Genomic DNA, 218,023 nt, shown 5'->3' with positions numbered 1-218,023 from the left:
TAGCGGGCACAAGAACCCGGCGTCCAAAGGAAGCATCCTGGGAGGCAGAAATATCAAAGGCATAAAACCTTATAAACGTGTTCACTGAGGACCACGTAGCCGCCTTGCACAATTGTTCAAGGGTCGCACCACGGCGGGCCGCCCAAGAAGTTCCAACCGACCGAGTAGAATGGGCCTTTATGGTAGCAGGAGCTGGAAGGCCAGCCTGTACATAAGCATGTGCAATCACCATTCTAATCCATCTGGCTAGGGTCTGCTTGTGAGCAGGCCAGCCACCTCCTCTATAACCCCACCTCAGTGCACAGGAGGTCAGTTTTGTAGTTGGTGCCATGCAGTAAGCAGGCTGCTCCAGCAGCCCTGAGGAGAAGCTTTTAATGAAAAATGAAGACTTCAAGGGCTGCAGCAGAGACACTGACTATGTTAGATGTCAGTCAGACATCTCCTGCTGCAGCTCCATCACCTGCCCAGTGGCGCTGTATACCCCCGTGCCCTGGTTGCCGGGTACATACAGCGGAGGCTCTGGTTTCTTCCAGTTAGTCACACACACACTACCGCTGTTCTGGATCGTGGGGCCGCACTCAGGGAGGAGGTAAGTGGGTCCCCTCTGCGGGACCCGCTGTAAATCGCGATCCCGCGCAGCCGGTGTGGATACTGTGGCAGTACAGGGACCCCACTAGACCACCAGGGCAAGGGCACAGGTCGGTTTCCTCTCATAAACCGTTTTTATAAGCCCACAGTACCCGGTGGTGAAGTGCCCCAGCCCCAGGGCGCCATTTAGAGTAAATGTTCCGCCCTGGAGCTGCATCTCTCTCTCTCCCTCACTCCCTGTCAGCGTTTGGGTGCCATTAGGACAAGCTGAGCTGATCCTGGGACTGTTTGGGCAATTCCTCCTCTGTAAAGCCGCCTGCATGTCAGCGCTGTGCATTTTACAGGACACTTAAGTATTCTACATGTCTGCTGACAGTGTTAGTCAAGAAAGAGTGCATTTAGACAGGGTTATATAGTACAAGTACCCTGTGATAGACATCCAGTCTTTACTGTGCATTGTTATAACTATTGAGTGTATAGCTATACTTAGTACTACTTTGTATTGCTATTCCAGTGCAGTTTTATTGCATGTCATAATTTCTGCATTGTGTAATGTGACTATGTGTGTGTGCATATAGCTGCTGTGTGACCTCCATTTCGTGTATTTCACTCCGATTGCCATCCCTATATTCTATAACCTGAGGGGGCTAAGTGCATCAGGTTTGTTATTTAATATAGGTGTTTCACAAGATATACTCAGTGTGTATTTTTCTCTGTGATTTTTAGTCACCATATACCTCTTGAATTCCCTGTTTGTGCTGTTACACTGCACAGGGGGTTCTTGTCAGGGGTGGTCTTCAGTTTGCCGGCTGTCGGAATCCCGACAACCGGCATACCGACACTTTTTCTCCCTCTTGGGGGTCCACGACCCCCCTGGAGGGAGAATAGATAGCGCCACCGTGCCCGCTGCGTGGCGAGCGCAGCGAGCACGCAAGGGGCTCATTTGCGCTCGCCACACTGTCGGTATGCGGTCGGGATTCCGGCGCCGGTATGCTGGTCGCCGGCATACCATACTACACCCCTTGTCAGGTATTGTGCTGCTGATATTGTACTGGGTTGCCCTGCATTGAGCTTTCGGATATGTCAGCTACAAGGGGCAACGGAGCTGGGGCTGATCCCACATTGTGTGGTGGTGACGCTGCAGACGCATTTGAGGATCAACTGTCTGCTCAGTTACTGCAATTGAACCAATCACTGACTACTCAGAAGTCTAACCCTCGCCCGCCTAAGACCAAGGGGTCCTCACAATCCACCAACGTCCCAGACACCTCGTCTAATGAGGATGGCGTTTATACTGACCCCACAGATTCTGATCCTGACGCTTCTGATGGGGAATCTGTTTCACAGGTGGATGTTCCTGACTTGTTGGAGGCTATCAGGCTCATTCTTCAGATTACTGATGACCTGAAGCCTGATGCTGCCCCTAAGAAACTGGACAGATTTAAACTTCAGAAAGTGGTTAAACAAGTTTTTCCTCATTCTGATCATTTAGTTGACATACGTCAGGAGTCCTGGGACAATCCAGGTAAGATATTCACGCCTCACAAGAAGGTGCTGTGGCTCGCTATCCCCTGGCTGCGGAGCTAAGTAAAAATTGGGATACACCCCCACCAGTGGTTTCGCAGGTGGCGCAGCTAGTGGTATCCTCAGCTCTGCCAGTAACTACCGTCACGTCTTTGAAAGAACCGGCGGATAAACGTGTGGAGGGTTGTTTAAAGGTGATTTACACCTTAGCAGGTGCTGCGCACCGGCCCACCATTGCAGCGACATGGCTGCAGAGGCTATTGAAGCGTGGGCTCAGGAGTTGGAAGCTGAGATGTCTTCCAACGCTTCTGATCTTGCTAGACAATGCTTATCGTATATTGTCACAGCTTCTCATTACATTAAAGAGGCGGCTTCTGATGCTGGTATCCTGGCAGCCAAGGCTTCTACTACGTCCATACTGGCTCGCCGGATTCTATGGTTGCGGTCCTGGTCCGTGGATCTGGACTCTAAGAAAACCCTGGAGGTACTCCCTTTTAAGGGAGACATCCTTTTCGGAGAAGACCTCAAGATTGTGGATGACTTAGCTTCTGCTAAAACAGCTTGTCTACCTAGTACTGCTCCTTCGGTACTGAAGGCTAAGAGTACTTCCTTTCGCTCCTTTCGTCCTTCAGGGAAAGCAAAGGGTCAGGTGTACCCGAAACAGGCTCGCACTTCCAAACCCAATAAACCCAAACGGGCCTGGGCTGCCCGTCAGCCTGCTTCCAAGACTGATAAGCCTGCCACTTGATGGGGTGGGCCTCCCTCTGGGGGATCCCAGGGTGTGGGGCCGACTTCTAGGGTATACCCAGGATTGGTTGAAGACCACTTCCGATGCCTGGGTATTGGAAGTCGTCACTCGGGGTTACGCTGTATCCTTCAAAAATTGTCCCCCTCATTGATTTTGCCTGACAGACGTCCCTTCGGATCAGGTGAAGGCAAAAACTCTTCATTCGGTGGTACAGTCCCTCCTGGGCACAGGAGTGATAGTACAGGTGCCTCTGGATCAGAGAGGCAAGGGATACTATTCACCACTGTTCCTAGTCCCGAAACCGAATGGGTCATCCCGGCCTATTCTCAACCTCAATTCCTTGAACAAATTTGTGAAGGTCTCCAAGTTTCGTATGGAAACTCTTCACTCTATTGTTCTGGCATTGGAACCTGGGGATTATATGGTCTCCCTGGACATACAGGATGCTTACCTGCATATTCCCTGTGACAAAGCTGATTCCTATACTCTACAACACAAGCTATTAAATCTATACCGTGAAGCCGTAATGGCCGCTGAACCTCGTGCACGTGCTACGCACTCCGTACGCTATTTGCGTAAGAATACCTTGCACGTGGTACGCAAGTCACGTACACACGCTGCGCTGGGTGTACTGAACACACAGCTAGCGTACACACGGATAATAACCTTCTATACCTTACACAGAGTATGCTTATACTGTATATCTTAGTGTTAGATACTGTAATGATATAATGCTGTTTAACCTTGGTTTGTAAGCTAGTTGTTTGAGCGATTGAGATGCTCCGATCACCCTCAGTAATGTAATAAACACTCAATACCTTGCTAAGGTTCCAACACCTTTACTGACAATATTTAGTAAATGGGAAAAGAAAATAGAGAACAGTTCATACACTACAGGCTAACATTAAAATCTAACAGAATAACTAAACAGAAATATACACAATAGCGAACGATCGCAAACACTAATACAACAAATAAGAATGAATGACTAACATTTAAATGGGTAACAAAGTGGCCACAGAGAAACATACCATACGGGGAACACTCGCAAGCGCAACCGGAATCCAGTCCTCCAATTATCTGAGATAAATGTTGAAGAGTGAGAGTACTGGCCGGTCTGGGGACAGTGACCCTTATATACACAACATACAGTGTACTACAAAGGGCCCTACAATCTTATTGTTCATTGGACACAGGAATGTCTCTCTGCACTGTAACAAAAGGTCATAGGTGGATTTGAACAGATGGGCTGTGGCTATTACAAACTGCTCAGGTGGGAGGGAATCGCCGGATTCCCGCCGCATGGATAATGAACTGCAAATATATGAAATGTCCAGAAACTACTAATGGCCATAACTACACGCAGGAGCGATTAATCTTTACCTAACCAACACCGGATTATTGCTATTAAAATACTCTTCGGTTAGGTACCAGACACCAGTGTTCAACCTTAATCAGACCCTTTGTACCACGTAAAGAGGGATTCCCACGTCCGTGAACAAGTCACATTAAACAAGCTTACAGTTATCACTAAGGGGAACATTATCTATAAAACATACTATTTGGTTTTATTATTTAATGATTGAGTCGCCCGCTAGACGCACACAATCTCTACCGTAAATGCACATACCACGCGCCAATGCGCACGGCCGTAGAAGCTCCATTACGCAGCTGCGAGTATCCGCACGCACGGGAGAGAATGTGCACGTGCAGCAGGCACGCGCATGAGGTGAATATATGGCAACGTGTAGCATGATATTTTTCTGACTTTGACAGTCCACCCTTTGGCAGTCATCAATAACTGCCACTTCCTAAAACAGTTCAAAAAGAGAAAAATATATGTCATGTGTAAATACATTTCTATGGTTGGGTAAGGGAGAAGAGGATCAGGTGGGAAAAAAGTATGACCTAGTGAGATAGTAGAAGCATGTGTGTATGAATCCATGTTTGAGGGGTCATGTATCATCGTGCCGTACGTGTTTTAAATCAAGCTTCGAGGTATTGCGAAGTATACATTTGAATCCTTCTTATCCCGTATGACGGGTCTGTGGATGGGCTGTCAAACTTTACCGAGCTCTTTTCGGCTTTTGGTTGCAACAAATGGGGGAGCACATTTAGTTGATGATACATGAATGGGGGGGTATGTGAGTGCTGATATCTGTGTCTATATTCCCTATCGACTATGTGTGTCATTACCTGAAGGTTGTAGAAATGAAGATAAGAAGCAATTATGGTAAATGCAGTCATAAACTATGTGAGTTTAATATACATTTGCTGATTGAGGTCTTGTCTTGTGTCTTGTCTCGATGTATATGTTGACTGTAGTCTCCCGATGCTTTTGCTATAAATGCTGAGCAAAAAGCTTTCTCAATGTCCATAGACTTACAATCTTTAAAGTATTGGGCTATCGTAAAAGTTAAAGTCACTAGGGATATTGGGGGTCTATGGCATTGTCCATCAGTGGTCTGTGTAAAAGGTTGTCAAATTCTTCTTCCAAGCGGATGTCTTTGTACCTTGGAGGAAAACAAAGGAGAAACGGGTGAAAGAAACGGACCGTGGAATCACATTTTCATCACAACATTGTCTCTATCGTTGGGTCATAAATCAAATTAGTTGTTGTTAGTACAGTGTCCTCGCTCCTTAAACCCATCACCCTGGTATTACTTTTACGCTTCGCTAAAACCCGAACGCATCTAAATATCAGGCCAACCAATATGACGACCCCCAGAATACACAAAAGAAATTTCCCTACATCCATAATAATATCTTGGGCCCATTCTCCTAAACCCGAGAACCAATTTCGTGGGTTCAACCATGACACCCAACTGGTCAGCTCATTACCCACAGTAGCGAGTGTGAGATTGTGTTTCCTTCGAAACTCCCATTTTAATTGTAAAATGTCATCCATCTTTTGGTCTATGACCTCGGCTGGGTCCTCCGTGCTGTTTGTAATGTACGTACAGCACTTGATTCCATATTGAGTTGCCAGGGTAACACAATACCCGCCTGTCACAGCTGTGAGGTAATTGAGAATCATCCTATGCTGAACCAGTTCCGTTTTGTAGGCTTTTAACTCTTTCCCAGTGTACCTGAATGTGTCGTCATACATTTCGGTGATATTGTCTAATAAATTTACAAGCACAGATATATATTTGTAGTTTATCACTCCTCTGGCGGTACGAGTGATATCTAACGCGAGTAGGAATTGAATCCCGGTGGATTCATGGATCAGGTCAGAGGCCGAATGCTCTGTTCTTTCTATCAGGTGCCGTTTAACGATGTGCTCGTAATGAGTGTGAGTATAAGGAGCTTGGGCACTGCGGTGAATATCTTTCATTTTGTTATGGGTTACAGTCATTACTTCAGGCAGTACTTTTCCAATATAGCACAATCCCTCTGAGTTTGGGGCAAGCCACTTATACGCCTTCCTCCCGCATATGAAATATGCATCATCGGGGAGAACATATGGGACGGAGTATGACATCATGTTACAAATTTTCCATGTGAAATCTCCTAACCATAACTCTCCCATCTGTTTAGTACACGTATCAGGTTGTACGATATGTGCACAGTATCCTGATGATACTTCTCCAACTCGCATGGTCCTACTTCCTAGAGTGTACCTATACCGGAAATATTTTCCATGGTCGGCTATCTGGCGTATAAGTCCTGTGTCTATGGGCATTCTGTCGGGTCTGTATGAAAAGGTCATGGTTTGATTACTCCATGACACTTCCCAATTTCCTGGCTTTCGGGGATTGGAAATGTTAAAGCATACTAAAGACCTATCCACATGATATTGGTGGAGCTTCAAACTAGGAGGACTAGAGATATTAAACCTCTTGTCCACCGGCCTCCCACCACTTAGCTCAAGTACCTCTTCTACAGTTAATGGGAATGGTACTAGTCCTGATTTGCTATGGCCTTGAGGTACTTGAGAGCATACCCAACAGTCTGTCTGATTTAACACTTTACCCACTAAGGAGTGATAGTCACTCAATGGATGCCGGTCCATGTGGACATTAAAACTGGACTGACATTTCTTTATGCACCCATCCTCAACTATATTGTCACAATGCCTACAGATGCAGTTCTCTTCAGCTAACAATCCTTCACAATTCCTTCTATTGTCAATGCTACCAGATCGTTTTCTGATACTCGCCTTTACTCGGAGATTGTGTTGTTCTTGGAAATCTACGCCTGCATCCTGGTCATCAGAACCCATTCCCGATCCTTTCTCGACCTCCATGGTACTCTCACCGAAACAGACTGCTCTGGTCAACATCATGGTCAACAGGAAAATCCGGATCACAGTCTCTTGGGGCAAGTCCATCTTAGAGGAGTAAGAGGAGAAAAATAAGAAGGGGGAAAGGAAATAGGAGGGAGATGGGAACTGGAGAAAATAACAAATGGGAAAAAGAAATCTGGCTCGACAAGCTTCCGGTCTTGTTATTCTCAGCGCTCAGGTGTCGTCTCAATCCTCCCTGAACAGACACTCTAGTGATACAACCTCTACCGTCTGTTCTTTATCACGGGACCTCTCTGGGTCAGTGACCTTTTTACAATGAGACGAATGGACCCAAGTCTCTCTCTCGGCAACCTTCAATGCTGTTGTGCTGGTTAATAAGACTTGATATGGTCCTTCCCATCTATCAATAAGGCAACCTGAGCGTAGAAAATTCCATATCATTACATAATCCCCAGGTTCAATGTCATGACAATTACTGTCTGGCAGATCAGGAATCACCAACTTTAGATTATCATTCTGATTCCTCAATTGTTTACTCATCTTAACCAGGTACTTTACGGTCACTTCATTGTTACATTTCAAATCATCCTGGGGGTTAATCATAACATGGGGTTGTCGACCAAACAGAATTTCAAAAGGAGACAGATTTAGAGGGGACCTGGGTGTGGTTCTGATGCTGTATAGTACGATTGGCAAAGCTTCAGGCCATAACAGTCCTGTTTCAGTCATTACCTTGCTCAATTTATTTTTAATAGTGCTGTTTACTCTTTCCACCTTCGCGCTCGCCTGGGGGCGGTACGGAGTATGCAGCTTACTATTAATTCCCATCAACTTACACGTTGTTTGAAAGACTTCACCTGTGAAATGGGTACCCCTATCACTTTCAATTATTCTAGGGATACCGTACCTACACACAAATTCCTGCACAATTTTCTTTGCAGTAAATACAGCGGTATTTGTGGCCGCGGGAAATGCTTCAACCCAATTTGAGAACACATCAATACAGACCAATACATATTTTAAATTTCTACAAGGTGGCAATTGTATGAAGTCAATCTGTATTACCTGGAAAGGACCATCTGTTGGAGGGATATGGGATGGCTCTGTCGGTATTGCCTTTCCGATATTCTTCCTCAAGCAGGTGAGACATGTCATTGCTCTTTTACCCGCATGGGAGGAAAATCCTGGGGCGCACCAATAAGCTCTTACTAGCTTACACATCCCTTCTTTGCCTAGATGAGTCAGCCCATGTGCTGCTTCCGCTAGACCTGGAAGGTATGCTCTGGGTGCCACTGGTTTACCCTGTCCATCTGTCCAGAGTCCTGAGGACTCCTGGCCATATCCTTTTGACCTCCAGACTGCCTTTTCCTGTGGGGAACACAAATTTTGCATTTCACACAATTTCTGTGTGTTTACAGTATTAAATACCATCAGTCGTGTACTATCTGTTTGTATGGGGTTACCGGCTGCTGATTTAGCAGCTTCATCTGCTCGGCTGTTACCAAGTGATACCGGGTCTTGGCTATATGTGTGAGCTTTACACTTGATAACAGCCACTCTGTCGGGTTCCTGTATCGCTGTTAGAAGTCTTTTGATGTGGGCTGCATGCGCTACGGGTGTGCCAGCTGCCGTCATGAAATTTCTGAGGCGCCATAGGGCTCCGAAATCATGGACTACTCCGAAGGCGTACCTAGAATCTGTGTAAATGTTGGCTGATTTGCCCTTAGCCAATTCACATGCTCTGGTTAGGGCAACCAGTTCAGCAATTTGTGCTGAGTGAGGTGGGCCTAGCGGTTCTGCTTCTATGGTACCTTGGTCATCTACGACTGCGTATCCAGTACACAAGTCTCCCGAGTCCGTCTGTCTGTGACAACTACCGTCAGTGTAGAAGGTAAAATCTACATCTTCCAGTGGGTTGTCACTGATGTCAGGCCTTGCCGTGAAATTTTGGGTCAAATATTCCATACAGTCATGCGTGTCATCCCCTGTATTAAATCCTCCTTCACCATCACTCTCATCCTCCACCCTTTGTGCCTGTCCAGGCACACCTGGGAGATACGTTGCAGGATTTAATGCGCTGCATCTCCTTATGGTGATGTTTATGGGGGCCATCAATGCCAATTCCCATCTTGTAAACCGCGCTGATGAGACGTGTCTGGTTTGGGCAGAATTCAGTAAGGCTGACACTGCATGTGGTGTATGAATTGTGAGGTTGTGTCCTAGCACTACATCTTCGCTTTTTGTGACTAGCAATGCTATTGCTGCAACACTTCGCAAGCATGTGGGGAGGGATCGCGCTACCGTATCTAGCTGAGCGCTATAGTAGGCTACCGGCCTGCTGGCATCACCATGCTTCTGGGTTAAGACACCTGCTGCGCACCCAGCACTCTCTGTTCCGTACAGCTCAAAGGGTTTCCCATAGTCTGGCATACCCAATGCCGGTGCCTGCGTTAGGCACTGTTTAAGTTTCTCAAATGCCATCTCAGATTCGTCTGTATGCGAAATCCGATCAGGTTTGCTTGATGAAACCATTTCCTGCAAAGGTAAGGCCAGTATGGAAAAACCTGGGATCCAGTTACGGCAATACCCACACATTCCTAAAAACGTTCTAATCTGTTGCTGGGTTTGTGGCAGGGTCATGTCACGAATTGCTTGAATTCTATCAGCGGTAAGGTGTCTCAGTCCTTGTGTCAGACAGTGTCCCAAATACTTTACACGGGTCTGGCATAATTGTAACTTGTCCTTGGAAACCTTGTGTCCTGTGTCTGAAAGATGAAACAGGAGTTGTTTCGTATCTCTCAGGGACGCTTCCAGTGAATCTGAACACAGTAGTAAATCATCCACATACTGTATCAATATTGATCCACTCTCTGGTTGGAAAGACTGTAAACAATCATGCAGAGCTTGTGAGAAAATACTTGGACTGTCTATGAAACCTTGTGGTAATCGAGTCCAAGTGTACTGAACTCCTCTGTATGTGAATGCGAATAAGTATTGACTGTCAGGGTGCAGAGGTACCGAGAAGAAAGCGGAGCAGAGGTCAATCACAGTGAAAAATTTGGCAGTGGGAGGGATTTGCATAAGGATGACAGCTGGATTTGGTACTACGGGGAATTGACTCTCAACTATTTTGTTGATCCCTCTTAGATCCTGCACTAATCTGTAACCCCTCCCCCCACTCTTTTTAACAGGGAAGATGGGACTATTGGCAGTGCTGGACGTTCTTACCAGAATGCCCTGTTGTAGCAAGCGCTCTATTACAGGGAAAACTCCTAACTCCACCTCTGGCTTCAGAGGATATTGTGGGATTTTTGGAGCTATCCTACCCTCTTTTACTTGCACAACTACTGGGGCTACGTTTGCCATCAATCCAGTGTCTTGTCCATCCTTGGTCCAAAGTGATTCCGGTATCTGGGAAATCATTTCCTCTACCTTGGACGGACACCTATTTACAACAACAGTGTGTGACATTAATCTTGTTGGGGAGTCTAGCATATCCTGCGCTTCCTGAGCGTGGTTTTCAGGTATGTCCAAGAACACACCTTCAGGAGTACAGTATATGACGCATCCCATTTTGCACAGTAAATCTCTCCCTAGGAGATTAGTCGGAGCCGATGCAGCCAACAGAAAAGAATGCTTGGTCTGCAAAGGCCCTATCGTAACCTCTGTTGGTTTGCTTAAAGGGTATTGTCGCACTACTCCTGTTACTCCCATGGCTGGAATGGTTTTACCAGTGGTTCTCATGCCCACGGTCGAATTTATCACTGACTTGGCTGCCCCCGTATCTACAAGGAAATTTAGAGATTTACCAGCTACATCAATTGTGACCTCGGGTTCACTTCCAAGGCTCGCAATTAATTTCACTGGCTGCAGACTACAGGTGTGGCCCCGCCCCTATGGTGCGTGGTGACCTCCCTGCATCGCACTGACAGCTACTACCTGTGAAGGAGGTAAATGGGAATTATCAGAGACTTGCCAGTCTCTTCTTGAGGGATACCTTCTTGTTTCCCCTGCGTGTGGCTCATAACTCCGTCTCTGCGGTCCTTGATCCCAATCTCGTATGTCATGTCGTTGTCTAGGGTTTTTATATGCATTGTGTGGATTACTGGTGCAGTTACGTGCAAAATGACCTTCCCTATTACAATTGTAACATTTTACCGTATGTGGCTTACCACCAGGGGTCTGAGGTTTAGACTGAGGCTGCCTTGTTGTAAGGGCTTGGATACTTATAGCCATCAGTTTATCACTCTGTGACTCCCTGCGTCTTGTGATGTTCCTGTCGTGCCCAACAGCAGTCTCTCTTAAGGCGGCCACCGACATACCTCTCCAGTTAGGTTGAGTGGTTTGTACCCTATTCCTTAATACCTCCTTTAAACCGTCCATCAAGACGGACACCGCTACCTCTCTATGGTGTACATTTGCCGCAATTTCCACGATCCCAGTGTATTTAGCCATTTCCTCCAGTGCCCGGTGGAAATAGTCAGCGGCAGTTTCTCCTTCCATTTGTTTGATGGAGAAGATTTTGTTCCATTTTACCACAGCTGGGAAGTATACTCCCAGCTGCAGATTGATCCTGGTTACATTATCTTGATTATACTCATCCGTAAGGAGTACTTCTTCATCTAATTTACAGTCAGCTAAAAATTTCACAGGGTCAGTACTAGAGGGCAGGCATGCCCTCAGTAGTGTCCGCCAATCTTTGTTATTTGGTTCAGTGGAGTTACCCAGGTCCTTAATGAACCTCTGACATGCGGCTAAATCTTTTCTGGGATCAGGAAATTCAGACAAAATTGTTCTTAATTCTGCTCGGGACCAGGGACAGTGCATTGCAATATTCCTGATGGGTGTGACCCCATTTGTGTCGGTCTTCCCATTGGGGACCGCTATCACTCTAACAGGATTAATATTAATTACTTCACTCTGGGTTGATTCTACAGTGGGTGGTGCAACAGTTTCAGCATATTGTACAGTGCCGTACTTACCTTTAGATACAACCTCACCTGTCCCTGAACTATGTGCCTTTGATACCAATCTTACTGGTTGGGTGATGCCCACTGAAGTATCGTTTATTGTGGCCGCTAGAGAGAGAGCTGAAATCGTAGTGGGCTCATCTTCCTGGTCGTATTCCTGGGGGAAGTTTAAAATGGGATACAACTTGCATGGGTTAGCGTTAGTCTCAACATTTGCATTAACTTTCATTTTACTCTTATCATTACTACATTGGTTAAGTGCACCCTTATCGTACACCCGCATGTCATTCTCTGCAGCCACTTTGTCCCCTACTATATACGGTGGTGGTGCCGTTGCTATCAGACTCCTACCAGGATTTGAATTTGCTTTCTGAGCTAATTCCTGTTGTATTTCACTTTCCTGTTGCCATACCTGTAAACAATCATAATGTCTAATCCTCTGCTTTGCAGATTTTATTAGACCTATCCTTTTTCTTAGATTCTGCAATACCTCAGGGTTCAAACTGCCTACCCGGGGAAACTGTTCCCCATCATCCTCTGTCATTCGTTCCCATTCTTTGCAAAATACCTGTGTGTGTGATCCGTATTTTTCACACATTATATACCGTGCTGACCCTTTGGGCCAACAATTACCAACGTGAACCCTTGTTGGACGTCCCTTCTTTGAACAACTGGCCCCCATTGTTTGCAGATATTGCTGTCTCAGCAAATTCTTACAAAACAAACCAAGTGAACCCTTGTTGGACGTCCCTTCTTTGAACAACTGGCCCCCATTGTTTGCAGATATTGCTGTCTCAGCAAATTCTTACAAAACAAACCAAGTTGCCCGCGGTAAGGCGACGGTGAAAGTTCCACTAGTGCCTTCACTCACTCTGCGCCCCAATTGGCCAATCCAATCCGTGGGATCTTTTGTAACCTCTATTTACTGGGGCGCGTGGGAGTATGCTACCCTCCCCAGTAAGTATTGGTTGTTGGAGATTTCCTGAGTGAACAGCGAAACTCCCTTAAAATAACAAAAACCTACACAAATCATGTTAGAATGTACAAATAGCGTTTATGATCCCACAGTAAATTTTAATGGGTATCAAGGTAACAAACTAATGTACACAATTACGTGCGGTCCAGTCGCACTGCGCATAAGTAACTTAATATTTATACGCTGTACGACCAACGGAATCAGTTGTTTAGGCTGCAAAACCTTCAGCCGGAGCTCAATCTATATGGGTAATACGCAAACCCCCCCGGGCTGTGCTTAAACCTTCGCAGTCGTTTTGTCTGCGGATACTACTTGCTCCTTTTACCTTGTATAATGTTAACGCGGGCAAGCCAGTCCCACGCCACCAAGTGTCCACTCACCTGATGTGGTCTCCGACGGGATCCCGATTTGTGGGTTCACAGAAAATAATACCTTTATTTCCACACTCACTCCTACTCACTCATATACACACTGATCTTTCTGTACAGAAATTCCTTTCATACAGGCAGTAGTTCAATCCCTGAGTATTGCAATGGAAAAAAGGTTCTCTTTTAACTAAGCTTTTTTGGAAAACTGAACAAACCTGTGCTATTATTCAGGTGGCTCTACTATACCGCCCCCACTAAAACAATGTTATCGTGTGATTTGAGTCTCGGTGGGCGTATCCGTACGCTCCGCTGCGTAAACACGCCACGTGCGTATGCCTTTGTGTTGCGCACGTAATCTCGCACGTTGCCCGAGACACGTATATGCTCACAGCAACGCAACCAACACGCTTCTATCAATGTAAACGATGTTCAACTGTAATCGCTTACCGTACACCACACAGTATTTGCTATGCTGTGTGCGTGTCCTTTACAATTATTTCCTTAAAAAAAAAATTATCCTTTATAATCTCAACTAAATAGCACCAGATTTCCACAGCACGTTTCTAATGGCAACAAGAGAGTGAGCCGCAACAATGCAGGTGTGTGCGTGCGTGCGTGTGTGCGTACGCAAAAACAGAAATGAACAGTTTTAAAAGATAATAGCGTATTGTTCTTACCTCCGGTTCCGGATTCCACCAGCACTCCTACAACGTAGCGAAACAGACGCTTATCTAGCCAGCACTACTGCCTTCCCGCCCTTGCTGGCAGATAACGTTTGTTTTCGTTCATCGTTTTCACACGCTGCGCTGGGTGTACTGAACACACAGCTAGCGTACACACGGATAATAACCTTCTATACCTTACACAGAGTATGCTTATACTGTATATCTTAGTGTTAGATACTGTAATGATATAATGCTGTTTAACCTTGGTTTGTAAGCTAGTTGTTTGAGCGATTGAGATGCTCCGATCACCCTCAGTAATGTAATAAACACTCAATACCTTGCTAAGGTTCCAACACCTTTACTGACAATATTTAACTAAGTAAATGGGAAAAGAAAACAGAGAACAGTTCATACACTACAGGCTAACATTAAAATCTAACAGAATAACTAAACAGAAATATACACAATAGCGAACGATCGCAAACACTAATACTAATACAACAAATAAGAATGAATGACTAACATTTAAACGGGTAACAAAGTGGCCACAGAGAAACATACCATACGGGGAACACTCGCAAGCGCAACCGGAATCCAGTCCTCCAATTATCTGAGATAAATGTTGAAGAGTGAGAGTACTGGCCGGTCTGGGGACAGTGACCCTTATATACACAACGGCCCTCATTCCGAGTTGATCGGTCGCAAGGCGAATTTAGCAGAGTTACACACGCTTAGTCTACGCCTACTGGGAGTGTATCTTAGCATCTTAAAAGTGCGAACGAAGTTTACGCAATATTGCGAACAAAAAAAACTTAGCAGTTTTAGAGTAGCTCCAGACTTACTCTGCCTGTGCGATCAGTTCAGTGCTTGTCGTTCCTGGTTTGACGTCACAAACACTCCCAGCGTTCGCCCAGACACTCCCCCGTTTCTCCGGCCACTCCTGCGTTTTTTCCGGAAACGGTAGCGTTTTCAGCCACACGCCCATAAAACGCCGTGTTTCCGCCCAGTAACACCCATTTCCTGTCAATCACACTACGTTCGCCGGTGCGAACAAAAAGCCGTGAGTAAAAATCCTTTCTTCATAGCAGAATTACTTAGCGCAGTCGCAGTGCGAACATTGCGCATGCGCTCTAAGCTGATTTTCACTGCGATGCGAAAAAAAAGAACGAGCGAACGACTCGGAATGAGGGCCAACATACAGTGTACTACAAAGGGCCCTACAATCTTATTGTTCATTGGACACAGGAATGTCTCTCTGCACTGTAACAAAAGGTCATAGGTGGATTTGAACAGGTGGGCTGTGGCTATTACAAACTGCTCAGGTGGGAGGGAATCGCCGGATTCCCGCCGCATGGATAAAGAACTGCAAATATATGAAATGTCCAGAAACTACTAATAGCCATAACTACACGCAGGAGCGATTAATCTTTACCTAACCAACACCGGATTATTGCTATTAAAATACTTTTCGATTAGGTACCAGACACCACTGTTCAACCTTAATCAGACCCTTTGTACCACGTAAAGAGGGATTCCCACGTCCGTGAACAAGTCACATTAAACAAGCTTACAGTTATCACTAAGGGGAACATTATCTATAAAACATACTATTTGGTTTTATTATTTAATGATTGAGTCGCCCGCTAGACGCACACAAACTCTACCGTAAATGCACATACCACGCGCCAATGCGCACGGCCGTAGAAGCTCCATTACGCAGCTGCGAGTATCCGCACGCACGGGAGAGAATGTGCACGTGCAGCAGGCACGCGCATGAGGTGAATATATGGCAACGTGTAGCATGATATTTTTCTGACTTTGACACCTGCAATGTCTCATCAGCAACACCTGAGGTTTGCGGTTGGCAACCTCCATTACCAATTTCGGGCGTTACCTTTTTGGTTTGACCACGGCTCCGCGAGTCTTCACCAAGGTCATGGCGGTAATGACGGCTGTGCTCCGCAGTCAAGGGATCAGGATCCTACCGTACCTGGACGACTTGTTGATCCTGGCAAATTCACCAGAAATTCTCTTACGCCATCTGGATCTGACTATCCAGTTTCTGCAAGCCCACAGGTGGCTCATCAACTTGAAGAAATCTTCCCTGGTCCCTGGTCAGAGCATGGTGCACCTGGGGGCGTTGTTGGACACTCACAACCAGCGGTTGTTCTTGTCTCAGGAGAATGTCCTGAAGCTTCAGGACAGGATTCAATGCTTCCTATCTCGTCCGCAAGTGTCGATACATTTGGCAATGCAAGTGCTAGGTCTCATGGTGTCGGCTTTCGACATGGTGGAGTACGCTCAATTCCATTCCCGCCCTCTGCAGAAGCTGATTCTTGCCAAGTGGGACGGCCTGCCACACCGGATCAGGTCTCAAATGATCTCTTTGTCTCTGGAGGTCCGTCTGTCACTGAGCTGGTGGCTTCAGGACCACTGATTGAGCAGGGGTCGTCCCTTCTGGATCTCCAACTAGGTCCTTCTGACGACGGATGCCAGTCTGAGAGGTTGGGGCACGGTGTTGGAGCAACACTCCCTTCAGGGTCGGTGGACCAAGGAGGAGTCTCTCCTCCCGATAAACATTCTGGAATTGCGGGCGGTGTTCAACTCATTGAACTTGGCCCAGCATTTAATACAGAACAGACCTGTTCAAGTACAGTCAGACAACGTGGTGGCGTACATCAATCATCTAGGCGGCACTCGAAGCCACATGGCAATGAGGGAATTATCAAGGATTCTTCAGTGGGCGGAATGCCATCTGCCAGCCATATCGACAGTATTCATTCCGGGGGTCCTAAACTGGGAAGTGGACTTTCTCAGTCATCAGCTGCCATACGTGTTTCCTCCGGTGTCACTCCTGCCCAGAGTAATAAGGAAGTTCAAGCAAGAAGGAGGAATCCTACTTCTGATCGCTCCCGCGTGGCCCAGACGGCATTGGTTCTCAGACTTTCAGGGTCTCTCGATAGAGTGTACCCTTCTACTTCCACAGCACCCAGATCTCCTTGTTCAGGGACCCTGTGTATATCAGGATTTAGCCCGGTTGGCTTTGACGTCGTGGCTCTTGAAACTTCCGTCTTGAGGCGGCCATTCAAACTATGTTGAAGGCCCGGAAACTGGCTACTGCTCAGATTTTACCATAGGGTCTGGAATTCTTACATTGCTTGGTGTGCATCTAACAATCATGACGCTTACAAGTTTAGTACGGCCAAACTTTTGGCCTTTCTACAACAGGGCCTGGACTTGGGCCTTCGTCTGCCCTCCATCGAGGTTCTTATTTCTACCTTGTCGGTTTGGTTCCAGAAGAAAATTGCGACGTTACCTGATGTACATACGTTCACTCAGGGTGTGTTGTGGATTCAACCTCCATATGTCCCACCTGTAGAACCTTGGGACTTGTCGGTGGTTTTTGAGGCCTTGCAAGGGTCTCCGTTTGAGCCCCTTGAATCTGCAGACCTTAAGTGTCTTTCACTTAAGGTGTTGTTTCTGCTGGCTATTGCCTCTGCAAGACGGGTGTTGGATTTGGGTGCCTTATCTTGTAGGTCACCATATCTGATTTTTCACCGTGATCGGGCGGTTCTTAGAACACGTCCCGGGTATTTATTTACCTAAGGTGGTGTCTTCTTTCCACCTTAATCAGGAGATTGTGGTTCCGGCCTTTGCCTCTCCTGAATTGTCTTCCAAAGAGCGGTCTTTGGATGTGGTACGGGCTCTCCGTATCTACGTGAAGAGAACTGCCTCCATCAGGAAGTCGGATTCTCTCTTCGTTCTGTTTGGTTTTCACAAACGTGGCTGGCCTGCTCACAAGCAGACCCTAGCCAGATGGATTAGAATGGTGATTGCACATGTTTATGTACAGGCTGGCCTTCCAGCTCCTGCTACCATAAAGGCCCATTCTACTCGGTCGGTTGGACCTTCTTGGGCGGCCCGCCGTGGTGCGACCCTTGAACAATTGTGCAAGGCGGCTACGTGGTCCTCAGTGAACACGTTTATAAGGTTTTATGCCTTTGATATTTCTGCCTCCCAGGATGCTTCCTTTGGACGCCGGGTTCTTGTGCCCGCTACAGTGCGTCCCCTCCCATAAGGAACTGCTTTAGGACAGCCCCATTGTCATTCCCTGTGGAGTCCAGTGTACCCGCAGCAGAAAACGAGATTTATGGTAAGAACTTACCGTTGTTAAATCTCTTTCTGCGAGGTATACTGGGCTCCACAGGGCGCCCACCCTGACGCACTAAGCTTCTTTGGGTTGGTATGGCATTAGCCGCTGACACTTTCTCCTGTCGTGAGAATGTGGTGTATGTGGCTACAGTTGTCATCTCTTTTGCCTGTTACTGCATTGGACTGGTTAACAAAAACTGAGCTCCTGTGCACGTAGGCGGGGTTATAGAGGAGGCGGCGCTATGCATTCTGGGAAGAAGGTCAAAGGTTTGAGCCTGTTGGTGCCTCGGATCAAGATCCTACTCTACAACCCCAATGTCATTCCCTGTGGAGCCCAGTGTACCTCGCTGAAAGAGATTTAACAACGGTAAGTTCTTACCATAAATCTCGTTATTTAGCCTTTTTGTCCTTGTGGTAAAACATCTAGTAACAGGCGGTAGGTAACACACTGATTCTGAGTAAAATACAGAATGGGATTTTTAGCATGTTCATTACCAGACGTGCATTTTTACACTGACTTTTCCTTGCGCAGTTCCTGAGACCCTCTGGTAATTAATGCGTGGGGTATGCTTCGCTATTTGAACTGGTCTGCCCCAACAATTACATTGGATATGCCCCTAATGCTGAGTACACACTGGCCCAAATATCAGACGTTCAATCCAACGGATGATATATCTGTTACGGGTTGACAGGTGTGTACACCCGATATGTCTGTGAACTATATTGTTCACAGACATATCATGTCAGCCCTGCAACACAGCCGATGCCGATATCTCTTGCAGACATATCAGCATGTCTGACTCCGTATATGGGCGACTCGTGGTCCACCCATACACTAGCTGTAGGTACCGCCGACACGTCACAGCTTGGCGGGTAAATTCAAATCCCACCCAGTGACGTTTCGCCCAATATACAGTATGAAGCGGCCAATCAGTAAATGTATATGCTTACCAGAATTGGCCGCTCGGTCAGCATGACAGCTATTCAGGGATACATCGTCTAGGTGTGTGCAACCACAAACATCCTTATTCATCCACAAACAGGGATGCATTTATTTTACCTTTTCAAGTTGAGGTAAAAAAAAATAGGTGCATATACTATTAAACACAGCTTAGATTGCGGCCGACTTGCCCGATTTATGTGGGACAGTCATGATTTGAAAGCTTTATCCTGGCATTCCACCCGCGGACATGTTTGTCCTACAAACCAGACAGTTGGGAGGCAGAGCTGTCTCACAAGCCAGAAAGTTGGGAGGAAGACTTGTCCCACAAGCCAGAAAGTGGGGAAGCAGAGTTGCAGAAAGCAGGTGCTACATCTGCCACTGGTGTGCACAGCAATGACTGGGTATTTGGAAAGGATTGGGTTAAGTGCTTCAAAATAGCTAGACATGACCCGTTTGTGGCACTACACCTATTGTGACAATGCCACACGCATCTTGATTCAAGAAGCCGTAAAGTTGCATATATTCACCCATATGCAAAGTTGTGTGCTACCAGACTGCCATCATCTGTATGCACAACTCTGCATAGTCTGCAATTCCATCAACACATCCTCACTAAAGGTGGGTACACACTGATCAATAGATCTGTAGATATATCTATAGGCGGATCGGGTAATGTGTTGTGCATACACACTGGCCAATCCGTTGTGACTGACATCACGAACTGGGCAGGCATTTCCATGCGCCCGCCCATTGGAGTCGTCAATTACCGCCGGCTGGTGCTGGAAGTGTACAGGGGGGTGGCTGATCACCCGTACACACAGAATGATGTCATTGTGTGTGCTGCAGGGCCGACGCGATATATGTCTGTGAACGCCGTCATTTACAGAAATATTGTTGGTACACAGGCCAAAGTACCAGCGCTATATCGGCCAGTGTGTACGCACCTTAAGTTTAGCCTCTGTGTAAGGGCACCATTACCACTCAATATGTCTCTTCAGCTGCAAGTGATAATGTGAGTTGTACTTGCTAAGCTCCGCCCTGTGGCATGTGCAGTGCAAAAATACACAACATACGTCTGCTAAACTGACTTACGTTCTGCTCTGCAATGGCCACTATGCATGTGTAGACTTGCCATAATATCCTTTTAAACTGAAACATCAATAATTGACACAGGTCCTCTGACTGATTAAACTAGGTGAAATGTAGGTGCGTATGTTCGGCCGGGCGAATGGGTTCACCCTCAATTGAATTCCCCCCATGTGTGCAACAGCTTATTTATTGCATTAATATGGCAAACTTTATTTTCATAAATATATAAAGGACTTTTATACAGCAAACAGATTTTCTAATCATGCTGACATGGCACTACAATATCAGCATGTGCAACACAGGAGCGGTTCTTGGCGCGGGCAAGCAGTGCCTGCGCCCCGGGGCACTGCGGCCTGTGGGCGCGGCCGCAGTTACCCCGCATGCGCCCGCCGCCTACCCGCACCCTGCATCCCACTCCCCGGCTGCAGCAGGTTCCATCGTCAGACACTAGAGGTCATAATCGACCTCTAGTGTCTGTGCGGCGCTGCTATGGGAGAGACGTCATGACGTCTCTCCCATAGGGGGACATTTACTAAGCAGTGATAAGAGCGGAGAAGTGAGCCAGTGGAGAAGTTGCCCATGGCAACCAATCAGCACTGAAGCAACATCTATAATTTGCATACTATAAAATGATACAGAGCTGCTGATTGGTTGATGGGGAAATTTCTCCACTGGCTCACTTCTCCGCTCTTATCACTGCTTAGTAAATGTCCCCCATAGAGAGGAGCTGGCGGCCAGATGGAGTGGCAGCAGCGGTCGGGAGCAGGAGCGGGGCTGGTAAGTATTGTTGCTTGTTTATTTTTTGTGTTTGTAAGCGGCTACTAGGGGGCACAGCGACGGGGCACAGCGACAGGGGACACAGCGACAGAGGGCACAGCTACTGAGGGCACAACTACTGGGGCATAACTACTGGGGGCATAACTGTGACCATGCCCCTCCCCTATGAATCCGCGCCTCTATTTTTTGACTGTTTTACTGCGGGTGGGGGTGCCAGTGAAAACTTTCACCACAAAGTGTAGAACCAGCCCTGGTGCCACAGTAACTTCTCTTTATTTATTAAGGGGTCTATTTACTTAGCCTTGGATGGAGATAAAGGGGGTAATTCTGAGTTGACCGCAGCAGGAACTTTGTTAGCAGTTGGGCAAAACCATGTGCACTGCAGGGGGGGCAGATATAACATTTGCAGAGAGAGTTAGATTTGGGTGGGTTATATTGTTTCTGTGCAGGGTAAATACTGGCTGCTTTATTTTTACACTGCAATTTAGATTGCAGATTGAACACACCACACCCAAATCTATCTCTCTCTGCACATGTTATATCTGCCTCCCCTGTAGTGCACATGGTTTTGCCCAACTGCTAACAAAGTTCCTGCTGCGATCAACTCAGAATTACCCCCAAAGTCACTGGAGATAAAGCACCAGCCAATCGGCTCCTAACTGTCATGTTACAGGCTGTGTTTGAAAAATGTCAGCTAGGAGTCGATTGGCTGATGCTTTATCTCCAGGTACTTTATTTCCATCCAAGGCTTAGTAAATAGACCCCTAAGTCATTTATATAGCACATTCATGTAATATCTGTTTATCAGGATTCTTCATTCACTGGGTATGTAATAAGGTTAAATGTTACAAACTATAGGCTTTTGTTGATGAATCCTTTGCCTCCACCTAAGTTATCTTCAGTCTTTCAAGGAAAAGCGAGTTCACCAGGTGTCAGTTTATAGGTCGCAGATAAAGGTCTAGATCAGTGTGTCTCAAACTCAGTCCTCAAAATACACTAATGGTGCGTACAATATATATTGAGCAGCCGATGTATCGCGGGTCCGTCGGCCAGTGTGTACGAACGATATGTCCGTGAGCGCCATCGTTCACAGACATATCGTGTCGGCCCTGCAGCACAGCCGATGACCAATATATCTACCGATATATTGGTGCATCGCTGTACGTATACGGGCGGTCAGCCGACCGCCCGTACACATGTTTTAGCAGCTGGCGGTGATTGACAGCTGAACTGGGCGGGTGCATGTAAATGCCCGCCCAGTTGATTACGTCAGTCACAATGGATCGGTGTATGCCCAACACATTGCCCAGTCAGTCCATAGATATAGCTGCAGATCAGTTGATCTGCAGATATATCTACTAGTGTGTACCCAGCGTAACAGTCCTGGTTCCAAGGATATCCATGCTTGGGAGTTAATTAGTACCTCAGTAATTTCATTTAACCATCAATCATGAATAGCCTTAAAACCTGGATTGTTAGTGTGTTTTGAGGACTGAGGGGGTTAATCAGACCTGATCGTAGATGTGTGAAAAAAATCTTATGCATGCGAAGGGGGAGGCCCAGCACAGGGCTAGTCCGCCCCACATGCCAGGCCCTGCTCCCTCCTTCCTCCCCCCCCCCCCCCCCCGCAGACAGCGGCAATGCTTTCACACCTGCCAATTAGCTCCCTGCCTATTAGATCCCTGTGAAGGAAGGCAGCTATCCGCCATGTTTTTGGTTGCAGCAGCTGCGTGTGACATCACGTAGCCGCAGCCCGCCCCACAAACCGTCCGGACAGCGGCGTTGTATGGACCGTGCAGCCCCCAACGCCACTGACATGCCCCTGATCGCCTCTGCATGTCAATCAGGCAGAGGCGACCGCACATGTTAGATGCCTTCACTTGTCACTGTGTGCACACGCGCAGTGCGGCTGCTGCGCGTGCACACACCTCACTGGACTTCAGCCTGCGACCACTGCCGCTGCAGCGTCCAGGTCTGAATTAGGCCCTGAGTTTGAGAAGCACTGGCCTAGAGTGTAGAAGCACCTAACCACACTTGCCTACCCCACCCGGTACCTGCGGGAGTCTCCTGAATTTTGGGGTAGTCCCCTGCAGAGGTTCAGTATGGATGGCCAGTGGACGGGATGCCGGCTGTCAATATACCAACAGAGACATCCTGTCCACCAGAATGCCGGCAGCGGGGCGAGCACAAAGAGTCCCCTTGCGGGCTTGCTGCGCTCACCACACTGCAGGCACGGTGGCTCGCTATGCTTGCCACAGGATCTATTCTAAGGGTGCCAGCTGGCGGCATTGTCGGCTGTTGGAATTCCGGCGATGATATCCTGACCGCCAGGATCCCGACAGCCGGTAAATTAAACGCATCCCCCCCCAGCAGCCCCAGAAGTGTAGGTGACTCTCCGTCATCCCGTTTGCTTCCTGATGAAGCAGGCAGGAAAGGGATAAAAATCCCTAAAATATGACAGCTGTGTAAAGGGGGGAAGGGGCTAAAGACGTGAATAGCGCCATTTAGCCCCACCCCCTACCTGGGGAGCCATGAATCGCGGGCATTTCTTCGACTTGGGGGCGGGCGCTAATGATATCACAGTCCAGCCCCTCCCCCCAAAGTATCCTGCTGCGTCTCATCTCTGGGCCCCCTCCTCTCCAGCAGCAAGCATAGTGCCAGAGTCTACTGCGCATGCTCAGGTTCCCAGGAACAGTGCACACATGCAAATAATTCGTAAATGGCCATGGCAGTCATTTTCCAAGTGATTTGTGTCCGCACTGCTGGGCCGCCACCGTGGGACTCCGGAAGGGTAAGTATAATATATGGGTGCAGGGGGTGAAGTGTGGGCACTGCACCCATTATGGAAACGCCTATGGTGACACCTTCGCTTTGCCCAATGTACACAAACTTTGTTTCAAGCACAAAAAATTATAAAAAATATTGTATAAAATTACCTTCAGGCTATGTGTACAAGATGTATATGAAACATAAAAGGCATTTTTCGTTTATAGACTTGGGTCCCATCCTCAAGATACAGTATCTCATTATAATATCACAAGCATTTTGGATATTGGAGACTCAACTTGTAACCCAAATGGATGAGAGCAGAGCCGACCCTAGCAAATTTGATGCCCTAGGCTAGATTTTGGATAATGCCCCCTAGGACCGCTGTTAGCTCCGCCTCTGGCCCAGCACCCAACTACCAGTAGCACAGATCACAACAGCAACACTCATTACTCCTACTCCATAGCAATCCTAATTTTGGTGCCCTGTACCAGCAGCAGCATTGGCGCCCCCACACCCCATATTTTAAATAAGGACAATGCGCGCTGAAAGTGTGTCCCCCAAAAAAGGGGAGTGTTCTTGTTTGGAAGGGACGTAGTCATACAATTGCACCCCAAATTCAAACTACTCCACACAGTAGTGCAACCTTATTCACATTACATCACACGAACGATAGTGTCCCTTGTTCACATTACAACACACGATAGTGCCCTTTACTCATGTTACGTCACATAGTAGTGTCCCTTATTAACGTTACGCAACTCAGTAGTAGTGCTTTACCTTATACATGTTACGCCTCACAGTAGTGTCCTTTATTTACATTGTGCCACCCTGTATTGCTCTTTTTCACATTACGCCACCCCGTAGTGCTCCTTATTCACATTACACCACCCTGTAGTGCTCCTTAATCATACTGCACCACACAGTATTGCTCCTTATTCACATTACACCATACCATATAGCTGCTTTTTCACATTAAACCACACAGTAGTGCCCTTTATACACGTTACGCCACACAGTAGTGCACTTTATACACATAATTCCACAGAGTAATAGCACCCCTCATACACATAATGCCACACAGTAATGCCCCTTACACATTATGCCACACATTAGTAATGCCCCTTACACATATGCCACATATTATTATACCCAAACCTTCCCCCACCCCTCACACTCTGATGCATGCACAGTAAAAAAATAAATCGCACAAGTGCACAATCATCAGCATTGTGTCTACCTCTGAATCAGACCCATTGAAACTTAAGCAGCAATTGTGCAGAATAATGGGTAAACTGGAGACTAGTATTGATGCTCCTTGTTTTGTACTTTTTAGCCTTCCTTCCCCCCCATCCCAAGGCTACAGGTGAGTATCAGCACGTTCAAATAAAGGTTAAGCCCACTGGAACCCGCTCTCCCACTGATATCCCCATTCATGTCTTATCATATGTTTTTATTATATATATAATATATGGATATACTGTGGCTCATACTGGTACTAATACGAGGTCTGCAAAAGAGCTGTAGTCACTCTGGGACAGAACAACCCTGCAGTGGTGGAGCAGAGCACAGCCTGTTCCACAGATGCGCTTAGCCCAGATTAAAGCCAGGTAAGCTTTCAAAGGACCAGCTAAACTGTGGGATGCGCTGACCATGCAGGAAGTAATACTCTCTATAGTGCAGCAGTGTAGGTTTTAACCCAGGAACAATGCCGCGCCAATGAGAGTGAGTAGTATCTTGGGAGAATCACAGAATGAACCTGGTATCTCTAGACTAGGGATGAGCGAGTTCGGACCGAGTCCAGCTCGGGACTTCCCACCAGACTTGGATCCCAGAACGAGGCAAAACAGGCAAAACATCATCCCACTGTCGGATTCTCGTGGGTTTTGGATTCTATATAAGGAGCCATGTGTCGCTGCTATTTTCACTCCGGACTTGGAGAGTGAGGGAGAAAGACCTCTGTCTGCCTGTGTCAGAGGTGGTGTACCGGGGTGCTGCTGTCCTATGACCTTCTGGGGTAGTGTCCTGTGCTGTTAGGGGTGCTGCTGTCCTGTGCTGTTCTGCGGTGGTGTCCTGTGCTGTTAGGGATGCTACTGTCCTGTGCTGCACAGGGTTGCTGTACTGGAGTGTCCTTTGCTGTTTGGGGTGCTGTACAGGTGTGCTGCAGTCCACTGCTGTACAGGGGCACTTTTCTGTGTGCTGTAAAAATTCAGGGGTGCTGTGGCCCTGTCCTGTATGCTGTAAAAATACAGGGGTGCTGTAAAAATACAGGGGTACTGTGGCCCTGTCCTGTATGCTGTAAAAATACAGGGGTGTTGTAAAAATAAAGGAACACTGGCCCTGTCCTGTATGCTGTAAAAATACAGGGGTGTTGTAAAAATACAGGGGTGCTGTAAAAATACAGGGGTGCTGGCCCTGTCCTGTATGCTGTAAAAAATAGAGGGGTGCTGTAAATATTAAAGGGCACTGTTCTGTTTGCTGTAAAAATAAAGGGGCACTGTTCTGTGTGCTGTAATAATAAAGGGGCGCTATCCTGTGAAATGGAGAACAAAAATGTGGAGGAAAAAATTGTGAAAGATCAGGAACCACTTCCACTTCCTAATACTAGTGCTGAAGCTGCTGCTGCCACCAGTCATGACATTGGCGATGCAATTCCATCAATGTCGTCTGCGAAGGCTGATGCTCAATGTCATAGAGGGCATGTTAAATCCAAGAAGCAAAAATTAATAACAAAAAAAAAAGAAATAATCTGATGAAAATTGGCAATATGCCATTCACGACACGAAGTGGCAAGGAAAGGCTAAGGCCTTGGCCTATGTTCATGACTGGTGGTTCAGCTTCTCATGAAGATGAAAGCCCTCCTCTCTGTCTAAATTTTTTAAAACAAAATCTTGTTAAAGCACAGGAAAAAATTATTCAGACTCAGAGATATCACAAATCCCCAAGGAGAGTCCAAGTGTGTCCGCGGTTGCGATGTCTAGGCCTGACCTTCCCTAGATTGTATGGGAAGAGGAGACTCCTACCACCATTTGCACGCCCTCTGCAAGTGCTGGGAGGAGCACCGTCAGTCCAGTTGCTGATATTGAGATTGAGGATGTCACTGTAGAAGTGAAGATGAGGATTCTAATGGTGATGTGGTTTGTTTGAATAAGGCACCAGTGGAGACAGTTGTTGGCCATGGGATGAAAAAGCCCATTGTCATGCCTGGGCAAAATAACAAAAAATCCACCTCTTTGGTGTGGAATTATTTCTCTGTGAGGATGTAAACACTGAAGGGCGTGAGGAATCGGAGGATGAGGACGACATCTTGCCTCTGTAGAGCCAGTTTGTGCAAGGAGAGATTAATTGCTTCTTTTTTGGTGGGGGCCCAAACAAACTAATCATTTCAGCCACAGTCGTGTGGCAGACCCTGTCGATGAAATGATTGGTTTGTTAAAGTATGCATGTCTTGTTTATACAACATAAGGGTTGCTGGGAGGGCCCAAGGACAGTTCCATCTTGCACATCTTTTCTTTGTCTGCCACATCATTCCAGGGGTGCTACCCTATATGGGGTGCTGCCCCTCTGCCCTATCATTTCGGGGGGTGCAGCCCCACTGCCATTTAAGTTCAGGGGTGCTATTGCCTGTCTGCTGTGCTGTGTAATTCTCCAGGGGTGCTGCCTATGCTGTATAAGTCCAGGGGTGCTGCCTATCTGCTGTATAAGTCCAGAGGCACCGCCGTATAATTCCAGAGGTTCTGCTGTACTTAATCCTAGGCTTAAATTAAAGCCTAGAACAGAATCTGAAACAAGCTTCAACATCACAACCAGATTTGTGAAAACATATACATTTGGGCAAAAAAGTATTTGGACAGCCACCGATTGTGCAAGTTGACCCACTTAAAAAGATGAGAGAGGTCTGTATCACTGACCTGGGTTGAGAGTGTTGTGAACTCGGGGGTTCTTCCGGTGACCGGGAAGGGGAACCACAGCTGGGCCGAAGTAGAGATGGCCGAATATAGGTTTTCTCCATGCAGGACTTTAGCGGCAGGCAGAGCTCGTGACGGATACTGGAATCCACCTGAAAGACAGGACTTGAGAACGGTGCTGGTGGTTACTGTGAGATATGCTAAAGAATCCCTGTAGCGATGCTGAAGCACACTGAGTGGTGAGAAATTTGTGAGCGATGCTGAAGCACACGGAGTGGTGAGAAACTTGTCAGCGATGCAGAAGCACACTGAGTGGTGAGAAACTTGTGAGCGATGCTGAGGCACACTAAGTGGTGAGAAACTCGTTAGCGATGCTGAAGCACACTGAGTGGTGAGAAACTTGTGAGCGATGCTGAAAGCACTGGCGACTGTGTGACAGAGGAACACGCTGAATGCTGGAAACACTGGAGACTGTGAGACGGAGAACACGCTGAATGCTGGGAACACTGGAGACTGTGAGACGGGGGACACGCTGAATGCTGGGAACACTGGAGACTGTGAGACGGAGAACACGCTGAATGCTGGGAACACGAGACTGTGAGATGGAGGACGCGCTGAATGCTGGGAACACTGGAGACTGTGAGACGGAGGACACGCTGAAGGCTGGTAACACTGGAGACTGTGAAACAGGGAACACGCTTGCACAAAGGGAGCACTGGAGTCTTTCACTAAGGAGAGACGATACTCAGGCGCCGGGCTCTGTCCGGCGTCCACCTTTGAATTCCCCGCCTTACTCCGATTGGTGGAGGGGAGCCAGCGACGTCACCTGCCCACCACCCACGTGACAGCCGGGCGCAATGGCGGCGCCCACACTCCGGGGAACCGCCGGAGCAGCGCCGCCAGACGCCGGGACCCAGCGACCACCGGAGGCGGGGACCGCCAGGAGGACCAACGGACACGCAGGGGTAAGCGCGGCGGCCGCTGCCCCTGGCGTGTGACAGTACCCCCTCCTCCAGGAGTGGCCCCTGGACACTTTCCGGGTTTCGTTGGATGTTTGGAATAGAAGATCCGAACTAGTCGAGGAGCAGTGACTTCGGAAACTTTTACCCAACTTCTTTCCTCAGGACCATAACTTTTCCACTCCACTAGGTACTGGAGATTCTTGTAGTAGTAGCGGGAGTCAAGAATCGTTTTGATCTCAAATTCTGTTCCAACTTCGGTCTCCACCGAGACCGGACTAGGAGACACTGACTGGAAACGATTTAAAATGAGAGGCCGGAGGAGAGAAACATGGAAAGAATTTGGTACACGAAAGTGAGAGGGCAAACCCAATTTGCAGACTACAGGGTTTAGGACTTGTAAAACTGGATAAGGCCCGATGAATCTTGGAGCAAACTTCATAGCGGGCACTTTTAGACGGAGGTTGCAGGTGGAGAGCCATACCCTGTCGCCAACCTTGTATTGAGGAGCTGCTCGTCGTTTTTTGTCTGCAAAGAACTTGTATCGAATGGAGATTTTCTTGAGATTAGCATGAACCATACTCCAAATTTGACTGAAGTGCCGAAGAGTGGAAGTAACAGCAGGAACATCCTCTGAAGGAAGGAGTGGTAATTCTGGAATTCGTGGATGGAATCCATAATTGATGAAGAAGGGGGACTCACCAGTGGAAGCGTGATACAGATGGTTATGGGCGAACTCAGCCCAGGGTAACAGCTCCACCCAGTCGTCCTGTGAAGGAGAGAGATAAATGCGGAGAAATGTCTCTAAATCCTGGTTGACTCGTTCGGTTTGACCATTGGTTTGTGGATGATAAGCAGATGAAAACTTCAGTTTTATTTGCAACGCCGAACAGAGAGCCCTCCAAAACCTTGCAGTGAACTGTACCCCTCGATCAGAGACTATTTCCTGAGGTAACCCATGCAAGCGAAAGTGTTCTCGGAAACATTGTAGAGCCAACTTGGGAGCCGTTGGTAGACCTGTCAACGGAACAAAGTGTGCCATTTTTGAGAAGCGGTCAATAATCACCCAGATGGTATTGCAACCCTTGGAGAGAGGTAACTCGGTAATGAAGTTCATAGAAATATGGGTCCATGGTTTCCTAGGAATGGACAGTGGACGAAGCAAACCGGCAGGGGGCAAACGAGGAGTTTTGTGCTGGGCACACTGTGGACAAGAGTTAACATAGTCTTGTATATCCCTCCTCATGGTGTTCCTCCAATATGTCCTTCGTAGAAACTCGAACATTTTCTGGGCTCCCGGGTGACCGGAGAACTTGGATATATTGGCCCACTGCAGTAACTTTGGTCGAAATTCCACCGGTACAGATATTCTCCCAGGAGGAGGCCCTAGAGAAGTGGGAGCTGCGGAAATGGAAACTGGACTGAGAATTAGACTCTTCTCAAGGGAATTCTCTTCATCTGAGGCCATTAGGGAACGGGACAGAGTGTCAGCTTTGGCGTTGAGAGTCCCAGCTCGGTACTTAATAACAAACGAGAACCGAGTGAAGAAGAGCGCCCATCTAGCTTGACGGGGGTTTAGACATTGGGCAGTTTTGATATACAGCAAGTTCTTATGATCGGTGTAAATAGTAATTAGATGTTTAGCACCTTCCAATAAATATCTCCATTCCTCCAAGGCAGATTTTATTGCCAAAAGTTCCTGATCTCCAATAGTGTAGTTTCGTTCCGCAGAGGAGAACTTCCGAGAATGGAAACCACATGGATGCAACTTTCCATCAGAAGAGTACTGTGAAGGAACGGCTCCAATGCCGACTGAGGAAGCGTCGACTTCCAAGAAGAATGGTTCTGTGAAAGTTGGCTGTTGGAGTACCGGAGCTGACATAAAAGCTGATTTCAACCGGGCAAACGCTACTATGGCTTCAGAAGACCACAGACTTGGATCGGATCCCTTTTTTGTCAATGCAGTAATGGGTGCAACAATGGTGGAGAATCCCTTAATGAATTTTCTGTAGTAATTCGCAAAGCCCAGGAATCTTTGTACTGCTTTGACAGAGAGAGGCTGAGTCCAATCCCGAATGGCCGAGAGTTTTTCCGGATCCATGCGAAGCTCCGTGCCTGAGAGGACATAACTGAGAAACGGAATTGAAGGGACCTCAAAGGTACATTTGGAAATTTTGCCGTAAAGACGATTTCTTCGTAGGTGGGAAAGTACCTCTTTGACCTGTACTCGGTGCTCCGCAAGACTCTTGGAAAAAAATCAGAATGTCATCCAAATACACCACTACACTTTGATATAACATATCTCGGAAGACTTCGTTTACGAATCCCTGGAAAACGGCAGGAGCATTACTGAGACCGAACGGCATTACCAGATATTCGTAATGCCCGTCCCTGGTATTGAAGGCAGTCTTCCATTCATCCCCTGGTCGAATGCGTATAAGATTATAGGCTCCTCTCAAGTCGAGCTTCGTAAAAACATGGGCTCCACGAACCCTGTCAAATAGCTCCGTGATTAGTGGCAAGGGATATTTATTCTTAATGGTGATATCGTTTAAACCACGATAATCGATACATGGTCTTAATCCCCCGTCCTTCTTCTTCACGAAGAAGAAACCCGCTCCAGCCGGGGGGGTAGAGGGACGGATGAATCCTTTAAGAAGATTAGATTTAATATATTCCGACATAGCCTGGGTCTCAGGTAGTGACAAGGGATACGTGCGCCCCCGGGGTGGCATCTTCCCTGGGATAAGCTCAATGGGACAGTCCCAGGGTCTATGGGGTGGTAACTGATCAGCCGCCTGTTCAGAGAAGACATCTGCGAACTCCCGATAGATCTTCGGAATGAGTGACAAAACGAGCTCCAGGACAATATTTGCGACGACTTCCAGTCGACGTGAGGGTTATGAATTTTGAGCCAAGGCAACCCCAGGACAAGATCGTGGGGCATCTCCGGAATCACTAGGAACTCTAAACGCTCTTGATGTAGAGCTCCGACCTGTAGCTTGATGGGCTTTGTACAACTTATAATAAGAGCATTGGTTATTTTGGTACCGTTGATAGCAGTCAGCGTAATAGGTCTTTTGATAGACTGCAGCTCTAAACCCAGCCTCTGAACACAAGAAAGAGAAACAAAATTCCCTGCAGCCCCAGAGTCCAGTAGGGCATTAAGAGGTTTGGCAACTAACTCAGAAAACAGAGACACGGAGAGTAGACAATCCACAGTCGGAGAAGATTTGGTCGTGTCCCCCAACTTGACTCCTCCAGAACAAGCTAGGCCTGCCCGTTTCCCGGACGGGATTTACAGAACTTGATAAAGTGATCTGCGTCTCCACAGTACAGGCACAGTTTGCCCTCACGACGGCGCTGTCGTTCCTCCGGAGATAGTCGAGTTCGGTTAATTTGCATGGGCTCGTCCGGACATGGTACAACCGCTTGCCTAGGAGGAGGAAGCCGAAACCTGGACCGATCCGACCGACTACGTTCACCACCACGCTCCTGCATGCGGAGGTCCACCTTGACGCAGAGTGAGATCAACTCTTCTAGTGGATCCGGCAGATCCCTAGTGACCAGCTCGTCTTTCAGACGATCAGAGGGCCCGTTCCAAAAGGCGGCCCTGAGAGCGTCATTATTCCAGCGTAGTTCTGAGGCAATGGTCTGGAAATGAACAACGTACTGCCCCACAGAACGGGAGCCTTGACAACACGAAGCAAATCAGAGGAAGCGGTGGTTGCCCTGCCGGGCTCGTCGAAGATTCTTCGGAAGGACGTGATGAAATTGGTGTACTTGGAAACCAATGGATCAGATCGTTCCGATAACGGAGACACCCAATCCAACGCTGAACCTTCTAGCAAGGAAATAATATAAGCCACTTTAGACCGATCCGTGGCGAAATTGTGTGAAAGAAGTTCAAAGTGCACCTCGCACTGGTTTAGAAAACCGCGGCAATTCTTTGGATTCCCATTATAGCGGGAAGGAGTAGGAAGCTGAAGGCGTGACCTGGTACCGGCCGAAGGTTGGACATTACTGGAAACGGCAGCTGGAGCGGTTACGGGAACTGGAACCGGAATTACCGAAGCTAAAGATGCTTGAATTTGATCCAATCGACCGGACAATTCCTGGAGATACTGCATCACCTGGCCCTGTGTCGCCTCCTGACTCTGAACTTGGGAAACCAAATTTTGGATGGCGCTCGACTCTGTGTTCCGATCCCCCGGGTCCATGTGGCCTGAGTATACTATCACTGACCTGGGTTGAGTGTGTTGTGAACTCGGGGGTTCTTCCGGTGACCGGGAAGGGGAACCACAGCTGGGGCCGAAGTAGAGATGGCCGAATATAGGTTTTCTCCATGCAGGACTTTAGCGGCAGGCAGAGCTCGTGACGGATACTGGAATCCACCTGAAAGACAGGACTTGAGAACGGTGCTGGTGGTTACTGTGAGATATGCTAAAGAATCCCTGTAGCGATGCTGGAGCACACTGAGTGGTGAGAAATTTGTGAGCGATGCTGAAGCACACGGAGTGGTGAGAAACTTGTGAGCGATGCTGAAGCACACTGAGTGGTGAGAAACTTGTGAGCGATGCTGAAGCACACTGAGTGGTGAGAAACTCGTGAGCGATGCTGAAGCACATTGAGTGGTGAGAAACTTGTGAGCGATGCAGAAGCACACTGAGTGGTGAGAAACTTGTGAGCGATGCTGAAGCACACTGAGTGGTGAGTGCTGGGAACACTGGAGACTGTGAGATGGAGAACATGCTGAATGCTGGGAACACTGGAGACTGTGAGACGGAGGACACGCTGAATGCTGGGAACACTGGAGACTGTGAGACGGAGGACACGCTGAAGGCTGGTAACACTGGAGACTGTGAAACAGGGAACACGCTTGCACAAAGGGAGCACTGGAGTCTTTCACTAAGGAGAGACGATACTCAGGCGCCGGGCTCTGTCCGGCGTCCTCCTTTGAATTCCCCGCCTTCCTCCGATTGGTGGAGGGGAGCCAGCGATGTCACCAGCCCACCACCCACGTGACAGCCGGGCGCAATGGCGGCGCCCACGCTCCGGGGAACCGCCGGGAGCAGCGCCGCCAGACGCCGGGACCCAGCGACCACCGGAGGCGGGGACCGCCAGGAGGACCAGCGGACACGCAGGGGTAAGCGCGGCGGCCGCTGCCCCTGGCGTGTGACAGGTCTGTAATTTCCATCATAGGTACACTTTAACTGTGAGAGACACAATCTGAAAAAAACAACAACCAGGAAATCACATTGTATGATTTTTAAACGATTTATTTGTATATTCTTGCGGAAAATAAATATTTGGATCAAAAAAAGTTTAATTCAATACCTTGTAATATAACCTCGGTTGCCAATTACAGAGGTCAAATGTTTCCTGTAGTTCTTGACCAGGTTTGTACACACTGTAGCAGGTATTTTGACCCACTCTTCCATGCAGATCTTCTCTAGGTCTGTAATGTTTTGGGGCTGTCGCCGGGCAACACGGACATTCAACTCCCTCCACAGATTTTCTATTGGGTTGAGGTCTGGAGACTGGCTAGGCCACTCCAGGACCTTGAAATGCTTCTTACGGAGCCACACCTTAGTTGCTCGGGCGGTGTGTTTGGGGTCATTGTCATGCTGGAAGACCCAGCCACGTTCCATCTTCAATGCTCTTACTGAGGGAAGGAGGTTTTTGGCCAAAATCTCACGATACATGGCCCCATTCATCCTCTCCTTAATACGGATCAGTCGTCCTGTCCCCTTTGCAGAAAAGCAGCCCCAAAGCATGATGTTTCCACCCACATGCTTCACAGTGGGTATGGTGTTCTTGGGATGCTATTCATCATTCTTCTCCCTCCAAACACGGCGAGTGGAGTTTATACCAAAAAGTTTGATTTTGCTCTCATCTGACCATATTACATTCTCCCAATCCTCCTCTGGATCATCCAGATGGTCACTGGCAAACTTTAGACGGGCCTGGACATGTGCTGGCTTAAGCAGGGGGACCTTTCGGGTGCTGCAGGATTTCAATCCATGACGACGTAGTGTGTTACTAATGGTAACCTTTGTGACTGTGGTCCCAGCTCTCTTGAGGTCATTGGCCAGGTCCCCCCGTGTAGTTCTGGGGTGATTCCTCACCGTTCTCAAGATCATTGATACCCCAAGAGGTGAGATCTTGCATGGAGCCCCAGGTCGAGGGAGAGTGTCAATGATCTTGTATTTCTTCCATTTTTTTTATAATTGCGCCAACAGTTGATCTCTTCTCACCAAGCTGCTTGCCTATTGTCGAGTAGCTCATCCCAGCCTTGTGCAGCTCTACAATGTTTGTCCCTGGTGTCCTTAGACAGCTCTCTGGTCTTGGCCATGGTGGAGAGGTAGCAGTCTGACTGTTTGAGAGTGTGGACAGTTGTCTTTTATACAGATAACCAGTTCAAACAGGTGCCATTAATACAGGTAACGAGTGGAGGATAGAAGAGCTTCTTAAAGAAGAAGTAACAGGTCTGTGTGAGCCAGAAATCTTGCTGCTTGGCAGGTGTCCAAATATTTATATTCCACAACAATATACAAGTAAATTGTTTAAGAATCATACAATTTGATTTTCTGTTTTTTTTATCTTCAGATTCTGTCTCTCACAGTTGAAGTGTACCTATGATGGAAATTACAGACCTCTCTCATCTTTTTAAGTGGGTCAACTTTCACAATTGGTGGCTGTCCAAATACTTTTTTGCCCCATTGTAGCTGCAAAGGTGGAAATTGAAATTCCAAGTTTGACAAAGTGTTCTCCAATAAAGTGTGGAGAGACCACATTTGTGGCCAAAGTCAGTCAGACTCAGAAGAGACAGAATCATAATCCAGCGGAACGTAACATGGCAACATCTCCTACTTTATTTTCTCTGGCAACTGCCGGAGAAAACTAGATTTTCCAAACACACCTATGTCTATATGTCTGCCATATAATTCCAGGGTTGCCCTGTCTTAACCCGCTCATCTCTACTAGATATATCTTCTAGTGTGCACTGTGTATCCAGTATTAGAGAGAGGTTCTTCTCAGTTATTTCATGTTAGGGACTCAAATGAATGGCTCAAATTAGTGAACCTTAATTTTGATTTATTAATGTTCCACATTTTGTCTATATGTCTGCCATATAATTCCAGGGGTGCCCTATCTTAACCCGCTCATCTCTACTAGATATATCTTCTAGTGTGCACTGTGTACCCAGCATTAGAGAGAGGTTCTTCTCAATTATTTCATGTTAGGGACTCAAATGAATGGCTCCAATTAGTCAACCTTAATTTTGGTTTATTAATGTTTAACATTTTGGGATTATTTACAAGATGCACATTTGTTGTACAGGGTTCTTTTCCTTTATTTTGTAAATGTTTTCTCCTTAAAAATTGTACAATGTAAGGGCTGCATAGGGTTATCGCAAGACCTTGCTGTGTTAGAAGAACACAGTTTCAGTGCTCTTGCATTGCATCAGCTTTACATTGCACTGCAGCACTAGATGGGCCAGGAACAGTTACTGAATAAGGGCCAAGTATGGAGTCTCATGGTGGCTTACAGCCAGGAAGCTGTCCGGCTTGCCAGGCTGAGGCATGCTGGTGGCACAGAGGTAAGCATTGCTTCCTCCCACAGTCCTACTTGTAATATAAAATGAATTTCAACTGTAGAGTGGTAAGCTCCACTAGGGCAGGGGCTGAATAACAAAAAATTCACTGCACAGTCCTGCTTAGTACTGTACCGGACCCACCCAAACTCAACTTGCCCGATCTAGGGCTGCTGTGGGGGCTCAAGAGGGGCTGCTAAAACATCTAATCGGCTGCTTTATTTAAAAATAAAATATGAATAAAATAAACAAGACACACAGGTATGCTCACATGCGTGTAACTGGGACACACAGGTATGTTCACATACGTGTAACTGGGACACAGGTACAGTGGTGGAACTAGTGAGCGGTGTGCCCAGGTGCAACAAAATGCTTTGGGCCCCCCCTCATCCCATCCAGGTCCACCCCCTCACCCCTGGAGAGGATCTGGTGAGGGGGACCTGCTCAGGGCCAGGGAAATGGATATTTAGCAACAGTGCTGTAACTAGACATTTCTCTTACGTCCTAGAGGATGCTGGGGACTCCGTAAGGACCATGGGGTATAGACGGGCTCCGCAGGAGATAGGGCACCTAAAAAGAACTTTGACTATGGGTGTGCACTGGCTCCTCCCTCTATGCCCCTCCTCCAGACCTCAGTTAGATCTTGTGCCCAGAGGAGAATGGGTGCACTGCAGAGAGCTCTCCAGAGTTTTCTGTGGAAAAATAATTTTGTTAGGTTTTTTATTTTCAGGGAGTCCTGTTGGCAACAGGCTCTCTGCATCGTGGGACCGAGGAGAGAGAAGCAGAGCTGGCTTGTAAAATTGGGCCCTGCTTCTAGGCTACTGGACACCATTAGCTCCAGAGGGAGTCGGAACACAGGTCTCACCTGGGGTTCGTCCCGGAGCCGCGCCGCCACCGTCCTCCTCACAGATGCCGAAGATAGAAGCCGGGTGAGTATTGAGGAAAAGACTTCAGGCGGCAGAAGACATCAGATCTTCATGAGGTAAGATTGCTCTCCATTGCTCCCAGTCACACACGCAAAGCAGGCACTGAAGGGTGCAGGGCGCAGGGGGGGGCGCCCTGGGTAGCAATAAACCTCGATTTGGCCATAAATAAGGTGGATTAGGCTGGGGGACAGTAAATCCGCGGACCCCCGCCATTTTATTAATATATGATGAAGGGACCGAAGCCCGCCGTCGGTTGGGCGGGGCTTGATCCTTAGCACTAACCAGCGCCATTTTCTCCACAGAGGCTGCATGAGAAAACGCTGGCTCCCTGTTGTCTCCCCTGCTGAGCTTCACAGGTTGGAAAAAGGAGGAGGGGGGCACTTTGGCGACGCAGTGAGTGGAGATTACGATTATAAACATAAAAGCGCTATCTGGTTGTATATTCCAGTGTTTTTAAGCGCTCTGTGTGTGCTGGCATACTCTATCTCTCTGTCTCTCCTAAGGGCCTGGTTGGGGTTTTGTCCCCTTATAGGCAAATCCCTGTGTGTGTGGGGTGTCGGTACGTGTGTGTCGACATGTCTGAGGCGGAAGCCTTCTCCAAGGAGGAGGTGGAGCAAATGAGTGGTGTGTCCCCGTCGGTTGTGCCGACTCCTGATTGGATGGACATGTGGCATACGTTGCATGCAAGCGTGGCATCTTTACATAAAAGGCTTGATAAGGCTGGTTTAGGGGGGACATAAGGCGGTCAATCCTCAGATTGGACCGACTCACAAGGCCCGTCGGGGTCTCAAAAGCGTTCCTTAACACAAGACACTACTACCGACACGGATTCTGATTCCAGTGTCGACTATGACGAAGTAAAATTGCACCCTAGGGTGACTAAAACTATTCAGTGTATGATTGTGGCAATAAGGGATGTGTTGCATATTGTGGATGAACCCTCAGTCCCCGACACAAGGGTACACATGTTTAAGGAAAAGAAACAGATTATTAATTTTCCCACATCTCATGAATTAAATGAGTTCTTTGGAAAAGCTTGGGAGACTCCGGACAAGAGACCGCAGATCCCCAAAAGAATTTTTATGGCATACCCTTTCCCTAAGCAGGACAGGGAGATTTGGGAATTACCCCCCACTGTGGACAAGGCCCTGACACGCTTATCCAAGAAAGTGGCGCTACCGTCTCCTGACACAGCGGCCCTTAAAGACCCAGCAGATCGCAGGCAAGAAACTACCTTAAAGGATATTTATTCTCATACGGGTGCTGTGCTAAGACCGACGATTGCGTCGGCATGGGTGTGTAGCGCAATTGCAGCTTGGACAGATGAGCTGACAGATCAATTTGATACTATGGATAAGGATACTATATTCCTAACTCTAGCCCATATAAAAGACACAGTCTTATTTATGAGGGATGCTCAAAGGGACATTGGATTGCTAGCTTCTAGGGCCAATGCCATGGCTATCTCAGCGAGAAGATCCTTATGGACTCACCAATGGACGGGTGATGCGGATTCCAAGAAACATATGGAAGTACTACCCTATAAGGGGGATGTATTGTTTGGGGATGGGCTGACGGACCTGGTTTCCACAGCTACAGCAGGTAAATCAAAATTTTTACCATATATTCCCCAACAGCAAAACAAAGTAACACCCTATCAGATGCAGTCCTTTCGGTCGCACAAGTCCAAAAGAGGTCGGGGATCCTCTTTCCTCGCCAGAGGTAAGGGCAGAGGCAAGAGAGCACCTGCTGCGGCAGGTGCCCAGGAACAAAAGTCCTCCCCGGCTGCTCCAAAACCCACAGCATGACGCTGGGGCTCCCCTGAGGGAGTCCGCACCGGTGGGGGCACGTCTTCGACTTTTCAGTCAGGCCTGGGTCAGTTCGGGCCTGAATCCCTGGGTGTTGGAAATAGTTTCCCAGGGTTACAAACTGGAATTCGAGGAGGTGCCCCCGCGCCGATTTTTCAAATTGGCCCTACCAGCTTCCACATCGGAAAGGGATGTAGTGTTAGCTGCAATTCAAACGCTGTGTATACAGCAAGTGATAATCAAGGTTCCCCTGCACCAGCAGGGAAGGGGTTACTACTCAACCCTATTTGTGGTCCCGAAACCGGACGGTTCGGTCAGACCGATTTTGAATCTGAAATCCCTAAACCTGTACATAAAAAGATTCAAATTCAAAATGGAATCACTCAGAGCGATAATAGCCAACATGGAGGAGAGAGAGTTTATGGTGTCTCTGAACATAAAGGATGCGTACCTTCATGTCCCCATATATGCCCCCCATCAGGAATACCTGAGATTCGCTGTACAGGATTGTCATTACCAATTTCAGACGTTGCCGTTTGGACTTTCCATGGCCCAGAGGATTTTCACCAAGATATTGGCGGAAATGATGGTGGTCCTGCGCAAGCATGGTGTCACAATTATCCCATACTTGGACGATCTCCTGATAAAAGCGAGATCAAGAGAGAAATTGCTGAGCAGTGTGGCGCTCTCTCTGAGAGTGCTCCAGCAACACGGTTGGATTCTAAATCTACCGAAGTCACAGTTGATTCCGACAACTCGACTGCCGTTCCTAGGTATGATACTGGATACGGAACAAATGCAGGTCTTCCTCCCAATAGAGAAAGCCCAAGACATCCAGAACATGGTCAGAGAACTGCTAAAACCGAAAAGGGTGTCAGTTCACCAATGCACTCGAGTTCTGGGGAAAATGGTGGCGGCCTACGAGGCCATTCCCTTCGGAAGGTTCCATGCAAGGACTTTTCAATGGGACCTTCTGGACAAGTGGTCCGGGTCCCATCTGCACTTACATCGGAAAATAACTCTGTCCCCAGGAATCAGAGTGTCCCTCCTGTGGTGGTTGCAAAGTGCTCACCTGCTGGAGGGTCGCAGGTTCGGGATTCAGGACTGGATCCTGGTTAGCACGGACGCGAGCCTCCGAGGATGGGGAGCGGTCACACAGGGAAGGACTTTTCAGGGTCTTTGGTCAGACCAGGAGTCCTGTCTACACATCAATGTGTTGGAACTCAGGGCCATTTACAACGGCCTTCAACAAGCGGAGAGTTTTCTTCTAAACCTTCCAGTTCTGATTCAATCAGACAATGTCACAGCAGTGGCTCATGTGAACCGCCAAGGCGGGACAAGAAGCAGAGTCGCGATGGCGGAAGCCACAAGGATCCTTCGCTGGGCGGAAAATCATGTAAGCGCTCTGTCGGCTGTCTTCATTCCGGGAGTGGACAACTGGGAAGCAGACTTCCTCAGCAGACACGATCTCCATCCAGGGGAGTGGGGACTTCATCAAGAAGTCTTTGCAGACGTAACACGTCTTTGGGGAACTCCTCAAATAGACATGATGGCGTCACGCCTCAACAAAAAACTTCGGAGGTATTGTGCCAGGTCTCAGGACCCACAGGCAGTAGCAGTAGACGCACTGGTAACACCGTGGGTGTTCGACTCGGTCTACGTGTTCCCTCCTCTTCCTCTCATCACGAAAGTGTTGAGGATCATAAGACGAAGAAGAGTACAGATGATACTCGTTGTCCCAGACTGGCCTCGAAGGGCTTGGTACTCGGATCTATAAGAGATGTTCACAGGAGACCCCTGGCCTCTTCCTCTGAGGGAAGACCTGTTGCAGCAGGGGCCCTGTGTATTTCAAGACTTACCGCGGTTACGTTTGACGGCATGGCGGTTGAACGCCGAATCCTAGCAAAAAAGGGGATTCCGGAAGAGGTCATCCCTACTTTAATAAAGGCTAGGAAGGAGGTGACGATAAAACATTATCACCGTATCTGGCGAAAGTATGTGTCTTGGTGTGAGACCAAGAATGCACCTACAGAAGATTTTCATTTGGGTCGTCTTCTCCACTTCCTACAGACAGGAGTGGATATGGGTCTGAAATTAGGCTCGGTTAAGGTACAGATTTCGGCTCTCTTGATTTTCTTTCAGAAGGAATTGGCTTCTCTTCCAGAAGTCCAGACGTTTGTAAAGGGAGTGCTGCACATCCAGCCCCCTTTTGTGCCTCCAGTGGCACCATGGGACTTGAACGTGGTGTTGCAGTTCCTAAAATCACACTGGTTTGAACCGCTTAACAAGGTTGAGTTGAAATTTCTTACCTGGAAGGTGGTAATGTTGTTGGCCTTAGCATCAGCGAGGCGAGTGTCAGAATTGGCGGCTCTATCATACAAGAGCCCCTACTTGATTTTTCATGTGGATCGAGCTGAATTGAGGACACGTCCGCAATTTTTGCCTAAAGTGGTTTCGTCGTTCCATATGAATCAACCTATTGTGGTGCCTGTGGCTACTGGTGACCTGGAGGATTCCAGATCCCTGGACGTAGTCAGGGCCTTAAAAATGTATGTAGCCAGGACGGCTAAAATTAGGAAAACAGAGGCTCTGTTTGTCCTGTATGCGGCCAATAAGATTGGCGCTCCTGCTTCAAAACAGACTATTGCTCGCTGGATCTGTAATACGATTTAGCAGGCTCACTCTACGGCTGGATTGCCGGTACCAAATTCGGTTAAGGCCCATTCCACTAGGAAGGTGGGCTCTTCTTGGGCGGCTGCCCGAGGCGTCTCGGCTTTACAACTTTGCCGAGCGGCGACGTGGTCGGGGTCAAACACTTTTGCTAAATTCTACAAGTTTGATGCCCTGGCTGATGAGGACCTAGCGTTTGCTCAGTCGGTGCTGCAGAGTCATCCACACTCTCCCGCCCAATTGGATGCTTTGGTATAAACCCCATGGTCCTTACGGAGTCCCCAGCATCCTCTAGGACGTAAGAGAAAATAAGATTTTAAACCTACCGGTAAATCTATTTCTCCTAGTCCGTAGAGGATGCTGGGCGCCCATCCCAGTGCGGAAACTCTGCAAGACTTGTACATAGTTGTTGCTTACATAAGGGTTACGTTACAGTTGACATCGGTCCTGGACCGTTACTGTTGTTTTTGTTCATACTGTTAACTGGTTATGTATGTTCCAGGTTACATGGTATGATTGGTGTGGGCTGGTATGAATCTTGCCCTTGGATAGCTAAATGCTGCCTTGTATTGTCCATCTCCTCTGGGCACAGTTCTCTAACTGAGGTCTGGAGGAGGGGCATAGAGGGAGGACCAGTGCACACCCATAGTCAAAGTTCTTTTTAGGTGCCCTATCTCCTGCGGAGCCCGTCTATAACCCATGGTCCTTACGGAGTCCCCAGCATCCTCTACGGACTAGGAGAAATAGATTTACCGGTAGGTTTAAAATCTTATTTTTAGCGCTGTGTGCAAGAAATGGCATCGGAGCCCACACCTCTATTTAAAACAGGGGCAGTGCGCGCCGTAGATGCGTGCAAAAAATATACGGGCGTGGCTTCATGGGAAGGGGTGTGGCCACAAAATAATACCAATTCATATAATGGTGCACAGTAGCCTCCATTATTCAAATTACGCCGCACAGTAGCGCCACTACACCAGGTAGAGCCACTTTTACACATTATGGCGGACAGATTCCCCTTTTTACACATTACGGCAGACAGTGTCCCCTTTTTACACATTATGGCAGACAGAGTCCACCTTTTACACGTTGCGGCAGACAGAGACCCCTTTTTTACAGATTACAGCAGACAGTCCACCTTTTTACACATTACGGCAGACAGAGTTCCCTTTTTTACACATAACGGCAGACAGCGTCCCTTTTTACACATTACGACAGACAGAGTCCCCTTTTTTACACATTACAGCAGACAGTCCCCCTTTTTACATATTACGGCAGACAGCGTCCCCTTTTTACACATAACGGCAGACAGCGTCCCCTTTTTTTACACATTACGGCAGACAGCGTCCCCTTTTTACACATTATGGCAGACAGCGTCTCCTTTTTACACATTACGGCAGACAGCGTCCCCTTTTAACACATTTCGGCAAACAGCGTCCCCTTTTTTACACATTATGGCAGACAGCATACCCTTTTTACACATTACGGCAGACAGCGTCCCCTTTTTTTTACACATTACGGCAGACAGCGTCCCCTTTTTTACACATTACGGCAGACAGCGTCCCATTTTTACACATTACGGCAGACAGCGTCTCCTTTTTACACATTACGGCAGACAACGTCCCCTTTTTACACATTAATGCAGACAGACAGGATAGATAGATAGATAGATAGATAGATAGATAGATAGATAGATAGATAGATAGATAGACAAAAAGAATAGATTATACTTACTGTCTCCACTGGCAGTCAGGCTCCTCGGTGCAGCAGCTTCTGGCAGATCCCAGGCAGGGGAGAAGGAGAAGGAGGGAGGTGGAGGAGGAAGCCGCAGCAGCGCAGGGTAATCGGTGGAGGCGATGCTGCAGCTATCCCTCTCCTTTCACATAGGCTGTCCTCCACCGCTGTGATGAGGGAAGCGCATCCCAGCATACACAGCGGTGGCCAGCCTATGTGGAAGGAGAGGGACATCTGTGGCCGCTGCGTCCCTGTGCGGTGACCCGCAGCACACAGCGGCAGGCGGCATGTAATGAGTCAGTTTGACTCATTACATGCCGCGCTGGCTTTGGGCCCTTTGACAGTGGCGGGCACTAGTGCAAGGCACCGCTTGTACTGGTGGTAGTTCCGCCACTGCACAGGTATGCTCACATGCGTGTAACTGGGAACTGTGAAAAATGAAAATAAGGCATCTGCCACAAAATATGTACATAACAATGCAATAAAAAATTGAAAAAAAAGAAACCTGCGAGATTTTCACAAAATAAGTCTCCAGACTCCGTGGATGGGAAAATATCCAATCTTGATCCTGTGGTATACACCAGTTTATTTGCATCTCAGCATTAAATCAGAGATTATCGTAATCCCTGAAAATGGAGAAGGGGGTACAAATTCGGAGGCTTTGGCCCCTAGTTTCTCAGTTTGTCCAGTAATGTTGTAATTATATATTTGCTTGGTTAAAGTCCTTTCTGTTCCACACCAATATAGGAGTGGAGGTGAAAGCCTGTGTGTTGTTCCTGATTGTGTGTGCCTCTCTAATTTTTAATCACCTTATGACACTGTCCTCTTCCTCTTGCCTCTTCTCATAATGTGAAAAGTCATCAAATATGGAGGTGGGATGTTTGTAGCTAGCTATGATTATGAGAACTTGGCAAGCTTTTTCCGGGGGGACCACCTGTCGCTGAAATGATGGGTTTATTAAACTGTGCATGTCCTGTTTAAACCACATAAGGGTGGGTGGGACGGGCCCAAGGACAATTCCATCCTGCACCTCTTTTTTTTTCCTTTGCATTATGTGCTCTTTGGGGCCTAGTTTTTAATGCTGCCATCCTGTCTGACACTGCAGTGCCACTCCTAGATGGGCCACGTGTTTGTGCCGCCCACTTGTGTCGCTTAGCTTAGTCATCCAGCTACCTCGGTGCAACCTTTTGGCCTAAAAACAATATTGTAAGGTGTTCAGAATAGACTGTAAATGAGTGGAAATGAATGTTATTGAGGTTAACAATACTGTAGGAATAAAAAATAAAAAAATAAAATTCTGTGATATTAGCTGTTTTTATGTTGTTTTAAAAAAAAAACCAGATCCAAAACCAAAACCCGAAATGTGGTTTTGGCAAACAAATCCAGATCCAAAACACGAGCGGAGATCCAGTTCCGAACCAAAACACAAAACCCGAAAAGTGTCCGGTGCACATCTCTACTCTAGACAGCGTAGAAATTGTAGTAATAATTATTACTTTTGTACATCTCTTTATTTTAGAGTTGTGCTACACAATTGTTTATTGTGGCTTGGGAAGCCTAGCACTGTTATAGCAGAAGCTGTGAGAGGAGAAGGTTAATGAAATGTCACAATTCACACCAAAGAATATGCAGTTTTAAGAGAACTAGGCAGTAAGGAATGTGGACACTGCTATACACCAGTTAGAACTAGTTAATAAGGTGTTGGTTGCAGAAAGTTATAAGAGGAAAGTGTTATGGACAAGATAGAGGCTTCGCCTGTGGGATGGAATGGGAGTGGCCGGAATATTGTCAGGACCTATTGTTAAGCTATTGGGGCACCCTGATTTTGGAACCTCTCCATGGACCATCCTGCACAAAGCCTCAGATGACCACTGTTGTCCAGTATTACGGTTCTCTGTATCGAAAATTTGTCTTGTATTAATCTGCTAAACTAATTGTTTCATTCCTGTATCCGATGCATAATGTTACTTCCCACTTAATATATTATTGGTGTCACCTGTGTTTTGAACTATTTAATTGATAAGAAAGGTATTTCAACCAGGTTATCTACTATATAAAAGCGAAAAATTTGTCCTTCTGTCTTTCTATACAAATCCACAGTTTACAAGCGAAGATCGTGAAATTTTACATACGAGTGTATTAAAACACGGCGGAGGCAACTAAAACAATTTGAAATCCCAGCACAGAGTATATCAGGAGACAGCGTAACTCTGGAATTGCTGGAGCTATGTACTCCAAAATTGGTACACATATGCCTTACAATCTGGGAACAAACACTGTGGGGGTAACACAACACTAGCACCTCTAGGGGTGGGCCAGCGGCAGACACTATATCAGTACATGCATGATATGTCAGTGATGACAGTGCTGCATGTGACAGGGCCAGTGACATGATGTGAGGAGGGGAATGGAGGTAGCACAAACCCACACACTGAGAGCTATATAGTGGAAGTAGCACGGACCCCCAGCAGCACAGAGTATATCAGGAGATACATAATGTGCTGCACTATATAAGAAACTGTAAAAAAATTGATAATTTCACAGGGGCACTGACATGATGTGAGGGGGGGGGGGGGGGGGGGAATGGAGGCAGCAGGAAGCCACAGACTGAGAGTTGTATAGTGGGAAGAGCAGGGTCCCTTGGGGGACCAAAAGGGGTCCGGCCACTACACATAGTGCGTCAGGGAAGCAAGATATGCCTATATACTAGATCTCCAACCAACGTAAATTAATGACCAACTATCATTCTAATTTACCATCCTCATCCCGTAGCGAAGCACGGGTATTCAGCTATCTACAATGTTATTTATACTGTGTGTTTAATATTTACATTTATTTTTGCAAATAGACATTCTTAAAATCCCGGGCAACGCCGGGTACTCCAGCTAGTTGTAATCATAAATTAAGAGGGAAGTCTAGATAGAAAGAATTTTGTCCCTCCCGGAATGGGTCATGTTGGGAGGTATGGTTTATGTATATTAAATTTGAACCCTTGTCCTCTTTTATTTATTTATTACCAGTTATGTATATAGTGCACACATATTCCGGAGCACTTTACAGAGAATATTTAATCATTCACATCAGTCCCTGCCCCAGTGGAGCTTAAAATCTACTTTATTTTCTATGACCAATGTGTCTTTCCAAATGTGATGAAAATTTATAGGTCTTCTGCCAGTTTTTCTATTTCATTCAAGAAGAAGTCCAGATCGTCTTTGGTCACTTCCGGGTTCACCACAATCTGTCTGAAAAAATTTACTCTGTTCCCATGAGACTGATATCCGACCATCATTGAGCCTTTCTTCATCATTCTTTCCTTTATGATCGGAGCTACCTGGAGGAAAATTATTTTCATTGTAGGAACTGTAATCTTTAGTGCAATATAGGCAGTGAATGTTGTTTTAACTCAGTATTTTGCCACATTATGTTTGTGTCTTATTTGCACATTTTCAATTTTATAACATTTCTATGCTTCACTTTATCCCCCTTCCACCCAAAACAAATATTTTTGGTATTTCATATATCTGGAACATCCTTTTACTCATAACCCTTTAGTGAACATCAAGGTTGGAAATGTGCATTGGCATGCAGGCCCAGGGCCGGATTTAGGGGGGGGTGAAGGGGGCGACCGCCCCCCCCCCCCTAACACAGTCATAGCCACGCCCACTTTTGAGCTGAAGAGTGCTCTCCAGGGAGCCTGAGGCAGAACACTGTGCTGCAGCCTATACCACAGCAGCACAGAGGAGCCAGGAGAGCAAGGGTTATAGAGCATATGCCCCTCACTTGCAGGTGTGTGGGTACTAGGGCTAATAAATACAATTACCCCACAGCACAGTCACATGTACATAGAACAATCACAAAGCACTATCTCAGTCTCACTCAAAAAGTTCAGTTTTTCAGGAATTGAGAGAGGAGTAGTTAGGATTGCAGATGGAAGGAGTTGGGACTAGAGAGGGGAGAAGTCAAGATTAAACAGTAAACCCCCCCCCCCCCCCCTAAAAGAAAATTCTAGATCCGTCCCTGTGCAGGCCCCATAGCTATATTTGGGTATTGGCCTGGTGATTTGACTCCCAGGTTTTTCAGAGTATTTCTGATCTAGCACTGTGGTAATTACACTACTGCGTGTACAGGCTAGCTGCATGAATGCGATTAGTTATTCACCCATATTAGACTTTTTTTGTAGCAAGAGATTATTTAAAAAGACATTCAAGGTGTTTAAATTGTGCATTCCTTAATGAACAGGAACCACAGGGCTTTATTCTCCATGCAAAGGTACTTTTATTTTACATGTCCTTGAAAAGGTGATATCCAGGTGTCCGTCTACACCAGTGATGGCTAAAGGGGGGTACTCACGGAGCGATATTCTAAGCAATCTGACTAGATTGCTTAGAATATCAGCATGATCGCTCCGTGTGTAGCCCCCTCAGCGATAGCGATGCGCGGCCCCGCACATCGCTGCTGCTAGATTGGCCAATCTAGCGGTTCGCTGGGTGAAGTGAGCAGCCCCCCCATCTCCCCCCCGCACGCTCAGCACAGATTGCGCTGTGCTGAGCGGCAGGAGAGATGTCTCCTCACAGAATCGCAAGTGAAATAATTAGCTCCACCTGTGGACCTTTTAAAATGTGTCAGTGAGTAATTAATACACCTATGCACCTGCTGGGTTACCTGCAAAACATGCACTGTGTGTGGCTGCCCCCGAGGACCGAGTTTGAGAACCTCTGATCTAGAAGCTTGCAAAAGCAGTTGCAGATAGTGTTTCTAGGGTCTGATCTGCTTGTGCGTGTCTGCTAATGGGTGGCCTTGCATAAAGAGTAAAACTCCACCATATTGCACATCAGTTACATCACTGGCTTCCCAGACACCCAGTGAGGCCAAAAAGACCCCTGCACGCACTGCCGAAAATGGGCATGGCCTCAAGCGGAGGGGGCAAGGCCTCATGGCCTGACCCGTTTTGTCACTCCAGGGGCAAGCCCAGCATCCCCGAGCTGCTGGGCTGCTCCAGGAGATGTGTGACTGCACTGCCGGCTCCTACACTGTGACAGGAGCCGAGTGCTGCACGTAATGTTACAGTGCAGCACCTGTCACTGAGGAGGGTGACACTGGGTGCAGCCCGCACCCCCCTTGTGATGCCCTTATGATGCCACTGTTGCACATCTTGCAGTTTTGTTAATGCCCTTTATTGTATTTTGTTAATTTATCCTCATACAGGTCCTGATTCAGAGGCGGATGCAGTTGCAGCCAGGACTGCTTCTTTTGCCTCAATCGCTACTGCGTCTTTATGCGAATGCTGCGGCTGATGGGCTTCCTACAAAGTAGCCCATTGGCTGCGGCGCTAATCTTTCGATGTGCATATTAAAATGCACCATTGGTTGTGCCATCAAACACTGCACCAGCCTTATGAAGACGCAGATTCTCCATCTGAATATGACCGCCTGTGTCAGTGCAACTGCACCCGCACCTGGCTACCACCCCGTTACCACCCAGAAACGGCCAACAAACTTGCATGTATCTGCACACAATTTTGATCTACATCTTCATGTGGCACGACCACAACACATCAGGCGTTTGCGTGCAACATCACCACTGCATCCACCTCTGAATTGGACACACAGGGGTATATTTACTAAGGTCCCGATTTTGACCGAGATGCCGTTTTTTCATCAAAGTGTCATCTCGGTAATTTACTAAGCAATAATCACGGCAGTGATGAGGGCATTCGTAATTTTTTGGAAGTCCAACAAAAAAAATACGAATGAATACACCATCGGTCAAAACGCGGCTGTTTAAGTATGAATCTCGGTAATTTACTAAGAAGTGCAAAGCAAAAAAAAATCAAACACTGCCGTGAAAAATTACAACTCGTAAAAAAGTGCTAAAAAAAACAGACCTGCTTTTTTAATCCGTGATTGTATAGGCATGCAGGGATCCATGAGATCCGTGCATGTATATCAGTGGGAAGGGGTGGGAAAGTGGTTATTTTCTTAAAAAAAATTGCGTGGGGTCCCCCCTCCTAAGCATAGCCAGCCTCGGGCTCTTTGAGCCGATCCTGGTTGCAGAAATATGGGGTAAAAATTGACAGGGGTTCCCCCATATTTAAGCAACCAGCATCGGGCTCTGCGCCTGGTCCTGGTTCCAAAAATACGGGGGACAAAAAGCGTAGGGGTCCCCCGTATTTTTAAAACCAGCACCGGGCTCCACTAGCTGGACAGATAATGCCACAGCCGGGGGTCACTTTTATATAGTGCCCTGCGGCCGTGGCATCAAAAATCCAACTAGTCACCCCTGGCCGGGGTACCCTGGGGGAGTGGGGACCCCTTCAATCAAGGGGTCCCCCCCCCAGCCACCCAAGGGCCAGGGGTGAAGCCCGAGGCTGTCCCCCCCATCCAATTGGCAGCGGATGGGGGGCTGATAGCCTTTTGTGAAAATGAAAAGATATTGTTTTTAGTAGCAGTACTACAAGGCCCAGCAAGCCTCCACCGCATGCTGGTACTTGGAGAACCACAAGTACCAGCATGCGGCGGAAAAACGGGCCCGCTGGTACCTGTAGTACTACTACTAAAAAAATACCCAAAAAAAGACAAGACACACACACCTTGAAAGTAAAGTTTTATTACATGCATCCACACAAACATACATACATACTTACCTTATGTTCACACGAGGGTCGGTCCTCTTCTCCAGTAGAATCCATGGGGTACCTGTTGAATAAATTCTACTCACCAGATCCAGGGTACCAGGCTCCTCGGATAATCCTTTTGTAATCCACGTACTTGATTAAAAAAAAAAAAACGGAGACCCGAGTCACGCACTTAAAGGGGACCCATGTTTTCACATGGGTCCCCTTTCCCCGAATGCCAGAAACCCACTCTGACTGATGTCTAAGTGGGTTTCTTCAGCCAATCAGGGAGCGCCACGTTGTAGCACCCTCCTGATCGGCTGTGTGCTCCTGTACTGTCTGACAGGCGGCACACGGCAGTGTTACAATGTAGCGCCTATGCGCTCCATTGTAACCAATGGTGGGAACTTTGTAGTCAGCGGTTGACCGAAAGTGACCTCACCGCTGACCACAAAGTTCCCACCATTGGTTACAATGGAGCGCATAGGCGCTACATTGTAACACTGCCGTCTGCCGCCTGTCAGACAGTACAGGAGCACACAGCCGATCAGGAGGGTGCTACAACGTGGCGCTCCCCGATTGGCTGAAGAAACCCACTTAGACATCAGTCAGAGTGGGTTTCTGGCATTCGGGGAAAGGGGACCCATGTGAAAACATGGGTCCCCTTTCAGTGCGTGGCTCGGGTCTCCGTTTTTTTTTTTTTAATCAAGTACGTGGATTACAAAAGGATTATCCGAGGAGCCTGGTACCCTGGATCTGGTGAGTAGAATTTATTCAACAGGTACCCCATGGATTCTACTGGAGAAGAGGACCGACCCTCGTGTGAACATAAGGTAAGTATGTATGTATGTTTGTGTGGATGCATGTAATAAAACTTTACTTTCAAGTTGTGTGTGTCTTGTCTTTTTTTGGGTATTTTTTTAGTAGTAGTACTACAGGTACCAGCGGGCCCGTTTTTCCGCCGCATGCTGGTACTTGTGGTTCTCCAAGTACCAGCATGCGGGGGAGGCTTGCTGGGCCTTGTAGTACTGCTACTAAAAACAATATCTTTTCATTTTCACAAAAGGCTATCAGCCCCCCATCCGCTGCCAATTGGATGGGGGGGACAGCCTCGGGCTTCACCCCTGGCCCTTGGGTGGCTGGGGGGGGGACCCCTTGATTGAAGGGGTCCCCACTCCCCCAGGGTACCCCGGCCAGGGGTGACTAGTTGGATTTTTGATGCCACGGCCGCAGGGCACTATATAAAAGTGACCCCCGGCTGTGGCATTATCTGTCCAGCTTGTGGAGCCCGGTGCTGGTTTTAGAAATACGGGGGACCCCTACTCTTTTTGTCCCCCGTATTTTTGGAACCAGGACCAGGCGCAGAGCCCGATGCTGGTTGCTTAAATATGGGGGAACCCCTGTCATTTTTCCCCCTATATTTCTGCAACCATGGTCGGCTCAAAGAGCCCGAGGCTGGTTATGCTTAGGAGGGGGGACCCCACGCATTTTTTTTCTCCGTTTTACAGGGTTTATTTAAAAAAAAAAAAAAATGAACCCCAGCACGGATCACACAGATCCGGCCGAGATTCATTGTGATAAAGTCGGCAGTGTTTTGCTAATCACTGCCGTAAAAAACGGGGAAAAAACACGAATGACATCGACATCGGAACAAATGAAAAATCCGAATACGACAGCTTAGTAAATTAGGCGTAATAAATTCAAAAAGTTGCAGTTTTACACTTTCGATGTCATTCGTGATTGAACTTTGACCTTTTTCCGAAAATTACGAATGTTAGTAAATATACCCCACAGTCTTCTGAGGGAAATTCTATTACTTTTTTTTTTATAGATATTTTACATAGTGATCTTTCAAATTATAAGAATGCACCACACTAAAAACATAATACTTACTGGTTTTGGTATAAAGTAGCCGTTTCAGATGTAAAAATGCATTATGCTAGTAATAATATACTGATCAATTGCCATTTTAAATGACTACTGTTTCTCCTTTGTCATCACCCCTCCTTAAAGACAATGGAAACTCAGACAATATTTCTAGTGATTGTCCAAAGGTCGAGGCATCGGCTAAAGAGAATGTCCGAAGATAGGAATGTGATTACATGATGTGTCTCAAATCCAATCCTCATTTACTCTCTGTGGCCATATATGCCCCCCCCGCCCCCCACAACACCGTCAATTTTGAAAATGATTGTAAAGTTTCCAATCCCTTTAACCATTTTACCGAGTATATATTTTGATGTTTTATTCACTCACAATAAATGAAAGATTGATGATGAAGTGTGAAAATACCTTTCCAATTCTGTCCCAGTAATCTGGAGCGTTCTTTTGGCTTCGAAGGCTTGGTGGCACATACCAAAAACACAGGTTCACAAACCGTGGCTGTAAAATAAAGATTGGGCTATATACTAGCAAAAGTAACATGATTTCTCACTGGTGTGAAGATCTCTCTCTGTAAACTGAATAAGGGGAGATTTCTGTCATAATGAACAGACTCCTAGAATCGTCATAATGAACAGAATCGGCATGGGTGAAAACGGACCAAAAAAACTGTGGAAAACGCCTGCGAATTCGTCAAAACATGTGGACTGACAGTGAATTCGCCTTAACGTGGTTTTCGCCTGGCCGGATTTTTGGACAAGTCAAAAAATCGGGCCGGGCTTTGAATAGGTCGAATGTGAATTCGACCTGCAAACTGGTGGAAAGTAATTGAATACCCCCCTATGGGTTTTAATAGGTTAAAATCAGAACCAACTTGCCTCTGTAACAATAATGAAGCCTTCCCTCCTCTTCATCTCCTCTGCCAGGTATCTGAAAGATATAAAGAAGTACTTTAATTAAGGCTTTAAAATATGAGATGATTATATCATAACTACAACAGAACTATTTATAAGGAAGGTCCTTATTGAGTTTAGAGTAGGCAGCATGGGTTGTGATACTGTACAAAATCTGTGCTGTTAGCTCTGCCTTCTATTTTAGGGGGTGATTCAGACCTGATCGCGGGGCTGCTAAAATTGTTGTACTGCGTTCAGATAGTCGCCGCCCAAGGGGAGTGTATATTCGCCGTGCATGTGTGAGATCGCATGTGTATGCCAAACTGCTAAAAATCCCTCAGCGGACAGCTGCAAATCCGTTCGCACCTCACTGTGTGCAGTCTGTAGAGTCTACTGTGTGCAGTCTGTGCACAGCCCAGGACTTACTCCTCCAGTGCGATGAGAACAGGCTGATCGGGTACAGAGCTGGCGTCACACACCCTCCCTAAAAACGCTTGGGAACGCCTGTGTTTTCCCTGACACTCCCAGAAAACGGTCAGTTACCGCCCACAAATGGCCTCCTCCTGTCAATCAGCAAGTGAATGGCTGAGTGATTGCATTTTTCGCATCAGCCTGTCGCTGATTGGCGATGCCTGTTGTTGTTTGCTGAAACGCGTGTGCATTGCGGTGCATACGCATGTGCAGTCTATTGCTGAACGCCCGCTGTGTGAAAACGCACAGCAGTGATCAGGTCTGAATCGGGCCCTTAGTGCGCTCTTGGGAAGGATTCGGTATGAAATACCGGCAGACAGGATGCTGGCAGTCAATATAACGAGAGCGGCATCCCGTCTGCTGGAATCCCGGCAGTGAGTCCCGAGTCCCCTCGAGTGCTTACTGTGCTCGCCACGCTTCGGGCCCGGTGGTGAGCTCGGCTTGTCACAGGTTCTATGCCTACTCAATTCCAGGTTCTATTCCTACTCAGTTCGTGGCGTGGAATCACCAACTGAGTGGGAAATCCAGGTGGTTGTCGGGGATCCAGGTGTCGATATAGCACCAGCTGGCGGGATTTCGGCATCAGACTGTACGCCTAGATCCCGACAGCTGGCAAATTGAATTTATTTTATCTCCTATATATTAGCCCAGATCTGTGACTCGTTTCCTAACGTTGGGCAGAGTCACAGCGCTGGGCGGAGTCAGAGTCATAGAGTCACAGCTCTGCCCAAATATATAGGAGAGGTGGCTGGATGCAGGCCATGATCCTGGTGAGTAGTTGATGCACCCACCCCTCCCGCACCCACCCACAGCATCCTCGCACCCACCCCCCCTCTGCACCCACCCCTCCACCACCTGCCCCTCCCCCACACACAGCATATCCTACCCCCCTCCCCCATCCATGGCCCACCGGCAGCCACCCCTCCCCCACCTGCAGCATCTACAGACCCCCATCCTCGGCACTCCGCAACCACCCCTCCCTCACCCGCAGCACCTCTGGAACCCCTTCCCCAAACCCATCCCACCCTGCCCCTCCCACAAATGCACCCCCCTGCACCCGCCCCTCCCCCATGGACAGCACCTCCAGACCCCCTCCTTCATCTGCTGCCCCCCGCACCCACCCCTCCCCCACCAGCTGCATCTACATTCCCCCCTCCCCCATCAACGCCCCACCCGCAGCACCTCTGGACCCCTCCCCCATCAGCGCCCCCTCTGCACCTGCCCCATGTAGTATTTATGTGTATATTAAACTACTTGAGCTTAAGCTTGTCTAATATCCTATACATAATCACACTAAAATACAGGCTCATACTTTTGGCCGAAATTATGCAAAGGACCTCACTTTTGCTCAATGTCAAATTGCAGAATTTATCACAGTTATTCTGATTAGCAATGTTTGGAGAGTGCACCGGCATTCTTTTTTGTGTGTGTGGCACTACAAGTCTCAGCATGCTAGCACCTCTCATCATGTTTAGTAAGGGTTTGCAGTCCAGCCCCCCCCTACACCCCCATATAGCTTATGCCCAAGTCAACTTGCATATCCAACACTCTGCTCTATTCTTTCACTAACTTGAATACGTGGTTAATAAAAACAATGGAAAGAAAACAGCTAGTACTGCATGCATAAAATGTGTATGGTCACGTTCAGAGTTTACCAAACTCCGCCATTACAGTCCAGGTTTTAAGGATATCCATGCTTGAGTCCAAATGGTTAAATCAAATTGACTGGAGTACTAATAAAGTCACCTGTGCTCAAGCATGGATATCCTTATAATCTGGACTGTAATGTTGGAGTTTGGTAACCTCTGAAGCAGGCGATTTTAAGAATATGGTTAGGGCTATTTTACGGCTCTATAGTATACAGTATGGGGGAAGTAGCAGCGTAAGCATGGCTGAAGTAAATATTGTGTATTTATTGGCATATGCTGGTTTCTATGCAAACAGGCATTTGTCTAACTCAGCAGCAGGCCCTATGTGTATGTGTAATTCATTACTGAGGCAACATACTGTATATTCAATCACTTGTGAGAATGTGCAGGAAATTTTGTGACTTTGCTTTGTTCATTGAAGCAACATTGTGGGATATTTTGCACAGAGATCTTATTGTTGTTCTCCCACTGGTTTTCTAAAAAGGTTGCCAGCCTTAAACATACTACGGTAATCCATGAGGCATGCATGTTGTGAGGTCATCTTTTACCTGGTATTCTCCAGTGTTCGATCAACGCGTTTCTCCAGCCCCTTGGATCCAAGTGCCTTCCACATAAGCCAGAGCTTGAGACAGTCTACCCTGCGACCACATTGTATGGATTTATCTCCAGTGTCGTACTTCTGGTTGTAAAACTTGTCAGTTTGGAAAAGATAGCTGGCATTAGCCGCATGACAGCGCTCCAGTAACTCCTGTAATGAGCGTGCAGTGGTCAGTATGTTTACGTTTTCCCCACACCTCTTAGGTTGTAGGCTCACTTAGGCAGAACCATCTTTACCTTATATTTCATGTCATTTTAAGTAATGTGTTATATCATGATCTCCTCAATGTGTAGTGCTGTATTATATGTTGCCCATTGTCAAATAACAGATAATACAAATAATTGCAGAACTGCCTTACACCAAAGGCCACCAAGAGCTTTTTGTAATCTACATATTATTTTGCATATTCTATGAAACCCTCATTGTGAGCAGCACTGCAGTGGCACCTTGGCGTATGCGCAATGCGATTGCGGCACATGCGTAGTCTGCCAAAAATTACTCACTTGCGCGGAATATTGCCCATTGCACCTATCTCTGAATCAGTCCCATAGATGCCAATATTAGAATATAATTTGTTCCCTTATGGTTGAACGCCAACATCTACACCCATCTGGTGCAGGAAAAACTAGAGACACATACAGTACGAAACGCCCTAGTATGATAAACCAAATGGACATACATGCAACATCATTGTATAAGCGGATGGCTGGACCGCCCATTGGTTTTCAGTCCACTGCAGCAGCCATGTTCCATGCTGGGTATAATAGAATTGTCTAATACAGGCTTCCCTTCTCCATCTACAGGCCCCAAATGAGCACGGAAGTCAGCTTACATTCTGTGACCGCATGTTAGCCAACCAGAAATGCCCATTTCACGGAAAGAGTGGACCGCCAGTGAATGGATCAATCTTACTATTACCATCCATGTATGTCTTCATACTGCAGAACAGACTCAGTCAGCGATTGCTTTCTACTGCATATGCAGAGTTTACAGATATCTGCGGGATCTGTCGGCATTTGGACTTGGGTCCAACTCAGTATTAGCCCCTAAAGCTCTGAAGTCAGTTTAATGGCAGACTTTCCATATGAAAACACTGATACAGAGCCTAGTTCCAGTCTGGCGAAGGAAGTGTAATTAAGGTGAACAGCATTCACAGGTGTGACTGAACACTGACCTTATAGACCTACTGTCCTCTTTCCTCACACTGTCCTCCTCTGTTACACTCCAGGTTTTCCTTTACCATCTCATCCATATCTGTTTACCTGGGGCACGAACTGAAGAACCCCATGGATATGCAGAGTGGAGACTTGCTCCCCGCCATACCATCTATGAATGTTTACCTGGGATACAGCAGGACAGAGCCGCAGATCCCTGTCCAGGTGGAGCGTAAACATAGGGGGCTTAGAGAATCACCCGTTTGGGCACGCTGCTCACTTCCTCTAACAGGAGCTAGTAGGTGCATCAGTGGTGTGGGCGTGGTGTTTGAGGCACATGACTTTTATTTGTTCGATGCACATGCATTATGTGTTTTTGCCCGCAGGGGAAATATAGGAGAGATTTTCAAAGCCAGCACAACAAATTTTTCTCTTAAACAAAAATTGCTGCTTTGAGCTGTCCAGCCATTTGCATCTCCTTCTACTGTATAAGTCCTCCCCCTGATGGCCTCTGCCTTAAGGATAAGCCTCCCTTCCATATTGGATGTTTTCTATGTTATCAATGCATGCATCTCTGTTTTATTACATGATTGCTTATGTCACATTGGGCCTAATTCAGACCTGATCGCTAGGGTGTGTTTTTTTGCATCCCTGCGATCAGGCAGTCGCCACCTACAGGAGGAGGGGGAAATCGCTGTGCAAGGGTGCGATCGCATGTGCAGGAGAGCTGCACACACAGAAGTTTGTGCAGTCTCTGCACAGCCCAGGACTTACTCTTCCAGTGCGATAATCGGGGCTGGAGCTGACGTCAGAAACCCTTCCTCCAAACGCCTGGTCCCTCCGGCGTTTCTGTGGACACTCCTTAAAAACGGTCAGTTGCCACCAACAAACGGCCTCTTCCCGTCAGTCACCTTGCGATCGCCCATGCAATCGCTTTTCTTGCACATCCAGTCGCTGCCCGCCAATCCCCGTCGATGCGGACCGACGCACCTGCGCATTGCGGTGCATACACATGCGCAGTTCAGACCTGATCGCAGCCTGTACGAAAACACAGCCTTGCGATCAGGTCTGAATTAGGCCCATTGTACTTTGCTTACCTTCATGGCAATTCTTCAATAAAATGTTTTGATTTAAAAAAATATTACTGCTTTAAAACCTGTCTCAAAAATAATTGAAAACTCTATATAAATTCTATGGGGCTGAACCCCAAGGCAAAACCAGTAGAACAGTAAATAGACTTACACATGCAATGACAAATATAACATACATGCAAGGGTAATTTCTTCAAAATGCAGTGGAAACATCAGATAGACATTAGCATGTTCCTGTACTTACTGTTGTGTCCCGCAGGAGAAAAGCAGAGCACTGCAAACCAACACCGAGTAACTTGTGGGGATTCCAGGTCACAGAATCTGCCCTGCGACAAGAACAAAAATACAGAGATTTCAGCAACTGGCACATAGGGACAAACAAAACAGCACAGACTGATAGTCAATAAATATTGACAATTCTTCTTACAAAAATAGATAAATCATTTGGAATGTTAATTGTCAAGTATTGTCTGTGTTCATTTATGAAACCCATACTTGCCTACTTTTGAAAAAGCATTTCAGGAAGATTGTGAAAGTAACACCTATCAGCGTGGACGTGCATGGCTACATCTGAGTGGCGTGTCATAAAAATGACTTGCATCCAAATGTAAATGAGCCCCAAAGTTTGTAAGATCTACTTGTTGAAGAAAAGACACTGATATTTTTCAGGAATTGTTTGTGTATTGTGTTTTACAAGATGTTCCATATACTGTAAGTGGCCAAGAGAAACCTTATTTAAAATGCATGTAGCCATAGGGATCATTATGCCTTATAACAATGCAGGGAAATGGCACTGATGAACTCCTTTGAATGTATGTATCTCTGATTTATTATTTTACCCCAAGAATGTAAAGTAAAATCAGTGAGATTGCTGGTCTGTTCAGGGAGTGAGGGAGATTGCTACTATTTCAGGGAGTCTCCTGCAGAATGAGGGAGGGTAGGCAACTCTGATGAAACCACATAGGACCCTGGGCAACATACTGCCCCCAACCACTTTCTTTGTATAAAAAAAAAAAAAAAAACTGGGTCAGTGGACTCTCAGATTAGCTTGCCTGATGGATGACACTGAATACAGACTGGACAAGTACCTGGATACTTACAAGACCCCATACAGGTAAATTGTCAGCAAACACGGTACCCACTAAGGGGTCTATTCATAAAGCAGAGAAACGCTCTGTTTTGAATTAAACAGGGCTTTTCTATGCTTACCGCAATTTACAGAGCAGGTTACAGTGGCGAAGTCCCTAACTCTCTGCTGGGGGCCTCGCATTCACACACACACCCCGACCTGGGGGTCGCCATGGGGGTGGTGTTGGGGTCCTTTTACCTTCTAGTTACTCCTACCAACTCATACCACCAGAACCATCCCTTACATTCTCTACATTTGAGGTCCATACTATACGCCTCTTCCAACCAGTCCATCTTAGAGTAGCTGTCATTTACCGCCCCCCTGGCACTGCTTCCAAATTAATCGATAACTTTGCTTCCTGGCTTCCTCACTTCCTCTCTTCTGACATTCCTTCCATTATCCTAGGCGATTTCAACATCCCTATTGACATCCCCACACAATCCCCTGCCTCTAAACTCCTTAACCTCACCTCTTCACTTGGTCTCTCCCAGTGGACCTCCTCACCCTCCCATGTGAATGGGAGCTCACTGGATCTGGTCTTCACTCACCGCTGTGATATTTCTGATTTTTCAAATTCCCCATTTCCCCTCTCTGACCACCACCTGCTCTCCTTTAACCTATCTCTCTCGACTTCCCCATCTCTACCTCCCAAGGCTACCATCACTAAGCGTAACATTGAGGCTATTGACACCACATTCCTTTCCTCCCTGTTTGACTCACTTCTCTCTCCTATTCTCTCTCTCTCATGCCCTGAACAAGCCACTTCCATATACAATGCATCCCTTACTTCTGCTCTTGACTCTGTAGCTCCACCAACCACTATTCACCCTCGCAAATTAACACCTCAACCCTGGCACACAAAATGCACCAGATATCTGCAAAAATGCTCACGTACTGCTGAGCGACACTGGAGGAAATCACGCTCTAAGGCAGACTTCCTCCATTTCAAACTTATGCTCTCATCCTTCAGCACTGCCCTTTCTCTTGCTAAACAGTCATACTTCAAGAACCTCATCTCCTCCCAGTCTTCCAACCCCCGGCGCCTCTTTGCCACTCTCAACTCACTCCTCTGCCCACCTCCACCTCGTCTCCCTTCCTCACTCTCTGCTCTTGACTTTGCCACTTACTTCACATCCAAAATTGACTCCATACGTAAGGACATCACATCACACCAGACCATCAGTAGCCAGCTTTCCCCCATCCCTTACCAACCCTCCCCATCCCTCCCACCTACTCTGACCTCTTTCTCCCATGCTATTGGAGAGGAAGTCATGGCTCTCATTCGTTCCTGTCCCCTCCCCACCTCCCCACTTGACCCTATCCCCTCCCGCCTCCTCCGCTACCTCTCTCCTTCTGCTTGTTCCCACCTTTCCCACCTTCTCAATCTCTCCCTCTCATCAGGCACTGTCCCCTCAGCCTTCAAGCATGCACTCATCTCTCCTATTCTTAAAAAACCTACCCTTGATCCAAACACTCTCTCCAACTACCGACCCATCTCTCTCCTCAGTTTTGCCTCCAAACTCCTTGAGCGTATTGTCTACAACCGCCTTACTGCCTTTCTTTCCTCACACTCACTACTTGACCCATTCCAGTCTGGCTTCCGTCCTCTCCACTCCACTGAAACTGCCCTTACAAAATTATGCAATGACCTCCATGCTGCTAAATCTAAGGGACACTACTCTCTACTTATTCTACTTGATCTCTCTGCTGCTTTTGACACTGTGGACCATCCTCTCCTACTGCAAATCCTTCACTCCATTGGTCTGCGTGACACTGCCCTCTCTTGGCTGTCTTCCTACCTCTCTGACCGTTCATTCTCTGTCTCTTCTCATGACTCCACCTCCCCCTCACTTCCACTAACTGTAGGTGTACCCCAAGGTTCTGTCCTTGGTCCTCTCCTCTTCTCTCTCTATACGTCCTCACTAGGTAAGCTCATTAGTTCTTTTGGTTTCCAATATCATCTCTATGCTGATGACACCCAAATCTATGTTTCCTCTCCAGACCTCTCCCCTGCTCTCACTCGTATCTCCAACTGTCTCTCTGCTACCTCTTCCTGGATGTCCCAGCGCTTTCTTAAACTTAACATGTCTAAGACCGAACTGATCATCTTTCCTCCCTCCCGCATAACCTCACCTCCTACAATCTCATTATCTATTGATGGCACTACTATCTCCTCTAGCCCCCAAGTGCGCTGTCTTGGAGTAATCCTTGACTCCTCCCTCTCCTTCAAACCACACATTCAGCACCTCTCACAAACCTGCCGTTTTCATCTAAAAAATATTTCCAGGATCAGACCCTTTCTGACCCAGGATGCTACTAAGACTCTTATCCACTCACTGGTCATCTCCAGACTGGATTACTGTAATCTCCTCCTGACTGGCATTCCTGACAAACACCTCTCTCCACTCCAATCTATCCTCAATGCTGCTGCCCGGCTCATTTTCCTCACCAAACGCACTACGTCTACCTCTCCTCTCTTACTAGACCTTCACTGGCTCCCCTTCCCTTTCAGAATCCATTTCAAGCTTCTCACACTCGCTTACAAAGCCCTCACCCACTCCTCTCCCATCTACATCTCTGATCTTATCTCCCTTTACATTCCCACCCGTCTTCTTCGCTCTGCTAATGCACGACGACTTTCCTGCCTACGGATCACCTCCTCCCACTCCTACCTCCAAGATTTTTCACGTGCTGCACCACTTCTCTGGAATTCCCTACCTCTCCCCCTCAGACTCTCCACCTCTCTACAAAACTTCAAACGGGCTCTCAAGACCCACTTCTTCACCAAACCCAGCCAAATCTCATCCTAACCCTCTGTTCTACACTCTCCATGTACCCCATCTGTGTCACCCCTGTCTGTCTACCCCTCCCCTTTAGAATGTAAGCTCTCACGAGCAGGGCCCTCTACCCTCATGTGCTTATCCTTTCTTACTTTAATAATCTTCAACTGCATCAACTCCAGCAGTCTTCTGCCACCTGATACTTATTCCAGTGTCATCTGCTGATGTAACTATGTTTATTTACCCTGTACTTGTCCTATACTGTCATCAACTGTAAGTTGCTGTTTTTTTGTTTGATTATTCATGTACTCTGTAATTGGGCGCTGCGGAACCCTTGTGGCGCCATATAAATAAAGGATAATAATAATAATAATAATAATAATAATAATAATAACTTCTGCAGCTGCAACATTGCTGTGTGCCTGAATCGCATCACCATACTTTGTGGTATGGTGAGTGCAATTCATGTAGGAACGGTAAGCTCTGCTTTCCGGTTCTCCATGGAGTTTAGGTTTGCCGTCTCAGAATGGCGAAACCTGAACTGCGGTGTGGTAACTACAGGGAAGCTTAATGCTTCCCTGCTCTCTGTCTGGAACCAGTGTTGGCTCCGCCCCCTGCCCTCCCAACAGCCACTGCGGCCTGCCGGGAGCTCAGCCGGAGATGCATCACAGAGGGACCCGCCGGCTGACTCCGCACATTGGAGAGGGGACTGCCTTGAGAAGACCTTGCCGCTGAATCCCTGGATCCGCAATGCATCGCCGGATAGGTGAGTATACATGAATTGATACTTACTACAACTATACATCGCATTGATGCGATGTATACTGACAAGTAACAATTCAGTTATTTCATGAATAGACCCCTAAGTGCCATCCAGCCTTCAAAGTAGACGCTATACTTATCTGTTCACTTACATATTTCATTACTGCCATGTTAATTTTTTCCCAAAGAATCCAAATGCTTAGCTCTCATTTGTAGTCTAGTAATACCTAAGTTACAATTATTTTGTATCTTGTATCTTTAAAAAAAAAATTTTGTGCACATACCTCAGGATTGTGATCCCATGTAGATGGATATTACACACTGTTGGGCGCCATCTAGTGGCAGCCGTGGGGAGAAACAATTTAATCCCCCCCGTGATTAGCTTAAAGTTATCATCTTTTGAAAGCACCATTTGTCCTAGTTTTACATAAGCCTTGTAATATGTATCATCAGTGCCGACTTTAGGGTTATGCTTTTATTTATGAATGAATATATTTGAAATCAGGTATTTTAGTACCATGGATCTATGTTTATGTTTTTCATATACACCGGGTTAGTTATATATATTTCCTGACTCTACAGCGCTACCTCCAGTTGTCTGTTCTGACTGGTGGTGTATGGACTCATTTCACAAGCACCATACCTTTAGCATTTGTTGGGAGCATTAAGAAAGAATCAGGACAGCAAGACCGATACATTAAACACTCTCAGGGTCAGGCTTACATCTCGCTCAGGAGCTTACTGGAGTTTAGGGGAAATCACAGAGTTTTTGTCAGATGACCATTATATGCTCAAATATAGAGTAGGGGGTACATTTACTAAAGCTTCTAAAAATGAAAATTGGTGATGTTGCCATTAGCAACCAATCAGATTCTGTCTAGGATGCAATAGAGAAATGATAGACAGAATCTGACTGGCTGCTATGGGCAACATCAGCACTCTTCATTTTTAGAAGCTTTAGTAAATTTACCCCTCATAATACACATTTAGAGAAGATATCGTTTCAGGACCTGAATTTAGCCTCATGCAGCAAACTCTCAGGGGTATATTTACGAAGGTCCCGATTTTGACCGAGATGCCGTTTTTTCATCAAAGTGTCATCTCGGTAATTTACTAAGCAAAAATCACGGCAGTGATGAGGGCATTCGTAATATTTTGGAAGTCCTAGGAAAAAATCACGAATCAATACACCATCGGTCAAATACGCCTGCAATTTGCTAGAAAAAAGTGCAAAACACAAACACTGCCAACAATAGCCAAACACTGCCGTGATAAAATACAAATCGTGAAAAAGTGCTAAAAAAAAACAGACCTGCTTTTTTATCCCGTGTTTGTATAGGCATGCACGGATCCATGAGATCCGTGCATGTTTTTCAGTGGGAACGGGGGGGAATGTTATAAATTTTCAGAAAAAAAATTGCGTGGGGTCCCCCCTCCTAAGGCAAACCAGCCTCGGGCTCTTTGAGCCGATCCTGGTTGCAGAAATATGGGAAAAAATGGACAGGGGTTCCCCCATATTTAAGCAACCAGCATCGGGCTCTGCGCCTGGTCCTGGTTCCAAAAATACGGGGGACAAAAAGAGTAGGGGTCCCCCGTATTTTTGAAACCAGCACCGGGCTCCACTAGCTGGACAGATAATGCCACAGCCGGGGGTCACTTTTATACAGTGCCTTGCGGCCGTGGCATCAAATATCCAACTAGTCACCCCTGGCCGGGGTACCCTGGGGGAGTTGGGACCCCTTCAATCAAGGGGTCCCCCCCCCCAGCCACCCAAGGGCCAGGGGTGAAGCCCGAGGCTGTCCCCCCCATCCAATAGGCTGCGGATGGGGGGCTGATAGCCTTTGTGAAAAGTGATTGACATTGTTTTTAGTAGCAGTACTACAAGGCCCAGCAAGCCTCCCCCGCAAGCTGGTACTTGGAGAACCACAAGTACCAGCATGCGGCGGAAAAACGGGCCCGCTGGTACCTGTAGTACTACTACTAAAAAAATACCCCAATAAAGACAACACACACACACCTTGAAAGTATAACTTTAATACATCCATCCACACCTCCATATACACATACTTACCTTATGTTCCCACGCAGGTCGGTCCTCTTCTCCAGTAGAATCCATGGTGTACCTGTAGAAAAAATTATACTCACATAATCCAGTGTTTTCGGCTCCTCAGTAAATCCTTTTGTAATCCACGTACTTGAAAAAATAAAAAAACGGATACCCGACCACGAACTGAAAGGGGCCCCATGTTTTCACATGGGCCCCCTTTCCCCGAATGCCAGAAACCCCCTCTGACTGATGTCTAAGTGGGTTTCTTCAGCCAATCAGGGAGCGCTACGTTGTGGCACCCTCCTGATCGGCTGTGTGCTCCTGTACTGTATGACAGGCGGCACACGGCAGTGTTACAATGTAGCGCCTATGCGCTCCATTATAACCAATGGTGGGAACTTTCAGGTCAGCGGTGAGGTCACTTTCGGTCAACCGCTGACCTGAAAGTTCCCACCATTGGTTACAATGGAGCGCATAGGCGCTACATTGTAACACTGCCGTGTGCCGCCTGTCAGACACTACAGGAGCACACAGCCAATCAGGAGGGTGCCACAACGTGGCGCTCCCTGATTGGCTGAAGAAACCCACTTAGACATCAGTCAGAGGGGGTTTCTGGCATTCGGGGAAAGGGGTCCCATGTGAAAACATGGGGCCCCTTTCAGTTCGTGGTCGGGTGTCCCGTTTTTTTATTTTTTCAAGTACGTGGATTACAAAAGGATTTACCGAGGAGCCGAAATCACTGGATTATGTGAGTATAATTTTTTCTACAGGTACACCATGGATTCTACTGGAGAAGAGGACCGACCTGCGTGGGAACATAAGGTAAGTATGTGTATATGGAGGTGTGGATGGATGTATTAAAGTTATACTTTCAAGGTGTGTGTGTGTTGTCTTTATTGGGGTATTTTTTTAGTAGTAGTACTACAGGTACCAGCGGGCCCGTTTTTCCGCCGCATGCTGGTACTTGTGGTTCTCCAAGTACCAGCTTGCGGGGGAGGCTTGCTGGGCCTTGTAGTACTGCTACTAAAAACAATATCAATCACTTTTCACAAAGGCTATCAGCCCCCCATCCGCAGCCTATTGGATGGGGGGGGACAGCCTCGGGCTTCACCCCTGGCCCCTGGGTGGCTGGGGGGGGGGGGCCCCTTGATTGAAGGGGTCCCCACTCCCCCAGGGTACCCCGGCCAGGGGTGACTAGTTGGATATTTGATGCCACGGCCGCAAGGCACTGTATAAAAGTGACCCCCGGCTGTGGCATTATCTGTCCAGCTAGTGGAGCCCGGTGCTGGTTTCAAAAATACGGGGGACCCCTACTCTTTTTGTCCCCCGTATTTTTGGAACCAGGACCAGGCGCAGAGCCCGATGCTGGTTGCTTAAATATGGGGGAACCCCTGTCCATTTTTTCCCATATTTCTGCAACCAGGATCGGCTCAAAGAGCCCGAGGCTGGTTTGCCTTAGGAGGGGGGACCCCACGCAATTTTTTTTTTACATTTAAACTTTATTTTTTTGTTAAACAAAGTGCACAATGAAGCCCAGCACGGATCTCTCAGATCCGGCCGAGATTCATTGTATTAAAGTCGGCAGTGTTTTACAAGTCACTCACGTAAAACACTGCCAAAAAAAACGAATGACATCGACATCGGAAAACCCGAAAATGCAGAATACGGCAGCTTAGTAAATTAGTCGTAATCAATTCAAAAAGTTGCATATTTACACTTTCGATGTCATTCGTGATTGAACTTTGACCTCAAACGGGAAAATACGAATCTTAGTAAATATACCCCTCAGTGTTCTATAGATGACAAAATTGCTACCAGGACCCTCCTACCTCCTTGTCAGCAGGGCCGGTGCAAGGTTTCTCTGCACCCTAGGCAAATAGTCAGCAGCAGCCCCCCCCCCCCCCTCTCCCCCCACCCAGGTAACCGCCTCACAATTTATCGGTTTGGGTTAGGATATTGGGGTTACGGTATTAGGGATAGGAAATAAGGGTTGATTTATCAGTGTGGGTTAAGGTTAGGTGTTATTATTAGGGATATATATATATATATATATATATGTTACATACGATATCCTGGCGCTCGGGATGCCGGCTGTCAGAATACGGACAGCGACATCCAGAAGATTAAAATCCCAACACTTGCTAATTATGTAAACTAACCCTGATCCCTAATCTTCCACCACCCCCCCTTCCTAATCCTAACCCTCCCCAGTGGTGCCTAACCTTAACTCCCCCTTCCCCCAGCCTAACCCTAACCCTTCCTCCCCCAAAGCCTAATCCTAACCCTCCCCAGGGCTGCCTAATCCCCCCTACCCACAGCAAAACCCTCCCACCCCTGCAGACTAACCCTAACCCACCCAACCCCGCAGCCTAACCTCTCCCCCAAAATAGTAATTTGGACCCATCCTACAATGCTACACTGGTTCCCCAAGCCCAGCTGTTCATACTGGAAACGCACAGACTATATAGCATTAACGTATATCTATATCTTTATATCTATATTCCCTCCAATGGCGGCACTCAGGTCTCGTAAATAATGACAACAGGACACGGCTCTGATCGGCAACGTTTCAGCGCTTTTATCAAGCCACATAAAAGCACTGTGAGCACACTAAATGAGCTGAAACTCACATTGTAGCACACTGAATGAGCCGAAACTCACATTGTAGCATACTGAATGAGCCGAAATTCACATTGTAGCATACTGAATGAGCCGACATTCACATTGTAGCACACTGAATGAGCCAACAGTCAAATTGTAGCACACTGAACGAGCCGACATTCACATTGTAGCACACTGAATGAGCCGACAGTCACATTGTAGCACACTGAATGAGCCGGCATTCACATTGTAGCACACTGAATGAGCCGACAGTCACATTGTAGCACACTGAATGAGCCGAAATTCACATTGTAGCACACTGAATGAACCGACATTCACATTGTAGCACACTGAATGAGCCGACAGTCATATTGTAGCACACTGAATGAGCCGACATTCACATTGTAGCACACTGAATGAGCCGACATTCACATTGTAGCACACTGAATGAGACGAAATTCACATAATAGCACACTGAATGAGCCGAAATTCACATTATAGCACACTGAATGAGCCGACATTCACATTGTAGCACACTGAATGAGACGAAATTCACATAATAGCACACTGAATGAGCCAAATTTCACATTATAGCACGCGGAATGAGCCGAAATTCACATTGTAGCACACTGAATGAGCTGAAATTGTGACAGCAGGGACAGCCAGAGTGACGAAAGGGACAGCCAGAGAGAAGACAGGGACAGCCAGAGAGAAGACAGGGACAGCCAGAGAGAAGACAGGGACAGCCAGAGAGACGACAGGGAGGCATTCTGGCGGGCGGGATGCTGCTGTCGGGATTGTGACAGCTGGCATCCCACCCAAACGGTAAACCATACGGAACATATATATATATATATATATATATATATAGTACAATTTTGTGTACCCCTTATATGTTTTTGTTTACCATACCCCCACCCCTTATATGCGTTGTGCTTATCCCCCCTCCCTCCCCCCCTCCCTTTCCTTTATATAAATTATACCTAACAACCCTAATTTAGTTTAATGTCATGGTGCCATATACGATTTTCACTTACATAAATTTGATGTCTGTGGCAGGGGGGACTTTTTGTCCTAGAAGTGCGGTTCCAATGCAGCACTCCATCGCTCCTCTCTGCACACAGAGCTTGCAGGGGCAGGAGGTGGAGCTGGCCGGGGTCAGGCAGATACAAGGGAGCCTGGAGCAGGTGAGCAGCGGCCAGCAGCTTGTGGAAAACGATGGGCGACTGAGGGAGCATGCAAGGCTCGGGGCAGTGACCGGACCTCCCTGCCTGCGGCTTTGAGAGGGGGCGCTGCAGGACGAGAAGGGAGAAAACGATGCTTCTGCTGCTTGTCCGGCCAGAAGAGAGACACAGCAGCATCGCGCAGCAGGCCGACTGTCAGCCTCTGACAGTCAATAAGGGTGGCCCGGCCGCAAGTGCTTTGACTGTACGTAGCCTTGCTGACTTCTTTCATTGCGGCGGCGGAGGTGAGCGGGAGCCGCTGCTGTTGACTGGCGGTTGTGTCCAGTCTGGGGTCCGTCACCAGAGGGTGGCAAAAGCAATTCACCCTGGCCGGTGAGGAGGGTGACTGACAGTGGTGGCTGCGGCTGGCCAGACCCGCGCCGCGGCAGCCACTAGAATAATTTTTAAAACTGGTTCAGCAGGAGCTTGCCGCCCTCTAGTGGCCGGCGCCCATAGGCAGCTGCCTAAAGCTGCCTAATGGTAGCGCCGGCCCTGCTTGTCAGTATACTGATGTCCAGTAATTGCAAACTGCTATTGAATGCTCTGGCACTATACAAATAATTGTTAGTAAAAAACAGTTAAAAAAATCCTTTTTTGCAATTGTTGGAGAACATAAAGAATAGAATACCGGAAATCTAAATATGTACGTATGGCATTTTTCCTGTAGACTGCATAGGACTCTCATACGTCTTCAAATCAACTTTTCCACATAGGCTACAGTAAGTTATTGTACGAGAACATTTGCGTATAAACTAAGTATGGTATATGTTTAATAATATATAACAATGGTCTACAGCAGTAGTTCTCAAACTGTGTGCCATGTCACCCTGGGGTGCCACGAGGCTCTTGCAGGGGTGCTCTGGGTTGGTGGTCCAGGACCAATTGAAATTATTTATGTAATAATCCAAACCAGTGCCAGTGGATATCAATCATAACATACGTGGACAAACAGAAGCAAATCTTGTCCCTCACCACATAACTGAACCTCAGAATGATATATAAACACAATTTACTTAATGTAATATTATTTTCAGAATTTCTCAATTAGAAACTTTTGGCCTAGGGGTGCCGTGAGAAAAATTTTGAAACTCTAGGGCAGTGGTTCTCAAACTCGGTCCTCAGGACCCAACACGGTTCACGCTTTCCATGTCACCCGGCAGGTGCACTGTGTTTATCACCAACTGTCACATTTTAAAAATCTACAGGTGACCTGCAAAACATGAACCGTGTGGGGTCCAGAGGGCCGAGTTTGAGAACCTGTGCTCTAGGGCGCCGTGATTCAATAAAGTTTGGGAACCACTGGTCTACAGCTTATTACTGACCTGTCTATGCCGCTCAGTAGATGCCTGTGTCTGCAGGACAGAAGGGCACTGCCTCCCCATGCAGCCTGTAGAATAAAACAAGAAAAAAAAAATCTGTTTTTCATTGACTTTTACTCTAGGCCAAAAAATGTAAAAATCTGTTAAATATTGCAGCATGCCAAAACACATTGACATTATTATCTAAGGATTAAGCCAAATGTTATCATTAGTAGAAAAATGTTGTTTCTCCAGCTCAGTGATTATTTTGTTACTATAATGGTGTGTAAACTTCATTATTTGCTTACTTATACTATACAACACACAAGGAGTAACTTGCAGCTATATTATAAAACATGGCTCTGTTTCCCACAATGCCATATTTCACAACGTACAAGAAGTACTATAATAATAATCAGTGCTTTAATGCACATAGCATAAGCTAAAAGCCATCCCTCCCTAAATGTCAGGGAGACACCATGAAATAGTGGGGATCTCTCTGTGGCCAGGATGGCAGCCGGCAACACAGTGATGACATCATCACTCTTCATCACTGGGGAGAAAGAGAAGAAGGATGTGAGCTACAAGGTAATGGCCACCGCTCTGCAGCATACTGATGGCTACATGGCTGACCGTGCCCCCTGATGATTTGCAGGGGATATGTGATGAACTGCTTGAACCATGTTGAAGGGAGAGAGAGGCATAGTCACACCTACGGTAAAATATCCTTATGAGTAACAAATTACTGTCATGACCAAACTTATATAGTTATTTTCAGGATGCAGTTAATTTCCTGACAATCGGTATCCCGGCGGTCGAAACACCGGCGCCGGAATCCTGACAACAGTCAAAATGCCGGCGGTCGAAATCCAGACTGCCGCCTGGTATTCCCACTAGGGTGGTGGTCCACACCACCACCTGAGGGGGAATATAATAGTGTGCCAAGCAAAGCTCGCCACAGAGCCCAAAGCATGGTAAGCGCAGTGAGCCCGTAAGGGGAAACGCTGCGCTAGATGTCGGGATTTTGACTGTCGGGAAATCCTACTGAATCCTCACTTTCCGCAAGGTGCTTGTTGTAGCTTTGTATATCTGTTTTCTTCTTGAAATGTCTGCAGCTCCCCTTTTTATAAAAGCCATGCTTCATAGGGCTTACAATATGTTAGTCTAAAAACCAATGTAATGTGAGCACAAATAGAGAATTACAATTGAATTGAAAACACTTACAGCAGCAACTTTCATGAAAAGCGTTGAAAGTTATCAGTCAACGGATCTCTGCAGATTAGCCAGTCCAACTCACACACCTTACAGGGAGCCCACCGGGAGCTCCGATCACCGATACCTGGGTGTTGGTGAGTATGATCAGAGATGGGGAGGGGGTGGCGGTGGTAGCGGCAGCGCATGCGCAGCACATAATCGGGGTATTTTTCGTGAAAAATACGCTGATTTGGCTGCGGAGTGGCATTGCAGGGACAGAGCTTTCTTGCAACGTTTCGTCCCTGAATGTGATAAATGATACATCCATGTGATGTAATTAACTATTGCATTGCAGGTTGGGCTGATATTATCACAGCACATTCGCATCCTCAGATGCGGATGGTGATAAATCGCTCCCTTAGAGTCTAGAAGCAAGAAAAGTATCATTTTAAATGAATTCTTTAAAAAAAAAAACACAAAAAGGAAACATTTAAATAGAATGAACTATTCCACTTCAAAGTTGCCCTCTTAAGAGAGTTGCTCTATGTACGTGGATTGCCTAAATGGTGTTTACAATCCTAGCAAAGAGTTGACGCTGATTTTCTCTAACGTCCTAAGTGGATGCTGGGACTCCGTAAGGACCATGGGGAATAGCGGCTCCGCAGGAGACTGGGCACAACTATAAAGAAAGCTCTAGACTACTGGTGTGCACTGGCTCCTCCCACTATGACCCTCCTCCAGACTTCAGTTAGAATCTTGTGCCCGGCTGAGCTGGATGCACACTAGGGGCTCTCCTGAGCTCCTAGAAAGAAAGTATATTTAGGTTTTTTATTTTACAGTGAGATCTGCTGGCAACAGACTCACTGCAGCGAGGGACTAAGGGGAGAAGAAGCGAACCTACCTAACAGGTGGTAGTTTGGGCTTCTTAGGCTGCTGGACACCATTAGCTCCAGAGGGATCGACCGCAGGACCCGACCTTGGTGTTCGTTCCCGGAGCCGCGCCGCCGGCCCCCCTTACAGAGCCAGAAGCAAGAAGTGTTCCTGAAAATCGGCGGCAGAAGACTTCTGTCTTCAACAAGGTAGCGCACAGCACTGCAGCTGTGCGCCATTGCTCCTCATGCACACCTCACACTCCGGTCACTGATGGGTGCAGGGCGCTGGGGGGGGGGGGAGGGGGCGCCCTGAGGGCAATATAAGACACCTTGGCTGGCAAATTTACACCATATATAGTCAGGAAGGCTATATAGGTATAAAAATACCCCTGCCAGAATTCCAGAAAAAGCGGGAGAAGTCTGCCGGAAAAGGGGCGGGGCCATCTCCCTCAGCACACTGGCGCCATTTTTCCCTCACAGCTCCGCTGGAAAGACGCTCCCTGGCTCTCCCCTGCAGTGTACAAGCTACAGAAGGGTAAAAAAGAGAGGGGGGGCACTAAATTTAGGCGCAGTATATATTATATAAGCAGCTATAAGGGAAAAACACTCATTTATAGTGGGATCCCTGTGTTATATAGCGCTCTGGTGTGTGCTGGCATACTCTCTCTCTGTCTCCCCAAAGGGCTTTGTGGGGTCCTGTCCTCTGTCAGAGCATTCCCTGTGTGTATGCGGTGTGTCGGTACGGCTGTGTCGACATGTTTGATGAGGAGGCTTATGTGGAGGCGGAGCAGATGCCTATAAATGTGATGTCACCCCCTGCGGGGTCGACACCTGAGTGGATGGTGCTGTGGAAGGAATTACGCGACAGTGTCGACTCCTTACATAAAAGGTTTGACGACATACCAAATATGGGACAGCCGGCTTCTCAGCCTGTGCCTGCCCAGGCGTCTCAAAAGCCATCAGGGGCTCTAAAACGCCCGCTACCTCAGATGGCAAACACAGATGTCGACACGGATACTGACTCCAGTGTCGACGACGATGAGACTAATGTAACTTCCAGTAGGGCCACACGTTACATGATTGAGGCAATGAAAAATGTGTTGCACATTTCTGATGTTACCCCCGGTACCACAAAAAAGGGTATTATGTTTGGAGAGAAAAAACTACCAGTAGCTTTTCCTCCATCTGAAGAGTTAAATGAAGTGTGTGAAGAAGCGTGGGCTTCCCCTGATAAGAAACTGGTAATTTCTAAGAGGTTACTAATGGCGTACCCTTTCCCGCCAGAGAATCTGCCTTACCAACCACTCCCTCAGGCAGGGAGGCAGTGTTACAGGCAATTCACAAGCTGTATTCACAACAGGTGATAGTGAAGGTGCCCCTACTTCAACAAGGACGGGGTTACTATTCCACAATGTTTGTGGTACCGAAACCGGACAGTTCGGTGAGACCCATTTTAAATTTGAAATCCTTGAACACATATATAAAAAAATTCAAGTTCAAGATGGAATCGCTCAGGGCGGTTATTGCAAGCCTGGACGAGGGGGATTACATGGTATCACTGGACATCAAGGATGCTTACCTGCATGTCCCCATTTACCATCCTCACCAGGAGTACCTCAGATTTGTGGTACAGGATTGTCATTACCAATTCCAGACGTTGCCGTTCGGTCTATCCACGGCTCCGAGGGTCTTTACCAAGGTAATGGCCGAAATGATGATACTCCTTCGAAAGAAGGGAGTTTTAATTATCCCGTACTTGGACGATCTCCTGATAAAGGCGAGGTCCAGGGAGCAGTTGTTGGTCGGGGTAGCACTATCTCGGGAGGTGCTACAACAGCACGGCTGGATTCTAAATATTCCAAAGTCACAGCTGGTCCCTACGACACGTCTACTGTTCCTGGGGATGGTTCTGGACACAGAACAGAAAAAAGTGTTTCTCCCGGAGGAGAAGGCCAAGGAGCTGTCATCTCTAGTCAGAGGCCTCCTAAAACCAAAACAGGTGTCGGTGCATCACTGCACGCGGATCCTGGGAAAGATGGTAGCTTCCTACGAGGCAATTCCATTCGGCAGGTTCCATGCAAGAACCTTTCAGTGGGACCTGTTGGACAAGTGGTCCGGATCGCATCTTCAGATGCATCGGCTGATAACCCTGTCTCCAAGGACAAGGGTGTCTCTGCTGTGGTGGCTGCAGAGTGCTCATCTTCAAGAGGGCCGCAGATTCGGCATTCAGGACTGGGTCCTGGTGACCACGGATGCCAGCCTTCGAGGCTGGGGGGCAGTCACACAGGGAAGAAACTTCCAAGGACTATGGTCAAGTCAGGAGACTTCCCTGCACATAAATATTCTGGAACTGAGGGCCATTTACAATGCCCTAAGTCAGGCAAAACCCCTGCTTCAAAACCAGCCGGTTCTGATCCAGTCAGACAACATCACGGCGGTCGCCCACGTAAACCGACAGGGCGGCACGAGAAGCAGGACGGCGATGGCAGAAGCCACAAGGATTCTCCGATGGGCGGAAAATCACGTGTTAGCACTGTCAGCAGTGTTCATTCCGGGAGTGGACAACTGGGAAGCAGACTTCCTCAGCAGGCACGACCTCCACCCGGGAGAGTGGGGACTTCATCCAGAAGTCTTCCAGATGATTGTAAACCGTTGGGAAAGGCCACAGGTGGACATGATGGCGTCCCGCCTCAACAAAAAGCTAGAAAAGTATTGCGCCAGGTCAAGAGACCCGCAGGCGATAGCTGTGGACGCTCTAGTGACACCGTGGGTGTACCGGTCGGTTTATGTGTTCCCTCCTCTTCCTCTCATACCAAGGGTACTGAGGATAATAAGGAGAAGAGGAGTAAGAACTATACTCATTGTTCCGGATTGGCCAAGAAGAGCTTGGTACCCGGAACTTCAAGAAATGATCTCAGAGGACCCATGGCCTCTGCCGCTCAGACAGGACCTGCTGCAGCAGGGGCCCTGTCTGTTCCAAGACTTACCGCGGCTGCATTTGACGGTATGGCGGTTGAACACCGGATCCTGAAGGAAAAGGGCATTCCGGAGGAAGTCATTCCTACGCTGATTAAAGCTAGGAAAGAAGTAACCGCAAACCATTATCACCGCATATGGCGAAAATATGTTGCGTGGTGTGAGGCCAGGAAGGCCCCAACGGAGGAATTTCAGCTGGGCCGTTTCCTGCACTTCCTACAGTCAGGGGTGACTATGGGCCTAAAATTGGGTTCCATTAAGGTCCAGATTTCGGCTCTATCGATTTTCTTCCAGAGAGAACTGGCTTCTCTACCTGAAGTTCAAACTTTTGTTAAGGGAGAGCTGCATATTCAGCCCCTTTTGTGCCTCCAGTGGCACCTTGGGATCTCAACGTGGTGTTGGATTTCCTAAAATCACATTGGTTTGAGCCACTGAAAACCGTGGAATTTAAATATCTCACGTGGAAAGTGGTCATGTTGTTGGCCTTGGCTTCGGCCAGGCGTGTATCAGAATTGGCGGCTTTGTCATGTAAAAGCCCTTATCTGATTTTCCATATGGATAGGGCAGAATTGAGGACTCGTCCCCAATTTCTCCCTAAGGTGGTATCAGCCTTTCATCTGAACCAACCTATCGTGGTGCCTGCGGCTACTAATGACTTGGAGGCTTCCAAGTTGTTGGACGTAGTCAGGGCCCTGAAAATTTATGTTTCCAGGACGGCGGGAGTCAGAAAGACTGACTCGCTGTTTATCCTGTATGCGCCCAACAAGTTAAGTGCACCTGCTTCAAAGCAGACTATTGCTCGCTGGATCTGTAGTACGATTCAGCTTGCACATTCTGCGGCTGGACTGCCGCATCCTAAATCAGTGAAAGCCCATTCCACGAGGAAGGTGGGCTCTTCTTGGGCGGCTGCCCGAGGGGTCTCGGCTCTTCAACTTTGCCGAGCAGCTACTTGGTCGGGGTCAAACACGTTTGCTAAATTCTACAAGTTTTACACCCTGGCTGAGGAGGACCTAGAGTTTGCCCATTCGGTGCTGCAGAGTCATCCGCACTCTCCCGCCCGTTTGGGAGCTTTGGTATAATCCCCATGGTCCTTACGGAGTCCCAGCATCCACTTAGGACGTTAGAGAAAATAAGAATTTACTCACCGGTAATTCTATTTCTCATAGTCCGTAGTGGATGCTGGGCGCCCATCCCAAGTGCGGATTGTCTGCAATACTTGTATATAGTTATTGCCTAACTAAAGGGTTATTGTTGAGCCATCTGTTGAGAGGCTCAGTTGTTATCATACTGTTAACTGGGTATCGTATCACGAGTTATACGGTGTGATTGGTGTGGCTGGTATGAGTCTTACCCGGGATTCAAAATCCTTCCTTCTTGTGTCAGCTCTTCCGGGCACAGTATCCTAACTGAAGTCTGGAGGAGGGTCATAGTGGGAGGAGCCAGTGCACACCAGTAGTCTAAAGCTTTCTTTATAGTTGTGCCCAGTCTCCTGCGGAGCCGCTATTCCCCATGGTCCTTACGGAGTCCCAGCATCCACTACGGACTATGAGAAATAGAATTACCGGTGAGTAAATTCTTATTTAGAATGTGACCGCAGTTATATAGGCACCAGTACTGGGGGAACGAGTTGGGAAGCAGATATGCTGCATGGATGTGCTGTACATGTACCCGCAATGTATGCACCATCCAGGACCTGTCTGCTTTTTATAGAAATGAATGTGAGATCATTGCATACTGCCCTCTACATAACCAGACCAAAAAATACAGCCCTTTATACCTGTAAGACTGGTCACAAATACAGATATTTGTGTACTGCGCTATACATGTCTAATGTTGTATTGACAATAAACTATTTGTATTTGTATTGTATTGTATTATATATCAATCAAATGAACTTACATCGACATGCAGCCATACACCATGACGTTCACACACATCTGCAATGCCGTGTAGGGGATCAAATGCCCCAAGCACAGTTGTCCCACAAGTTGTACTAACTAAGAAAGGAACGGAACCCTAAAAACAAATAAAATCTGTGATTACATGGAAGTGATTAGTAATACATATAATCATAATACATTATGTATAGGTTGTTCACTATTAACACATCCACTTACCGAGCATTCCTGTAATTGGGAAATAACTGCAAGGTAGCTTCTGAAGTACTGGCACAATGAAACTGCGTATTGGCTATGGGACGGTTTCAGGATCCCAGCGCTTGGGATGCCAGCAGCCAGAATACAGACAGCTAAGTATGCTAACCCTAATCCCTAACCCTTCTTATCAGCAGCTTGACAATTAACCACCCCCATACCCACCCCCACCCCCCGCAGCCTAATCCTAATCCCCATCCCCACATCCTAAACCTAACCCTCCCTTCCTTTAGCCTTAAACAAAGCCTCCCCGGTTGTGCCGAACCCTAACCCCAGCCTAGCCCTAACCCTAACCCTCCCCCCACAGCCTAACCCTACCCACCACAGCCTAAAACTACCCCCCCCCCCCCCAGTCCCCTACAGTTTACCGCTTTGCAGTCCCGGCAATCCATGTCAGGATCCTGGCATTGGTATTCAGAGCATTGTCGGGATCCCGGCATCGGTATTGTGACTGCTGGGATCCCGAATGCCAGGATTCTGACCAGATTATTATTATTATTTATTATTATTATCCTTTATTTATATGGCACCACAAGGGTTCCGCAGCGCCCAATTACAGAGTACATAAACAAATAATCAAACATGAAAACAGCAACCTACAGTTGATGACATCAGCAGATGACACTGGAATAAGTATCAGGTGGCAGAAGACTGCTGGATTTGGTGCAGTTGAAGATTATTAAAGTAAGAAAAGGGTAAGCACATGAGGGAAGAGGGCCCTGCTCGTGAGAGCTTACATTCTAAAGGGGAGGGGGAGACAGACAGGGGTGAGACAGATGGGGTACATAGAGAGCATGGAACAGAGGTTTAGGATGAGATTTGGCTGGGTTTGGTGAAGAAGTGGGTCTTGAGAGCCCGTTTGAAGATTTGTAGAGAGGTGGAGAGTCTGAAGGGGAGAGGTAGGGAATTCCAGAGAAGTGGTGCAGCACGTGAAAAATCTTGGAGGTAGGAGTGGGAGGAAGTAATCTGTAGGCAGGAGAGTCGGCGTGCATTAGCAGAGCGAAGAGGACGGGTGGGAGTGTAAAGCGAGATAAGATCAGAGATGTAGATGGGAGAGGAGTGGGTGAGGGCTTTGTAAGCAAGTGTGAGAAGCTTGAAATGGATTCTGAAACGGAAGGAGAGCCAGTGAAGGTCTAGTAAGAGAGGAGAGGTGGATGTATTGCGTTTCGTGAGGAAAATGAGCCGGGCAGCAGCATTGAGGATAGATTGGAGTGGAGAGAGGTGTTTGTCAGGAATGCCAGTCAGGAGGAGATTACAGTAATCCATTCTGGAGATGACCAGTGAGTGGATAAGAGTCTTAGTAGCATCCTGGGTCAGAAAGGGTCTGATCCTGGAAATATTTTTTAGATGAAAACGGCAGGTTTGTGAGAGGTGCTGAATGTGTGGTTTGAAGGAGAGGGAGAAGTCAAGGATTACTCCAAAACAGCGCACTTGGGGGGTAGAGGAGATAGTAGTGCCATCAATAGATAATGAGATTGTAGGAGGTGAGGTTATGCGGGAGGGAGGGAAGATGATCAGCTCGGTCTTAGACATGTTAAGTTTAAGAAAGCGCTGGGACATCCAGGAAGAGGTAGCAGAGAGACAGTTGGAGATACGAGTGAGGAGAGCAGGGGAGAGGTCTGGAGAGGAAAGATAGATTTGAGTGTCATCAGCATAGAGATTTATATTGGAAACCAAAAGAACTAATGAGCTTACCTAGTGAGGACGTATAGAGAGAGAAGAGAAGAGGACCAAGGACAGAACCTTGGGGTACCCCTACAGTTAGTGGAAGTGAGGGGGAGGTGGAGTCTTGAGAGAAGACAGAGAATGAACGGTCAGAAAGGTAGGACGACAACCAAGAGAGGGCAGTGTCACGCAGACCAATGGAGTGAAGGATTTGCAGTAGGAGAGGATGGTCCACAGTGTCAAAAGCAGCAGAGAGATCAAGTAGAATAAGTAGAGAGTAGTGTCCCTTAGATTTAGCAGCATGGAGGTCATTGCATACTTTTGTAAGGGCAGTTTCAGTGGAGTGGAGAGGATGGAAGCCAGACTGGAATGGGTCAAGCAGTGAGTGTGAGGAAAGAAAGGAAGTAAGGCGGTTGTAGACAATACGCTCAAGGAGTTTAGAGGCAAAAGGGAGGAGAGAGATGGGTCGGTAGTTGGAGAAAGTGTTTGGATCAAGGGTAGGTTTTTTAAGAATAGGAGAGATGAGTGCATGCTTGAAGGCAGAGGGGACAGTGCCTGATGAGAGGGAGAGATTGAGAAGGTGGGAAAGATGGGAACAAGCAGAAGGAGAGAGGTAGCAGAGGAGGCGGGAGGGGATAGGGTCAAGTGGGGAGGTGGTGAGGGGACAGGAATGAATGAGGGCCATGACTTCCTCTCCAGATGCATGGGAGAAAGATGACAGAGTTGGTGCGAGGGATGGGGAGGGTTAGTAAGGGATGGGAGAAGGCTGGTTACTGATGGTCTGGTGTGATGTGATGTGATGTCCTGACGTATGGAGTCAATTTTGGATGTGAAGTAAGTGGCAAAGTCAAGAGCAGAGAGTGAGGAAGGGAGACGAGATGCAGGTGGGCAGAGGAGTGAGTTGAGAGTGGCAAAGAGGCGCCGGGGGTTGGAAGACTGGGAGGAGATGAGGTTCTTGAAGTATGACTGTTTAGCAAGAGAAAGGGCAGCATTGAAGGATGAGAGCATAAGTTTGAAATGGAGGAAGTCTGCCTTAGAGCGTGATTTCCTCCAGTGTCGCTCAGCAGTACGTGAGCATATTTGCAGATATCTGGTGCATTTGGTGTGCCAGGGTTGAGGTGTTAATTTGCGAGGGTGAATAGTGGATGGTGGAGCAACAGAGTCAAGAGCAGAAGTAAGGGAAGCATTGTATGTGGAAGTGGCTTGTTCAGGGCATGAGAGAGAGAGAGAATAGGAGAGAGAAGTGAGTCAAACAGGGAGGAAAGGAATGTGGTATCAATAGCTTCAATTTTACGCTTAGTGATGGTAGCCTTAGGAGGTAGAGATGGGGAAGTCGAGAGAGATAGGTTAAAGGAGAGCAGGTGGTGGTCAGAGAGGGGAAATGGGTAGTTGGAAAAATCAGAAATATCACAGCGGTGAGTAAAGACCAGATCCAGTGAGCTCCCATTCACATGGGAGGGTGAGGAGGTCCACTGGGAGAGACCAAGTGAAGAGGTGAGGTTAAGGAGTTTAGAGGCAGGGGATTGTGTGGGGATGTCAATAGGCAGTGGCGTAACTACTGCCCCCGCAGCCCTCGCGGTGGCTTGGGGGCGAGGGGCTGCGGGGGCGCCACTGATTTACAGCAGACTGACATGCGGACGAGCGTCCGCATGTCAGTCTGCGGTCTCCTTCCCTCCGCCGCTTGTTGGAGGGACACGGAGGGCACAGCGCGCCTCCCTGTGTCCCTCCTGCATCATCTCCGGCGGCCGCGGGTCTAATAGGGGGAAGTGCCGTCCGTGAGCTCTAATTGGCTCACGAACCGGCACTTCCCCCTATTAGACCCGCGGCCGCCGGAGATGATGCAGCAGGAGGGACACAGGAGAGGCGAGCTGTGCCCTCCGTGTCCCTCCAAAAAGCAGCAGCAGCAGCGGCGCGGGGGGGGGGGGGGGGGAAATATCTGGCACTGGGGCATATATGGCACTGGGGGGGGAATATCTGGCACTGGGGGCATATATGGCACTGGGGGGGAATATCTGGCACTGGGGGGGGAATATCTGGCACTGGGGGCATATATGGCACTGGGGGGGAATATCTGGCACTGGGGGAATATCTGGCACTTGGGGGGAATATCTGGCACTGGGGCATATATTCACTGGGGGGGGGGAATATCTGGCACTGGGGGCATATATGGCACTGGGGGGGAATATCTGGCACTTGGGGCATATATGGCACTGGGGGGAATATCTGGCACTGGGGGAATATCTGGCACTGGGTGGGGAATATCTGGCACTGGGGGCATATATGGCACTGGGGGGGAATATCTGGCACTGGGGCATATATGGCACTGGGGGGGAATATCTGGCACTGGGGGCATATATGGCACTTGGGGGGGGAATATCTGGCACTGGGGGCATATATGGCACTGGGGGGAGGAATATCAGGCACTGGGGGCATATATGGCACTGGGGGGGAATATCTGGCACTGGGGGAATATCTGGCACTGGGGGGGGAATATCTGGCACTGGGGGCATATATGGCACTGGGGGGGAATATCTGCCACTGGGGCATATATGGCACTGGGGGGGGGGGAATATCTGGCACTGGGGGGGGAATATCTGGCACTGGGGGCATATATGGCACTGGGGGGGAATATCTGGCACTGGGGGAATATCTGGCAATGGGGGGGGGGAATATCTGGCACTGGGGGCATATATGGCACTGGGGGGGAATATCTGGCACTGGGGGCATATATGGCACTGGGGGGGGGAATATCTGGCACTGGGGGCATATATGGCACTGGGGGGGAATATCTGGCACTGGGGCATATATGGCACTGGGGGGGGGAATATCTGGCACTGGGGGCATATATGGCACTGGGGGGGGGGATATCTGGCACTGGGGGCATATATGGCACTGGGGGGGAATATCTGGCACTGGGGGCATATATGGCACTGGGGGGGAATATCTGGCACTGGGGGAATATCTGGCACTGGGGGGGAATATATGGCACTGGGGGCATATGTGGCACTGGGGGGGTATATGTGTACCTGGCACATGGGGGGGGGCTATATTTGGCACTGGGGCATGTGAGTACCTGGCACTGTGGGGGAATATCTGGCACTGGGGACATATGTGGCACTGGGAGCACAGCCCTAGCAACAAGGACTACCTCCTAGCAACGAGCATGACACCCAGTGCATGAAACACCTGGCAACGAGCATGACACCCAGTGCATGAAACACCTGGCAACGAGCATGACACCCAGTGCATGAAACCCCTGGCAACGAGCATGACACCCTGAGCATGAAAACCCCTGGCACCGTGCATGGAACCAAGAGCATGAAACCCCTGGCAACGAGCATGACACCCAGTGCATGAAACCCCTGACAACGAGCAGGTAATTGAAAAGTAATTAGAAGCCTTACTGTAGGACTTAATGTGTAATGGGCATTACGGTGTGTGGCATAATGTATCACGGACATTGCGGTGTGTGTCATAATGTGTCACAGGCATTACGGTGTATGGTATACTATATCGCAGGCATTGTGATATGTGGTATAATGTCTCAGGGTCATTGCAGTGTGTGGCATAATGTATCACGGACATTGCGGTGTGTGTCATAATGTGTCAGGCATTACGGTGTGTGGTATACTATATCATGGGCATTGTGGTATGTGGTATAATGTCTCAGGGTCATTGCAGTGTGGCATAATACATAACTGGCATTGTGGTGTGTGGCATAGGGTATAACGGGCAGGGCATTGCGGTATGTGTCACAGGCATTACGGTGTATGGTATACTATATCACGGGCATTGTGGTATAATGTCTCAAGGTCATTGCAGTGTGTGGCATAATGTGTCACAGGCATTGTATGTGCTATAATGTATCGGGCATTGCAGTGTGTGGCATAATGTATCACGGACATTGCGGTGTGTGTCATAATGTGTCACAGACATTGTATGTGCTATAATGTATCAGGGGCATTGCAGTGTGTAGCATAATGTATAACGGGCATTGCGATTCCTGTCATAATGTGTCACAGGCATTACGGTGTGTGGCATAATGTGTCACAGGCATTACGGTGTGTGGCATAATGTGTCGGGGGCATTACAGTGTGTGCATATTGTGTCATGTGCATTATTGTGTGCGGCATAATGTCTAAGGGCCATTGCAGTATGTGGCATAATGTATATTGGGCATTACTATAAGGAGGAAAAATGACAAATAATGTAAGGGGCATGAATCAGGATTATTTTTCTTTCCTGTGGTGGCCAACGTATGGGCGTGCAGGTTGCAAAACTGAGGTATAAGGTAGTCTTTTCCTGCACTGCCACGCCCCTTTATGCGAAACCACGCCCATTCCAGCGAAACCACACCCCTTTTTTGCCGCGCGCATATTTATCCCTTTCTTGCTCCCAATTATGGAGCATGAGGGGGAGGGGGGGGGGGGGCCCGAAGAATTTTTTGGCTTGGGGGAGAAAAATTTCTAGTTACGCCACTGTCAATAGGGATGTTGAAATCGCCTAGGATAATGGTGGGAATGTCAGAAGAGAGGAAGTGAGGAAGCCAGGAAGCAAAGTTGTCGATGAATTTGGAAGCAGTGCCAGGGGGGCGGTAAATGACAGCTACTCTAAGATGGACTGGTTGGAAGAGGCGTATTGCATGGACCTCAAATGTAGAGAATGTAAGGGATGGTTCTGGTGGTATGAGTTGGTAGGAGTAACTAGAAGGTAAAAGGACCCCAACACCACCCCCATGGCGACCCCCTGGTAGGGGTGTGTATGTGAATGCGAGGCCCCCAGCAGAGAGAGCAGCAGGAGAAGTAGTGTCAGAGGGCGTAATCCAAGTTTCAGTAATGGCTAGTAGGTGTAGGGAGTTGGAAATGAAAAGGTCATGAGTGGGGACCAGTTTGTTACAAACAGATCTGGCATTCCAGAGGGCACAGGATAGGGGGTATGAGTTTGTGGGAGAGATGTGAATGAGATTTTCAGGGTTGCTGTAGCGATGAGGTGAGATTAACTTTGAGGGCAGGGATGATGAGAGAGTAGTGATGGTACGGGTGCCTGAGCTAGGAGGGGAAACTGCAGGAAGTGGGCAGGGAGGGAGGTCAGTGTGATGTGGATGGGGGCGTGGGGAGGTGACAGGGAAGGAAGAGAGGGAGCAGGGCTGAGTTGTGGGGTAGCAGGACCATGGGGCAGAGGTGAATGAAAGTGGGGTAACAGGAAAGGTGGGGGAAGGAAACAGAGGGATGGAGGGGAGACAGAGGAGGGGAGGGAGGAGGAGGTGTAGGAGACTAGGGGGGGAAGGATAAAGACACATGATTAGGTAGACACTGAGTGATGTGGGGAGTATAAGAAAGCCTCGACATAGTGTTAAGTAGGTAAGTAGGTTGAGGGAAAGTGGAAGTAGGATAGGAGACTGTAAGGGAATCCGAGCAGAAGAATTGCAGAAATGCAGGTGAGAAAAGCAGTGTAGGCTCAAGGTGTGTAGATTTAGTATGAAATGAGTCAAAAGCGTAGATAAAGTGGGTGCAGAAATGTATTTGGAGTGTAAGAAATGAAAGGATTGTGAGAGGTTTAAGAAGCAATGGTAATTATGTTAGATTTTTCAAGTGTTTGCAGGTAAAATTCCAAGATCCCTTGGCAATTCACATGTACCAGCCTGTGTCTCTTAAACCAGATTACCTCAGATTTTTCTTTCTGTATTTTGTGCTCCAAATCTTCCGGCATCATTTCCCCCCTGTATGCAAATAAAAAGAAACACAAATGATAACGTGAACATCTTCAAAACTGCAAGTCTGATTTAGCATTATGCAAGTCAGTAGTAAGTGCCCCCATAAATCTGCTTGTGAAGGTAGCAGTCATCAATATCAGCGTGCATTCCATCAGCCCCTATACCTTGTGCGTCAACAGATCCATCTGAAATCACACGGATCTCCACAAAGCATACTTTGTGACTTTTTAATACTCCTCTCCAAGAGTAGCCCGCAGAGTAGGAGCAGCTGGGCACGTTGAGGGGGCTGTGGAAGCAAGGCCAGAATCTACGTCATCATAGGGAACAAATGTTCAAAAATCTCGGGACTGTACGGAGGCAGCAGACTAATATAACCCAAATCGCTGTCATTTTAGTCTTGTCCCTTCCTCAAAGACCCATGATTCGTGGGATTTACCATGATGAGGGCCACTTCACTAGTTAGTGGACAGGATGTGGGAGGGGTACCCATTCTTCCCAGGGGCAAATGCAAGATTTTAAGAATGGAGTTTCCAAATGCAGTCCACAATCAGTCGCTCTTCGGAACTTTGTAGCCAGTGTGGGAGTCTGGGGGAGCAGCAGAAGAATCTAGTACCGATCCGAGACATCTATGTACACATTGGACTTTTAATACACTGGAGAGTGTATGGATTACATTATTAAGAATTAACACTATAGATTGTCCATAGCATAGGCTGTATCAAACATTTTAACTAATAAAAATAACATAAGTGGTCTGGAAAGGTTTAACATCCCATAAAGAAATAAACAAATAACTACATACAGTAAACATAATAGAACCAGTAGGAGACAGAACTGCACTTTCTAAGCACACTTTCTCCCTCTTCATGATAAGACACCTGTCTTTTCTTCTTGGCAGCTACTCTTTGGTCCAGCACACTGACTGAGTGCTCAAATCCACACATACAGCAAACTTTGTAGAAAAAGCTGCTACAATGGGTATGTGCAGCAGCTCCACTCTGGGGGTGATTTAGTAAAGGTCGCATGAGTCTGATGGACGGGTCCTGTGCACGCGCAGGACCCTTTCTGTGCTTGTGCAGAATGGGTCCTGCAATCTCAGCACAAGAATGCAAACGCCTCTGCCTGATTGACAGGCAGAGGCGTTCAGAGGGAAGGGAAGGAGTGGTTGGTGTTCTGAAAAATTGGGGCATGTTGCCCCAGTATTCCAGGAATGGCGAGGCCAAGGACTGGGTCATGGATGCAGTCCTTGGCTGCACAAGTCCAGCGGTGATGGCATGTCTGAGTAAGCTCAGGCTTACTCAGCCTGCTGTCCCAGATGAACATTGTGACCGATGTTCAGCGGTGCAAGTGGGCGGTTACGCACGGGTACGGCGTACCATTAAGAATTTAGCCACGGGTACGCCATACCCACTGCCGCCGGGCCGCCATTCACTGTGCTCACCAGTTGCCGCTGCCGCTGTGTGCCCTTAACGCTGCCGCTGTGCACCAAAGCCGCCGAGCCTCCGCCTCCCCTTCCCAGCATGCTGGGAGCATGATTGTGATGTAATCACGCACCCGCAGCTGGGGCGGCAGGCGCGCAGAGGACCCTGGGGACTGGCTGGGCACGTCTCTCAGTCTGTCCTGGCTTGAGCAGCGCAGCGGCAACTTGCAGGTGGAGCCTCATTCACATTGGGAGCACTGAGCACGTCATCTCTCGGAGGGGACTCAGGGGAGCAGCAGACCTGACTGCCTGAGGTACAGACAGTGTACTGTGGGGCAATGTATATCTGACACTGTGGGGTCAGTTGTGTATTTGGCACTGTGGGGCAATGTTTATCTGACACTGTGGGGGCATTTGTGTATCTGGCACTGTGGGGGCATTTGTGTATCTGGCACTGTGGGGGGCATTTGTGTATCTGACACTGTGGGGGCATTTGTGTATCTGGCACTGTGGGGCAATGTGTATCTGGCACTGTGGGGCAATGTATATCTGGCACTGTGGGGGCATTTGTGTATCTGGCACTGTGGGGGCATTTGTATATCTGGCACTGTAGGGGGCATTAATGTATCTGGCACTGTGGAGGCATTTGTGTATCTGGCACTGTGGGGCAATGTATATCTGACACTGTGGGGGCAGTTGTGTATCTGGCACTCTGGGGGCATTTGTATATCTGGCACTGTAGGGGCATTTGTGTATCTGGCACTGTGGGGGCATTTGTGTATCTGGCACTGTGGGGGGCATTTGTGTATCTGACACTGTGGGGGCATTTGTGTATCTGGCACTGTATGGCAATGTATATCTGGCACTGTGGGGGTATTTGTATATCTGGCACTGTGGGGGGCATTTGTGTATCTGGCACTGTGGGGGCATTTGTGCATTTGGCACTGTGGGGGCATTTGTGCATTTGGCACTGTGGGGGCATTTGTGCATCTGGCACTGTGGGGGCATTTGTGCATCTGGCACTGTGGGGGCATTTGTGTATCTGGCACCCTGGGGCAATGTGTATCTGGCACTCTGGGGCAATGTATATCTGGCACTGTGGGGCAACGTGTATCTGGAACTACTGGGGTAATATGTGTATCCCCCCCATATGTGTATCACCCCCCATTTTCATTGGCCACGCCCCATGTGGCATTTAGCCACACCCATATTTTGACGCATAAGACATGTTTTCTATTTGCACCACTGCCGATGGTCATGCTGTTCATCTCAGATGCAATCGCATCACAAATGCAGGGAGGTGTCATGCACCTCCTCATGCATTTGTATTGCTAAGGATTGCAATCGCAAAGCTGCTGCAAACAGCTTTGCAATTGCAATCTGTCACGGACCTGCCAGTCACTGCTCCAGATACGGCAATCTGAGAAGCACCGCCTGTGATGTGGGGGTCACTTGGACACACAGGGTTATACAAACAGCTTAGCTGCCACCAGCAAAAGTCTGATTTAGCGCTGTGCGCAAGGTACACTTTTGCTATTACCTGCAAACACACTGCAATACTTAGAAAAAATAGGTAGACGTGGGCCACACGATGCCTTGGTTTCTAAGAATCGCAGAATCAGGACTAGAATTTGTAATTTTAATTCCAAAAATACTTCAGAGCTTTAGTTACAAAAAGTTTTACAAAGATTATTAAGAATACTTTAAGAATACACACAGAGTACAGTACAAAATCAAACAAAAGTAAAAGGAGATAACAATTCAGAAGCCTAGACTTACACGCAGATCTAGGACTGCAGTGGGGATGACACAGAGGAGTTGATCGGTCCACTTCTAGCTATAGCTACATCCCGTGAAGAATGAACACCACATATTAAGGGAAAGAGTTAGTAATATTCTCAGCTGCACTCACTCCCCCACCCTTGGGATTTTTAACCACCAAAATGAAGGATTACTGGACACAGGCCTTAAGGTATCATACACCCTATTGACCTAGTTGTCTTGCAAGAGTTAGGGGAGGGGAAATAGCCCACATTGACACAGAACTCCAGTCTGTTTGCTTTATGACCTAAATGACCAGTTTGTTTGAAGATTAGAGCTGAATGATGCAGTCTTCCACCCCCAACATTTATGATAGGATGAGAACAGAAACTTGAACATAAATGTCTTCTCCCAGTTTAATGCTGGGTTTTGATCTTGTCACTACTAAACACGCTTATGGCCTCAGGACATAGAGGTCTTGTGAAATGCACTAAGTGATAACCTCTTAGCTCCCCTGGGGTTATGTCCACAAGTAATTCACATGAAATATCAGTCTATATTACCCACAATAGGAGAAATATCATATTCTGGGATCCGATCATGTGATGGATCGTGACACAATGCTTAGGGAATCACCCCCTCTGTCCCCTGCATGATGTAGCAGCAGCTCTAGTAATTGTACTATTGCTACTGTGGTCATAATTTGGCCAAGAGGAGGGGGCCTGGAAACCTCCCTGTGTTAGCCTATGCTTCCGGGGGTGTGGGAGACTACCAGGGACACCACAACCTTTTTGATTGAGGGGACCAAGATATAATTTAGTTTTGGTGCCCCTATATCACTGAATGTCGCCCCTTCAGTGGCAGCTAGACTTCCCCACCACACCACCTACTGTATATTGAGGTTTAGATTCGATAAATAGAATTTCTTATTGTCACTATTTGGGCAATAAGATATTAATTTCCGCCAAGAGGTATTAAAAACCACATCCAGGGACAGGGGCTCTGATAGGATCTCATACTAGCAATGTGTAAAGTAAAAGAGAATGGATCAGGGATCACTTTATACTGTAGACCTACAGTACTGCACATGCTGGTCATTAGACAGCACATGCACCGGTGGCTGTTACCGGGGAGGGATCCGGACAATCGCTCTCCCATTAAATTGTTTTATGTAGCCCATAGACTACAATGGATAACAATTTGAAAAGTACCAGAACAAATAATGTTCAGAGCGCAGTACCTAATTGGTTCCCTCTAGGTTTCAAGAGATACTTTGTTTTTATATATCAATTCCTTTGTAGAAATCCCATTCATAATTATATTCTCAGTTCTCAAATGTGTCTCACAGCGGAACCATATTAAAATCCACACAGTAGAAAAAATGGAAGTCAAATAGTCTCAAAACTTCAAACTATCCAAACATAGGGGTATATTCAATTGAAGTCGGATCCATTCCGACATTCATTTGTTGGAATGGATCCGACCTGGGCTATTCAATGCAATCTCAATTCGACTTTAAAAAAAGTTGAATTGAGATGTGGGAGCTGAGACGGGGAAAGCCGCGGGCAGACGTGGGAGAGCAGCGCTAGAGCAGTGGTTATAGCAGCGTAGCCAGAGGATGTGTCACAGTCACCGCTCACGGCAGCGTCCACCTGGCTCCAGCAAGCGAGGTCTCGCTGTAGCGCTGCTCTCCCCCGTCTGTCCGCGGCTCTCTCCCGTCTCCTCCCCCCCGTCTCCTCCTCTCCCCCGTCTCTGCTCCCGCATCACGGCCGCCGCTCGCGGCAGCGTCCACCCGTCTCCAGCAAGGGAGGTCTCCCTTGCTGGAGCCGGGTGGACGCTGCTGTGAGCAGCGGCTGTGACACATCCTCCGGCGCTGCTCTCCCCCGTCTGCCCGCGGCTCTTCCCCGTCTCTGCTCCCGCATCTCAATTCGAATTTTTTTAAAGTCGAATTGAGATGGTTGAAAAGGGGGCCAAAACATGTCGGTTTTGGCCCCGTTTTCGACACAAGCACGCGGATCGGTAGCTATTCCGCCGATCCACGTGCTTTTCGACAAGTCAAATTCCTTGACTTGTCGAATAATTTGGGGTTAGATTGAATAGGTCGGAACCCCTTCCGACCTAAAAAAGTAGAAAACTGGCGTCTTTTCGACAGACGGCAGCTTTCGACTTCAATTGAATATACCCCATAGATGGAATCCGGAAAAGAATAAAAATGTTTTATTATAAAAGATTAAAATTTCTCCCTCTCTCACAGGGTGCAGCACATTGTAAGCAGAATACAGCGGCATGTAATCCTGGCTTTTAGATGTTAATACATATTGGCGCTCACCGGCATGTAGTCCTGACTTAGATGTAAGACACACAGGGGAGCTCACCGGACCCTCGGGACGCTGTTGTTTCGCGGTGACCTTACTTCACCGGGAATTGGGTTCCCCGCGGTCTCAACCCCGTCCTCCGCTGGCTGTCCACTGATTACGAGCTTACCGACCCTGCAGCGCGCCCAGGCTTCTTCACTCCCTGCAACCTCATAATACCGCTTCCCTGCTTCACACAACACACAGTGACCAAGTCCACCTACTGTCTACACGTTTCTACCCTAATTGGGTCTTTGTCAAGGCACACCTCGACAAAGTTTGGATCTGATCGCCTGCTGTGCGAAAACTCACAGCAGCGATCAGGTCTGAATTACCCCCTATGTTTGGATAGTTTGAAGTTTTGAGACTATTTGCATATTTGACTTCCATTTTTTCTACTGTGTGGATTTAAATATGGTTCCGCTGAGAGAACACATTTGAGAACTGAGAATATAATTATGAATTGGATTTCTACAAAGGAATTGATGTATAAAAACAAAGTATCTCTTTAAACCTGGAGGGAATCAATTAGATACTGCGCTGTGTACATCTTTTTGTTCTGGTACTTTTCAAATTGCATTCTTTGCAGATAGGCTGATTTGCTATACAAAAATATAACAGCTGCAGTTATTTCAGTGCTGCCTTCTTGCCCCTCCTGTTCGAGCACATATGTGGACTTCACAAAAAAATTGTGAGTCTCCCGCGACTTCAAGGATATATAGGTAAGTGTGGCCACATAGCCCTTAATTTCACTCCACACAACTAGACATGTACCGTGGCCCAAAACATAACTCAGAGGCCCTGATACAAGCTGCTATACTAACACCATTGCACGGATGGTGTAATGGTTAGTATTACTGCCTTACAGCACTGAGGTCATGGGTTAGGTTCCCACAATGACCCTAAATGTGTGGAGTTTGTATATTCTCCATGTACTCCGGTTTCCTCCTACAATCCAAAAATATACTGGGAGAATAATTGGCTCTCTATAAAAATGAACCCAAGCGTGAATGTGTGCGTGAACATGTGGTAGGGAATATAGATTGTAAGCTCCACTGGGGCAGGGACTTATGTGAATGGACAAATATTCTCTGTAAAGCGCTGCAGAATATGTCTGCGCTATATAAATAACTGGTAATAAATAAATTATAATCATTGTCATAAAATAAGTATTGTTTGTGCACCAAAGACCTTATTCTGAGTTGATCGCAGCCGATGCCGCAGTGCACGTGCATGATCAATCATGATGCAATCGTATCCCGGAACAAGAAATTGGTGATGATGCGCTCAACCCTTAGTGAGTTGTATCTCTGTGTTATCAAGCGTTCAGATCTGTGCAACCGTTATATGTTGTGTGAGGTAATGTACATATGGTATTTGCAATGAATATCTTAATGTCCACAGTGATAATGGTGCCAAATATCTTTTACTTATCAAATGTTCATAATTGTCAATACATTTACATACATGGGTGAAATGACATACATAGTAAAGGACACACAGTGGGGAAAGTGCCCCAACTTTGAGCTCTATAAATGTCCAACAATAACATATACACAAATAGTGCTTTCAGTAACTGTCTTTTCTTGTGGTGATAGGACCTTTTTGTTTCCTTGTTTTATGAAGGGAAAAACGGTGTCCCGTTTTCCTATTTTAAAAATGCAGGTGGTGTTTTTCCAAACAACAAATGTAATATCTTCAGCGCCAAGTTGGTTGCAGCCACTCTAGGTGGGTGCCTGGGGATCTCCTTATTGTTAGGCGGGATTTGCTCACCTGGAGTTCCCGGTTATGGGTGGTTCCCGGTGCTGGTGCCCACACTGTGCTCGTCACCGCCTGTGGAGGGGATGAATCGGCTAAGGTTTGTGTTCAACTGTCACTGTACGTCCCCTCCTATTGGGAGACTCACCTTATCCTCCTTCACGCAGCTTGTTTCATACCTTGTAGTTGGCAGCGGAGCGGCTCTCCCGTTCCCGAAGTTCCTGTTTTACCAGTCATGTGATCGCGGCTGGTGCTTTTTCCGGGATGCTGGATCTGTTGGTCATACTGGCTTGTGTGTGGCTGTCTTTAGATGTTCTGTTCACAGTTAGTACTCCAATGCGTTTCGGGTGCTGAGGCCTTCCTCTGGGATAAATGTATGTGAAGCACAGCCGCGATAAGGTGAGTCTTCCAAAAGGAGGGGACGCTTAGTGACAGGTGAACACAAACCTTAGCCGATTCATCTCCTCCCCAGGCGGTGATGGGCACGGCGTTGTTATGAACTGAGTACTTGGAACTCAGGGGAGTAAGTGGCAACTGGGGAGTTCCAGTTCTCACTAGTGAAGCTGCGGCTAGTTATGAATGACCGCAGAAATACCTACTCTAACCACTGACTCTGTTACTCCCCCCAGTGGTCGGTTGGTGCCTGCAGAGCTAGTCTTCTCGTATAGCAGCCGCGTTTGAATGGGCGAATTAGGTCCGCTCAGACTCTGATGCCCCCAGGTCTTACGAGGTAACAAGACACCAACTGAGACAGCGAGTGAATAAGGGGGAAGCTAACTAAGACTGGCGTGACTACCAATGGGAGAGAATACAGAAAGGACAATGAACAGATTATGGCCCTCATTCCGAGTTGATAGCTCGCTAGCTGCTTTTAGCAGCAGTGCAAACGCTAAGCCGCCGCTCTCTGGGAGTGTATCTAAGCTTAGCAGAAGTGCGACCGAAAGGATTGCAGCATTGCTACAAAAAAAGATTGTGCAGTTTCTGAGTAGCTCGAGACTTACTCCTAGCTATTGATCACTTCAGACTGTTTAGTTCCTGTTTTGACGTCACAAACACGCCCTGCGTTCGGCCAGCCACGCCTACATTTTCCCAGCCACTCCCGCGTTTTTATCCGACACGCCTGCGTTTTTACACACACTCCCCGAAAACAGTCAGTTACCACCCAGAAACACCCACTTCCTGTCAATCACTCTGCGGCCAGCAGTGCAACTGAAAAGCGTCGCTAGACCTTGTGTGAAACTGCATTGGCTTTTGTGAAAGTACGTTGCGTGTGCGCACTACGCCCCATACGCAGAAGTGCCACTTTTTTACCTATTCGCTGCGCTGCGAACGAAAGCAGCTAGCGATCAACTCGGAATGAGGGCCTATGTGTGGCACGGCCGCCGAATCCCAAAATAGAAACCAAGGCACAGAGTGTTGAAGGCTAAGACACTGAATATACAAGTGATTGTGAATGCAACAATGCATAGGATGTAATAAGCAACTTAATAAACTGTGAAAGCAACAATGCTCAAAGATGTTATAAGTGACTTAATAAACTGTGAAAGCAACAATGCTCAACGGTGTTATAATACAGAAATGCAGGCAAGCAGTGTCTGAGTGGAAACTCCACAAAAACCTGAGTACAAAGCTAGCTGGTTCTGTTCAGGTATCAATCTGGCAGGGTCTCCGTTTCACGGGTTCAACACAGGCAGACAGGATCTAATACGAGCTGACAGGTTCTCACTGAAGCAGGAACTCAGGTGACAGGTAATGAATTCAGGATTTTGTACAGGATTCCAACTAGACATCACAAGCAGTACAATAGAACCAATTGCACAGGTTCAAGATTTCACCTTAGGACAGGGACCGGACACAGGTACTGTACAAACAGGAACATGTAGCTATCACCGGTGTCAGATGAAGGGCAGGCTGGGTAATAAAGGAATCATGCCCCAATCAGGATGGCTGGAAGCCAGACACAAGGTAATGGCCTAATAAATCTTTCAGGTGAGACTGCACAGACCACACAAACAGGAGACAGGCTGTAATTACACAGACTCACCACATAATGGCCTAATTATCTGACAGGTGAGACTGCACAGGCCACACATACAAGAGAGACAGGCTGTAATTACACAGAATCACCAAAGGCAGCTTGCAACAGTACCCTAAACAAGTACATGAGAAAACCTGGAATGCTAACAGAAATACAACATAAAATACATAAACAGAATGCAAACAGGAATGAGCCACAGCAGTGGCTCATGACAGGAGTGGGCACCAGCACCAGGAACCACCCCTAACAGGGAACTCCAGGTGAGCGAGTCCCACGCTGAGACACTCAGCCAGGAGCTCCCTTAACACTCAATTAGCCTACCTCAAGTACCCCTGCAATAAGGAGATCTCTGAACACCCCCAGCAGACACCTAGAATGGCCGCAACCTACTTGGCGCTGAAGATAATACATTTGTTATTTGAAAAAAACACCACTTGCATTCTTAAAATAGGGAAACGGGATGCCATTTTTCTCTTCATAATGCAAGGAAACAAAAGGTTCTATCACCACAAGTAAAGACAGTTATTGAAAGCGCTAATTGCATATGTTTGTTAGTGCTGGGAGGCACGCGTCCTGGCCGTTACCTAGGAGCCGAGACGCCGCACCTCCTGCTGACCCCCACCCGGCGCTTAGCAACAGGCGGACGTCGGGCGCAAGGTCTCCTGGTCCCCACCCGGTGCCTAGCAACAGGCTGATGGCGCTGGGGGCCACCGCATTCCTTGGCAACGGGGATGCCGGTAACAGAAAGCATTCCCCGATGCTTAAGTTCTATAGATACGTGCAGCAGGGCAGCTGCACAGTGTTTTATTAATGAAACTGCTGGATTCTGATTTATATTCCCTTGCTGGCCTCTACCAAATCACTGGTGATAGTTTCCTGCCCTTGTGAGAAGCTGTCAGCTCATGTGAGGACCCGTCAGCCTGTGTTACACCCGTGTTCCTGAGACCCTGCCTGACCGATTTCCTGATCTTATCCAGCTAGCCTTGCATTCAGGTTTTTGGTGTGGAGTTTCCACACAGGAACTGTCTTTGCCTACATTTTTTTATTGTATTCCTCCTGTGCATTGTTACATTTGCAAATCATTACTATTTACAGTCTTGCTGTTCATAACACCCTGTACAAGTACTTAGTTATTGTGTAATATTATATTCCAACCTGTGCATTGTTGCACTCACGATCATTAAGTTATCTCTCTCTGTCTGCAAGTAGTGCAGCGCCATGTGGCTAGGGTTCTGTGTACGTCTTACCGTACTGCAACCTACTCTTGTCCCAGCCTCCGTTAGTCGCCTTGTCTATATACAAAACCTGGGGGCATCTGAGTACGGGGTGGCCATATTCTGCCCTGGAAAGGTGAAGTCTTTGGCTGCAGGAGGCTAGAAAACTGCTGGGCAAGGGCAATTGTGTGAGAGTCACCGAGACTCATCAGATAGCCCATAGCACACTGTGTCCACGTAGCAATGCTATTGTTGGACATTTCTAGAGCTCATAGTTGGGGAACTTTCCCCACTGTGTACCCCTTACTGTGTATGTCATTTCTCCCATGTATGTAAATGTATTCACAATTATGAACATTTGATAAGTAAAAGTTAGTTGGCACCATTAACATCACTGTGGACATTAAGATATTCATTGCAAATATCGTATGTACATTACCTCACACAACACATGACGGTTGCACAGGTCTGAACACTTGATAAAACAGAGATACAACTCACTAAGGGGTTGAGCGCATCATCACCCATTTCTTGTTCTTACATCACACCAGTGCATTACTACATGATCTTCAGTGCACATTGTTTGAATTGGCCTGTGCTGGGCAGCCCCCAGCATACGATTTTAGTGGTCATAGATTATACGACCAACTCTGAATAAACCCCCCCCCCCCCCCCTCCCTCCCAAATCCCCCTTCCTTACCTGTCATTTATCTGCACAAGGATTACATTATCAGTTCCAATGCCAAGTAATGCTGCCCCCTTCTGGACGGAATAGTGACTCTGAAAAAGATGATTGAGAAACATTTGATGGAATGTACAAAATAGCACTAATAAAATGAAAATAAAAAATAAGATTTTACTCACCGGTAAATCTATTTCTCGTAGTCTGGATGCTGGGGACTCCGTAAGGACCATGGGGAATAGCGGCTCCGCAGGAGACTGGGCACAGCTAAGAAAGATTTAGGACTACCTGGTGTGCACTGGCTCCTCCCACTATGACCCTCCTCCAGACCTCAGTAAGGATACTGTGCCCGGAAGAGCTGACACAATAAGGAAGGATTTTGAATCCCGGGTAAGACTCATACCAGCCACACCAATCACACCGTATAACTCGTGATAATATACCCAGTTAACAGTATGAACACAACAGAGCCTCTCAAAAGATGGCTCAACAATAACCCTTGTAGTTAACAATAACTATATACAAGTATTGCAGACAGTCCGCACTTGGGACGGGCGCCCAGCATCCACTACGGACTACGAGAAATAGATTTACCGGTGAGTAAAATCTTATTTTCTCTGACGTCCTAGTGGATGCTGGGGACTCCGTAAGGACCATGGGGATTATACCAAAGCTCCCAAACGGGCGGGAGAGTGCGGATGACTCTGCAGCACCGAATGAGAGAACTCAAGGTCCTCCTCAGCCAGGGTATCAAATTTGTAGAATTTTGCAAACGTGTTTGCCCCTGACCAAGTAGCAGCTCGGCAAAGTTGTAAAGCCGAGACCCCTCGGGCAGCCGCCCAAGAAGAGCCCACTTTCCTCGTGGAATGGGCTTTTACAGATTTAGGCTGCGGCAGGCCAGCCACAGAATGCGCAAGCTGAATTGTGCTACAAATCCAGCGAGCAATAGTCTGCTTTGAAGCAGGAGCACCCATCTTGTTTGGTGCATACAGGATAAATAGCGAGTCAGTCTTCCTGACTCCAGCCGTCCTGGAAACATAAATTTTCAAGGCCCTGACTACGTCCAGTAACTTGGAGTCCTCCAAGTCCCTAGTAGCCGCAGGCACCACGATAGGTTGGTTCAAGTGAAAAGCTGATACCACCTTAGGAAGAAACTGGGGACGAGTCCTCAATTCTGCCCTATCCATATGGAAAATCAATTAGGGGCTTTTACATGACAAAGCTGCCAATTCTGACACACGCCTTGCCGAAGCCAAGGCCAAAAGCATGACCACTTTCCACGTGAGATATTTTAAATCCACGGTTTTGAGTGGCTCAAACCAATGTGACTTTAGGAAACCCAACACCACGTTGAGGTCCCACGGTGCCACTGGAGGCACAAAAGGAGGCTGAATATGCAGCACTCCCTTGACAAATGTCTGAACTTCAGGCAGTGAAGCCAGTTCTTTTTGGCAGAAAAACGACAGAGCCGAAATCTGGACCTTAATGGAACCCAGTTTTAGGCCCATAGTCACCCCTGACTGTAGGAAGTGCAGAAATCGACCTAGCTGGAATTCCTCCGTTGGGGCCTTCCTGGCCTCACACCACGCAACATATTTTCGCCATATGCGGTGATAATGTTGTACGGTTACATCTTTTCTAGCTTTAATAAGCGTAGGAATGACTTCCTCGGAATGCCCTTTTCCTTCAGGATCTGGCGTTCAACCGCCATGCCGTCAAACGCAGTCGCGGTACGTCTTGGAACAGACAGGCCCCCTGCTGCAGCAGGTCCTGTCTGAGCGGCAGAGGCCATGGGTCCTCTGAGATCATTTCTTGGAGTTCTGGTTACCAAGCTCTTCTTGGCCAACCCAGAACAATGAGTATAGTTCTTACTCCTCTCCTTCTTATTATTCTCATTACCCTGGGTAAGAGAGGCAGAGAAGGGAACACATACACCGACTGGTACACCCACGGTGTTACCAGAGCGTCCACAGCTATCGCCTGAGGGTCCCTTGACCTGGCGCAATATCTTTGTAGCTTTTTGTTGAGGCGGGACGCCATCATGTCCACCTGTGGCCTTTCCCAACGGTGTACAATCATTTGGAAAACTTCTGGATGAAGTCCCCACTCTCCCGGGTGGAGGTCGTGTCTTCTGAGAAAGTCTGCTTCTCAGTTGTCCACTCCGGGAATGAACACTGCTGACAGTGCTAACACATGATTTTCCGCCCATCGGAGAATCCTTGTGGCTTCTGCCATCGCCATCCTGCTTCTTGTGCCGCCCTGTCGGTTTACATGAGCGACCGCCGTGATGTTGTCTGACTGGATCAGCACCGGCCGGTGTTGAAGCAGGGTCTAGCCTGACTTAGGGCATTGTAAATGGCCCTTAGTTCCAGAATATTTATGTGTAGGGAAGTCTCCTGACTTTTCCATAGCCTTGGAAGTTTCTTCCCTGTGTGACTGCCCCCCAGCCTCGAAGGCTGGCATCCGTGGTCACCAGGACCCAGTCCTGTAAGCCGAATCTGCGGCCCCCTAGAAGATGAGCACTCTGCAGCCACCACAACAGCGACACCCTGGCCCTTGGAGACAGGGTTATCCGCCGATGCATCTGAAGATGCGACCCGGACCACTTGTCCAACAGATCCCACTGGAAAATCCTTGCATGGGACCTGGCGAATGGAATTTCTTCGTAAGAAGCTACCATCCTTCCCAGGGCTCGCGTGCATTGATGCACCGACACCTGTATACGTATTAGGACGTCTCTGTCTAGAGACGACAACTCCTTGGACTTCTCCTCCGGGAGAAACTCTTTTTATCCTGTTCTGTGTCCAGAACCATACCCAGGAACAGTAGACGCGTCGTAGGAACCAGCTGCGACTTTGGAATATTCAGAATCCAGCCGTGCTGTTGTAGCACTTCCCGAGATAGTGCTACTCCGCCGAACAACTGCTCCCTGGACCTCGCCTTTATAAGGAGATCGTCCAAGTACGGGATAATTATTTCAGCCATTACCTTGGTAAATACCTCGGTGCCGGGGACAGACCAACGGCAACGTCTGGAATTGGTAATGACAATCCTGTACCACAATTTTGAGGTACTCCTGGTGAAGAGGGTAAATAGGGACATGCAGGTAAGCATCCTTGATGTCCAGTGATACCATGAAATTCTCCAGGCTTGCAATAATCGCCCTGAGCGATTCCATTTTGAACTTGAACCTTCGTATATAAGTGTTCAAGGCTTTCAATTTTAGAATGGGTCTCACCGAACCGTCTGGTTTCGGTACCACAACATTTTGGAATAGTAACCCCGGCCTTGTTGAAGGAGGGGTACCTTGATTTCACCTGCTGGAAGTACAGCTTGTGAATTGCCGCCAGTACTACCTTTCCCCGAGGGCAGCAGGCAAGGCTGATGTGAGGTAACGGCGAGGGGGAGTCGCCTCGAACTCCAGCCCGTATCCCTGTGATACTATTTTCAGAACCTAGGGATCCACCAGTGGGCAAGCCCCCTGGTCCCTGAAGTTCCCGAGACGCGCCCCTACCGCACCTGTCTCCACCTGTGGAGCCCCCACGTCATGCGGTGGACTCAGAGGAAGCGGGGGAAGATTTTTGATCCTGGGAACTGGCTGCTGGTGCAGCTTTTTCCTTCTTCCCTTGTCTCTGTGCAGAAAGGAAGCGCCTTTGACCCGCTTGCTTTTCTGAAGCCGAAAGGACTGTACCTGAAAATACAGTGCTTTCTTAGGCTGTGAGGAAACCTGAGGTAAAAATTTTTCTTCCCAGAGACCATCCCCAAACCATTCCTCACCCTTATAAGGCAGAATCTCCATGTGCCTTTTATAGGCAGCATCACCTGTCCACTGCCGAGTTTCTAATACCCTCCTGGCAGAATGGACATTGCATTAATTTTGGATGCCAGCCGGCAAATATCCCTCTGTGCATCCTTTATATCTAAGACGACGTCTTATTATCTGACTGGGTATCAGACCACGCTGCAGCAGCACTATTTATGCTGAGGCAATTGCAGGTCTCAGTATATAACCTGAGTGTGTATATACAGACTTCAGGATAGCCTCCTGCTTTTTATCAGCAGGCTCCTTCAAGGTGGCCGTATCCTAAGACGGCAGTGCCACCTTTTTTGACAAACGTGTGAGCGCCTTATCCACCCTAAGGGATATCTCCCAACGTGACCTATCCTCTGGCGGGAAAGAGTACGCCATCAGTAACTTTTTAGAAATTACCAGTTTCTTATCGGGGGGAACCCACGCTACTTTACACACTTCATTCATTCATCTGATGGGGGAACAAAACACTGGCTGCTTTTTCTCCCCAAAAATAAAACCCCTTGTATGTGGTACTTGGGTTCATATCAGAAATGCGTAACACATTTTTCATTGCCGAGATCATGTAACGGATGTTCCTAGTGGATTGTGTATATGTCTCAACCCCGTCGACACTGGAGTCAGACTCCGTGTCGACATCTGTGTCTGCCATCTGAGGTAACGGGCGCTTTTTTGAGCCCCTGATAGCCTTTGAGACGCCTGGGCAGGCGCGGGCTGAGAAGCCGGCTGTCCCACATCTGTTTTACCGCATCCAGCCTTCTATGTAAGGAGTTGACATTGTCGGTTAATACATTCCACCTATCCATCCACTCTGGTGTCGGCCCCACAGGGGGCGACATCCCATTTATCGGCCTCTGCTCCACCTCCACGTAACCTTCCTCATCCCACATGTCGACACAGCCGTACCGACACACAGCACACACACAGGGAATGCTCTGACTGAGGACAGGACCCCACAAAGTCCTTTGGGGAGACAGAGAGAGAGTATGCCAGCACACACCAGAGCGCTATATAATGCAGGGATTAACACTATAACTGAGTGATTTTTCCCCCAATAGCTGCTTGTATAAACAATATTGCGCCTAAATTTAGTGCCCCCCTCTCTTTTTAACCCTTTGAGCCTGAAAACTACAGGGGAGAGCCTGGGGAGCTGTCTTTCAGCTGCACTGTGAAGAGAAAATGGCGCCAGTGTGCTGAGGGAGATAGCTCCGCCCCTTTTTCGCTGACTTTTCTCCCGCTTTTTTATGGATTCTGGCAGGGGTATTTATCACATATATAGCCTCTGGGGCTATATATTGTGATATATTTGCCAGCCAAGGTGTATTTATTGCTTCTCAGAGCGCCCCCCCCCCCCCAGCGCCCTGCACCCTCAGTGACCGGAGTGTGAAGTGTGTATGAGGAGCAATGGCGCACAGCTGCAGTGCTGTGCGCTACCTTGGTGAAGACTGATGTCTTCTGCCGCCGATTTTACGGATTCTTCTTGCTTCTGGCTCTGTAAGGGGGCCGGCGGCGCGGCTCCGGGACCGAACACCAATGGCCGGTTCCATGCGGTCGATCCCTCTGGAGCTAATGGTGTCCAGTAGCCTAAGAAGCCCAAGCTACCACCAGTTAGTTAGGTTCGCTTCTTCTCCCCTTAGTCCCTCGATGCAGTGAGCCTGTTGCCAGCAGATCTCACTGTAAAATAAAAAACCTAAAATATACTTTCTCTCTAGGAGCTCAGGAGAGCCCCTAGTGTGCATCCAGCTCAGCCGGGCACAGGATTCTAACTGAGGTCTGGAGGAGGGTCATAGTGGGAGGAGCCAGTGCACACCAGGTAGTCCTAAATCTTTCTTAGCTGTGCCCAGTCTCCTGCGGAGCCGCTATTCCCCATGGTCCTTACGGAGTCCCCAGCATCCACTAGGACGTCAGAGAAAAGTGGAATCAGAAAGATGAAATTCAGAAGTTTTTTATGATTAAGATATTTTAAAGTAAATCGAACCCTGACATGATTTGCTGGACAAGTGGCTATGAGCATTGGTACCCATGTGCACAGCTTTAATGCACAGCTCAATTGCCTAATATACATAATATCAGTGGCGTAATGAGGTGGGTGCGGGGGGTGCGGCCCGTACCCGGGTGTCATCCCTCAATGTGGTGACAACAAATAGAGCTGTGCACCCGCATCCACCCCCCCTCTCCTCCTTCCTGGCACCAAGCGCCGCAGTTGTGATCGCAGCCCCGCCGACTCAAAGTAACACAGTCACTTCCTGCAAGACTCCGCCGCAGCCAGGTCCGTACCAGGGCCAGATTGGTCCAACGGGAGGCCAGAACACTCCCCATTCAGCTAAGCAGCCCACCCCCCTTGCGGACCAGTTCACAGACTGTCGCAAATGGAGAACAGCTTCTATCGGGCAGAAGCTCATCCGGGGGTCAGAATCGCCGGGAGTGCAGCTGTCACTCCGCACCTGAACTAAAGCAAACGACCCCAGCTGGCACTGCAGCCATAGTCCCACACACGTAGGGTCCGTCCGTCTGTGCCAGTTCCTCATACCCGGTAACACTTTTCAGCATCCACATACTGGACATACGTACTATGTTAATCAAACATTCACTTGTAGTTCCAAATATGTGGTGTATCAGGTGATATGCCCCTGTGGGCTGTCATACATTGGGAAAACGGAACGTATGTTTAAAGAACGTATGGCAGCCCACAGGTCAGCTATTAAACTGGCCATCAGCAAAGGTACCAGTGAGCAACCGGTGGCTAGGCATTGCCAATAGGCACGCCATCCACTGGTCTCGCTGCATTACCGTATGATCGATCATAGAAACATAGAATTTGACGGCAGATAAGAACCACTTGGCCCATCTACTCTGCCCCTTTTTTTATCCTTTAGGTAATCTCAACCCTTTTTGAACCTTAATTCTTTGTGAGGATATTCATATGCCTATCCCAAGCATGTTTAAATTGCTCTACAGTCTTAGCCTCTACCACCTCTGATGGGAGACTATTCTACTTATCCACTACACCTTCTGTGAAGTAATTTTTCCTTACATTTCCTCTGAACCTGCCTCCCTCCAGTTTCAGTGTATGTCCTTGAGTTCTAATACTCCTCTTCCTTTGAAGAATGTTTCCCTCCTTAACTTTAAGACCCTTGGTATATTTGAAAGTTTCTATCATGTCCCCCCATTCCCTTCTCTCCTCCAAACTATACATGTTAAGATCTTTTAGCCTTTCCGGGTAAGTTTTGTGATGTAGGCCATGCACCATTTTAGTTGTCCTTCTTTGTACACTCTCTAATGTATTTATATCCTTCTGGAGATATGGTCTCCAGAACTTGACACAGTATTCCAGATGGAGCTGTACCAATGACCTGTATGGTGGCATTATTACTTTTTTCCTGCTACTGATTCCTCTCCCTATGCAACCAAGCATCTGACTTGCCTTTCTCATTGCTTTGTTGCATTGCTTTCCTGCCTTTAAGTCACTTGAAATAGTGACTCCTAAATCCCTTTCCTCCTCAGTAGTTTCCATTATAGTACCCTTCATACTATATTTAGCCTTTGGGTTTTTGAGACCCAAGTCATGTCCCTGCAAGTCTCCGTAAATTGTTGCAACTGGAAACACAGTGGATACACCATATGGGGACATTACATCCCAGAGGTCTTAATGACAATTTAAGTCTTAATAGTTTCCTATAATTCATTTATTTCTCTGCCCTTATTTGTTTAGCATGATATCATATATTTGGTGTTACCACTTCTCTATATATACTACTAGCTGGAGTACCCGCCGTTGCCCGGGATTTTAAGAATGTCTGTTTACAAAAATAAATGTAAATATTAAACACACAGTATAAATAACATTGTAGATATCTGAATACCCGTGCTTTGCTATGGGATGAGGATGGTAAATTAGAATGTTAGTTGTTTGTTAATTTACGTTGGTTGGAGATCTAGTATATAGGCATATCTAGCTTCCCTGACGCACTTTGTGTAGTGGCCGGACCCCTTTTTGGTCCCCCAAGGGACCCTGCTCCTCCCACTATACAACTGTTAGTCTGTGGCTTCCCGATGCCTCCATTCCCCTCCTTACATCATGTCAGTGCCCCTGTGAAATTATGGATTTTTTTACAGTTTGTTATATAGCGCAGCACATTATGCATACTTGCCTACTCTCCCGGAAGCTCCCATTTTTTGGGGTAGCCTCCTGCACCCAGGAAGAGTAGGCAGGTCTCCCGCATCCTGCGTGCACCCTAGTGATGCGGGCAGGATGGAGAGATAATCTCCCGTATTTGCCGGGGCCGTGGGGTGGGGAAGGGGTTAAAATGATGCAAATCGCATCATTTTAGCCCCGCCCCCTTCCCGCGGACCCGCAAATCGGGTATTTTTCCAATGTGGGGCGGGGCTTGATAATATCACAGCCCGCCCGCCCCCCGAAGTCTCCTGCAGAGTCTCCTTTCTGAGCTTCTCCCGGAGAAGAGAAATTGAAGGTAGGCAAGCATGACATTATGCATTTCCTGATATACTCTGTGCTGCTGGGGGACCGTGCTACTTCCATTATATAACTCTCAGTGTGTGGGTTTGTGCTACCTGCATTCCCCTCCTCACATCATGTCACTGGCCCTGTCACATGCAGCCCTGTCATCACTGACATATCATGCATGTCCTGATATAGTATGTGCTGCTGGCCCACCCCTAGGGTGCTAGTGGTGTGTTACCTCCACAGTGTTTGTTCCCAGAGTGTAAGTCAGATGTGTACCAAGTTTGGTGCAAATTGCTCCAGGCCTTCCACAGTTATGCTGTCTGCTGAAAAACTCTGTGCTGCTGTACCATCCCTATGGGTGCTAGGGGTGTCTGACCCCCACGGTGTTTGTTTCCAGAGTGAAAGGCATATGTGTACCAATTTTTGAGTACATTTCTCCAGCAATTCTGGAGTTATGCTGTCTCCTGATATAATCTGTGCTGCTGTCTCCCCCCCTAGGAGTGCTAGGGATTTCTAATTGTTTTAATTGCCTCCGCCATGTTTTAATACTCTCGTATCTTAAATTGTAATGATCTTCGCTTGTAAACTGTGGATTTGTATAGAAAGACGGACACATTTTTTCTTTTATATAGCAGATTATGCTATAGTGTGCTCCTATCTGCAATTGGAACTATATTGTTAATACACTAACAATTTGTTATTGGATGTTATGTTGCTACTTTAGTATACATAACTATAGACTAGTGTTAGTGAGTAATTGTATTCTGTTATCCCATAGTATTGATGTGTTTGTGATCTATATATGTATTACTCATGTATACTGTTTATTTACAGCGCTCTGTAATCCACTCTATGTTGATACGTTACTCTGGTGATGGTGTGGGGACACTCCGGATTGACGGACCAGGTGGTGTCGTCACCGGAAGTGGATAGGTGATCCGCACTCCAGACGCGTCTGTGCACAGGGTGAACAAATTCAAGGTAAGAATATTGTTGTTTATGTTATACCTGATGAAAATGACAAACTAAAGTCATGGAAACTTAGTTAATCCATGCTGTGATGAAGTAATCTTTCTCCAAGTCGCCAAGAGTGCCGCACCTCCTGTCTGTGTGTGTACTGTACATCAATGTGGAGGCACCTAGTGCATGTGATTTTGTATTGGGAGAGCCGGGTACACTGGATATATATATATATATATATATATATATACATACATACATATATACATATATATATATATATATATATATATATATTGGAAAAGATGGATAAGATAATTCTAAGCGACCTTTGTTGGTATGAGTTGATATTTACGGAGACTGCTTGATTGAAAACAAGGTATATACAGGGTTTATTTAACAATTAAAAAGGTATAAAAAAAATTATATATATATATACTGTATATATATATATATATATATTAAAAAAGGAGAGTATTGCATGCAAATAAATAATTTTAGATGTGCCCCAGTGTTCTTATTGCATCAGACCTACTCTGGGATACATCAATAGCGATATGTACGGTGAACAATACAACAAGATAAATGTGCCAAACGACCAGCTTTGTAAAAGACACTCTGAAATAATTTAGAATATAAAAATAAAAATATATACGCTTTAAAATGGATAAAAAAAGGGGGAAGAAAAATACAATAGTGAGCTACATATGTTGTGGGTAGGAGGATAAGAGGTTAAAATAGCTTAGCTTGGAGTAGTGGTATCAGGTATCACCCAACGCGTTTCGTCCAATATGACTTCATTAAGGGAGGTCATTCGGATGTGGATGGAGTTACTACGTCAGTAGCAAAGTACTAATTATTTTTACTGGATTGACAGTACTTTGTGCATTTGTAGGACCCAGTCTGTGCATGTGTGAATGGGTCCTGCAACGACGAATGCATAGCGGCATCAGCCTATCAGTGATCGACAGCCTGATGCTATTTTGGGGAGGGGAAGAGGTGGCTATGGCCGCCTTTTCTCCAAACTCAGGCATGTCACCGCTGTTGAAGGCGAGGGAAGAGGCCAGGATCTCCATCAGAGGATGGAGATTTCCTGGCCTGTTGGTTGCAGCTGTGGTGGCCAGCTTACATGACCCCACCGGTCAGATAGCCAGCTGATAGTGTCAGAGATGATCCAATACTGCGTCCCAGGATGCAGCTCGGAGCAGTAATGCATGCAGGAGACGTGACGCCTCCTGCTGCATTAGCATAGTAGTGCTATCGCTGCTGCTTCTATGTAAGCAACAGCAACTTCAACCGCAACTGAATGACCCCATTATATGGCAATTTTGCCCAATGAAGCAGTATAAGACTCACAACACTATAGGCGCCCCCTTAGTCTTTGTATTGGTTGTTGTATGTCCTAGGGGTCTGGAGTGGCAGGGACCTCCAGACCTATATATAACCAGCATTTATATTACAGCTGATTCAAACAGTTCAATTCAGCACAATATTTTTGGAACATATCTCTGGATACAATCCTGAGGCAAGGCTAAGGTCAATGTAAGGGAGACCTACTTGTTCTTTCCCAGGACTATATAATACAAATAACCATGTTTACCTGCAATATGTGGTCTTGGGGAAAGGGCAATTAATGACGCCATAAGGGCTGATGTCACAAGGTCTGAAGGCATGGAACTAGCTGCCTTGAGTGGTGCATACTTACCTACTCTCCCGGATTCTGCGGGAGACACACGGTTTTTCGAGTAGTCCCCCGCAGCCCCGGAAGAGTGGGCACACCTTCCGCATTCTGCCCACTTCCTAATGAAGTGGGCGGAATGTGAAGAAAGACATAGCGAAATCGCGGACTGGCGGAGGGGGCGGGGCCTAATGACGCAATTATATGCTAATCGCGTCATTTTAGCTCCGCCCCTATGTAAATATTACCCAACTGTGCACTTTTCCTGGTGAGTAGGCGGGGCTTAATGATGTAATTATGTCAGCCCCGCCCTCAGTGCCGCCCACCTGCTTCTCCTTTCCGGGCATCTCCCGGAGAGGAGATTTGAAAAGTCGGTAAGTATGGAGTGGTGCAGTTATCGGACAGATGATCAGGTGTATACAGGTTATAAGCAGTGAGTGGGCTATTCAAATTGCAGAGGATTCCAGCCAGGCAATCTATGATATGTGAGTTGGTGTTAATTCAAAGTATGTTCATTTCTGTTATTCATTAATTTCATTTAATTTAATGTAATCATAGTTCACTACCAATGTAATCAAAGTTCACTACCGTGTGTCCCCTTTTTATATTCTTACTAGCTGAATACCTGTGTTTTGCTACGGACTTTAAAGAATAATGGCAATCTTTGTCAGGCCGCACCACTAGGCTTCCCCGGATTGATGCTGTAAAAATGCTGGTGCTGAGGAGTATAATCCGCCTCCTTCTCTGCCCCGTCCCACCTCTGATGCTGCCTTGCTCAGTGCTGTAAATGCTGGGACGACAGGCTCCGGCCACTGTATGTTAAATATGTAAGGTTTGCAGGCGGACTCAATTTCAAAGGGACCTAGGTCTCCTTGCTTAGCTTCTCGCTCTCCTTAGGGTTCCTCCTTTGAGGTAAAAAAGTAAAGATTTTTGGAGGTCACTTAAGGTCACTAGGAGATCTGTCAGTACCCTTTACACAGCAGATAAGCAGTTGCTGACTATCAAGCTTTCCAGAAACAGAACATTGTGTCCTCCCCCCTCCGTGACTTGGTATCGCCGACACCATGACTCTCTTCTGTGAGGGGGAAATTTCCAATAATTATCTCACCCCTGAGTGGGTGGAATTTAGAAAAATCCCTTCTAAGTGGGTGCCTGCATCAGAAGGGCAAGCTACAGTCCAAATGTCCTTATGGTTCAGGAGATTTTGTGATGAGTCAGTGGTGTTTGCTATATATACCTTTTTGCCGCGGCTTCGCCCGCATGGAAATCTTAATGCAATAAGACTATTTTCATTGTGCCCATCTTCAAGTTTAAGTTCAATGCCCCTTCTCAACCCCCATGCTGATGGGGCTGTACTTGAACTGAAACGGCATCAGGAGTGTCACTATTCATTTCAACGACTATGGTTTTTTACATGTCACCCACTTCCCACCCCCACCCCTAGGGGTGCTAAGGGTGTCTTACCCCTACAGTATTTATCCCAGATTGTAAGTGATATGTGTATCAAGTTTGGTGTAAATTGCTCCAGGTATTGCTCCAGAGTTATGCTGGAACATACATACACACATATACACATACATACACACATACATCCATTTATATATCTATAGATGCAGATAATGTTGTTACATTGAGGAATGGAGAATGGACGGATGCTGCGTAAAAGATTATTCTACTAACATTCATATTGGATTAACTCTGCACATGGTAATAGAACATTTCTGTGCTAATATATAATATGGGGAACACACACACACACACACACACACACACACACACACACACACACACACACACACACACACATATATATCCAGTATAATGTTATAATGTCGGCAGCTGTCATGCCAGAGGCTACAGAGATACAGATGGGTCCATGGTTATCTTGACTAGTTTGCTGCGCCGAGGCACAACATGGTTTATTAACATAAACCCTTCATCTATTGTTCTCACCTGCAATACAATACAGAGAACAATACAGCAGGGGATTAAGTCATTACAAGTGGAGCAGTAGGGACAGACTCTAGTTTATCCTGCACCAGACTGGATAAATGGAAAAAAATAGGATTTTGATAACCTACCGGTAAATCCTTTTCTCCTAGTCCGTAGAGGTTGCTGGGGACGACATCAAGACCATGGGGTATAGACGGGATCCGCAGGAGACATGGGCACTCCAAAGACTTTTCATTGGGTGTGAACTGGCTCCTCCCTCTATGCCCCTCCTCCAGACCTCAGTTGTAGGAACTGTGCCCAGAAAGACTGACATTTCGAGGAAAGGAATTACTTAACTAGTGGTGAGATATCTACCAACTCACACCCTCAACCATGCCGCACACATGGCATTCAACATAACACACGCCAACAGGCATGAACTAATTGCAGCAACATGCCGAAACCAAGATAACACAACTTGTGTAACTGTAATAACTAAACTGCAGGTAAAGTACGCACTGGGACGGGCACCCAGCATCCTCTACGAACTAGGAGAAAAGGATTTACCGGTAGGTTATAAAATCCTATTTTCTCATACGTCCTATAGGATGCTGGGGACGACATCAAGTCCATGGGGTCTATACCAAAGCTCCAGTACGGGCGGGAGAGTGCGGATGACCCTGCAGTACCGATTGACCAAACTTTAGGTCCTCATCGGCCAAGGTGTCAAACTTGTAGAACTTAGCAAATGTGTTTGACCCTGACCAAGTAGCTGCTCGGCAAAGCAGAAACCACCTTTGGAAGAAAATGTTGGTGAGTTCACAACTCTGCCCTATCTTCATGGAAAATCAGGTAAGGGCTTTTGTGAGACAAGGCCCCCAATTCCGACACCCGCCTTGCGGATGCCAAGGCCAAAAGCATCACCACTTTCCAAGTGAGAAACTTCAACTCTATCTTTTGTAGAGGCGCTGTCACAACTGAGGGCCTGAGCTGACGGGAGGCAGCCTCAGTTGTAGGGGCTGAGATGTACCGGAACCTGGGAGGTTGTATTAGACCCCTGGACATGTAAGTAACATGAATAATAACTGCCCGAAGGCGTGACCACGACAACTTGGATAAAAGTCAATGATGTTTATTATGACAACTCCGCAACACAGCAGCAGTAAAAGAAAACGTAAAAGTCAGCAAAAAATAAATACAGTTCCTGGGTACTACAGGATGGCAGGAGCCACAGGGCACTGGTAGTGTGAGATAGTTCTTATGATCTTCTAGATGGAAAGTCCTTACCAGGCCCGACTGTAGCAATGGAGATAACCCAGGATTGTGCCAGCTGGTGTTCCAGGAAAAGCTGGGTTGCTGAAGATAAAACAGCTGCTGTGGATACTGGCTGGAACCAGACTGTTGTTAGCACGGAGTGGATACTGGCTGGAACCAGTTAAATAATAAATGAACTTGGGAGCGATGAAATATGAACTGAAATGTAGAACTTGAGAGCGGAGAAATAATAATACCGGTGGAGAGTGGTAAAGTGTAGAAAGGACACCGGCCCTTTAAGGGAAGCTGTACTCTGCTGGAAGCTGAGCTGGAAGCAGGTAATGTTGTAGCTGGAAACAGATGAATCCACAATGGATTGGAGAGTCAGGCTACACCGCAGGTGGAATGCTGGTGCGGGTCTCTATGGTGGAAGTCTTGAGACAGGAGCTGGAACCTGGAAGACAGTCACAGGAGAGAGACAAACAGGAACTAGGTTTGACAACCAAAGCACTGACGCCTTCCTTGCTCAGGCACAGTGTATTTATACCTGCAGCAAGGAAGGGATTGGCTAGGCAATTATGCAGATTATCAATACTGAGAACAGATTGGTGGAAATGATCAGCTGACAGAATCCAAGATGGCTGCGCCCATGCAGACACTTGGAGGGAAGTTTGGTTTGTAATCCATGTGGTAATGAAAACAGTAATGGCGGCGCCGGCCACCGGAGACAGGAGGCGCCAGGCTGACAGATGCACATCCAACCACGCGGACACAGCGGAGGCCGCGGCTGACGTAATCGCCACTCAGACACTCTGCATGCAGAAGTTCAGGGACGGCGGCGGAGGCCGCGGGAGACGCCATGCCAGGTGTAATATGGCGTTTACTGTGACAGCGTCCCAGAGTGACAGGAGAGGATACAGGAATGTACACATCAGGATAACAGATGGGATCCGGTCCTGGAGCGCTGAGCCAGCCTTAGGAGGCATCTGATGGGTAAGAAATGGCGTCCAGATACCCGGATCGTGACAGCACCCCCCCCCCCCCCTTTAGGAGTGGCCCCAGGACACTTCTTTGGCTTTTGAGGAAACTTGGAATGGAATCTCCGGACCAAGGCAGGAGCATGGACATCAGAAGCATTGGTCCATGAACGTTCCTCAGGACCATAACCCTTCCAGTCAATAAGATATTGTAGTTGACCGTAACGGTGACGTGAGTCCAGGATCTTGGCCACTTCATACTCAACGCCTCGTTGAGTTTGGACTTTCGGAGTTGGAGGAAGTGAGGAATGAAACCGATTCAAGATCAGCGGTTTCAACAGGGAAACATGGAATGTCCTGGGTATTTTTAAGAAGGGAGGCAACTGGAGTCTGTAAGCAACAGGATTGATGACTTGTTCAATCTTGAAAGGACCGATATAGCGAGGTGCAAACTTCATACTGGGAACTCTTAACCTCAAATTCTTCGTGGATAACCATACCCGATCACCCACCTTGAGAGCAGGAACTGCTCGACGCTTCTTATCCGCAAACTTCTTGTACCTGAACGATGCCTTGAGCAGAGCTGATCGTACGCTCTTCCAGATATTGGCAAACTGATGCAAGGTGATATCCACTGCGGGAACAGAAGTTGCTGGAAGCGGTTGGAACTCAGGGACTTTAGGGTGGAATCCAAAGTTAGTGAAGAATGGTGTTGAAGCAGATGAAGAATGATACTGGTTGTTATGACAGAACTCGGCCCAGGGAAGTAATTGAACCCAGTCATCTTGAGAGGAGGACACATAGATGCGGAGGAAGGCCTCCAAGTCCTGATTCACCCTCTCGGTTTGACCATTGGTCTGAGGATGGTAAGCCGTGGAAAACTTTAGCTTGACTTGGAGGACTTGACATAAACTTCGCCAGAATTTGGCTGTGAATTGAACTCCTCGATCTGAGATAATTTCTTCAGGAAGACCGTGGAGTCGGAAGATCTCTTGTATGAATACTTGAGCCAACTTGGAAGCTGACGGAAGACCGGTGAGAGGAATGAAGTGTGCCATCTTGGTGAACCGGTCAACTACCACCCAGATGGTATTGAACTTGTTGCACATGGGTAAGTCTGTAATGAAATCCATCGACAAGTGGGTCCATGGTCGACGGGGAACGGATAGTGGAACCAGTTGCCCCGCAGGCGACTGGCGGGATACTTTATGTTGGGCACACATTGGGCAAGATGCAATAAACTCCAAGACGTCCTTTTTCAGAGTTGGCCACCAATAGGACCTAGAGATAAACTCCAGGGTTTTTTGGATACCTGTATGTCCGGCAAAACGGGAAGCATGGGCCCAATGCATGAGCTTCTTCCTTAGCATCGGCTTCACAAAACTTTTCCCTGATGGGGGCGTAGAGTCCATCCCTACCGTGGAGAATGCCAACGGATTTATAATAGGATGCTTGTCTGAAGACTCTGACTCATTTTCTTGCTCCCATGAGCGGGAAAGGGCCTCGGCCTTGCGATTCTGAGAGCCCGGACAGAACTGGAGTTTAAAGTCGAACCTGGAAAAGAAAAGTGCCCATCTGGCCTGACGAGGGTTGAGACATTGTGCGCCCTTCAGGTATAAAAGGTTCTTGTGGTCTGTAAGTATGGTGATTGAATGAGAAGCTCCCTCCAACAGATACCTCCACTCTTCTAGAGCGAGCTTGATGGCTAGCAACTCCTGGTCGCCAATGGCATAGTTGCGCTCAGCTGGGGAGAACTTCCGGGAGAAGAAACTGCAAGGGTGTAAATGGCCATCTTTAGACCTCTGAGATAACACCGCTCCTACTCCAACGGAGGAGGCATCCACCTCTAAGATGAAAGGAGAGTCGATGTCAGGCTGTTTCAGAACAGGCGCAGAGATGAACCTTTGTTTTAAAAGATGAAATGCTTGCATGGCTTCTTCAGACCACTTGGACGGGTTAGCACCCTTCTTAGTGAAAGCAGTAATAGGCGCCACAATGGTGGAAAAGTCTCGTATAAACTTTCGGTAATAGTTGGCGAACCCTAAGAACCTCTGGACCCCTTTGAGGGTTAAGGGTACCGGCCAATTTTGGATTGCTTGTAGTTTCTCAGGATCCATCTCTAGTCCGGAACCGGACACAATGTACCCTAGAAACGGAATGGTCTTGACTTCAAAGACGCATTTTTCTAATTTGCAATAGAGATGATTGACACGGAGACGGGACAGAACCTCTTTAACCCAAAAACGATGTTCCTCTAAATCGTTGGCAAAAATGAGGATATCGTCTAGATAGACCACAACATGACGGTATAGAATGTCTCTGAAGATCTCATTGACAAAATGCTGGAAGACAGCTGGAGCATTGCTCAATCCGAAGGGCATGACGAGGTACTCATAATGTCCGTCACGGGTGTTAAAGGCGGTCTTCCACTCGTCACCCTCACGGATCTGGATGAGATTGTATGCACCTCGCAAGTCCAGCTTTGTAAAGATGGTAGCTCCGCTAACTCTGTCAAAGAGCTCAGTAATCAGGGGTAAAGGATAACGGTTCTTGATGGTAATGTCGTTCAAACCTCTGTAGTCGATGCACGGCCGCAGACCACCATCTTTCTTTTTTACAAAAAAGAAGCCTGCGCCGGCTGGAGAAGAAGAAGGTCGAATGAACCCCTTTGCTAGGTTCTCTTTAATATATTCCTCCATAGAATGCGTCTCAGGCAGAGACAACGGATAAGTTCGGCCTCGAGGTGGAACCTTCCCTGGAACGAGATCAATCGGACAGTCCCATTCTCTATGAGGAGGAAGGATATCAGCAGAAGCTTTACTGAACACATCCGTGAAATCTTGATATGGAGGAGGTGGAACATCAGATGACCTGGGGGAGGAAGAACAGACAGGCAATACTTTAAACAAACATGTCTCAGCACAGGAGGAACCCCATGCCAGGATTTGCGTAGTCGTCCAATCAATTGTAGGATTGTGAAGACGGAGCCATGGAAGGCCCAGGACCACAGGATGTGTGGCTCTTGGAATCACTAAAAAAGAAATAAGTTCGGAATGAAGAACTCCCACTCTCAGACGAACGGGTAGAGTCCTTAAAGAAATAACTGCATCAAAAATTTTGCTGCCATCCACGGCAGTTAAAGAAATGGACGAAGGAAGTCTCTCGGTGGGTAGGGACCACCGTTTAACATAGGCTTCGGTAATAAAGTTCCCAGCTGCTCCGGAATCAAGGAGGGCAATGACGTTCCGATAACGTTGAGCAACTTGAAGCGAGACTGGGAGATTACAATCTTGAGGAGATGGAGAGGAGATCATTACTCCTAGCCGGCCCTCTCCTTGGCGAGCTAGGATTTGGAGTTTCCCGGACGTTTGGGACAGGCATTAATGGTGTGAGACGGAGCTGCACAATAGAGACAGAGAAACTCGGAGAGACGTCTTTGGCGCTCAGCAGGAGTTAAACGGGAACGGCCAAGTTGCATGGGCTCATCTTTAGATGGTGACAGTTGACGAGGAGGAGGAGCAGAAGATTTTGGAGCAGATGATCTTCCACGCTCAGTTGCTCTCTCTCTGAAACGTAAATCAACTTTCGTGCAGAGTGAGATTAGCTCATCTAACTTAGAAGGTAAGTCTCTGGTAGCTAACTCATCTTTAATACGCTCAGATAAGCCATGCCAGAATGCAGCATACAGGGCCTCGTCGTTCCATGCCAGTTCGGATGCCAGGATCTGGAACTGTATCAGATATTGTCCTACAGTACGTGACCCCTGGCGTAAACGGAGAATCTCGGATGAAGCTGAGGTTACCCGGCCTGGCTCGTCGAAGATGCGCCTGAATGTTGACACGAAGGCAGTGTAGGAAGATAGCAGGGTGTCGGATCTCTCCCATAACGGTGATGCCCAATCAAGGGCTGAGCCACTGAGAAGAGAAATAATGTAGGCAATTTTTGTACGGTCACTGGGAAAATTGCCAGGTTGTAGCTCAAACTGAATCTCACACTGGTTGAGAAATCCCCTGCAGAATCTTGGAGATCCGTCAAATTTTGCTGGCGTTGGAAGATGAAGACGTGGAGCAGAAATGGGTAAGGTGGGTGGGGTAATAGCTGGAGTCACTGTGGTTGACGCACCAGACGCGCCTGATCCACGGAGAGTTGTCTGAATCCCATCCAGCCGAGTAGAGAGATCCTGGAGACAGCGGATGATGTGGCCCTGTGCAGCCTCCTGATGTTCTAGTCGGGCTGCCAGTTCTTGCATCGGCCTGGCCGCTTGATCCTGGTCTCCGGCTGGATTCATTAGGTCAGTGCTTACTGTCACAACTGAGGGCCTGAGCTGACGGGAGGCAGCCTCAGTTGTAGGGGCTGAGATGTACCGGAACCTGGGAGGTTGTATCAGACCCCTGGACATGTAAGTAACATGAATAATAACTGCCCGAAGGCGTGACCACGACAACTTGGATAAAAGTCAATGATGTTTATTATGACAACTCCGCAACACAGCAGCAGTAAAAGAAAACGTAAAAGTCAGCAAAAAATAAATACAGTTCCTGGGTACTACAGGATGGCAGGAGCCACAGGGCACTGGTAGTGTGAGATAGTTCTTATGATCTTCTAGATGGAAAGTCCTTACCAGGCCCGACTGTAGCAATGGAGATAACCCAGGATTGTGCCAGCTGGTGTTCCAGGAAAAGCTGGGTTGCTGAAGATAAAACAGCTGCTGTGGATACTGGCTGGAACCAGACTGTTGTTAGCACGGAGTGGATACTGGCTGGAACCAGTTAAATAATAAATGAACTTGGGAGCGATGAAATATGAACTTAAATGTAGAACTTGAGAGCGGAGAAATAATAATACCGGTGGAGAGTGGTAAAGTGTAGAAAGGACACCGGCCCTTTAAGGGAAGCTGTACTCTGCTGGAAGCTGAGCTGGAAGCAGGTAATGTTGTAGCTGGAAACAGATGAATCCACAATGGATTGGAGAGTCAGGCTACACCGCAGGTGGAATGCTGGTGCGGGTCTCTATGGTGGAAGTCTTGAGACAGGAGCTGGAACCTGGAAGACAGTCACAGGAGAGAGACAAACAGGAACTAGGTTTGACAACCAAAGCACTGACGCCTTCCTTGCTCAGGGACAGTGTATTTATACCTGCAGCAAGGAAGGGATTGGCTAGGCAATTATGCAGATTATCAATACTGAGAACAGATTGGTGGAAATGATCAGCTGACAGAATCCAAGATGGCTGCGCCCATGCAGACACTTGGAGGGAAGTTTGGTTTGTAATCCATGTGGTAATGAAAACAGTAATGGCGGCGCCGGCCACCGGAGACAGGAGGCGCCAGGCTGACAGATGCACATCCAACCACGCGGACACAGCGGAGGCCGCGGCTGACGTAATCGCCACTCAGACACTCTGCATGCAGAAGTTCAGGGACGGCGGCGGAGGCCGCGGGAGACGCCATGCCAGGTGTAATATGGCGTTTACTGTGACAGCGTCCCAGAGTGACAGGAGAGGATACAGGAATGTACACATCAGGATAACAGATGGGATCCGGTCCTGGAGCGCTGAGCCAGCCTTAGGAGGCATCTGATGGGTAAGAAATGGCGTCCAGATACCCGGATCGTGACAGGCGCAAACCAATCCGATTGAAGGAACTGCAATACCACGTTAAGGTCCCATGGTGCCACTGGAGGCACGAATGGAGGCTGGATGTGCAGAACCGCCTTTCACAAAGGTCTGAACCTCTGGAAGAGAGGCCAATTGTTTTTGGAAGAACACTGACAAGGCCGAAATCTGGACCTTGATTGATCCCAATCGTAGGCCCGTCTCCACACCATCCTGCAAAAAATGGAGAAAACGTCCTAAGTGAAACTCTTCCGTAAGAGCTTTCTTGGATTCACACCAAGACACATATTTTCTCCAAATACGGTGGTAATGTGTTGACGTTACTCCCTTTCTGGCCTGAATAAGGGTGGTGATGACCTCCTTAGGAATACCCTTCCTGGCTAGAATACGGTGCTCAACAGCCATGCCGTCAAACGTAGCCACGGTAATTCTTGGTACACACACGGCCCCTGCTGCAGCAGGTCCTCCCGAGAGAGGAAGAGGCCGAAGATCTCCTATGAGTAACTGCTGAAGATCTGGGTACCAAGCCCTTCTTGGCCAGTCTGGGGCAATGAAGATTGCTCGACCCCTTGTCTTTCTTATGATCCTGAGTACTTTTGGGATCAGCGGAAGTGGAGGGAAAACATACACTGACGGAAACACCCACTGGGTCACCAGTGCATCCACTGCTACTGCTTGAGGGTCTCATGACTTGGAACAGTATCTCTGAAGCTTCTTGTTGAGACGAGACGCCATCATGTCTATTTGAGGAACTTCCCAAAGACTTGTCACCTCTGCGAAGACTTCATGGTGGAGGCCCCACTCTCCTGGATAGAGATCGTGTCTGCTGAGGAAGTCTGCTTCCCAGTTGTCTACTCCCGGAATGAATATTACCGACAGAGCTTGTAGATGTTTTTCTGCCCAGCGGAGGATTTTTGTTGCCTCTGCCATTGCCGCTCTGCTTTTCGTTCCACCCTGCCTGTTTATGTATGTGACTGCTGTTACATTGTCCGCCTGGATCTGCACGGGACGGTCTTGAAGAAGATGTACCGCTTGTTGAAGGCCGTTGTAAATGGCTCTTAGCTCCAGAACGTTTATGTGAAGGCAGGCTTCCTGTTGTGACCAACGTCCCTGGAAGTTTTCTCCCTGAGAGACTGCTCCCAAGCCTCGGAGACTTGCATCCGTGGTTACTAGGACCCAGTCCTGAATCCCGAACCTGCGTCCCTCTAGCAGGTGAGAGCTGTGCAACCACCACAGGAGCGAAATCCTGGTTTTTGACGACAGGATTATCTTTCTGTGCATGTGTAGGTGTGACCCCGACCACTTGTCCAACAGGTCCCACTGGAATACTCTGGCATGGAACCTGCCAAACTGTATGGCCTCGTAGGCTGCCACCATCTTCCACAACAACCGAATGCACTGATGGATCGACACACTTGATGGTTTCAATATCTGTTTTACCATTTCTGGATTTTCAGAGCCTTTTTCCAGCGGAAGAAATACTCTCTGAACTTCTGTGTCCAGAATCATCCCGAGGAAAGACAACCTTGTCGTCGGTTCCAACTGTGACTTTGGGTAATTTATGATCCACCCGTGTTGTTGGAGTATTGACAGGGAGAGGGATATGTTTTGTAATAACTGCTCCCTGGATCTCGCCTTTATCAGGAGGTCGTACAGATAAGGGATTATATTGACTCCTTTCTGACGAAGGAGGACCATCATCTCCGCCATCACCTTGGTGAATACCCTCGGCGCCGTGGAGAGACTGAAAGGTAACGTCTGGAATTGGTAATGGCAATCCTGAATCGCGAATCTCAGATAAGCCTGGTGAGGAGGAGAAATGGGAACATGCAGGTAAGCATCCTTTATGTCCACTGACACTAAGTAGTCCCCCTCCTCCAGACTGGCAATCACCGCCCGAAGTGATTCCATCTTGAACTTGAACCTTTTCAGGAAGAAATTCAGATCTATTAGAGTTAGGATCAGTCTGACCGAGCCGTCCGGCTTCGGAACAACAAAGAGGCTTGAATAAAAGCCCCACCCTTGTTGTGACAACGGTACCAGGACTATAACCTGGTCTTGACATAATTTTTGGATTGCCGCTGTTACTGCTTCTCTCTCTGGCAGAGAAGCTGGCAAGGTCGATTTGAAAAATCGGCATGGGGGAACGTCTTGAAACTCTAGTTTGTACCCCTGGGATACTATTTGCAACACCCAGGGATCCAGGCCAGACAGAATCCAATCCTGGCTGAAGAGCTTGAGACGTGCCCCCACCCAAGCGGCCTCCCGCAAGGGAGTTCCAGCGTCATGCTGGGGATTTGGCAGAATTAGGGGTAGACTTCTGCTCTTGGGAACCTGGAGCCGGTGTGGGCTTCTTTCCCCTTCCCCTTCCCCTACCTGCAAAGAAGGGGGAACCTCTCACCTTTTTGTATTTATTGGGCCGAAAAGACTGCATTTGCGGGTGATAGGTCTTTTTTGCCGGTGCAGGTGCAGAGGGCAAAAATGTTGACTTACCTGTGGTAGCCGCCGAGACTAACGCATCCAGGCCATCGCCAAATAAGGCCTCACCTTTATATGGGAGAGCCTCCATGTTTCTTTTGGAATCTGCATCCGCGTTCCACTGGCGAATCCATAAGGCCCGCCTAGCCGATACTGCCATGGTAGCAGCTTGTGAACTCAAGACTCCAATATCCTTCATTGCTTCCAGCATGTAGGCGGCAGCGTCCTTGATATTCCCTAACTTAAGGAGTATCTCATCTTTATCAATCGTGTCAATTTCTGATGACACGCTTTCTGACCATTTTTCAATAGCGCGACTCACCCATGCGCAGGCAATAGTGGGCCTGAGCAGTGTACCATTGGTAACATAAATGGATTTCAATGTCGTTTCCATTTTGCGGTCTGCCGGCTCTTTAAGAGAAGCCGTGCCAGGAGCAGGGAGAATTACCTTCTTTGTCAACCTGGAAAGTGCACTGTCTAACACAGGGGGTGACTCCCATTTTTTCCTGTCTTCAACCTGGAAAGTATAAGCTATGTGAATCCTTTTGGGAATACGATTTTTTTTTATCAGGATTCACCCACATCCCTTCAAACAGAGCATTTACTTTGTGTGAAGGAGGGAACGTGACTTTGGATTTCTTTTCCTTACAGGAGTGCTTTCTGTTGTCCCTTATAGCCACAATCATATATTGTATACTTTTTGCCAATTTATGATCTATCTCTCTGGATTCACTATTGTCGACACAAGAATTAGAATCCGTGTCGGTATCAGTGTTTACAACATTTGCAAATGCACATAAGGAATAACAGCATCCTGAAAAATCACATCTTTCACAGATTTTCTCCAGCATGCAGCCTTAGATTCAGACTTATCTAATCTACGGTTAATCAGATGCATACTGTCACGTAGCTCTTTCACCCATGCAGGCTCTTGGTGTGCCGGTAGCGCTACCACATTACAACTCTGTGTCCCTAAAATGGCTTCCTCTGGGGAGGAACTCCCTGCCTCAGACATACCTCACACGTGTACACCACACTCACAGACACACTGGGACTTATTTTGGGGACAGACCCACAGTAAAATCTGTCAGAGGGACACAGGATAGGAGCAGCCAGTTCACAAACCCAGCGCCAGTATTGCCTGTGACCACAGTATGTCCACAGCCCAAAAGCGCTTTTAAATAGTAATATACACTATCAAATGCACCACAATCGCTTTGTGCCCCCCATTTATAGCACCCTGTACTTGTCAGAAGTGGAGGAGAGGAACAGCGTGTCCTCTGCAGCTTGAGGAGAGAGAGAAAATGGTGCTTAGTAGTGTGCTGGCTGCCTGAGGAAGAATCTCCGCCCCTGAGTATCCATGACAACATTTATACTGGCGGGGGTAGGGCTGTGCTTTTAGCCAGTTTGAGGTATTTTCCTTGCTGCCCAGGGCGCCCCCACCCCGTGCCCTGCACCCTGCAGTGCCTGTGTGTGTGGGCAGCAATGGCGCGCTGCGCTCCCGCCATCCGCGGCGCACCTCAGCCGTCACTTACTTGATTGAAGATCATTCTTCTCATACTCACCTGTCTTCTGACTTCTGGCTCTGTGAGGGGGGATGACGGCGTGCTGTGGGAGTGAGCATCTAGTTCAGTTCCCTTCAGGAGCTAATGGTGTCCTGTCAGCCAGAAACGGAGCCATGAAACTCTGAGGAAGTTGGTTCTGCTTCTGCCCCCTCAGTCCCACAAAGCAGGGAGTCTGATGCCAGCAGATCTCCCTGAAAATAAAAAACCTAACATAAGTCTTTTCAGAGAAACTCAGTAGAGCTCCTCAGAGTGCATCCAGTCAACCTGGGCACATTTCTAAAACTGAGGTCTGGAGGAGGGGCATAGAGGGAGGAGCCAGTTGACACCCAATGAAAAGTCTTTGGAGTGCCCATGTCTCCTGTGGATCCCGTCTATACCCCATGGTCTTGATGTTGTCCCCAGCATCCTCTAGGACGTATGAGAAAAGTAAATTATTTTAACCAACTAACAACACATGAGTCTCAATGGACAGCCATCCGTTATGTTGGAGGTGCTCCAGGGATTATGTAACTGATACACATATATCCGGTGTGTGTGGTGGTGAGACCATAACACATCGGAAAGAAGAAAATTCCCTTGTTTGGAGCACTCTTTTAAAGAATATTGAAATGTTTATTTTCAATTAAAACTTAACTTTTAGTTTGGTACCTCAGTGTCAATGGTGATATACTTTGAGAACATAAATGAAGAAAGAAACAGTGGGCACTCTAACTCGCTGCTCCCATCTACTGTCTTCACTGAGCGGAGGGCAGATGAGAGTGGGAGAGCGAATTGTGCCGTGAAAGAAAAGAGGACGGGTGGCGGTTAGTGGTCTCGTATGTGGTGTTAGATGAATCCTGTAGCCGAAAAGCTTTGCAGGATCCAAATGTGCCACGAGACTCGTCCCGACACCCGTACTATGAAGAGACAAGGAGGAGAGGACTCCCCACTGCAGGGGAAGCCGCGGTTAGCAGCAGGAGTATACAGCGGCTGAGATCGGTAAATCCTTTTTACTAGGACGAATACCACGTCTAATGTTAGAACGCTAAGGGAATTAGTTTGCTAATCACATTTAAATTATACTTCCCACTTGTTTTATAGGTAATTTTGATAAATAAAAGTTAAGTTTTAATTGAAAATAAACATTTCAATATTCTTTTCTTCTTTCCGATGTGTTATGGTCTCACCACCACACACACCGGATATATGTGTATCAGGAGCAGTAGGGACGGCAGTAGCAAATGACAGTTGAACTCACTGGGTCCAGCAGCAGAACTGAGATTATTTCAGTAGTTGCCCCAAATCACCCCGCTCTTGGTGTAATGACTCCTCAGCACTAACATGTAATTTCCCACTGATGTCCCACATGTATCACTGTGTAATATCAGTGGGAAGATGCTGCTGATGTGAAGCACGGCCATCACCAACTGCCATCACCAACTGCCGCCTGCATGCCACATTTGAATTCTCCATGGCATAAAACCCCAGTGCACAGGAATATCACTGGCATTTCTTGAGTTGAAGCTGTTGTTGATGCATGAGAAAGAGCCTCCCAAGAGAGATCACGTTTGCTCACTAGTATTTGCTGCCAGCGATTCACCAGTGAGCTGATCTCAGCGCACAATCACATTTGTGTTTTTTCTCACTTTTTTTTTTTTTTTTACATTTCTCTAGCTACTGTCACCAGCTATAATGAGCCAAAGGAAGTTGGCCCAGCTGCTTGGAAATGGAGGAACAAACCATATTATCAGTGAGACATGGCTGAGGTCAGGACATCGCAGACCATCCAATGGTGGACCATCATCAGGAAGTGGAACAGCTGGACCATCATCAGGAAGAGGAAGAGCTGGCCCATTATCAGGAAGAACTGCACAATCACCAGGAAGAGAATGTGCTGGAACATCACGGGTAAGAAAAAGAGCTGGACCATCATCAGAAAGAGCAAGAAATGATCCCAGTTCCAGTGAAAATCTGGCAGTGACAGTGGGGGAAGCACTTCTGAGGCTGGAGGACATCCTGAGGCCCATTCTGTCCAGTATTCCCACCTACAACAGATGCACTGTTACAGAAGGAGAAGACATAGGGGTATATTTACTAAGCTCCCGATTATGACCGATTTGGTGTTTTTTCATCAAAGTGTCATCTCGGGAATTTACTAAACTCAAATCTCGGCAGTGATGAGGGCATTCGTATTTTTTTTGAAGTCAAAGAAAAAAAATACGAATTAATGCACCATCGGTCAAATACGGCTGTTATTTGATACAACTCGGTAATTATCTAAAAATTCTATTTCACAAACACTGCCGGCAATAGCCAAACACTGCAGTGAAAAAATACAAATCGTAAAAAAAAGCAGTTTTAAAATAGACCTGCTTTTTTTTACCGTGTTCTGATAGGCATGCACGGATCCGTGAGATCCGTGCATGTTTATCAGTGGGAAGGGGTGTGAAAGGGTTAAATTTAAGAAAAAAATGCGTGGGGTCCCCCCTCCTAAGCAAAACCAGCCTCTGGCTCTTTGAGCCGGTCCTGGTTGAAAAAATATGGGGGGGAAAATGACAGGGGTTCCCCCATATTTGTTCAACCAGCACCGGGCTATGCGCCTGGTCCTGGTGCAAAAAATACAGGGGACAAAAAGCGTAGGGGTCCCCCGTATTTTTTGTACCAGCACCGGGCTCCACTAGTCAGAGAGATAATGCCACAGCCGGGGGACACTTTTATATAGGTCCCTGCAGCCCTGGCATTAAATCACTAACTAGTCACCCCTGGCCGGGGTATCCTGGAGGAGTGGGGACCCCTTAAATCAAGGGGTCCCCCCCTCCAGCCACCCAAGGGCCAGGGGTGAAGCCCAAGGCTGTCCCCCCCATCCAAGGGCGGCGGATGGGGGGCTGATAGCCTTGTGAGAAAATAAGAATATTGTTTTTTGTAGCAGTACTAAAAGTCCCAGCAAGCCTCCCCCGCAAGCTGGTACTTTGAGAACCACAAGTACCAGCATACGGTGGACAAACGGGCCCGCTGGTACCTGTAGTACTACTACAAAAAAAAATACCCCCAAAAAAACAGGACACACACACCGTGACAGTAAAACTTTATTACATACATGCACACCTACATACACACATACTTACCTATGTTCACACGAGGCTCGGTCCACTTCTCCATGTAGACTCCACGGGGTACCTGTGAAAAAAATTATACTCACATAATCCAGTGTAGCAAGTGACCTCTTTATAATCCATGTACTTGGCAAAAAAACAAACCGGAAACCCGAACCATGCACTGAAAGGGGTCCCATGTTTACACATGGGACCCCTTTCCCCGACTGCCAGGACCCCCCCTGACTCCTGTCAAAGAGGGTCCCTTCTGCCAATCAGGGAGCGCCACATCGTGGCACTCTCCTGATTGGCTCTGTGCTCCTGTACTGTCAGTGAGGCTGCGCACTGAAGATACAATCTAGCGCATAGGCGCTCCATTGTATCCAATGGTGGGAACTTTGCGGTCAGCGGTTGAGGTTACTCGCGGTCAACCGCAGAGCCAATCAGGAGAGTGCCACAACATGGCGCTCCCTGATTGGCAGAAAGGACCCTCTTTGACAGGAGTCAGGGGGGGTCCTGGCAGTCGGGGAAAGGGGTCCCATGTGTAAACATGGGACCCCTTTCAGTGCGTGGTTCGGGTTTCCGGTTTGTTTTTTTGCCAAGTACGTGGATTATAAAGAGGACACTTGCTACACTGGATAATGTGAGTATAATTTTTTTCACAGGTACCCCGTGGAGTCTACATGGAGAAGTGGACCGAGCCTCGTGTGAACATAGGTAAGTATGTGTGTATGTAGGTGTGCATGTATGTAATAAAGGTTTACTGTCACGGTGTGTGTGTCCTGTTTTTTGGGGGGTATTTTTTTTAACATCAATAGTTTTTATTGAATTTTATATTGAATGCAAAAAGGGAAGAAAAAAGGAGGGGGTACAGAAAAAAGACCAGGGTGGGGAGGGATGTACACGTCAATAAAATGCAACTTACATATAGAACAGATAGCATAACACTAAGTAGGTATACAGGTATCCTAGACATGTTAACAGTTTGAAATGTGCATAGCTAGTTCAATATGGTTTCTCTACTCCGTCTCTAGAAACCGGTGGGGATCGGTTGATAACATTATAAATGTAATATCTAGTAAAAAACCAGAGGGGAAAGTGTGGGAGATAGAGCACTCAAGAGGTAGAAGGTTCCTCATTCAGGCTGAATTGTATAGGGGACGACAACCCCGGGTGTGATATGAGGGTGGAGCCTTCCCCCTCCGTGACGTATTCATGCCAATGGAACCATTTCACCATGGGAGAGGAAGCAGAAGAGGAATAAGGCATACATTCGGTTTCCATAGTATAATGGAAATTAACTTTATGAAACACCTTTAGAACAGGTGGGACCGCCGCCTGCTTCCAGGCTTGGGCCAAGGTTGCCCTTGCTGCTATACAGATGTGTCCCAACAAGTACCTCTGGGAGGATGATACCTCCAGGGGATATATATGTAGGAGAGCCAGATCTGGGGATGGGCTTAAAGATAGGCCTAGAACTTTATTTATTAGCGTAAATACTTCTGCCCAGAAAGTTTGGAGAAGGGGACATGACCAGAAAATATGGTATACATGCCCTATCTCTCCGCAATTTCTCCAGCATAGTGGTGAGCAGGAGGGCCAGAAGGTGTGCAGTCTGTCTGGGGTCAGGTATAATCTATTCAGTAGTTTAACATGCATTTCTGAATGATTTAAACAGCGAGACATGCGAAATGTTAAACGGTATAATTTCTCCCATTGTGACTCTGCTATGGGGATACCCAAGTCTCCCTCCCAGCGCCTCTGAGCATTAGACTTTTGGTATGGGACTAATGAGATGAGTGTGTTGTACCAATAAGTTATATCTTTAGTTGATGAAGATAATACCATGCGGGATCGGATAGACTGAGCCAGAGAGCTGGGGGGAGTTTGTACTGTGGGTAGGCTTTGGAACCAGTGTCTGATCTGAAAGTAGTGAAACAGTTCAGCACTTGGGAGGGAGAATTTATCGTGCAATTGGGCGAATGAAAGGAAGGTAGTCCCATCTAATAAGTCTCCAAGGGTATAAATATTACAAGCAGTCCACGTAGAGATATGTAAGTTGGGAATTAACTTACTCACTGCTTTAAGTGAAAGGGTCGTGTGGGGGGTAGTAATGCTAGGAAGTTTACTCATCAAATTATCCCATATTCGTAAGGAAGAAGCCGTAGAGGGAAGAACATTCAAACCTTTGGGACGGAGGACCTTAGGAGTCCACAGCAAATCTGCTAAGGGGTATCCTATGCACCCGACCTCCTCAATGTGAGCCCAGAGGGGAGCGGGATTGGATATGTTCCAAGATTTCAATTGGGCAAGCACACATGCTTCCTGGTACATACTTAGGTCAGGCAATGCGAGGCCTCCTCTGTGTCGGGGAAGAATCATTCTAGCATGTGCCAGTTTTGGGGGGTGCGATTTCCATAGGTATTTCGTCAGAACAACTTTGCATTTATCGAGGTACGGTTTGGGAAAAGAATAAGGTATAGTGCGAAATAAATACATGAGTTTGGGTAATAAGGACATTTTAAAGGCAGATAAACGTCCCAGCCAGGATATCTCATACAGCAACCACGAGGATGTCAGGGTCTGGAGAGTGAGTATCAGGGGGGGGAGATTTAAATCGAACACAGCCGAGGAGATAGGGGGGATATGTATCCCGAGGTATGTAAGTGAGTTGAGTTTCCAGTTGTATGGATATTGAGAACGTAAAGCGGCCGTGAGTGTATCGGGTAATTGGACAGGCAAAGCTTTGGTTTTCGTTGTATTCAGTTTGTAGTATGATGCCTCACTGAAGTCGTGTAATATGGAATGTAGTTGCGGGAGAGAGGAGGAGGGTTGAGATACGAAGAGGAGAACGTCATCGGCAAAGAGACACAATTTATGGGAGAGTCCGCCATGGGTCAGGCCTGGGAATGCAGCATCTGCTCTAATTTTAGCTGCCAGGGGTTCAATACCAAGAGCATATATCAAAGGTGAGAGAGGGCAGCCCTGGCGGGTACCATTAGTGATTGGGAAGGCGTCCGACAAAAATCCATTACTAAAAACTCTTGCTGACGGGAAGGTATATAATGCTAAGATTGACGCCAGAATCTGGGCCGAGAAGCCAAATTTAATCAAAACAGTACGCATATATAGCCAATTCAGTCTGTCGAACGCCTTCTCAGCATCCAATGAGAGTAATAAGAATCCCTCTGTGCCAGGGGCCCTATCTATCAGGTTAAAAACTCTGCGGGTATTGTCAGAGGCCTGTCTGCCAGGCATAAATACAGCTTGATCGGGGTGAATCAACAGTGGTAGATAAACACTAAGTCGGGATGCTATCAATTTAGCATATAGCTTGACATCACTATTAAGTAATGCGATTGGTCTGTAGTTGTGACAGTGGGCAGGGTCTTTCCCAGGCTTGGGGATAGCTACTACCTGAGCCTCCAGCATTTCTTTAGGGAAGGTAGCAGTATTAGTTATCTCATTAAACAGAGCGGTCAAAGTGGGGGAGAGACGGTCTGCAAAGGAAGCATAGAAGTCGTTAATAAACCCATCGGGGCCAGGGGCTTTATCCTTAGGGAGAGCTTTAATCGTGGATTCGACCTCTGTTACGGTCCAAGGGGCATTGAAGGCGTGTAGCTGATCATGGGTTAGGGTAGGGAGATTGATAGAGGAAAGGAACGCTTGAATGGAGTCAGGGGTAGGCTGGAATGTAAGGGGGTCAGAATGTAAGTTATACAGTTTAGTATAATAGTCTGCGAATTGGTTAGCAATATCTAAGGGGTTAGCAAGCTTAGAGCCTGTGGAGGAAAGGATGAATTTAATTCTGTTACGAGCTTGTTGGGCACGAAGTCTGCGGGCTAGCATTTTACCGGGTCTGTTACCTACTAAATAGAATTTCTGCCGTAGTCTATTGAGAGCTATTTGGGTTCTAAAAACCAAGAGTTTTTGTAATTGGCTGCGGATGTCAGCAAGTTCCTTACGTAAAAGTCGGGTGGGGCGTATCTTATTCTTGTCTTCAGCTATTTTAAGTCTTTGTTCCAAGTCTAGTTGGAGTCTTTTGGCTTGCTTTTTAAGCGTTGCTCCAGCCTGAATAGCAGAGCCGCGGACAACCGCTTTTAACGCGCACCAGTAGTTTGGTAAAGATGTGTCCGAAGGGGAATTGGTATCTGTATATAGGGATAAGCTGTCTGATATAATCTTTTTGGCCAAAGCGTCATGTAACAAATGGGGAGATAGTCGCCATGGTCTGGGGGGGGCGAGGGCAGGTCCAATGTGCCACTTCCAGAATAGCGGAGCATGGTCGGACCAGGTGATAGGTAGGATATCCACCCCACCAGACTCCTGCAAGGTCCATTTATCGCATAACACGAGGTCAATTCGTGAGTATGAATTGTGAACTGGTGAAAAGAACGTGTAGTCTCTGCCTGTGGGGTTGCGGATTCGCCAAATGTCATATAAGTCAAATTCCGCTACTACATTTCGCAGCGCTAGTGAGGGGCCAGAGCGAGTTTTAGGTGTAGTTGAAGAGGGCTGGGACGATTTATCCAGTTTGGGGTCTAGTACTAAGTTAAAGTCTCCTAGGAGAATTAGGGAGCCGACTCGAACCTTCTGGATAAGTAAGCATAGCTTCCGAATAAAGGCCACTTGATTCGAGTTAGGTGCGTATAGAGATACTATTGTGACGGATTTACCCTCCAAAATACCCGTGAGAATTAAGTACCGGCCTGCTTTGTCTGCAATTTGTGAGTGGAGAATAAAGGGGACACCCTTTCTAAACAGCAGAGCTACTCCATTTCTTTTAAAGGGTCCGTTAGCGAAGAAACCAGTAGTGAACCTATGGTCCTTCAATACAGGGGGGGTTATGTGAGGAAAAGTGAGTTTCTTGTAGGGCAACAATATCGGCTTTATACTTATGGAAGGAGGATAGAGCTAATCTACGTTTATTGGGGGAGTTTAAGCCCTTAACGTTCAATGAGAGAATACCAACCATACTTATTCAGTTAGAATATCATGCAAGTGACGGCATCCCATCCGGATGGGGGGGGGGGGGGGAGGGGGGGGATACAAAAATCACGGAAACGGGGCAATATGTGTAGACATAGTAAAACAAAAGGGAAAGCAAAGTAAATCGACCCAGTACATCGGGTCTGCATAGCTACTGCAGGGGAAAAATGAATGCAGTAGAGAAACTAGGGGCAGGCGGACTCTTCAATCCGCCCAGAGTCATTAAAAAAACAGACAGCTAATATATAAGGGGAATAACTGCACATCTCCATCTAAACATATGTGGTACGTGGGGTATAAATACATATCAGAAAAACACAAATATATCACAAAATGCTCTGGCGTATTTTGCTAGCGGGAAGACCTCCGTCTGCTGCAATTAGCGAATACTAGAAAGATAGGCCAGTAAACAGGTAAACAGGTAAACTGGGGCGAGAGCTGAGCGACCACACTTAAGTAGGAGAGTATGCGCTATATGAAGTCGTGGGAATACGGTGTATCTCACCTAGAGGGGTTCGAGAGCCGTAAGGGCTACAATAGACAGAATATAATAGACGGTAATTCTAACGAAATACGAAAAGACATGTTAGAACAAAACATTAATTATGTAATACGATCACTCAGTGGACCATTCCGAGCGAGGAGGGGGACGTCTCTCCTGGGAGGATGGTAGTTTCACCGAGATGTCCCAGTCCTCGAGCAGCTTCACTCCAGCTTCCAGTTCTGATATAATAAACGTAGAGCTGTCATAGAATACAATCAGCTTCACTGGAAAGCCCCACCTATAGCGGATATCTTGGGCCCGGAGGGCGGTGGTAATCGGGGCTAAACTGCGTCTTTTAGAAAGGGTGATTGCGGAAAAGTCCGGAAACAGTTGCAAGCCTCCTAGGGTATCAGAGTTCTCTGCATCTCGAGTAGCTTGGAGAATACGTTCCTTGACGGTGAAGAAGTGCACCCGGAGTAATGTATCTCTAGGTAAGGAGCTGGAGAGGAACCGAGGTTTAGGAAGGCGATGAATTCTGTCAATGAGCAGCTCCGCATCAGATGCTTCAGGTAGCAGTTTACGGAACAGGGCCATCGCGTATTTCGTCAGATCGGAGTTATCAACCGAATCGGGTATTCCGCGTATTTTAATATTGTTCCATCTGGAACGGTCCACCATATCAGCCATTTTGTTTTTAACCATGTCCAACTCGTTTTGTTGTTGGTCGTGAGCTGTGATAAGCTCATTATGTGACGTCACCAATTCTTCCAGTTTACGTTCTAGAGTGTCGGTTCTATCGCCAATGGCTGTCAGCTCCTCCTTAACTTCCCGTATAGCAGCTGTGAGGTCGCGAGTTAAGTCCGATTTGAAGGCCGACAGGACTTGGCAAAGGGTCTTCACGGTAAGGGGAGCGTCAGAGCTCGGGTCTACGCCCGACATTAAGAGCGAACTGGGCAGATCGGATGTGTTCGGGCTTTTCGTGGAGGGGGCCGACACTCTTCGAGGCGGCGGGGATGCCTGATTTTGTTTCCGAATTGGGAGAGATACCTGAGGAGGTAGCGTGCCCTTTGCTTTTTTAGGTGCCATAGTGAGATAGAGGGAAAAAAAGAATTGAGAAAAATAAATGACCTGAGGATAATGCAGCAGCTGGGTCCCTCTAGGCTGATGTGTTATAAAGTAGACAGAATGCTGTTTTTCAGACGTATTCCCATGTTAAACGGTAAGACTCTGGGCGGAGATAGCGCATATTAGGGGTCACATCTTGCCGGGCTGTATGAGTATAGAGACGAGGGTTGTTTCAAGCTTGGTAATGATGGTAGGAAGACTCCAGGCAGGGCTGAGAGTAGTGACAGATTAGTATGGTAGGGCACAATTAAATTGCAGAGCGTATTGCAGTGGCTGCAACCAGCAGCTTATTATATGTCTTCAATAGGTAGAGGGTGATTACAGATGTGCAGCATGTAGGATGTGTGGGCTCAGAGGATGTCACAGAGCAGCTATGTAGTAGCTCTGGATTATGCTGCCTGTAATCCCAGGAGCTGTTAGGAGGAATCCAAGATGGCCGCCGCCAGAGTTATCAGGCCAGAGACTCCACTTCCACTGGCTTTAGCATGCACAGGGAGGGAGCTATCGTTTTTCAGAAGGTACCTGAGGGTCTGGGGAGGGTCTCCGCCGATCAGGCTAGGTGTTGTGTGCCCACAGGAGGTCCGCCGGGTCCCGCCGCGGCCGCGAGCGGGTTCCGGAGCTCGGCGCCGGGCTGTCCCCAAAATCGAGGCCCCGGCCTCTGGAGGATGCGTAGGCCCCGAACTCGGAGCTGCAGAGATCAGCTCTCAGCGTCACAGGAGGTCACTCTGAGCAGCCCACAGCAGGTAGCAGCTCACTGGGGGGGATCAGGAGCCAGCAGAGGCTGATATAGGGAGATTGTGGGTTTATTAGAGCTCTTGTAGCTAGGAGCTCCAGCTCGACGTGACCAGTCAGGACAGCGTCCAAGCCACGCCCCCGGGGGGGGGGTATTTTTTTGTAGTAGTACTACAGGTACCAGCGGGCCCGTTTGTCAACCGCATGCTGGTACTTGTGGTTCTCCAAGTACCAGCTTGCGGGGGAGGCTTGCTGGGACTTTTAGTACTGCTACAAAAAACAATATTCTTATTTTCTCACAAGGTTATCAGCCCCCCTTCCGCCGCCCTTGGATGGGGTTGACAGCCTCGGGCTTCACCCCTGGCCCTTGGGTGGCTGGAGGGGGGGGACCCCTTGATTGAAGGGGTCCCCACTCCTCCAGGGTACCCCGGCCAGGGGTGACTAGTTAGTGATTTAATGCCGGGGCTGCAGGGACCTATATAAAAGTGTCCCCCGGCTGTGGTATTATCTCTCTGACTAGTGGAGCCCGGTGCTGGTATAAAAAATACGAGGGACCCCTACGCTTTTTGTCCCCTGTATTTTTTGCACCAGGACCAGGCGCAGAGCCCGGTGCTGGTTGAACAAATATGGGGGAACCCCTGTCATTTCCCCCCCCATATTTTTTCAACCAGGACCGGCTCAAAGAGCCCGAGGCTGGTTTTGCTTAGTAGGGGGGACCCCACGCATTTTTTATTTTTATTTTTAACACTTTCATTTTTTTTTTAAAAGGTGCACAATGAAGCCCTGCGCGGATCTCACAGATCCGGCCGAGATTCATTGTGTTAATGTCGGCAGTGTTTTACTATTCACTCCCGTAATACACTGCCTGAAAATACGAATGACATCGACATCGGAAAACTCGAAAATGCAGAATACGACAGCATAGTAAATGAGTCGTAAAAAATTTAAAAAGTTGCAATTTCACACATTCGATGTCATTCGTGTTTGAACTTTAACCACATTCAGTAAATTACGAATTTTAGTAAATATACCCCATAGAGTACTGTACCATCTGCATGTCTGACATTGAAGTTGGAATGGAAATGGCTGTATCATCCTGCACCCATACCTTCCATATTGCTTGCCTGACACAGTGGCTACAGATGAACTGCATTTGTCCTGTGTGCCGCACAAGTTGCTATGACCTGGACATTTTCTCCCACCTTATCTGAAGGGCACCAAACAGTAGCAGAGGACCCGATCTAAACATCAAAAGTATATAGCGGTAAGCTTGTTCCTTTTTTTTCTTTGACTTAACAGTTTTTTTCTCTCCATACCATGGGGTTTATTTACTAATATTCGTGTTTTTGCCGTTTTTAAGGGTGTTTGAACTCGAATGGTATTGGGTGCATTTTACTGCAACTTTTTGAATCCTGATACGGTTATTCACTAAGCTGCCGAGTTTTGCACAATCGTTTTTTCCGATGTCGATGTGATTCGTAATATCAGGCAGTGTTTTACGGGAGTGATGAGTAAAAAAACTGCCTGAAAAAACACAAGGAATCCCGGCCGGGATTCATTGTGTACCTTAAAAAGTTGTTTAAAGTCTAAAAAATTCTGAAAAAAATTGCGTGGGGTCCCCCCTCCTAAGCACAACCAGCCTTGGGCTCTTTGAGCCGGTCCTGGTTGAAAAAATATGGGGGAAAAATGACAGGGGTTCCCCCATATTTAATCAACCAGCACCAGGCTCTGCGCCTGGTCCTGGTTCCAAATATACGGGGGACAAAAAGCGTAGGGGTCCCCCGTCCTCCACTAGCTGGGGAGATAATGCCACAGCCGGGGGACACTTTGATATCGGTCCCTGTGGTCGTGCCATTAAAACCCCAACTAGTCACCGCTGGACGGGGTACCCTGGAGGAGTGGGGACCCCTTCAATCAAGGGGTCCCCCCCTCCATCCACCCAAGGGCCAGGGGTGAAGCCCGAGGCTGTCAACCCCATCCAAGGGCGGCGGATGGGGGGCTGATAGTCTTGTGTGAAATTGTGAATATTGTTTTTAGTAGCAGTACTAAAAGTCCCAGCAAGCCTCCCCCGCAAGCTGGTACTTGGAGAACCACAAGTACCAGCATGCGGTGGAAAACCGGGCCCGCTGGTACCTGTAGTACTACTACTAAAAAAATACCCCAATAAAAACAGGACACACACACCGTGACAGTACAACTTTATTACATACATGCACACCAACATACACACATACTTACCTATGTTCCCACGAGGCTCGGTCCTCTTCTCCATGTAGAATCCTAGGGGTACCTGTGAAAAAAATTATACTCACATAATCCAGTGTACCTTCTGTTCTTTGTATAATCCACGTACTTGGCAAAATAATAAAACGGAAACCCGGCCACGCACTGAAAGGGGCCCCATGTTTACACATGGGACCCCTTTCCCCGACTGCCAGGACCCCTCCCTGACTCCTGTCAAAGAGGGTCCCTTCAGCCAATCAGGGAGCGCCACGTCGTGGCACTCTCCTGATTGGCTGTGTGCTCCTGTAGTGTCTGTGAGGCAGAACACGGCACAGATACAATGTAGCGCCTATGCGCTCCATTGTAGCCAATGGTGGGAACTTTGCGGTCAGCGGTGAGGTTACTTTCGGACAACCGCTGACCACAAAGTTCCCACCATTGGCTACAATGGAGCGCATAGGCGCTACATTGTATCTGTGCCGTGTGTTGCCTCACAGACACTACAGGAGCACACAGCCACTCCCGAGCCCTGGTTGCCGGGTAACTACAGCATGAGGCTCCGGTTTTCTTCACGTCAGGCACACACGATGGGGGCTCTCCGGGATCGCGTGGCCGCGCTTCGGGAGGTGGTGAGTGGGTCCCGCTTGCGGGACCCGGTCTTTATCACGATCCGGCGCTGTCCGTGGGAGGCGGGCCGCGCGCGTTGGCGGTGGACACTGTGGCAGTACAGGCGATCCCACTAGATCACCAGGGCATGGGCGCAGGTCAGGTTTTCTCTCTAAACCAGTTTAATAAAGCCCACAGTACCTGTTGGTTTTGCCAGCAGGGGGATAAGGCTTAGACCTGAAGCCCCAGCCCCAGGGCGCCATTTCCCGCAAATGTTCCCCCCCTGGAGCTGCATATCTGTCTCTCCCTCACTCCCTGTCAGTGTCTGGGCGCCATTATCCCTCAGCTTCACTGTTCCTGGGACTGCTTTGGCAAATCCTCCTATGTAAAGCCGCCTGGTTGTCAGTGCTGTGACTTTACATGACACTTAAGTATTCTACCTGCCTTTTTAGACAGTGATAGTTAAGAAAGAGTGCATTTAGTCAGGGTTTTCTAGTACAATTACCCTGTGATATACATCCAGTTCTTACTGTTAAGTGTTATATCTATTGACTATATAGCTATATATATAAGCTAGTCCAGTGCAGTATTATTGTTAGTAATAACCTCTGCATTGTACAAACTGTGGATAGCAAACAGAAATAGCAGCGCTATAATCAACAATTGAAATATAAATCAACACAACGATATATATCGCTCTGGAACAAAATGGAGATGAATGGACTGAAAAGAAAGGTACCAATTATTTAATAGCATGAATAATTAAAAGTGCACAACATTGTAAAACAATGTTTAAAATACATTTAAAAATTGATAATTATTATGATCAATATTTGGATCACCAGGAGGCTACTAGGTGTGTGTCCGTTCCTTAATTAATGTGGACATCAGATGAATAACGTCAGAATGAACACTAGGGCTGATGGCACAGTCCTGTTGGTGATAGTTACCACAATGGTTACCGCTGGAGGGAAGGAGTCCTCTAGATGGCGTCCCTTTAAGTAAATGGGGTCTTTGGGATCCTTAGTCCTCACTAGATTGCGGAATCCTCAATGCTGAGTTGGTAATTATGGTGTCACCAATGAATGATGGTCGTTCATCTGGTCATCTGTGTGGATGGTCAAAGTCCACTAAAGGTCCGGATGTAGCTCATACACTTTCCAAAGTAGGCAAGGTGATCTGGAAAACCTGACGCGTTTCGCTGCAGGGCCTGCAGCTTTTTCAAAGGTGATCTGGTCAGTTTGAAAGTTGCCATATTTATACCCTAAAATGGCTGCTGATTGGTCCGCACCTGTTCAGTCCACTCATCTCCAATTAGTTGTTCCAATTCACAAAACATAAAAGTTTCAATGTCATAATATATTACAATCAGCACTCCTTATTGATACATAATTAATTGCACATTTCTATGTCTAAATGACAGAATTTATAATGATTTTTTTGTATATATAAAACACATCCAGGTTACTACAGCAGTGATTCAGTTCCGGGTCGATTCCCGATGTTGCCTAGCAACCGTAATAAACATTTTTTATCTTTAGCGATTAATATATATTTCATATTATTTTTGGTTAGTCACAATCTTTATTTATTATTTCCATTCCATATTGTAACAGTATTTAAAATCTTGAGTCGCGTCTGCGACTTTTGTTTATAGGAAGTGGCCGTATCTGTATCACTGATGTGAATACAGAGTACGTCACTTCCGGTCACGGCATAAATCCCCGGTCCGTGTCTAGGCAACCAAAAACAAATGGTTGTTACTAGCTCACGGACTAACTAAAGGGAGTCCCCATCACAAACATATGAAAAGGACAGGGAACACATCATTTTGCCGTATCTGTGTTACTATTGTGAACACAGAATACGTCACTTCCGGTCACGGAAAAAATCCCCGGTCCGTGTCTAGGCAACCATAAACAAATGGCTGTTGCTAGCTCACGGATCTCCCTGGGGGGATCTTCATCATCCGCATGTAAACTGCCTGAAGGGATAGAGAACACATTACTTCCGGTTACGGAGGGTAATCCCAATCTGTAGCTAGGCAACCATATACAATTGGCTGTCTAGATCATGGACCATAGTGAGAACACTTTTCTTTAGTAGTTTACCACCATAGAGGAAGGAGAGGGAAGAGGAGATCTCAGAGTCCGGAATTTTCTTTATGTGATTATGGACAGATTCTTTGGGAAACATATCACCTCTGATCTTGTTTATTTAAACAGTATTTGTGTTTTTAATTAGGTTTAACTTCACTCCTTTCTGTAGCAAGGAAGGAGTCTTTTGGTCTAAATCCAATCTAAGACATAAGATCCATTTTATGTAGCACTATTCCTATTTAAGAAATATAATACTGGTTCCTATTTATTTTAACTTCTATATTGAAAATTCATTTATATAATACTCGTTCCAACATAATGTTGTATGAATATAATTTGCATGTATATAGAATGTGGATATGTAAATCATAAAGGGGGAGGGGGGGGGGGGGGGAGGGGGATAGAACAGAGTAAAAAACGTGTTTTAAATTATCGTATTTAATTCTATTGACTCATTGAGTCCATCTGGAAATATGGTGTTCATTTTGAACATCCATAGAGCCTCTTGTTTACACAATTTTTTATATCTATCGCCTCCTCGTAGGGTTTTTGAAATATGTTCTATACCAAAAAGTTTTAGACCTGTTGGGTTTCCCTGATGATATATACTGAAATGTTTTGATACACTATGTGTCTGTACTTTTTTTATTATATTTCTGCGATGTTCTAAGAAACGTGTTTTTAAAGTCCGTGTAGTACGGCCTATATATTTTTTATTGCAGCTACAACTCAGTAGATAGATCACATAAGGGGTCTCGCAATTAATAAACTGTTTAATTTCGTAAAACTTTCCCGGCTCATCTAACTGAATCTTATGAGTTTTATTCTGAATAAAGTCACAAGTAATACATCTGTTCTTTCCACATTTATAACATCCCTTTAGGTTATTTAACCAGTTGACATTTTCGACACCTCTGTTGATGCAAGGCATGATAGATTTTAGGTGGCTCGGTGCTAACAGGTTTTTTAGGGATTGGTTCTTCTTGAAGATGAACCGTGGATTTTCTGGTAGAGTGGAAGAAAGATGAATATCTTGTTTCAATATATTAACATTTTTTGAGACAATACTTTTAATTTCTGAGAAACAATTATTATAAGTAGAAATAAAAGCTACTTCTTCTTGTTTGAAGTCAGCTTTTTTATCTTTTTTAATGGGGCATAGCAATTGGTTCCTATCTAATATTCTAGTTTCATCTAATGCATTTTTGAGAATTGGCTCTGGGTAACCTCTCAATATAAAGGAGTCGTACATCTGTTTTGCCTGTATTTCAAAAAAACTGTCTTCAGAACAGTTTCTGCGGATGCGTAAGAATTGACTTTTGGGGATGCTCCTCTTCCAGGGCATATGATGCGCACTTTTAAAGTGTAAGTAGGCATCAGTGCCAACCTCCTTAGAAAAGTTTTTTGTGTGTATTTTTGAATCTTTTATCTCCAGGGAGATATCTAGAAATGAAATGGACTGTGTCTGAAAAGAGTGAGTGAATACCAAATTATAATCATTAGAATTTAAGTGATCGACAAAATTCTGTGCAGAAATAGGGTCCCCATCCCAAATAATAAAAAGATCATCGATATAGCGGCCATAGAAAACCAGGCTCGTGCCGAATCCGCCCCCCCACACGAGTCGGTCTTCAACCTCACCCATGTAGAGGTTGGCGTAACTCGGCGCGAACCTGGTTCCCATGGCCGTCCCCATCACCTGTAAGTAAAAAGTGTCTAAAAATAAAAAATAATTGTGTTGTAAAATGAATGAGATTGAATCTGTTATGAATGTTTGGTGTTTATCAGTAAGATCTCCATCTGTGTGTAATCTATTTGTTATGGTGCGGACACCCAGTTCATGTGGAATATTCGAATAAAGGCTTTGGACATCGAGTGTAAGGAACGCATAGGTTTCCTTCCACTCAATGTCTTTGATTAAGTTGAGAAAATGTGCCGTATCCTTAATATGTGACCTCAGTGTTGACACCCGTGGTTGTAAAAAAGAATCAACATAAAATGAAAGGTTAGACGTAAGAGAATCTATACCGGATATAATGGGACGCCCAGGAGGTGATGTGAGGGATTTGTGTATTTTGGGGAGGTGATAATAGATAGGAACTGTCGGGTGCGTGCAAAATAAAAAATTATATTCCTCCCTGGAGATAATGTCATCATTTATGGCCCTGGTAAGAAGGTCCCCAAGTTCTGCCAGAAAAGGTTGAGAAGGGTCACGGGTCAGTTTTTTGTAGAATTCCCCATTGTTTAGCTGTCTAGAAGCTTCTTTAATATATTCCGTCCTATCCTGTATCACCAGGCCCCCCCCCCTTATCTGCTTGCTTAATGATTATTGAGCTGTCCTTCATTAATTTCTTTATCGCCTGGTTTTCCCATTTATTCAAATTTCTAGGTTTTTTTATAAGCTTATCCGAGTTTGCACACATATTTTTAAAGTCTCCCAAAGTTGTTTTGTAGAAAGAATCTATACTGGATCCTTTGGATTTTATGGGGTAGAACTCCGACCTCTTTTTAAATTTGTTTCTCTCTTGTTTTATGTCGTATATCATTATTTCATGTGGAGGCGAACCAGTGTCTCCTTCCTCCAAAAGATCTGTTAGGGCTTCTAAAGCCACTTTGTCCTCTGTATCTAAAATTATAGGGCAAGAATCATCCTTATTTTTTTGAAGAGCTTGTTTTGCAAAATATTTTTTTCGACATAAGGTCCTCACAAACCGATTTAGTTCAACAAAGAGGTAGAAAATATTTGGTGGTGCTGAGGGGGAGAATTTTAAGCCCTTATTAAGTACTTGTATTTCATTATCTGTTAGTTTTCTGGAGGATAAATTATAGACTGTGTTTTGAGATGAATTATTCATGGATTTTTTCAATCTCATGAAAACCTCTCTCTTTCCTCCTCTTCTTTCTCTATGCTGGTGTTTCTCCTTCTTTTTGATGGTTCTCCTTGCCAATCTCTGCCCCTGTCTTGGAATCGCCTTTTGCGCTGTTCTAAAAAAAGGGGGGTATCATGTTGTGTTGTGTTGCCTGATTGTGTTTTAGGTCTAGCACCTGGATCTCTATCGGTGGTTCTCAATTCTTCTCTATCGCCTAGGTTCCTTCTTAATGGTGAATTATCTATATTGTCTCTGAATTGTAGTGTCTGTCTGTTACTGATACGGGATCGGTCCCTGGGTGTATTCTGTTGATAGAACCTCTGAGGGGCCCTCGACTGATCTTGGGATTTATCTGTATCGAACCTTTTTGGGGGTCTTCTATCTATTTTTTGTCTAAAATCCCTCACATTGTTGGAATTGTAGTCGTCTATGTCCCTTCGAAATTTTCTACATTTAGTTTCTAGAATAGTCTGTTCTAATTTATTCACTCTTTCTGTAGTAGCTGCATCTCTTTCTTTAAATTCAGCCGTGTGGCTGTAAGGTTCCAATTTTTGTTTAAGGATTTCTATCTCTGTTTCAATGATCTTTAATTTGCTATTCCTATATTCTATTACTAATTCCATAAGATTTAGAGAACACTTATCTAATAAGGAGTTCCATTTATCTTGGTATTCTTTATTCTCAAGAAAGATGGAAGGTTTTGAAAGTCTGAGGCCTCTGGGGATGATCTTTTTATCAATGTATTTTTGCATGTTCACAGTGTCCAACCAGTGTTTTGCCTCAGATTTCAAAAGATCTTCTAATTTTAGGAAGTCTTCTCTTAGTTGACTGTCACACTTATTTACTTTGTTCTCCAAAGGGTTCTCCCATTTGGAAAAATATGACTGTCTTCTATTGTGTCTATCAGAAAAATTAGAAAAACAGCCCATGCTGCCCGATTAAGACTATATGTAGATGCAAAAAGAGGGATTTAACCGAGGTTAAATCAGGCGCAAGAAGGGCTGTTGTGCTAATTTTGAGCAGCTGCTACACAAGCAGGACTAGTCAATCCTGCAGATACAGAAACAACGGATAGCAAACAGAAATAGCAGCGCTATAATCAACAATTGAAATATAAATCAACACAACGATATATATCGCTCTGGAACAAAATGGAGATGAATGGACTGAAAAGAAAGGTACCAATTATTTAATAGCATGAATAATTAAAAGTGCACAACATTGTAAAACAATGTTTAAAATACATTTAAAAATTGATAATTATTATGATCAATATATGGATCACCAGGAGGCTACTAGGTGTGTGTCCGTTCCTTAATTAATGTGGACATCAGATGAATAACGTCAGAATGAACACTAGGGCTGATGGCACAGTCCTGTTGGTGATAGTTACCACAATGGTTACCGCTGGAGGGAAGGAGTCCTCTAGATGGCATCCCTTTAATTAAATGGGGTCTTTGGGATCCTTAGTCCTCACTAGATTGCGGAATCCTCAATGCTGAGTTGGTAATTATGGTGTCACCAATGAATGATGGTCGTTCATCTGGTCATCTGTGTGGATGGTCAAAGTCCACTAAAGGTCCGGATGTAGCTCATACACTTTCCAAAGTAGGCAAGGTGATCTGGAAAACCTGACGCGTTTCGCTGCAGGGCCTGCAGCTTTTTCAAAGGTGATCTGGTCAGTTTGAAAGTTGCCATATTTATACCCTAAAATGGCTGCTGATTGGTCCGCACCTGTTCAGTCCACTCATCTCCAATTAGTTGTTCCAATTCACAAAACATAAAAGTTTCAATGTCATAATATATTACAATCAGCACTCCTTATTGATACATAATTAATTGCACATTTCTATGTCTAAATGACAGAATTTATAATGATTTTTTTGTATATATAAAACACATCCAGGTTACTACAGCAGTGATTCAGTTCCGGGTCAATTCCCGATGTTGCCTAGCAACCGTAATAAACATTTTTTATCTTTAGCGATTAATATATATTTCATATTATTTTTGGTTAGTCACAATCTTTATTTATTATTTCCATTCCATATTGTAACAGTATTTAAAATCTTGAGTCGCGTCTGCGACTTTTGTTTATAGGAAGTGGCCGTATCTGTATCACTGATGTGAATACAGAGTACGTCACTTCCGGTCACGGCATTTGGGATGGGGACCCTATTTCTGCACAGAATTTTGTCGATCACTTAAATTCTAATGATTATAATTTGGTATTCACTCACTCTTTTCAGACACAGTCCATTTCATTTCTAGATATCTCCCTGGAGATAAAAGATTCAAAAATACACACAAAAAACTTTTCTAAGGAGGTTGGCACTGATGCCTACTTACACTTTAAAAGTGCGCATCATATGCCCTGGAAGAGGAGCATCCCCAAAAGTCAATTCTTACGCATCCGCAGAAACTGTTCTGAAGACAGTTTTTTTGAAATACAGGCAAAACAGATGTACGACTCCTTTATATTGAGAGGTTACCCAGAGCCAATTCTCAAAAATGCATTAGATGAAACTAGAAAATTAGATAGGAACCAATTGCTATGCCCCATTAAAAAAGATAAAAAAGCTGACTTCAAACAAGAAGTAGCTTTTATTTCTACTTATAATAATTGTTTCTCAGAAATTAAAAGTATTGTCTCAAAAAATTTTAATATATTGAAACAAGATATTCATCTTTCTTCCACTCTACCAGAAAATCCACGGTTCATCTTCAAGAAGAACCAATCCCTAAAAAACCTGTTAGCACCGAGCCACCTAAAATCTATCATGCCTTGCATCAACAGAGGTGTCGAAAATGTCAACTGGTTAAATAACCTAAAGGGATGTTATAAATGTGGAAAGAACAGATGCATTACTTGTGACTTTATTCAGAATAAAACTCATAAGATTCAGTTAGATGAGCCAGGAAAGTTTTACGAAATTAAACAGTTTATTAATTGCGAGACCCCTTATGTGATCTATCTACTGAGTTGTAGCTGCAATAAAAAATATATAGGCCGTACTACACGGACTTTAAAAACACGTTTCTTAGAACATCGCAGAAATATAATAAAAAAAGTACAGACACATAGTGTATCAAAACATTTCAGTATATATCATCAGGGAAACCCAACAGGTCTAAAACTTTTTGGTATAGAACATATTTCAAAAACCCTACGAGGAGGAGATAGATATAAAAAATTGTGTAAACAAGAGGCTCTATGGATGTTCAAAATGAACACCATATTTCCAGATGGACTCAATGAGTCAATAGAATTAAATACGATCATTTAAAACACGTTTTTTACTCTGTTCTATCCCCCTCTCCCCCCCCCCTCCCCCTTTATGATTTACATATCCACATTCTATATACATGCAAATTATATTCATACAACATTATGTTGGAACGAGTATTATATAAATGAATTTTCAATATAGAAGTTAAAATAAATAGGAACCAGTATTATATTTCTTTAATAGGAATAGTGCTACATAAAATGGATCTTATGTCTTAGATTGGATTTAGACCAAAAGACTCCTTCCTTGCTACAGAAAGGAGTGAAGTTAAACCTAATTAAAAACACAAATACTGTTTAAATAAACAAGATCAGAGGTGATATGTTTCCCAAAGAATCTGTCCATAATCACATAAAGAAAATTCCGGACTCTGAGATCTCCTCTTCCCTCTCCTTCCTCTATGGTGGTAAACTACTAAAGAAAAGTGTTCTCACTATGGTCCATGATCTAGACAGCCAATTGTATATGGTTGCCTAGCTACAGATTGGGATTACCCTCCGTAACCGGAAGTAATGTGTTCTCTATCCCTTCAGGCAGTTTACATGCGGGTGATGAAGATCCCCCCAGGGAGATCCGTGAGCTAGCAACAGCCATTTGTTTATGGTTGCCTAGACACGGACCGGGGATTTTTTCCGTGACCGGAAGTGACGTATTCTGTGTTCACAATAGTAACACAGATACGGCAAAATGATGTGTTCCCTGTCCTTTTCATATGTTTGTGATGGGGACTCCCTTTAGTTAGTCCGTGAGCTAGTAACAACCATTTGTTTTTGGTTGCCTAGACACGGACCGGGGATTTATGCCGTGACCGGAAGTGACGTACTCTGTATTCACATCAGTGATACAGATACGGCCACTTCCTATAAACAAAAGTCGCAGACGCGACTCAAGATTTTAAATACTGTTACAATATGGAATGGAAATAATAAATAAAGATTGTGACTAACCAAAAATAATATGAAATATATATTAATCGCTAAAGATAAAAAATGTTTATTACGGTTGCTAGGCAACATCGGGAATCGACCCGGAACTGAATCACTGCTGTAGTAACCTGGATGTGTTTTATATATACAAAAAAATCATTATAAATTCTGTCATTTAGACATAGAAATGTGCAATTAATTATGTATCAATAAGGAGTGCTGATTGTAATATATTATGACATTGAAACTTTTATGTTTTGTGAATTGGAACAACTAATTGGAGATGAGTGGACTGAACAGGTGCAGACCAATCAGCAGCCATTTTAGGGTATAAATATGGCAACTTTCAAACTGACCAGATCACCTTTGAAAAAGCTGCAGGCCCTGCAGCGAAACGCGTCAGGTTTTCCAGATCACCTTGCCTACTTTGGAAAGTGTATGAGCTACATCCGTACCTTTAGTGGACTTTGACCATCCACACAGATGACCAGATGAACGACCATCATTCATTGGTGACAACATAATTACCAACTCAGCATTGAGGATTCCGCAATCTATTGAGGACTAAGGATCCCAAAGACCCCATTTACTTAAAGGGACGCCATCTAGAGGACTCCTTCCCTCCAGCAGTAACCATTGTGGTAACTATCACCAACAGGACTGTGCCATCAGCCCTAGTGTTCATTCTGACGTTATTCATCTGATGTCCACATTAATTAAGGAACGGACACACACCTAGTAGCCTCCTGGTGATCCAAATATTGATCATAATAATTATCAATTTTTAAATGTATTTTAAACATTGTTTTACAATGTTGTGCACTTTTAATTATTCATGCTATTAAATAATTGGTACCTTTCTTTTCAGTCCATTCATCTCCATTTTGTTCCAGAGCGATATATATCGTTGTGTTGATTTATATTTCAATTGTTGATTATAGCGCTGCTATTTCTGTTTGCTTTCCGTTGTTTCTGTATCTGCAGGATTGACTAGTCCTGCTTGTGTAGCAGCTGCTCAAAATTAGCACAACAGCCCTTCTTGCGCCTGATTTAACCTCGGTTAAATCCCTCTTTTTGCATTGTACAAACTGTGACTATTTGTGTGTGCATTTGATAACTGAGTGGTGACCATTTCGTGTCTTTCACTCAACTTGCTATCCCTATATTCTATAACCTGAGGGGGCTTGGTGCGTCAGGTTTTATATTGATATAGGATTTTCACAAAGATATACTTTATTACGTATTTTTCTCTGTGATTTAGTCACCATATCTCTCCTTTATCTCTGCTAGTGCTGACTACACTGCGCAGGGGTTTGGGTAAGAGGTATTGTGCTGCTGCCAATTGTACTGTGTTACCTGATACTGCAAGTTATATCATGTCTGCTTCTGAGGGCAACGGTTCTGGGGCTGAACACACTGCCGGTGTTGCTAAAGCCACAGATCTCTATGAGGGGAATATAGCAGCTGTGGGCTCTGGTTCTGGGGGCTCCTAGCCCCCCAGTGGGACTGTGGCAACGGAGGCACATAATGACCCACCGTGGGCCGCTTTTTCCATGCTTCTGCATACGCTAGTTCATAAACTAACACCCCCTATGGGACCCCCAATGCCGGTACAACCGTATGTGGTCCCTGCAGCTAACCCGCCGTGGGCGGACGATTTATCTGCTCAATTGAAGAAGTTGAACCAGTCCCTGACTACTAAAAAGTCGGGTGGTCTTCAGTATGCCGGCTGTCGGGATCCCGGCGCACAGTATACCGGCGCCGAGATCTCGACAGCCGGCATGCCGACACTTATTCTCCCTCGTGGGGGTCCACGACCCCCCTGGAGGGAGAATAAAATAGCGTGGCGCGTGTAGCACGCCACCGTGCCCGCAGCATGGCGAGCCCGCAAGGGGCTCATTTGCGCTCGCCATACTGTCGGTATGCCGGCGGTCGGGCTCCCGGCGCTGGTATGCTGGTCACCGGGAGCCCGACCGCCGGCATACCATACTACACCCAAAAAGTCTGACCATCGCTCGCCTAAGTCCAAGGGGTCCTCTAAGCGAGCTCTTGTCTTTTCACAATCCACTGCTGTCACTGACACCTCGTCTGATGAAGACAGCACTTACACTGACCCCACAGGTTCTGACTCAGATACGGCTGATGGGGAGGGTAGTTCACATGTGGATTTTCCTGATCTTTTGGAGGCTATTAACTTAATTCTACAGATTACGGATGATCCCGAGCCATCCGTCCCTCCTAAGAAACCTGATAGGTTCAAGCGTCAGAAGGTGGTTAAACAAGTTTTACCTGACTCTGATCACCTAGTGGATATACGTCAGGAACCCTGGGAGAACCCGGGTACGAAGTTTGTGCCTCAAAAGAAGATGCTGGCTCGCTATCCCCTCACACCAGAGCTGTCTAAGAATTGGGAAACGCCTCCTCCAGTGGACTCACATGTGGCTAGGATGGTGGTTTCCTCAGCTCTGCCTGTCACTACCGTCACGTCTTTTAAAAGAGCCTACGGATAAATGTGTGGAGGGTTGTCTTAAAGCGATTTACACCCTCACGGGTGCTGCACAAAGGCCCACTATTGCAGCTACATGGGCTGCAGAGGCTATTGAAGCATGGGCCTTGGAGTTAGAAGCTGAAATCTCCTCTGACCATGCTAGACAATGCTTGTGATATATTGTCACAGCTTCTCGCTATATTAAAGAGGCGGCTTCTGATGCCGGTATCCTAGCAGCCAAGGCCTCTACTACGTCAGTCCTGGCTCGCCCGATATTGTGGCTGAGATCCTGGTCTGTGGATCTGGACTCTAGAAAAACCCTGGAGGTACTCCCTTTCAAGGGAGATATTCTGTTTAGGGAGGACTTAAATAAAATAGTGGCTGACTTGGCTACTGCCAAAACTGCCTGTCTGCCAAGTACCGCTCCTTCTGTGTCGAAGGCTAAAGGTACGTCCTTTCGCCCCTTTTGTCCTTCAGGTAAAGCAAAAGGTTAGGCGTACAACAAGCAGGCCCGCACTTCCAAACCTGGTAAGCCGAAGCCAAAAAGAGCCTGGGCGGCCCGTCAGCCAGCTTCCAAGGCCGATAAGCCTGCAGCATGACGGGGCGGGCCTCCCCCTGGGGGATCCCAGGGTGGGGGGCCGGCTTCTAGGGTATACCCAGGAATGGTTGAAAACCACTTCAGATGCCTGGGTACGGGAAGTCGTCACTCGAGGTTACGCCATAGCCTTCAAAAACCGACCCCCTCATCGATTTTGCCAGACAGACGTCCCGTCGGACCAGACAAAGGCAAACACTCTGCATTCGGTGGTACAGACCCTCCTGGATACAGGAATCGTAGTACACGTGCCTCTTGCACAGAGGGGCCGGGGGTACTATTCTCCGCTGTTTCTAGTCCCGAAACCGAATGGGTCCTACCGGCCCATTTTCAACCTCAAGGCATTGAACAGGTTTGTTAAGGTTTCCAAGTTCCGTATGGAAACCCTTCGCTCTATAGTTCTAGCCTTGGAACCTGGGGACTACATGGTCTCCCTGGACATACAGGATGCTTACCTGCATATTCCTATAGCAGCGTCACATCAGCAATTCCTGAGGTTTGCTATTGGCAACCTCCATTACCAGTTTCGGGCGTTACCTTTTGGTTTAACAACGGCTCCGCGAGTCTTCACCAAAGTAATGGCGGTGATGACGGTGGTACTCCGCCGTCAAGGGGTCAGGATACTGCCGTATCTGGACGACATCTTAATCCTGGCAAATTCCCCAGATCTTCTCCTACGTCATCTGGATATGACGGTCCGGTTTCTACAAGCACACGGGTGGCTCGTCAACTGGAAGAAATCCTCCCTGACCCCTGCTCAGAGCATGGTGCATCTGGGAGCGCTATTGGACACTCACAACCAGAGGTTGTTCTTGTGTCAGGAGAAGGTCCTGAAGCTTCAGGACAGGATTCGTTGCTTCCTATCTCGTCCGCAAGTGTTGATACATTCGGCTATGCAGGTGCTGGGCCTCATGGTGTCAGCATTCGACATGGTGGAGTATGCTCAATTCCATTCTCGCCCCCTCCAGAGGCTAATTCTAGGCAAGTGGGACGGCCTGCCTCACCGGATCAGGTCTCAAATGATCTCATTGACTCCGGAGGTCCGTCTGTCGCTGCTCTGGTGGCTCCAGGACCAACAATTGTGCAGGGACCGTCCCTTCTGGATTTCCAACTGGGTCCTGTTGACGACAGATGCCAGTCTAAGAGGTTGGGGCGTGGTGCTGGAGCAACACTCCCTTCAGGGTCGGTAGACCAAGGAGGAATCTCTCCTCTCGATCAATATTCTGGAATTGCGGCCGGTCTTCAATGCATTGAACCTGGCCCAGCATTTAATTCAGAACCGTCCTGTTCAAGTACAGTCGGACAACGCCACCACAGTGGCTTACATAAATCATCAAGGCGGCACTCGAAGCCGTTTGTCAATGAAGGAAGTCTCACGGATTCTACATTGCGCGGAACTCCATCTACCGGCCATATCGGCAATATTCATTCCGGGAGTCCTGAATTGGGAAGCGGACTTTCTCAGTCGTCAGGACGTGCATGCCGGCGAGTGGGGCCTCCATCCAGAAGTGTTTCAACTCCTAGTGGAAAAGTGGGGTCTTCCAGATCTAGTTCTGATGGCGTCTCGACACAATCACAAGGTTCCGGTCTTCGGAGCAAGGACAAGGGATCCTCAAGCAGCATTCGTGGATGCGCTGGCAGTGCCGTGGAGGTTTCGGCTGCCGTACGTGTTCCCTCCGGTGTCACTCCTGCCCAGGGTAATTCGGGAAGTTCAAGCAAGAAAGAGGAAATCTGCTTCTCATAGCTCCAGCGTGGCCCAGACGGCACTGGTTCTCAGACCTGCAGGGCCTATCGTCAGAGCGTCCAATTCTACTTCCACAATGCCCAGACCTCCTCGTTCAGGGCCCCTGTGTCTACCAGGACCTAGCCCGGCTGTCTTTGACGGCGTGGCTCTTGAAGCTTCCGTCTTGAGGGCTAAGGGTTTTTCTGAAGAGGTCATTAAAACTATGTTGCGGGCCCGGAAACCGGCTTCTGCCCGGATTTACCATAGGGTCTGGCATTCCTACTTTGTTTGGTGCGCATCTAACAATTATGACGCTTCCAAGTTTAGTACAGCCAAACTTTTGGCTTTTCTGCAACAGGGCCTGGATTTAGGCCTGCGTCTGGCCTCCCTCAAGGTTCATATTTCTGCCTTGTCAGTGTGGTTTCAGAGAAAAATTGTGACTTTACCTGATGTTCATACTTTCACTCAGGGTGTGTTGCGTATCCAAACTCCCTATGTCCCGCCTGTGGCTCCTTGGGACTTGTCGGTGGTTTTGGAGGCGTTGCAGGAGCCTCCGTTTGAACCCCTTGGTTCGGCTGATCTTAATTGGCTTTCCCTTAAGGTGGTGTTCTTGCTGGCTATTGCCTCTGCTAGAAGAGTGTCGGATTTGGGGGCCCTTTCCTGTAGTTCCCCATATCTGATTTTTCACCGTGACCGGGCGGTACTTCGGACTCGTCCTGGTTATTTACCGAAGGTGGTGTCCTCGTTCCACCTTAATCAGGAGATTGTGGTTCCGGCCTTTGTCTCTCCTGATTTGTCTCCCAAAGAGCGGTCTTTGGATGTGGTACGGGCTCTCCGTATCTATGTGAAGAGAACTGCTTCTACTCGAAAGTCTGATTCTCTCTTTGTTTTGTTTGGATTTCACAAACGTGGCTGGCCTGCTCACAAGCAGACCCTGGCCAGGTGGATTAGAATGGTGATTGCACATGCTTATGTGAAGGCTGGTCTGTCAGCTCCTGCTCACATTACGGCCAATTCTACTCGGTCTGTTGGACCTTCTTGGGTGGCCCAACGTGGTGCGACCCTTGACCAATTGTGCAAGGCGGCTACGTGGTCCTCCGGGAACACGTTCATAAGGTTCTATGCCTTCGATACTGCCGCTTCCTAGGATGCTTCCTTTGGACGCCGGGTTCTTGTGCCCGCTACAGTGCGTCCCCTCCCATAAGGAACTGCTTTAGGACATCCCCATTGTCCATTCTTGTGGAGCCCAGTGTACCCCGCAGCAGAAAACGAGTTTTATGGTAAGAACTTACCGTTGTTAAAACTCTTTCTGTGAGGTACACTGGGCTCCACAAGGCGCCCACCCTGACGCACTTAGCTTCTTCGGGTTGGTATGGCATTAGCCGCTGACACTTCTCTTGTCGTGAGAGTGTGGTGTATGTGGCTACTAACCGTTGTCGTCTCTTTTCCTGCTACTGCATTGGGCTGGTTAACTAAAAACTGAGCTCCTGTGCAGGGAGCCGGGGTTATAGAGGAGGCGGCGCTGTGCATTCTGGGAACAGTCAAAGCTTTGAGCCTGTTGGTGCCTCGGATCAAGATCCTACTCTACACCCCATTATCCATCCTTGTGAAGCCCAGTGTACCTCGCAGAAAGAGTTTTAACAACGGTAAGTTCTTACCATAAAACTTGTTTTTACCTTATTTGTGTTAGACAGAGGATCACTCTGTGGTCTGTCTCCATTCCCAGCACTAGAGGCAGCTTCCCTGCTCTAGTATTTTTCCTCCTAGTGTCAGCTCAGTGCAGGAGGAGGTGCTTAGTGCACAGTCGGAGAGAGTTCTTCCTGGGAGAGACAACAGCACTGACGTGCAGCTTCTGCTCTCCTGAGTGTGTGACCTTGTCTACCCCGCAGCCACACCCTGTGTGTATACTGCCGCATCCTGTGTGTTCTGAGACGCTGTGTTACCGCTGTACTGCTTCACATGTATACTGTGAGTTCCTGCTGCTGCAGAACATTTTCTATATACTACAAGCTGTTATCTCTGTTATCTGAATAAACCAATCATCCTGGTTAAGTGCCGTTGTGTAGACTAACATCCTGACACCGCAACACTCTGCCAACAATTTGATCCTTATTTCTTTATAAGGATATTGATGCCTATCCCCTGCTCTACTGTCTTCTACCACCTCTAATGGGAACCTAATCCCAAGAAGCTTGCATTGTTATTGGAAGACCTACATATACAGCTGTTGACTGAGTGTGATAAAATCCCAAACCAATGTGGTTTAACAAAAATATAAAGGAATTAATGGACAAAAAAAAGATGAGCATTTAAAAAATACAAATCTGAGGGGGATGCGGAGCCATTCCAGCACTATAAGGACTGTAACAAAATATGCAAAAAAGGAATAAGAGCGGCTAAAGCAGAAACTGAAAAACTAGCAGCAAAGGAAAGCAAAGCTAATCCAAAAAATTTTTTTAAGTACATCAACAGCAAGAGACTAAAGAAGGAGAGTATAGGCCCTTTAAAGGACAAGAGGGGAGTCTTACTCAAAAATGATAATGACATAGCAAACAAACTAAACAAGTTTTTTTCAACTGTATTTACCAGAGAGGACCAAATGCTGGGTCTAACACCAGGTGACTTATTAATCTTTAACTTTTTTAATCGATCACAGACTACCTCCTCACATAAATAAGCATTTTTTCAACAAAGATAATGTGCCACTGCTAAATGCTTATTTATGTGAGGAGGTAGTCTGTGATCGATTAAAAAAGTTAAAGATTAATAAGTCACCTGGTCCAGATGGAATTCACCCGAGAGTTCTTATGGAGTATGGGAGCAAAGCTGAACCAGGTAATTATAGACCTGTTAGTCTTACATCTATAGTGGGGAAAGTATTGAAAGTACTAAGTGGTGTGCCACAAGGGTCTGTACTTGGACTACTTTTGTTCAACATTTTCATCAACAACCTAACAGTAGGTCTAGAGAGCATGGTGTCAATTTTCGCAGACGATACCAAATTGTGTAAGGTTTCAAATACGGAGGGGGATGCTGAGTCTCTTCAGAATGACTTAATTAAACTGGAAGCATGGGCAGCAAAATGGAGAACGAGATTCAACACAGAAAAGTGTAAGGTAATGCACTGTGGCGGCAAGACCAGAAATTACACCTACATACTAAATGGGGTAATACTAGGGGATTCTGTACTGGAAAAAGACTTAGGAGTTCACATAGATAACAAATTAAGCAGCAGTACCCAAAGTAGGAGTACAGCAAAGAAGGCTAATAAGATATTAGCATGCATAAAATGGGGAATTGATGCAAGGGACGAGAGTATTATGCTCCCATTATATAAATCACTAGTGAGGCCACATCTTGAATACTGTGTGCAATTTTGGGCACCATATTACAAAAATGATATCCTGGAGCTAGAAAAGGTTCAGAGGCGGGCAACCAAACTAATCAAGGGCATGGAGACGCTGGAATACGAGGAAAGGCTTGCAAGGCTAGGCATGTTTACATTGGAAAAGAGGAGACTACGAGGGGACATGATCAACATCTACAGATATATAAGGGGTCAATACACAGAGCTTGGGAGGGACCTGTTTTCTATAAGATCAGCACAGAGGACACGTGGTCACTTGCTTAGGTTAGAGGAGAGGAGTTTCCGCAGATTGAGGCGAAAAGGTTTTTTCACAATTAGGACAATACGTGTTTGGAATTCCCTGCTTGAGAGAGTAGTAACTGCGGACTCAGTCAACACCTTTAAGAATGGGTTAGATAAATTCCTATTGGATAAAGATATTCAGGGTTATGGTGCATAGGCACACATTATAGTTAATATAACTAGTCCTAACATAAAAATAACTAGTCCTATAATAAGACTGCTTAGGAGACCACAAATAGGTTGAACTCGATGGACAATTGTCTTTTTATCAACCTTAGTTACTATGTTACTATGTTACTATGATAGACCTGCTGCTAACCCAATAAGAGCTCATAGCCATGCCCAGCGTTAGACACACAGGCACAGAGTCACAGATCTGGGCTATTATATAGGATATATATATATATATATATATATATATACACACACATACACACAGTATATATATATATATATATATATATATATAGTCAGAAGATGGGTGTACAGGTATACCACTTGATTTCCTCTGTGATAGTTGTAAAAATCCCAGTCCATAAATAGTCATTCTGGGCTACAGCACAGGTAATCTTTTTTACCGCAGCACCTCTCCAGGCAATAGCTCCAGACTTCTGGAGCAAGTTAGATTCTGAATACAAGGATAAAAGAGATGGCGCTCATAGTGCAGATTATTTTAATCAAATTTAAGAGCAATGTCTCAATACAAGTAACACATGTTAGAGAGACTCGTACCAAATAACAGACAGTGAGGGCTGATTACCTCATGACATGTTAGAATTCCACTCGTACAAACTGCATACCACTGACCACTGCCCAGGACCACACACTGCGCCGCCGGCTTTTAAGCTGAAGCCGTGACTCGTCAGGACACCTCAGGGGAACCAGCTGGAACAGAAGCTTGGTGGAGATGCAAAGCGTCTGGCAGGCCACGACCCTATGTGTTTCGTATCACACTTCGTCAGGAGGCTGGCCTGTCAGACTCAGTACCTAGTTTTTATATCCAGGGTCTTAGCAAGAAGTAGCCACCCTCCACCAATTGTCAGAGCAGCTGGACCACATTATACTTTTTAAAGAGACCAGTGATCATGGTTGTTACATACAGATCCAAAGCATTTCATACACACAATTTGCATATATATCATCACTAATTATCTCACTTCCCGATATGTTAGGAAGCTGAAATCCAACAGAGGTATTCCTCAGGTGGGAAATAGGAAAACTATGTAATTAGAATTTTAATAAACCTCCCCTAAATGGATGAAAAGGGGGTTCACATAATCACGTTATTACCTATGCGTGGCTTGGGTTGTCCAAACGGACAAACAGATCAAAATTTGTATTGCGAGTGTGTAGAATTTAATAAACTATGAAAATGGTCCTGTCACTTTTTACTGTGGTGCTCCTCAGGTAACACCAAGAAACATGGATTGATATTTACTTACATTAAGACGTCTCAAATTTACATCTCTATACCTAGTAACATAGTAACATAGTTTTTGAGGTTGAAAAAATACAATTTGTACATTGAGTTCAACCTATTTGTGGTCTCCTATGCTGTATTATTTTTAGGACTAATTTAGTCTGTTGCTAATGTCGGCCGTTGTGTTTATTCCTCTTTTATTTTTTAATAACTATAGTGCGTGACTACGCACAATAACCCTTTATATCCTTATCCATTAGGTACTTATCTAGCCTATTCTTAAAAGTTTAACCAAATTTTTAACACTCATTTATATTTACAACCATTAAAATTAGAAACTCCCGTGCGAAGAACGGGTACAACAGCTAGTAGATATATCAACACACATTGCACACATGTATGTCACACAACACACACACACACACACACACACACACACACACACACACACACATAAATGTCCCACACACATACTCATTCCCCATCCCCACCTCACTCACCAAGCAGCAACTGCAGGCAGGACCGCGCACCACTGATTAGTCCCCGCCCCCTTGTGGCAATATGCCACAATTTGTGGGTCTTCCAGGAGGGGGCCGAGCCAATAAGAAATTATTCCTTTAGAATCCTGTCTTATTGGACCCTTGCCTATTGGCCAGTAAATTTATGCATTTTGCAGCAAGGGGGTGGGGTTTAACAAACTGGTGTCCGATGCAAAAAGAAAAAAAAACAGAAAATGTCAGTGGGGGAGGGGGGTGTTCTTGGTACTCAGACCCCCCCCCCCTCACCACACACGTGTACCACTGCTATGGTACATGTGAACTGGGGGTTATTAATGTGAACTGGGGCCACTACAGTGTGTTTGATGCTGTGGCCACAGGGACCTGTATAAAAGTGTCCCCCGGCTGCAGCATTACCTCTCTGGCTAGTGGAGCCCGGCGCTGGTTCCAAAAATACGGGGGAACCCTACGTCCTTTTCCCCCCAGATTTTGGAACCAGGACCAGTCCAAGAGCCTGGTCCACATAGAAAGTACACATAGAAAAGAGAGAATAGATTATATAAAAAAAAAATGCAGGGGTGTCTTGGATTGGTGGTCCAGGACCAATTTAAATTATTTATGATCAATGTAATAGGCAAAACCAGTGCTGGTGGCTGCCAATCATAAAATATATGGACAAACAGAAGCAACTTCTGTCCCACACCACACAATTGAACCTAAGGATGACATATAAACATAATTGACTTCATTTAATATTTATTCTAAATCTCTCAATAAAAACATTTTGGCCTAGGGGTGCCGTGAAAAAAATTCTGATACTCTAGGGCGCCGTGATTCAAAAAAAGCTTGGGAACCACTGCCCTATCCTATTCTCTCATTTAAGATTATTGCCTATAAAACCTGCTAAGTGAACTCTCATCAGTGATCCCAGAGAAACAGGCTACTGTTATATATTTACTACCATACAACACTGTAAATGCCCAATACCGTCAGATCTTGGAAGCTAAGCAGTGGTGGGCTTGGGCAGTACTTGGATGGGAGACCTCCTGGGAAGACCAAGTGTTGTATTCATTTTGGGGATTCGGAAACTCTGCCTAATGCTGACAGCAAAATCACTCTTGTTCTTTCTTCCTACTAAGAAATGAAAAAATCCTAGTTCTGGATTTCTAGGTATCTACTAACTTAACATCCATTTTGTGCTGTGTATTCTGAGCATTTGTAATATTAGATGTGCCCCACCTTTCTGTTCAGATATATGAGTAGATAGTATGAGTATCTCAGGTACCTTACGTGAATTTTAACCATATGCGGGCAAGCATACATTGGCATATCATCCATTTGTCTAGTCAATAGCAACTTCATAGAGAGTATCTATTGGTTAATGTTAACAGACTAGATAAAGGACCAAAACCGCAAATCACTGGGCTCAGGAATATTCAGTAATAATATTCCTTTTTAATTATATGTTTGTCTTTTGCATTTTTGGATACACAGATGTATTAATTGATCAATTAAAAGCTACGTTTGAATTAATTTAATATATAATCGATCTTAGATTTCCAAAGAGTGTACCTAAAAGGTGTCTCCTTTTTCTCTTTTTTTGCCCTGGTGTTACAATTTACTAAAATCGCAAAAGGAAGGCCATTTTCACACGCGCAGCGTCCGCAGCACGCATGCATTGACTTTCACTTTGCAATCTGTAAAGGACATATCCTGCGATAGGACACATGGCGGCCGTGTTTGAGAACCTATGGTCTAAACAACTCACAGATTATAAAAGCATGTCTGAGAATTGCATAGAAGTTCATGCCCATGACACTCCCATGATACTCCCATCAGAAATAGCTCTGTGCATCTCGATACTCGCCACCCTGAAATTCCCTCTTCATGTTAGTCTCCATTCAAACAGATGCACCAAGCCCACTGGCTACCATGGACAGTGACACATCTTGCGGCACATGCGCACCCCGTATTTTGTGGTTCTCATAATGTGGCTTACCACTTAACTAGGAATAGCATAATCTCCCTTCTCCGTCAAAAAAATAAAAAATAAAAAGTTGTCGGTCTCTTCCCTGCTACACAAATTTCCCTTTCTATTTAATTTCTCTTTAAAATAATAAGACATATTTAGAGCATCAGTTCCTCTAAAAAAAAAAAAAAAATCACTGTTTATAAACAAACTTATAACATTCCCTAACTTTATTTGTGTCGCATTTACTTGTGTGGATAAATGTTTGTTACTAGCTTTTCTGTGCATGACAAATGATCCATGCGCTGCTCTGAATGCCTAGCTGTGTACTACAACCTAGCGCCTTGTACTGGAGTGAGTAGGCGGAATTCCAGTCTCCGACATCCCTATATACAGTACAGTGGTTGTTTTGTAGCAGTGGAACAGAACGGACCATTTCTAACAAACATGTAACTCAAACTTGCCAACTGTTGAACCCGATAGGCATTTTGCCTCGTTTCAACCTCATTGACTATGTTATTATGTTACTATGTCCCTTCTTTCCAGAGACAGTCCCAGATTTTTAATATTTATTATTTGATCTTTGTGTTCCTGGAAATGACTCTATTTTTCTATATTGGATAAATAAAAGGACACTTTTTTGTGTCTTAAGGTGGGTAGTGCAGGATCGGGCAGTGTGTATGCACAGCACACTGCCCGATCCGTCCATAGATACATCTGCCGATCAATTGATCGGCAGATATATCTATCAGTGTGTACCCACCTTTGGATGCGATTCTTACCACCCGTTCTTATTATATGGCCTTTATAAGTTAAGATTCATTGAGGGGAAGCATTTAATATGCAAAAATAATTATTGAATACTGAAATTCGGTAAAATTGTAATTCTGGGGATTGTAGTGCTTCAAAGTCCTAAATGAGGGAAACTTTTTAAAATGATGGGAGGTAGGTCTTATGTTACACCCCCCCCCCCTCCCCCTATATGACTGAAAAACACCATGTAGTAAATTTACCAAAGCTTTTAATACAGACAAGTAAGACGGTTGGCTTTAGCAAGTATGCAACAGAAAATGATAGCTAGGCTCTGATTGGTTGCGATGAGTAACACTTTGTAGGATAATAAATCTACTCCCATATGTATACGTGTTCAATGGCAGTGGCTGGACAAATATTATGCAGCACGTAGCTGCTTCTATGCTTCTATGTACGGGCACAATTATATGTTAAAATAGGATTTTAATACCTACCAGTAAATCCTTTTCTCGTAGTCCATAAGGGATATTGGGGGAAACTAGTACGATGGGTATAGACGGGGTCCAAAGGAGCCAGTAAACTTTAAATTTCTTCAACTGGGTGTGCTGGCTCCTCCCCACTATGCCCCCTCCCACAGGCGGTTATAGGTAAAAATGTGCCTGAAGGAGAAAGGACATATATGAGAGAAGGAATATAATAACAAAAGGTGGTGAGATTTAAACACCAGCACACCACAAACATATAACAACCAGCAACGGCTGGTAACAACAACAACAGCAACTGCTGAACAGGTAATTTTAGAACAAGAACTTGCAGAAAAGTCAACGCACGGAGGCGGGCGCCCAATATCCCTTATGGACTATGAGAAAAGGATTTACCGGTAGGTATTAAAATCCTGTTTTTTTCCCTAGCACCCATAAGGGATATGGGGGGAAACTAGTACAATGGGACATCCCAAAGCTTCCAGAATGTGCGGGAACGTGCAGAGACTGCTGCAGCACCGCCTGCCAAACTGGGAATCCTCTTATCAAACATGTAGAACTTAACAAAAGTGTTCTTCCCCAACCAGGAAGCAGCTCGGTATAATTGCAAGGCTGAGACTCCATGGGCAGCCACCCCGGAAGAGCCCACTGATCTAGTAGAGTGGGCCTTTAGAGACTTAGGAACAGGTAAGGCTGCCGACACATAGACCTGTTGGATAGTAAGCCTAATCCAATGAGCAATGGACTGCTTTGAAGCAGAACAACCCTTCTTCTGGGCATCATGGAAAATCCGTCTTTTTGACCCAAGATGTACGCTTGACATATATCTTCAAGGCACACACACCATCCAATTCCTCCGGAGGAGCAGAAGCGTCAGAACTGGATGGAACCACAATAGGTTGATTCAGATGAAACGCGGAGACAGCCTTCGGCAGGAACTGCTGTCTAGTCCGGAGCTCTGCTCTGTCCTTGTAAAAGACCAAGTAGGGACTTTTACATGATAAGGCCCCCAATTGTCATCAGATGTTCAAACCAGGAGGACTGTAGAAATTTCAACACTACATCCAAATCCCAGGATGTTGTAGGCAGAAAGGGAGCCCTTATCCACACCAGCCTGCAGGAAACATAGGAAACATCCCAAGTGAAACTGCAGGCGGATACGTGCGTTCCTCACACCAAGAGACATATCTCCTCCAGATATGATGATAGTGTGGTCTGAACCATGGTTGCAGTAACCTTTTTGGAAAGGCCCTTGAGAGCTAGGATGTTCCACTCAACCTCCATGCCGTCAAACGAAGTCGTCGTAAGTCCGGGTAGACAAACGGTCCTTGTTGAAGAAGATCTGTTTTGAGTGGTAGAGGCCAAGGATCTTGGATGGACATGTCCAGAAGATCCGCGTACCATGCCCTCCGAAGCCAATCAGGGGCAATTAGAATTGCCTGGACACCCTGATTCCTGATTCGCTTTAGCACTCTTGGAAGCAAAGGGATCAGAGGAAACAGGTAGACCAGCCGGTACAGTTAAGGCGACGCCAGTGTGTCCACTGCCCTTGCCTGAGGGTCCCTGCTCTGCGAGCAATACCAGGGAAGTTTCTTGTTGAGACGAGAAGCCATCATATCGATTTGTGGGCAACCCCACCGGTCGATGATCTGCTGGAACACCAGATGGTGGAGCCCCCACTGCCACGGGTGGAGATCGTGACGACTCAGGAAGTCACCTCCCAGTTGTCCACACCTGGAATGAAGATTGCTGACATGGCTCTTGCATTTATTTCTGCCCAGAGGAATATCTTTGACACCTCTCGCATGCAGACTCTGCTTTTTGTCCTTCCTTGTCGATTGATATATGCCACCGCGTGGCGTTGTCCGACTATACCTGGATCGCGTGATCCTTGAGCAGAGGAGAGGCTTGAAGTAGAGCACCTGCCCTGGAACTGCGCCCCTTGGGTGACAGCTCCCCATCCTCTCAGACTCGCATCCGTCATGAGGAGGGTCCAATCCTGAATTCCGAAACTCCTGCCCTCCATGAGATTGGAGGACTGTGGTCACCACAGGAGGGAAATCCTGGCCTGAGGTGACAGCTGAATCATCCGGTGCATCTGGAGATGCGATCCGGACCACTTGCTCAGGAGATCCAACTGAAACTTTCTGGCATGGATCCTCCCATACTGGATTGCTTCATATGAGGCAATCATCTTCCCCAACAATCTTATGCAAAGATGGATGGACACTCGAGTAGGTCGGAGCACCATGCGGACCATCTCATGAAGTGTTTTCGCCTCTGGTAAAAACACCTTCTGGGCCACAGTATCCAGCAACATCCCCAGGAACAGGAGCCTCTGGAGCCAACTCAGGAGCCTCTGAGTTGGCTCCAGGTGGGACATCTGTAAGTTCAGGATCCACCCATGGTCGGACAGAAGACGGATGGTGCGGTCGATATGGAGCAACAAAAGTTCCCTGGATCTTCCCTTTATCAGAAGATCGTCTAGATAAGGCACCACATTGATCCCCTGGATCCGGAGTTGAAGCATCATCTTTGCCATCACCTTCGTGAATACCCTCGGGGCTGTTGACAGGCCGAAGGGTAGTGCCTGGAATTGGAAGCGATCATCCAGCAGGGCAAACCGCAGGTATGCCTGATGAGGAGGCCAAATCGGAAAATGGAGATAAGCGTCCTTGATATCCAAGGAGACCATAAATTCCTGTTCTTCCATGGCTCACAATGACTGCACGCAGGGATTCCATCATGAACTTGAACACCTCAGGGATTCCATCATGAACTTGAACACCTTTAAATAAGGATTTAAGGATTTCAGATTCAGAATGGGTCTGACCGAACCATCTGGTTTCGGCACCACAAACAGGTTTGAGTAAAACCTCTTGCCGCGTTGCGGTAGAGATACTGGAACAATGACGTGGAACTGGACCAATTTTTGGATGCATGGATTTCCCAGCGGTAACCTTGGAAATCCATGCATCCAACAAAGGTAAGGGACTCCACATTACGTTTGGATTCTGTGTCCGCAATCCACTGACGCAACCACAAGGCCCTGCGCCCGACACCGCCATGGCCGACGTCCGAGCATTTATGTTCCCCATCTCCTTGAGGGAATCACAGAGGACATGGGTAGTGTCCTGAATATGCATCAGGAGGGTTACCATGGTAACTAAGGGCATATCCCCCGAGAGGCCCCCCTGAATTTGCGTGGCCCAAGAATGAATGGCATGGGTCATCCAGCAACCCTCAATGACCGGTCTTGTGAAAGGCCGGCTGCAGTGTATATAGATTTTAGGGTAGTCTCTAACTTTCTATCCCCAGGATCCTTCATAGTAAAGGAGGTTCCTCCCAAAATTTTCTACCTTGAGGAACAAATGGGAAAGTGCGCAAAAACTGTTTGGCCACTTGGAATTTTTTGTCTGGATTTTTCCAGGCCTGTTTGAATAAGTCATCTAACTCTGGAGATTCGGGGAAAGTGACATTGGGCTTGTTTTATACAAAGAAAAACGAGTGCTGTGAAGCAGCGTCCTCTAGCGGGATTCAATACCCTGAGTAGAATTGGAATACCCACTAACGGGATCCAGGTCATCCCCATCATCTTGTATATCATCATCTGTATCAGAGAGCAGAGCAGGTAAACCATGCTTCTGGGGACCTGGATGAGAGAGGGGGGCTGTGCATCAGCCCTAGCAGCTAAATCTGCAACAGCTTGTTGCAGTAGCTGAGTTTTCTGCACATTAGCAGTGAGCTGGGATGACATATCTGACATCATAGTTTTAAGAGACCCTAACCCAGTGATCTCCAACCCATAGCTCGCGAGCTACCGGTAGCTCACCGTAGTATTTTCGGTAGCTCACAGAGTGCACGGGCTTGGGCAGTCACTAGCACTCCTCCTCCCATTTTTAATATGGTGCCGGCCATCAGCCAATCAGAGCTCGTGGACCAGCAGTGGCGGCACCTGATTGGCTGCCGGACCGCGAGTTTTGATTGGCTCACTTACGGGCACCATATTTTAAATGCCCGCCACCGGAGACTCTGTCACCCTCACCGCAGCCGCTCTCCGGACTTCGCAGGAGAGGTGCGCGCTGCGCGCTCCTTCCCTTCCGTCCCTCATGCAGGAGGAGCAGCACCGGCGGCAGTAGAAGTAGCCAGCGAGGGTTAGCATTGTGTGGGGCACTGTATCGGACACTGTGGGGGGGGGGGGCAATTTATCTGGCGCTGCGGGGGGCTTTTTTTAAATGGCACTGCGGGGGGAATTGTATCTGGCACTGGTGGGGGCATTGTATCTGGCACTGCTGGGGGGCATTATTTAAATATCTGGCACTGCTGGGGGGCATTATTTGTGTATCTGGCACTGCTGTGAGGCATTATTTGTGTATCTGGCACTGCTGAGGGGCATTATTTGTGTATCTGGCACTACGCAGAGGGGCATGACTTGTAGTTGTGAGGCCACACCCACTTTTGCAGGAACGCACGCGCATTGAGGGGAAGAGGTATCTCCTTCAGAGGTTTTATTTTCCGAAAGTAGCTCACACCCCAATTAAGGTTGGAGACCACTGCCATAACCAATGGGGCTCTGTACCCTCTCCCCCAACCTCTTCACTAATTTGTGAAGATTGACTACATTGCTCACAGAAAACAGAGTCATTAGACGATAGAGAGAATCTGGTGTGACAGATACTGCACAGCTTGTGCTTACCCATATTCACAGTAAGTACAAACACATACACTTACACACAGACAGTTATAATGCATGCCTGCTTTTCCTACTGTATGTGAGAGGAAACACACAGAGAGGGAGAAATGCCAGCACACCCGGAGCTGCACAGCCCCAGTAAGACTGTCAGCTCTGTAATCACAATAACACCAATAAATGCAGTCCTAAAATGCAGTCCTAAATAGGTTCAGAATAGTGTACATTAGCGGCTCTCCCCCTTAGCTACACCCTGTACCAATTTCCAGCGTTTCTGTGAGGCAGGAAGCGCTGGGTGTATGCTGCTGATGGCTGCTGTAAGCAGAGGAAGGTGCCAAAACGCCGCTGGTCCCGCTCTGATGCAATGGCATCAGAGCTATACATTTTTATTTATACTGGCAAAGTCTCCAATAAGCTTAAAACCTCACACAAGTGCTTAGTTAAGCATGTTTGTGCCAGTATACTCATGGGGGATCCTAGCGGGACCCCCCAGGGAGGGTCCCGTATATCGCACCCATGATCAGCCGCACTTTGAACCGGGAACCCCCCTAGCCGGGCCCCCGGTGTGTAATCACCACTGATGTCACCTTCAGGCAGCGTTAGGGATGTGCGGCCTGCTGCGGCTGTGCACTCGCAAGGCCGGTGACCGCCCTCCCCCCCCCAACTCCCATGGCGCAGGTATGCTGTTGCCCAGACTGCATACCGGAAAAAAAAAAGATTTAAATGAAATTGAAGAAAACTCTCTGGAGCTCAGAGATGTGCATCCTCTCCTGAGGGCACTTTTTTCTAAACTGCCTGTGGGAGGGGGCATAGAGGGGAGGAGCCAGCACACCCAGTTGAAGAAATTTTAAGTTTACTGGCTCCTTTGGACCCCGTCTACACCCCCAATATCCCTTATGGATGCTAGAGAAACATTGTTTATTGAAGCCATCAGTAGTCCAACACAAACTACAGGGAAACACAACGAGTTACCATTTCAACATTTGGAAAAAGATAAAACTTATGAAATAACAAATAAATACAGTAATATCATCCCAAGTGAATACTGACAAGAACATTGCAGTAAAAACAAAATAACTTGGAATCAAGAACCCCCAAGGAAAACAGGGAATTAAAGCCAACGAATATAAAGAATTAAATCAGGGGGGAGGGTGGGGAATGAAGTTCTAGAGGAATGATGGGAGGTGAACCATAGAGGAACACAGGAGATCTACATGGGGGGCCACTTAAATTAAGGACCATGACAGTAGTATGACCATGTAGAAATACCCTTCTTGTAGGGAAAAACAATTCAGAAGGTGAGCATTGTGTGATTATAATAGGACACCCTGGGAACCAAAGGTTTTCATAAAGAGGCAGTGGAGTCAAGATACTTGTCATATATTCCATTTGGTATGTTTGCCAAATTTGTTTCATAACCAGAGAAAGGGGCAGGGAATTGGTTTCTTCCACGCTACAGTCATATGACATGTAGAAGAATTGAGAAGCTGCCTTATGACCCAGTTTTGATATTTGGAAATCTCTGGAACAGACACAAACAATACAACACATCCGCTGAAAAGTGGTTTCAAAATATACTGACTTTTCCCAACCATTGACTATTAAAATGTTAATGCCAAGTTTAAAAAATGTTAAAACACTACACGGCCTAATGTGTTAACTCATCTTACTACCAGTATATAATAGATTATAATGGTAAAGCGTAATGTATGAAAAGGCACTGAAAACATTTCACTTAAACATGTCTAAAGTGTGCATTGGTTTTCCATTTTCCTAGTGAAGTTGTGCGATACCCCTTTTCCAACAAACTTTTAACCCTGGTTATTGCCGGGGGAACCCGTATCGAGCTTTGGTGGGAAAATGTCAGATGAAAATGACCAGGGTCGCGTTATCTGGGAGTCCAACCCTGGCAGCTATCAGGGTTGAACATGGCACCAGCCAGTGTAACGGTGCGGTGTGAATAGCACTACCCGGTTCATCCGACCTGCATCACACTAAGAGAGCCAGACCACCAGTGCTTGGAGATTATGGGCTCTATTTACTAAGCCTTGAATGGAGATAAAGTGGATGGAGATAAAGTACCAGCCAACCAGCTCCTAAGTGGTATTTTTCAAACCCAGCCTGTGAAATGTCAGTTAAGAGCGGATTGGCTGTTACTTTATCTCTGTTGACTTTATCTCCATCCAAGGCTTAGTAAATAGACCCCTTTGTCATCTCCACAGGGGTATTCCCACCAATATAGCAGGTCCAGGCTGCAGTGTGACTGGGGTCTGACCTGGCTATGACACAGGTTGGAACCATGGGGCAGATGTTGTAACCTGGAGAAGGCATAAGGAAGTGATAAACCAGTGATATGTGTTAGGTGATAAAGGCACCAGCCAATCAACTCCAGTATGTAAATTAACAGTTAGGATCTGATTGGCTGATGTCTTTATCACCTTGCACATATCACTGGTTTATCACTTCCTTATGCATTCTCCAGGTTAATACACCTGCCCCCATGTTTGAAAACCCAGGTCGGACCTTGCATTTTAGTGGAAAAGGGGTATGAGACAAGAAGCACTTTTGTGCCTCAGTGTGTCACTAGCTCCTAGTGTCATATAAGATGGAGGTTAGATAAACCATAAACTGGCTGCATATAAAGTGTAAATCATGGGTACATTTTAAAATAAAACAATTAGCAGAAGATGAAATTAATAAAAGGACCTCTAGGAGGCTGTCAAGATCCAGATTGCTAAGTAGCAACAGATGCAGCTCGTCCATCTTACAGCCAAAAATGTTTTTATATCTTTAATTGCAATCAGGACAGAAAAAAATAATAATATTAGCAGCATGATGGCTGAGTAATCAGAACATGCCGTACTCTTCAAATAAATATCACCATGTTCCAAAATGTATTCTATAACAGTCAATTTTCTTGCAACATAGACAGCTTATTGTTCAAAGCAAAATAATCCAGCTGTTCTGGTTCCATCTATTCATAGACCTAAAAAGTTTCCAATACACTAGAAGATAATGCCATCATTATAGTTTGCAAATAAAGTCAGCTAATGACAACATTACCCAGCATGCAGTACAGTAGTAACTTGAAAAAACCCCAAACTTCTTTTTATATACGTGGTCTATTCTCTTTTTTTCTTTTTGAGGAATGTTACAAATAATAGAAGGGATTTGTAGAAGAAAGAAATTGCTCCACTGTGTCCAATATCTCCAGTGCTTGTCAGAATCAGCCCTTTTGGGTTTCCCTTACTCTACTTCTACCTCTTCTCCACTCATGAAATGGTTTATACGGCATGAGTTTGCTACGGATGGTGTAGGTTTCGATTTGATTTGTGATTCTCCTCCTATACTATTACATTAAAGTCCAAAAAATGTCCAATTGCCTCCTATGAGAAACTCAATATGATGTGTTATATTTATATTTTTCTTTATCTGTATATGTATATATATGTATATGTATGTATGTGTGTGTGTGTGCGTGTGTTTGTTCTGTGTCCGATATTTCAAATGATATTTTATTACTAATTCTCATTAACCCCTCTCCCCTTTCTGTAATCCCCTTTTATGTTCCTATTTGGAGAATGCTCAATAAAAACTATTGATAGATATTTAGTAAACACAGCTCAGTATTTGTTATTGCTGCTTACTAGACAATGGCAGTGGCTTATCCAGTCTACTGCATTGTTCGCCTTCCATTGAGCTAAGTCTTTCCTTCAAATGTATCAGTTTCATGTAATTTTGTATAGAGGACCATATTTTGCATTAGGAAGACATTAGTAGTAGATGGATTTGGTATGGTTAGAACTAGAGATGTGCGCCAGACCATTTTTTTTTATATTTGGCTCTGTATTGTTGTCCAGCTTTGGATTTAGATTTGCCAAACCGCTGTGACTGCCTTTTGGATTTGGAATGTTTTCAAAAATTTACCAAAACAGCTAAAACCACATAATTTGGGCATTTTTTTGTCTCTTGACTATTATTAACCTCAATAACATTAATTTCCAGTCATTTCCAGTTTTGACCACCTCACAGTTCCCAATATTGTTTTCACAATCATTGGGCAAAGACTGCAGTGAGCAGCAAACAATAGGCCAGCTCAACTTTTCCGCACAGTGGAGATGCTTTGCAAGCCAGCATGCCTGCAGACTGATGAGACCCTCTCCCAGGCAAGATGCAACGAGTTTGCAAACTTCTTTGCAGATAAAATATCCACCATCCGGGCTGGAATCTCCACAGTGCCATCAAAGGAGTGCCAAACTACAAAGCCTGCCAATATAAGCTACCTGCCTTCATGGATCAGCTTTGACCCAGTGGATGTAAAGGACACTGCTGAAATTGCTCGGATTTTGCGTCCCACCACCTGTGATCTGGACCCAGCCTCAACCAAGCTTCTAATAGGTTGTATGGATATAATTGGTCCTGTCTTTACAAAAATTGTTCAATGCTCTTTGCAGAGAGGCATTTTTCCTGGACCCCTAAAGGAAGCAATTGTTAGACCGCTTCTTAAAAAACCTAATTTAGATCCCGACTGCATGACCAACTACAGACCGGTATCAAACCTTCCTTTCCTAGGAAAGGTTATTGAGAAAGTTGTTGCAAATCAACTGGAAACCCGCCTGACAACCCATGATATTTATGATCCATTTCAATCAGGATTCAGGAGAAGACATAGCACTGAAACAGCCCTGGTGTGTGTGTTAAATGATCTTCTGATGGCAAAAGACAGAGGTGACTGTTCAATATTAATCCTTCTGGATCTCTCAGCAGCATTTGATACCGTGGACCATGAGCTTCTGATTGAGCGACTGATACATTTCTGTGGTCTGGATGGCACAGCCCTAAACTGGTTCAAATCATTTCTCACAGGCAGGTCACAGAGAGTATCATCTGGATTATACTCATCACCACCAGTGCCATTGCCATGTGGTGTCCCACAAGGTTCTATACTATCCCCCATGCTTTTTGCAGTATACATGCTCCCATTGGGCGAAATAATCAGGCGTCATAGCATGGTCTACCACTGCTATGCAGATGATACACAACTGTACTTGTCCTTTGCTCCGGGCACTGATAACCCAATAGCAACCCTAAATGGCTGTGTAGCTGAACTACAGGAGTGGATGAGCGCCAGTTGGCTGCGACTGAACACGGATAAAACAGAGGTCCTTATGATACGACCGCAACATCAAGGGACAAGACTGCAGCATAGCCAACCAACTAGACTTACACACGGGGATTCAGAATTACAGACCAGTGATCGTGTGCGGAATCTTGGCGTTGTCCTGGATGGTGGCTTGACACTTAAACATCAGATATCAGCCACAATCAAATCCTCATTCTTTCACCTGAGGAACATAGCCAGAATCAAGCACTTAATTCCCTCAGATGATATGCCAAAAGTCATACATGCATTTGTATCATCTCGTTTAGACTACTGTAATGCCCTCTACCTTGGTCTACCAGCAAAAGAATTGCAACGCTTACAGCTGGTGCAAAACACAGCTGCCAGGCTATTAACCAACCAGCCCCGTTCTAGCCACATTACACCCATCCTCTACTCCCTTCACTGGCTGCCTGTAAGATGGCGAATCATCTTCAAGATTGGCTTACTGAGTTTCAAAGCATTACATGACCAGGGCCCAAGGTACCTGAAGCAGCTCCTGACCCCATACTGCCCCACTCGATTACTGCGATCTGTAGATGAAGGACTTTTAGCAGTACCTAGAATCTACCGTAATTCATCTGGGAGTCGAGCTTTTAGTCATGCGGCTCCGACTCTATGGAACTCACTTCCCCGCACAGTGCGAGAGGCCCCAACTATAGAATCTTTCAAAAGTAGACTCAAGACTTTTCTGTTTACTCAAGCATTTCCATAATGTCCCTTTTAGTATCTTCATTCTTCTGTATTTTATGAAAATGTACTTAATTATTTTCTGTACTATATTATGCTATGTATCTGTTAAGCGCCTTGAGTCCTATTGGAGAAAGAGCGCTATATAAATAAAATTATTATTATTAATTATTATTACTAAGTGACATAGCAGCGGCACAAACACTTAGCAATTTACAGCACATCTATAAAACTTTGCCACACAGCAGTGGCAGAAATGAAAGGTGGTGCAAGATGGAATTGTCCTTTGGCCCTCCCACCCAACCTTATATTGGATATTTTAAAGGACATGCACACTGTAACAAATAAAGCACTTCAGTGACAGGGACTGACACTTTTGTGGCTGAAGTGCTTGGTTTGTTTGCGACCCCACAAAACAAGCTATCAATCGGCTTATGGCAACAGCTCTACAGTGCCAAGATGTCATCGTCATTGCTAGCCTCACCCTCATCAGTGTGTACATCCTCCTCACACAATATTAATTCATCCCCGCTGGAATACACAATTACAGAAGTCTCTGTACTTTGACATAATTGCCGGGAAAGGCCTTCCTCATGGACTTTCCAGTTCATTTTGATGAACATAATCTTTTCCACATTTGGAGTAAGAAGCCTCTTACGCTGTTCACTGACAAGGTTCCCGGCTGTCCTGAAAACTCTCTCTGAGTACACACTGGAGGGTGAGCAGCTTAAGTAACGCAATGCCAGTTAGTACAAGGGCCTCCAAATTGCCTATTTTTCCTTCCAGTACTTGAAGGGACTCTGTGACATGTCTATTTGTATGGTGTCATGAAAATAATCCTCCACCATTCTCTGGATGGTGACTGTATCAGATGGAGTTACGGTAGAGGTGTCACTAATATTGGGAAATTAATCTGAAGAAACTGAATGAGGAGACGTCGTAGTGCCATGTGTCACTTGAGCTGCCAACTTGCTCACCAGGAATTTTCTCCATCTCTTAAGATCTGGATCAACTGGAAAGAAAGACAGTCGCAGAATATGAAAAACTTAGGATCAAGCACGGTTACTAAAATGTAGTGATCAGATTTCAAGATACAGGCAACCTGTGAATCCTTGCAAAGCGAATAAAGGACTTGATCTACAAGTCCAGCATACTTTGCAGATTTGCTTTTGTTTAATCTCCTCCTTCAATTTCTGCAGCTGATTTTCCAAAAGCCTAATTAGGGGAATCACCTTACTCAAGCTAGCAGTGTCAGCACTAACTTCACAGGTGGCTACTTCAAAGGGTTTGAGCACATTGCACAAGGCAGAAAGTACTCTCCACTGTGCTGGGCTAAGGTACATTCCCCTTCTCTCCCAATGTCATGGCTTGTTGTATATGGATGGCTTTTTGCTGTTCCTCCATCCGCTGAAGCATATAAAGGGTGGAGTTCCACTTTGTTGCCACCTCTTGCTTTAGTTGATGGCAGGGCAAATTAAACTGCTCTTGTAAGTGCTGCAATCTCCTGGATGCTGTTGCTGAATGCTGAAAATGTCCCGAAACTTTTTGGGTTACAGACAGCATCTTCTGCATGCCCCTGTAATTTTTTAAAAAGCCCTGTACCACTAAGTTGATTGTGTGAGCATAACAGGGGATGTGTTGGAATTCACCCAGCTGTAATTCTCTCACAATATTTGTAGTGTTATCAGATATCACAAGTCCTAATGAGAGTCCAAGTGGTGTAAGCCATGTTTCTATGACATTCCTTAGTTTTTCCAAGAGGTTGTCAGCGGTATGCCTCCTATCGAATCTGGTGATACACAGAGTAACCTGCCTCTGAATGAGCTGGCGTTGTTTGTTAAATTCTGCTTCTGCTGCTGCTGAAGGCAATTCACCCACCCAGTGGGCTGTCACAGTCATGTAATCTTTCGTAAAACCCCCTGCATTAATGGCGGATATTGGGCACAGATCTAATACTAGCATAGCCATGATGGCGTCAGTGATCTGCTGTGCGACTGGGTGAGAGCTGTCATACTTGCTTCCCCTTGCAAATGATTGTTTCACAGTCCATTGATTTTTTTCAATATTACTAGAAGTCTTCTTGGCCCCTTCTGGGATGAAGAACCACCCCCAGCTGCAGCAGCAGGCCTAGCGCTCAAGGATTCTTCTGAGGAATCCTAGAATGGGGAGGAGTCACTTAGCATCAACAAACTGAATGCAGGACTACCTCTGATGATTACTGAGGATATTGAGGATGAAGGTGTTGGCGGTGGATATTGCAGGTGCTGGGATCTAGTTGAGAGAAGGGAGCTAGCTGATGCTGGACTGTTTGTTGTTATTTTTTTTAGCACAAGCCTTTGATGTTATCAATAACTTGTCATTAACCTTCTGCAAATGACATAACAGGGTGGAGGTTCCTAGATGTTTAACGTCCCTACCTCTACTTACTATGATTCTACAAGGTCTACAGATGGCTTGACAAATGTCAGAATTTGGGTAAAGAGTTCAGTTTATTTACACCTCTTCTAGACTCTGAGTGAAAAGGTCTTGCATTGTCATGAGAGGAAGAAGAAGATGCCTCACTGACAGCTGCAGAGCCACCACTCAGAAATAAAGGCCAAGGCCTCTACCTTTCCTTGCCACTGCATGTGGTGAATGGCATGTTGGCAATTTTATGTTTTTCTGCACCAAATCTTCCCTTTACAAGAGATGTCTTTTCTTTAACACTGTATACTGGGTTTTTTATTTTAGAAGCCCTGACTTAAAGCCACTATGCCCTTGAGCATTGGCTTTAGCACATGATGTTGCTGGACTAGCATTGTCATCATGACTGGTGACAGCAGATGCTGCACTAGAATTTGATTGCTCTTTTCTAAACTGATAGTTATCCATTTCGCAGATTACTGCATGGATCACAGGGCTTATAAGCACACCAATCAACCAGTACAAAAACAATAGATATAACAATTATATATATTTTATTTTTCTATTTATAAACCTGCAGTTCGTTTCCAACTGCATGGATCAGAGGGCTTATAAGCACACCAACCAACCAGTACAAAAACAATAGATATATTAAATATACATTATTTTTCTATTTTCAAACTTGCAGCTTGGTTCAAACTGTGTGGATCACTGTGCTTATAGATGCACATGAACAAAGCGCAATAAACAGTTCAATTTACAGCAGAGTCTAGCGCAGCATACAGAAGCGTGCCCCCTATACACAGTAACTATACAGCGCAGTCACTTGTGAGTCTAGACACAGCACAGCCAGTATAGCAGAGTACTGTGCAGCACACAGCAGTGTGCAGCATGCCCCCTATACACAGTCACTATACAGCACAGCCACTTGTGAGACTCTGGAGTCTGAACACAGCACAGCCAGTATAGCAGAGTATTGCACAGCACACAGCAGCATGCAGCATGCCACCTATACACAGTCACTCATACACAGCCACAGGCCACTACAGAGTACAGCCACTACAGCAGAGTATAATGCAGCAAACAGCAGTGTGCGTTCCAGTGAAATGGCGCCGAGTCCTGGCTGTGGCGTCTTATATAGAATCTAAGTCCTGCGAGAATCCGATGCAGGAAAAATGACTTTCGGCCTCGAATGGGAATCCCAGTCTGGCGGGAACACCCAATCCGCGGCTCAGGTAGGACTCAGATCCCAATGTTTGGAGCGGTTCGGATTCTGTTGAATCTGAACCGCTCATCTCTAGTTAAAATTGGTTTGGCACTGCTTATACTGTACCTAGGGCACAGACTCTAACAAGGTGCAAGTTTTCACCAGGAAACCCCACAATGGTATATGGGTTTAGCTGAGTAAGCACCAGATGTTCCTGGCAGGATAGATAAACAGAAAGGAAGAGGCAGCACAATCATGGATATACAAGGCACTAGAGGACTGAAGGTATAATATATGTTGAGTCTCCTATATCTAAAATGCTTGGGAACAGACATTGGGGGTCATTCTGACCCGATTGCATGCTGCAGTTTATCGCAGAGGTGCGATCCGGTCTGACAGGCAGAGGCGGTCGCCGGGCGGAGGGGGGCACAGCTAATTTAGCACAGCTATGATCATCTCGGAATGACCCCCATAGTTTGGATATCAGATTTCTATGTAATTTGGAATATTTGCATACCACAATGAGATCTTGGGGATGGGATCCATGTCTCAACACAGAATGCATTTATGTTTCATATACGCCTAATACACATAGCCTAAACTTAATTTTCTACAATATTTTTAAATAATTTTGTGCATTAAACAAAGTTTCCCTACATTGAACTATCAGAAAGCAAAGGTGTCACTCTCTCAATCGCGTTAAATAAAATTCCATATTTTGGATTATTCAGTATATCAGAATTGTGGATATGGGAGACTCAAACTGTAGCTGACTGGGATGTGGCACAAGGCCCTGGAGGTATTACAGCTGAATGGCAGTTATTATAGCCGATTGGTTTGACGCACAAAGTACTGGAGGTATTAAAGATAGCAGAAGTTTGAGACAATAATGGAACTGAGAGTTCCCAGGGAGCAAATAAGGGTCTGACCGCAAGCAGAAAAGACAAAGTTCTGTCAATGAGGAGACCAGACCAGGTTTATATAGTATAGATAATTAGTATTGGGTGTACAATCCAACATCACAGATAGAGCCGATTGTGATTTCAAAAGGTAGCTGCAGTTACATGGGTTGGCATCAGAGAGAGCCCATCTGCCAAAAGAAGACATCGGCCAAAGTGTAGAGCCAGTGATTCCACGAGAGGACACCATGACGGAAGAGGGACTCCATTGAGAACAGAGTCTGTGACTACAGGAACGAGAAAGCCTTTCGGATTTGGTAAGTGACACCCAGCATCGTTTTCTAGTGTGTGACAGTTTCCATTTGGATATTTTTTATTTCGGAAGAAGATAGACTGCTCCTCTCTTTAAGCTCCAAAGGGTACAAACTGGGAGGCCTTCCAGTTACCAGTCCATTTTTGTCAAATTTTGAGTTTGTACCTTAACCATTTAGACCAACCCTCATAATGTATCACAGAAACACACATCCAGTTATAGGACAAGAACGGTCCTCTACTGTATGAAAAGTCTTTCAGTTTGGGAATACACGTCAGACACAAATTTAATAGTTAGGCTCCAAAGCCAATATTTGTTCTCCACAGCCGTATAAGGATTCCAGTGAGACTTACACTGAAATATTGAGATTCTGGACATAATCCGTTAAATAAGGACAGTAAAGCCAAGCAAGGTAACACTATTGTTATCTTACCTCTTGTGAAGTAAATACTGTCAGCCTGGGCAGTGCATGCAGACCCTTCTCTTTGCAGTGTGGAAAATGTTTAAAGCGAGCCACATTCATGGCGTACATGTTAGAGATGGAGCCTCCTGTAAAAAGAAGAGTTTAGGTGTCCACTGAAGTCAAGAAGCTCATGTATGTTATTTAAAGTAGGTGCAACAATTGAGGTACAGCACAAATATCAGTGTGTCCAAGATACCTGGGCAAAATATCCCATCTCCTGTTTTCCATCCTATGAAACTTCTCATCGTTCTAAGTATTTCATCTTCCATCAGGACAAAGACAGGAGCAACCTCATAGGTGTATCTGTAGGATGCATACATGTGACTGTAATAAATAAATAATAACAAGATCCATTTCTGCAGCGGGGTACATTGGTTTCCACAGGGAAACATCGGGGTGTAGAGATGGATCTTGATCCAGGCACCAAAAGGCTAAAGCTTTAGACTATCCCAGGATGCATTGGGGCCTCCTCTATAACCCCGCCTCCAGGCACTGTGAGTTGGTGCCTTTGAATTTGAATCTTTTTATGTACAGGTTTAGGGATTTCAGATTCAAAATCGGTCTGACCGAACCGTCCGGTTTCGGGACCACAAATAGGGTTGAGTAGTAACCTCTTCCCTGCTGGTGCAGGGGAACCTTGATTATTACTTGCTGTATACACAGCGTTTGAATTGCAGCTAACACTACATCCCTTTTCCGATGTGGAAGCTGGTAGGGCCGACTTGAAAAATCGGTGCGGGGGCACCTCCTCGAATTCCAGTTTGTAACCCTGTGAAACTATTTCCAACACCCAGGGATTCAGGTCCGATCTGACCCAGGCCTGACTGAAAAGTCGAAGACGTGCCCCCACCGGTGCGGACTCCCTCAGGGGAGCCCCAGCGTCATGCTGTGGGTTTTGGAGCAGCCGGGGAGGACTTTTGTTCCTGGGCACCTGCCGAAGCAGGTGCTCTCTTGCCTCTGCCCTTACCTCTGGCGAGGAAAGAGGATCCCCGACCTCTTTTGGACTTGTGCGACCGAAAGGACTGCATCTGATAAGGTGTTGCTTTCTTTTGCTGTTGGGGAATATATGGTAAAAAATTTGATTTACCTGCTGTAGATGTGGAAACCAGGTCCGTCAGCCCATCCCCAAACAATACATCACCCTTATAGGGTAGTACTTCCATATGTTTTTTGGAATCCGCATCACCCGTCCATTGGCGAGTCCATAAGGATCTTCTCGCGGAGATAGACATGGCATTGGCCCTAGAAGCTAGCAATCCAATGTCCCTTTGAGCATCCCTCATAAACAAGACTGCGTCTTTTATATGTGCTAGAGTTAGGAATATAGTATCCTTATCCATAGTATCAAATTGATCTGTCAGCTCATCTGTCCAAGCTGCAATTGCGCTACACACCCATGCCGACGCAATCGTCGGTCTTAGCACAGCACCCGTATGAGAATAAATACCCTTTAAGGTAGTTTCTTGCCTGCGATCTGCAGGGTCCTTAAGGGCCGCTGTGTCAGGAGACGGTAGCGCCACTTTCTTGGACAAGCGCGTCAGGGCCTTGTCCACAGTGGGGGGTAATTCCCAAATCTCCCTGTCCTGCTTAGGGAAAGGGTATGCCATAAAAATTCTTTTGGGGATCTGCGGTCTTTTATCCGGAGTCTCCCAAGCTTTTCCAAAGAACTAATTTAATTCATGAGATGTGGGAAAATTAATAATCTGTTTCTTTTCCTTAAACATGTGTACCCTTGTGTCGGGGACAGAGGGTTCATCCACAATATGCAACACATCCCTTATTGCCACAATCATACACTGAATAGTTTTAGTCACCCTAGGGTGCAATTTTACTTCGTCTTAAGAAACAAAGAAATCCCGCACCAGATTGATTTTAATAATAGATGGTGGTCACAGGGAAATAGTCTCACAGTAACTATAAATATTACAGATACATGATTACAGACTGGTGCTACCCACTAATCCTAAAGTACATACAAACAAGGTAAAAAAAAAGGGGATCAGTTTCTCTGGGTGCACTCTTTTCCCAGGACCAATAAAGATTTTTGATATCAGATTTGTGTCTTTATACTTTTATTATATATATATATGTATATATTAATACTTGATTTAAATTAAATTAAATTGGGCCGTAAAAAAGTGAAATATAAAAACAATAAAGAATAGTAGACGTGAATCAGAAAAATGGACAAATAAAGAAAAAGAGAACATTTATTTGTCCTGGTGTCAAATAATAAAGAAGATTAAAATCAAAGCCGTGTGCCGCCTGTCATTGATTAGTATTCTATATATACATAGTATTCCACTGTTGTATTCCTAAGAAGAAAAAAGTTAGTATATATATATATATATATATATATATATATATATATATCTCTGTACATGTATTCTTTATTTTTGTAATAATACTCCCTTATTGGTAATAGGATTCTTCCTATATCTGTATCAACCTTATTGTGTTATTGTAAACAATAATTGCTCTAGATTGTCTATGAGCCTTTTATTGTTAGATAGGGACAAGCTTTCCCAACATAGATATTAATTCTGTGCTTTCATCCTGCTAGACATCATGGTTACTTTTAAATGTTGCACCTGGTGCCAGAGTGTTATCTCGATACAAATGTTGCTAAATCTAGGCAAGATCTCTTGCTATGTTGTAACTATATTGTGTTATCAATAGAGACATGCAGTATCTCTTTCCAAATGGAGTGTAATTATAGGTGATTTCTTATTGTAGGCAGGAGACACATTTGGGATATTACTTACATCAAAATATTCCTACATATATGCACAGTATATGCATGTGAGATTTATTAATTATATTATATAGCCTTTTGAGCTAATAGCATTACACATTATTCATATACACACCATTTAAAGAGGGATCAATTCATAATCTCCTACTTCAGTTATTGTGTGTTCGTGTGCTATATAGCCCCAATGGAAGGTGATCCATCTGTATTTAGCTAATGTTCTGTATTGACAGTAATCGTACTTGCTATTTTTGTAGTGTAATACACAAATATCTAATGTCCTATAGCTATATATACAGTGGATAAATTCCTATTCTCTTTTATCAGATGCCACAGGCATATATGGAGAATCAAGGCTATCTATGTTATATACTGTCACATGACATCACACTGCACTATGCTGGCTGATGTCCCTATATACCTAAGTGTGTAGATAAGTATCTGCTTCTTGGTACTGACGTAATTAACATGCAGTGTCCTGTGGCTGTATAGACAGTGGGTAAATTACTGTTTTCTTTGATCGAATGCCGCAGGCATATATAAAGAGCCGAGGCTATCTGTGTTAGATGTTATCACATGTCACCACACTATACTGCACTCTCTGCTATTCTAAATAATTAAGGGTATCTTGCACAAACACAACAATAAGGTGGGTAGGTGATACATTGGAATATAGTGCTAACTAATAACATTCATAATTCCTAGCGGCGCACGGCTAGTCCCTATGCGCATTTCACTCTATGTTAGACTAGAGCCCTGACGAAGCTCTAACATAGAGTGAAATGCGCATAGGGACTAGCCGTGCGCCGCTAGGAATTATGAATGTTATTAGTTAGCACTATATTCCAATGTATCACCTACCCACCTTATTGTTGTGTTTGTGCAAGATACCCTTAATTATTTAGAATAGCAGAGAGTGCAGTATAGTGTGGTGACATGTGATAACATCTAACACAGATAGCCTCGGCTCTTTATATATGCCTGCGGCATTCGATCAAAGAAAACAGTAATTTACCCACTGTCTATACAGCCACAGGACACTGCATGTTAATTACGTCAGTACCAAGAAGCAGATACTTATCTACACACTTAGGTATATAGGGACATCAGCCAGCATAGTGCAGTGTGATGTCATGTGACAGTATATAACATAGATAGCCTTGATTCTCCATATATGCCTGTGGCATCTGATAAAAGAGAATAGGAATTTATCCACTGTATATATAGCTATAGGACATTAGATATTTGTGTATTACACTACAAAAATAGCAAGTACGATTACTGTCAATACAGAACATTAGCTAAATACAGATGGATCACCTTCCATTGGGGCTATATAGCACACGAACACACAATAACTGAAGTAGGAGATTATGAATTGATCCCTCTTTAAATGGTGTGTATATGAATAATGTGTAATGCTATTAGCTCAAAAGGCTATATAATATAATTAATAAATCTCACATGCATATACTGTGCATATATGTAGGAATATTTTGATGTAAGTAATATCCCAAATGTGTCTCCTGCCTACAATAAGAAATCACCTATAATTACACTCCATTTGGAAAGAGATACTGCAGGTCTCTATTGATAACACAATATGGTTACAACATAGCAAGAGATCTTGCCTAGATTTAGCAACATTTGTATCGAGATAACACTCTGGCACCAGGTGCAACATTTAAAAGTAACCATGATGTCTAGCAGGATGAAAGCACAGAATTAATATCTATGTTGGGAAAGCTTGTCCCTATCTAACAATAAAAGGCTCATAGACAATCTAGAGCAATTATTGTTTACAATAACACAATAAGGTTGATACAGATATAGGAAGAATCCTATTACCAATAAGGGAGTATTATTACAAAAATAAAGAATACATGTACAGAGATATATATATATATATATATATACTAACTTTTTTCTTCTTAGGAATACAACAGTGGAATACTATGTATATATAGAATACTAATCAATGACAGGCGGCACACGGCTTTGATTTTAATCTTCTTTATTATTTGACACCAGGACAAATAAATGTTCTCTTTTTCTTTATTTGTCCATTTTTCTGATTCACGTCTACTATTCTTTATTGTTTTTATATTTCACTTTTTTACGGCCCAATTTAGGGTCATAATACTTCATATGGGACATTAATAAAGTTGAGTTATTCCATATGGGTATTGGTAGGTATTACAAATCAAGTAAATATATATATATATATATATATATATAAAAAATAAAAGTATAAAGACACAAATCTGATATCAAAAATCTTTATTGGTCCTGGGAAAAGAGTGCACCCAGAGAAACTGATCCCCTTTTTTTACCTTGTTTGTATTTACTACGTCATAGTCGACACTGGAATCAGAATCCGTGTCGGTAGTAGTGTCTTGTGTTAAGGGACGCTTTTGAGACCCCGACGGGCCCTGTGAGTCGGTCCAATCTGAGGATTGACCGCTTGATGTCCCCCCTAAACCAGCCTTATCAAGCCTTTTATGTAAAGATGTCACACTTGCATGCAACGTATGCCACATGTCCATCAAATCTGGAGTCGGCACAACCGACGGGGACACACCACTCATTTGCTCCACCTCCTCCTTGGAGAAGCCTTCCGCCTCAGGCATGTCGACACACACGTACCGACACCCCCCACACACAGGGAGTTACCTATAAGGGGACAAAACCCCAACCAGGCCCTTAGGAGAGACAGAGAGATAGAGTATGCCAGCACACACCCAGCGCTTAAAAACACTGGAATATATGACCAGATAGCGCTGTTATATGTTTATAATTGTAATCTCCACTCACTGCGTCGCCAAAGTGCCCCCTCCTCCTTTTTCCAACCTGTGAAGCTCAGCAGGGGAGAGAACAGGGAGCCAGCGTTTTCTCATGCAGCCTCTGTGGAGAAAATGGCGCTGGTTAGTGCTGAGGATCAAGCCCCGCCCACCCGACGGCGGGCTTCGGTCCCATCATCATATACTAATAAAATGGCGGGGGTCCGCGGATTTACTGTCTCACAGCCTAATCCATCATATTTATGGCCAAATTGAGGTTTATTGCTGCCCAGGGCGCCCCCCCCCCCCCTGCGCCCTGCACCCTTCAGTGCCTGCTTGTGTGTGTGTGACTGGGAGCAATGGCGCGCAGCTTACCGCTGCGCGCTTACCTCATGAAGATCTGATGTCTTCTGCCGCCTGAAGTCTTTTCCTCAATACTCACCCGGCTTCTATCTTCGGCATCTGTAAGGAGGACGGCGGCGCGGCTCCGGGACGAACCCCAGGTGAGACCTGTGTTCCGACTCCCTCTGGAGCTAATGGTGTCCAGTAGCCTAGAAACAGTGCCCAACTTTACAAGCCAGCTCTGCTTCTCTCTCCTCGGTCCCACGATGCAGGGAGCCTGTTGCCAACAGGACTCCCTAAAAATAAAAAACCTAACAAAATTATTTTTCCACAGAAAACTCTGGAGAGCTCTCTGCAGTGCACCCATTCTCCTCTGGGCACAAGATCTAACTGAGGTCTGGAGGAGGGGCATAGAGGGAGGAGCCAGTGCACACCCATAGTCAAAGTTCTTTTTAGGTGCCCTATCTCCTGCGGAGCCCGTCTATACCCCATGGTCCTTACGGAGTCCCCAGCATCCTCTAGGACGTAAGAGAAAATTATCTGCATTGTCACTGTGACTGTGTGTGACTGATCTGCTGTATGGATTTCACTTTCAGTGTATCCCAGCTATATCTATCACTAAGGGACCTGGTGCATCAGGGTCCATATATAGTGCTTCACAGTATTTACCGATTAAAGTGTACTCAGTCACCTAATACCGGATTTATTCGCTAGTGTTGTGTGCTGGGCACTCAGTCGCATCATACTGGACTTATTCGCTGGTGTTGTGTACTGTGTCCGTTGTCACATACTAGGGGATTTATTCGCAGGTATTGTACTCTGTCTGGCTGTATCGTACTAATACGCTCTGCAGTTGCATTCACTAATAATGTCTAACACAAAAGGCGGGAAATACGAGGACGCTCCTGCATCCTGCAGCGCATGCGCCAAAGATTTGCCTGAGGGGGAAGTTTTGTATGACGGTCTCTGTACTATGGCCCTCATTCCGAGTTGTTCGTTCGCTAGCTACTTTTAGCAGAAATGCAAACACAAAGCCACCGCCCTCTAGGAGTGTATCTTAGCATAACAGAATTGCAAACGAAAGATTACCAATTGCTAACGAAAGATTAGCAATTTCCTTTCAGTTTCCTTGCAATTTCCTTGCAGTTTCTGAGTAGCTCCAGACCTACTCCTAGATTGCGATCACCTCAGTCCGTTTAGTTCCTGGTTTGGCGTGACAAACACGCCCAGCGTCCGACCAGCCACTCCTCCGTTTCTCCAGCCACTCCTGCATTTTTACCTGGCATGCCTGCGTTTTTTAGCACACTCCCTGAAAACGGACAGTTTCCGCCCAGAAACACCCACTTCCTGTCAATCAGCAGAGCGATTGAAAAGCTTTGTTCGCCTGAGAGTAAAATAGCATAGTTTTGTGTAAATTTGCTTAGCACGTGCGTCCTGCTGTGCATGCGCATGCGCAGAACTGCCGGATTTTAGCCTATTAGCAATTCTGCTAAAATTAGCAGCGAGCGAACAGCTCGGAATGAGGGCCTATGTGCCATACATCTCCCAGTCAGTCCGCGGCTCCTGTAACCAATCAGGAACCACCGTGGGTGGCGTTCTCAACTATGCTCAATACGCTTGTGACACTCCTTTCGCCCCCTATGGGACCTCCTGTGCCATTACAGTCACATCTTGTCCCTATGGTAAATCCACCTTGTGTGGATAATTTGTCTACCCAGTTGCAGCATGCCAGTCAGAGGGGCTGGGGTGCGGTGTTGGAGCAACACTCTTTCCGGGGATCAGTGGACCAAGGAGGAATCACTCCTCCCGATAAACATTCTGGAATTGCGGGCAGTGTTTAATGCTTTGTCTCTCGCCCTGCCTCTGTTAAAGAACAGGCCTGTTCAAGAACGGTCAGACAATGCCACCACGGTGGCATACATAAACCATCAAGGCGGCACTCAAAGCCGTATGGCAATGATGGAAGTGTCAAAAATCCTTTGTTGGGCGGAACGCCATCTGCCAGCAATATCGGCAGTGTTTATTCCGGGACTCCTCAACTGGGAAGCAGATTTCCTCTATCGTCAGGACGTGCATGCCAGAGAGTGGAGTCTTCATCAAAAAGTCTTTCAACTCTTAGTGGACAAATGGGGCCTACTAGATGTAGACCTGATGGCGTCTCTCTCGACACAATCACAAGTTTCGGTCTTCGGATCAAGAACCAGGGATCCTCAAGCAGCGTTCATGGACGCAATGGCAATTCCATGGAACTTTCAGCAGCCCTACGTGTTCCCTCCAGTGTCACTCCTGCCCAGGGTAGTACGGAAGTTCAAGCAAGAAGGAGCAATACTACTTCTAGTCGTTCCAGTGTGGCCCAGACGGCATTGGTTCTCGGACCTGCAGGGTCTATCAATAGGGCGTCCTCTTTTACTTCCTCAATGCCCAGACCTCCTCGTTCAGGGCCCTTGTGTCTACCTGGACCTGGCCAGACGGCGTGGCTCTTGAAGCATCACTCCTTAGGGCCAAAGGATTCTCCGAGGTGGTTGTCCAAACTATGCTGAAGGCCTGAAAACCGGCATCTGCAAGGATATATTACAGAGTCTGGAATTCTTACTTCACCTGGTGTGCTGCTAAGAATTATGATGCATACAAATTCAGAACTTCCAGAGTTCTGGCTTTTCTGCAACAAGGCCTCGACTTAGGCCTTCATCTGGCCTCCCTCAAGGTTCATATATCTGCCTTGTCGGTGTGGTTTCAAAGAAAAATTGCGTCTATTCCTAACGTTCATACTTTCACTCAGGGTTTGTTACGGATTCAGCCTCCCTATGTCCCTCCTGTGGCTCCATGGGATCTGTCTGCTGTCCTGAATGCCCTGCACGAGTCTCCATTTGAACCTCTTGAGTCAGTGGACCTTAACTGGCTCACGGCCAAGGTCCTGTTCCTACTGGCTAATGCCTCTGCTAGGAGGGTGTCAGACCTAGGCGCTTTGACCTGTCGTCCACCCTTTCTGATTTTTCACTGTGACCAGGCAGTTCTTAGAACTCACCCTGGTTATTTGCCTACGTTGGTGTCATCTTTTCACCTTTACCAAGAGATTGTGGTTCTGGCCTTTATATCTTCTGATTTGTCCTCCAAAGAGCAGTCTTTGGATGTGGTACGGGCTCTCCATATTTATGTAGAGAGGACTGCCTCTATCAGGAGGTCAGATATCCTTTTTGTACTTTTTGGTTTTCACAAACATGGCTGGCCTGCGAATAAGCAAACCTTGGCCAGATGGATTAGAATGGTGATTGCACAAGCATATGCGCAGGCTGGACTTCCAGTTTCTGCTTCTATCAAAGCCCATTCTACTCGGCCAGTTGGACTTTCTTGGGCGGCCCGCCGTGGCACATCCGCAGAACAATTGTGCAAGGCGGCTACGTGGTGCTCAGTGAACACGTTCATTAGGTTCTATGCCTTTGATACTTCCGCCTCCCAGGATGCTTCCTTTAGACGCCGGGTTCTCATACCCACTAAGGTGCGTCCCCTCCCTTGAAGAACTGCTTTAGGACATCCCCGATGTTTCCCTGTGGAAACCAATGTATCCCACTGCAGAAAAGAAGATTTATGGTAGACTTACCATTGTTAAATCTCTTTCTGCGAGGTACATTGGTTCCACTGGGCGTCCTCCCTGACGTACCTAGCTTCTATGGGTTTGTATGGCATTAACCGCTAGTCCCTGCTCCTGTCGTGAGAATGTGGTTCTATGTGACTAACATCAACCTTCTCTTTTACCTGCCCCTGCATTGGACTGGTTAACGAAACTGAGCTCACAGTGCCTGGAGGCGGGGTTATCGTGGAGGCCCCAATGCATCTTGGGACAGTCGAAAGCCTTAGCCTGTTGGTGTCTGGATCAAGATCTATCTCTACACCCCAATGTTTCCCTGTGGAACCAATGTACCTCCTAGAAAGAGATTTATCCATGGTAAGTCTACCATAAATCAACTTTTTTAGCAATATAAAACCTTCTTTTTTGTTAGGGTTGGAATACTGTTTGCCCAGGTTCGTGGCAAAATTTGGAGAGGGCTCAATAATGCTCCTACCCTCCAGTGGCCCCTGCATGCATCTTTTGAACATGATACATGAGCATGCTCTTCTATTTTTGCTGTTAGCATTGGTATTGCATGTTTACAGTCGAGCAGATACCCAACAACTCAAGAACAAAACTAAAGAGTAGTATGGAAGGTGTCCCTAACTAATAGTTGTTATTCAAAGGTGGACAACTCACTTGACATACATGCTTATCTTCCCACCAGAAAGCAGCAGAAAATGTGATAACAGTGAGATGCCAATCATCTTATTAAGTACATTGTGTGGACTTCCATGTTAAGGTCATGACTCCCATCATTACTAAGGTGTCAATTCAGACCCAAATGCAGCTGCGTGTCTGTATGCAGTGGCTGCATTCAGGGGGTCTGCGCACGCGCACCCAGCGCACCGGTCGCAGTGAGCAACCTCTCTCCTGGAAGGATTCAGCCACAAGGATATTGACAGCGGTGGTCGTCGGGGAGGACTGACATTGACGTGGCATTGTGGGGCATGTCAGGAGCATTTTCTGGATGGCAGCGTGATGTCACACACATCCGCTTCAATAAAAAAATTGCAGCGGATCGCCTACCAGCGCAGCCAGTCTGCACTAGCAGCAGTTGACCTAAATCTTTGCATCCGCAATTAGATTGCGGATGCATCGCGGTGTGGTGCCACACACATGCTGGGCAGCCTTGCCCTGTGCTGGGCTGCCCCTTCATGAAATTAGATTGACGCAGCTCTCGCTGTGGGAAGCAAGATCTGCGTCCATCTCTGAATAACCCTGTAAATGCAAATCTATGGAGAAAAGTTTTAGAATAAAGCATGCTTTCATTTATATTTGCATTTATTTAACAGCACTTAATTTCTCATTTAACGTTGGAAAGAGCTGAGTCACATTGAAGCAAACATCTGAGATGTCCATAAGTGTGAAAGTAAACTGGGATGGGATGATGAGATAAAACCAAATCAAATAAAATTGAACTTGACCTCTGAAAACTTTGGTACAGTGGATACTAGAAGATGCTGCTGGAGTCAAGTCTAAGGCATAGAATATTATCTGACTCCTCATCTTTTCAAGTGTGCATTATTCTTCATTGCATCGACAGTAGAAGACCATTTAGTGATACAATCAATGAACTGTCACATGAAGGAAATTTGCAAGAACTTACTGGCTGGTGTTCAAGGTTTCACTTATGATCCTACCAGTCAGAGCATGACGATCTAACCCTGAAAAGAGTTGGTTGAAGAAGCGTGGGTGTCCTAAAAATGTGACAGACATATATGTTACCATTACCAATACACCATACAATCTCTTACAGAAACATAGAACATACAGTAAGTACATAAGGGACCTGTTTTGACGCTCAGTCTGATGATGTCTCTGCAGTATCCCAACAGTACGTCCTGGGATTCCCCATGACTACGTATATTTAAATCCAGAACTCTCTGCAGCTGTTCTGGTTCCATCCATTCACAGACCTAGAATGTATCCAAAAGTTAGAGCACTGGTAAACATAACAAGTCCTGCACTTAACTAAATATGTGAGTGTGACAAGAGTACAGTAACAGCTAATGGCTGACAAATAAGATGTTTGTAAGCACAATTAAATACAGACTGATTTTATCAAATAATTTGCAAGTTTTGTTGCCCATACACTGCTGTGGGTGAGAGCACAAATGACTATCTACTCTACCCAGATTAAATTCCAATCAACTGGTTATTTATTGTAAATAATGGAAAACGCATTTAAGAACCATTTATGGATAGCATAATGTGTGTGTGGTCATCACCTAATTGTAGTTCATGTTATCTGATCATTTGTACGGTCACTACTCTTAATGGTTCAGTCCTTGTCTAAAGGTATCCAAAATCCTTTACCAGGTGCCCCCTACACCGTTACCACCACTCTCTACAGTATGTAAGTAATTTGAAGGGCCAATATTTTTCTGTAATGATGTGGGCAGTTTCTGCTGCAGACACTGGGTTTCTTATGCCACCTGACACTGCCAATGCCAGAGAGGAGTCTGGGGCAGCTGTATTCAAGCTGCAAGCCGTACGTTTCAGCAGTGTAACCTCTACACAGTGAGCAACAGGCTCAGTTAAAAACCAATGCACACTTTTTCCTCTTTGTCTGAGTAGATCTCCATCAGGGAATGACCTGCTGCTAGTAATTAGTTGCCAGAACCTGGGACTTGTCTTATGTCTGAGAGCTGGAAAGCCAATCATTGCCAGTTTATTGAGTTTATCTCTGTGAGCAAACATCTCTAAACCTGTGCTCCTGACTGTATTGGATTATTACCTGCAGACCCTCCAACATGACCTACCCCGCTAGGTACAAAATGCTCTGTTTCTGGACTTCACTCTTAATTTATGATTTCCATCACCTGTGTTGAACTAGTTACATGATAAGAAAGCTGTTTCTTCACAGGTGATTGCAATAGTAAATTAAGAGGGAAGTCCAGAAACAGAGCATTTTGTACCTAGTGGGGCGGGTCATGTTGGAGGGTATGCACCTGCATACCTCCCAACATGACCCTCTCCAGGAGGGACAGAATGCTCTGCTCCTGGACTTCCATCTTGCTGTATGATTGCCATCACCTGTGCTGAAACACCTTTCTTATCCATTAACCTGTTCAACACAGGTGCCAGCAATTATACATTAAGAGAAAAGTCCAGAAGCAGAGCATTGTGTCCGTCCTGGAGAGGGTCATGTTGGGAGGTATGCACCTGTGCTGTGACCTTTGGCTTTGTATGACTACCATGCTGGCTTTTGTCACTTTTTGCTATGAATAACTATGCTTACGGCATTGAAACTTTTTGGATCTGAAATACACTTCTGTCTTTTAACCTCTTTGGCTCTGGTTGACAACACTGCTTGCTCTTTTCACCATTTGATCCTCTGAATGCTTCTATGGACATCTGAATTCTATTGTCTTATATGGAGAACACATCTTGCTAACGAGCACTTGTTTCTGCCACTGGAATCCACAATTTGAGCTCAACAAAACCTAACATTGGCCCTCATTCCGAGTTGATCGCTAGCTGCCGTTGTTCGCAGCTCAGCGATCAGGCTAAAAATCTGCACTTCTGCGCATGCGTACGGGCCGCAGTGCGCACGCGCGACGTACTTTCACAAAAAACTGTGTAGTTTCACACCAGGTCTAGCGACGCTTTTCAGTCGCGTTGCTGATCGTTGAGTGATTGACAGGAAGTGGGTGTTTCTGGGTGGGTACTGGCCGTTTTCCGGGAGGGTGCTAAAAAAAACGCTGGCGTGTCAGGTAAAAACGCAGGCGTGCCTGGGGAAACGGGGGAGTGGCTGGCCGAACGCAGGGCGTGTTTGTGACATCAAAGCAGGAACTAAACAGACTGAGGTGATCACAAGGAAGGAGTAGGTCTGCAGCTACTCTGAATCTGCTTGAAAAAATAACAGCACTGTTCTGCTAACCTTTCGTTCGCACTTCTGCTAAGCTAAGATACACTCTTAGGGCGGCGGCTTAGTGTGTGCACTGCTGCTAAAAGCAGCTAGCGAGCGATCAACTCGGAATGAGGGCCATAGACTGTAAGAAGATTTACCAATGTGGCCAAACTCATGCATGGCAACCAATCACCATATAGATCCAGACATCCTTTGCTTAAGCTGACTGACTAGATTGGCTCATGTTTGAACATGTTTAATATTGTAATATGTCATTCAACTGTTTCTTAGTAATTTTAACGAGGATAATAACAATGATTTATCAGTGAGCCACCCATAGAATAATCTGTGTGGTTTATAAAAGAATGCTTTTCTCACCTTATGATTTCTATCTGTGGCATTCTGCACGCCCTCCTCCATCACTATCTTTAATGCCTTTTTTAAGAATTCGTCTCCAGTGTCATCATTCTGCACGCAGGAGCCTTCTCCAGACATCAGATTCCGTACAGGGAAACCTGGATTTTATGGTTTTACAGATTACTGCTTTTGTTCTCCTCTTCAGGAAAGAATTGTGGGTAGTTTACTAGAACATCAGTCGCTTGCGCAAACTGAAGGCAAACAATGTATGGGCAGGACCAATATTCCTGAAAATGAAAAATACCACACTCTTTCACTCATTCAGAGACTGATTCTGAGTCAGATGGATCTCTCAGGCACGGACACAACCATGGACTTTTTGCATACAGCATACGAAGTGAATGAATACATTTTTGTATATGTCCATCTGTCGGAGGGAACATGACTGAACCTGTTTTTCTGTGAAGTAGGGCGTTTCCAGGCTTTAAATGTGCTGTGACACTGAGATCACACTTAACAACCCTGACTTGTGGGAGTGTCATGGGCATTTAGCTAAAGCTCTGTGTCATGGGTATGCGGAAGGGAACATAGCATGGCGCTGGTGCATGTACAGATATTAATCATGCCGATTGTGGCTACAGCGTAAAATGAATGAGTAGCACGGGTTACACTTGCAGAAGCACAAACCTCTGTATTAGTTGAATGGAATCTCACATTAGCATTAGGTAGGGGATCCGGTCAGGAAACCGGCGGTCGGGATCTGGCAGTCAAAATGCAGACGCAGGAATCCTGACACATCTCAGAATGCCTGCCCCGGCATCCCAACAAGGTACATAACACCGGCGCCGGGATCCCGACCTCCGGGATTCTGAACAATTGTCTGTGGGGCTGCCGGAGAGGTGAGCTGCGGGGGAGGCGGATATGGGGGTAAGGTTGAGGCTGCAGGAGGAGGGTTAAGGTTAGGCTGTGGGGAAGGGGGGTTAGGTTTAGGCTGCGCGGGTGAAGGTAAGGGTTAGGCTGTGGTTAGGAGAGGTGTGACCCCGGGGATGGTTAGGGTTAGGCTGCAGGGGAGGGAGGGTTAGGTATAGGCTGTGGGAAGGGGGGGTTAGGTTCAGGCGCCACATGGAAGGTTAGTTAGGCTACGCAGGGGGAGTCAAGGTTAGGGGGCCACTGATTCTCACTGCCGGAATGCCGCAGTCGATATTCTGACTGCCGGCATCACGACCTCCGGTATTTAGAACCCAACCCTGAGGCAGTGAATCAGTTTTCCATAGCTGATCGCAGCTACAGCCACTTTGCCTGCAACGTAGAATTAGCCCCTCAGGGCAGAAACTCCAACATAGCTACTTCTGTATGAGTACTACTGTACTTGCCTGTTTAGTGGTCACTGATATTAATTACTACTTGTTACTTATAAAGCAGAAACAAATTTTAAGGTTTTGTCTTCATTTAAACATGTGCCAAACCACCTGCAATATCTACAGTGTTGTGGCATTTAAAAAAGGAACATAAAGACAAAAATTATTTTTTACTTTAGAAAGAGGATTTAATAACCAAAGCTGATAATTGCTAAACAGATATACAGTAATGTTAGTCACCAGCACAAATATTAAGGGGTGTGAAGAAAACTTGTGACAACCAGCTAACAAAGGGCCTTATGACTGCGCACCTGGATAAACCATGCTGCTATACAAGGGGTGCAAACAAATTTATGTTTTCTATGGTTTTATTGCATGCAGGGTAAATATTGGCTGCTTTTGCATGTAGCCCACAAATACTGGGCATCTTTATTTTTACACAGCAATTTAGATTTGATTTTGGACTCACCATTCGCAAATCAAAATCTCTGCTCATTTTAAATTTGCCCCACCTGCAGTGTAACATGGTTTTGACAATGGCCCTCATTCCGAGTTGTTCGCTCGTTGCAGATTTTCTCTATTTTGTGATTAGTCGCTTACTGCGCATGCGCAATGTTCGCAGAGCGCATGCGCTTAGTTATTTTACTCAACAGTTAGGTATTTTACTCACGGCATTACGAGGAATTTTCTTCGTTCTGGTAATCAGAGTGTGATTGACAGGAAGTGGGTGTTTCTGGTCGGAAACTGACCGTTTTATGGGTGTGTGTGAAAAAACGCTGCCGTTTCTGGGAAAAACGCGGGAGTGGCTGGGCGAACGCTGGGTGTGTTTGTGACGTCAAACCAGGAACGAAACTGACTGAACTGATCGCAGTGGCAGAGTAAGTGTCGAGCTACTCAGAAACTGCTAAGAAATTTCTATTCGCAATTTTGAGAATCTTTCGTTCGCAATTCTGCTAAGCTAAGATTCACTCCCAGTAGGCGGCGGCTTAACGTGTGCAATGCTGCTAAAAGCGGCTTGCGAGCGAACAACTCGGAATGAGGGCCATTGTGCACAACTCAGAATCTAGCCCAAAGTGTGATAATACATAGACAAAGCTTCAAGAGGAAAAGAGATTACCTGTTTGGAGCAGAGCCGACAAAACTTGCAAACTGGAGAAGCTGAGCACACCTACTGTACTGCCAGGAGCAAAGTACAACAGCATTAAATTACCTAATCGGTTCACAAAGTCAAGGTGTTCAAAACATGCGATATGTCTGTAAATGTTCACCAACTGTTTTTCATTGTTAATTGTTTTTTTTTTTATAATTCTTATGGCTCAATAAGCACATGGATCAAATATGTACAAATATAACACAACAGTATTATCAAATATCATTCCTCCCAACTTCTTGATCTTGTACTGTAAATAGTGCGTCTGAAATTAGGGTCTTAGCCTCATGCCATGCTCCCGTTTTTGGCACTATGGGCGCTCTGTGAGCTGCTGACTATGCCCCCGTCCCTCTATGCCAGTGAATAGATTAGAGAGGGTCTCCCAATCAAGGGTGTAGCTACCATAGGTACAGGTAGTGCAGCTGCTATGGGGCCCACCTTTCCAGTCAAAGTTACATGTGTTATATACATTTTTCGCCATTGGGTGGTACGTAGGGGTCCTTTCAAACTTTTTCCTTGGGGCCTGCAATATATCTAGGTATGCCCCTGGACCTGCTCATTATAGTGGGGTATAAAATGAACTGGAGGGCATTTTAATGTACTATAATATGAACCAGGGCACTGTAATGAGGCACAATATGAATGGGGAGCACCAGTTTTGGCACACTAGGCACTAGAGTGCGAGGCCATGTGTCGCCCCTGGCACCAGTTTCGCACACTGGGCACTAGAGTGTGAGAACACGGGTCGCCCCTGGCACAAGTTTCGTCACACTGGTCACTAGAATGTGAGGCCACGGGGAGCCCATGGCAATAGTTTTGGCACACTGGGCACTAGAGTGTGAGGCCGCAGGGAGCCCCTGGCACCAGTTTCGGCACACTGGGCACTTTAGTGTGAGGCTGCAGGTTGCCCTTGGCACCAGTTTATGCACACTGGGCACTAGAGTGTGAGGCCGTGGGTCACCCCTGGAACCAATTTTGACACACTGGCAGCAGAGTGTGAGGCCGGGGGAAGCTCCTGGCACCTGTTTCGGCACACTGAGCATTAGAGTGTGAGGCTACAGGGAGCCCCGTGCACCAGTTTTTGGCACATTGGGCACTAGAGTGTGAGGCCGCAGGGAGCCCCGTGCACCAGTTTCGGCACACTGGGCACTAGAGTGTGAGGCTCCGGCGATCCCCCGGCACGTGTTTCAGCACACTGGGCACTAGAGTGTGAGGCTGCGGGGAGCCCCTGGCATGTGTTTCAGCACACTGGGCACTAGATTGTGAGGCTGCGGAGAGCACCTGGCACCAGTTTCGGCACACCGGGTATGAGGCTGCGAGGAGCCCTTGGCAATAGTTTCGGCACACTGGGCACTAGAGTTTGAAGCCGCAGGGAGCCCTTGGCACATGTTTCGGCACACTGGGCATTAGATTGTGAGGACGCGGGTCGCCCCTGGCACCAGTTTCGGCACACTGGGCACTAGAGTGTGAGGCCGCGGGAAGCCACTGGCACCAGTTTCGGCACACTGTGCACTAGAGTGTGAGGCCGCGGTTTGCCCCTGGCACCAGTTACAGCACACTGGGCACTAGAGTGTGAGGCTGCGGGAAGCCACTTGCACCAGTTTCGGCACACTAGGCACTAGAGTGTGAGGCTGTGGGGAGCCCCTGGCACGTGTTTCAGCAGACTAGGCACTACATTGTGAGGCCGCGGGAGCACCTGGCACCAATTTCAGCACACTTGGCCATTCGCCCCTGGCAGCAGTTATAGCTCTGCCTTATGGGTCGTGAGAAGTATAAAATGACAATGAATACAGTGAACTCAGGGTAAAGAGCATAATGAGTTTTCCTGTGAATTTTGCAGATGCTTTTTCTGTTTATTGCTAAATATTTGGACTATAAGGTTTACATTACTAATACAGTTGTATATAATTTAATAAACATATATACTCAAAATTGATCTGAAGTAAATATTAAAGTATTATGAGATGCTTTTAGTGTGTGATTGGCTACAGATCAGTACAGTACATGGGTGGTGATCATGTAAAATGGTAACTTCAGCCCTATTACTATGTGCAGAGCATATCTTACATGCCATCACACTCCGCATAGTCTAGAACTGAGCGCACAGAAGTATGCGCAACATCTGCACTTGCAACTGAGATGGTGTAACTGGGCTGTAAGGGGGCATTCCTACAGGGGCAAAGCTAAGTGAGGGCATGTCGATACAATTGCGGTCTATGCAGCATTGGACGTAAATACGCCTGTTTTCAGGCATTACATTTGCTGGCTGCTGCAAGTCTGCACTGATGATGATTACAAGTCTTAAACCAAGGGTAAGATGTACTAAGCCATGGAGAGAGATAAAGTGGAGAGAGATAAAGTACCGGCCAATCAGCTCCTGTCTTTATTTCAAACACAGCCTATTACATGGCACTTATGAGCTGATTGGATGGTACTTTATCTCTCTCCAAGACTTAGTACATCTTACCCTAAGTGTAAGAATTAAGTTAATAACTATGGTGCCATTGCACATGGTGCATGGCCCTGTGAATGGCACCATCGATACCCCATGGCACCTGCATGTGGCTTGCAGGGTGCCTTCTAGCACTGCTGCTAAGCTGCCTGGAGCGGGATCCGTTCTGAAGATCAACACTGTCTAGGTCGACAATGTTTAGGTCGACCCCTATAGGTCGACAGTCACCAGGTCGACAGGGTTGGAAAGTCAACAGGGTTTCTAGGTCAACATGTGCTAGGTCGACAGGTCAAAAGGTCGACATGAGTTTTTCACATTTTTTCCTTTTTTTTTCCTTTTTCATACTTAACGATCCACGTGGACTACGATTGGAACGAAGCGTGCCATGCGAGGGGACACGGTGCACTAATTGGGGTTCCCGGTCACTATATGAAGAAAACGACACAACCCCCCCAAAAAAACTCATGTCAACCTTTTGACCTGTTGACCTAGCACATGTCGACTTAGAGCCCGAACCCAATATCCCTAGGTGGGATGTCATGACTTCACAGGTTTAGGGGGCATGGTCAGTATAAGAAGGCATAGAGCCCTGTTCTGGCCCTGGTAGGGGGATGGTATCGGAATCCTGGCGCTTGGGATGCCAGTGGTCAGAATACTGACACCTGGTAAGTAAGTTTTCTAAGCATCCCCCTCTATCCCCCCTAACCCTCCCTCCCCGCAGCCTAACCCTAACTCTCCCTGCTTAGTACCTAACCCTAACCCTCCCTCTCCGCAGCCTTACCCCCTCCCCTTAATGCATAACCCAACCCTTCCTTTTTGTGCCTAACCCCCCTCTGCTTCCTAACCCTCCCTCTAGTACCTAAACCTAAGCTTCTTCCCCCCTCTCCGCAGCCTAACCTTGTCCCTCCCTGTCATTGTTACGATTGGGATGCCGGCAGTCAGGATTCTGTCACCATCACTGTCGGTATCCCGGTGTCGTTCTTGTGACCAGTGTCAGGATTCCAGCATCAGTATTCTGACAGCCGGCATCCACAGTGCCGGTATGCTAACCAGATCCCCTGGTAGGAATAGGTACAGGGTGCACCGCAAGATGCTTTCCTATAATTGATGCGTCTTCTCCTGCAAAATCAAATCTAGTTTTTACTGATCAGTCACATAGCTGCAGTACCTGTGCCCAGGGCCGGGGTAATAATGGGGCGGATGGAGCTACAGCACCAGGCCTCCCCATCACACACTGCCACCTTACATGATACAGTATAATAATATGCAAAAAAATATCAATAGGTAGGTATAATCAAATGCGCACACTGCCAAAGCTGCCTGTAAAGAGGACACACATAAGGAGAACCTGACTGCTTAACTAAACAACCAAAAAATGTTATGTCCTTTTTATTGGCACTTTTTATTGAAATCAGTCAATATATAATAGAATCTCCTATATAATAGCCCAGATCTGTCACGCTGTGACTGTGTGGATAATGCTGGGCATGGCTAGGAGCTCCCATTGGGTTAACGGCAGGCCTACCACAACCAGTCCACAGCTCCCACACAGGTTACATTCAATGGGAGGCTCTGCCCTTTGGCTGCTGTGTGTTCCCAGAGCAGGATTAACAATGGGGCTGATGGAGCTGCAGCTTGTTTTTTTGTCGTGTATTGTACTGTCTATGTATACCAGTATTAGGACCATCAGCATTATATAAACCATATAAACTGTAAATAATATCGAGTTTTTATGCTTTATATCCTAATAATTTGGATTATACCATATTTAAAAAGTAAACTGCGTCTGTGTGTATATGTTGTGGTGGGGGTGTTTGTGTGTATTTTATGTGTGTGTATGTAATGTGTACTGTGTGTGTGTGTGTGTGTGTGTGTGTGTAGTTTGTGCTGTTCATATGTGCTTGTGTGTTTGTGTGTACTGTATGTGTGTGTGTACTGTGTGTGTGTGTACTTTGTGTGTGTTTTGTGTGTGTGTGTGTGTGTGTGTGTGTGTGTGTGTGTATATGTGGTGGTGTGGGCAGGTGAATGTGTTAATGGGCACTGGGATGTTGAAATTGATCAATGAATGGCTTATGAGTGCTAGGTAAAGGTAGTTAACGTGTGCTGCTGTGTGTGTAGTAAGGGGTGCTGCTGTATGTGTGTAGTATCGGGTGCTGCTGTGTGAGTGTAGTAAGGGGTTCTACCGTGTGAATGTAGTAATGTGTATAAGGGGATCTACCTGGCGTAATGTGTATAAGGGGCTTTACCTGGCATAATGTGTATTAGCGGCTCTATCTGGCATAACGTGTATAAGCGGCTCTACTGTGGCATAATGTGTATAATGGGATGCACCTGGCAGAATGTGTATAAGGGGCTGTACCTGGCACAATGTGTGTAATGAACTGTACCTGGCCTAATGTGTATAATGGGCTGTACCCTGCGTAATGTGTTTAATGGTCTCAACCTAGCATAATGTGTATAAGGGGCTGTACCTGGTGTAATGTGAATTAGTGGCTCTACCTGGTGTAATGTGTATAAGCGGCCCTACCTGGTGTAATGTGTGTAATGGGCACTACCTGGTGTAATGTGTATAAGGGTCTCTACTGTGGCGTAACCTGTATAAGGGTCTCTCCTGTGTGGCGTAACATGTATAAGGATACTACTGTGTGGTGTAATGTGAATAACAGATGCTACGGTGCGGTGCAATGTGAATTGGTACTATTCTGTGGCCACATCCCTTCCCCATGAAGCCACACCCCTATATTTTTTACACATGCTGTTGGCGTGCACTGTCTCTATTTTCAGCATGGTGGGCACCAAAGGAAACTTTTGCCCTAGGTTCCACAATGTTTAGAAAGGGCCCTGTCACCAATTTAGGGTTTTTAAATATATATTTATTTTCAAATGTAACATGCCCCCAATTCAGTACAGGGGAGGAGGCATCGAAACATACCATTGCTCTGGGCACCATGGCACCTAGCTACACATCTGTAACTGAGGATTCCAGAGGTCTCCTGGAATATTCAGAGATTCATAAGCATTTAGCTGCTGCTGCACAAGAAATATCCTCCACATGTGACTTATAGATGAAGTATTGCACAGTAGGTATGAAGGGTAGATTCACCTTGATTCTGTGTTGTGCGCAATGCCGATGTTTATATCACCGAGTGGTTATTTATTTATTTATTTATTTATTTATTTATTATTTATTAACAGTTTCTTATATAGCGCAGCAAATTCCGTTGCGCTTTACAACTTGAAATAACAATAACAAACTGGGTGATAACAAACAGTCATAGAGGTAGGAAGGCCCTGCTCGCAAGCTTACAGACTATAGTTATTTGCAACTGTGCATGCGTGAAAAGTTGTGTGCGCACAAAAGTGCTGTAGCGATCTGGACAGACGGTATCAGAAGCGTGGTCAAAAAGTGATCAGTGTTCCTGGGTGGTGAGTTGGTAGTGGCTATTGGAGTGTCGCAGGTGTGTCAATGCAAGCAGCTGCATTCACAGACACACGTAAAGGAGGCCATGTTCACACAGAGAAAATGCACCTGCCATAGAGCTGGTGCAAGTGTCGATGGTGTGACCAATGGTGGCATACTGTATACAGGGAGCAGGGGCGTGCAGTCAGGGTAGGCAGGAGAGACATGAGCCTCCCCTGTCATACTTACTGTCATGCTCCAGAGTTTTGATATAAAAACATTTAGAATAATACAAAGAAGATATTTATAACTTATAAACATCTTATCTTCCTTGTTTATTGTAATAATTTCAAGAGTTATAACTTGCCACATCTTCGGAGCTCCCTTGAATTGCAGGGAGAGACAAGAGGTGAGGCAGTCAGCCTCACCTGTGATTGTCAGACACTGCTTGCAGAGCTGGGGACAGGGGCCACACCATGACCAGTAATACTGCACGGAAAGAGAGCCAAAAGAGGCATGCCTCACTGTGGGGGGCATGCCTTGAGCACTGATGGACACCTTGCATGTGTCATGTGACCAAGAAGTGCACTGCTCAGAGACCAGAGCTCAGAGTAGATGCTAGACCCAAGTGGACATCACAACCATTTGACCCGCAACGGCAGGGGGAGATGCACGTTTGGTGGGCTAGCAGTGTCACCATCCATGTCAACATCTATTCCCTTTAGTAACTTGGTGGTGAGCAAAGCGAGGCCGCAAGGGAAAATTTTGGGTCCCATGTTTTGACCTTGCTCCTCCCCCCGCTGTCATTGGTCACGTGGTTGTAGCATCAGGGATCCTTTAGCCTGGTTGAATTTAGCCTCATCCTGGAGCTCAGTCAGCAGCAGCAGAAGGAGGAAGAGAAGATACAGAGACACAGGTAGGAGAATCAATGGACACTGAAGCTTAGTGAGGGGATAGTTACAGCGAGTAAGGGGTGAGACAGGCTCCCGGCACTCAGACCCACCCCCATGTGTGCCTCCCAGCCATTGCCCTCACCGCACGTCACTGTGCGTTCAGAAAGTCCCTCTGCAGCATCTCCTCTGCAGCCCTAGGGGTCTGGAGAGGCACAACACTTTCAACAGTTAATATAGATAAGTATGTAACAAATCTCTTTCTGCAGCCAGGTACACTGATATTCCACAGGGAATAGCATCGGGGTGTAGAGTTGGATCTTGATCTGAAGCACCAACAGGCTAAAGCTTTGACTGTTCCTAGGATGCACCCTCTATATCCCCGCCTCCAGGCACTGGAACTCAGTTTGTAAGTTTGTGCCTGCAGTGCAGGCAGCTAACAGGGAGGGCTGTGCTAGGCAGCCCTGGAAAGAGCTTTTCTGAAGAAAGAAGACTTCAAGGGCCGCAGCACAGGCACTTGCTGCCTCACCTCCCCCAGCGGCGCTGTATACTCCTGCGCCCTGGTTGCCGGGTTACAGTGGAGGCTCTCCGGTTTCATCAGGCACACACATACCGCCCCTGCTCTCCAGGATCACGTGGCCGCACGTTCAGGAAGGAGGTAAGAAGGTCCCCCAGACGGGACCCACCAAAATCATGATCGGGGACGCGGTCTCCGGAGATGGGCCGCGCCGCTGGCGTGGACACTGTGGCCATACAGGGACCCCACTATATCCACCAGGGCAAGGAGCACAGGTCGGATTTACTAAAATCTGCTTTCCATAGGCTCCATAGTACCTGGTGGTGAAGTCCAGCATAAGGGAAAGGGTGCTTACCTGTAGCCCCTCCCCCAGCCCCTGGGCGCCATCTACAGCAGATGCTCCTGCCCTGGAGCTGCATCTCTATCTCTCCCTCACTCCCTGTCAGCGTTTGGGTGCCATTACACAGAGCTGCTCTGATTCTGGGACTGCTGGGCACTGTCTCCTCTGTAAAGCCGCCTGCCTCATCAGCGCTGTGCATTTACAGGACACTTAAGTATTCTACATGTCGTTTAGACAGTATTAGTTAAGAACAAGTACATACCTACAGGAATATTTAGTACAAGTATTCTGTGATATACATCCAGTGTTTACTGTGCATTATTATATCTGTATACATACATACAGTAGCTTTACTTAGTATTGCTAGTCCAGTGCAGTTTTATTGTTGTGTGTAATAATTTCTGCATTGTACATGTGACTGTGTGTGCCTATAGCTGCTGTGTGGTTCCTATTCCGTGTATCTCACACATATTGCTATCCCTATATTCTGTACCCTGAAGGGGGCTAAGTGCATTAAGGTCTCATATATAGTATTTCACAGGTTATACTGTTTGGTATTTTTCTCTGTGTATTTCAGTCACCATATACCACTTAAATCCTCTGTTTGTGATATGCATTTGCAATCACACTCCACAGGGTTTTTTTGTCAGGTACTGTGTCTGGCTATATTGTACTGTTACGCCCTAGGGCTACATTTTCCAATAATGTCTGCTTCACAGGGCGTGAGATTCGTGGCTGATCCTGCATTATGCAGTGCTGACGCCACGGAAAACATTCTAGCTGAGGGTCCAGGTACTGGGGGTTCTGTACCCCTCGGTAAGTCTGCAGCACCGGTGGCGCACCAAGACCCACCTTGGCCTGCTTTTTCTAATTTACTGACTACGCTAGTAGCAAGACTTGCGCCCCCTGTGGGACCTCCTGTTCCTTTACAATCACATATTGTCCCTTTTGTAAATCCACCATGGGTCGACTCAGTTACAGCAGTTAAATCCGTCTTTGGTTAAACAAAAGCCTGACTCGCACTCATATTTCGGATACTTCATCCGATGAAGATGGGGTATATTCTGATCCATCAGACACTGATGCAGATGCTTCTGATGGGGAATCTACAACACAGGTTGATGTTCCTGACCTCTTGGAGGCTATCAAACTGATTCTTTAGATCGATGATGAAACTGACCCTCCAGATACGTCTAAGAAACCTGATAAGTTCAAACGTCAGAAGGTTACTAAATTAGTCTTGCCACATTCTGACCATCTGGTTGACATACGTCAGGAATCCTGGGAGTCTCCAGGAAAAAAATTCTTCCTGTCTAAAAAGATGGTAGCTCGTTACCCCCTCGCTGCAGAGTTAAGTGAAAATTGGGAAACACCACTTCCGGTGGACTCACATGTCGCACGTCTTGTGGTGTCTTCTACTCTGCCTGTCACTACCGTCACCTCTCTGAAAGAACCGACAGATAAGTGCATTGAGGGTTGTTTGAAGTCTATTTACACTCTTGCAGGTGCTGTACATAGACCTACTATAGCAGCTTCTTGGGCTGCAAAAGCTATTGAAGCCTGGGTTCAAGAAGTTGAGGTGGAGGTGGAGCTACCTCTGCATTTTTCTGATAATGCCAGACAGTGTCTTCAATATAAGAAACAAGAAAAAAAAGAGAGCGCAAGCAGACTGAACTATAATATCAAATTTAATCTTAAAATATGCATAATCCCAACACATTACATTTACCATGCATTAATACATAGCATAAAAACAATAACTTCCGTGTTGATATAGGATCCACACTGAAATTCCTAGATGTTACCACAAACTAGTGCACTAGTGATTACCAGATTGACTAATGTGGTGATCCTTATAAGAAACCAATGTATCCTTCAGTCCGTATTTTAAATGCACACAACTGATGGCTCAATTAAGGGAAATTCAGATGATACTCATAAATCAGTTCCGTGGTTACAAGGTTATTTTTCCTTTGGCAGATAAAAGATAGTAGACTATGTAGCAAATACTCTGCTACTTGTGATGTTTATTGTTTCTATTCCTTAAGCATCAATATGCCTATATTCAAAGCACACTGCAGCGACTCCGTCTGCCATCTCTCACTGTGACAGCAAGACGGAGCAATAGGTGCTTACCACTTCCAATGTTCAGGCGGCACTGGCTGGTGACCGAGCGCCGCTTGTTCCAGCGGCTTCGTTTGTCGCTCTCTCACCGTGATGTGTCAGAGCAGTTGCCGCTTGCCGCTTACAGGAGATTTGGCTGTGCTGAAGATGGCCAGACGCCGCTGGCTCCAAGGAGGTTTAACTGACGGCCACGGTCCCCGTTTGGCAAGGGGAACTCATGCAAGTGGCTCCAATCAGACGACCTGGCGGTGTGGATGGAAGTGGAATGAATAGAGCCATGGAACTGTAAAGAGTACTTGAATCCTAATGCAGCACTGACGCATATCTCGACCGGCACACACTGGTCGTTTCCTCAGAGGGTTAGAATAGTGTCTTCAATATATTACCACAGCCTCTCATTACATTCTGGAGGCAGCTTCTGATGCCGGTGTGCTGGCGGCCAAAGCGTCTACTACGTCCGTTCTGGATCGCCGGATTCTCTAGTTGTGGTCCTGGTCTGTGGATCTGGACTCTAAAAAGACCTTGGAGGTGATCCCTCCAAGGAAACATCCTTTTTGGGGAAGATCTGAACAAGATTGTTGCTGACTTAGCGTCTGCATGTCTGCCGAGTACTAATCCTTCGGCTCCGAAGGCTAAGAGTACCACCTTTCGTTCCTTTCGACCAAGTAAAGCAAAGGGTCAGGCGTACCCGAAACAGGCTCGCACTTCCAAAACCTCTAAGCCCAAACCTAAACGTTCCTGGGCTGCCCGTCAGCCTGCTTCCAAATCTGGCAAGCCTGCTGCATGACGGAGCGGGCCACCCCCTGGGGGACCCCAGGGTAGGAGGCCGACTTCTGAGGTTCACCCTGGTATGGTTACAGGCCACTTCAGGTGCCTGGGTGAGGGAAGTCGTCACTCACGGATACGCCATCTCTTTCAAGAAACGTCCCCCTCGCCAGTTTTGGACGACAAATATCCCTTCGGATCCGTTGAAAGCAAGAACTCTACATTTTGTGGTAGAATCCCTCCTGGATACAGGAGTGATAGTGCCGGTGCCTCTGTCTCAGAGAGGCAGGGGGTACTGTTCAATGCTGTTCCTAGTTATGAAACCGAATGGATCCTCCCGGCCCATTCTCAACCTCAAGTTTTTGAACAAATTTGTGAAGGTATCCAAATTCCGTATGGAAACTCTTCGCTCTATTGTTCTGGCTTTGGAGCCCAAGTACTATATGGTATCTCTGGACATACAGGATGCTTACCTACATATACCTATTGCCATGTCGCATCAGCAATATCTGCGGTTTGCTATTGGCAACCTCCACTATCAATTCCAAGCCTTAATAAATAAGGAATGACCTTAACGCGCTTGAAGCAGCTATAGTCAGTATGGGCGAAGATGTGTCACCAATCACATATAGAATCTGTACAAACAAGTATATGCTCACACTTTCAGTAGCGCTCCACATGACTCAAGAACCAAAAAGCCCACTGGAAGAGATTAAGATTGGATCTAAGAGACGTTTTGTTTTTGTTTTTTTATTTAATTCAGGCCGGTATTGTTAATCGTATTCTTTGTACTATACATGTGGAGCGCTACTGAAAGTGTGAGCATATACTTGTTTGTACAGTTCCAAGCCTTGCTTTTTGGACTGACCACGGCTCCGCAAATCTTCACCAAGGTCATGACGGCTCTTCTCCGCTGTCAGGGTATCAGGATCCTGCCATATCTGGACGACTTGTTGATGCTGGCGAACTCTCCAGAGGTTCTCCTCCATCATCTGGAACTGACGGTCCAATTCCTACAAGCCCACAGGTGGCTCATCAACTGGAAGAAATCCTCGCAGGTCCCTGCTCAGAGCATGGTGCACCTAGGGGCGCTATTAGACACACACAACCAAAGCTTGTTCTTGTCTCCGGAGAAGGTCCTGAAACTTCAGGACAGGATAAGATGCTTCCTCTCACCCACGTGTCTCGGTACACTCGGCGATGCAAGTACTAGGCCTCATGGTGTCGGCTTTTGACATGGTAGAGTACGCTCAATTTCATTCTCGCCCTCTGCAGAGGTTAATCCTTTCCAAATGGGACGGCCTGCCTCACCGGATCAGGTCTCACATGATTTCCTTGTCCCTGGAAGTTCGTCTTTCTCTGACCTGGTGGCTCCAGGATCAAAGATTGAGCAGGGGTCATCCCTTCTGGATCTCCAACTGGGTCCTCCTAACGATGGATGCTAGTCTGCAGGGTTGGGGTGCGGTGTTGGAGCAACACTCTCTTCAGGGTCAGTGGACCAGGGAGGAATCTCTCCTCCCAATAAACATTCTGGAGTTGCGGGCAGTGTTCAATGCTTTGAAACTGGCCCTGCCTCTGGTACAGAACAGGCCTGTTCAAGTACAGTCGGACAATGCCACCACGATGGCGTACATAAATCATCAAGGTGGCATCTGAAGCCACATGGCAATGCTGGAAGTGTCAAAGATTCTTCTATGGGCGGAACGCCATCTGCCAGCAATATCGGTAGTGTTCATTCAAGGGGGTCCTCAACTGGGAAGCGGACTTCCTCAGTTGTCAGGACGTACACGCCGGAGAGTGGAGTCTTCATCCGAAGTCTTTCAACTCCTAGTGGACAAGTGGGGCCTACCAGATGTAGACCTGATGGCGTCTCGACACAATCTCAAGGTTCTGGTCTTCAGAGCAAGGACAAGGGATCCTCAAGCAGCGTTTGTGGATGCACTGGCAATTCCATTTAACTTTCGGCTGCCGTGCGTGTTCCCTCCGGTGTGTCACTCCTGCCCAGGGTAATAAGGAATTTCAAGCAAGAATGAGAAATTCTACTTCTAATCGCTCCAGCGAGGCCCAGACGGCATTGGTTCTCAGACCTACTAGGTCTCTCGATAGAACGTCCTCTTCTACTTCCGCAATGCACAGACCTCCTTGTTCAGGGCCCTTGTGTCTACCAGGAGCTGGCCCAACTGGCTTTGATGGCATGACTCTTGAAGCTTCAGTCCTGAGGGCCAAAGGATTTTCTGAGGTGGTCATTCAAACGATGTTGAAAGCCCGTAAACCGGCTTCGGCTCGGATTTATTATAGAGTCTGGAATTCTTACTTCACATGGTGTGCAGCTAAGAATTATGATGCATACAAGTTCAGTACTGCCAAACTTTTGGCGTTTCTGAAACAGGGCCTGGACTTAGGCCTTCATCTGGCCTCCCTCAAGGTTCATATTTCAGCCTTGTCAATATGGTTTCAGAGAAAAATTGCGTCTCTGCCTGACGTTCATACTTTCATTCAGGGTGTTTTAAGGATTCAACCTCCCTAAGACCCTCCTGTGGCTCCTTGGGATTTGTCGGTTGTTCTGGATGCCCTACAAGAGTCTCAGTTTGAACCTCTTGAGTCTATGGACCTTAAATGGCTTACGCTTAAGGTATTGTTTTTGCTGGCTATTGCCTCTGCTAGAAGGGTTTAAGACTTGGGTGCCTTATCCTGTCGGTCACCCTTTTTGATTTTTCACCGTGACCGTGTGGTTCTTAGAACTCGCCCTGGTTATCTACCTAAGGTGGTGTCGTCTTTCCACCTTAACCAAGAGATTGTGGTTCCAGCCTTTATCTCTCCTAGTTTGTCCTCCAAAGAACGATCTTTGGATGTGGTGCAGGCTCTCCATATATATTTGAAGAGAACCGCCTCTCTTAGGAGATCTGATTCCCTCTTTGTCCTCTTTGGTTTTCACAAACATGGCTGGCCTGTGAATAAGCAGACATTGACCAGATGGATTAGAATGGTGATTGCACAAGCTTATGTGCAGGCTGGCCTTCCAGCTCCTGCTACTATCAAGGCCCATTCTACTCGGTCTGTTGGACCTTCTTGGGCGGCCTGTCGTGGTGCGTCCCTAGAACAATTGTGCAAGGCGGCTACGTGGTCCTCAGTGAACATGTTCATCAGGTTCTATGCCTTTGATACTTCCGCCTCCCAGGATGCTTCCTTTGGACACCGGGTTCTTGTGCTCGCTACAGTGCGTCCCCTTCCATGAGGTACAGATGGGTCCACATTTATCTTGACCTTTAATAGGATTAAGTGAGACTGGCCAGTCAGACTTAATCCCCTCCTTTAATGACTTAATCCCCTGCTGTATTGTTCTCTGTATTGTATTGCAGCTGAGAACAATAGATGAAGGGTTTATGCTAATAAGTCATGTTGTGCCTAGGCGCAGAAAACTAGTCAAGATAATGGTGGACCCATCTGTACTGCTTTAGGACATCCCCGATGTTATTCCGTGTGGAATACCAGTGTACCCTGCTGCAGAAAAGGAGATTTATGGTAAGACTTACCATTGTTAAATCTCTTTCTGCGAGGTACACTGGATTCCACAGGGCACCCACCCTGACGCACTTAGCTTCTTTAGGTTTGTATGGCATTAGCCGCTGGTACCTTCTCCTGTCATGAGAATGTGGTTCGCTGTGGCTACTAACTGCTATCGTCTCTTTTACCTGCTACTGCATTGGACTGGTTAACAAAACTGAGCTCCAGTGCCTGGATGCGGGGATATAGAGGAGGCGGTACAGGGCATCCTGGGAACAGTCAAAGCTTTAGCCTGTTGGTGCCTCGGATCAAGATCCAACTCTACACCCTGGTGGTATTCCCTGTGGAATCCAGTGTACCTCGCAGAAAGAGATTTAACAATGGTAAGTCTTACCATAAATCTTTTTATTTCACATAAATAAAGAGTAAAAGGATGTTTCAATCAGTATTATAGTATACATGGACACTTATGCCCAGATTTATCAAGCCTTGGGGAGTAATAAATAGCACGGTGATAATGTACCAACCAATCAGCTCCTAACTGTGATTTTTCAAACACAGCTTGTAACATGTCAGTTAGGAGCTGATTGGCTGGTGCTTTATCACCATGCTATTTATCACTCTCCAAGGTTTGATAAATGGGGGCCTAAAAGTGGGAGTCTTATAGCTTGCACAGTCGGGCTAACATATGTGCATAAGGTAAGATGTTTGTAGTGGTGCATAAGGTAAGGTGTGTGTAGTGGTATTTGCATAAAGTTGCAGATTTGCGACCGCCAATAAATGTTACACCATTGCACTCTTGTTATTACATTCTTCTGCTATCATTCTTCTGCTATTCATTGGATGTACTCAGTAGTAGTGATGAGCGGGTTCGGCTCGTCGGGATCCGAACCCCCCCGAACTTCACCCTTTTTACACGGGTCCGAGGCAGACTCGGATCCTCCCGCCTTGCTCGGTTAACCCGAGCGCGCCCGAATGTCATCATCCCGCGGTCGGATTCTCGCGAGATTCGTATTCTATATAAGGAGCCGCGCGTCGCCGCAATTTTTCACTCGTGCATTGGAGATGATCGTGAGAGGACGTGGCTGGCATCCTCTCAGTTTCTATGTTCAGTGGGCTGCAAATATCTGTGCTTAGTGTGCTGCAAATATCTGTGCTTAGTGTGCTGCAAATATCTGTGCTCAGTGTGCTGCAAATATCTGTGCTCAGTGTGCTGCAAGTGCAAATATCTACGTTCTCTGCCTGAAAAACGCTCCATATCTGTGCTCAGTGTGCTGCAAATATCTGTTCTCAGTATGCTTATTGCTTTATTGTGGGGACTGGGGACCAGCAGTGTTATATAGTAGGAGGACAGTGCAGAGTTTTCCTGACCAGTGACCACCAGTATTATACGTTCTCTGCCTGAAAAACGCTCCATATCTGTGCTCAGTGTGCTGCAAATATCTGTGCTCAGTGTGCTAATTGCTTTATTGTGGGGACTGGGGACCAGCAGTATTATATAGTAGGAGGACAGTGCAGAGTTTTCCTGACCAGTGACCACCAGTATTATACGTTCTCTGCCTGAAAAACGCTCCATATCTGTGCTCAGTGTGCTGCAAATATCTGTGCTCAGTGTGCTAATTGCTTTATTGTGGGGACTGGGGACCAGCAGTATTATATAGTAGGAGGACAGTGCAGAGTTTTGCTGACCAGTGACCACCAGTATTATACGTTCTCTGCCTGAAAAACGCTCCATATCTGTGCTGCATTGTAGTATATAGTAGGAGGACAGTGCAGAATTTTGCTGACCACCAGTTTAACTATATATATAGCAGTACGGTACAGTAGTCCACTGCTCTACATCTGTGTCGTCAAGTATACTATCCCATCCATACCTGTGGTGCATTTCAGTTTTGCACAGTTTGCTGACCACCAGTATATATAATATATAGCAGTACGGTACAGAAGGCCACTGCTCTACCTACCTCTGTGTCGTCAAGTATACTATCCATCCATACCTGTGGTGCATTTCAGTTTTGCACAGTTTGCTGACCACCAGTATATATAATATATAGCAGTACGGTACAGAAGGCCACTGCTCTACCTACCTCTGTGTCGTCAAGTATACTATCCATCCATACCTGTGGTGCATTTCAGTTTTGCACAGTTTGCTGACCACCAGTATATATAATATATAGCAGTACGGTACAGTAGGCCACTGCTCTACCTACCTCTGTGTCGTCAAGTATACTATCCATCCATACCTGTGGTGCATTTCAGTTTTGCACAGTTTGCTGACCACCAGTATATATAATATATAGCAGTACGGTACAGTAGGCCACTGCTCTACCTACCTCTGTGTCGTCAAGTATACTATCCATCCATACCTGTGGTGCATTTCAGTTTTGCACAGTTTGCTGACCACCAGTATATATAATATATAGCAGTACGGTACAGTAGGCCACTGCTCTACCTACCTCTGTGTCGTCAAGTATACTATCCATCCATACCTGTGGTGCATTTCAGTTTTGCACAGTTTGCTGACCACCAGTATATAATATATAGCAGTACGGTACAGTAGGCCACTGCTCTACCTACCTCTGTGTCGTCAAGTATACTATCCATCCATACCTGTGGTGCATTTCAGTTGTGCGCAGTATATATAGTAGTAGGCCATTGCTATTGATATATTACTGGCATATAATTCCACACATTAAAAAATGGAGAACAAAAATGTGGAGGGTAAAATAGGGAAAGATCAAGATCCACTTCCACCTCGTGCTGAAGCTGCTGCCACTAGTCATGGCCGAGACGATGAAATGCCATCAACGTCGTCTGTCAAGGCCAATGCCCAATGTCATAGTAGAGAGCATGTAAAATCCAAAAAAGTAAAGCTCAGTAAAATGAATCAAAAATCTAAATCAAAATCGTCTGAGGAGAAGCGTAAACTTGCCAATGTGCCATTTACGACACGGAGTGGCAAGGAACGGCTGAGGGCCTGGCCTATGTTCATCGATAGTGGTTCAGCTTCACATGAGGATGGAAGCACTCATCCTCCTGCTAGAAAACTTAAAAGAGTTAAGATGGCAAAAGCACAGCAAAGAACTGTGCATTCTTCTAAATCACAAATCCCCAAGGAGAGTCCAATTGTGTCGGTTGCGATGCCTGACCTTCCCAACACTGGACGTGTCACGATCCGGGTATCTGGACGCCATTTCTTACCCATCAGATGCCTCCTAAGGCTGGCTCAGCGCTCCAGGACCGGATCCCATCTGTTATCCTGATGTGTACATTCCTGTATCCTCTCCTGTCACTCTGGGACGCTGTCACAGTAAACGCCATATTACACCTGGCATGGCGTCTCCCGCGGCCTCCGCCGCCGTCCCTGAACTTCTGCATGCAGAGTGTCTGAGTGGCGATTACGTCAGCCGCGGCCTCCGCTGTGTCCGCGTGGTTGGATGTGCATCTGTCAGCCTGGCGCCTCCTGTCTCCGGTGGCCGGCGCCGCCATTACTGTTTTCATTACCACATGGATTACAAACCAAACTTCCCTCCAAGTGTCTGCATGGGCGCAGCCATCTTGGATTCTGTCAGCTGATCATTTCCACCAATCTGTTCTCAGTATTGATAATCTGCATAATTGCCTAGCCAATCCCTTCCTTGCTGCAGGTATAAATACACTGTGCCTGAGCAAGGAAGGCGTCAGTGCTTTGGTTGTCAAACCTGGTTCCTGTTTGTCTCTCTCCTGTGATTGTCTTCCAGGTTCCAGCTCCTGTCTCGGGACTTCCACCATAGAGACCCGCACCGGCATTCCACCTGCGGTGTAGCCTGACTCTCCAATCCATTGTGGATTCATCTGTTTCCAGCTACAGCATTACCTGCTTCCAGCTCAGCTTCCAGCAGAGTACAGCTTCTCTTAAAGGGCCGGTGTCCTTTCTACACTTTACCACTCTCCACCGGTATTATTATTTCTCCGCTCTCAAGTTCTACATTTCAGTTCATATTTCATCGCTCCCAAGTTCATTTATTATTTAACTGGTTCCAGCCAGTATCCACTCCGTGCTAACAACAGTCTGGTTCCAGCCAGTATCCACAGCAGCTGTTTTATCTTCAGCAACCCAGCTTTTCCTGGAACACCAGCTGGCACAATCCTGGGTTATCTCCATTGCTACAGTCGGGCCTGGTAAGGACTTTCCATCTAGAAGATCATAAGAACTATCTCACACTACCAGTGCCCTGTGGCTCCTGCCATCCTGTAGTACCCAGGAACTGTATTTATTCTTTGCTGACTTTTACGTTTTCTTTTACTGCTGCTGTGTTGCGGAGTTGTCATAATAAACATCATTGACTTTTATCCAAGTTGTCGTGGTCACGCCTTCGGGCAGTTATTATTCATGTTACTTACATGTCCAGGGGTCTGATACAACCTCCCAGGTTCCGGTACATCTCAGCCCCTACAACTGAGGCTGCCTCCCGTCAGCTCAGGCCCTCAGTTGTGACAGTAAGCACTGACCTAATGAATCCAGCCGGAGACCAGGATCAAGCGGCCAGGCCGATGCAAGAACTGGCAGCCCGACTAGAACATCAGGAGGCTGCACAGGGCCACATCATCCGCTGTCTCCAGGATCTCTCTACTCGGCTGGATGGGATTCAGACAACTCTCCGTGGATCAGGCGCGTCTGGTGCGTCAACCACAGTGACTCCAGCTATAACCCCACCCACCTTACCCATTTCTGCTCCACGTCTTCATCTTCCAACGCCAGCAAAATTTGACGGATCTCCAAGATTCTGCAGGGGATTTCTCAACCAGTGTGAGATTCAGTTTGAGCTACAACCTGGCAATTTTCCCAGTGACCGTACAAAAATTGCCTACATTATTTCTCTTCTCAGTGGCTCAGCCCTTGATTGGGCATCACCGTTATGGGAGAGGTCCGACACCCTGCTATCTTCCTACACTGCCTTCGTGTCAACATTCAGGCGCATCTTCGACGAGCCAGGCCGGGTAACCTCAGCTTCATCCGAGATTCTCCGTTTACGCCAGGGGTCACGTACTGTAGGACAATATCTGATACAGTTCCAGATCCTGGCATCCGAACTGGCATGGAACGACGAGGCCCTGTATGCTGCATTCTGGCATGGCTTATCTGAGCGTATTAAAGATGAGTTAGCTACCAGAGACTTACCTTCTAAGTTAGATGAGCTAATCTCACTCTGCACGAAAGTTGATTTACGTTTCAGAGAGAGAGCAACTGAGCGTGGAAGATCATCTGCTCCAAAATCTTCTGCTCCTCCTCCTCGTCAACTGTCACCATCTAAAGATGAGCCCATGCAACTTGGCCGTTCCCATTTAACTCCTGCTGAGCGCCGAAGACGTCTCTCCGAGTCTCTCTGTCTCTATTGTGCAGCTCCGTCTCACACCATTAATGCCTGTCCCAAACGTCCGGGAAACTCCAAATCCTAGCTCGCCAAGGAGAGGGCCGGCTAGGAGTAATGATCTCCTCTCCATCTCCTCAAGATTGTAATCTCCCAGTCTCGCTTCAAGTTGCTCAACGTTATCAGAACGTCATTGCCCTCCTTGATTCCGGAGCAGCTGGGAACTTTATTACCGAAGCCTATGTTAAACGGTGGTCCCTACCCACGAGAGACTTCCTTCGTCCATTTCTTTAACTGCCGTGGATGGCAGCAAAATTTTTGATGCAGTTATTTCTTTAAGGACTCTACCAGTTCGTCTGAGAGTGGGAGTTCTTCATTCCGAACTTATTTCTTTTTTAGTGATTCCAAGAGCCACACATCCTGTGGTCCTGGGCCTTCCATGGCTCCGTCTTCACAATCCTACAATTGATTGGACGACTACGCAAATCCTGGCATGGGGTTCCTCCTGTGCTGAGACATGTTTGTTTAAAGTATTGCCTGTCTGTTCTTCCTCCCCCAGGTCGTCTGATGTTCCACCTCCTCCATATCAAGATTTCACGGATGTGTTCAGTAAAGCTTCTGCTGATATCCTTCCTCCTCATAGAGAATGGGACTGCCCGATTGATCTCGTTCCAGGGAAGGTTCCACCTCGAGGCCGAACTTATCCGTTGTCTCTGCCTGAGACGCATTCTATGGAGGAATATATTAAAGAGAACCTAGCAAAGGGGTTCATTCGACCTTCTTCTTCTCCAGCCGGCGCAGGCTTCTTTTTTGTAAAAAAGAAAGATGGTGGTCTGCGGCCGTGCATCGACTACAGAGGTTTGAACGACATTACCATCAAGAACCGTTATCCTTTACCCCTGATTACTGAGCTCTTTGACAGAGTTAGCGGAGCTACCATCTTTACAAAGCTGGACTTGAGAGGTGCATACAATCTCATCCGGATCCGTGAGGGTGACGAGTGGAAGACCGCCTTTAACACCCGTGACGGACATTATGAGTACCTCGTCATGCCCTTCGGATTGAGCAATGCTCCAGCTGTCTTCCAGCATTTTGTCAATGAGATCTTCAGAGACATTCTATACCGTCATGTCGTGGTCTATCTAGACGATATCCTCATTTTTGCCAACGATTTAGAGGAACATCGTTTTTGGGTTAAAGAGGTTCTGTCCCGTCTCCGTGTCAATCATCTCTATTGCAAATTAGAAAAATGCGTCTTTGAAGTCAAGTCCATTCCGTTTCTAGGGTACATTGTGTCCGGTTCCGGACTAGAGATGGATCCTGAGAAACTACAAGCAATCCAAAATTGGCCGGTACCCTTAACCCTCAAAGGGGTCCAGAGGTTCTTAGGGTTCGCCAACTATTACCGAAAGTTTATACGAGACTTTTCCACCATTGTGGCGCCTATTACTGCTTTCACTAAGAAGGGTGCTAACCCGTCCAAGTGGTCTGAAGAAGCCATGCAAGCATTTCATCTTTTAAAACAAAGGTTCATCTCTGCGCCTGTTCTGAAACAGCCTGACATCGACTCTCCTTTCATCTTAGAGGTGGATGCCTCCTCCGTTGGAGTAGGAGCGGTGTTATCTCAGAGGGCTAAAGATGGCCATTTACACCCTTGCAGTTTCTTCTCCCGGAAGTTCTCCCCAGCTGAGCGCAACTATGCCATTGGCGACCAGGAGTTGCTAGCCATCAAGCTCGCTCTAGAAGAGTGGAGGTATCTGTTGGAGGGAGCTTCTCATTCAATCACCATACTTACAGACCACAAGAACCTTTTATATCTGAAAGGCGCACAATGTCTCAACCCTCGTCAGGCCAGATGGGCACTTTTCTTTTCCAGGTTCGACTTTAAACTCCAGTTCTGTCCGGGCTCTCAGAATCGCAAGGCCGATGCCCTTTCCCGCTCATGGGAGCAAGAAAATGAGTCAGAGTCTTCAGACAAGCATCCTATTATAAATCCGTTGGCATTCTCCACGGTAGGGATGGACTCTACGCCCCCATCAGGGAAAAGTTTTGTGAAACCGATGCTAAGGAAGAAGCTCATGCATTGGGCCCATGCTTCCCGTTTTGCCGGACATACAGGTATCCAAAAAACCCTGGAGTTTATCTCTAGGTCCTATTGGTGGCCAACTCTGAAAAAGGACGTCTTGGAGTTTATTGCATCTTGCCCAAAGTGTGCTCAACATAAGGTATCCCGCCAGTCGCCTGCGGGGCAACTGGTTCCACTATCTGTTCCCCGTCGACCTTGGACCCATTTGTAGATGGATTTTATTACAGATTTACCCATGTGCAACAAGTTCAATACCATCTGGGTGGTAGTTGACCGGTTCACCAAGATGGCACACTTCATTCCTCTCACCGGTCTTCCGTCAGCTTCCAAGTTGGCTCAAGTATTCATACAAGAGATCTTCCGACTCCACGGTCTTCCTGAAGAAATTATCTCAGATCGAGGAGTTCAATTCACAGCCAAATTCTGGCGAAGTTTATGTCAAGTCCTCCAAGTCAAGCTAAAGTTTTCCACGGCTTACCATCCTCAGACCAATGGTCAAACCGAGAGGGTGAATCAGGACTTGGAGGCCTTCCTCCGCATCTATGTGTCCTCCTCTCAAGATGACTGGGTTCAATTACTTCCCTGGGCCGAGTTCTGTCATAACAACCAGTATCATTCTTCATCTGCTTCAACACCATTCTTCACTAACTTTGGATTCCACCCTAAAGTCCCTGAGTTCCAACCGCTTCCAGCAACTTCTGTTCCCGCAGTGGATATCACCTTGCATCAGTTTGCCAATATCTGGAAGAGCGTACGATCAGCTCTGCTCAAGGCATCGTTCAGGTACAAGAAGTTTGCGGATAAGAAGCGTCGAGCAGTTCCTGCTCTCAAGGTGGGTGATCGGGTATGGTTATCCACGAAGAATTTGAGGTTAAGAGTTCCCAGTATGAAGTTTGCACCTCGCTATATCGGTCCTTTCAAGATTGAACAAGTCATCAATCCTGTTGCTTACAGACTCCAGTTGCCTCCCTTCTTAAAAATACCCAGGACATTCCATGTTTCCCTGTTGAAACCGCTGATCTTGAATCGGTTTCATTCCTCACTTCCTCCAACTCCGAAAGTCCAAACTCAACGAGGCGTTGAGTATGAAGTGGCCAAGATCCTGGACTCACGTCACCGTTACGGTCAACTACAATATCTTATTGACTGGAAGGGTTATGGTCCTGAGGAACGTTCATGGACCAATGCTTCTGATGTCCATGCTCCTGCCTTGGTCCGGAGATTCCATTCCAAGTTTCCTCAAAAGCCAAAGAAGTGTCCTGGGGCCACTCCTAAAGGGGGGGGTGCTGTCACGATCCGGGTATCTGGACGCCATTTCTTACCCATCAGATGCCTCCTAAGGCTGGCTCAGCGCTCCAGGACCGGATCCCATCTGTTATCCTGATGTGTACATTCCTGTATCCTCTCCTGTCACTCTGGGACGCTGTCACAGTAAACGCCATATTACACCTGGCATGGCGTCTCCCGCGGCCTCCGCCGCCGTCCCTGAACTTCTGCATGCAGAGTGTCTGAGTGGCGATTACGTCAGCCGCGGCCTCCGCTGTGTCCGCGTGGTTGGATGTGCATCTGTCAGCCTGGCGCCTCCTGTCTCCGGTGGCCGGCGCCGCCATTACTGTTTTCATTACCACATGGATTACAAACCAAACTTCCCTCCAAGTGTCTGCATGGGCGCAGCCATCTTGGATTCTGTCAGCTGATCATTTCCACCAATCTGTTCTCAGTATTGATAATCTGCATAATTGCCTAGCCAATCCCTTCCTTGCTGCAGGTATAAATACACTGTGCCTGAGCAAGGAAGGCGTCAGTGCTTTGGTTGTCAAACCTGGTTCCTGTTTGTCTCTCTCCTGTGATTGTCTTCCAGGTTCCAGCTCCTGTCTCGGGACTTCCACCATAGAGACCCGCACCGGCATTCCACCTGCGGTGTAGCCTGACTCTCCAATCCATTGTGGATTCATCTGTTTCCAGCTACAGCATTACCTGCTTCCAGCTCAGCTTCCAGCAGAGTACAGCTTCTCTTAAAGGGCCGGTGTCCTTTCTACACTTTACCACTCTCCACCGGTATTATTATTTCTCCGCTCTCAAGTTCTACATTTCAGTTCATATTTCATCGCTCCCAAGTTCATTTATTATTTAACTGGTTCCAGCCAGTATCCACTCCGTGCTAACAACAGTCTGGTTCCAGCCAGTATCCACAGCAGCTGTTTTATCTTCAGCAACCCAGCTTTTCCTGGAACACCAGCTGGCACAATCCTGGGTTATCTCCATTGCTACAGTCGGGCCTGGTAAGGACTTTCCATCTAGAAGATCATAAGAACTATCTCACACTACCAGTGCCCTGTGGCTCCTGCCATCCTGTAGTACCCAGGAACTGTATTTATTCTTTGCTGACTTTTACGTTTTCTTTTACTGCTGCTGTGTTGCGGAGTTGTCATAATAAACATCATTGACTTTTATCCAAGTTGTCGTGGTCACGCCTTCGGGCAGTTATTATTCATGTTACTTACATGTCCAGGGGTCTGATACAACCTCCCAGGTTCCGGTACATCTCAGCCCCTACAACTGAGGCTGCCTCCCGTCAGCTCAGGCCCTCAGTTGTGACAGGACGGGAAGAGGTGGCGCCTTCCACCATTTGCACGCCCCCTGCAAGTGCTGGAAGGAGCACCCGCAGTCCAGTTCCTGATAGTCAAATTGAAGATGTCACTGTTGAAGTACACCAGGATGAGGATATGGGTGTTGCTGGCGCTGAGGAGAAAATTGACAAGGAGGATTCTGATGGTGAGGTGGTTTGTTTAAGTCAGGCACCCGGGGAGACACCTGTTGTCCGTGGGACAAATATGGCAATTGACATGCCTGGTCAAAATACAAAAAAAAATCACCTCTTCGGTGTGGAATTATTTCAACAGAAATGCGGACAACTGGTGTCAAGCCGTGTGTTGCCTTTGTCAAGCTGTAATAAGTAGGGGTAAGGACGTAAACCACCTAGGAACATCCTCCCTTATACGTCACCTGGACCGCATTCATCATAAGTCAGTGACAAGTTCAAAAACTTTGGATGACAGCGGAAGCAGTCCACTGCCAACTAAATCCCTTCCTCTTGTAACCAAGCTCCTGCAAACCACACCACTAACTCCCTCAGTGTCAATTTCCTCCTTAGACAGGAAAGCCAATAGTCCTGCAGGCCATGTCACTGTCAAGTCTGACGAGTCCTCTCCTGCCTGGGATTCCTCCGATGCATCCTTGAGTGTAACGCCTACTGCTGCTGGCGCTGCTGTTGTTGCTGCTGGGAGTCGATCGTCATCCCAGAGGGGAAGTCGGAAGACCACTTGTACTACTTCCAGTAAGCAATTGACTGTCCAACAGTCCTTTGCGAGGAAGATGAAATATCACAGCAGTCATCCTGCTGCAAAGCGGATAACTCAGGCCTTGGCAGCCTGGGTGGTGAGAAACGTGTTTCCGGTATCCACCGTTAATTCACAGGGAACTAGAGACTTGATTGAGGTACTGTGTCCCCGGTACCAAATACCATCTAGGTTCCATTTCTCTAGGCAGGCGATACCGAAAATGTACACAGACCTCAGAAAAAGAGTCACCAGTGTCCTAAAAAAAGTTGTACCCAATGTCCACTTAACCACAAACATGTGGACAAGTGGAGCAGGGCAGACTCAAGACTATATGACTGTGACAGCCCACTCGGTAGATGTATTGCCTCCCGCAGCAAGAACAGCAGCGGCGGCACCAGTAGCAGCATCTCGCAAACGCCAACTCGTTCCTAGGCAGGCTACGCTTTGTATCACCGCTTTCCATAAGAGGCACACAGCTGACAACCTCTTACGGAAACTGAGGAACATCATCGCAGAATGGCTTACCCCAATTGGACTCTCCTGGGGATTTGTGACATCGGACAACGCCACCAATATTGTGCGTGCATTACATCTGGGCAAATTCCAGCACGTCCCATGTTTTGTACATACATTGAATTTGGTGGTGCAGAATTATTTAAAAAACGACAGGGGCGTGCAAGAGATGCTGTCGGTGGCCCGAAGAATTGCGGGCCACTTTCGGCATTCAGCCACCGCGTGCCGAAGACTGGAGCACCAGCAATCCTGAACCTGCCCTGCCATCATCTGAAGCAAGAGGTGGTAACGAGGTGGAATTCAACCCTCTATATGCTTCAGAGGATGGAGGAGCAGCAAAAGGCCATTCAAGCATATACATCTGCCCACGATATAGGCAAAGGAGGGGGAATGCACCTGACTCAAGCGCAGTGGAGAATGATTTCAACGTTGTGCAAGGTTCTGCAACCCTTTGAACTTGCCACACGTGAAGTCAGTTCAGACACTGCCAGCCTGAGTCAGGTCATTCCCCTCATCAGGCTTTTGCAGAAGAAGCTGGAGACATTGAAGGAGGAGCTAAAACAGAGTGATTCCGCTAGGCATGTGGGACTTGTGGATGGAGCCCTTAATTCGCTTAACCAGGATTCACGGGTGGTCAATCTGTTGAAATCAGAGCACAACATTTTGGCCACCGTGCTCGATCCTAGATTTAAAACCTACGTTGTATCTCTCTTTCCGGCAGACACAAGTCTGCAGAGGTTCAAAGACCTGCTTGTGAGAAAATTGTCAAGTCAAGCGGAACGTGACCCGTCACCATCTCCTCCTTCACATTCTCCCGCAACTGGGGGTGCGAGGAAAAGGCTAAGAATCCCGAGCCCACCCGCTGGCGGTGATGCAGAGCAGTCTGGAGCGAGTGCTGAAATCTGGTCCGGACTGAAGGACCTGCCAACGATTACTGACATGTCGTCTACTGTCACTGCATATGAATCTGTCACCATTGAAAGAATGGTGGAGGATTATATGAGTGACCGCATCCAAGTAGGTACGTCAGACAGTCCGTACGTATACTGGCAGGAAAAAGAGGCAATTTGGAGGCCCTTGCACAAACTGGCTTTATTTTACCTAAATTGCCCCCCCTCCAGTGTGTACTCCGAAAGAGTGTTTAGTGCAGCCGCTCACCTTGTCAGCAATCGGTGTACGAGGTTACTTCCAGAAAATGTGGAGAAGATGATGTTCATCAAAATGAATTATAATCAATTCCTCCATGGAGACATTCACCAGCAATTGCCTCCAGAAAGTACACAGGGACCTGAGATGGTGGATTCCAGTGGGGACGAATTAATAATCTGTGAGGAGGGGGATGTACACAGTGAAAGGGGTGAGGAATCGGACGATGAGGAGGAGGTGGACATCTTGCCTCTGTAGAGCCAGTTTGTGCAAGGAGAGATCGATTGCTTCTTTTTTGGTGGGGGCCCAAACCAACCAGTCATTTCAGTCACAGTCGTGTGGCAGACCCTGTCGCTGAAATGATGGGTTTGTTAAAGTGTGCATGTCCTGTTTATACAACATAAGGGTGGGTGGGAGGGCCCAAGTACAATTCCATCTTGCACCTCTTTTTTCTTTCATTTTTCTTTGCATCATGTGCAGGTAGCTTAGTCACACAGCTACCTCATTGCGCCTCTTTTTTTCTTTGCATCATGTGCTGTTTGGGGACTATTTTTTTGAAGTGCCATCCTGTCTGACACTGCAGTGCCACTCCTAGATGGGCCAGGTGTTTGTGTCGGCCACTTGGGTCGCTTAGCTTAGTCATCCAGCGACCTCGGTGCAAATTTTAGGACTAAAAATAATATTGTGAGGTGTGAGGTGTTAAGAATATACTGAAAATGAGTGGAAATTATGGTTATTGAGGTTAATAATACTATGGGATCAAAATGACCCCCAAATTCTATGATTTAAGCTGTTTTTGAGGGTTTTTTGTAAAAAAAACACCCGAATCCAAAACACACCCGAATCCGACAAAAAATTTTCAGGGAGGTTTTGCCAAAACGCGTCCGAATCCAAAACACGGCCTCAGAACCGAATCCAAAACACAAAACCTGAAAAATTTCCGGTGCACATCACTACTCAGTAGAAAATGAATCTTCCATGTAATTCAAATATTCCACATGAAAACTCACAATGGAATTTGACTTTTCCCCCAGAATGTCATTGCACTGTTACAACATCACTTTGCTGTGCCTGGGAATGCAGGTCTGGCCTCATGTGAACGTACAGTATGAGGCAGATGGAATGCAGGACATGTTGTCCTAGACCTAGAATGATGTCACTTCAGCCAGAATTTAGGAGCTCTCTCATTCCCAGTAAACAGACCAAACAAATGTATGTATACTATATACTTGATACAATATACATGAGTAGACCTATGGACTGATTCAGAGATGGACGCAGCCGCGTGTCTGGATGCAGCAGCCGTGTCCATCTAGTCTGCGCACACGCACAACCCTTCTTCTTGTGGCTGCATCCTTTCCGCAAGATGATAGATTACGGCAGGCGTTTGGGGGGGGCGGGGGGCGGTCACATCGTGAGGCAGCGCCACACACATGCTGGGTGGCCTTGCCCTGTGCTGGGCAGCTCCCAGCAAGTGAGGAGATAGATGCAGGTCTTGCTGCGTATGCACAGATCTGCGTCCATCTCTGAATAGCTCCCCTAGTCCATGTTGGGGTCACATAGGAGGCCATGCTTTATGTGAAACAGATAACTTTAAAAAAAAATAGATATTTATTATGATCTATTATTTCAGTGTCTTACCAACAAAATACATTGAAGAGTTCATGTACAGTGGACACATTTTCTGCCAATATGCTGGGGTGATCTGGCTTGCAGAGCTGACGCATCTCAACACATGCATAGCATAGCTAAACAGCAGAATCTGCAATCCCTTCTGTAGTATGCTGGGGGCCGCCCATCGCAGGGCAAGGCCACCCAGCATGCTAATTCTCCCCCTGCAGGTTGCGATCGCAATCAGATTGCGGTCGCAGTAGTTGTTGATGACCCCCTACATCTGCAGCTAGGCTGCATATGCAGGTGGATCGCTGCCAATTTTTCCATCGGAGAGGTTGCTTGTGACGTCACGTGGCTGCCACAAAAATGCAGCTGACCCACCCCCGTTTGCCCGGCAACGGTCCGGCGCCCCTCCCAGCCCGCCATGCGATCGCATAGCAGTAGCGATGGCTACTTAATAAGGCCGACAGTATGGCACCCCAGGAGGAATCCTGACATCAGTTGTGGCCTTGCAAGATGAGAACATAAAATTAGTATTCGGATCAAAGGTGGGCCAAAGCAGCAGAGATCCAGGTGAAGAACTGGGGTCCTAATTCATACCTGATCGCAGCAGCAAAATTGTTCTCTAATGGGCAAAACCATGTGCATTGCAGGGGTGGCAGATATAACATGTGCAGAGAGAGTTAGATTTGGGTGGGGTGTGTTCAAACTGAAATCTAAATTGCAGTGTAAAAATAAAGCAGCCACTATTTACCGTGCACAGATATAAAATAACCCACCCAAATCTAACTCTTTCAGCACGTTACAGTACTGTATATCTGCCGCCCATGCAGTGCACATGGTTTTGCCCATTAGAGAACAATTTTGCTGCTGCGATCAGGTCTGAATTAGGCCCTGAGTGTGGAAGAATAGGACCACATGACAGGCCAATCCTTTGTTGCAATGATGGGTAGTAGAGGTGGAGCATTATTTAGGGAAAGACAACCAGCTGCAGTAGCCATCTTGGCCTTGTCATGGTGTGTGTATATAGTGGTCTGTAGAACAGATAGTGAAGCTAACCTAATGACAACAAATCAACATCTGGAGAGATGCTAGCAGTAGCAGTGATTTTGACACAGGAAGACCATGAGAATCGGGCAGTTTGAAGGTACAAGACCTGGGGCTAAATTTACTAAGATGGGAGTTCTATTTAAGATGGGATGTTGCCCATAGCAACCAATCAGATTATACTTCTCATTTATCTAGAACCTTCTAGAAGATAATACCTGGAAACTGATTGGTTGCTATGGGCAACATCACATCTTAAATAGAACTCCCATCTTAGTAAATTTACCCCCTGGTTTCATGCTATTGTTTACTCCCTTGTGATGACTCTGGGGTAATTAACATGACACAGTGGAGGCTATATATATATATATATATATATATATATATATATATATATATATATATATATATTTTATTTTTATTTTTTTTATTTTTTTTGAAGTCAGACTTGTGACCTACCTCAAACAGATTGATAATTCGGACAGCTAATTATGTGGAAATATTCTCTTTACTCCCCTTGGAACAAATAAGTCTAGATCGAGTGATGAGAGCATGGTTGGGGAGGCCTAAAGGGCTTTCAGGATCAGGCCTAATTGCTTCATAATGAGTAGTTCAGGTTAAGCAAAATGTATCTGCATGGAATTGACATAAGTTAGATAACAGCTTACACCGAAGACCTGCTTGTGCTTCATAGACATTTGGGGCTTAGACAAGAATATGCAAGGATCATGTTGATAGTTCAGTTTAATGGCAGCCATTTTAAGAAGAGGTATGTAA

The 218,023-nt window shown here is 46.5% G+C and overlaps 1 protein-coding gene and 1 pseudogene across 6 annotated transcripts; one reads left to right on the top strand and one right to left on the bottom strand.

Moving 5' to 3' along the window:
* Positions 1–46,406: 46,406 nt before the first annotated feature.
* On the bottom strand, positions 46,407–188,281 carry CSAD (cysteine sulfinic acid decarboxylase). 6 transcript variants are annotated; one of them, XM_063952089.1, is made up of 15 exons: positions 188,124–188,281; positions 185,670–185,806; positions 183,228–183,354; positions 183,045–183,135; positions 172,151–172,278; positions 171,925–172,040; positions 95,423–95,502; positions 84,129–84,183; positions 76,546–76,662; positions 69,629–69,693; positions 58,009–58,090; positions 55,470–55,669; positions 52,787–52,838; positions 52,320–52,409; positions 46,407–46,745 (listed from the first exon to the last, which is right to left on the bottom strand). In XM_063952089.1, exons 1-15 carry the CDS (start codon positions 188,206–188,208, stop codon positions 46,572–46,574), a joined length of 1,599 nt encoding a protein of 532 aa, XP_063808159.1. In that variant the 5' UTR covers positions 188,209–188,281; the 3' UTR covers positions 46,407–46,571. The 6 variants fall into 6 exon arrangements, with proteins under 6 accessions (XP_063808159.1, XP_063808161.1, XP_063808162.1 ...); XM_063952091.1 differs by having other exon boundaries at positions 172,151–172,257; XM_063952092.1 differs by lacking the exon at positions 188,124–188,281 and adding an exon at positions 186,336–186,539.
* On the top strand, positions 153,877–153,995 carry LOC135054320 (5S ribosomal RNA; annotated as a pseudogene).
* Positions 188,282–218,023: the final 29,742 nt, after the last annotated feature.

This window comes from Pseudophryne corroboree, chromosome 2, assembly GCF_028390025.1.
Source record: "Pseudophryne corroboree isolate aPseCor3 chromosome 2, aPseCor3.hap2, whole genome shotgun sequence".
Classification (NCBI taxonomy): domain Eukaryota; kingdom Metazoa; phylum Chordata; class Amphibia; order Anura; family Myobatrachidae; genus Pseudophryne; species Pseudophryne corroboree.
This window is presented reverse-complemented; position numbering and strand designations above follow the sequence as displayed.

Bases quoted from the DNA above. Each gene is read 5' to 3' on its own strand.
- CSAD (XM_063952089.1), bottom strand. From the start codon at position 188,208: ATGCTGTTGTACTTTGCTCCTGGCAGTACAGTAGGTGTGCTCAGCTTC. The intron at 84,184-95,422 runs GTAAGGAAGGGG...ATTTGCATACAG, and splicing joins CTTGTGCAGATAAATGACAG to GGGGGAAATGATGCCGGAAG. The intron at 76,663-84,128 runs GTAATCTGGTTT...ATTTGTTTTTAG, and splicing joins TACAGAAAGAAAAATCTGAG to GGTTCCGTTCCTTTCTTAGT.